The sequence below is a fragment of the Hemicordylus capensis genome, chromosome 3 (genome assembly GCF_027244095.1).
Source record: "Hemicordylus capensis ecotype Gifberg chromosome 3, rHemCap1.1.pri, whole genome shotgun sequence".
NCBI classification, from domain to species: Eukaryota; Metazoa; Chordata; class Lepidosauria; order Squamata; family Cordylidae; genus Hemicordylus; species Hemicordylus capensis.
The window spans coordinates 25,807,075-26,035,045 of record NC_069659.1 but is presented as its reverse complement, the minus strand read 5'-3'; the positions used below and the strand labels follow the sequence as shown (position 1 = coordinate 26,035,045).

At 43.5% G+C, this 227,971-nt stretch overlaps 1 protein-coding gene across 13 annotated transcripts; it reads right to left on the bottom strand.

Moving 5' to 3' along the window:
* Positions 1-72,628: 72,628 nt before the first annotated feature.
* YAP1 (Yes1 associated transcriptional regulator) lies at positions 72,629-210,249 on the bottom strand. Of its 13 annotated transcripts, none has more exons than XM_053310402.1 (10): positions 209,481-210,249; positions 190,872-191,116; positions 138,197-138,312; positions 136,132-136,206; positions 130,355-130,468; positions 107,607-107,800; positions 105,379-105,426; positions 83,491-83,621; positions 77,937-78,049; positions 72,629-76,130 (listed from the first exon to the last, which is right to left on the bottom strand). In XM_053310402.1, the coding sequence occupies exons 1-10, from the start codon at positions 209,781-209,783 to the stop codon at positions 75,892-75,894; spliced, it is 1,578 nt and encodes a 525-aa protein (XP_053166377.1). In that variant the 5' UTR covers positions 209,784-210,249; the 3' UTR covers positions 72,629-75,891. The 13 variants fall into 13 exon arrangements, with proteins under 13 accessions (XP_053166377.1, XP_053166378.1, XP_053166379.1 ...); XM_053310403.1 differs by having other exon boundaries at positions 107,619-107,800; positions 209,481-210,248; XM_053310404.1 differs by lacking the exon at positions 105,379-105,426 and having other exon boundaries at positions 209,481-210,248.
* Positions 210,250-227,971: the final 17,722 nt, after the last annotated feature.

Sequence of the window (227,971 nt, the reverse complement as noted above, 5' to 3'; positions counted from 1 at the left end):
TCAATCAATAAATAATCCTATACACACTTATCTGTAGGGATGAACCTGAATGGGCTCAGGGAGGCATGCAGCCCTGTGCATGCCAACGCCACCAACAGGCTGCAGGGAACAGCACCCCAGCCACAGACAGCCCTGGGTAGAGTGAGCACCAAAGCGGCGGGGTGGCAGGTAAGGCCCTGCTTCTTAAGGAAACCGCCCCCGGTCCACTGAATCAGTTTGGCTGTGGGTGCAAGAGCCAGTTTGGTGCCTCCCTCTTTACCTGGAAGAAAGTCTCATTAAAACCAGTGGAAGAGGCATGTATAGGATTACACGACAGGAAATTAGGCAGCTGTGGGGAAAGCTTAAATTATTTACAATGCAGGTGTTTAGCACTTCCTTGATCCTTCTTGCCATGTAAATTAAAAGCAACCTCCCTCCAGGCATCTCCTCTGTTTTGTTTTGTTTTTAAAGTTCCTCATGGGGCTTGCTTACACCCCTCTCTCAACCAATCTTGTCAAAAAATAGTGACAGTGTGTTTTGTTCCTTAACTCTGCTTCTGGGAGGGCTAGAGCTTAAGAACTTCTTCTTTTTAAATGAAAACTTGGAATCCAGACTAGCTAGTGGACTAAACAGGAGCCAGGTAACATGCCTAAAAATGGAATATCCAGCTATTCCAGGAATTTGGTAACTCACTGCAAAGCTTGCAAAGGTCAGATCAGTTCCAAAGGGTGGCTCCAGTGGTGGCAGCAGGGGGCATTTTCCTGCTGTGCTGGCAACCCACTAGTCCACCCTGGAAGGGTGACCACCTCACCTGGCCTCAAATGGTATATAACAGCTTCGACTGTTTGTAATGAAAGGCTGTACCCAGCTAGTCAAAATTGCTTTTAGTTTGGGATACCCTCTACTGCTTCTTGATAGCCAATTCCTGTAGCCTAAAGAATATTATTCTCCCCCCACTCCAAAAAAACAAAAAAACAAAACCCAATAAAATCTCTGAATAGCTATCCATTTATCATTTGTGCAGAATAAAGATCTAGGTAAAGTTTCTTTCCCTGTTCTTATTTCCCATTGTGTGGGCCTGGATGAAGATTTCTGCAAATGTTGTGGAGACAGGATTAGGATACATACATGTGAAACTCGGAAAATTAGAATATCGTGCAAAAGTCCATTAATTTCAGTAATGCAAATTAAAAGGTGAAACTGATATATGAGACAGACGCATTACATGCAAAGCAAGATAAGTCAAGCCTTAATTTGTTATAATTGTGATGATCATGGCGTACAGCTCATGAAAACCCCAAATCCACAATCTCAGAAAATTAGAATATTACATGGAACCAAGAAGACAAGGATTGAAGAATAGAACAATATCGGACCTCTGAAAAGTATAAGCATGCATATGTATTCAGTACTTGGTTTGGGCCTCTTTTGCAGCAATTACTGCCTCAATGTGGCGTGGCATGGATGCTATCAGCCTGTGGCACTGATGAGGTATTATGGAAGACCAGGATGCTTCATTAGCGGCCTTCAGCTCTTCTGCATTGTTTGGTCTCATGTCTCTCATCCTTCTCTTGGCAATGCCCCATAGATTCTCTATGGGGTCAGGTCAGGCGAGTTTGCTGGCCAGTCAAGCACAATATACTGTATACTTTTCAGAGGTCCGATATTGTTCTTTTCTTCAATCCTTGTCTTCTTGGTTCCATGTAATATTCTAATTTTCTGAGATTGTGGATTTGGGGTTTTCATGAGCTGTACGCCATGATCATCACAATTATAACAAATTAAGGCTTGACTTATCTCGCTTTGCATGTAATGCGTCTGTCTCATATATCAGTTTCACCTTTTAATTTGCATTACTGAAATTAATGGACTTTTGCACGATATTCTAATTTTCCGAGTTTCACCTGTAAATTGGCTGACATGATGCACAGCCATCCGTTGCCCAGATGTTCCCCACCCCCCAGGGGGCTGCTGCAAAGTCCTAAAGCAACATCGGGGCTGCTTAGAACCAGCGGTTGCACTAGCAGCACTTCTGTTTACCCCACTGCAGCAAATGGGGAAAGCAGTGGAAGTGCTGCTGGTGCAACCACATGTCCTGAGCAGCCCACTCAACCATGCCTTAGGGTGACAGAAGGCTGTGCATTATGCCAGCCAATATCTTCTAGACAAGGCCCTGCAATACCTGGAGTCTGCCTTGCTGTGGCATGAAGCATATACATAAGTTCTATAGTATATCATACAGTAGTATGTAAAAAGATGTGCTGGGGCTGAACTCAACCTGGCTCCTTAGTGAATTTTAGGAACTTCCTCATTCAAATATTCACCTATGACAGAGCTTCTCAACAGGGGCTACTAGTCCCGCTAAGAATACTTGAAGAGCTCCCAGAGGGTTTTCAGAGCCCTCTAGTCCCTCCATACTTGCACCATGCTATCCAGCATGAAACTAGAAAGTGACATTTCCACTGCAGAAGGAGAGGAAGGAGGGTGAAGACCCCGCCCCCAGCTCCTGATTGGCTGGCTATGTGCTGATGCTCAGCACACGTCTCCTCTCAGACAGGCTTTAGACAACTTTAGAATTACTAGAAAGTAAACTTGTCCCATTAATTTCAATAAGACTGCTTATGAGTAACTTAGTGTGGATGTGCACCAGTAACTGTAGCAGCCTGCCTCTCTAACTGTAACATGTAAATTTGTGGTTTTTGTGTGTGTACACACACACACACACACACACACACACACACGGTTTTAAAGTAATCAAATGAGACAACTTTATTTCTATTAATTTCCTTGTGAGTACTCATGAGTAACTTAGTCTGGATGTAAACCAGTGAATGGAGTAGCCTGTCCCATAACTGTAACATTTAAGTGTGTGTGTCCTGAGCTGGATTGTGACAAAAGGATTAAAGTAAAGTGTGCCGTCAAGTCGGTATTGACTCCTGGCAACCACAGAGCCCTGTGGTTGTCTTTGGTAGAATACAGGAGGGGTTTACCATTGCCTCCTCCTGTGCAGTATGAGATGATGGACCGGGTCTCACGATCAGTGAGACCCAGTTTGGGGCAGTGAGCGGGAAGAGCGGGCTAAGCCTGCTCTCCTCGCTCACGAGAGGGCAGGGAGCCCTAGGCGGCCGGATCAGCCGCCCACACGATGGCCGGTTCCATGACAGAGCCGGCAGGGGGTGGGGGGAGCAGGGGCCGCACGGCCCCGCAAGCCCCAGTATGCCCTGCACGAGTGCCCAGGGCATACTGGGGAGACCCCCGGAGCCGGCTTTTCACCTCCCGGCCGGGGGTCTACTTGTGAGTAGTCGCGGCACGAAGGTATGCCGCAGCTACTCAAAATCCTAAAAAGCAGGTTTGCTGGAGCGCTCGCTCCGCAAACCTGCTTTTTAGCAGGGGTTCTTGAAGCCGGTTACCAGCTCAAGGACCACTGGGATCAGCTGCAAGCCCGGTGGTTCTTACGGTCAACAAAAACTGCTAGCCCGATTTTTGTTGATCGTGAGCATCGCCCCAATGTCTTTCAGCACCTTCTTATATCACTGCTGCCTGATATAGGTGTTTCCCATAGTCTGAGAAACATACCGGGGATTCGAACTGGCAACCTCTGGCTTGCTAGTCAAGTCATTTCCCACTGTGCCATCAGGTAGCTTCTGACAAAAGGGGTACATAATAAATCTTTTAATAGGATTACTGTAAGATATGAAAAGGAGGGAAACAGTAAAAAGGAAACAAAGTCTTTGAGTGGAATTTTAGAACATTTTTTTTTTAATATAAAAGTTTTAGGGAAAATTCCACGTCACTATAGATATCAGCAAGGCTAAAGCATCATAAATAAAGTAAGTGAAAATTCCCCTTGCATAGTATGTGTGTTTAACCTTCAGTGTAGAACTAGCAGCAGAAGATGGGCTGCACCTCACAAGGACTTGGAAAAATGTGTTTGGAATGAATCAACCGAAGGCTCTAGCTTGATCAAAAAGAATGGATGCAACAGAAAGGAAGAGGATATAAACTTTTTAAAAAATGTACTCCTGCTCATAAATCCAAGAGACTGAACTTTTTAGCCCAGTGGAAAGCACCTGGGTAAAAACAAATGAAGATGAGAATAAAAACAACATTGTAGTTGTGTCATTCCAAGTAGAGAATGTGGACAACACTTTCCAGAAACAATTATTTAAATAAGTTTGAAGCAGGGGCTTAACTACCATTAGGCAAGGGGCGGCAGTCGTCTTGGGGCCCCACTGCCTCGAGGGGCCCCCCAGAGGCACATCACATGACTCCCCAGCCACCCATGTTGCACCCCCTATGAATTATGTTGAGTCTCTTGGAGATCGGCAGGAGCAGAGAGTAAAAAAACTAGATTCAATGTGAACTAGATTTTCACCATATTCATAATGGGGATGTGAGTGTGAGTGCACTATATATTGTGAAGTGTGTTGTGTTTGTGTGTGTATATCAGCGAGGGGCCCATTTTAAAATCTTGTCTCTGGGCCCCCTCCAACCTTGCTACGCCCCTGGTTTGAAGGAAACAGTGCAATTGAAGTCTCCCATTACAAAAAGTTCTCCCTACCTTGAAAACCATTTACATAAGTGTCAAGGGAGCAAGAATTTGTAATGATGGGGATTTCAGTTGCACTGACCTATTGGGAGTCAAACTCTCCTAAGCACCAAATTTCCAACAAATTCCTGATGTGCCTTGAACAACTTCCTCTTTCCAATGTTAGAAGGAATTAGGGAATCAGCTATTCTTTGTTACAAGTAGCCTCTAATTAGATGACTTTTCACACCTCAGTCTTTAGCTTAAAGGTAAAGTGTGCCGTCAAGTCTACAGAGCCCTGTGGTTTTCTTTGGTAGAATACAGGAGGGGGTTATGATTGCCTCCTCCCGCGCAGTATGAGATGATGCCTTTCAGCATCTTCTTATATTGCTGCTGCCCAATAAAGGTGTTTCCCATAGTCTGGGAAACATACCAGCGGGGATTTGAACCTGAACCGGCAACTTTCTGCTTGCTAATCAAGCATTTTCCCGCTGTGCCACTTAAGGTGGTCTTTAGCTTAGTCCTGACCAATCCAAGCTGCAGGAATACACCACTACAGTTTGGGTTCACTCAGCATTCCAATCCTCTCTTAATAGAAAACTCAGAACTTGTTTGCTTCTTCTTCTGTGATGTATTGTTACTTTAACCCAAATAGATAATTAACCCCTTTCATGTAATCAGTTTTTTATCTTATGTTTGAGGAGTAGCAACACAAACTTACTTTATTCTAAAAACATATGGTTCACAAACATCTTTAAAACATTGGCTGACATGATGCATAGCCTAACTTCTCGGTAACACTCTGCCTTGGGACTGGTGAGAGTTCTGAATCATATGCGTCACTATCTATTCAGAGAGAGAGAATGAATGAATGAATGAATGAATGAATTTTTAAAGGTGCAAACAGAACTCCATCTATAAGTATTATCTAGATCCAAGAAAGATATATATACACACACTAGTAAAATAGTTTGCAGTTTGCAAACATTTTAATGTTGTTTATTTATTTATCTATCATATTTATATGCCATCGGATATATATTTCTCTAGCTGTACACAATCCAAGTTACAATATAAAAATAAAATAAAGCACTTTCACATAATAAAAACAATAAAAAATAATTCACAGAGTAAAACAATTAAAACAATTTCACAGAGTTAAAACAAGAAGTTTAAAATTAGTTTTAATTAAAAGCCAGGTTGTCTTAAGGGTCTTTTTAAAAAGCAATCAGAGATGGCGAAGCTCTTATTTTGACATGGAGTACATTCTAAAGCCCTAGGCACCCACAGAGAAGGGCTGGCCCTAAGTCACCATTCAGGGCCTTATAGGTAATGAGCAGTACTAGTGATGTGCACAAGCTGGTTTGGTGCCTCCTGTGGGAAGCGCCGAACTGGCTAAGTGGAGTGGGGAGCAGTTCCCTTACCTGTTCATCCACTGTCCTGTCACTTTCCCGGTGGTGGTGGCTGCCCACCAAAATGCCGCACATGGCCGCCACAGTCCTATTCCCTGCAGTCTCTGCTTTTAAAAAAGGGAACCGCACTAGCAGATGCCTCAGTGGTTCGAGCACATCCCTAATCAGTACTTTGTATTTCACTCAGAAATATCAGCAGCCAATGCAGTTCTTTCAGAATTGGTGTTATATGGTCCCTTGTGTTATCCCAGAGATAAACCTGGCTGCTGCATTCTGTACCAGTTGTAGTTTCCAGGCTACATACAAAGGCAGCCTCATATAGAGTGCATTTCAGTAGTCAAATAGTACAGCATATGTACTATTGTTTTAAGGTCATTTACCTCCAGAAATGGGCATAGCTGATGTATCAGTCAAAGCTGATAAAAAGCGCTCCTGGCCACTGCCTCAACTTGAGAAACCTTGGATCCAGGAGCATTCTCAGGCTATGTACCTGATATTTCAGGAGGAGTGTAACCCCACCCAGAACAGTCAGATCTAAAACATATCTCAGGTCTTGACCCCCTACAATCAGTACCTCTTGTCTTATTTGGATTCAACTTCAATTTGTTATCCTTCGTCCAACCCATTACTGCCTCTAGGCAGGCATTTAGGGAGATTATGCCATATCCTGCTGAAGTTATTATTTATTTATTATGACATAGTAAATTTAGTTGATAGGGTTTCATCAGCATATTGATAACACCCTGCCCAAATCTGCTGCTGATCTCTCCCAGAGGTTTAATGTAGATGTTAAAGAGCATTGGAGATAGTATGGAGCCTTGTGGAACTCCATACAAAAACTCTCACTTTGCAGAGCAACAGTCTCCAAGCAACACCATCTAGAATCTAGCTGAGAGGTTGGAACAGAACCACTGTAGAACAGTGCCACCTAATCACACCTACCAGAAGGATACCATGGCCGATGACATCTAAAGCCAATGAGAGATACAAAAGGATCAGCAAAATCACACTCCTTTTGTCAATACCTAGTTGGAGATCATTCATCAGGCCGACCAAGGCAATCTCACCCGCATAGCCCACTCAAAAGCCAGTTTCAAATGGGTCTAGATAATCAGTTTCCTCCAGGACTGTCTAGAGCTGAGAGGCCACCACCCTCTCAATCATCTTGTCCAACTATGGGAGATTAGAGACAGGCCTATAGTTGCCTAACTCTGAGGGTTCCTATGTAGGTCTTTTCATTTATGGTCTAATGATAGCCTCCTTAAGACAAGGAAGCATCCTACCCTCCCTCAGAGAAGCATTTATGATCTTTACCAGACCCTATTTGATACTCTGTTAGATAAAATAAGCCAAACTGGGCAAGGATCAAGAGAGCAAGTGGTAGGACTCACAGGCCGCAACAGCTTGTCCATATCCTCAGGAGTCACAAACTGAAAGTGATCCACTCTGACCACACAAGAGGAGTTGCTGGATACCTCCATAACAGACTCTGCCCTAATTGTAGAATCCAGTTTGGCCCGAATACGAGAGATTTTTGTCCACAAAGATATAATTAAGAGCATCTCAATGAGTGACCAATGGTTGCAAATTTGGATTAAAGGGGAGAGGGCTTGTACTAGCCCTCCCACAACCCTAGATAACTCCACTGGATGTGAACTTGTGGATGCACTGTGAGCAGAAAAGAATTGCTTCTTTGCCATATGTATTGCCAGAGCATGGATCTACAGATGTGCTCTATGTTGTAACCTGTCAGATTTGAGCTGAGTTTGCACTCTGGTAATTTGCACTCTGGTAATCTGCCTCACTGCATCAGCTCCCATGATTTTTCTGAATACCACAGGGCTGACTTTGAAGCAGGTCAGAGTGGTCGCTTAGGAGCAATTATGTCTACTGCTATAGTGAGTTCGTTATTCCAAGTTTGTACCAGAGTATCGACTGAGTCACTGGCAGAGCCAACTCAAAACCCTACCAAGGCTTCTCGGAATCCTACTGGATCCAGTAACCTTCTTGGTGGACCAGTCTAATAGGTCCTTAATCCCTACAGAGGTGGGTTGTGGTTGCAGTTCCTACCTTAACCAGATGGTAGTCCATCCATGACAATGGGGAAATCATAGGATTCCCCACCCATGGAACACCACCCTGATCAGAGTAAAAGACAAAATTGAGTGTGTGACCAGCAACATGAGTCAGTTCAGAGACTACTTGGGATAGGCTCATAGTTGTTATGGATGCTACAAACTCCTGAGTCACTCCTGACAACCCAATCCCATAATGAACATTGAAGTCCCCTACCACCAATAGTCTTGGCGACCTTGTAGTCTTGGGACCTGTAACCAGGTCCGTCAGCTTAGTTAGGGACTCCATTGAACAACGGGGTGATCTGTATACTAACAATAGTCCCAATCTATCCTTGGTCCCTAGACTCAGGTACAGACAATTGATATGGAACAAGTCTTATGTTGCTGTAGTATTTTCCTAATTATTTGAGGTCTCATGACCCATGCTGTCCAATGGGAGTTTTTCTACGCATTAATTTTCTGACACATTAATGTATTTTTCTGGGTTTTATATTTTTTTGGTAGTCTGGGCAAGTTCTAAAACCTGACTGCAAAAATGTCATATTTCTGTCTTTTGTGGTTTCTTCTGGGGAATTTTATGCCACTGAATCAGTAAGTCCGTCAGTTAGTCAGTGAGGCCAAACCAGCATTATATTATAGATATGAATATATATATATTCATGAATATATAGCAGAATTAATAGCTCTCTGTTGCAGAGATTCAACCATGGCCTGGTACACATGAGTTCCACTTATGTGGTCCACACACAGAAAGATTGCAGAGTAGTTGAGAATATCTGAAATTTGGTGTGTGTGTGTGTGTATACACACACACACACACACACACACACACACCATATATATGTCATTATATGAAGGATATGCTTTAATTGGTAGGACAACAACAAAAAGATTATTATATGGCCTGCCAAGACCCAAGCAATTTTCAAGTGGTCCATGGGAAAAAAAAATCTCTAGTATATACTGAGGTTTGTGTTATACTTTATTTGTAGAGCACCTTTTAAATTCTGTTGCTTATATGTATAGCTAGAACAAGTGGTTTTTTTTGGGGGGGGATGATAGGGAAAGGAAAGATGCAAAAAGGAAATCAGGGAGGTGTCAAGGAGAGGCAGGGCTGTAATAATGGGTGACTTCAATTACCCACACATAGACTGGGTAAATGCACAGTCAGGTCATGACAAAGAGGTCAGATTTCTAGATGCGTTAAATGACTGTGCCCTAGAAGAGTTGGTCTTGGAACCAACTAGAGAGAAGGCAACCTTGGACTTAATTCTGAGTGGCACCCAGGACCTGGTATGTGATGTCAGTCTCATTGACCCTTTAGGGAACAGTGACCATAGTGCCATCAAATTCAGCATTCATGCGGGGAGAGAATCACCAAGGAAGTCTAACACAGACATTTTGAATTTCAGAAGAGGAAACTTCTCTAAAATGAGGAGTTTGGTGAAAAGAAAGCTGAAAGGGAAAATCAGGAGAGTCACCTCGCTCCAGAGTGCATGGAGTTTACTCAAAACCACAATACTAGAAGCCCAATCAGATTGTATACCCAAAAGGAGGAAAGGTACCACTAAGTCCAGGAGGATGCCAGCATGGCTAACGAGTATCTTCAAGGAAGCCATAAAAGGGAAGAAGACTTCCATCCGAAATTGGAAGGCCTGTCCAAATGAAGAGAACAGAAAGGAACACAAACTCTGGCAAAAGAAAAGCAAGGTGACAATAAGGGAGGCAAAAAGAGAGTTTGAGGAACATTTAGCCAAAAGTATCAAGGGGAATAACAAAAATTTCTTTAAATACATCAGAAGCAGGAAACCTGCCAGGGAGGTGGTTGGACCATTAGACAATGAGGGAGTGAAAGGGATTATTAAGGAGGATATGGAGGTTGCAGAGAAGCTCAATGAGTTCTTTGCATCTGTCTTCACAGCAGAGGATACTGAGCATATACCTGTTCCTGAACCAGGCTTCTTAGGGATGGAGGCTAAAGAACTGAGTCAGATAGAAGTGACACAAAAGATGATGTTCTAAACTGTCTGGAAAAACTGAAACCTAATAAATCACCAGGGCCAGATGGCATCCATCCAAGAGTCCTCAAAGAACTCAAATGTGAAATTGCCAACCTCCTTGCTAAAATATATAACTTATCCCTGCAATCAGGCTCTGTACCAGAGGACTGGAAAGTAGCAAATGTAACACCGATTTTCAAAAAGGGAACCAGGGGCAATCCGGGAAATTACGGGCCAGTTAGCTTAACATCTGTTCCAGGCAAATTGATGGAAAGCATCCTCAAGGATAAAATCGTAAAGCACATAGAAGAACAGGCCCTGCTGGGAGTGAACCAGTATGGCTTCCGCAAAGGTAAATTTTGCCTCACCAACCTTTTGGAGTTCTTTGAGAGTGTCAACAAGTGTGTGGATCAAGGTGATCCAGTTGACATAGTCTACATGGACTTCCAAAAAGCTTTCGACAAAGTTCCTCATCAAAAACTCCTGAGGAAACTTGGCAGTCATGGGATAAGGGGACAAGTACATGTGTGGATTGCTAACTGGTTGAAAGACAGGAAACAGAGGGTAGGTATAAATGGAGAGTTTTCACAATGGAGGGAAGTAAGAAGTGGGGTCCCCCAGGGATCTGTACTGGGAACGGTGTTTTTTAATTTATTCATAAATGATCTAGAAGTAAGGGTAAGCAGCGAGGTGGCCAAATTTGCAGATGATACCAAACTCTTTCAGGTAGTGAAATCCAAAACGGATTATGAGGAGCTCCAAAAGGATCTCTCGAAACTGGGTAAGTGGGTGACAAAGTGGCAAATGCGGTTCAATGTTAGCAAGTGTAAGGTGATGCACATTGGGACGAAAAACCTCAACTTCAAGTATATGTTGATGGGATCCGAGCTGTCGGTGACGGACCAGGAGAGGGATCTTGGGGTCATGGTGGACAGCTCGTTGAAAGTGTCGACTCAATGTGCGGCAGCTGTGAAAAAGGCCAGTTCCATGCTAGGGATCATTAGGAAGGGGATTGAAAATAACATGGCTAATATTATAATGCCCTTATACAAAACGATGGTGTGGCCCCTCCTGGAGTACAGCATACAATTCTGGTCTCCACCTCTAAAAAAGGACATTGTAGAACTGGAAAAGTTGCAGAAGAGGTCAACCAAGATGATCAGGGGCCTAGACCACCTTTCTTTTGAGGTAAGGCTACAATACCTGGGACTTTTTAGTTTAGAAAAAAGAAGACTTTGGTGAGACATGATAGAGGTCTATAAAATCATGCATGGTGTGGAGATCTAGAAAGTGGACAGAGAGAAATTATTCTCCCTCTCACATAACACTAGAACCAGGGGTCATCGCATGAAATTGATTGCCGGGAAATCTAGGACCTACAAACGGAAGTACTTTTTCACACAATGCCACTTGTGGAATTCTCTGCCACAAGATGTGGTGACAGCCAACAACCTGGATGGCTTTATGTGGGGTTTGGATAACTTCATGGACGAGAGGTCTATCATCGGCTACTGGTCAGAGTGCTGTGGGCCACCTCCAACCTAAGAGGCAAGATGCCTCTCAGTACCAGTTGCAGGGGAGTAGCAGTCGGAGGGAGGGCATGCCCTCAACTCCTGCCTGTAGGCTCCCAGTGGCATCTGAGGGGCCACTGTGCGAAACAGGATGCTGGACTAGATGGGCCTTGGGCCTGATCCAGCAGGGCTGTCCTTATGTTCTTAATGAAGTGGGCATGATGAAACTTATTTTAACACATGCAAATAGTTCAGGTTAAGTGACAATGCAGAAGACCTGTACAGTCAACATTTCATGCTAACACAGGAAGCTGCCATATACTGAGGCACTTCACACGACACGCGTGAAGCGCCTGACGGGGTTCCGCGGGGAGAGTGGGCTTACCGGCTCCATCACGGAACCAATCGGGAGAATATCTTAATCTCTTTGTTTGTTTGACAAACAAACCATTTGTTAATGTGCTAATGTGGCAACCACAACCAGATCTCCCCAGAAGATTGTAAAAGGGTGCATGACAGAGGAGGCACTCTCTTAAATAGCCTGGTCCCAAGCTGTTAAAGGCTTTATAGGTAATCAGCACTTTGTATTTCACCTGGAAACATATCGGCAACTAGAGCAGTTCTTTCAAAACTGGTGTTATATGGTCCAATCTGGCGGCTGCATTCTGTACCAATTGCAGCTTCCGGACTACGTACAAAGGCAGCCCCTCGTGGAGCGCATTACAGTAGTCAAGTCTATATACTAATATATCAGCCATTAATAAAGGAAATTCCTCAAAGTAGTTCCACTGAAATTAAAAGGAGAAGCTAGGAAATACTGAACGTCCTTTTAATGTCAGTGGGACTACTCTGAGAAATTTTCCTCATCATGTCAACCAATATTTCTTTCTAAAAGTACAGAAAATAGAAAATGTCTGGGTGGGAATTAAACAGTGGCATTCCTGGCTGTGCTGTGAACGCAGCGCTGGCTGGTATTTGCTCCCAAAGCGGGGGTGCGGCTGCATTTGTGAGCGAAGCCGCTCCCCCTCTAGCCAGCACCGCGTTCACAGCGTGGCCAGGAACGCTCTCCCTGCCTTTAAAGGCAGGGAGAGTAGCTCTCCTCCACGCTGCAAATGCAGTGCTGGCCAGTATTTGCTCTCAAACGGGGAATGCAGCCCCATTTGTAAGCAAAGCTGCACCCCCTGTGTCAGACATCAGTCTGAGCCAGAGCACAGAGTATATTCCTAGAACCTATTTTCAGTTTCAGAATTTCGCTCTGAAACTCACAGGTTTCAATAATGAAAAAGTAACTCTTTAAAAAGAGAAAGATAACAACCCTAATCAAACCGTGCATGTATGCATATATGTTTAAGTGAAGTCATTTAGAACATTTCATCCCACAGCAGAATCGTACAATCTGGTGTGTTTTGGAATGTTTAGCCCAGAATTCAGGAGGCTTTGTGAACAGGTAATTTAATTTTAATTGAGCTAATTTCTGTGGGTGGCATAGCTATGTAAACTATGAAGAATTTTCGGATCATAAATGAGGTCAGATTTCTTACTGCCTACAATGGCATGAGGCACATGACAAACAGGAAAGCAACAGAGACACTTTCATAAAAGCCCCCAAAGACATGCATAAATTGCCACCTCTAGAAAAAATACTCTAGTGATTAGTCACAGCCACATACGTTCAGAAATATGCACCCAAAAGGTTAATAAGATTTTGGAATTTTTTAAATTGTAATTGCTGTATAAGTGAAACCCTCCTACACAAATGAGGCCCAGGGTCAAATTTTATATTTTTCTCCCTAACAGTGGCAGTTTCTTCCTCCCACCAGCAGCGGGGAAACTCCTATGGATATGTATGTATCAATCAATCAATCCCTTTCTTTCAGTCTTTGACCAGCATAAGGTAGAAAGAACATAGAATTTAACAACTATGAATTTAACAACTATGACATTAATCACAGTAAGGTAACTATAGAATTAAAAGGCGGTAGCATAAGAACTATAAAATTGCCCTGAAGCTAAAATCTGCAAAAAGCTATGAAATTAGAAAAGCTATGAAAGCTATAATAAAAATAATATATACTATAATAAAAGTAATAATGTATAGTAATAGGGTAGTGCGCTGTGCAATCTAAAAAGCTAAAGAGATAAGCCATAATAATAAAAGCAAAGTAGATCAGCTGTGACAATAAAAGCGATAAAACTAAGTGAGCCCTTTCTCGCAATCGAGTGAAAAGGCTTGAAGGTGGCGGCGGGGAAGGCAGCAGAAGCTCACCTTCTCCGCAGATGATCCATGTGGAGTTGTTGGGCGTGCAAATCGTGCACCCAGATGGTCCACGGCTGCGGAGGTGCGGGGGGTCTGGACACTTTCCCCCAGCCCTGAGAAATCCCACAATGCACCATGTGAGTGGGATCCCCTCAGCAACAGGTAGGCCCCTGTCAGTGTTTCAGTGCTGGCTGAAAGGCCGGCTTGTTAGCTGGGTTTGCTCCCGAAATGCTGCCAGAAGCTGCACGGTTCCCACAGGCAGCTAAGCCTGGGTGTCGCTTCTTGGCTGCTTGTGAGAACAGCCTCAGTAACGGGAAATTAGAAGCAACAATACAGGTATGAGCTGTGTCAGGCCAGGATACCTTTTGCTGGTAGTTAGACTTCGACTAATTTTGTGTGCTGCCACACAAAACTTGGTAACATTAAAAGTTATAAAAAGGTTAACATCAGAGAATAATAGGGAGACATAAAAATTGGCCAGAGTGACCTGGCAGCATAAGTAATGGAAGAATAAGGGCACTGTGGATGTCTCTGTAGAATGAGCAATAAAGGCGAACATGCTTGGTGGTTTCAGCTTAGCTGACATTGCAGGGGCACAGCCATCCCAAATAGGGGGGGATCTTCCTATATCTTTCAACTAACACAACTAAGGGAGGGCATTTCAATGAGCTAAGGTGAAAGCCCTTCTATGGTTAGGGGCTTTTAGCTGCATATGCAGCAGGTGTTGCTATAATATACCTTAAGACTTTCAGTAATAGGGAAGTTTGGAGCCCTGCCTAAATCAGCATTGGAGGGAACCCCATAATACACCATGCACTTGCACAGTGCATTATGGGAGTTCCGGGGGTTGGGGTGACGCATGCTGGCTCCCGGGGCTGCACATATGGGTGTGTGATCTCTGCACCCAGACCGGCAGAGATCCAGGTAATCTGCAGGGAGGCAAGCCCGGACGATCTGCAGGGAGGCAAGCGTTTCAAGGCTTCCTTCCAGCTCACCCTGTAGCCCTTTCTCATCAATCGCGAGAAAGGGCTCCGTTTTTGATTGTATAAATGATCTCATCGTGCGGCTGAACTTCAGGGAATTTGCTGCCTTTCTAAGTGGCCATGAAGCAAAAGGTCTGCTGAAGGCAGCAATAGGGGATACCATGTATAGAAGAAGAAGAAGAAAATAAAAATATTCCAAAATCCAACGGTATTTAAACAATGGTTATTGTATGAACTGTTATTAAACAAAGTAAACACTTAATACAGGTTTCTTTCATGTTTCACCTGTACTTGTGTTACTGCCATGATATTTATTTTAATGTTTGTGTTTATTGAGGGGAAATGTTCCTAACCCCCTTCTATGCAAAGGACGCTATAAGGAAAAATTCAAACATTCTTTGCAATCCTGATTTTCTTTTTAAAAAGCAGGGTTTTCAAATGTACACACCCCTTTGACAGTTGTGTCCAGGAATTCTCTCTGATGATTGTGGCAACCCTAAAGCCTGGGCAGGCACCAGACTCTCTGGGGTGTTGGGGCTTCAGCAGCTGCCCAAGGTGTCCTGTGCTGATGCCAGCCCCAGCAACTGTGAATCTCTTCTTGGCGAGGTGCCTCTTGCAACATGAGACACCCCTTCCCTGAGTTTTCCAAATATCACAGAGAACTGGGAGGAGGAAGGGGCTTTGTGCCGAGTGGAAGTGATGGTCCTTTGCTGCCTTGTGGCACACACAGAGAACTCCTGGGAGGCCAGAGGTTAACCTCTCACTTTGTGGTAGCATGTATAAACACTTGGAAGCAGTGGCAAGTTCTCTCGTGGCTTTTGAATGCCTTCAACACCTTTGAATGCCTTTGGAATACCTTGCAGAGAGAGTCATCTACTCACTTCAAAGGCATTTGGAAAATTTCGCTCTTTGGACATGTCTAATACCCTTGGCTAAAGTGAAAGAACGATCCCTCTCCGTCCTTGAGTCCTCTGAAATTTGGGGAAGAGGTGAGGTTGTTCATGCACTTTGCCCTGTCCTTTGCAGACACTCAGCAGAAACTAGAAGATAGTTTGTTACATTCGTTGGAGAGAATTCCTGGAACAGCCATCAAAGTGGGGGAGGCACCCGTTTAAAAACAGTCTGTCAAAGCAGACAAGTTTGGTACTGGAAGGAAAGGAAGACAAGGGTGGGGGAGAGAGTGTGAGAGAGAGTGCATTGCTTCTGCTGGCTTATCAGCACAGTGGCAAAGAGGTTAGGCAGCTGTTTTGCCAAAAGAATGCTCCTTGGGCATACTGTGCTGCTGAGGCTGACAAAGAGGAGGAAGAGGATTGGCGCCTGGGCATTTGAGGCAGGGCGTGGGGCTAGGGAGGGTTGGGGCAGTGTCAGAACTAGCTCATGCTAGCAGGGTGGGTCCAGCAATGCAGGCAGGGCAGCTCACTGTTTACTGGGAGGAGGTGGTGGCGGCAGCAGTGGAGGGGGTGCATTTTGCCACCCCTCCACAAAGCCCCTAAAGGCACTGCCTGAGGCGACTGCCTCATTTTGCCTCACCCAAGAGCCGCCCCTGCTACAAAGAGATTCACAGTTGGGTTGCCAGGGCTGGCATCAGTAGAAGGCACCTTGGACACCTTCACAACAACTCTGTGAGGAACCTAGGTTGCGAGGTTGGCTCTGATCCACCCTGTGAGCATAAATTTGGACTAAGAAGGAATAATATTTGCATGAGCTACTTGGTGTCCAGCCCCATCCTACCTCAGCAAAATCATCAAAATTGATTCATATATTGCTAGTTTATTAATGAATAATACCTTCCAAAGCGATTGTGGTACATCTGCAGATACCCATATGCAGCCTGCTTTCCTCCCCCTGCCCCTTCCTTATTATACTGATTTTTTAAGAGCAATAAGCATGCATCCCTGGAGACTAATATATGGAAGTGGTTTTTGCTCAACAGCAAATCTTCTTCCTTAATTACTTAATAATGGATTTTTTTTTTACGCACACACATATATATCTCAGAGAAATTATGCAATGTAGGACATGAATTCTGAGCATGTGGAGATGTACACAGACAATTTCCAGCTCTCACCCAACTGTGACTTTTAGACGTAATTACACAATAGGGTCAACATGAAACTGGGTTTTGCAAAGAGATTCTATCTGTAATTGTATCCTGCACGTTTGGTCTTTGAAACGTTGCTTTAAAAAAAAAGTTTAGTATTTTATTGGTTTCCCAGTAACAAATAATAACCAATAGTCATTTTGAAAGTCATTAATACACATCACTCTTAACTTACGATGTGTGGCATCTTTTATGAATGGCTACACATGAATTGGGGGGGGGGAGGAAAGAAAAAGAAGAATGAGAAGGGAAAGGGGGATCCATTCGCTTATTTATCAATATCCATGCAGATTCAACTATCATTCCAAAAAATCATGGCTGACATACAGACCAATGTTGTGTGTGTCAAAGAACATTTCACATGCACAAGAAGAGAAATGTGGTTTTTGCTGATCTCCCTTCTGCAATCCATAGCGCATTCTGAAAATATGTCCCTGAGGATTACAGGACCCTTAGTAATAAATTCTGAGACACGTCCGTCTCCAGAGGGAAGCAAAAAGGACCCCTGCACAAGGCATTTTCTGGCACACACGACTTTGTCAGGATGTCAGTCAGTGTATCATAAGCAGATGGCATAAACCACATCTACTCCTAGCATACTGGTGCAGGACATCCAATGTGGTCACAAGGGCTTCCACATTCACTTCAATGGAGAGGATAGCTCCATGTGCACAAAAGGATACCTCAGTGGAGCTCCTCCCTCCATTGAAGTGATTGGTTAAGTACCAAGTGCTTATTAGAACACACATGCCACTGAATAATGGATGGCTGAATGCATAGATCCTTCTATTCGAGACATGGATGTAGCACTGTTTAATCTACACATTGTCCACCCCTAGTCATGGACTTTCTACAATACATGAGTAAATGCTCCCACTGACCCCATTAACCAGTAAGAGTTCTGATTTGGCAAAACACTTGATTACATCTGACTAATGTTGTATGCACATAAGAACATTTCATGCAGATAAAGGGTCTCCAAATCTCAGGGTCATATTTTGGAGGGGCAGCAATGGGAAGAGGAGATGATGCCAACAATCCCATTCGCACACATGTGAACTACCATCCCTATTTTGCTCCTATTTTTGCCTTTGGAGAGGTGTTGAGGGTTTCTCTACAAACATTTTGCTAGGGAGAATTGCTGCTAGAAATCCCATTTTTCTTTTTTCCTATTCTTCATTTTTTCAGAAATGTACAAAAGAAACAAATTACCTTTCAGTTATTATACGTGCAAGACTTTTGACATCAATAAAATTATTTAAAAGGGTAACCAGTGCTCCAAAAGAAATACATATAACTGGGTTGAGCAGAGGCTTTTAGTTGAGAAGAGAGCTTCTAGGATGGGCAGGCTTGGGCTGCCAATCACGGAAGTGTCTGCTATCGTGCTTATGGCAATTGTCTCTTCAGATGAACACCTGTAATGGTGAGTGACATGCCTGGTGGGCAGGACCTCCTGCACACTTTTGGAGGCTGCACACAAGAGCAGCCTGTGTTAAATAACGTCCAGATAGGGCTACAGTGTACAATGCACACAAATACAGATGTGTTCACAGGTACAGTTATTTACATATTAAGTTGAATGCAGGTACAGCAGTACACTTTCCATCTGCATTTGAGGGGCAACTGAGGGTTCACTTCTAACTTTTGCTGGTTATTACCTATAACTCAATGGCTTCGGTCCAGGGTACTTAAGAGAGTGCCTTCTTTGTCATTAACCCTGTCGCCTATTAAGATCATCTGGAGAGGTCCGGTTACGGCTGCCACTGGCTCCTTTGGTGGCAACTCTGGAATGGGCCTTCTCTGTGGCTGCCCCGGGGCTCTGGAATATACTCCCTGTGGAAATAAAAGCATCCCCTTCTCTGTTTGCTTTTAGGAAGACCCTCAAGGTGTACCTGTTTTCTTGGCTTATATGTTAAATAGTTTTAAAATTTCAGTTATCTTGAGATATTGTTTTTATTTTTGTGCATTTTAATTGTTTTTATATTAGTTGTTTTTTCTAACTTTGTACATAGCCTAGAGATGCATACATCAGGCAATATAGAAATATGATAAAGAAATAAAGTGAACACAGGTGCAGTCATTCACACAAAAACATGTACAAGTGTACAGATATTTTTATGCTCATGCAGTGTAATGTCTAACAAGGCTCCTATGATTGTTTACTAAGGAAACATTCTCCATCCCAGAGGTCCAACCAATCCTGCAACTTGGCAATCACTCTTAATTGATTGGCAAGTTGACAAATTCTCTCTGAGTTTGTTTGTTTGTTTGTTTGTTTGTTTGTATATTTGATTTATATACTGCCTAGTATAAAATCTCTAGGCAGTGTACAGAATTAAAACATAAAATTGCAACATCTGTTTCGCCAGGTGTTTGCCCTTTTATTTTTCTAAATTGTTATTGTTGTTCACTGCTTAGAGTCTATGGAGGAGGCAGTATATAAGAAATGTTAAATAAGTAAGTAAGTAAGTAAATCTATCTATCTTCCATACAGAAACAGAAACCAGCACTAGGCAAGGTTGTTCATTATTAATAGATGCTGTTCATCATTAATCTTCTAGCTTAGAAACAGAAAACAGAAAATGAAATGAAAAAACAGCACACAAAAAGGAAACTTGAAATTAACATTGGAAAGGAGCCTACCAAAGGGGGCTTTTGAGTAAACATTACCAAATGTTCTTGCTCATGGGGAACAGCGTTCCTGGCTAATGTACTGAGATATTAAGTGCTGTGTGGAACTTACTTCAGTTCTAATCTAATCTAATGTTTATTTTGGTCAATGACCAGAAATACAAAACAACATTCAAATAGTATGACGATCCCAGCCACTTGCTCAAACCACATATCTTCACCATAATTTAAAATACAACATTTAATTAAACATTTTAGTGACCTAAAACCTCTTGATCCCTGTGACAAACGCAAACCTCCATCATCTTGAAGCGAGAGCATCATTCCACAAAGTCTGACAGATCCTCCCTTCACCAATTCCCTAATCTTATCTGACACAGGACATAGGGCCACTTTGCATATCACCACCCAGAGGGGAGGAAATTAGAATACTCTTGGAACTAGGACAGGTGTGAGAGCCACAGTCACCTGAGCCCAGCTCACCCCCCTCCCTCTTGGCTTTAAAGCTAGAGGACAAAGGCCTGGCCAGTGTTCACCCCTTTTCATCTGCAAATGGGTGTTCAGCAGGAGAAGCTGTAGAGATTAACCCTCTCTCAGCCAAGGACCTACCTACTGATAGACTAAGGTGAAACTCAGTGCTAGTCAGTTAGTAGGGATGTGCAAAACGTTTCGGATACAAAACGTTTTGTACCCCAAACAGCCTGTTTCGGGTGTTTTGTAGACAAAACAAAACACCCATTTTCCAGATTCAAAAGTTTTGTATACAAAACAAAACGCCCCTGTTTCGGCTATAAAACGTTTTGTTGTTTCGGACCTCCATTTTGTGGTGATCTCTGAGTCCATTTTGTGTTTGACATCTCTTTGAATTTCCCACCCTTCCAGCCTTCTGATCGGTGACCTAAATCATGGGCTGACCTGCTGACAATTCCCTCCTTGTTCCCCATTGGCTCTTTTGCTTCTTCCCAGGCGCGTAACAATGATAGGGCAAGGGGAGACAGTTGTCTGGGGGCCCCACTGCCTGGAGGGGCACCCCAGGGGCACCTCATGTGACTCCCCATTGCCCCCTGCCCAGCTCCAAGGCCCCTCAGCCACTTGCCCTCTTCGCCCTCTCTCCTGCTTGTTCTGCTGGCCACAATCGAAGCAGCAGGCAAGCTGCAAAGAGCTCCTTTTCTCCCGCCTCTCAGCTGATCGGCGGGTGGGCGGGGCTTCCACGGAGGCCTCCGTGTAGGCCGCAGTGAAGCCTGAACTCGAGTAGGGCCCAAGCCAGCCAGGAAGGAGGAGGCAGCCAGAGTGTTCTCTGCAGCAGAAGACCCCTTGCTGCCCTGCTTAACCCAGACCAGCATTTGCCAGGTAGAGTGTGAACTCCTTTTTGTGGTTACCTTTCCCGCCCCCCCCCCCATATATAGGGATCTGCTTGCCATAGGGCTTGGATATGGAGGGGGGAGGGACCGAGAAGTCTCTGAATATTTATTTTGAAACAGCTTGGAAAATTTGCTGACTTAAAAAAAACTATCTAAAAAGTCCTATAAGTGGCTTGTTTCATGGCAGAAAATTGCAAAAACTTCTGGAACAGTATTTTATTAATTTTATTTATTCACTCATTCATTTATAAATGCACTTATGATCAAGTTGTTTTGCAACCCAGAAGGTCTGAGTGAGAACTGGGAAGCATGTGTGGTGCTTTTATTTTATTTTTCTTGTGTGTGAACTGCTCCCCAATAACTTGCAGGGACTTCAGGGTAAATCTGGCCAACATGTGAATGCAGCACCTCCATTCCAGAGGAGATGTGTGTGGCTAAAAAGCCTCTTGTGAAAAAAAAAAGCCTCTTTAAAAGCCTCTTGTGAAAAACCTCCTGCAATCAAACTTGACTGAATTTGTTCAGAATTCTGAGAAAACTAACATAGGTTCACCCTGCATGGTTGAAAGTCTCCTTTGCTAATCTGCAGCGAGGGGCCCATTTTAATAATTCATCTTTCTAGTGTGTTCTAGGCATTAAAAGTAATACAAATATATAGTACTCAATGTATATCACTATATATTGTGACGTGTGTGTGTGTATTCAATGAAATGTATTTGCAGGCAGCATACTTATTTTGGAATATCAGACTTAAATCCTTGGGGGCCTGGGGTGTGCGGAGGCCCTGGACTTTGGGGGGGGCATTTTAAAATCTTGTCTCTGGGCCCACTCCAACCTTGCTACACCCCTGCTTCTTCCCACTCTTTACCGACCCCACATTGGCCAGGGGAAGGGTTGCTAACCCATGGGGTGCTGGGTTCTGCTGTTTCTGTGGTGTTCTGAGTGTAGATTCTCTGGTAGCATATGAGAGTGGATTCTTGTTTTTCACTGAAAATCTCATATGCTACCAGAGAATTTACAATGAACACCTCAGAAACAACAAAACCCAGTACCCCACAGGCTTGTGGGTATGGGGGTGGTTGGCATCCTATGTGCACTACACAACCCCTTGCCCCCCCAGTGGAATTATGGGGCTGCTGAAACCTCCATTATTCCCTATGGGAGAAATCTTAAAGACACATAAACTTCAACAAATCACAAAAGATCAGCCCTTTGCCCAATTCCTTTGAAATAATTCTGGAAGGTTCTTTGCCCCCATTGGGCACTACCACCCACCACACCAGAGCTGGGTCATCGCTTTCCCCTTGATTTGAAGTGATACATTTGCTGGAATCCCCATTATTCCCTATGGGAAAATTATTAAAGATGTGTAAACTAAAAAAAAAAAAAAAATCACACACAAAAAATCAGCCCTTTGCCTAATTCCTTTGAAATTTGGGTGGTAGCTTCCACCCATTGGACACTACCACCACCACCCACTCTTTTTGTCCTGGGACCCTTTTTAAAAATCCAAATCGATTCGGATTCAGAAAATTTGGCTACAAAACAAAACAGGGCTGATTCGGATTCAGAAAATTTGGGTACAAAACAAAACGGGGATGTTTCGATTCAGATACAAATCGGAACAAGAAAATTCCAAAATGCACACCCCTATCAGTTAGTACATGTGCTTTGTATTTTCTTTTGAATTCTTGTGTGCCTTTCTTTACTTCCAGTTTCAACCTACTTTCCCCCAATTCCTTATTCTGTGTGCAACCGTTGTGTCTTAATTACGTTCATATACTTAGAGTCTGATTTAACAGGTTCTGGAGGATTACTTGCAAAACTCTTCCCCATGTGCCTCATAAGGTCATTCACTACTGTTGAGTTGTTTTCAGAATAATATCTTGTTGTCTAGAGCTGGGTTGTGTGGACTCTGACCATACAGTGCTTGTAAGCCCCAAGCCAGACAGTTCTAGGTTGTTGAAGCAGTGTCTAAGCCTGGTCAGTGGCTTGGATCAGTCTTCAACTGGTGGCAGCCTAACTTGAAGGAGCAGTGTGCTCCTAGATTTGGGATCAGAGCAATCTCTCTACTGAGGGTAGATCCCAGGAAAGCATAGAGTCACCCCCATTTTGTCATAATTCCCATAGTTAGATGCAATCAGATCACTTCTAATCTTGCTGGCCACTGCACAAAACTTAGGTACCTTAAAACATATTTCAGAGTTATGTCCTGCGAGCAGAAAATTAGCTTTATGTACTTCAGAGCGGCATTAATAGAGAAGAAATTTTGCAATTCATAATAAAATTTACAGTTTAAAAGGATATGTTCAATTGTCTCAATCACATCTGACTTACATGGGCATAGTCTTTCATCTATCAATATATCTATATCTATATTTAATTCTCTTAAACGTACCCGTCACTAATCCCATGTGTGGCAGCTCTCGTGAGAGTTCGTGAACAGCTGTCGGATAGGATAGCGACGGGGATGGGGGAGAAAATAGTGATGGAGGCAGCGGCAGGCCGGCCTGGCTGCCGGAAGAAGGAGGTGGTAGCAGCGGATCAGCCTGCTGCCAGGAGGAGGGAGATGCATCTTGCCCGGAAGCCCTCTCACGTGACCATGAGAAAAGGCTCATCTATATATTTAATTCTTTAAGACGTACCAGTGGCTAATCCCATGTGTGGCAGCTCTCGCGGGAGTTTGGAAAGCTGCCAGATAACCATGGGTACGGGCGGGAGGGAGAAATGGTGGTGGCCGGTGGGCAAAGAAAACTGTGACGGCCAGCCGGCAGCGGGACAGACAAGCGGGTGGGAGGGCAAGCCGGCAGTGGGCTGAGCGGGCAAAATGCCAGTGACAATGACAGTGGCGGCGGGTGGGGGAGGGAGAAAATGATGGCAGGTGGACAGGCTGGCGCGGCAGGGGAGAGAAAAACAACGGGCAGGTGGAGAAGCCGCGGGGGTGGGGGGGACGGCGGCGGGCAGCTATAGGCGCAGATGCTCTGTGCCTGGCCCAGCTAGTTGTTTACTATTTCATTTCATTTTCACTTTAATATGTCTATTTTAACAACATGAGTCAGGGAAATTTCCCCTTCTGCCAAGGGATTGCTGTCCCAAGGAATTAATGGAGGCAGTGGCCAATTAATCCAGACCCTTTAAAAAAATGAATTGACAAAACATTAATCAATTAATTGGTTCAATTAATCAACCTTACCTCCATATGTGTGTGTGTCTATTTAGTTTATTCAGCTCATGTGTGTGATATCATTAATCATCCACCCAAGAAAGTGAGTATCAAACAAATGTCATCCATTAGTTTCGTTTCACAAAGAAGCGTTTGAGCCACAGAGAAATGAAACTAATAGTATGTAATCAGTTTTGGGCGTAGAAAAGCAAGTTTGGTGTAATCCAGCCAGCCAATTTGTTCTTTTTATTTACTTTATGGCTTTGTCCTTTTTTTAAATAGCAGAATGAAAAAGAAAATCACTTGAGGGAGTCAACAGTCAGTCTACACAGGATCTCTCAAAGCCTTTTGGCTCAATATTATTTGATAGTTTGTACTTTATGCCAGGATTTTTATGTGGTAGTTTCAAGTTAGGGTTGACAGCCAGGTCCAGATGGTAAAAAAAAGTCAATATCCATCACCAAAAAAGTGGAAATAGAGGACACTATTCACCAAAACAAGTCTCCAAAAAGCTTCCACTTTTCATAAAATTTGAATGTTTATTGATATTGCAGCCACCTAATGACGCAGCGAGGAAGCAACCTGCCTAGAGAGCAGGAGGCCATCGGTTCGAATCCCTGCTGGTGTGTTTCCCCGAATATGGGAAACCCCTATATTGGGCATCAGCAATATAGGAAGGTGCTGAAAGGCACCATCTCATACTGAGCAGGAGGAGGCAATGGTAAACTGCTCCTGTACTCTACCAAAGAAAACCACATGGCTCTGTGATCGCCAGGAGTTGACACTGACTCAACGGCACAACCTTTCCTTTCTTTTTATTGATATTGTATAGTATATGCATATTTTGATATAAACTGGATAATTTTAGAATACAGCTCACCACTGCGAAGCTGATAACCAGGTGAGCTGTATGTCTGCTGCCTAGGTGCAGAGTACTCAAGACCCCTGCTTCTTAACCATACGTTCATCTTCTTGTTAGGTTTACCACTCACACAGTTCTCTGTCCTCCTCCCCACGGGTCACCCTGCCTGCTTTCCTCAGCCAGGCCACCAACTTCACTTCTTGGCTCAAGGCAGGGTAGCTAGCTAGCTACTGAGCCAACTTCTTTGCATGCTGGCACAGCGGTGCGTGCACCGTCTCCCACTTGCTTGCTGTTCTCTACGACTACAAACATTTACAGGTTGCTTTTCAACAAAAGGTTCTACAGTGGTTTTCAAATAGAAATAAATAATAAGATGCTCCTCTCTGTCCCCAAAGGGCTCACAATCTAAAAAGAAATGCAAGCTAACACCAGCATCAGCCACTGAAAGACTGCTGTGCTAGGGCTGGATAGGGCCAGTTGCTCTCCCAAGAGAGATAGAAGAGATTCGCCACTTTAAAGGGGGCTCTTTTACGCAGCAGGGGTAGCTGCTAACTAAGTAAAGTTAGTTAGCTAAATGCTGAGTAAAGTTGTTAACTAACTGCTAACTTCTCACTGCCACCACATGGAGTTAGCAAGCTTCACCTGTGAGCCCCCACTGTCCATTATCCTGCATCACATGGCTCCACAACCTGTCGCTGAAACAGAACCTTCCCTCTGGCTTCCCCGTTGGATGGATGATCAATAGGAAGGGGAAGGAGAGACAGAGGAAGAGAAGCTGCTCATGAGAGCAATGTGTTCTGAGCGATGAAAATGTTCCAGGTGCTCCCCAGAACTTTGGGCACCACAACACATACACAAAAAGGTTGTTTGGTCCTCTAAATAGTTGCATGCCCTCTATAAAAGTCCCTAGTTGGCAACCGTATAACCTTACCTTCTACAGAATGGTATTTTTATTGTTGTCTATATCACACAGACACAAATCAGCTGCACGTGGAACTTTCACTTTGTTGTTTATGGCAAGCTATAAAAATGGCTGCAGCATAAACAAACCAGACCTCCTGGGAGTTGAGGGTTTACAAGAAAGTTTTCCAGTGAACTTTTTTTTTTTAGGAGAAACTCTAGGGACTTTCTGCATGACCAGTTTATTGCACAGTTAATGTGCATTTGTGTATCATTTGTTGATCTCACTTTTCCCAAAGATGACCTTTTCATTGTAGGAATGTTACCGTTTTGATATTTTCTGAGCAATCATTTTCCTGGATAGTGCTTCCATTGCTGTTGCGGTTCCTGTGTGGAATTTGATTGCGTTTGTTAATATCAGACAAGACTCTCCAATACCGCCTCTTGGGAAGTAGCAAGAGAGACTTTAGCAAGACTTTGTATAGACAAATGTTTAGTGCCAGGGCAGGTGGTGGTTTCACCTCCATTTAGACCAAATAACAAAGTCATGCAAATCTGAGATGGTACACAGCACACCCATCCTGAACCTCTGCACACATTATTAGCCTAAAATTCCTTATGGAGTCAGCAGGGATCTTAGACAAAAGACTAACCCTGGGAAACTGGGCAACCACAACCTCAAAACATACTTGCAGCAGGCTGCAAGATAGTTAATTTGATTTGACTTACTACAACCCTTTTGCTGTGCTATTCCTCTCAATAGCAACCTCTCCACCCACGCATTTCCCCCTGCCTCAGCAACAGAAACTCCTATTATGCATTCCTTTTGAATCTTCACACCTTTTCAGCCCCTGCAAAGGACCCCAGAAGGAAAAAACCTGAATAGAAGGCAACTCTGAATGTAAAACGATGCCTTAAAAATAGAGGCTTAATCCAGGTTATGCTTGTACAGTATTTACCCAAAAGAACGAGGACTCTGATTCTAAGACAACCCACCCACCCCTATTTAACAGGCAAGAACGAGGGCGGGGAAACCTTGTCTTAGACATGGGTCAATATGGTATAACTAGGCTTTTGCTTTCAGAAACATACATGACTTGCTGTGTGGTGGCATGGTCTCTGCTAGGTACTTCTTTGAAGCCTTGCCTAGCGGAGTGCCTGTGTGTACACTCAGACTCCCTTTCCCTTGAACCTGAATCCTGATCCTGATTTGGAGCTAAAATGGTGAACCTTGGGGGATTCTTTGTGTGGACTTTTTGCAGGCAGCCCTGCATATGACTGACCTGGACGGCCTTGCAATTTAGAATGGAAATTTCTATCCTTGGGCCAGATGCCCTCTGTGTGGGCTTCTTACAGGTTGCTCCCTGGACCTTAGAGCTGAATCAAAGGACTGTGGAGCAAAATAAGTGAGGCTGGGCTGTCCTTGCTATGAACATCTGTGAACAGATTTGCTGCTTCCTATGAACTGACTAACCCTTCTATCGGACGTCCTTGGAATCCCAGCACTCCCCTGACTGGCTGTTGGCACATAGAATGCCTCTGACCTTGGGTGCAAAGACAGCATGATCTTGCTCTCTTTCCTTGACTGCTGCTTTGGCAACCTCTGTGCAAATAGGTCCTTTTGAGATCGGACCTTCACCCTGCTGGCTTTGCTCACAAGGACAGCAGACTAAAAGGCAGGTACAGCAGTAGCTCTTTGCTCCCTCTGGAACACAGGCAGTCCGAATAGCACCAAAGCCCCCTCAATGCAACTCAGCACTGCCAATCCAGCACCCCTTGGAAATAATGGGCACAGCACAACTGCATGCATGGAGCGCTTATGACGGAGTGGGGCCGCCCTGCAGCACAGCTCCATCAGAGATACTTACACATGTGCAGGGCTGTGAGCGGTGCTCAGCTGGTACGGTATGGTGCATGGTATGGGAGCCCTTCTGACCCTCCCTCCCTTTCTGCTTTTCAACCTACACGCCAATGCTAACCAACTATTAGGCTATTCAGGACTCTGCTTTCCCCTAAACCCCCTCCTTATTTCTCTTTCCATGGGAACTGCCTTCATGCCCACTATTATTGAGGTTGCCAAATACTATATTTGCCATTCCCTTGAAATATCTCAGCTTTGCTCGTAAGAAACATATCTGTACTTTATTGCGCCCTTCTGAGTTCTCTAACTTGGGCGTTTCCTAACCATACAATAAATGTACTATATTGTGCATGTTTATTTTATTTACATAATAGCATTTATGGGTAGAGAAGCCGGTCTGGTCAGGTCTTCTGCAACGGCAGCCAGTCTTGCCCCATGTTGCCTCCAAGCCATCTGTGCAGAGGGGTGTTTAATCCAGCTTGATGAAGCCAGTATCCTTGGCGTACCGGCAGAAGCACTGCTTGGCACACGTTGAACCTGTACTTGCTTTCTTAAAAAAACAAAATAAAACTTGATTTTGTCATTTTCAAACATCTTGCCTCTAAGCCTGCTTGCTCCATTGAGTCCTCAAATATGTCTTGCCATTGCCTGGGCTCCAATCCATGTATTCTCTCACACTTGCAAATGTCATCTATATAGATAATTCTCTAAGGTGTATCCGTGGCTAATCCTGTGTGTGGCAGCTCTTGCGAGAGTTCACGAACAGCTGCCAGGAGAGGGAGAGGAATGCCAGAAAGTGCCGGAAAGCCGAGAGAGAGCGGTGGCAACAGAACTGGCTGGAGGAATGGGGAGGGGGAGAGATGGGGGGGAGAACAAAGTGACTGAAGAGATGTGGAGGGACAACGAAGTGGCTGAAGGGATGTGGAGGGGACAAAAGTGGCTGAAAGCATTGGGAGGGAGAACACAATGGCTGAAGGGATGTGGGGGGAGAACAAAGTGGCTGAAGGGATGTGGGGGGGAGAACAAAGGGGCTGAACTGCACTATATTTCACTAGTGCTATAAGCCAACTATTTATGTACTTTTCCGAGCATGGGTGTGACATATAATTTTCTATGCAAAGCACGACCATATAGAAAAAATAAAAGTAGAGAATGATTTTGCCGACCTCCTTGCTAAAATAAATAACGTATCCCTGCAATCAGGCTCTGTACTGGAGGACTGGAAAGTAGCAAATGTAACACCAATTTTCAAAAAGGGATCCAGGGGCGACCCAGGAAAGTACAGGCCAGTTAGCTTAACATCCGTTCCAGGCAAATTGATGGAAAGCATCCTCAAGGATAAAATTGTAAAGCACATAGAAGAACAGACCCTGCTGGGAGAGAACCAGCATGGCTTCCACAAAGGTAAATCTTGCCTCACTAACCTTTTGGAGTTCTTTGAGAGTTCTTTGATCTAGAAGTAGGGGTAAGCAGCGAGGTGGCAAAATTTGCAGACGATACCAAACTCTTTTGGGTAGTGAAATCTAAAACAGATTGTTAGGAGCTGCAAAAGGATCTCTCCAGACTGGGTGAGTGGGCAACAAAGTGGCAAATCCAGTTCAGTGTTGGCAAGTGAGAAGTGATGCACATTGGGTCGAAAAACTCCAACTTCAAGCATACGTTGATGGGATCTGAGCTGTTGGTGACTGACCAGGAGAGGGATCTTGGGGTTGTGATGGACAGCTCGTTGAAAGTGTCGACTCAATGTGCAGCAGCTGTGAAAAAGGCCAATTCCATGCTAGGGATCATTAGGAAAGGGATTGAAAATAAAACTGCTAATATTATATTGCCCTTATACAAAACGATGGTGTGGCCACACCTGGAGTACCGCATACAATTCTGGTCACCACATCTAAAAAAGGACATTGTAGAACTATAAAAGGTGCAGAATTGGGCAACCAAGATGATCAGGGGCCTAGAGCACCTTTCTTATGAGGCAAGGCTACAACACCTGGGGCTATTTAGTTTAGAAAAAAGACGACTGTGTGAAGACATGATAGAGGTCTATAAAATCATGCATGGAGTGGAGAAAGTGGATAGAGAGACATTCTTCTCCCTCTCCTGTAACACTAGAACCAGGGCTTCAATAAGCCTTTTGCGCGTGCACACATCGCACGCGCTTCACCTTCTCCTCCAAGAAGGAGGTCATCAGCGGACACGGCCCCAGGATGGGGAGGCGAGGGGGCTGCTGTAACTGCGGATGCAGCTGCAGTGGCGGCCGCGAGTCTTTCGTGTTGGGGCCCGCGTGCGCCCCGCTGGCGGAGGGCAAGGACGAGGTGCTGCTTGCGGTGCTAGGGTGGCGGAGGGAAAGGGGCACGCTCGGACCTTCTCCCCCGAGGCGGCTGGAGGGCCGGCGGCCAGCGGCAACAGTGGGAGCACGTGGGTCTGATTGTAGGCACGCTTGGAGGAGAGATGAAGTGCGTGCGATGTGCGCGTACGCAAAAGGCTTACTGAAGCCTTTTACATATGCATATGGAGAAATAATGAATGTTCTTGTAAATAATATGCAGAAATCTTTTACTACTGCTGCCTAAGCTAGGTAAATTGCCTAGAGACATGAAGCAAGCATGCGCGTGACATTGAAGCCTTTTACAGCACAGCTGCAGCGCCAGCAGCCAGCCAAGCAGGGAAAGGGGCGGCAGGGAGGTATCCTGCTGCCCCAATTATTAATAGAACTATGGGTGCCAGAGGTGGAAAGCGGCGGGAGGGGTAAGTAAAGCCTCCCCCACTCTTAAAGCAAACACCACCACCCCCGGATCATCCGAATCCGAACCGCCCATGTCCGGACCGTTCTGGAGGCCTGTAGAATGGCCTCCAGACTGGTCCGGGCACATCCCTACGGTTCAGTACCACCCGCACTGCTACATGTGCCTAAAACACCACCCACAGTGTTGCAGAACTGAGCTGTTCTGTTCTGGCTTTAAATTGCACAATGTTGCCACCATTATTTCCAGTGGAGGCAGCATCTTGCAACTGGCTGCACATCTTTAAGCTAGAGCAGAACAGTTGTATTCCACCAAAGCATGAACAGTGTTTTAGACAGACTCAGGGGTCAATCAATCACCTTTATTATGGTCAAAGACCAGCACAGGATATAATACAGATACAATGCATTAAAAAAAAATCATTAAAATTAATATAAACCAGATAGATACACCTAAAATGCTGTGAATCCTTAGCTATAACTATCCTATAAAATTTCCATGAGTGGGATCTTCCTGTATTTGCCTTCCAGAATGGCGGAGGGAAGGGCATGACACCGGGCAAGGGTGAACACCCTTCTATACAGGGGTGTAACTATAATAGGGCAAAGGGAGACAGTTGTCCGGGGGCCCACTGCCTTGGGAGGCCCTCCAGAGGCAAGTCACATGACTGACTCCCCCAGCCGTGCACCCGCCTGGGCTTCCTTCAGTTGTATTCATCCTCCTAAATTGATGTGAGTGTTAAGACCTGGAGCTATCAGAACAGCATGTCTTTCTCTAGTACCATTAAATGACTTGCATCGTCCACAATTTATAAAACCTTTAAAAAATAATTTAGGATGATGTTCTATTGTGGCACATAGGTCATATATATAAAAATTTTACTATGCTTTTTGTTACCACTATTCAGCCTCATTTAAGATTTCTTTACTTTATGCGCTGAGCTTCAGTGAGGGGGGGGGGGCATTTTAAAATCTTGTCTCTGGGCCCACTCCAACCTTGCTACGCCCCTGCTTCTATAGCTTGGTATTTCCAATTGTGACAAATATGTAGAGGGGGAGATGATAAATCTGTTACTATCTGGTGCCAGAAAGCCCAGTGCCTTACTTAAATCTGCCTGGTGTTCCGTGTCCAAAATCCTCTGTTTGATGGCCATTTTTGCCTTGTCCCAGCTCTTAGCAAGCAGAAGGGCCGGGGAAAAGCCCAAATGTGCCACTTTGTTATAGACTGCCCATTTCCAAAAGGATTGAAAGTTGTCCTGCATGGATAGCGAGGCCAGGCCCTGTGGACAAAGGGCTAGTTTGAGCCAGTGGTTGAGAACTATCATCCAAACTTTAGCCTCCACTTTTATCATACAAGTTTCCAACCGTAGAGTGGCATTGGAGACACAGCAAGGCCCTTGCAAGGTCCCTCTCAAGAATTTAGATTGAACACGTTCCAGTATAACAAGATTGGATGGAGATCCTGGGTGGGCGCCATATAATAATTGTGCCAGCAGCTTGGCTTCATATAGTTTGAGCGCTGCAGGTTCGTAATGGCCACCTCTAGAATGAAGGAACCTCAAGATGGCAGTGCAGTTCATCTGTGCTGCTAGGTTGATGTGATCACTTGAGCCCTAGGGTAAGGTGATCACAATGGGCCCTTCTTGAGCCAGAGGCATGGAGGACCACCCCCAGGTATGTAAAGCAGGCGACCTGCTCAATTCTGTGTCCATCAATATTCCAATGGTAGGTCTTCAATCTTCTAGCAAAGGCTGTGACCTTGGTTTTTTGGTAGTTTATTTCAAGTTGTTCACTCTTGCAGTGCTGTGATAATGTTGCCATTGTCCTTCTGAGGCCTACCGGGGTCCTCAAAAGGATAGAAGCAGCATCTGCATAGAGTAAGATGGAGATGGCTCTTCCAGCCAACTTGGGAGGGTGGAAGTCAGGGTTGTTGAAACAGCTCACCATGGCATTAATATAGAAGTTGAACAATAGTGGGACCAGGACAGGCCCAGGGGTGTGGGCACAGCTGAGCCACACACATTAAACATAAGAAACATAAGAACAGCCCTGCTGGATCAGGCCCACGGCCCATCTAGTCCAGCATCCTGTTTCACACAGTGGCCCACCAGATGCCGCTGGAAGCCACAGACAGGAGTTGAGGGCGTGCCCTCTCCTGCCATTACTCCCCTGCAACTGGTACTCAGAGGCACCCTGCCCTTGAGGCTGGAGGTGGCCCACAGCCCTCTGACTAGTAGCCATTGATAGACCTCTCCTCCATGAAGTCATCCAAACCCCTCTTAAAGCCATCCAGGTTGTTGGCTGTCACTACATCCTGTGGCAGAGAGTTCCACAAGTGGATCACACATTGTGTGAAAAAGTACTTCCGTTTGTTGGTCCTAGACCTCCTGGCAATCAATTTCATGGAGTGACCCCTGGTTCTAGTGTTGTGTGAGGGGGAAAAGAATCTCTCTCTCTCTACTTTCTCCATGCCATGCATGGAGAAATGTATGTGATGTATGTCAGCCAGTGTCAAGACATGTGAACCTACTGAAATCTTTTTGTGGCATGACAAATTACCTGTGATATAAACAAGTAGTGACAAAACTCTCTCCAACTCTTGCCAATAGCATTTACTACCCCCCCTTTTTTAGAGAGAGAAAAACATTTGGAAAATCTGCATTCTCACACTCTTACAATACCAGTACTATGATCACTTGCCAACTGTTAATTTAAAAATAAATAGTGGGACATTGGAAGTGCCATTCTGAGTCAGACCATTGGTCCATCTAGCTCAGTATTGTCTGCACAGACTGGCAGCGGCTTCTACAAGGTTATGGGCATGAGTTTCTCCCAGCCATGTCTGGAGATGCCACGGAAGATACTTGAAACCTTCCACAGGCAAGCATGCAGCTGCTTTCCATCCCCATTGGGGAATATCTCAGCAGCCCCATCCCGGACGGAATATCTTACAGTGCTCACATGTAGTCTCCCATTCACATTCAAACCACTGCCAGGGCAGACAAAGAAGCTCTTCTCATGATCGGTGAGAAGAGCTTCTTCCTGGTCTGTGGGGAGAGCGGGCTTAGCCTGCTCTCCCTGAAGATGATCAAAAGGCAACCCTGGGCAGCCAGATCGGCTGCCCACATGACTGCCGGCTCTGTCACGGAGCCGGCGGGGGCTGCGGGGATCAGGTGCCACACAGCCCCCGGAAGTTCTGGGATGCCCTGTGTGAGTGCACAGGGCATTCTGGAGAGACCCCCAAGCCCAGGAGGTTGTTTGCAGACTCCCAGTCAGGGGTCTACTCATGTGTTGCCACGCACCACGGTGACACATGAGCAAAAAAATGAGGTTAACGGAGCACTCGCTCCGTTAACCTCATTTAAGGGGAGGGGGAATTAGGCGGGCTAGCCGCATTGGGAGCACCGGGCCTGCCTGCAAGCCCGGTGGTTCCCACAATCCCTGGAATACAGGCTAAGCTCCCTTAGCCCGCTTTCCAGGGATCGTGGGAATAGCCTCCCTGCTTAGCAAAGGGGACAATTCATGCTTGCTACCACAAGACCAATGATGCACAACTGCAAGATTAACCCCCTCAAGCAATAACCTATCATTTTTTAAAAACCTGGATATTTTTATCCCCACTCTATTGTGCCGTATCTTTGCAAAGGGATACATGGAAGAACTCAGCAAAGACTAAAATGCAGTCAGGGTGCCTTTTGCTTTTACGTAAAATATTTGTACAAAATCCTAAGCTGTCATGATTAAGAAAGAGACAGCGACAGCAAATTAAACTGAACATCATGTTGTCAGTATACAATGTCCAGGACAGCATGTTCCTATTTCCTAACTGCCACGGGACTTCCACTTATGCTTTTACGTAAGTTGTATGAGGGCAATGTTCATGAAAGATAACATTACTGAAACAGAAATCCAACTGGAGCCAACTAAGTTCAAGACAAGTGATTTCTGAGCTTATCAAACATAGGAGCAATCAGTGATGTCAACCTGCGATGTAGTAACCACTCTTGGTTTATAAGCCTTGTTTCAAGTAGTTCAGAAACTTCAGTTAGTTCAAAGTGCGGCAGCCAGATTAGTCTCTGGGGCAACCCCGAGAGGCCATATTATGCCTGTCTTGAAGCAGTTGCACTGGCTGCCGATCTGTTTCTGGGCCAAATACAAAGTGCTGATTATTACCTTTAAAGCCCTGAACGGCTTAGGTCTGAGTTATCTTAGAGAGTGCCGCCTTCTGCATGATCCCCACCACACATTAAGGTCAACTGAGCAGGTCCGTCTTCACCCGCAGAGCCAGCTGAACGGTGGCCTGGGTCTGCTCCCACTAGGCGCCCTCCTCCAGTTATTATTATTATAACCCTGAGAGGAGAGAAAGGGGGAAACATCTTATCGGGCAGCCAGCACTGCCTGAAATAATAAACAGAGAGTTCGCTTGGGCTCTCGGCAGCCCGGGCATGAGACAGGGGAGTTTGCTCTGGGCTCCTCTGGAGCCCAAGCCATGCCCCACTGTGGGCGGTATAGAAATCAAATGAACCATAAATCATTAATCACCTCAGCAGCTAGGTGTTGTACAGTCATTATGATGCATTTACCTGAATCCAAGACTAGGTTTCGCCCCCAGTATCTTTCATTTTAGCATTTGGAGGGTCGTCTTAAATTAAAACGAGTCCTCGTTTAAATGAATGAATGAGTGAGTGAATGAATGAATGAATGAATGAATGAATGAATGAATAAATAAATACAGGTATAACCTGGATTTAATTTGTATTTTTTAAGGGGCATCTTAAATTCAGAGGAGAGGAGAAGAGAGGAGAGGAGATAGAATGGGCTGGCCAATCCAAGGCCCTCCTGCTGTTATTGGACTACAACTTCCATCATCTCCAGCAGAAATAAGTTGGGCAGGGCTGGATTATGGCATGCTGAGGCCCTAAACTATGTCAGTCTTAAATAGCTCTATAGCATTACAAAAAGAAATTCTTCTTCTAACAAAAATGATACAGAATGTAGAAAAGAAACAAAACTTTAATTTTACTTGGCAAATATGCAATGGAAAACTAAGAATCTAACAAAAACAATGTTAACAATGCAAAGGCCTATTTGCATTAGAGATACCTTTAAATGAAAATGCATGAAAATGCATTATTCAAAACTTGAAATTCAGTCTTTAAAAAAAATTAATCTAGAGGCCCCTCCTAATATGAAGCCTGACGCTGTGGCTTATTTAAGGAAAAGGTAAAGTATGCCGTCAAGTTGATTAGTGGTGTCTAAATCCAGCATTCTGAAATTAGGAGTGTCCCTGTTAAACAGAGATAGTCAGAGCCTCTCTGAAAGTATGGAGAACAGCAGTGAAGAAAAATTCGAGAGAGGGAGAGACTGGAAATGTGACAGGGTGGGAAGAGGACATAAAATGACTCAGGAGTTAACAACACAGGAAGTTGCCCTATACTGAGTCAGACCATTGGTTCATCTAGATCAGTAATTGTCTACACACTGACTGGCAGCAGCTCGCCAAGATTTCAGACAGGATTCCCTCCCAGCACTCCCTAGAGATGCCAGGGAGTGAACCTGGGACGTTCTGCATGCAAGCAGACGCTCTACCATAGAGCTACGTTCCCATCCCCTAAAGGGAATACCATACAGCAGAGAGCGCTCACATGTAGTTGCCCATCCAAATGCATACCATGGCAAGCCCAGCTTAGCAAAGGCGACAATCCATGCTCACTCCCACAAGAACAGCTCTCCACCCGAAAACTGGCTTGCACTCATGGTTGCTGCCTGATCCAAAGGCTCCCTGGTAGAAACTAGGCCAGGGGTCCCCGGATGTTGTTGGACTACAACTCCCAGCATGCCCAGCCACATCAAACCATTGGGAGGGTGATGTGAGTTGTAGGGACCCAGGGTTAGAAACCTCTGATTGAGGCTGACTGGCTCAGCAGCCTTTAATACCTGTAGGTTTGGGATGTGTTATGGCCACTCAGGAGGGAGGGGGTCAGGGGAGCCTGCACTGGCTGCGTAGCTTATGAGTCACGCCGCTTCCTAAGCAGGCAGCTTCCTTCCCCCTTCCTCTTTCCCCACCTCTCCATGATTCAGTCTATTCAACTTTTCCTGCAGCAGGGTAGGGCCAAAAAGGAAGGAAGGTGGTAAATGCCTCAGGGGCGTAACTACTATTAGGCAAGGGGGGGACTGTCTGAGGGCCCCCATGCCTCGAGGGCCCCCCCCAGAGGCAAGTCACATGACTATATATTGTGAAGTGTGTGTCTGTGTGTGTGTGTCAGCGAGGGGCCCATTAAATTTTTTTGTCTCTGGGCAAAATTTTTTTGTCTCTTGTTACGCCCCTGAAATGCCTCACTGGGAGGCATTGTTTTTAAATGGCAGCACCAGCCCTGCTGCAGCCCACTTTAAGTGAGGCTGTATCCCACCCATTGTCCCCTTAGTTTAGACTGCACACATATCAATGAGGGGAGAGCAACAGAAAATGAAAACCATCAGAAAGAGTAGGGGGGTGCACGGAACCGCAGAGCTGCAGTCCGGCACTGGGGTGGGGGGTTTCATTAAGGGCGGGGGAGGGTTTACTTACCCCTCCTGCGCTTTCCCAACTCCGGCGCCGTATTTACTTTAGAAATCGGGCGGCAGGATACCTCCCTGCCGCCCCCTTCCCCACTTGGCTGCTTTCCGAAATCGGGCGACAGGATACCTCCCTGCCGCCCCCTTCCCTGCTTGGCTCTTTTTAGAAATCGGGCGGCAGGATACCTCCCTGCCACCCCTTTTCCTGCTTGGCTGCTATGAGCCCCTGGTGGCGCAGTGGTAAAACTGCTGCCCTGTAACCAGAAGTTTACAAGTTCGATCCTGACCAGGGGCTCAAGGTTGACTCAGCCTTCCATCCTTCCGAGGTCGGTAAAATGAGTACCCAGAATGTTGGGGGCAATATGCTAAATCATTGTAAACCGCTTAGAGAGCTCCGGCTATAAAGCGGTATATAAATGTAAGTGCTATTGCTATTGCTAAAGTAAATACGGCGCCAGAGTTGGGACAGTGCAGGAGGGGCAAGTAAACCCTCCCCCAACCTTAATGGAACCCCCCACACCAATCCTTCTGAACCGATCCGCCCTGTGTCCGGACCGGTCCGGAGGCCTGTAGAATGGCCTCCGGACCGGTCCGGGCACATCACTAAGAAAGAGGAGCTCTGACAGAGCATGTCCACACACACAAGGGCTTCTTTTCTTCTGGCTTGGCAGTGCAGCTTAGACACAGGTCTGCAATAACATGGCTGGGAAAGGCAGGAATATCTTCTCCCTAGTTATCCCCCACCCCCATGAGGATCAGAGCAGACCCCCAATACTGGGACCACAGTAGCCTCCCTTATTTATTTTATTTTATTTTATTTAACTTATTTTTATACCGCCCGAAATGCAAGTTCTCTGGGCGGTTTACAAGAGAATAAAAACAACCAATAAAAAGATGAAAACATTTCAACCATCAAAATTTAAAAGTTAAAACACAATTAAAACACAATTAAAACCTTAGCCTACCTTAGAAGATAGACTCCCTTTATAACAGGCTTGCATGACTTTGGCCCTCAATCTGCTGTTGGACAGCAACTCCAACTCCCCTCATCCACAATGGGTGGGGATGATGGGAGTTGTAGTCCAACAACAGCTGGAGGGCCGGAGGGTCCCCCCCCTTTCACTTTTTCTCCCACTGATGTTGACATGAAGAAATAGATTTGAGTGTCATCAGCATATTGATAACACCCTGCACCAAATTTCCTGATGATCTCTCCCAGCGGTTTCATGTTGATGTTAAACAACATCGGAGACAATACGGAGCCTTGAGGGACACCATAGGAAAGTGACAACAATTAAAAATTTTAAAACAATGTTAAAACAATTAAAACAATATGGTGAACAGATGCATCTTTAAAGACACTCAAAAGCAGCAGCAACAAATAGCCAGCACCAGCCTCTCACCTTAGGGGCTGTCTAGGAAGCGGGTGGTTTCTCCCTCCGCTGCAGAACTTCTGGCCGGCAGCAGAAGGATTCCTGGGGGCTCGGCCTCCATCAATCAGTGTTCGAAAATCTGCAACACAGATCGAAGATTCAACCACCCCATCTGGGGGAGAGGGCAGGTTAATCCCTGCCTTTCCCCCCACCCAGCTGTGTGAATAGCCTTATTTTCTAAGAGGAATCTGGCCCATTTTTATCTGAATAAGCTTGAAAATATCACGTAAGCGTCATTAATAAAGTAAACCAACCAACCACATTCATTGCCTTATCTCTATAAGTATTTCATGTATAGCCAAATCCTCACTTGCCTCAACATGAATTTTGCCACCCTTTTGCTCTCCCAAATTAATTGTTCAAGAGTAACTCCTGGCTAGCAGGTGACGGAGTGTCTCTTGCACCGACTGACCCAGCTCTTGAACTCTTGCTTCCACAGGAAGTCTTCTCTTCCACAGGAAGAACTTGCATCCACAGAACCATTCTCGCAGTTGCCAGACTAGAGCAGTCATCTCTAACCATTCTCTAGATTTTGTCCAGTTATTCCTAGAAGGTACCAAATGTTGTTGCTCTCTGTTCCAGCATTTTACTGGTTAATCAGCCTAATATGGGTTCAACTGGTCAAAACCAAGTAATTCTAACAGAGCCAGAGACTTCAATACTCCCTGCTTCCTTTGAAGCCTGCTCTTATGTTCATCCTCAACCTAAACATCAAGCTAGGGCAATCCCACTGAGCACCAACAGTATACTTCTGTTGTTTTAGCACCATCATGTGGTGTGAATGAGAAAAAATGCACAAGGGAATTGCCGGCTCTTTAATTGTGGTGGAGTTGTCTGTCTCGTAAACTGAAATGGGCATAAGCTTTCAACAGTCAGGAAGAAACTGAGTGTTACAATCAGAAAGCAAGTATTCACAAGGGAATTAGTCAGAGCAGGGGTGGTGTGGCTAATCTGAGGCTTTCCAGCTGTGGTTGGACTACAACTCCCATCATCCCCAGCTGCAAAAGTAGATTGCAGTTGGGGATGATGGGAATTGTAGTCCAGCCACATCTGAAGAGCTATTCACCACCCTTGTGTTAGAGAGTGGAAAGAAAACCTACAGGAATTATCAAGGCCCATTTATCCCATCTTGCAAAACTCAGGTTTTTCCTCTCTGAGTAGGTTTCTCATCAAGGAAGGAAATATTCGTGGCTGGGTTTACAATAATAATACTCCAGATATAGGAGAATGCCACAAACAGAGGGATAATTGTGAATTAATATCCTTAAATATATGCTTACAGGGAAAAATACATTTGATATTACCATAATTTAAACAGTAGCAGACCTGTAGCCGGTGGTGGGCTAAGGCAGGCTTGCCCACCCCCACCCCCCATTTTTCAAAACATTTTTTCTGTTCAGGATTGTACTGAATGTTGCTCTCATGACTGATGGGGGCCAGATAAACCGACTCATTTACCTCTTTTAGGATGGCTATGGGCCTAAACTGACCTAATGGTGCAGTGGGGAAATGACTTGATTATCAGGCCAGAGGTTGCTGGTTCGAATCCCCACTGGTATGTTTCCCAGACTATGGGAAACACCTATATCAGGCAGCAGCAATATAGGAAGATGCTGAAAGGCACTGAGGTCATTCACACAATCGAAAACTGTGTTCTACCTGGGTTTGGGAACCAGGTTTTCCTCCAACCTTGCTTCCACACAATCACTTCTACCCAGGTTTTCCTCTAACCTTGCTTCCACACAATCAAAAATTGGGAGTACACACAGTTCCCAAACCCAGGTAGAACACAGTTTTCGATTGTGTGAATGACCTCATTGAGGCTATTCCCACGATCAGGTGAAATTGGGCTAGGGGAGCCTAACCCAATTTTGCCTACCGTGAGAACCACACAATACTTGGTGGCCTCCAAGCGGTTAACCCACTTAAATAACCCTCCCCTAAGCCCAGGTTAGCGGAGTGAGCTCTCCGCTAACCCAGGCTCTACGATCGTGAGTTGCCACAGTGCAGCTCTGCACCGTGGCAACTCATGGATAGACCCCCAACTGGGAGGCTTAAAAGCAGCCTCCCAGCTGGGGGGTCTCTCCAGCATGCCCTGCGCGCTCGCACAAGGCATGCTGCAGCTCAGGGGCCACCTGGCCCCCGATCCCCCCAGCCCCTGCTGGCTCCGTAACAGAGCCAGCAGTTGTGTGGGTAGCCGGTTTGGCCACCCAGAGCAGACTGACTGCTTGTCTGGGGGGAGAGCAGGCTTAGCCCGCTCTCCCCGCAAACCCCATCCAGGCTCTTCTCACTGATCGTGACAAGAGCCTCATCATTTCATACTGCGCGAGAGGTGGCAATGGTAAACCCCTCCTGTATACCAAAGAAAACCACAGAGCTCTGTGGTCACCAGGAGTCAACACTGACTCGATGGCACACTTTACCTTTATGGGCCTGAACAGCAGATATACTGTATTTACCCAATGTACTTGTGTTCCCGAATCGAAGACGTTTCTTAATTTAAGACAACCCCCTTTAAAAAGCTGAGTTAAATACAGGTTATACCTGCATTTACTCTCTGAATTTAAGAGGACCTCTCAATTTCTAATATCAAAAAACTGATGGTCAGGGAGGGGAACTAGTATCGGATTCAGGTGAATACAGTAAGTATATTCGGCCTCACGATGCTTTTTCCATTACATTTTTATACTGCTTTTCTGTCAAGCCTGTCAGGATCAAACGCAACATTCATGAACTGAAATGGGCATAAGCAGACCCAATGGCAGAATCAGGTCTGGGAATTCTCAGCTAAGATTGCTCTGGCTTGCCACTCTGCAAGAAAAGTAGCTGGGAGAAGGACCTATGAGGGAAACAATGGGTGCAGGGGAATGGTTAAGCATCCTTGCCCTTGCTGTCACTATCCCCATAGAAACAATGCCCTTTCCCTGACCCTCTCCAGGGTCCAGACGGCCTCCAGAACAGTGCTTTGGCTTAAAGCAGTGAGCTCCTCTAGAGAGAAGCCATGCCCTAATTAATACTCTATTGGTGTGAGCATTCCTGGAATAGGGCTTTCTCATCCCCTTCCCAGGATGTCTCTGTCTACCAGACAAAACATCTGTGGGTAAATATGAAGCAGAGCCAAGAAAAACTCTGGGATGTCCCCACATTGTTATCACTGAATATGCTCCTCCTGGGGGAGGGGAACTCTGAGATGTTCTCCTATTCTTACCACACACACACACACACACACACACACACAGCATGGCAGAAGTACCCAGTTATTTTTGGCTTACCTTATTTTCCCAAGTAGAAGATGATTTGAATTCAAGATGACCCTGGTTAAAAAAAAACAAACATCTTAAAAACAAGTTATACCTGGATTAACCGGAAAAGAAGAAGATTCTGAATTTAAGACAACCCCCTGCCTCCAATTTCTAACATCAAAGAACTTGGGGAGAAACCTAGTCTTGGATTCAGATTAATATGTATATTCATGTAAATTCAGCATTGTGAAGCTATCCTGACCCACATGCCTGAGGATTCCAAGACAACACCAGTTCTTCTGTTGCTGCTATGATGACGTTACCAATTGTGATGAAAAATCAATGGGGCCGTAGCTCAATAGTAGCAAATCTGCTTTGCAGGCCGGGGACAAAGTCCTTTCGCACGCACAAAGCATGCTTGCACCCCAAGCCACACACCCTGCATCTGACATCAGGTGCAAGGGGGTGGGGCCAGTGGAAAGAGCAGGGCTGTCACAGCCCTGGCAGAGTTTCATTGCCCCTATCAGTGGTTAGTGGAACTGCTGAAAAGGAGCTCCTTTCCCTAGAAAGGAATTCCCTTTCAGTGATTCCACCAACCACTGACATGGTAAATGAGGAAATGAAATTATGCCGGGGCTGCAGCAGCCCCGTTCTCTGCACCGCCCCCCCTTGCATCTGACATCAGACACAGGGGAGGGGCCAATGCCTGGGGGGAGGGGAGGGGAGAGGAGAGGAGGAGAGGAGAGGAGAAAGACATGTCTTGTGCTCTCAGCTGGCAAGCACTTTGCTTGCCAGCTAGGTGTGGGAGGGGTCAAGGAGGAAGCCTTGGGAGAGAAGACCCTTGGGGCTTGGGGACAATTGTCCTCCCTTACTCAATAGTTGCCACGCCCCTGATCACATTACCTTGATTTACTCAGTCTCCACAAAACTTTGGAAATCAAGGCGAAATCTTTGGAAAGCAATGGTGAAGTAGAGAGTACCTGAGTAAGGGGAAATCCATGAAAGATCTGTCACAAGACTTCTTCCCGATGTATCCAGAAAAGCAAAACTAAACTGCCTTTACCCACCCCACATCTCCCCACCTGAAGTGATAATCTAAATTCCACTAACAATTTTAATCTAAATTACAAATCTAGATAACTAATTTAGATCATTTCAACCTGAATAAAAGACAATCTATATTTTCAGGTAATTTAAACCTGAAAATTCCATGGCAACCAACAATTTTAATTTTAAGTAGCAATTTGGATAATATTTCAGGTCATTAAACCTGAATGAAAGACAGTGAAGGGGCAGCCGTGTGAGCAAGGACAGCAGTCTTGTCACGCCTTAAAACCTTAGCTTGTTCATCTTTAAGGTGCCACAAGACTCTTTAAAGATTTGTACAAAATTACTAGTAAAATAAAGCTTGCCTTCTGCAAGCCTCAGTGATTTCCTGGCTGCTGCTGGAAATCCCTGACCCTCCTTCCAAGGAAGTGGGAATTCTTACATCCTCCATCTGTCACATATCTCCCCTGGCTTAGTCCTCTGAAGTGCAGGCTGGCTGTCATTAGAAGACAGGGTTCATGTCCCAAGTTCCAAGCAAAAAAAACCATTAAGACATCCACTTTCTAAATTTTCTAGCGTATTGTCTTGATAATTTTGACCTCCCATCCTCCTGCAAGTAGGTCCCCAAATATCTTCTGTACATTCTCATAAATGGAGTTTGCACTCTGAGCCTGGAGTTTGCACTCTGAGTCTGGAGTTTGCACTTTGTTCCCTGGTACTTTGGAAGAAGTCAAGATCAGTGTTTCCTGTAGCAAGGACTCCCAGATGTTGTTGACTACAACTCCCATCATTCCCAGGCTATTGCTGCTAGGGATGATGGGAGTTATAGTTAAGATAATTTGGGAAACCCTGTTATGGGGAACACTGGTCAAGAGGCCTTAGTCTATGTGTGTGTCACATTTCAGTTTCCTAGTAAGTGTGAGAGTTGCTTGACATTGCATAGAAGTGTCTGTATATATATATATACAAGTGTTTGTGTGAATGACTGTAATGCATTCATTTTAACAGTGAACCTCAATACAGACAGGGTACAGATAGGAAATCTACAGTTGTATATGCATTGAACATAATGTGCCAGTGGTGAGTCAAGATCTCCATGCACCTGAGGCAGAGCACTAAGTGCCACCCTGCTTGCATTCACTCTTCTGCCCCTTCCTTCCCCTTTTATTTTAAAAGTGGGAAGCAGGAGGACATTTTCTGCCTTGCTGGCGCCTTCATAATCTGCTGCCTGAGGCAATCGCCTCACCTTGCCTCATGGAAGGGCTGCCCCATAATGTGTTGATATTAAGTGTGCACTTAACACAAATTGCATTTGGGTTGAATATAACCAGTGCACAGGGCTTTAGAATCCCATTTTGAAGGAGAAATGTACAAAGGTACTACGTTTCAGACTTTCCTCATCATGGGGCTATAGGGTATATCATGATCAGGCATAAAGCGAAGGCCTTACTGTGTTAGTGATTCTCCAAATAAAACCAATAGTTATTGGAAGCAAGTGTGTGTAATCTTGAGAATGCTTCCATAGACAGACTCTGGACCTTTCTCCTAAGAAAACCTCTCTTCCCAAGATGGGTTCCTTCAAATGCTTCTGATGGCCTTTCTGCATTTATCTCCTCAACATCCTCCCTGTGTATGCAATGGGTTTCCATGTAAAGGGAGCTGTGGCAGTCTCATTCATTCAGCCACTTCACAACCCAGTGTGTTGTGTGGCCTTCCAGTTTCCCTCCCTCCCTTGGGAACCAGCTGATTAAAGAGGAGAGCGACTGATTACGCTCCTACCCAGCTGTCTCCCAGAAATGAGAAAGACAATGTGGGAGAGGCCGAGCACAATATGGCCATTGTTAAAGCTTGCCCAACTGTGGCAGTGGCTTCTTAGGTTATAAATGCTTGCAGTTTCCTTAATGTTCCCCATAATGGCAGGAATTATCTGCAGGATTAAAGGCCGGAATCTCTGAGCTGAGGCTGCATCGGCAATTAAAAATATAGAACGATGCCCAGCAATCACTGTGTCAGAAGAAAGCCACAAGTTGTGGCGTTGTGAGCCTATCAAGATTGTCAAGACAGCAGCACCAATGGCACTCAGTAGTGGCACCATACAAAGCTACTAACTGGCTCGGCATTGTGGTACTAGATTCAGGACAAGAAACTCTCCTCTGCCTCTATTTCTTTTTTCCAGCTAAGTATATAAGAACAGCCCTGTTGGATCAGGCCAAAGGCCTATCTAGTCCAGCATCCTGTTTCCCACAATGGCCCACCAGATGCCTCTGGGAAACCCACAGGCAAGAGATGAAGGCATGCCCACTCTCCTGCTGTTCACCCCGGCATCTGGTATTCAGAGGCATCCTGCCTCTGAACCTGGGATAGCTGAGAGCCATCAAACCTAGTAGCCACTGATAGGGTTTAAGAACAGCATTGCTGGATCAGGCCCAAGGCCCATCTTGTCCAGCATCCTGTTTTGCACAGAGGCCCACCAGATGCCACTGGAAGCCACAGGCAGGAGTTGAGGGCATGCCCTCTCTCCTGCCATTAAACCCCTGCAACTGGTACTCAGAGGCATCCTGCCTTTGAGGCTGGAGGTGGTCCACAGCCCTGCAACTGGTAGCTATTGATAGACCTCTCCTCCATGAAGTTATCGAAACCCCTCTTAAAGCCATCCAGGTTGTTGGCTGTCACCACATCTTGTGGCAGAGAATTCCACAAGTGGATCACACGTTGTGTGAAAAAGTATTTCCGTTTGTTGGTCCTAGACCTCCTGGCAATCAATTTCATGGAGAGACCCCTGGTTCTAGAGTTGTGTGAGAGGGAAAATAAATTCCTCTCTATCCACTTTCTCCACACCATGCATGATTTTATAGACCTCTATCATGTCTCCCCGCAGTCGTCTTTTTTCTAAACTAAAAAGCCCCAGGTGTTGTAGTCTTGCCTCATAAGAAAGGTGCTCTGGGCCCCTGATCATCTTGGTTGCCCTCTTCTGTTCCTTTTCCAGTTCTACAATGTCCTTTTTAAGATGTAGTGACCAGAACTGTACTCAGTACTCCAAGTGTGGTCGCACCATAGTTTTGTATAAAGGCATTATAATATTAGTAGTTTTATTTTCAATCCCCTTCCTAATGATCCCTAGCATGGAATTGGCCTTTTTCACAGCTGCCGCACATTGAATCAACACTTTAAACGAGCTGTCCACCATGACCCCAAGATCCCTCTCCTGGTCAGTCACCAACAGCTCATATCCCATCAGCATATACTAGAAGTTGAGGTTTTTCGTCCCAATGTGCATCACCTTACACTTGCTAACACTGAAGCGCATTTGCCATTTTGTTGCCCACTCCCCCAGTCTAGAGATATCCTTTTGGAGCTCCTCAGAATCAGATTTGGATTTCACTAGCCGGAAGAGTTTGGTATCATCTGCAAATTTGGCCACCTTGCTGCTTACGCCTTCTTCTAGATCATTTATGAATAAATTAAAAAGCACCAGTCCCAGTACAGATCCCTGGGGGACCCCACTTCTTACTTCCCTCCATTGTGAACTCTCCATTTATACCTACCTCTGTTTCCTGTCCTTCAACCAGTTAGCAATCCACACATGTACTTGTCCCCTTATTCCATGACTGCTAAGTTTCCTCAGGAGTCTTTGATGAGGAACTTTGTCAAAAGCTTTTTGCAAGTCCAGGTAGACTATATCAACTGGATCACCTTGATCCACACACTTGTTGACACTCTCAAAGAACTCCAAAAGGTTGGTGAGGCAAAATTTACCTTTGCAGAAGCCATACTGGCTCACTCCAGGCAGGGCCTGTTCTTCTATATGCTTTACAATTTTATACTTGAGGATGCTTTCCATCAATTTGCCTGGAACGGACATTAGGCTAACCGGCCTGTAATTTCCCGGATCGCCCCTGGATCCCTTTTTGAAAACTGGTGTTACATTTGCTACTCTCCAGTCCTCTGGTACAGAGCCCGATTTCAGGGATAAGTTATATATTTTAACAAGGAGGTTGGCAATTTCACATTTGAGTTCTTTGAGGACTCTTGGATGGATGCCATCCGGCCCTGGTGATTTATTAATTTTCAGTTTTTCCAGACAGTTTAGAACATCATCTTTTGTCACTTCTATCTGACTCAGTTCTTTAGCCTCCATCCCTAAGAAGCCTGGTTCAGGAACAGGTATATGCTCAGTATCCTCTGCTGTGAAGACAGATGCAAAGAACTCATTGAGCTTCTCTGCAACCTCCATATCCTCCTTAATAATCCCTTTCACTCCCTCATTGTCTAATGGTCCAACCGCCTCCCTGGCAGGTTTCCTTCTTCTGATGTATTTAAAGAATTTTTTGTTATTCCCCTTGATACTTTTGGCTAAATGTTCCTCAAACATGTTCCTAAATGTTCCTCAAACAACTAAGCCCCCTTTAAAGCAGTCCACGCTGGTATTTGGTGGCCATCACCACACATGGAAAAAGTACTTCCTTTTGTCAGCCCTATATTTCCTGGTCATCAGTTTCATTGGATGACCCCTGCTTCTAGTGTTGTGAGAGTGGAAAAACAAGAACATAGGAAGCAGCCTTCTACCGAGTCATCTCGGTAGAAGTGGGTCTACCAAGTCATCTCGGTAGACGTGGGTCCATCTAACTCAGTATTGTCTACACAGGCTGGCAGCAGTTTAACCAAAAGTTGCAGGCAGGAGTCTCTCTCAGCCCTATTCTGGAGATGCCAGGGAGGGAACTTGGAACCTTCTGCATGCAGATGCTCTTCCCAGAATGGCTTCATCCCAAATAATTTATCTCTCCCCACACTATGCATAATTTCATAAATCTCTATCACGTCTCCCCTGTGTCACCTTTTTTCTGACCCAGAATGCCCCAGATGCAGTAGCCTTGCTTTATAAGGAAGCTGCTCCAGGCCCTGTTCATTTTAGTGCCCTCTTCTGCACCTTTTCCAGGTCTATAATGTCCTTTTTGAGATATGGTGACCAGACTTGCACACAGTACTCCAAATGAAGTCATACCATCGACTTGTATAAAGGCATTATAAAATCAGCAGTTTTATTTTCAATCCCCTTCCTGATGGTCACTTCTGTGGTCTTTCTAGGGGGAGACTGGTTTCCTCAGGAGACAGAGCTTGGTTAAGTGACCTGTAGTGGAGAGGTTTACAACTTTATTCATTCATTCATTCATTCATTCATTCATTCATTCATTCATTTATATTAAGCTAAAATATATGAACACAAATCTGACTAAAAAAATTTAAAAGACAAGCATAAAATAATCAAGCAAAATACAAAGAAGCAGCAGTACAGACAATCATATAAAAGCCTGGGTAAAAAGCCAAGATGTAACATGCTTTCTAAAAACTGTGATGGAGACTGAGGAGTGAATAGCATTCCTGAGTCTGGGGGCAGCAACAGAGAAGGCCCTGTCCCGTGTGCATGACAGCTGAGCCTTCCTCATTGTCGGCATGCGGAGCAGAGCCCCCTCAGATGACTTTGTCACTTGGGCAGCAACCTTTGGGAGCAGGTGGTCCCTCAGGTATCAACTTTTGCTTGAATGCCATGCTGCTATTAAAATCTGACCCCAACTACAGATCCATGTTCAGATATTACATTGTATATGTGTACAGGTGTCTGTACGCATGTCCATGTTTCTGTGTGAATGACTGTACATGCACTCATTTTAAAAGTGAACCTGGTTATGGTCCCCCTCAAATGCAGGGTACAGACAGGAAGTGTACTACTGTGGGTGTGCGCTGAACCTATGCAGACATGCATACACTGTACACAGATTGTATGTGTGTCGAACATAGTGTGAACAGGCCTTATCTGTTTTTATGACTGGGGAAGAGTTATCTGTTGCTTCTTTCATATCTCCTTGATGCTCACCAAAGGCAGTCTGAGTCCATCACAAAACCATATAAACCTTATATTTAACCTATATTAATGGCTGGTCGGGACTTTAAAAATCTGAAGCTCAGGACCACAGAGTAGGGATGTGCAAAACGTTTCGGATACAAAATGTTTTGTACCCAAAACAGCCTGTTTCGGGTGTTTTGTAGACAAAACAAAACACCCATTTTCCAGATCCAAAAGTTCTGTATAGAAAACAAAACGCCCCTGTTTCGGCTACAAAACGTTTTGTTGTTTCGGACCTACAATTTGTGGTGATCTCTGAGTCAGTCTCCATTTTGTGTTGACATCTCTTTGAATTTCCCACCCTTCCAGCCTTCTGATCAGTGACCTAAATCATGGGCTGACCTGCTGACAATTCCCTCCTTGTTCCCCATTGGCTCTTTTGCTTCTTGCCACTCTTTACTGACCCCACATTGGCCAGGGGAAGGGTTGCTAACCCATGGGGTGCTGGGTTCTGCTGTTTCTGTGGTGTTCTGAGTGTAGATTCTCTGGTAGCATATGAGAGTGGATTCTTGTTTTTTCACTGAAAATCTCATATGCTACCAGAGAATTTACAATGAACACCTCAGAAACAACAAAACCCAGCACCCCACAGGCTTGTGGGTATGGGGGTGGTTGGCACCCTATGTGCACTACACAACCCCTTGCCCCCCCCAGTGGAATTATGGGGCTGCTGAAACCTCCATTATTCCCTATGGGAGAAATCTTAAAGACACATAAACTTCAACAAATCACAAAAGATCAGCCCTTTGCCCAATTCCTTTGAAATAATTCTGGAAGGTTCTTTGCCCCCATTGGGCACTACCACCCACCACACCACAGCTGGGTCATCGCTTTCCCCTTGATTTGAAGTGATACATTTGCTGGAATCCCCATTATTCCCTATGGGAAAATTATTAAAGATGTGTAAACTAAAAAAAAAATCACACACAAAAAATCAGCCCTTTGCCTAATTCCTTTGAAATTTGGGTGGTAGCTTCCACCCATTGGACACTACCACCACCACCCACTCTTTTTGTCCTGGGACCCTTTTTAAAAATCCAAATCGATTCTGATTCGGAAAATTAGGCTACAAAACTAAACAGGGCTGATTCGGATTCAGAAAATTTGGGTACAAAACAAAACGGGGATGTTTCGATTCAGATACAAATCGAAACAAGAAAATTTCAAAATGCACACCCCTACCACAGAGGCTCAAGCCCACAGCTTGCCTTTATTTGGATAAGTATTTTTTCCCCACGCTCTCTAAAAAGAATCCAACACGCTCTTCTAGTTTTTGAAGCCATTAATGACCAACATATCTACCAAATGCAGGCAATGTGGAGGACTGAAGCAGAAATGATGTCGGGCAAATGCTTGGGTGACCCAATGATATCAGCCCCCTTGCATAATGGGATTGTAACCATTCGGGGAAGGGTTGCCATAGCCAAATATCAGGCAGAAATCAACTGATGAAGCTTTAAGCACCACTGCATCTCTATGCTAGGAAAGGCTTCACCTGCTGCTTTCTGCCTGCTGTGCTGTCAAAGGCTTAGCACCTCTTCCATATAGAGCAAGTGAGTACCCTAGGAACCAGTGCGGGCATTAGTGCAGTCACGTAACCCTCCACAAGTAATTGCTCATGTGTCTTGTGTGAGTAATGTAATGGACTGAAGTCGACACATGGAAGATTGTAGCTGCTATTTCTGTGGCTAGAAAAATTCAATGATGCATCTTTTCCTAGTTAATGGGGAATTTTCCATGTGCCCTCTCTTCAGATGTGAATTAACACACAGGAAAACAAGGGCAAATTGTTCATCGTGCAACATCAGCACTATCTTGCACTCCTCACGGAAGCAGGAGCAGCCATTTGTGGGGGTTAGCTGACCACAGTGGGAGTCAGATAAGAGAAGGTTCTAGAAACTGCCATGTTGGCCCAGTCACATTCCAGTTTCGCAAAAGCAGCAGCTGCCTTGTCAGTTAGAGGAGAGAAATATAAGAAAAAGGAAGAAAGGTCAGCAACAAGATCAGCAACAATAAAAAAGATCAGCAACAATGGGATCCTTGTTGGTCCCTCCTAACACACCTGCTAGACAACTGTGGTCAAATGGAATGTGTCCCTAGGATATGAATTTGGATATAAGTATCCCTACTTCCATGAACCAGTGTGCTCCCTCGTGCCTCTCACTTAGGACTCCATTAGGAGCTTCCCTGTGCCTTTCACTGGGGACTCCAACCAGCACTGCCTTGTATGCTTCACTTGGGACTCCATCAGCTTTGGGGGTGATTTACTGTCTACCGGCCACCATGCAAGGCGGTGTTCAGTATTTTTGGCCATTTTCCAGATCAGCTTTCTTGCCCAGCCTGATCTGCCCAGCCTTCCTCGCTAACCTGGGAAGTTGGATACAGGGAGGAAGCACCCTCCTAGAATTGCTTCCAGCTACTAACCCCTCCAACCTTCGTGCCTCTGACCACGCTGTCCCTGATCAGTGAGATTCTGCAGTTCTTTCAGGAGACCAGGTGATATGAGCCTACGCCCAAAATCTATCTCTGTTCCCTTTTCTTAAATCCAACCCCCTCCTTCTCTAAAAGCCTCTTTCTCTTGCCCACCTGGGAACTTACAAAATTAGGACTCTAAGTTAAAATGCCTCATTATATTTAAATGTATTTTTGGTAATAAATACCATACGTTTCTCTCTTTTGTACTGCCTCCTACAATAAATAGCTTCTTTTTCTTTTGAAACTTAAATCTTATCTCAGTCCAGTCATTTCTTCTGTCCAAACGTTTGCACAAATTAAAACTTAGGTGAAATGGTTCCTTTCTGAGCTAAATCCCCTGAGGCAGATTTTGGAGTGTTTGCCAATCACCCCGGAGCAGTTTCACTAACAGTACTGGGCTCCTTCTCACAGTCAAAAGCAGGGTAGGAGAGCCGTGTGTGCTCCCAATTGGTGGTTGTGTGTTTGCAAAGATCATGGTAGGAAGAGGGGAGAGTGATCGTGGGGGAGCTGGAAACTGGGAAGGAGGGGCACAGCCAACCTGCACTCTGTCCCCAGCATTTTACTGAGGATGAAAAGCCTACCCAGCTCCCACACAATCCCTCTCCCCACCTCCTCCCTTGATCTTTGCAAACACATGACTGCTGATCAGGAGTGTGCATAGCTCTCCGGCCCTGGTTGGGTGCTCTTTTAGGGTTACCAATGTTCCATTACCTGAATATAGGACACAAGTGGGTGGGGTGTTTATGTGCCTTGGGGGCAGGGTCATCTGTGGGTGGGGTCATCCTAGAAGCCTGAGTAGCAATGCATTTGTAACAACAAAACAAGCCCCATGATTTCATAAAGCGTCTTGTTCCCACATAGACGTAGACATCCCACGTAGACATAGAGCAAGTGTCAGGTGAAAAATTAAGAGAATCCCCCAGGTGTATACACACACACTACATCCCCCGCACCTTCCCCACTGAAAGCCTCACGGAAAAGCTTGTTTATCTGCCAGAAATGGTGAGTCGGTTAGCAGGCATCTGTAGGTCTATTTACATTTGAAAAGTAAACAATTAGCAATTCTCAGTATATAAATAAAAATAGGCAATTGCAAGTTCTTGCAAGTTTGCAGAACTTTGTTGTTTCTTTTACATTATAATATGGACTTCACCCAGACTTCAAAGGGCAAAATGAAAATGCAAAAAGGGGGAAAACAGCATCCCATTTGGGACAAAAAAATTTTTTGCATCAGATACGGGACTTCCTGTATAATACGGGACTGTTGGGAACACTATGCTCCTCTGACCCAGTTTTGGGTTGTGAGAACCGCCCTATGGTCTTTTACTGAATATTAATGTCTTTGTCTTATCATCTTACATGGAGGCCACCCTGGGAGGGTTGTGCTGAAGCGTTTGCTAAATCGGATCAGGACAGTATAAACCAATGAACAGAGACAGAAATGCTCCAACCTGTATACTTCCCCATTCACATCAATGGAGGAAAGTGCTCCATGCACAGAAAATTATGAGCTGGAACAAAGGGGTGAGCCTTAGCATGCAGGTTTTGAGATCATCTATACCTTTGTGGTTTTTTAATTCATTCATTCATTCGATTTTTATACCGCCCTTCCGAAATGGCTCAGGGCAGTTTACAATTAAAACAGAAACCATTAAAACCAATAACAATTAAAACAGAAATATAAATATGAACACCAATTAACAATTAAAACATCTTTAAAAACAAAACAATTAAAACCCTGAAAACCAAATTAGCATTAAAACAATTAAAACTAATTAAAAACCCTGAAAGTCCAGGCCAAACAGATGGGCTTCAAAGGCTCTCTTATGAATTTTTAAAATTATATTGTAAACTACTTTGAGATTATTTTAATGAAAAGCGGTATATAAATCGAACAATACATACATGAGTTAACTGCATGGCTGGACATTGGAGCACACATGGGATCTTTGGTTCTGGAGAAAGAGTTGCACACCAGGGGACTTTCCAGATGGCACCGTGAAATTGCTTCACTAGGTCTAGGCTTGCTATCCATTCGTATGATCTGGGTTTTGACCCTGTCTTGCAGACGGGAACAGCAGGGTGCCGTTGGCACAGCCACAGCCTGTTCTGGATCTTATCGTAACATTTCAGGCTCAACACGTTGTTTGTGTTGTGAAATAGCAGCTGGTTTTCTGAGTTTTGAGAACAGTTTGCAGGCTTGCTGGGATTGCTCAGAAGTAAATGACTTAGTGCAATGGGCTTCCTCCTAGGTAAAAGTGCATAGGATTGCAGCAGTAGAAGTGTGGCTTGCTGTTAGAGGGGTGTGTGTGTGTCGTTCACTGAGAGGGGATGGGGGGGGGAGGAGGGAAGGGAAAGCCATCAGTCAACCACCCCCTCCTCCTCTTCTCCCTCAGGGAAGTGCCCTGTGGGCAGATCTGGACTGGGGCTGTGGGCATTGCTTGCTTCCTCTCCTCCTTTTTCTCCCTCCTCTCAGAGCCTCAGCGCAGGAGGGAGTGCTCTAGAATCCAAAGAGCTAACTCTGACTGGCTTGAAAATGTTAGGGCGAGCTGTCGGATTTTACCCCATTTCCTCCTGTCTGCTGTCTGGAAAGCACCCAGGAAGTATCTTCATGGATGAACAAGAAACTGCACATACAACCAAGAGGCAGTTCTTGTTTCTCTCTCACCCACACATCCACACACCCTGTTCACACAACTTGTGGCATTGCAAGCTACTTTTGATGTGCTATGCCCACCCCCTACTTTTCAAGAGCAGCAGGATGCACCACCCCACCCCACCCAGATTTAAGAGCAACATGCACTGTAGCTGTGGGGATACAGCTGTGGCTAAAACAGGTACCAAGACATCCAGCTGCATACTTGGATCTTCCAGACACTTTTCTTGCAATCACAGCCAGACAGAAGCAGATGCATGATATCAAAGGACAAGCTGATGAGAAGTAAGCCTACCTGAAGCAACATGAAGCAAACTAACTCAACCTGGACCCCAGACAGCTTGCTGTGGTGACCCGGCTTTACAGAAAGTGTTTCGCATCTTTGTAAAATAGATATAAACAATGTACATAGATAGATAGATAGATAGATAGATAGATAGATAGATAGATAGATAGATAGATAGAATGGCTCCCTGTCCCCAAAGGGCTCACAATCTAAAAAAGAAACACATAAGATAGACCCCAGCAACAGCCACTGGAGGGATGTTATGCTGAGGGTGGATAGGGCCAGTCACTCTCCCCCTGCTCAATAAAGAGAACCACCACTTTGAAAAGGTGCCACTTTGCTCAGTTATCAGGGGACCTCCACTAGGGTCCTCTAGTTTTCATTGCAGTCCCTGCTCTCAGACCCAACACCAATGCAGATTTGGTGGGCAGGGACTAGGGGCAGGGTCTTCTGAGTAGTAGCTTCTCTCTACTTTGGAATGGCCTCCCAGAAGTGCTTCATCAGTCTCCCTCCCTGGTAAATTTTGAAAAGAACCTGAAAACACTCCAAAAAAAAGAGAGAGGTTGTTTTGGGTTTTTGTTTTGTTTTGTTTTTTAAATTGGTTTGAATCAGGTTTCTAGTTTGAGTTCTGTCTGCCATTTGAACTAGCTGCCCTATCTATCTATCTATCTATTATTATTATTATTATTATTATTATTATTATTATTATTATTATTATTATTATTTTGTTGATAAATAATAACCCTGAGCAGCTGTGTGCTGGAGGAGCAGGATAAAAATGGTTTAACTAAATCAATGAATTTGTATATTACTGACACCTCCACATGTGCCTTTGAGATACTGAAATATAAGGTAATTTACAGCATAATTGACATCTTTCACTCCTTGTTATATCTTTATCATTTTATATCTTTTTCATTTCCAATTACAGTTAACCGGCCCAAACCAGAAGAGTCTAAAAAAAAAAAGAGTAACAAAGTGTGCCTTTCCCTCCCAGCCCCACCAGTTAGAACTGGCCTCAACAAAAGCAGTAGCTGATCAGTTAATTCATCTGCTGATTATAGTTTGAAGCCTCTCTGGTATCCTCCCCCCAGGCAGAGTACAACCAATGAGCATGAAGGCAAGAACCCCCTAGGGCAGGGATTCCTGAATGTGGGCCCCAGATGACGTTGGACTACAATTCCCATCACCCCAGCCATTGTGACTGAGGCTGATGGGAGTTGTAGTCCAACAACATCTGGAGTGCACATTTGAGAACCTCTGCCCTAGTAGGAAAGCATTACTAAACCCTATGTATTAAAGGCAGAGCATCTGTGATGATAGGTAGAAGGTGCCGTCCTCTGATCTCATACTTTAAAATAGACCCATGATTTCAAGTGGGGTTGCACCCCAGTATTTTCACAATTGCAATCTGTACACCAACAAGTGGATGAAGAGTGATGCAATAAGGAAGGATGGAGGTATAACTGGAAGAGCAAATGTTCTCTCTTCCGTCTTCACCTGCCCTCCCATGGGCTGCTTTTCAAGCTAACCACACCTGTTCCATCCAGCCTTTTAACTGGCAAACCAGAACTTCCTATTTGCTAAGATACTGTCTTCCCATGCATGACTTTTCTGAGAAGAGGAAGCCGCTGAAAGTTGGTCAGCTTTTATTTGAATCATAAACATCCAAAGGTGTCAGGGAGAACAGCTGAGTCTGGCATTGGTTGGAGAGTCATGTAATCAAACATGGTTATTATATGAGGTCAAATCCAGATGGCAGCTTCCTCCACAGCTGGTTTATTATGGTACTGCTAAAACAGAAGGATTAGACAAGGTGCCTCAAAGAAGAGGCATCCACTCTAGCACAAGCATCTGCAACAGAAAACTGTAATATAGCTAAGCAATCATCCACACATAGTAAAAGGTAACAACCGAAATAAAACACATGGCTATAACCCAACATCAATTTTTAAATTCCTGAAACAAGTGAAGTATAGTTATGGAGTTTCTTTTCTTTTAAACATAGTGGCTCTTAGAACAACCTCCCATGTGCTGAGGATTTGATTTGTATCTGATTACCATTTGTACCAACCAAAGCTGATAGAAGGCACTTCTGGCCACTGCCTCAATCTGAGACACCAGGGAGAGGTTTGGGCTACAGGCCTAGCTTCTACCCCATTCAAAATATGCACATGCCTTATCTCCACACACACACACCCCAGCAACCTGCTGCAGAGGGAAATCCACAACTTCTCTTTCAGAAGATGTGGGCACTAATGTAGATCTCCTCATCAAAGAACTTCTGATAAGGTTCTGAGGAAGGCCAGGATTCCTAGGAACAGATCTCAAAAACCACTGGCCTGATTACCGTCTGGGCCATTGCCCCAGTTGAGGGCTGTACACACAGTCGAATGTACTAGAGCCCCTGGTGGCACAGTGGTAAAAAAACTGCCACCCTGTAACCAGAAGGTTACAAGTTTGATCCTGACCAGGGGCTCAAGGTTGACTCAGCCTTCCATCCTTCCGAGGTCGGTAAAATGAGTACCCAGAATGTTGGGGGGCAATATGCTAAATCATCGTAAACTGCTTAGAGAGCTTCCAGCTATAGAGCGGTATATAAATGTAAGTGCTATTGCTATTGCTAGTGTTTTCTCTTCCCCGCACTGCAGCCTTAACACACAGACTCTCTGGGTTACCTGAGCTGAAGGTTTGCAACAGAGGGGGTATACGTGTTTTGAAAAGGTTGGGAACCCCTGACTAAAACACAAAGAGGATCCTGGCTTGTGCTGCCAGGCGAAGGCTATTAAATTCTACAGCTGATATCCAGAGCAACGAACCACAGGCGGGATCAGCAAAGTGGCATTAGCACAAGAGAATGACTTAATTGTGCTGGAAAATGGGGGTTTGCAGAAGAGCGCGCTGGTGCTTTTACACCAAAGTATCAATTAACAGAAATCCTGCAGTTGTGCAACACTAGTCTGGAAGGCAAGCTCTGGCCGTAGTAGCCCTTTTGCATGCAGCTTGTTGCTCTGGCTGCTGGCTCACATCAAGAAATAAATGTCGACTTGCTTAGGGTCAAACAACAGGCTCACAGTTTGCTCTCACCACAGCACTCGGCCTTCCCCCCTTCCATTTGCCTTGCCAATAGGTAGATGTGGGCAAGGTGGCTTCTTTCTTCTACGCACACGAGAGACAGGAAAAAGTAACTTCATTCAGGGAAGCTGTTGTCGGTGCAAATGGTTTCAGTTGCTGGCTGTTTCAGTTGCTGGCTGATGGGAGTTGTAGTCCAACAACATCTGGAGTGCACATTTGAGAACCTCTGCCCTAGTAGGAAAGCATTACTAAACCCTATGTATTAAAGGCAGAGCATCTATGATGATAGGTAGAAGGTGCCGTCCTCTGATCTCATACTTTAAAATAGACCCATGATTTCAAGTGGGGTTGCACCTCACAATTGCAATCTGTACACCAACAAGTGGATGAAGAGTGATGCAATAAGGAAGGATGGAGGTATAACTGGAAGAGCAAATGTTCTCTCTTTCGTCTTCACCTGCCCTCCCATGGGCTGCTTTTCAAGCTAACCACACCTGTTCCATCCAGCCTTTTAACTGGCAAACCAGAACTGGTCTGAGGGCAAAGCTCAAAAGTCAACATCTGTTGGCTCCGTGCCAAGGCATGTGCTGATCAGTTCAAAAGACCACAGGGTCCCATGCCAATTTTCAGGGTGAGAGGAAAACAGTTGCATGAATTCAACCCCGGTGCTATTAGGGACACAGAGGGCTTCGAGATGAGCCCATACAGATGGCCACATAATCCCAGGTGAGCAACCGCATCCCACAGTGGTGCAGTTGTCTGCGTCATCCTAACCAGGGCCAAGGAGAAGTTTCCCACACATCAGGTGTGGCGGAGTGATAGAATATAATAAGGCGGGTTCAGACGAGCTGTGACAAGTCTGGTTGGTGGAAACCTCCGGTTCCTGGTGCGAGCCACAAGTTCAGTTCATTTGTTATATGTGAATTTGGATATGTCCAGGTTAGGTCCGAGTTATCTAAGAGAGCGCCTTCTTTTATATGATCCCCACCACACATTAAGATGATCTGAGAAGGTCCATCTCCAGTTGCCACCGTTTCGTCTGGTGGCGACACAGAGCCGGGTCTTCTCTGTAGCTGCTCCTGGGCTATGGAATGCACTCCCGGCAGAAATTCATAATTTGAGATCACTGCTGTCCTTCAGGAGAGCCCTTAAAGCCTACCTATTTGGCCTGGCCTTCCACGGTTTTAAATGATTAGCTGTTTTAAATTGTTGCCCTGATTTTCAGGGCTTTTAGCTGTTTTATTGGTTTTATTCATAATTTGAGATCACTGCTGTCTTTCAGGAGAGCCCTTAAAACCTACCTATTTGGCCTGGCCTTCCAGGGTTTTAAATGATTAGCTGTTTTAAATTGTTTTAAATTGTTGCCCTGATTTTCAGGGCTTTTAGCTGTTTTATTGGTTTTATTGTGTTTTAATAGTTTGATTTTAACTGTTAATTTGTTTTAATAGTTTTTATCATGCTGTGAACCGCCCTGAGCCATTTTGGAAGGGCAGTATATAAATCTAATAAAATAGATAGATAGATAGATAGATAGATAGATAGAGTGTTGGGTTCCCGAGCAACACTTCCCCTCTGCTACCCAACGTTCAGCTTCAAATGGAGGTTACAAATGGGTTCCCTGAAAGAAATGCTGTTCAAGAAACTAATTTTTCCAGGTTCATGTGTCCCAAAATGAGCCACACCTACAGCTTGCACAGGGAGCATGTGCTCACCCAAGCCAGTGGTTCATGACAGCAGTGCTTGACGCAGGTCATTTGGAACCCACCCGACCCATAGCAATTTGTATCAGTTAACTGTAAGGGTCTTTCTAGACACTCTTCTTCTGGGAGGATAATGTGGTAGTAAAAAGACCAGTTCTTCAGCGTTCACACTGACACAGTTGTTTTTATGTCATTTTTTGTGGAGGGTCAACCCCACACCAAGAGCTTAAATGCATCAAACCCCTTTTGCCTCAGAAACAAAAAGGTCTGAAATGGCTAGTAAGAAAAAAATGTTTTAGACATCTCCCCTCCTCAAAATCTATTTCCCCATGTCAACATCATCAGGAGAAGGCATATCCTCCCTAAATGCCTGCCTGGAGGCAGTAATGGGCAGGATGAGGGGTTACAAACTGAGTCTGAATCCAGATAAAATGGATTCCTTTACTCCATCCCCCCACCCCTCTTGTTCATGGCTGCAGCATTGCTGGTGCCTATTGGCCAAGCTGCAGCCCCCTATCCCCAGAGACTTCCTCACTCGAGCCCCACTCCTGCTCCTCCCCACAGGAGCAGCAGCAGTGGTTGACTGGGCCCTTCCTTGCTGCTGCTGCCGCCGCCATGGCCACTTGTTCCCCTCAGGCAGCTGACAGGCTCGGGCCCATCCTTCACCCTTCCTTCTTTCTCTCTTCGCCTCCCTTCTTTTTCTCTCTTTCTCTCTCCCCCACTCGCTCTTCCCCTCCCACCTCTCTACCTGAGTTAACAGATCTTGTTCAGCTTGTTTCCTCATCTAAATTGCACAATGGCTGCCTGCTTCTCCTGAAGGGGCTCTTTCCTCCCTCATGACCCCTCTCTTCGCAGACCCCTGCCCACTATCCTCTTATATATATAGAATCCTCTCCTCTACAATCAAGAACATCTTCTGACCAGTAACAGTTGCATTCCAACTGACCTTAACCATCACAGGTTCCCCCTCCCTATATGCATATGGAACCCCCACTGTCCAATCACCATGGTGTCACAGGCTTCTCCTCCCTATCTCGATATAGAATCCCCACTGCCCAATCACCATGGTACTTCTGCTTTCACAGGTTTCTTCTCTCTGTCTGCATATGGAATCCCCACTGCCCAATCAGGTGCTTCTGCTCGCAAACTCTCACAAGAGCTGCCACGCACGGGATTAGCCATGTATATGCCTTAAAGAATTATAGATAGATAGATAGATAGATAGATAGATAGATAGATAGATAGATAGATAGAAGCCGAAGGGGTTGTGGCTTCTTGAGGGAATATTCTTCAAGCTGAGAATTTTTCCACTCTTTTTGTTCAAGCCTTCCTTCTCCCCCACTCCCACTTCTCACCACTGAGTTCCATCAGCTTCGCCCACCTGGTCATCTGTTAAATGCTCTCTGAGCCTGTGAATATTCTGCTCCATTGAGTTACATTAGAACTCAAAAGAAAGCAAGGAATAGCAAAAGAAAATAGTAACCTGTCCCAAAGGGGCAAACAGTCTAATAAGAAACACAAAGACAACCCCCAACCATCAGTGGAGGGATGTTATATTGGGTTGAATAGGGACACTCGTTGAATATAAAAATATAAGAAAGCCACCACTATAGGAAATGCCTTTTTGCTCAGTTAAACATTCAGGGTGGGGGTGGATGGGGGTGGGGGGGTGGCCCTTATGGATCTGAAGTTTGGGAAAAGCTAACATAAATACATCTAAATCAGTTAATTTGGTGGAGGAAATAATGGGAAACAATCATTAAAGTGACAGTCTGAGGCTAACAGCACCACTGAAAGCGAGGCCCGGATAGACCAGCATGCTCAGACCTGAAATTTCACCTTTGGCAGTTTGTTCATGGTACATTTGGTTCACTAAAGTACATCTGAAGGGAGGGGTGGCCTCTTGAAGAAGTTGCCCATCTCCTTTGTCAGCTGTGCAACACGGTAAAGTAAACAGAGAAACAAAAACACAGCTCAGTGGGCGGCTTGAAGGTTTAGTGTGCCTTCAAACTGCTTTGGGCAAAGGCCCATCTGCTGAAATAAAAACAGGCCAAGCATGTCTTAAACACACAGACATCAGCAGTCCCTTGAAGGAGTTTATGAACAAGCTGGGGACACATAGGACCTTTTGGCCCAACAGTCTAATTGCACTTGCAGATGTGGGATTTTATAATTTTTTTTAAAGCACATTGGACACAGCAGTTCAGCGCAAAGAATGCCCACAAGTTTAAATGAGGACTCTGCCAATGGCCTTGAATTGATTCCCCCTTGTCCAAATGACTGTGGGGGTGGGCGTGGGTGAGGGGTGGAAGTGGTATCTGCAGTGGTGGTAATGCACAAAGGCAGAATTGTCTACAGCTCATTGACCGGAATGTTGCATGGTTTTGTGCATTTCTTTGGTGGGGTTGATCCCCACATTGTGGTTTACAACAAAATCCTGCAGCCCAAATGATAAGAAATGATTGCCTGGCCTTGGCCCAAAGAGCTGGCTGTGCCATCATGATCAAGAAAGTCACAGTTCTCTCCTGCACAATACTGGTAACGCCCTGGAGTGGTTGTATGCAACTCTGGCTCAATGTTAGGCTTGTACGAGCCATCCTCAATGCTCCGACTTAAGACGAACCACACTTAAGACATTTAAAAATTACCACCTTGGTTCAATTTCATAAAACTCGCGGAGGAAAAGGAGGCTCTGCTACATGCTGCTGGTACATGGAACATAGGAAGCTACCTTAAACAGAGTCAGACTAATGGCCCATCTAGCTCAGTGTTGTCTACAAAGACTGGCAGCGGCTTCTCCATGTTTACAGGCAGGAGTCTCTCAGAGGCCTATGTTGGAGATGCCAGCGAGGGAACTTGGAACCTTCTGCATGCAAGCGTACAGATGCTCTTCCCAGAGTGGCCCCATCCCTTCAGGGGAATATCTTACAGTGTTCACATGTGATCTCTCATTCAAATGCAATCAGGGCAGACCCTGCTTAGCAAAGGGGACAATTCATGCAGTGGGGAATTAACTTGCCTAGGGAGCAAGAGGTTGCCGGTTCGAATCCCCACTGGTATGTTTCCCAGACTTTGGGAAACACCTATATTGGGCAGCAGAGATATTGAGGCATCATCTCATACTGCGTGGGAGATGGCAATGGGAAACGCCTCCTGTATTCTACCAAAGACAACCACAGGGCTCTGTGGTCGCCAGGAGTGAACACCGACTCAACGGCACACTTTACTTTACCACAAGACCAGTTCTCCATGGGCTAAGAGGATGTGACAATGGGGGCTCAGGCTCAAATTGATGTTATGACTGGCAATTCTGGTGGCTGCTGCTGCTGTGCCAGAGGCTGCAGAGGGAATGGATGACTTGTCCATCCAAGATGCTTCTGCCAGGGCTCCTTCTCCTCCTCCTCCAGGCTCAACTGCTTTGCTGTGTGACAGCAAGAGGAAAAAAGCACAGCCTGTTCCCAGCCCACACACCACTTCCTGCCTGCCCTTCTTCCTTCCCTGTCTAACTAACCATTACACAGGAGCAGAAGGAGATGGAGGTGAGGTACCCAGTTGCCTCCCTTCCTATGGCGATGGCCACCAATCTAGATAGCTTTAAAAGAGGATTAGACAAATTCACAAAGAATAGGGCTATCAACGGCTACTAGCCTTGGTAGTTATATCCTTCCATCAGGATCAGTGGGGGCATGGCCCTGAGCACCAGGACTGCCCTCTTTCCCCCACTTGCAGGCTTCCCAAATGCACCTAGTTGGCCACTGCCTAAAGGCAAGATGCTGGACTCGATAGGCCTTGGCCTCAGCAGGGCTTTCCTTATATACCTTCCATGGAAGAGTGAGTAAGAGACTGGGAAGGGAGTGGGTGTCAAGGGTGAGCCACTTTTGACTCTCTGCCATCAACTTCTCCGCCGCATGTCTGTGAGTGACACACCACCAGCTTTGGCAGCAGCAGAGAGGAAAAAAACAGGATATCCAGCCTTGGTTCAGGAACCAAATCCCCATTTATAACTATTTCCTGTAAGAAAATAGGTTCCAAGTCAAGACGTTTTGACCGAAGATTCCATTTTCAGGAACAGACTGTACCATAAGACTTAACTTCCTGTAGTCCAACCCACCCTCCCAAATACTACTGCACTTTCCAGCTAGCCATAGAATTGTGTCACATTCTTAAATCCCTTTTAGTTGTAATCCTCTATCTCAACTTGTTGCATTTTCACCAATTCCCAGTCCCTCGTTTCCCCCAGCTTTGCTACCTCTTTCTTAACACATGGCCTGCTTTATGGACGGCCCCACCTGCACCTAAGTAGGCCTACAAGCTGCTGTGAAGCATTCCTTCTTTTTTACCCAATCCTGAAAGACTAACTTCCTGTGATAACCTGTTTGACTAGCTCTCTCTTCCCAGTGCCTGTAGGACCCAGCCCTTTCCGGGATTTGTAGTTGCCCAGTGAACATACATTTTCCCAGAAGATAGGGAAATGCAGTCGTTGGAGCAAGGGTTTGCAAAACCTTTTAGCGGGACATGCCAATCAGCAAGGGAACAGGAATGGCTTCCTGTGTCATTTGGCAAGATCAATATCCTGTCCCCCAGTGTCATATTTCAGCAATGTTCTACAGAAAACTTCTGCTGGTTTTACCCAGCCCAGTCGGAGAACAACTAGTAAGAGCACACCCTAAAAAGGCAATTATTTTAGACAAAAACTCACCTGCTATAAATCTGGAAGCCTTCCTTTTAGACTGTACAGCTATCCACTTGAGAGGCCACACACACTTGTTATGCTGACATTTTTAACGGCCCTTTCGTGGCTGCCAGGACTGACTTCTCAACAGCAAGTTTTATAACTCTGTTGCTGTGCAACCGGAGATGGTCGGCCCGCCTGCACGTTCTGTTTTGTCTGAACGAGGATCCTTGGCAGGCACCTTCATTCTGGCTGCCACATCTCAAGTGCAACGCCAAGCTTTTGGGGTGAGGCGCTTCTCGATGTCAGCTGCCCAGCAGTGATAACTGCAAATCTGGTTGGAAACGAGGAAGTACCTTAATACCTTAGTACCTTATATTACCTTAGTACTATAAAGTTGACATCTGGCCTCTGGATGCCAGTTACCTCCAAATGCATCATCACTGCAGAAAAAACCAGTATCAGGAAGCTTCCCTAGAAGTACATCCATTCCCAAATGCATCCAGATCTTGGGGTGGCAGTCTCCTAGTAAGACCTAGTTTGATGGCTATGTTAAGATATGATTCAAATTAAATGAGGAGAGAACAGCAGAAGCAAGAGTGGTGTGTGTGTGTGTAAGTTTTAAAGTACCTGTTGGACCACATTCGCCCTTTGAACCAGCCGGGGCCCTCCGTTCAGCATTTCAGGCCTTGCTCATGGCCCTGCCACTAACAGATATCTGGCTGACGGGGACTAGAGACAAGGCCTTTTCAATTGTGGCCCCTCCACTTTGGAAAGCCCTCCCAGAAGAGCTTTGCCTTGCTCCCTCCCTCAGTGTTTTTAAAGAAACAATTGAAGACATATCTTTTTTAAGAGAGGCTTTTAAAATATTTTACCCGCTGCTACTATCTTGTAGGTTTCTTAGCGTTTAGCTTTTTATTGAGAAAACGTATCATTTTTATTGTGATTTTAGCCTGGTCTTTAAATATTTTTTCATGCTGTATTGTATCTACTTTATTAATGTTGTAAGCCACCCTGAGCGGTAGTGCACTGGAGGAGTGGGGTGTAGGTATTTTAAATAATAAATAAAACTAGCTGATCCGGCGCAGAGCATCTGCACCCCTAGTCCCCCCTCGCCACCAGCACTTTTTTGCTTGCCACCCTGCTTCTTCTCCTCCCACCCGCAGCCGCCTTCTTCTTCTTCCCTGCTGGTTGCAGCCGCTGTGGCTGCCCGCCTGCTGAGCCTATCTGCCATTCGCGGCCACTTCGGCTGCCTACCATTTGCCACCCCGCCCGCCCACCTGCCTGTCACGGCCGCGCACCTGCCGGGTCCACCTACCGTCCGCGCCTGCCATTCATGGCTGCCCATCTGCTGGGCCCACTCGGTGGTTGCAGCTGCTCCAGCTGGCTGCCTGCTGGGGCCACTCACCTGTCCGCCAGCCACCCGTCTTCTCCCTGCCTCCCCTGGCGGCCAGCCGTTCGCCGGGCCACCACTTCTCCCCACCACACGGTCCCCCATTTTTAATCGGGTCTAGTGATGGGTGCGCCTAAGAGAATTAAATAGATAGAAGATAGGTTCCAAAGTCTGGATCTTGGTTATCCAGATCTTGCGGTTTGTCAATGAATATTTTAGATCATTTGCTCACATTCTGAAGCCGTGGGGAGGGACAAAGTGCTAAGCCAGCACTCCTCGTTGTAAGGCCCAGAGGTCAGTGTTGGCCTCCATCAACCCTAGGTACGGCCCTCTAATTGGTTGTTGGGCCTTTGTGAAGTTTCAAGCCAAAGCTGAATACTCTGGACGGTCCCCCAGGTACCATGCGGAAATGACCACTCTCACCATGCAGTGCTGTGCCCTGCCCAGTACTGGTAGGGGCTCCTTTAAGGCAAACTGAGTCCTCGTAAGCCCTGCACAATCTTGGGAAGTGTGCACGAAAGGAGCACTGAAGTGTAGCCCTTCCCAGCACATTCCTCACAGAGCTCCTAAGATAGGGCTCCGCCTCTCAAAGAGCCCTCCCAGCACTGAGAAAAGTGCAGTACAGTAGAACTTAGATATTCACGGATCCAGCACCCATGGATTCACATATCCACAGATAGGTAATAGACACCTGACCTTGGTATATGCGGGGGGAGGATTAAAAAGGGTTAAATCCACACATCCATAGGTTGAGGGTGGCTGGAAATAACCTTGGAGGTCATTTCCGGCCGCCATTTTGAGGTTGGGAGCCATTTTATGGCTCATTGGGGGGGGGGATGGAAAAAACACATGATTTTCGCCAATCTTCTACTTTTGGGTGGCATTGCTGGACTGCTTGGGACTCATGAAGCATGGTAGGTCGCTGCCACCCTTCCTTGTGGGGCAAGCATTCCTACACTGAAAATGGGTGTAAACACTACAATAAGAGGACAATGCTATTCACATGAACACATCTTAAGTGTGTCTCTGTGCAGAGAGCACACCTATCATTTTATCTTTGTGAGCACTTTTAAAAAGTGGAAGGATATTCCTCACTTCCTTTTAAGACAGTATTGTAAGCAGTAGATAGTTCAAACAGGGGTGTAGTTGACACACTAAGGATTTGGGAGAGGCACTTTTTCATTTGTTTGTTCTTCTTCCAAGTTAATAAAACAACTGTCACTCTAAATCCAGGGTGCCTCTGGTATTAGTCATGCAGTTGCTGATGGCGTTATTTGCCATCACCAAGTGTCTAATTATTTTTCTCCTCCTCCTCCGTACATTCAACTCAACTGAATGCTCCTCTCCATAAGTCAGGAGCTGGCCACAGAACCCACCCCAACAGAGGAGTAATCTCACATCTGGGTCCCCGCATATTGTTGGACTACAACTCCCATCATCTCCAGCCACAATGGCCTTTTGTGTATCATTGCCATAAACATGGTGGACGCCCCAATTCTGTTTCACATTGACTTCTTCTGGAATGGTTAGCCCCACATGTGAATACGTTGAAATAGAGGAGTGGGGGGGGGAGCCTTGATGCACAAACACAGAACTCTGGCAGTTAGAAAACGGCAAGAACGAGTCTAGCATCATGTCTAGGAGCATAGGAAGCTGGCTTAAACCGAGTAAGATCATTGGTCCATCTAAGTCAATATTGTCTACACTGATTAGCGGTGGTTTCAGATGGAAGCTTCCCCAGCCCTGCCTGGGGATGGCTGCGATCTTCTGGATGCAAAGCACTTGCTCTACTGTTGCGCTACAGTACAGCCCCATCTCAAATCAGGGAGAGAAAAGTCAAGTTTTGCAGCTTCAGGAACCAATACATTCTCCAGAGAGTGGCCTGGGGGCTGTGAGTGGTCAGTTCCTAACAATTAATTTGGGCCCAGGCTCATAAATAAACCACTTGCCTGGATGAGAGGGAGGAGATGAAGACCATAGGCAGCCAGGACAACATCCCTGGATCTCACTTTGACGACAAACCTGCTGTTCAATTGTAGCTAGTCAAGCTCTTCATCTCAGCCCCACATCTACTTTAGACCAGTATTATCTTCATTACTCTTATTTATCACTCTTATACAGAAAAAAGTGTGTTAATTGCATGATAATATAGTCAAAATTTGGAAGAGCAAAGATATTAGTCTTCCAATCAAATGCAGACTAGTCAATGCAATAATATTTCCTATAGCTACATATGGCTGCGAAACCTGGACTTTGAAGAAGGCAGATAGGAGAAGGATGGATGCTTTTGAGATGTAGTGCTGGAGGCCACTGTTTGCATATCCCATGGACAGTGAGAATCACAAATAAGGAAGTTTTAGATTGAGTTAAACCAATAATATTGCTAGAAGCCGAGATTACTAAACAAAGACTGACATATTTTGGTCATGTCATGTGAGCTGATTCACTCAAAAAGACAATTGTGCTGGGAATGATCAGCGGAAGGAGGAGACGGGGACAGCCTTGTACTCGGTGGTTGGATATTATTAAAAATGACACCAGAATGACCATGGTGGAATTAAAGGAAGCTGTATGAGATAGGATGGCGTGGAGTGCATTGATCCATAGAGTGACCGAGAATCGGACACGACTGAACAGAGAAGAAGATAATCGGATATCTGGTGCTGTAGGACTTCAGGTCCTCACATTTTCCAATTTAATTTCTACAACCTTGGGAGCTATTGTAACAGTGTATATCCCCAATCTGCAATATGAAGGAACTATCCTTGTAAGGATAATAGTCTATGATAAATCATCTCCACATTTGGAAGAGTTACACAAATATTAAGGATCGTTATGCATCAGTCACACACACTCTCACTGAAAACGACTTAGCAAGTCCAGAAACATTTAACAAACAGGTACTGCTGCACTATGCAGATCAATAAATTGCAACTAGGGATGATGGGAGTTGTATTCTAAAAACAGCTGGAGAGCCTCAGGCTGGCCACCCCTAGGAACAAATGAGTTTCCACATCCAACTATACCAGTACATCCATTACACGACACTTGGGTGTGTGTGTAGTTGCTACAGAACCTCTGATCATTTTTGTAGAAGAATGCATCTCATGCGGCTTGGGATAGAAAGGAAGCAAGGCCTTCCTGTAGCAGATAATCTACTTCTTCCTCCCCTTCACTCCTCCCCCCACAAAAGCATGTTGACACACTATGCAGCCACCGGCACTAGGGACCTGCCCAAAGTATGGTCCAAGCACATTTTGGGAGAGGTGTGGGAAAGCTTAAAGGGAGAGGAGAGCAGGTCCTTACCTGCTTTCCACCGCCCCATGCAGCTTCCTGCTGGGGTGGCACTTGTGGCGCCAGCATGCACATGGCATTTGCGCATGCGTGAATGCTATGTGTGTGTGCTGGCCCCACACAGGGGTAATTGAGTGCACAGGGGTAATGGAGCAGACCGCTGGCCCAGCAGGAAGCTGCATAGGGCAGCAGAGTGCAGGTAAGAGCCTGTTCTCCTCTTTCTTAAAACTCCCCCGCACCGCTCCCAAAACATGCTTGGACTGCACTTTGGGCACATCCTTAACTAGTCAGGCCAAAGGATCAGGCTGTTAGTTCAGAATGTGAGCAAAGGCATTTAAAAGCACAATCTTGATCTCCTTGTTTATAGAGAAAATTTAGTGTTCAGGAATTAATTGCAGCAGGCCACACTAAAGGGCCAGTAAAACCACATATGGGCTTGGGAACCACCAGGGTACTTCGCATTTGGGACAGGCAGCTATGTGCATACAAGTGAAATTTGTGTCACTATTTTACAGAAGGGCAAGCAATGAAGCACTGCAAACTATTGTCCTTGCTTAAGGCTGGTGGAGGGGAGAAGCCAGCTGTCTCTTCCTAAGGAGCTGCAGTCCTTTATGGTAAGGAAGCGGTATTTGCCTACTAACATAGCAAGTACTCACACTTTTAGTTGCTTCTTGGTCACATCATTAGGTTCGTGTGGATATTGTCCTCTGAGGTATTACTTAGAAGGGACAGCCTTCAGAGAATGCAGACATCCCTTTTGTCATTTGCTTTTCTCTCTCCATATAAAACTGCAAATTTGTATCAAGCGATGCCCCATGTGCCTTCATCACAGAACTGCTTTCCGCCCCAACAACAGTGCGTCTCCTAGAACACCCACTTTACTGCCATTAAATAAAGGACAACTAACATCTACAGATGCTCCCCATGGGACTGTACTATTTTAGAGGGCAGGAGGAGGGAAATCTGTTTATGGAAAACTAGCTTTCCTTGACAGGTTAATAAACTTAGCCTTCCCTGCAACATATGCACTTTCTAGATGCAGAGAATACACAATCCCTCAATTATAATCTGAAATGATACAAGTCTCAGGAACTCTAAAGTAAAGGTAAAGTGTGCTGTGGAATGGGTGTCAACTCCTGGCGACCACAGAGCCCTGTGGTTTTCTTTGGTAGAATACGGGAGGGGTTTACCATTGCCAGCTCTAGCGCAGTGTGAGATGATGCCTTTCAGCATCTTCCTGTATTGCTGCTGCCCGGTATAGGTGTTTCCCATAGTCTGGAAAACACACCAGTGGGGATTTGAACCAGCAACCTCTGGCTTGCTAGTAAAGTCATTTTCCTGCTGCGCCATTAGGTGGCTCAGAAACTCACCTGCTTTACTTACATGTGTTAATCAGGATCTAGATGCCCTTCTTACATAAGAAGCCAGTAGAGAAGGAACTGGATTTGGAACTGGGTAAATCAAGCCCATCTTTGCCGGGAACATATGTGGAGCCTTAGATTAGTCATTGCTGCAATCTCAGTACCTTGTCTGTCAACTAGGATCCTGAGTGTTCTACTTCACAGGGTCATTAGGTGGATCAATGCACAAAAGAGATCTGAAATGTTCGGCAGTTCAATAACACATCCACATTTAAGATTTTTTTTCCCTTTAGGAGTGATAAAATTGAAAGACCAAAAGATGTGAATACAACTCTTAAAAGAGGAAAGGAGGTCACCATGTGTCTTTCAACTTCCCTGACTTCAGGAATGACCTTGAAAACACAGAATAAACCTACCTGGATCTGCTTCCTTCAAGATTTCATGGGTTGTGTCAACTCTCACCTTTTTATTAAAAGTTAAAAATGGCCATGAAACAAAATCCAGATGTCAACACATGAACCTACTTTCAAAAGCAAATCTAAGGGTTGAGCTCATTTGGAAGATGGCCTAGTTTGGGTTCAAAGATATTCAGAGTTGACTCATTTTCCTCACCCGTGACATCTATGGGGACAGATTATCTATGGCAGTTCAAGTCTAGGTGTTGGAAATCATGCACGTTGGTGGCTGGCTGGCTTTTCCTTGGGGCAGAGGCTCCCTGACACAAACCAATTCAGGTTCAAACTTCATGCAATACAGACACAGACACTCATGCGCGCACACACAAACACACACAGGGCATGGTCCAAAAGAACAGGAGTTTTATAAGGCAAGTGACTGTCTCAACCAATTTAGAGTTGTAAAATACAGTTCCCCACCCTGCAAAAATCATAATGAGCATTAAAACTGCTCTATACAGCATGTGCCAGAAAGTGGTAGGCATGACTGGGAGTGCTTTCTGCTCATTAAGATACATGCCTCTTCACTCCTTTCTGTACTGGAAGGTAATATTAGCTGGGCTATCCAGCAGCTTCAAGGAAGATGTCTGCCCACTGCTTTGTGACTCAAGCAAGGGAAAAAAATATGTATGTATCTTTGGGAGGATGAAGAGTATCTCCAGTTTTAATCTAGGGGAAAAAATAATTATCCTTAGAACTAATGAAGCCTATCTTCTGCTTCTTTTAAAAATTTGACTCTTATCTAGAATCCCTTCACATGTGCTGTGAATTTGGATTGTATCCAACTGTCAGCACATGTGTTACAAAGGGGTACTGCCTATACTTTGAGCAGCCACCACCTTGAACTAACACGGTAGACTGACAAACATCACAAAACCATCAGGATAGGGTCCCACAGGATTCCCTCCTATATGTTGTGAATTAGTTTTGTATTTGATCTGAAAATGTGAGAGGGATAGACATGGATGGACATACGCAGACCGATCCCATAAGCCACCTTCTCTAATATTGGGAAAGTAGGTCAAAAAGTGCTGTGTCACCAGGTATCCAATATATGGTGATCAGTGATGTAAATTAACAACTGATGAAGAGGGAATCAATATGCAAGGCAATCAGAAAAAGGAAATTAAATTTAAAAGATTAAACATTGTGGCTGCCATCCAGATTAAGTTACCTAATAGTACTACTCAGGAGTTACTCTAAAAAATACTTAATTTCAATAGGACTTCTGTCGATTCAGGATATTAGTCAGTGTAAAAACCCTAACATCTGAAACCTCAGACTGAAAGGTGGTGTGACTTTAGTAGTAATCTGCCCATGTTCTTTGACTGCTAAGAAATATACATTGTATCACACAGGGAAGGAGAGTAAGAATGCAATGCTAGCGTACATCATGGATAAAGATATGGCAAGTAACAGCCACAGTTTAATGTTTGCACTGAAGCAGGAAGCAAAGCTCTGACGTTTCTTGAAGTCAAGAAAGAGAAGTTCCAGCAGATGGCAACTCAGTTTCTGGATAAACTACACGGATGTGAGGGTAGTATTTGCGTTCTGTGTTCCTTTTTACACCTTGTTTTGAACTTGATAATTACAGCATTTTAATTTTATTTTAAGAGGGCCAGATGGCAAAAGGAGTGTAGGAAATTGGTATGAGCAAGTGATTGGCAACAGGAGTGCATGGGTTATGGGAATGTGATTGGAGGTCATCATGGAAGGAGGCAGGCTTGAGAGCAACTACTTGCCTATCCAGCTACAGAAAATAAGAATTGCCTTCAGGTGAGCACAGGCATTTCCAAAAATTAGGAACGTTTTATGCTCTCTCTTTTTGGCTGGTGATGTGTCATACAATGAGGTCATTCACACAATCAAAAATGGTGTTCTACCCAAGTTTGGGAGCTGTGTGGGTTCCCAATTGTCAGTTGTGTGGAAGCATGGTAGGAGAAAAACCTGGGTAGCTTTCCCTCCTACCTTGCTTCCACACAATCATTTCTACCCAGGTTTTCCTCCTACCTTGCTTCTACACAGCCAAAATTTGAGAGCACACACAGCTCTCAAACCTGGGTAGAGCACAGTTTTTGATTGTGTGAATGATCTGAATGTATGAATATCTGGTGGGCAGGCATGCTAGTAAGTGGTTACCTGGGCTGGTTCTGTTTGCAGGCTCACATGCAAGGCTGAGAGGCTTCCAGTGGCATCTGGTGGGCCACTGTGTGAAACAGGATGCTGGACTAGATGGGCCTTTAGCCAGATCCAGCAGGGCTGTTCTTATGAGAGATGGGCATGCAAGAGTCATGGCAAAGATGGCAGTTCTAGCCCATTAACATGCTGCACGCTTTAAGATGGGATACTTCCTTATGTGCACTGGACCTCTATCCCTGCTTTCAAGGGATACACTTGTACAAGAAATCTGATCCATATACACATTATTTTACAGGTGCGGATTTGCTCCCTGTTCCCCACCCCCAGCAAACAGGGCAGGCTACACATATAAAAGCTCAGGGTACATGTGGAACTCTATGGGACTACCAAGAATAGACCCAGGTATCTACTGTAAACCTAGAAATCTGGTAGAATATCAGTAAGGATTCTACTTGATTTCAGCAACAATGACTACTTGTTTTTTTTAAGCTTATGTTCTCAGAATTTGACACCTGATAAGTATGTCTTCTCATCAGTATTAGGATCTAATTAATGTTAAAAACCAAAACAAGACACTGTAAGCACAAAGTATATATTTATATCATGTAAAACAAAAAAAGCAATGAAAAAAATGTATTACATAAAAGAAGATGTAACAGAATTTACTACGGTACCTAACAGAGGCATGCTCTTACACTTAAAGAAAATATAACATTCATAACTATATATATATTTGAAAAAGTTGTATTTCAGAGTTCTCTAATAGAAAACATTTTAAAATATGGAGGTTCTCTCTAGCTAAAGAAAAAAAGTGTCATTTCAGACAGACACACACCTGCCTCTTGTATAAAACATCCCCCATGATTGTGAAGTCATTTCGATATGGATTCTCCAGATGTGCAAAAGTTAGGTTACCATTAAATCACTCTGAAATTGTCTCCTCTTGCATTGCTTGAGCGCCAACACTGATTGGTACAATTTTTGAACCATGTGATTTATAGAAACGGTACATATTCCAAAGCAGGTTATGCTGCTAGACATAAAAGAATTCATAAGCTTCCATTGCATTCTGAACACACTGTACTTTTTAAAAAATTATAGAAGCTATAAAGTTAGGACAGTGATCTGTTCAAATATATACACCAATCAATACAAAATGCTACCCATAACACTTTTTTTTTTGTATTTCGATACAAAAAAAAGTTAAGCCACTTTGTCAAGTGATAGTTTTGAATAAAAACTTCCAATCAGTCTGGGTCTCCCCACCCCCCCCTTCTTGCCAACAGTACAAGTTCTCTAAGGCACAGTTCCCATTAAACAAAGAGGCTTAAAAAGTAAGTAACTAAAGTTAAGTACTGCATAAACAGGCTTAGTGTTAAGAGAAATTCAAGAATTCCCAGTTTTATGTCGGTACCTCTCCAGCAGTGCTACTCAAGTACAGTATAAGCTGTGTAGTGTATGTACAACAAGAGGGGAGGGGAGGTTCCAACTTTAAAGCTGTGACCAACAAAAGCAAACAGAAACAGTTTATGTGTATTTCTATGTGATGCCCAGGACAGGAACTCAGCAATTCCTACTTGATGCTCAAATAGGTACAAGTGGTCTCCTAGGATCTGAATACAAATGGGCAAACCAAATGTGGATTCTCTCACTTTTCTACATTTATACAATTCAAGTCAATTTATATTCAGTGCTTTTGAAAGCATTTTCAGAATAGGGTGGGAAGACTAGGAATAAATAATTTTAAATGGGAGTGTGATGTGTGTCACCCCGCCCCCTCGCCCAGGTTACGCATCTTGGCATTGCAGAAGATAGAGAGACCCATTAAACTGTGGCTTATTACTCTACGCTAATCATTATTAATTTCACCCCCACATCAACTACAAGTGGCCAAATTAAAATATTACTGAAATTAATACCTTCTAGGTCGAAAAACTACATACAAAGTTTCAGCATGACATTTTTTCTGAATGACCAAGTTATAAACCCTTTAAAATATATGGACAGTTGCCATAATTAATGGGAACGTTGACAGACCCTTCAATAAGGTACTGGCTGGTGCCAGTGCATTTTTTCCCCCTCCCACACATGAAAAATACTTCATAGCTTATATTGTAATATTGATTCATGCTCACTTTGTTCATTTAAAAATACTCTTTGGAAAACGTGTCACACAATTCCTGCAGACAACTTCAATGACAATCATTTCCTGTTTTAAGTAATGGTATCGAGATGTGTTCATTCCGACTTCAGTGCTAAACTCTACAACTAAAATAACATTTCTACTTGCTCTCATTTCCATCCAACACATATCTTTAGAGTCTTCTATATGTACCATGGGCTTATTTGTCAGGATGCTCTGATGCATCTCAGCTTTAATGTTCTCATTGCTAGTATTGTCTCCATCATACAAACAATATCACAGAACTAACTACAGGAAAGCATCTCTCATCCATCAGGGACTTCTGAATCTCAAGTCACCAATTTCATCAACATTAAAAAGCTCTTCCCATCGTGGTAAGAGCTGTCCCTTGATGAAACAAAAAACCCAACATACTCGTAGTGTATAGTTTGCTGTGTTTAAAATTCATTATAAAAGCTATACAGTTAATAACTCTTAAGCGACAATCCTAAGGACACTTAGATGTATGCAAGTTCCTCGGAAATAAGAGGGACCAACTGTCAAACAAGTGCATTTAGGACAACGGTTCAGTAATTGTTAAAAATTTGCCCTAAGAAAATCTTTGCTTCAAATTCTGGCACAGGCATGAAAGATAAGCCACCGGTCCTTTAGTCTACATTCAAAGCTATCTTTAAAAAAAAGGTTATAAGCAAAACAGAAAACTACAGATATTCACTTGGCTATCTGGTTACACTAGTTGGGTATAAAAAAAGTCAACCATTCAGATTTAAATAAGACTAGGTGAAGTTAGGAAATTTAGATTTTACTATTCAAAACACAAAAAACCAAAAACAATTAACTTCCTAACCTATTGCTATAATAATATTTTTTTAAATGTAGAATTTTAAAGAAAAAGATAAGCTAGAATAAGAGGCAACAATCAAAATTAATAGTGTTCTTATGTAAAATGACTCATGATCTATGGTGCCATAAAATAAGAGCAAGCTAACAAGGAAAACTACTAAGTAGCTAACAATGGGCATTCGTATTTCAGCAATCACTGGTGCCATGCAACTTTCATTCGTTTCAATAGTGATCAACCAGCCATGGTGCCTGGTGGATTGTGCCCAACATTAAAAGGTTTCCAGCCTCCTTCTGACTCTTATCTCTACATCAGTATTGACTTCTTCTTGATCAGATGCACCATTTTTGGCTTGCTGGACCAGTAAGTCATGTTTCTTCTGCTTGCCATAGGCAACAGAGCAAACAAGAAGCCAGCTACAAGTGTGGACGTGCAGAGTTAAATTCAACAAAATCCAAGTTATTAGATAAAAGGATATGCAAACAGATAGCAGGACAAAAGGAATGACAGTCATCACCCAAAAAACAGGGCCGGGCTATCTCTCTTGCCACTTCCCCATCCCCACCACCATGTTGAACAGTAGTTGCAACAGCATTAAAAAAAAGAAGAAAAAGATAAATTGTCTAGTTTTTCAGAGTCAACTGTGAAAGAGGTCAGCAGTATAACAGCAGCGATTGGACAAGGAAGAACAAAACACTGGATGAAAAGAATCTGGAGTATTTTGTTCATTTACTTGTTTTCCTCTCTGATCCTAAGCCAAGAAGCTTTTGCCGCACAGGCTTGTTCTCAACATCAGGTACATGTCTTATCTCCTTAGATCCTTCAAAGATTTCAAACGCCGTCTCCCTGAGGCCCCTATAACCAGGTTAGAAAGCTTTCTTTATCTAGCTTGGTGGCTGCCAGCACGGACTCCATGTCATTAAGGATATCGGAACTCAAGGCCTCCTGTAGGCTGGGCATCAGTTCCTCTCCTTCTATATTCATTGCTTCTCCTTCCAGTGTCCCAAGGTCCACGTTTGTCCCTGGAATGGCTTCAAGGTAGTCTGGAAAACGGTTCTGATGGGAGGGGATGTTGCTTTGGTTGATACTGTCACCTAGATACAATATGAAGGCAAAGCACAAACATTAAATACGTCAAAATAGTTGCATCATTTGGCCTGGACAAACTGATTGCTTTGTCTTATATTAGCCAGCCTGCAGAATGCCATCAGGCATCCCAAGACTCTGCACAAATTAAGCTCGGCATCCATTTGCTGTTCTCTGACCATGTGCAACATGAGCAAACACAATGGCTAGCACTGGGGAACTAAAAGCCGTCAGGTATACAATATTTCTCGCAAGCGTGGCACAAGTCAAGATCAAAGAACAGGATAGTGGGCAGATACGTAGCACCCTCTCACCCTCTGCAATTTTTTGTCTCTAATCTACTGTACTGGAAAACAAGAATGTCGGCTAGATTCTGCTACAGCCAGGCCCACAGCCGCTCTGTTCCTCTCCAGGCACACCACAAACTCCTGCTTGCTTGTACCACTTGTGGCACCTGAGCTGCAGGTTGGCAACCCATGCAGAGAGGTGAAGAGTCAGTGGAGGGACACCAGAAAAATGTGGCACATATTTAAATATAGCTCTCTCTCTCTCTCTATATATATATATGCCCATTCATTCCCCCCCTCCAAAGGTCAGACACAGAAAACCAGGAAGTTTTGGAAAAAATGAGGAAGTCTCTTATGGCGTATTTTCTTCTTAGAATGATGCATGGAATGCTTTACAAGGCATGGTTTTAAAAGATCACTCCTTGTAATATCAAGATGTTTTATATAAGACTATGAAAGATGGAGTATTACAGTTCTAATCCTGCATAGGAACATAGGAAGCTGCCATATTCTGAGTCACACCATAGATCCATCTAGCTCAGTATTGTCTACACAGACTGGCAGTGGCTTCTCCAAAGGTGCAGGCAGGAATCTCTCTCAGCTCTATCTTGGAGATCCCTGGGAGGGAACTTGGAAGCTTCTGCTCTTCCCAGAGCGGCTCCATCCCTCAAGGGGGATATCTTACAGTGCTCTCACATGCAGGGAGGCTCCCATTCATATGCAACCAGGGAAGACTCTGCTTAGCTAAGGGGATAAGACATGCTTGCTACCACAAGACCAGCTCTCCTCTCATAATAGAGAGTTATATAAACTTCCAAATCTCAGGTATTTTTTGGCTTTTGTCCCTTACAGGACACACTGCCAACTTAACTAGATGAATGCACAGACAGCCACTACTGGTCAGAGAAGACAAAGACAATACTGAGCTACCTGGACCAAAGGGCCGACTCAGTATTAGGTGGCTTCCTCTGTCCTTTGCTCATGAGTTGTCTTCCTCTTCGATGGATACACTATCCTCCTGATTTGGCCCATGTTCACCTTGGAAATATACTCTCACCTCAAAGAAGTGACCCACCATGTTTCATCCTCCTACAGGGAAACAAGGTGCCTGCTTGTGTGGAGAGAGTTAACAGAAAGTCAAATAGGACAGATGCTGCACGAGTGCTGGCTCTTATTTTACTTATTTTCAACTGGCAAAATATCTGACATGTCCAGATACTTCAGGTTGCAGCAGCTTTTCAGACCATGTGGACAGAATACAAAAAACCGTCCCCACTCAAGCTGCCAGTGTGATACCAACAACAACAGCGTATTTGCAGTGTTGGACTAGCTCTTTAAAAAAGGGGAGAGGGAAAGAAGAGCCAACACAGAACAGCACTTGCTAAAGATATATTCCAATGATACAGGAGAGAACCATAAAATAATGTTGATGTTATTCAGATTTGCTGATTCTCCTCTGCTCTGTCTAGTCAGACAAACAATGAAAAACATACAGTCAGAGTTCAACTGTAAGAAAAGGAAACAAACCTGTATCCATTTCATCGACACTGTTGAGGAAGTCATCTGGAGTTCTGGGAACACTGTAACTGCTCATGCTGAGGCCGCTGTCTGTGCTCTCGTCTCTTGAATGGTACGTTCCACTGTAAGCGAAATAAGTCAAAGGATTTTAAACCTGCACATCTGGAATACACCACCACACACACTGCAACTCTTGCTATTTCAAAGCACTAGCTTGCATCCTAAGAATTAAATTCTGCTTTCACCATGAGTTATAAAGATTAATTTAAAAAATAAGCTTTCATCGTAAATTATGCAGATTAACTTTTTAAAAAGCAAAGCAGAGGTTCACTGGATGATCAGTTCTGTGCCTGCAATTTTTAAAAGGACAAACACCATAGGCGGAACTGGGGGGGGGGCAGGCAGGGCACGTGCCCTAGGCGCCACTGAGGAGGGGGCGCCACGCCAGTTCCTGCCACCCCCCACCCCACTGCCCAGCCCCAGGGCCCCTCAGCCACTTGCCTCCAGCTCCGGCCTAGGATCGGCAACGAGGCCTAGGATGAGAGCTGCCTGCAAATTGCAGAGCTTTCTCTCCCCGCCTCTCAGCTGATCGGCAGGTGGGCGGGGCTTCCAGAGAGGCCTCTGAGTAGGCCTCCCTGAAGCCTGAACTCGGCAGGCCAAGCAAGCCAGGAGGAGGAGGCAGGCAGAGTTCTGCAGCAAACCCTCTGCCCAGACCAGCCAGCACAGCTTTTGCCAGGTAGGCTGTGAATTCCTTTTTGTGGTTGCACTCCCCCACCATATATAGGGATCTGCTTGCCATAGGGCTTTGATATGTGGGGGGGGGGGGAGACTGAGAAGCCTCTGAATATTTAATTGAAAACAGACTGAAAAATTTGCTGGCTTTAAAAACAAAAACTATCTAAAAAGGCCTATAAGTGGCTTGTTTCATGGCAGAAAATTACAAAAACTTCTGGAACAAGTATATTTTATTTATTTATTTATTTTCATTCATTCATTCATAAATGCACTTATGTTCAAGTTGTTTTGCAACCCAGAAGGTCTGAGTGAGAACTGTGAAGCATGTGTTGTGCTTTTATTTTATTTTTCTTGTGTGTGAACTGCTCTCCAATAACTTGCAGGGACTTCAGGGTGCATCTGGCCAACATGTGAATGCAGCACCTCCATTCCAGAGGAGATGTGTGTTAAAGGGCTTTAAAAGCCTCGTGTGAAAAACCTCCCAGAATCAAACTTTACTGAATTTGTTCAGAATTCTGAAAAAACAAACACAGGCTCACCCTGCATGGTTGAAAGTCTCCTTTGCTAATCTGCAGCGAAGGGGCCATTTTAATAATTAGCGTTGATGCACTGTGTTCTAGGCATTAAAAGTAGCACAAATATATAGTACTCAATGTATATCACTATATACTGTGAAGTGTGAGTGTGTGTGTGTGTGTGTGTGTATTCAGTGAAATGTATTTCCAGGCAGTATACTTATTTTGAAATATCAGACGTAAATCCTTGGGGGCCTGGGGTGTGTGAAGGCCCTGGACTTTGAGGGGCTGGGGGCCCATTTTAAAATCTCATCTTGGCCCATTCCAACCTTGCTATACTCCTGACGGTCACTACACATGGGTTTCTGCACAACACCTGCACAGAAGAAACTTCCATGTAGAAAATGTGTCTCTTGTAAATTGACCCTGAATTTTCCACCCATGACTGGGATATCTGAGAGTTAGTCAATAATAAAAGAACAGCACACTGCTTGTGACAGGAAGGGGCAAATTACAATGATTTCTTAGTCTGGCAGGGGCTGGTTCTGGCCCTGGCAGAACTTGGCTGTCTGCTCCTGTTGCAAATTCCTCTGTCTAGTGTGGCAAACTAATGTATCCCCCTGCCTCTTGGTGTCAAAGTAAGCACTAGTGTGTTGAATGCACATATACCCCATCATGAGCCAACAGTCATCATAAGACAAAGGCTGGCAGGAATCATTCACTGGTTTATAGACCCCACCACCACCACCACCTTCTTCTTCCCCTATTTTGCTAGTGGCTATTTGGGCAGGTGATCCTCTAGGACAAAGTCATGTTTTTTAAAAAAAGAATGAGATAAGAAAGAGAAAATGACACTTGGAATCCTCACATAACTTCTGACTGTTGTTCTAAGTCTTTTACAGAGATGGCTCATGTTTTCAGGTTTTGATCAACAACCATGTCTAGATGGTACAGTGTTCCTTTTAACAGGGATTTCCAGATATTGTTGACTACAAGTCCCATTATTCCTGTTTGGACAGGGGCGCAATTTCAGTGCTTGCCCTAGGCGCTATTTTCCCTAGTTATGCCTCTGGCAAACACACACACAAATCCATAACCAAAGGGGGACTGACATTTGGAAGATGATCAATTTCATTCTTTCCAGGAGGTGAATGGGGTAGGGAGAAAATCTTCCATCCCCACATTCTTTTTGCTGTTGCTGCTGCAGAGATCTACTTGGATCACGCAATAGTGTCTGTGGGGAATGGGGCAGGCAGGTTTCAGATTCTGGATGACAAGACTGAGATTTGAAAGATATAATGAACAAGAAAGGGGAGTGAAGGGTAGAGACTGGACTCGCTTTAAGAGGGAAAACAACTTGGAATTGGTGTGGGGAACACAGAGACACCTCCTGAGATCCTGAGCACATAAACATACTCTTCCCTTAAACAAGAAATCATATATGCAGAGTGTCTTTCAAATAAATAAATCCAGCACAGATTACTTGTAAGTGGAACCAATTCAGCAAACTCCAAAAAGGACCATAAACCTACATAGACATCATGCGACATGAATATACTCTGAGGCTACTGGCTGGAGTGGGAATAGATCATTATCAAAGCAGTCATGGGTGTTCAGTCATAATTAATATAATCTCCATGTCCTGTGCATAGCATGGCAGAAATGCAGCCACAGACTGGGGTGGGGGGGGAGTTCTTGCATGCAGAGTTATTCAAGTATCTTCAACACATGCACACTTCCTCTGCATTTGAGGGAGTCCGTACCCAGGTTCACTTTTAAAATGAATGCATTCACACACACAAACATACATGTGTGCAAGCACCTTTATGCATGTACAAAACCGCTCCCTGCCTCTGCATCCGGGTAATGCAGGGGCGGGGGGGGGGAGTTGTGTGCCCAGCCTTTGAGCCAGGCATGGGGGCCACCATTTTGACTCCCTCGGCACGTGTCTTGGGCTGGCCAATGAGAATGGGGGAACGACTGCTTAAGCGGCCATCTCCCTTTGTTTTCCCTCAGTCGCTCTGGGGGTAAAGCATCCATTCCCCCATCCCATTTCAGTCAGGGTTATCCAGTCACCTTTTGGGGGGCAAGTAGGAATTTTTTGGGTCAAACCTTATTGGCTTTGGTGTGGCCTTTCATCGCCTACTTCTCACTGACTCTATTGGTAGAGTTGTCATTAAGAACAGCCCTGCTGGATCAGGCCCAAGGCCCATCTAGACCAGCATCCTGTTTCACATGTTTTCACATTGCATATTTGGTCACTTTCCAGGTGAGTGTGGGTTGGGCTAGGTTGTCTTGTTCGGTGCTTGACTGGGGAACAATTTAAGGTGAGTAGGGAAGCCGAGGAAGAGCCCATGCAGGTTTTGTGGCCCTTGGGCTTTGATCCACCCCTACTAGGAGGCTGGCTAGCACCCACCAATTAAGAGTTTTGCAGCCTGGGTGGGGTGGGGCTGGTTGGCCACCCCTTCAGCAGGGTTAAAGCCTCACGGTTGTGATGACTTGGCACCGGGCTGAAACACCACCCAGTCCTTTGCCCTATTGTGGGCAGTCCTCCTTATGAGGCTGACCTAGAGAAGGGGTAGCCGCACTCTAATTGTAATTCCTCATTGCAGGTTATTGTGATTTAAACAATAAAAGTGGCCCTAGTTCATCCAATTAGATGTGTCTTGTCGTTATTGGACCTGGGTGTGCAGAATAATGTCTAAACAAGGCTTACATTCCCCCAAAGACCTCTCAATTTTAAGTATCATTTTGAGGGCTCTGCCTCTTTCTGAGGGGGTTCTGTCCTTCTTGATAGTTCCCCTCTTCCCCCCTCTTCTATTTAGGGCAGTCATAGTTCTTTTGGATGAGTTGTAAGGATGCAGTTGAGGAAACTATACTTGCTACCTGGCCTCACACTGTTACCCCCATTCCACTGGTTCCATTTTCTTTGGGTGGGACATGGAAAAAGGCTCAGTGGCCACTTTGGGGAAGCCATGTGATACAGCCCATCTGCTTGCAAGCAAGTTCTAGTGAAGTTAGTGTAACTTCCAGGGAAGCAGGGGTGTAGTAGGCCTCCACTGTCTCACCTCTTCCCACCCCACGATGCTGCTGGCATTTCTACCTCTGCCCCACAGCGGTATCTCTTTCACTTGCCGCCGTCTTGTTCTTTAATCCTGTCACGACTGCAGAGGCTGGAAGCGCAGGCCACATTCTTCTCCCGTGTCCTCATGGCCGGTTAGGGTTAGGAAGGAAAACGTGCTGCCCCCTCACCCTCTTCAGCCAGCAAAGTGCTTGTTTTGCATTGGCTGGATGAAAAGAAGCATCCGGCCAACACAAAGCAAGTGCTTCACAGGCTGGAGAGGGAGAGGGGGCCACCGCGCCCCTGCCCCCACCACAGTGCATGCCTGTGCACCTGGCTGGGTGCAGTGGGGGAAGCATGGGGGGAAGGGAAAAAACGGTGAAGACGGTGACAAGGCCACAGCACGGGTATGCTGCCATGGCTGCAGCAGCATGGGGGGCAAAGAAATGAGGGCAATGGAGCAGGGTTGTGAAGGACAACCAGGGGGGCTAGGTAGCACCCATGACCAAGTGACATTTGTCCCCCATTGCTTCATTGTCCCTACACGTCTGCAAGGAAATGTGCTTATGACTTGATGAGGTGAGAGAAAAATCCAGAATCAGGCCCTTCAATATCATAATGTAGGCTTACAAGTCAGGCAGTCAAGAACACCACATTCCAAGTTGCTAGAATATGTGCATTTCCCATTTTCAAAGGTTATCTGCAATGAGAGCTAGAAACATTTCTTGAAAATAAAAAAAGCACAGCATTCTGAGCAACAATCCATGGGTTGCACAGAAGAATGCCAGAAAAGCTAGCCTGTAAGCCTTGAAATATGATATGTAAAAAAATCTTATCTCCATTTCCTGTGTCAGTGCTACAAGGATAAAAATAGAACCAGGAATGCTTAAAAACTCCTTAAAGTGAGCCCCACAGTAGATTTCATTGCTGTCTTCTGAAAAGCTTTTCCGAGTCAGTAATTCTAAATGGTTGTTCATCAACAGACTTGCGCCCGGGTAAACATGTTATAACTTTGAAGACGAACCCTTCCTACAAGTCTGAACAGTTGACTTCCTCCCACAGGAGACAGCTTTTAACCCTCAGCTCTTTTTTCTTTCTTTCTTTTTTAAACTGGACTTGCCATTTAAGGAAAAATTCATTTTCAGCTGTGGTTCTTGGAACAGACAGATGTTCAAAACAGATGATTACATGCAAACAGAATATGAACATTCTCTTTGGCTAAACAAAACCACCAGCAGCTACAGATACAAACCTGTTAAGAAAAGGATCTGAACTGTTTGTGGTCATTGTTCTCAGTTCCTGAGACATTCCAGGAGAGGACACTGGATTCTGAGAGCCACCATCTTGTTCCATGCTGGGAAGCTGACTACGGAGAGCCAATTCCTGCCAACCAAAAAGTGACAGCATTCGTATACAAGGTTTGAAGTTCTCCATTAACAATGAAATATAGACAAATCTGCACCCACACAAATGCTATGCAAATCTAAAAATGTACACCTAGCCCCACACTCGCATTTCACTTCAGCTTTATGCCATATTGCCCCAGCACATATACTTCCTTTTAGAATTGCATCTTGGCACTCGGCTTAGCAAAAGTGGTCTTTGCAAAACTGCAACCGACATCCATACATACCAATTAATCTTATACAATTTGCTAAGGAAAGAGTGTCTGCTATTCTTGGGATGGGACTGAAATCACTGGATTCCAAGGTAATGAGAGCAGACAAGAGAATCCTAAACCAAAATGTTAATGTACTTAATCATAAGGTTGTAGTAAGTATAAAAGATTATATAAATTACATTGATAGGTATAATCATACATTTAAAAACATCAAAATATTTTAAAAGCATATAAGAAGGTATACATGACAGCTTAATGAAGTTCTTCTTGGATAACTGGCTACAGACTAGTGAAGTCCATCCCTCGAAGAGATAAAAAGATATGTCACAATTGATTGAAAGGGATTCTCTCAAAAAGTCCTAATATGTTCACCAGTCTAATGCCAACCAAAGAGGAGAATATAGAATCATTTAGCCAATGCCAAACACGTTTCAACCAACACTTGGTCTTCTTCAGTGGCAATAATATACTGGTTTCATTCTCCTTATGAATTGCTTTGCTTAGAGAATGTCTGATGCCACATTTATACCCCAAAGGATTTACTAATGAATCTCACAGTGCTTGCAAACTACTGTTCTTTGCAGGAAGAAAAAAGAATAAATCAAATCTTATGAGAGCTGGCCAACATGACCTGATTCCCAATGTGGCTTCTCCGACATACTGTGTGTCATTCTGCAAGACCATCCTTTAGCCTCAATTGTTTATCTGAGAATTGGGGATAATAGTGACCTATTTTAAAAGACTAGTGAGGATTAAATAAAAATGCATCATTCTACCTATTGGAATGATGTAGTACTTCCTATAGTATTGGAAGTACTAGGATCATGGGTGGCTAGTCTGTGGCATAGGTGACAAATGTGTTTGACAGCAGTTTGCGGGACACCCAAGATAACAATGAACCTTGGTGGATCAGGCCAAGGCCTGTCTAGTCTGGCATCCTGTTTCTGCAGTGGCCAACCAGAAGTCTTTGCCAAGTCCACAAGCAGGAGGTGAAGACATATTTCCTCTCCCACCATTGCTTCCCCTGCAACTGCTATGCAAAGGCATACTGTCTCATGGAACTTGGGAGGTAGCATGTATTGGATAAGACCTTGGAATGTATCCCTATGGATACGGCTAGAAGTACCTTGGGCCTTAGCATAGCAAGGAACAAGTTGGCATCGTCAGGAAAAAGAAAGGAGGGAGATCTCAAAGTCCTATGATATTTCTTCAAGAAGAGCCTTCAGTTCCCTCCAATGGCAAACCAAAACTATCTTCCATTCTTAGATGGTCAAGATGGTTTTGGTTTCTCTTTCAAAAGAAGTAAAACAGAACTGTCCTTCAGAGAGAGCCATGAGACTTGAATCTTGTTTGCCAGAAGTTCAGCTGCTTCTCCCCAACCATATGCTGCTCTCCTTGGGATTGCCCTTCTTTTGGTGCCTCAGAGGTTGAGGGAAGGAGATCCTGCCACCTGAATCCTTCTCCTCTGTGTGCCTCAGTCCTTCAGCTTGCTCCTCCCTGGAAGCCGAGGCTATCACTCAGGGTACAGCTGTTTCCTCATCAGTACAGCCCTGATCTGTCTCAAATGGCGCAGTACACTCTCCACGCCCCATTTGGCCCTGCCCACCTCCACCCAGGCTCTACCCCTTCCTTCCTGTCCCTTCCTCATCAGACTTAATGGAATGTTCATTCTCCAACATCTGCACCTATGCCGCCCAGGTGCTCATACAGCCTCCTCTCCTTGGCATCTGAGTGCTGCCTTGCCTTTCCCCCTCATATTGATGGTGTACTGCTGCTTCCAGTGTTCAGAAGTATCTCTTGTGTTCGTGTTGTCAGTTTCAGCCAGTTGGGTGAGTGTTTCGTGTGTCACTGCCTGTCTCGATCACTGACGGTGCTGTGCAATAAATTATCTTCTGGGCTTTTGTTCCTGCATTTGATACCTTCCTACAAAGGTGTAGAGAGTCAGTCCTACATTCTTGTCACCTACTCCCCAATTCAGACCACAGACAAAACCAAGTCAAGGCACGAAGAGGCTGCATATGTACTGTGGCATGCCTCTGTAGGATGAACATGACTTGTGAATAGTCAAGTTACAAGTAGATTGTTGAAATTCCCTAAAATAGTGTCATAATAATAAGTAAACACAAAGTGATAACATCTGGCATAAATACAGTCTAGTATGTAGATTTCTTGAAAACTAGTTTTTCCAAATTCCTGAAAATTGTGTCATATCAACAACACAAAATGATAGCATCTGCTGTAAACACAGACTAGCAACTATCCATCTGTAAACCCACCCTAACCACGGTTTGAACTGCTATATTGTCTCAGAAGCCTAGAAGAAGTCAAACCTGCCAGAGCTCTAAACTAATAATTATCACTCGAAGTAAAGCTGGATAATTCCTAGGTGAAGGAGTAGAACAAAATGTGAATTAAGATGGTGACGGGAGTTTCAACTGAGAGAAGACAAGGGCTAGTTCCTAGTCAGAATGAACAGCTTGAGTAGCAGTGCCTTTGTGGGACCAGGAGAACACACCTTCAAAGCAGCTGGTGGAAAAGAAATTATAGAATCCATTACTAAGTGCCCAGCCTATACAACCATAACCTAAGGACAACAGGTATCCAGGCAGAACATAAGCCAAGACAGTAAGCAGAAGCTAGGAGTGGCGTTGACACACAAGTCTGAAGAAGGAGGGATCTCTTTATCCCCAAAACATTAATTAGTGGGTTTTAACTATTTTAATTTGAACTTTTATATGTTTTAAGTTGTTTTAAATTTTGTTGTTTTATTTTAACATTGTAAACCACCTAGAGACTTTGGTAGTGGGTGGTATACAAATATGCTAAATAAATTGCAGGGGAGTAATGGCAGGAGAGAGGGCACGCCCTCAACTCCTGTCTGTGGCTTCCGGCAGCATCTGGTGGGCCACTGTGTGAAACAGGATGCTGGACTAGATGGGCCTTGGGCCTGATCCAGCAGAGCTGTTCTTATGTTCTTAAATGATAAAATAAAATTGGCCTTTTTAACCTTAAGACCTTAATATGGGATGTGCCCCAATAACCAGCTGATAGCCAGAGCTCATCAGGTCACTCTAAGCTACCTAAAGCCAGTTGATGATATTTCCTTAGGAATATAGGAAGCTGTATGGCACTATAGATGTCAGGCAGCTTTATAAATTCATATAGATGGGCAGGGTGTGGCAACTAACAGACTGTGGGAAAGCACTCTTTGGAGTGCCATCTTCCTCGAAAGGCCACCCTAACCACTACCCCACAACGTTTTGTAAATGTCAACTTGCCTGTTTCAACATACACTAGAAGAAGAATATCAGCCTACCAAACAGTTTGTATTCACTAGCTGTTAATCCACAAATCCTCATAGCACTTTCACAATGTTTTCAGTGACGTTAATGGAACTTCTCCAGAATAAATTAATAATGGCAACCTTGAGTATTTTTTTAATGAAACTAAAGAATGCATACAAAGGCTTTAAGATTTCTATTTCCTAATAATTAAACTCTTAATGAGTACAAAGTTCACCATATTTTAGTATTTCCAATTTTTAAAGAAATCTGTTCGAAACCTAAGTTCACACTTTATAAATTAAAAACATATTTGAAAGCTACAAAGTTTAGTCCAAGTTCTAATAATATTTATAACATGTTACTGTTCTAAGTACAAAGTCTGAAAAAATCTGGCTGAAAATGTTATGACTATATCTTCATAGCTTTTTTTTAAAAAAAAACCCTATGTCAAACTTTTCCAACGGCCCTTGGGATAATAAGACTTAAGCCATTGTACCAAGTTCTAATTTTGGAAACTGCAAGTGAGCCAAAATGATCCGTCAGCCCCTTAGAGAAGCTACTACAAAAATGAGGTTAGCTTTTTGAAACATATCCAGTTGGTCTCTTAAAGATATTCTTTTAATTTAACACAAGTTAGAAGGTCTATATAATTTCACTGCTAGTTTCAAAATGTGCAACCCTGAGCTTGGTTAAAAACTGAGCTTTATTTAAATGTTTTATATACTTGAAACTTCAATTATCTGTCATATCAAAGCTCTGGCTTTTTATATATACACATTTTACAGTTGTTACAAGAATGTGAATTTGTACAATGTCATGGTAAGTTATCTTACAGGATCAAACGTCCAGGCAAGATCAGCCATTAAATTAGCATGCACTGGGCAATAGAAGCCACTGGAGTAGATAATGCTATACAAAGATCTATACATAATCCATCACAGCCACATCAAAGAGCAAATTAAAACTTTGGAAGAGTACATGGTAAATGCAGAAGTGGCAAGTCACAAGAAGTAGACTTTGCTGTTGGTGAGGTGGCTAAGGAATCCAAACACTCACCTTTTTAGCAATTGCTTATTTTCAAGGTGACCCACAAAAAATTACTAATCAACAAATTGATCTAGTAAGAACTAATCAGCCCATTTTCCTTTCACTGTCTCTACAAATGGACTAAATTTGGTTCAAATTGAGGTCTACAAGTTAGACCTCTTGCACCTCAAATGTTCATGCGTCCGCCATCTTAGATTGGGGTGGATGACATCATTACAAACTACACCACTGCGGGTCCCTGTGTGTCACTCACTACAACTGTATGTAATTTGGTTCAAATCAGTAGATCATCACAAACTATGCCATTGAGGTTTGCCCTTTGTGTCTCTATAGCTGTTACAAATTTGGTTAAAAATGGTTAGGTGATTCACAAATTAGCCCTCTTGTGCCTCAAATGTCCATGCATCCACCATCTTGAATAATGGTGGATGACATCACAAACTATGCTGTTGAGGTATCCCTATGTGTCCCTACAATTGTACCTGGTTTGGTTCATATTGGTCCAGGCACTGCGAAGTTGATGGGGGTGGGGGGACACGGAATGCTGGGTGATCGCATAAGCCTACTGGAAAGTAGGCTAAAAATATGAAGATATTTATTATTATTTATTATTAAAACTTTTATACTGCCCTTCCAAAAGGCTCAGGGCGGTTTACATTAAAACACCATTAAAATCAATTAATAATTAAACAAAAATTATAAAGCATAAAACAATAACTAACAATTAAAAACATCATAAAACAATTAAATAATCAAAACAATTTAAAAACAAGTTTTAAAAAGCTGAGAAAGCCTGGTTGAAGAGATGTGTTTTCAGGTGTTTTCTGAAAATTACCAGAGATGGGGAGGATCGTATCTCAGCAGGGAGCGCATTCCACAATCTCGGGGCAGCAGCCGAGAAGGCCCGTCTCTGTGTAGCCACCAAACGAGTTGATGGCAACTGGAGACGGACCTCCTCAAGTGACCTCAGCCGCCGGTGGGGCTCATAGCGAAGAAGACGCTCTCTTAAATACCCAGGGCCTAAGCCGTTTAGGGCTTTATAAGTTATAACTAGCACTTTGTATTTTGCCCGGAAACCTATTGGCAGCCAGTGTAACTCCATCAACAAAGGAGTAATGTGGTCTCTCTGAGATGACCCAGAGACCAACCTGGCTGCCACATTCTGGACCAACTGAAGTTTCGGGACTACATACAAAGGCAGCCCCACATAGAGCGCATTACAGAAGTCCAGTCTGGAGGTTACCAACAAATGTACCACTGTTTTGAGGTCATTGATCTCGAGAAATGGGCGCAGCTGGCGTATCAGCCGGAGCTGATAGCACCCCTATCACCCTGGCACCCCTGGCCACCGCCTCAACCTGAGAAACCAGGGAGAGGTGTGAATCCAGAAGTACTCCCAGACTGCGAACCTGTTCCTTTCGGGGAAGTGTGACTCCATCTAGAACAGGTAGATCGAAATAGTCTCTGGAGTTCTGACCCCGCACAATAAGTACCTCCGTCTTATCTGGATTCAGCTTCAGTTTATTCTCCCTCATCCAGCCCATTACTGCTTCCAGGCAGGCATTTAGGGAGGATATGCCAGCTCCTGAAGACGTTGACATAGAGATGTAGATCTGGGTGTCATCAGCATACTGGTAACACCCAGCTCCAAATCCCCTGATGATCTCTCCCAGCGGTTTCATGTAGATGTTAAAAAGCATTGGAGAAAGTACGGAGCCTTGAGGGACACCGTACTTAAGCTCAGATTTTGAAGAGCAACAATCTCCAATCGACACCAGCTGGGATCTGTCCGAGAGGTAGGAGCGGAACCACTGTAAAACAGTGCCTCTCACCCCCAACACCCTAAGACGTTCCAGAAGGATACTATGGTTGATAGTATCGAAAGCCGCCGAGAGAGCCAAGAGGACCAACAGAGTCACACTTCCTCTGTCCATTGCCAATTGGAGATCATCCATCAGGCCGACCAAGGCAGTCTCCACCCCATAGCCCGCTTGAAAACCAGTTTGAAATGGGTTTAGATAATCAGTTTCCTCCAAGACAGCCTGGAGCTGAGAGGCCACCACCCTCTCAATTACCTTGCCCAACCATGGGAGGTTGGAGACAGGCCTATAATTACTCAACTCTGAGGGATCTAACGCAGGCTTCTTTAAAAGAGGTCTAATGACTGCCTCCTTAAGACAAGGAGGCATCCTGCCCTCCCTCAGAGAGGCATTGATGATTTCCACCAGGCCGCCTACAACAGCCTCTCTGCTAGATAGAACAAGCCATGTTGGGCAAGGGTCAAGAGAGCAAGTGGTAGGCCTCACCGCTCCAAGCAGCTTGTCCACATCATCAGGAGTCACAAACTGAAACTGATCCAGTCGAGCCACATAAGAGGAGTTGTCGGACACCTCCAGTTCAGACATCAAATTAATTGTGGAGTCTCCATCTAGGTCGGCCCGAATCTGAGAGATTTTATCTGCAAAAAATTCTTTAAACACACCACAGCGGGTTCCTGATGACTCCAAATTCTCGTTCAAGGGATGGGGGGCAGATACTAGTCCCCTCACAACCCTGAACAACTCCGCTGGACGTGAACACGCAGAGGCAATACGGGCAGAAAAGAACTGCTTCTTTGCTACACGTATCGCCTGAGCACAGATCTTTAAATGTGCTCTATGTCGTAATCTGTCAGATTTGCATCGAGTCTTTCTCCACTTGCACTCCAGTCGCCTACCTTGCTGCTTCAGCCCCCGTAGATCTTCCGTATACCAAGGGGCCAGTTTTAAAGCAGGTCGGAGGGGATGCTTAGGAGCAATCGTGTCTACTGCCCTGGTGAGCAAGTTGTTCCAATTCTCAACCAGGGCATCAACAGGATCACTGGCAAAGCCAACATTAAATCCCTCCAAGGCTATTTTTGAGAGATAACTGTTATATGATTAGTAAAGACTTAAAAGTTTTGTATTATCGGCATGTGTGGAGCAACTTACTCGAGTGACAGGGTCTACCAAGATAAGAACATGTGTTTACATTTGCTTTCAGGCCCAAGGGATATATAAAGTTTAGAACTGGTTAATACGAGTAGTCTGAACTAAGATGGGAAAAGAGAGATCATGACCAATATAAACATTTGAGGTGAAAAGCTGAGAATTCATAATGCTGCAGGAATCATCCTATTTATGTGTAAATGATTCCCAAAGTAACATGTTGCTAGTCTAAGGGTCTATTCCCACGATCAGGCAAAATGGGGCTAGGGGAGCCTAGCCCGATTTTGCCTGATCGTGGGAGCCATCGGGCTCCCAGGCGGTTAACCCGCCTAAGCACCCCTCCCGAGCGCTCCACAAACCCGGTTTTTAAAACCGTGAGTAGCCGTGCCTACTCATGAGAAGATCCCCGGAGGGAAGGTGAAAAGCCACCTCCTGGCTCTGGGGATCTTGCCAGCATGCCCTGCGCACTTCTGCAGGGCATGCTGGAGCTTCCGGGGCCGATCGGCCCCCGCTCCCCCCAGCCGGCTCTGTCACGGAGTCAGCAATTGTGTGGGCAGCTGATCTGGCTGCCCAGGGCTCCCGCCCTGCTCGTGTGCGGGGAGAGCGGGCTAAGCTCACTCTCGAAAACCAGGTCTCACTGATCGTGAGACCCGGCTCTAACATTAATAGCCTACCAGGTTCATTGTGTGTGCTCTGTGGATTTATTGTTAGCATCAAATTTACAAGTAAGATTTTCATGGGCCAGTGTATTTGGTCTTACTATGTCCAAAATCAATATATGCTTAGCTATATTGCATACAAGCTAAAGAGTTTGTTGGTATGGGCCCTGATGAAGATTCAACCTCATTTTATAGGAGCAATCAATGGTTAACCAGATAAAAGTTGAATCTGGTGAATACTTTAAGGTTAATTTGAATTGTAAGGGTCCTTATGCAATCCACATAGCATGCTTTTAATATGTTCATAGAGGGTATATAAAAACACTTATAAGAAGTTAACAACATAATGGCTCGGGGGTTCTAAAAGATATACAAAGAACTGGAGAGGATTTACTTAGCACCAGTAAGATTTTATTATATCTTAGAAAGGGGCCAAGGCAAGCAGACTGTTAGCCAAGAAGATTAACTAGAAAACTAATTTGAGGGCTGCAGCTCTCAAAAGGCCAGAAATTGTGTGAAAATATATTTTAGGAGCATTTAACTAATACTACAGCTTGCTTTATACATTTGACAAGCCATATAGGAAAAAGACAGTGAAATAATTTCAGAAAAGTTTCAATTAATGCATCTGCCAGGAACACAATACTTTGAGCCAGAAGGTCAGTGAAAAGGCAGAGGCAGAAGTGATTCAATCATTTAAACACACCAAACCCCCAGTGAAATATGATCTCCCTGCAGAGCTCTAGGGGGGAAACCCAAGTAAAACAGTTTAAAACTGTAAATTCTTCTCACCCCAACTATAGTGTACAGAGGCAGTCCTATAGTAAACACTCCACCCCCAATTTATCTGTCTGCAATTTTTTTGTCCTCATCTGCTTTGGGGTGTTAGAGAGGAGACTTCTTTAAAAATAATGTCTTTCGTCATACCTCTGTTGGCAGTGGTAGCTTCAGCAGCACTTTAAGTATGGCTGACAGCATTCCCAGTAGTTCAGATGAGCAAGTAATAGCCAGCTGGGTGAAATCCAGATGAGTCTCTTCTATTGTCCCCTTCCCATTCATACACAAAGGAGACACAGGAACTGCCATAACTGTGAGTAGGTGGATCAAGCAATAGCCAGTGAGAAGAGTCTGGGTAGAATCCCTTTTAATCCCCCAAGGTGTGTAATGGCAGCGCCAGAAGAACACACAGAACCATGCTACTGTGAGTGGGAGGGGAGGAGTAAGCAATAGCCAGTGGAGACTGGTAGCCCTAAAGACTGGACAGGTGGGTGCTGCACATAAGCATCCTGCCATCCTACTCACCCTATTGCTGGAATTATTTGCCAAGACACTAAGAGAATACTAATATTAAAGGGGTGCCAATGAAACACAGACATTGGGAGATCAGTTTTTTCTGCTGGTGACAAATGCTTTAGTTACTTTCCCAGAAAGTTTTCAAAATGCCCAGAAGGAGATATACACCTATAGCAGAGTCATGAGGTACAAGGCAATTACAAGAAGTCTGAAATATTGATATTTTTTCTCTAATCAAGGATTCTTAAAAACACATTTTCCTTATCAATTATTAACATTCCTTTGGAAGCATTGTTTGTATTACTAGCAATGAGGCAGAACTACTGAAAGAGAAACATCAAGTTATCCCACTCCTTTTAATGCCAAATAGAAAGAAATGAGTTCTTTGCATCTGTCTTCATGGCAGAGGATACTGAACATATACCTGTTCCTGAACCAGGCTTTTCAGGGACGGAGACTAAAGAACTGGGTGAGACAGAAGTGACAAGAGATGATGCTCTATACTGTCTGGAAAAACTGAAAAATAGCAAATCACCAGGGCTGGATGGCATCCATCCAAGAGTCCTTAAAGAACTCAAATGTGAAACTGCTAACCTCCTTGCTAAAATATATAACTTATCCCTGAAAACGGGCTCTGTACCAGAGGACTGGGAAGTAGCAAATGTAACACCAATTTTCAAAAACGGATCCAGGGGCAATCTGGGAAATTACAGGTCGGTTAGCTTAACGTCTGTCCCAAGCAAATTGATGGACAACATTCTCAAGGATAAAATTGTTTAGCACACAGAAAAACAGGCCCTGCTGAGAGAACACCAGCATGGCTTCTGCAAAGGTAAATTTTGCCTCACAAACCTTTTTGGAGTTCTTTGAGAGTGTCAACAGGTATGTGGATAAAGCTGATCTAGTTGACATAGTATACCTGGACTTCTGCAAGGCTTTCGACAAAGGTCATCATCAAAGACTCCTAAGAAAACTTAGCATTCATGGGATAAGGAGACAAGTACATGTATGGACGGCTAACTGGTTGAAGGACAGGAAACAGAAAGTAGGGATAAATGGAGAGTTTTCACAATGGAGTGAAGTAAGAAGTGGGGTCCCCCAGGGATCTGTACTGGGACCAGTGCTTTTTAATTTATTCCTAAATGATCTAGAAGGGTAAGCAGTGAGGTGGCCAAATTTGCAGATGATACCAAACTCAATCAGGTAGTGAAATCCAAAACTGATTGTGAGGAGCTCCAAAAGGATCTCTCCAAACTGGGGGAGTGAGTGACAAAATGGCAAATGCAATTCAGTGTTGGCAAGTGTAAAGTGATGCACATTGGGACAAAAAACCCCAACTTCAAGTATACGGTGATGGGATCTGAGCTATAGATGAATGAACAAGACAGGGATTTTGGGGTCATGGTGGACAGCTCATAGAAAGCATCGACTCAATGTGCAGTCACTGTGAAAAAGGTCAATTCCATGCTAGGGATCAATAGGAAGGGGACTGAAAATAAAACCGCTAATATTATAATGCCCTTATACAAAACAATGGTGCGGCCACACCTGGAGTACTGTGTACAATTCTGGTCACCACATCTAAAAAAGGACATTGTAGAACTGGAAAAGGTGCAGAAGAGCGCAACCAAGACTACAACACCTGGGCTGGGGCTTTTTAGTTTAGAAAAAAGACAACTGCGGGGAGACATGATAGAGGTCTATAAAATCATGCATGGAGTGGAGAAAGTGGATAGAGAGAAATTCTTCTCCCTCTCATATAACGCTAGAACCAGGGGTCATCCCATGAAATTGATTGCCAGGAAATCTAGGACCAGCAAACGGAAATACTTTTTCACACAACTCATAATCAACTTGTGGAATTCTCTGCCACAGGATATGGTGAAAGCCAATAACCTGGATAGCTTTAAGATGGGTTTGGATAGCTTCATGGAGGAGAGGTCTATCAATGGCTACTAGTCGGAGGGCTATAGGCCACCTCCAGCCTCAAAGGCAGGATGCCTCCGAGTACCAGTTGCAGGGGAGTAATGGCAGGAGAGAGGGCACGCCCTCAACTCCTGCCTGTGGCTTCCAGTGGCATCTGGTGGACCACTGTGTGAAACAGGATGCTGGACTAGATGGGCTTTGGGCCTGATCCAGCAGGGCTGTTCTTAAGTTCTTAAATGCTTTTTTTTGCCAACAGTCAAGATCCAACCACCATGATGACAATGATCATCGTTCTGCAGGAAATGGGATGACATAGAACATGACAGTAGATTTTTCTGCTGACAATTATCTGTTCTAGAGAAGCTAACAACCTATTTTGCTCAAGCAACCATGAGATTGAAGGAAAACTACGAGATCACAGAAGGCAATTTTACCATGGGAACTGCTTTATTTTAAGACTACATTTTATGTGCAAGAGTGTCATGTTCACAGGAATTTTAATCCTATTTTATAGCCTACGGAATGGTAGTTGAGTCTATAAATAAGTCTAGGTAGTGGACCAAGCTGGAGAATATAATGGCTATGTATCCATTTTTGTAATTGTACTTTATTCTAACAAAGCAAATATAATTTTACTATCACCAATAAGGCACAGAAACTAAAAAGGTATACAAATATGAATGGAATCTTCTCAATTACTTTAAGCAGAACTCTAGAAGGCTCATAGTTTCCACTGATCTAGAATACTTCAATTCAAGCCAAAATAAATCTCAGAATGTTGGCTCTAATTATTTTTAGATGCTTTCTAAGCTTTGATACCACTCTGGTCCTTGTCTACCACATGTCCTGAAAATGATCAAACAGGTGTGGCACTCCCCCTTTAGATTTCAAGGCTTGGTGCTAACACTATCGGGGTCTTTGAGAGAAGGGTGAAGGAAACACTCTGAAGCTGAAACAAGGACTAGTGATTAAGAAAACCAAAAGCTTGAGCTCCTGGAGACCTAGATCCTGAAAATGGGTTAAAGAGCAGAGGCTGAGGTTCAGAAAAGGACAGACCCATTAACAGTTTCAAGTGGATAGAGGTGGCATTTCGTGTACAGTCAAATATATACATTAAGTGTATATTTTAAATATACTGAATATATATTAAGCTGGGTTGAAAAGCAAAAATTATTACATTATTCTGTTTCTAACATTTAAAAAGGTGTGGTATCCTGAGAATGGGGATAATCTGAAATACCTAGTAATGAAAGTCAAGGAGCACAGTGAAAAAATAGGACTACAACAAAATGTAAAGAAGACTAAACTAACGACAACAGGTACAGCAACAAGCCTCAGAATTGATAATAAAGACACTGAAGTGGTGGATAGCTTCTGCCTTTTAGGATTGACTGTCAACAGTAAAGGATCCAGCAGTCAAGAAATATGCCGCAGACTAGCACTTGGTAGGGTTGCAATGAAGGCCTTGGAAAGGATATTTAGATGCTGCAAAGTGTCTATACCTACAAAGATTAGAATTGTTCAGAAAATGGTTTTTCCCATGACACTCCGTGGAAGTGAAAGCTGGACTTCGAATAAGCAAAATAGAAAAAGTATTGATGCTTTTGAACTTTGGTGCTGGAGAAGACTTTTGAGGATACCATGGACAACCAGGAAAACAAACAAATGGATCACAGAACAAATCAACCCAGAATTTTCACTCGAGGCACAAATGACCAGGCTCAACTATCATATTTGGGACATATTATGCAGAGACACAGCTCCCTTGAGAAGTCCATAAAGATGGTAAAAGTTGAAAGAAAGAGAAGAGGACAACCAACAGCATGGTGGATGGACTCGATTACGACAGCAATGAATGACCTTAAAGTCCAAGTTGAAAACAGATCATCCTGCAGAGAATCTATCTACGTGGTCGCTAAGAGTCGACACTGACTTGACGGCAATCAATCAATCCTGCGTTCAATGGAAGAGTGGACTGGGACCGAGAAGATTTAGGTTCAAATTCCTGTTCATTTATAAACACTCTGGGTGTTCTTGGCCAAGCTTTCTCAAGGGTGTATTTCAACAATATGCTGGTGGACAATATGCACTTAAAAATTGCTGGCAGCAATGAACTATTCACATGAACATTTCTGGATGTCCCTCTTCAAAGAAAATCCCCATTTTTCTTTTAATGCAAGATAAGTGACCATCTTTCTTGAGTTTGCGGCTTTGGAATTACACCACTCAAGCAATCAGACCATTTGTGTGAGCAGTTTTGCACAAGTCAGTCACTGCCATTTCACTTGAAGCACTTCCCAGTGCTTCAGTTTCCAAGATGGCATTGGGGCTCAACAGCGCTCCATTTCTCTTAAAGCAGTCTCCTCCGCACCAGGAAACATGGAGCACTATTGGAGGTCAGTGTGCTGGGAAATGGCTCTTACACAGAAAATTATTTGCCAAAGTGGTCCCTGCTTAAGTGAAAATCTCTGGTATAAAGAGGCCAAATTTACTTGGTTGACAGAACCAAAAGAAGAAATCTCACCAAAGTTCCAGCTGCACAGTTACTGCAGTTCTTTCAAGGAAGAATGGAAGGGGGGCAGTGTGGGTCACACCCAGCTAGAAATGTTCTTACTCCACAGGAGCTCATACAAAAAGAGAAAACCAAACCAAACTGAAGCTAAGCTCTAGCAAGTTCTGCTCTGCACAGGCAGAGATCCCATTTGGTGTGTTTGCACAGAAACCACAAAGGTGGAGGATTTGCCTTTTCAGCTTAGTTCAGACAAACTCTGAGCTGATGCAGACACGACATCGTTAGCTGACCCACAAAGAGCTCCTCACACAAGTGGTCCACTCACGCAAGTGGAATATTGAGAGACAAGGGGACTTGTGGAATAGCACAGCTCTCTTACGTAATTAGAAGACATCACATCTTGCAAAAAACCTCTCACAAGTAGCCTGCTATTTTCAGTTAGCAAAATTTCGGTTTTTCTGATCATAGGAGAAAGTATCACAATTGCCCGTATTCCATATGAATGCACTTGCTTGAATCAAGCAAGCTATAGTAATGTCTGTAACAACTCTCAATTTGTACATTATTTTGTCAGTCAACACATCACCAAGAAGCTGGCCGTACAGGACTCTCTTTCTCTTTCTGGGAGGGAAGGGGGTGGGGGAGGGAAAGAAACCCCAGCCCTGTTTACTTTTTACTAGGGTTGCATTAAAACAGGTCATTGAAGTGCTCCTTCTAACATTTCTTAAAACGACTCCTTTGCATTAAATTACATCAAGCAATCCCTTCATCAGCTCTGATGAGTCTAAAATTGCACAGCAATTCAGAAAGAGCCATATAAGCTTCTGAGGTCTGGCAAAGGTTTGAGGCACACTGGGAAAAGATGGAACACCACGAACAGTTGACTTACACTCTCTCACACACCCATTTTATTAAAAATATTCATATTTTGCCAGGAAACTGAACACAGAAAAGCTCAGTCTTGTACCAAGGTCCTGAGTGAACATATAGCCTCACTATTCACAGCAGACGCTCTAATAAGCGCAAACATGTTTGCTGGAATTGAGACAGACTTCAGGTGTCAGTTCTACCAAGTCAGTTCTAGGTCCATGGTTTCAGCAACATATAAAACTGAACTTTGTCTGCTGGGCTAACCAACGATTCCACTCAAACAGCGTTTCCACAAATAAGTTGTTAGAAACAAGCCCAAACACTCTTAAACACAGAAATCTACTGTATCAGATCCCAAATGTTTCCACCAAACAATTTAAAATAAGTTACCTCATCTACTTCAACCAACCACCTACACATTAAAAAATGTAAGTGGCTTAAGGCTAAACAATTTTTTTAAGGATACCTTGGCTGTGATGCGAAACCCTTTCAAGTGGCTAGGTGCAGTAGCTACACATTTCAAACTTCTAAAGACTTAAAAACACAGTAGTACAGAGCAGGCCATCCTTAGAATGTCCTTAAACCAGCTGAGTGACATATTTTGCAAATGTGTGAAGTAGGGTCTTTTCTGGATTATACCACTTCATATGGCAAGTAGGAGATCGAATTTTGAAATACCCTCCCATGAGTCTTCCCTACAATTTTTAGAATAACTGAGCGGAAAGAGTTTTATCCTGGGTGACACTATCAAGGCAGTGTGTGCACATAACGCACTCTCACACCCAGTTAAGTAAAGTGCCACACACAATTTTTAAAAAACTTTTTTAAAAACTAGTACTGAGAGGTATACTGCTTCTGAACGTGGAGGTTCCATTAAGAAACAATGACTAATAGTCCTTGGCAGCCCCACTCTTCCGCAAATCAATCTCTGACCCCATTGTCAGCGACCTAAACCAGCAGCCATCCCCACATTCCAGGCCAGAGAATCTCATGGTTCTGTGTTCTGTGGAAAAGGGCCTTCTCGTATCTGCCCTGATCTCCTGCCTGCCCCTTTCACTGGGAGAACCCGTGATAAAGGTACTCAGGCAGGAAAGGGGGTGGGAACCAAAGCAAAAGCCAACACTATATAATGAGTATGCAGTAGAATTTTCTAACCTTTTTTTTTAACCTGCCGCCACTGCCACCCGTCCTCCCCCCCGACCAGTTCTGGGCTGCTGTGGGGGACCTGCTGTGTGTGGCGGGGGGGGGGGATCTGCCGCCGCCTCCCATCCTCCTCCTTCGTTTGCAGATCTTCGTCGGATACTTACAATTATATCCGGACAATGGGGCAACAGGGAGGTACACTGCCGCCCTGATGGGCTTCGACAAAAATGACAAAGCCCGCCGGCAGGAGGGGGGGAGTGGTGGGAGGTGTAAGTGCACCCTCCCCCACCCTTAGACACCCCCCGCCCAACTGGCAGAACCGTCAGTTCTTTGAACTAAATAAATCCACAATCTCAGAAAATTAGAATATTACATGGAACCAATAAGACAAGGATTGAAGAACAGAACAATATCGGACCTCTGAAAAGTATAAGCATGCATATGTATTCAGTACTTGGTTTGGGCCCCTTTTGCAGCAATTACTGCCTCAATGCGGCGTGGCATGGATGCTATCAGCCTGTGGCACTGATGAGGTGTTATGGAAGACCAGGACGCTTCATTAGCGACCTTCAGCTCTTCTGCATTGTTTGGTTTCATGTCTCTCATCCTTCTCTTGGCAATGCCCCATAGATTCTCTATGGGGTCAGGTCAGGCGAGTTTGCTGGCCAATCAAGCACAGTACACTGTATACTTTTCAGAGGTCCGATATTGTTCAATTCTTCAATCCTTGTCTTCTTGGTTCCATGTAATATTCTAATTTTCTGAGATTGTGGATTTGGGGTTTTCATGAGCTGTACGCCATGATCATCACAATTATAACAAATTAAGGCTTGACTTATCTCGCTTTGCATGTAATGCGTCTGTCTCATATATCAGTTTCACCTTTTAATTTGCATTACTGAAATTAATGGACTTTTGCACGATATTCTAATTTTCTGAGTTTCACCTGTAAATACATCTCCAGTTCACTAGCTCAACTGAGATGGGAGAAGAATTCCTTTCAAACCTCAATGAGTGTAACAAGGAGTTAAACCTGTGTCTTGGTTTGTTTCCCAAAGAAGACTTCATACATTATACAAATCCTACATGAAATAACTTTGGTATAAGATTTTGATCATGTGGGAATCAGTCCACAGTCTTTCTTCCTCCAAGAAAAAAAGAGAGCAAGAGAGCTTTTCTCTTTCCTTGTGTCAAGTCAGCTAATGTTTGAGTGTATGTGCACAAGCTGAATAATTTCAAAAGGAAGAAGTTTTATTTCTGCATATTAATTCCAGGCAATAATGTGGGAGGGGAAATGAATCACTGATTTTATAACACACACAGTGAGGACAAGCACCATCAAAACATGCTCTTACAGGGAGCAGGGGGGTGGGGGTAGAAGAGAACCACAGTTCTCCAATTCAGAATTTTATAGAATCAGCACTAGATAATCTAATTCATCTCCTTTCCCTAAGGCAGGATATCCAGCTTACCTAAGCATCCAATAGATGCCTGCCTGCCCAACTTGTTTTTTCTTTAAAGTCTTCAAGATAAATGATTCTACAGCCTCCCTAAGCAGCTGAAAAACTGATGTTTGTGGCCTAATAACCTCAATGAATTGTGCCAATAACCTTCTGATATCTTTATATGCCTTTGTAAATTGTCAAAATATTTCTTTTAACTCCTTCGGCTAATCAGAACTTTGCTCTCCACTGCTTGCTTGCTAGAACCTCTTATCATCCTTGCAGCTCTCATCTTAATCCTTTCAATCTTCCATCAATTGCTTAGAATTTGAGGTGTCAATACCATAATCAGATATAGCATTATATCTGATTATAGATATATCCAATATAATCAGATATAGTGATGGAAGTGATGATCCTGTTAAGGAGTTATAAGCAGCACTGAGAGAGGGAGGGGAAGGAAATGGGTCAACTTCAAGAGACAGTTGGCCCATTTCCTTCCCCTCCCTCTCTCAGTGCTGCTTATAACTGAAGACTATTTATTTATTCGTTCGATTTCTAGACCGCCCTTACAGAATAGCTCAGGCCTATTCAATTCAATTCAAATGAAGGTCATCATTTGTGAAAATTTTAACTACTGTACTCTTCTGAACCATAAACCACATACATGACACAGAAGGATAAATCCAGGTGAACTATTTCTGCAAGTATCAGATGACTTAGGCCTAGTCCATAATCATAAAGCTGCTTCTCTGGAGTTCACTCCCACACTGCATCTATAATGCAGAGATCTTTACATGTGTCTAGATCAGAGCTGAACAATTCTGGCCCTCCAGCTGTTTATCCCCAGCCACAATGGACAATAGTCAGGGATTAACGGAGCTGTAGTCCACCATCTGCAGGAGGGCTGAAGTTGTGCAGCCCTGACCGAAATACGTCTCACACAACTGTGTGCCCTCCTTTGCTATCACAACGATGATACCGGCCAATCCATGCAAATTAATGTGTTACTAGTGGAGTAGAGAAGGATGGCTTTGCAGCAACTATGTCACAAAGGCTGTGTGACAGTTCATAACGGAGTAATGAGAGACAGGTGGAATTGATGTGGATATTGTGGAATTGATCCCAGAGAATTTTCCATGACAATTTAACCCATAATGTATCTACTATGCCTACTAAAAATATTATATACTGCTTTTCAACAAAATTGTGCAAAGTGGTTTACGTGGAAATAAATAAAGATGGCTCCCAAAAAGGCTCACAATCTAAAAACAAGCATAAGGCAGACACCAGCAACAACCACTAGTGGGATACTGTACTGGGGTTGGATAGAGACAGTTGCTGTACCCCTCTTAAATATAAGATAATCATCATTTAAAAAGGTATCTCTTTACTCAGTTAGCTGGAGTCATAATGTACCATGACCACACATGTTTTGGGGCACCTTAAAGGGATGGAGGCCAAAAGATGTTAAATCCATAAATATGAGAAGCATATTTAAGCAGAAAGAGTCATTTAAAAACACTAAATAGATAGCAGCAGAGGCCTAATGGCAAAGCCTAGATCCGGCAGCTTTATCCCCAACCATACTGAAGATAATGCCAAAATTCTCAAGAACCTGAAAAGCCTCAGAAATGATGGAACACAATTTGAATTTGAAGGTGAGCAAGCTAAGCTTGGAGCCTTAACTTTTAGATTTTAGAGTGCTACATGAAAGAAGGCATAGAAATGAGGATGGAGGTAGCAAACATAGGAGGAGAGCAGATCAGACCCAGGATTTTTTGAAGACAAGATGAACTTGGATATTATACTGGACACTGAAAATCATTAAGAGGACCTCAAGCTATTTAGAGTATATCTTTAAATACAAAAGCTGATCAAATATACAAGTATTTGAGCTCAACAGAACATGGAATCTTGTAGTCTACTGGGATGACTCTACTTCCTAACTTCTCTTGCAGCATCAGAGACAGCCACAAACGTGGAAGGGATATTTGATGCTGAAAGCTCATATTAGAAAGGCTTATTTTATATAGGAATAATGAAGTGCATGAGATCTTGTTTTCCAAACACAATCTAATCATTACACTTCAGGCTAGAAATCAGTATTGCCCCAGGCAAGACTGGGTGGTGATACTGAATATTGTCTTTCCTTCATCTGCAAGATGCTGCTCACTTTAAGAACCTATTCCGATGTCACACACATTGCCGACTTCCACTCTCTCACTGAAGCACACTATATAGGACAACCTATCAGAGGTGTTTTTGTATAGCTGGTTCCAAGTCGGAGCAAGAAATTGCCCTTGTGGTTGTTTAGATTCCTTTCTACAGATCTATTTTATTTGAATGCAATATGTACATTTCAACAGAAGATAAAATCAGGTCCCCAGCTGGGAAGAAAGAGGCAATAGGAAGGTCCATTGGCTCTTGACATGTTGTCTAATGTTTTCAAAGGCAAATGAGAAACCAACAGCAATGAGATCAACACAAGTAGTAACTGACAGGGTCACAAATAACTTGGTGCTCATATTTTCCTTAGCACTTCTAAGCCCACAAGAATATTAGATTGATAAGATAATTGCCCTAATGAGAAGTAGAAACCTGATAAGAGATACCAGCATGAAGAAATATATCTGTGGAACATCTTTTTCCATGACTCCTAGTGACTGAATAAAGGAGAGGATTGTAAACTTTGCTTAACTATGGCCCTAAGCTCTCTTCCAATAGGAAAAAGCTAAATCCAGAACAATACTGTGTTCTGAACAAAGAATTTAGGAGTACTTAAATTTGGCCTTAATTTGATAAGTTGTATTAACAAAGCAATGAATGCAACACTGAGAGACCTTAAAGGCCAAGTTGAAGAGAGAACATCCTGGAGAGAATCTATCTATGTGGTCGCTAAGAGTCGACACCGACTTGATGGCTCTTAATCAATCAATCAATCAATCAGAGCAAAGGAATGTCAAGGTGTTGCCGACCTATAACCCTGTAAGAATTCTGGTTGTTGCAATTATGTATCCAAGGATATGCAAATAAATAAAAATCTTAACTGATTTTCCACAGCCACCAGATGAAATTATTCGAAGTCCAATTTCTGCTACTTCAGTTTATCTTATTAGAACAGAGCTAGAATGTCATGGAATAAAGTGAAAGTAAATATTACAATACCAATTGTTGAGCTCTCTCTCACTTGCACAGAAAGCAGAAAAACACATTTGTCGTTTGAAGGCAGAACTGTAAAAGCAAGGCTCATATGCTAATGATAGTAAAGGTCACTGTTGTATTTCCAGCCTAGAACAGCAGCCCTGCCACATTCAGCTAGGCAAATTCATGAGCACAGATATCTGGAATTTGATGACAATGTGTACATAATCAAGAATCCAAACCCAGATAGAACAGCAGATGAAGGTTTTTGGACTTGAACCAAGGAGGCATGAATTCAAATTCTGACTAAGGATGCCAACTGGATGCCTCTGGGCAAGTCTTTAGCTCTCTGCCTAACCTAAAGTTGGCAAGGACATAGACAGATATATGTTTTAAAGAGATAACCCAAGTATGTCATCTTGAGCTCCTTGGAAAATGGCAGAGTGCATGTGTGTACATAAAAATGAAATCGACAGAGCTTCCAAGAGGTAAAGCTTGTAAGACATGATGAATCCCACCTGCAGCCTATATGAAGTAGTTTCCTCAAAACTCTGTTGTCAAATTTTGCACTGGGCATCTTCCCCACCACACTAGTGTGTGGCACATCAGATACCTAACTAAACAGAGCACACTTATTTTTATAGCATTTCCAAAAATGAGAAAAAGCAGTGAGTATCAGGATATCCAGTTATCTTGAGTTCAGTTGATTTGGTAATTCCGTTTTTATGTATAAACCTTCAAAGAGCAACAAATGCTGCTGGAGTGTGTATGTGTGTGTGTATTTGTAAGGCATGTTGTGAGGATGTCAGCCATGTAGAGCAAGTGTTGAGGCACTTGAGGCTCTTGAAACTGGAACAGAGATCTTGTCTTTCTGGCCAACTGAAACATGTGCAACTAAGAGGAACTTTGACAAGCATCGATCTTCCCCTTCAGCACTATCCTCAGCAGTGGCAAATAAAACATGGTATCTGGAAATCGTTGCATCATGTTTCAAGAACACACTGAGCAAGCAAGAGGATACCTTTTATTAAACCAGCTATCCTTTAAATTACCAGAAGCAAGCTTTTGTGATATTCAGAGTTCCTCTTCAGACATGCTGGGGCTATTAGCAGCCTGCGGTTTATAAAATCTAAGTAGCCTCGAATAATCCAAGCACCTTGTGCAGCTGATCTAACTTAATACTTTAAAACAGAAATGTTTCTTATTTTTCTGAAACATTTGTTAAGAGCCTACCTGACGTTTTGGAGAAATTGCTGTGCTGGGATTGACATTCCGCAATGCCTAAGAGTAAAAGAAATAAGATGGATAAACATTACTTTTTTGCTGTGCACGGTTGGGATGGGCAGGCTGATTTTGACACACACACACACACACACCACCCTCTTAGCATTCTGAAGAGGCAAGTTTCCGCGACAGCCAAAGATGACAAAAAGGTAAGGGAGTTAAGAGCTGACAAAAGCTGCTGCATAATGGAACAAGACAATTAGGAGTGCTTACAGGGCACAAGAACAGTGTCATTTAACAGATAGGGAACAAAAAGGATGGGGCATGAAGGGTAGCAAACACTGCTTGGCCGCAAGTTAGTTAACTTCTCAAGAAGAAGTTACCAAAGAAGAAAAGAAATCCAAATTTAAAAGCCTCACCTAAAAGCATGCTGGCATGGCAGCGTATGAATGAGGATTAATAGCAAAGCAGTTACAGGAGAAGCTCAGACATTTCAGCTGAAGAAGGCCATGTTTTTAATCTCGTCTAAAAACAATTTATAAGATTAAGGCAAGACAAACCCACAATGATGACTCTGTTTGCACCAAAAGGTTATCCCTACAAAAAATATTTTCAGTAGGGAAGGTAGAGTGAGAGTTAGACTCCAGAACAAGGGCAGAAAAAGCAAGAGGCGATGAAGGAAAAAGCCTGAGGAAGTGATCTCCAGAAGCAAGAAATGTTTTATGATGCAGGATCCATCACCCAAAGAGGAAGGGAACAGAAGATTTAAAAAAGATTTTCTCAAAGAGAAGGTTAGGATGTCTGTGATGCCCCATACCCTGCACAAAAAGTGATGCCAGACATTTGAGACAAGGAGCTAATCAATGTATTAGCAAAAAATTTAGGACAGGAAGCACCGATGGAGAGCGACAGTTCTAGAAAGCAAGCTTCATTGTCTCTCTGGGTTCATGCCTCACAGAGTTATTAAAAAAGCAAAAGCAGCAAGAAACCTACTTAGGAACCAGCTTAGGAAAACATCATTAAAAGTTTTAAGAGCTAGTTGTAACTGAAGTGAAATGCTCAGTTAATCCAGTTTGCTTTTTGGAAACTTATGCACGAGGATTACTTGCAACAACATAAATATTACCTAACATGGATGAGTTTTCTCCTCTAGCTTTCCACTTTGTAAATCACACAGAGAAACTGATCATAACAGGGTGTGTTTATAATTAGCACATTCACACGCACTCTTGGCTAGAATCCAGTCAAGCCTTAGCAAAATGTGACGGTGACAAACTTCACAATTGCTTATGCGAAAGCAAAAATTCTATTCATTGCTATTAAAAACAGCAATATCATCAAATAAAACTACCATGTAAATCCAAGATGCCCAACCAGTTGTTCTGAATAGACTTGAGTTCTCTCAAATCAAATGCAAAATTTACACGGAACTCACTACAAGATGCTCTAGATGGAATTTAAAAAGATTAAAGCAATTCAGAGAATCAACCCAATGGCTATAAACCACAATAGCTAAATTAAATTTCCATGTACAGAGGCAATATGCGTCCATATTGCAGATGCTAGAGAGAAGCAACAGGGGAAGGCCAGTATCTTCATGTCTTGCCTATGACCTTTCAGATACATTTGACTGGCTGATGTTGAAAACAAAATGATGGAATAGATGGACCTTGGTCTGATTCAAGGCAATTTATATGTCCTTATGAAGAGCTGTGCTTTATAGATGTAGTGTAGGAAATGTTTAACAACCAAGGTGAGACATAGCAAGGTTAGATCCATTCTACAGGCTCTTCCAACTTCACAGTGGAAGAAGTCAGTGTGAACAATACATGTAGAACATTAGTAATTCTGAATGCAGCCCAGCATCTCTTGGACCTGGCAGGTTGTAGCATCCACATAGCAGAGTTTAAAATTTGCTTTTAAGTGACTTAATGCTTGTCAATGCAAGGAACCAGCTCTGACACCATGGACTGCAGGAGAAAACAAACCAGCAAGTCCAAATACACCAGACGTCTTCTGAGGAGATATATTCACATTTGTGCCCGTCTTGTTTACTTGCATCTACACTGCTTGCTTGGATAATTTATCTGGGGGAGGGCAGGGTTTATTTGAGGTGGGGAATCAGAATTTTTAAGCTTTCATACCTAAGTCCCCTGACACTTGCCAAAACTACAAGTTCATGAGTGAAAACTCACACATGCACACACAACGGAATATAGTGGAAGTGTGTTTCTAACCTGTGGCCTCACCTGCCGAAGCAGTTCTTGATGTTTCAGCCGCAGCCGCTCCTTTTCCATCTGCAGCTGCTGCAGCCTTAACTGCTGCTGTTGATTGGAGTTGCCACCACCCAGAACTCCACCTGGTGGGCTTTGAGGGGCTAGTGGAGGTGGCTGCTTCACTGGAGCACTTTGGCTGATTCTCTGGTTCATAGCTGTGGAAGCAAACAACAGGGCAGGCATTTTAAAAGCAACTTAAGTCATAGTTCACAAAGCTAGATTCCGTCTATAGCATGTCTCCAAAAAGAGATAAGGCAGACGACCAAGACAAGAGTAAGCCATGCCTCACAATGCCAAAGCATGTCAAGTAATGACAGGAATAAAATTAGTTTGTGTGCTTTATAAGGCTCACAGATACTTTTTTGATGGAAAGATAGCATATAAATATTTAAACACAATGGCAACTTTAACTCCAAATAGTTGCAATTCCAGAGATATGAATCACCCTCAAGTTTGCTATTTATATTCTCCAATCAAAGTGGAGCTTTTCAGATTCTGACAAGTTTGACAAGAACCTCTAGTTTATTATTTTTGTAAAGTGCCTAGCCCTCATGGCTGCAGCTCAGAGTCTGAACATTTTCAAGAAACATATGATGAAGTGGTATTTGCACCCATCTTTCCCCTACTTCTTGTTTACCACCTCTCATACTTTCTGAAAGTTTCAGAATTTTTGCTTGCTTGCTATCTTCTTTAGGAGAGAAATCAAAAGGTTGCTAACTCCCATGGTCTGAGCCTTGTCTTCTCAAGAGTTGCTTCCAATCTGGGAGAGTGGTCCCAAAGTTGGGAGGGTGAGGTTAAATCAATGTCAAGATCAAAGCATGGGATAGGGAGGGACTGGAAGAGAGAACTGGATGTAGCTCCATTGGGCTTTATTTTTCTGAGTTTTCTTGGCAAGATCTCAGAAAAATAATCAATATCTTTACAATCTGAAACTATCAAAAACAGTTGTTGCTGGGATTGTAACCATTTCTTGGGCTTATAAGAAAATGTGCATATATAGGTGGACCACATTATCTGTGGGGGTTCCATTCCCACAGGTAACAAAACCGTTGATAATAAATAATTGAGTCTATGGGAACACAGGGGTTAGGTTCCCAGACTAAAAAAACCCCACCAAAAAACCACCAAAACAGGCCAAATAAAGTGTCCTAACATGCTCCATGGGCTGGGAAGGTAAGTTCCCCTCTCCCCCTCCCTGCCCTTAGGGAATCTTTGTTTGTAAATGGGAATCCTCAGTGGATTCCCAAGCATTGAACCAAACCATTTACAAGCATTGAACCAAACCATTCTGCAAGCTGGTTTGGTGGTCGAACCGGACCAGGCCCAATTCGGCCGGAACTGGACCCGGCCAGTTTGAAATTGAACCGAACCAACCATACCAGTTTCATGCATATCCCTAGTCCTGGAATAGAACCTAATACCCCATGGCAACCCTAACCATGTGGAGAGCCAATAGTCTATAAGCTCCAGCTCTGTGGAAGAGATAGTGGCATGTTAAAACAGACTTAGAACTACTACACAGGGCCATGTTTCTTTAATGTACTTCGTATTCCACCTTTTAGGAACAATGCCTCACAAAGTGGCTTTTAATGAGGGTTAAACACACGTGCGCAAACACACACACACACACACACACACACACACACACACACACACTTACGCAAACACATTTCTTCAAGCAGCAGGTACCAAAATATTTTTAAACACATAGAAGACATGCATCTTCCCCCAGATTCGGTAGTAGAAGTTTCATGTCCCAAAGTTAATTCCTTCCTTTGGGATGTTTTTATTGAAGTCTCCAGTTCACACCACCCTGTCATCGGGTTTTTTTGTGTGCTTGTTTTAAAAAACATTCAAATTCAAATAAAGCACATCTAATTATACATTGTGCAGCATACTAGTATACTTTTAGGTACTATAGACTGGGTGGCTCACGGAAAGGCTTCTTTATACCTTATGCTAGAACAGTGTTTCTCAATGATTTTGGAGTCATGAACCGGTACATTCTTCGTGCACAGTTTCCCGGACCAGCAGTTAGTAAAAGGGCTGCACCCCTCGCCGCCACCCCTACCTGCAGTGATGTCATGTGCAAAGGGGGCAAGGCCCAGGGTCCATGGAGCCGAGGCGAGCTCTCCAGAGCTCATTTCTAGGCAGGCAGCCCTCGCTGCTGGGTAACGTTTATTTTATTTTTATTTATTTATTGTTAAATTTATATACCACCTTTCATTAAAAACAATCCCAAGGCGGGTTTACAAACGTTAAAAAACTTTTTTAATAATAAAAATGACAGTTAAAAGCATTAAGCTAAAAATATGACAACAAATCTGATTTAATATGTATAAAATACAAACATAAAAACTGTACACAAATAAAAACACACAGAAGCAGCAATAAAACAATCATGTAAAGACCTGGATAAAAAGCCAAGATTTAACAATCTTTCTAAAAACTGTGATGGAGTCCGAGGAGCAAATGACCACTGAGAGAACATTCCAAAGTCTGGGGGCAGCAACAGAGCCCCCTCAGATGATCTCGTCAAGCAGGCAGCAACCCTTGGGATCAGGCGGTCCCTCAAGTATCCCAGGCCCAAACCGTTAAGGGCTTTAAAGGTCAAAACCAGCACCCTGAAGCACCTCGCTTCCTCAAAATGAACATTATCCAGCAGCGAGGGCTGCCTGGAAATGAGCTTCAGAGAGCTCCAGGTGGCGGCTCCTGCCAGCCCAAAATTGTTGTTTTAGGGGAGATTTTTTTTTAGCGATGCCTCATAGACTGGTACCCAGTGCCTCGCGGAGCGGCACCAGTCCATGGACCGGTGGTTGAGGAACATTGTGTTAGAACACTGCATGAGAAGAGGTGGCCTTCTGTTTGCTCAATCTTTTTCATAAGAAGAAAAATGAAGACTACTACAGAATCTGATTATAGCACTGTGTGAATTCTTGTGCAGCCCCTTGTACAAGCAATGCTGAATGCTAGCAGCCATTTTCCTTCTGCTCACAGTTCTTTGGATCCAACCTGGATCCACTGAAGACTGGTGGGGACAAAGGACAAAGCCTTTTTGACAGCTGCACGCAGTTTGTGAAATTCCCTCTTCTGGGAGGCCAGTAGGTTGCCTTCCACCAACATTTTCCAGAACAAGGTAAGTATCTTTCTTTTCCATCTAACCCACAGTTAGGCAAAAGGGATTTTCCAATGAGATTTTCTGAGTGGTTTCCACTATGATTAACTGCTAACTGTTGTTTGTTGTTGTTGTTGATATTATGAATTTGTGTCATTTACAGTTTTGGTTGCCTCTCTGAAGGAAGAAAGGCAGAACAGAACACTTAGTTCTACATAGAAGATAAACTACAGAATCATGCTTGCTAAGCATGAAAATGAAGCAAACTTAGGGGTCAAGAATCCATAAAAAGATGGGAGAGAGTTCTTCATTCAGTCCATAATTAAACCTATAGAATTAATTGGCACACATGTTCAGTTGGCCATTAGCATAACTGGCTTTTAAATCTGATCTGATAAATCCATGGCCTATAATGGATTCAGTATATTCATCAGATGCATATGCCTGATTACCAAATACTGATAATTAGACAATCTATCTATCTGTTAGATGTGACAAACTGGGGATTGTTGTCTCCATCACACCCTACTTGTGAGCAAAAGGCCTGACAATGAAACAGAGATAGGCTTTTTGTCTGAACCCATAAAGTAATTACAAAAGCAGACAATGTAGGAAAAAAAGATAATCCAGATAATGTGTAGACATGGTGGCCTTTAAAGAGGAATTTGTACAATATATATCAACTTGGTTTGAGATCTACGTTTCAAACACCAAGGATTTCAAAGCAAAAGAACTGAGCAGAAATTTGAAAAACAGTAGTTATAGGAAACTTTAGAATAAAGGAAAAGAATGGTTACTTTAAATAGCTGATTGCCTTGAAGATTTTTTTCTTTCCCCCTTCTTATTTCAGTAAGATTACAGCAGTGTGTATGACATCATCAAGGAAAACAATTATATATGTGTATAACTGAAAAATAAAATAAAAGGATCCCTTAAGAATAACTTGAACATAATAAAATACTACTTGCTGGGCGGGGGGGGGGGGGGGCGGGCGGCGCGACACCACCTTCTTTTAAGGATCTCTGTCCCCACCCCCACTCTCTCTCACAAATAAAAGCAGCGACAGGGTAACTTTGATCCTATTAGAACTGACAATTTAGTATTTTCAAGAGAACAATAATATCGAAGCAAGAGGGTCAGAGAGGTCAAGCAATTAATTTTGGTGACCTCCTCTGTCCTGCAGGGAAAATAGCTGCTTTCAGTCTGCCTGTTTAGTTGGGTTGACAAGTTGAGTGATCTGTGGGCTACTCTGTAACACAGGAAGCTGCCTTATACTGAATCAGATCATTGGTCCATCTAGCTCAGAGAACTGACTGGCAGCAACTCTCCAAGGTTTCAGGCAGGAGTCTTTCCCAGCCCGACCTGGAGATGCCATGGATTGAACTTGGGATCTTCTACACGCAAAGCAGATGCTCTACCACTGAGCTACGGCCCCATCCCCTAAGGGGAATATCTTACAGCAGACAGAGTGCAAGTGCAAACCAAGGCCGTGAAGGCACAACCCGTTTATCAAAGGGGACAATTCATGCTTGATACCTCGAGACCGGTTCTCCACCGCAAACATATGCCTACTGAAAACAAAATCCTCAGTATTGTCTACACAGGCCAGCAGCAGCTCTCCAAGGTTTCTTTCCCAGCCCTAGCTGGAGATGCTGCCAGAGACTGGACCCAAGACCTTCTGCATACAAAGCAGATGCTCTACCACTGAGGCTAACCCACTTAGGCTTTGAATAATCAATTACATTTCAGATATGTATGTTAGAAATAAATCCTGATGCAGTAAATACCAGTGCTGTGCACTTTACAAGTGCATCATCCAAAACATATTGTATTGGCACTTCAGGTAGAAAAGACAGTGCAAAAGGTTAGGGTGCACAACCACTTATGTAAGCAACACTTCCCCCCAGCTCTGATTTTAACACAGTGCAATTCAGATTTTACTGTACTTTTATGCAAAGCGGACCAAGCCTCAACTCCTATAAGCACTATATAACAATATTGGCTATGATCTGACCAAACAAGTGCCAATGCAATGGGAAAAGCACCAGGGGCTCTGAAAAGCTCAACTCACTAAGCTACACTTCTGGCTCCACAGTTGGGGAAATTTCAACAACCTCCGCTTCCCCAAGAAGTGTTCTATGCCAGGGTCATGTAGCCTTCAGAGAGAGATTTTCAGGAGGCACAGAAAGATTTTTGGGAAAGGGAAAGTTGTTGAAATCCATTCTCTCTCTGTCTCTCTCTCTCACCCCCCCCCCCAATGCAGTGTTGGTCTGGAACTCTTCCGAAGCACAGGTATAACAGTGGTGCTGCTTCTCTGGCCGCATCTGTGCTTTGTTAGTCAGGATGTCAGCCATTAATTATTATGTGTATAGCAGAGTACTAGATCTCATGATATAAGGTAACAATACAGAAGCGGCTTCAAATTGAAAACCACAGGAAGGCTAGTATAATAAACTCCTTGTTCTGTAAATTTGCTTGCCACTTCTAACAACATTCATGATGACAAAGGCTCTGCCTTTTGAATTTGTGATGAAAGATTGGCTTTTCACCTGCTGTACAGTGACATACAGATACTTTTGCACCCAGAGTAGTTTGCAAAAAGCAAATGCTTTCTTTCTTGTATGCATCAACCCCAAGTCCTCACTGATTGCTGGCAAAAAAGAATGTATCCTATAACTGTCCAGTCTTGGATTATGTTTAGGTCGCATCAATACATATGCACACACTCCAAAAGACCCAACTCTAACTAAAAAGGGTCCAGACAGTTAATGCCTCTTGCTAGATAACACAGACCACAATCCAGTGAAACATACAGCAAGTTCCAGAATAGCATATACTGCTTGACAAGCCAGTTTTGAAACTGGGATATGTATCGTTTCAAAAGCAGCTTCCAATCTGGCACAAAGAGTAGCTCTAGAAGTTTAGAAGCTATAATATACACACACATAGGAAGCTGCCATATACTGAGTCAGACCATAGGTCCATCTAGCACAGACTGGCAGTGGCTTCTCCACGGTTGCAGGTAGGAATCTCTCTCACCCCTATCCTGAAGATGCCAGGGAGGGAGCTTGGAACCTAGCTGCTCTTCCCCGAGCGGCTCCACCCCCTGAGGGGAATCTCTTACAGTGCTCATACATGTAGTCTCCCATTCATATGCAACCAGGGCGGACCCTGCTTAGCTAAGGGGACAAATCATGCTTGCTACCACAATACCAGCTCTCCTTCCAGCAATCAGATGCACACAATTTGTCTTGTGTGCATCTAAACGTGCTCCTCAGATGGTGGCCACATAATATACATTATTATGTCAATGTGTTAAAATATTGTGCAACTTAGCTTTCTCTCTGTTGCTAGGAACAGCTACTCCCTCATTTTTTTCAACCAGAACAGAAGGGACTAATAAAAGGCAGCTCACAAACCAAATTCAGAACAACAATGACTGGGGGTGGGAGAGAAAACAGGACGCCAAGACTATAGCTCCTCCCTAGAGAGGTTCACTTCACACACTGGATTACATCCAGAATCTTCAAAGTCAGTTTAAACTAACCGAGCACTTAGGCAGAAAATCTGCTATTCCAATTACATATTTCAGCCAACTACGCAACTCCTAGGTCATCGAAACAAAATACATTTACGATAAATATAGGCTCATGCAGAAATTGTGCCAGTTTCCATTTCGGTTGTAAATAGACAACTATCAGCCAGCTCTACTGGGCTGTAGATCAAACTCAGGCTATTTTTATAGGCATGTGGCAAAAATAACCAAACACTTTCATTTGCCTGAGCATATTTGCAGCCAGCTCTAAGATGCGCAGTGACCAACATTTATGAGAACAATTCTTCCAGGAACATCTCCTACAAAAGACGTTAAAAGCAAGTGGGAGAGGCCCAAGAGCACTTCTTGGTCTCCGCACTGGCTCCATCTGCAAAATGGGAGAAAGAGGGTATGGCAACAGTAAGTATTCTAAATGCATTAAAGAGCAATTTAGAAGCAATTTATATTCAAGAAGTGTCCACGGGTTTAAGCAAACAAAACACATTGAAAGCGCAGAAAAGAATAGGTTCCCTTAAAACACACACACACAGAGATCTGAGCTGTGTCAGAGAGATCTACCAATCTTCAACTTCCAAATGAAAAAGGAAAAGTAAGGCTTTTTATAGTATCCAATGGTGAGCCAGAGGCACAGCCTTGAGTCACAGGTTTGTTTATGTTGCAAACTGAGAGTCCAGCCTGGCAAGAAGCACTTTTACAATCTGATATTTAAAGCTGCTGAGAGGAGTGATGTGTTCAATGGTTGAGGCGGGGGGGAGGGGGAGGAAATCCGTAACTAATTAAAGGAGGGAATGTGGAACAGAGAAAGCCACACAAATAAAGCCTGAGGTGTGCAGCCTTCACATCAGCACCTTGTTTTTATGAACCTTCAATGCCACTTCAGAGGCTCGGAAAGGTTTCTAATGATCTTTAATATACTTATTTTTAACCATCACCTGAAGTGAGTTGGGGGGTGGGGAGCATCAAAACAGCTTCCTTTATACATGAGAGCTAGGATTTACCAGTTTCCTGTTCCTTACTTTCCTGGCTATTGGGGAAACATTTAAATATGGGGCTCTATACCCACACACAGGACAAGCAGTGAAGACCTCACAAGCAGACAAGGAACAAAAAGGGCCTTTGTTTTGAGGAGGAAGAGGGATTTAGGCAGAGAGGGGGATTTGGAACAAGGGGTGAGGAAACAGCACTTTACCCATGTTATGCTTCTTGAAACTGGTTGCTAGACACTTTTTCATAGCAAGTAGAGTTTTAGGATAGATTGTTGTCTGTTTCAAGAGCATTCTGTAGTCAATCAGAAATAAGCTATAGATACCAGGCATATCTAACTCCTATCTCAAAGGAGCAGTGTCTTCCAATAACTGTTTTCCAATCTCAAACAAAAAACCCACTGCTCAGCTTGTCCATACACAAGGTCATATGAACAATGTAATCCTGTGCATGTTTCGTCAGAAACATGTGTTCAATGGGACCCACTTTCTAGCAACTGTGTTTAAAATTGCCGCCCAAATCTGAGCAAGTACAGACGTTGTATGGATATATCATACAACTAACATACAACTAAGATGCATCATTGTCACGTATTCTTTATTTCTAACAGTATGTTGACATATGAGAGTGTGGCCCAGAACTAAAACTTAAGTTTTTATTCCCACTTTCTCTGGAAAATATGCCATGACTTATTTAGGAGGAAGTATGCTAACCTTTTCTAAGATAGTAGTGTTGCTCAAAATACTCAAAGGACACTGGTTCTTTAAACAACAACAAATATTTATATACCGCTTTTGAACAAAACTTTTCAAAGTGCTTTACATAGAGAAATAAAAAATAAATAAGATGGATCCCTGTCCCCAAAGGGCTCACAATCTAAAAAGAAACATAAGATAGACACCAGCAACAGTCACTGGAGGTACTGTGCTGGGGGTGGATAAGGCCAGTTACTCTCCCCCTGCTAAATAAAGAGAATCACCACATTAGAAAGGTGCCTCTTTGCCCAGTTAGCAGGGGTCAGTTAAAGAGACAACTATAGAGACTTATAGGCCTAGAGTCTCCACAAAACTGGCCATTCTGGCAGCTGAACAAATGGTTCAAGGATGTCCATTTAACAGAATCCCACATGGTCACATCCCCTGATAACTGAGCAAAGAGGTGCCTTTTAAATAAGTGATTCTATTATATTTAGTAGGGGAGAACAACTGGCCCTATCCAATCCCCGCACAGCACCCCTCCTGTGGCTGATGGTATCTACTTTATGTTTCTTTTTAGACTGTGAGCCCTTTGGGGACAGGGAACCATCTTAGTAACTTCTGTTGAAAAGTAGTATATAAATATTAGTAGTAGTACGTAGTCGTCGTCATAATTCAAATACTTAATGCCAAAAGAGAAGCCATGATTCAAACAGAATGCCACAATCTAGCATGCCAGACTATCAGTGAATTCATGACATGGAAAGCAAGAGACTCAACACACCATCTACATGTTATATGCTCTTACAAGTGAACACATACATCACATAAAAAGGCCAAACATCATGAGGTAAGTCATATCTGCCAGAGTTCTCTACTAGGCAAAGAACTGAGTACATATTTTCCTGCCATGGAAACTCAAGTCTTGTGTTGCGTCCCAGGGATAGGACAGGTTAGAAAGTCAGATGCAACTCTGCATAGATCACAGGCTCTGCAATGTTACCATTCAGTGCCAAGCGAAACTACTTAATTAGAAATACTTCACATGATAAAGCACTTCTAGGAATAAACTGCTTCAGAAAACAAATGGAAGACCGCACAATTGAACGTTTTCCCCAAACACTCCCAAGCCCACAAAAAGCTCTCATGACCAGAAGAAAGGTTGTAGTATAGCCTCTCCCCGATGTGTTGTTTTCTATATACTAAAACAAAGACTATTTAGACCATCTGCAGTAAACAAAGACACTGCCTAACTTTAATACATCATTTGGTATTTTCAACATGTGGAGTAAATGTAGGCAGGTCCCTGGAATTTTTTCTCTCTCTTTTACATAAGGCTTTCACTGTCTGCATAATTCAATTAAGAACTGTTCCCTTGTATTCTCCACAAGGAAGGCCTAACAGAATTTATGACTAAGCTGTTTAAATTTTAAGCATCAGCATGATGTATGAACATAAACTGACAAATTTGCAGTTTATAATTTGTGCTACAATGCAAGTATACTATAATTTTCACTGACTACAACAACTACTACTACTACTACGAGTAGTAGTATAACTCACAACAGCTAGTACAACTCACACTTGAAGATGAAAGCAAAGTTCAAGAGCAGTTAAAATTAAAATACTGCACAGTATTTGTGGAACTAAAACTTACAAGTGTTTTGTTTCTTCTTGAATATTTGTTTTAAGAATGACACTCCAATCTTCCTCAAGACAACATTAGTAAATCCGGAGATGTTCGCAAAGAATTTACAACATTTATTTCTATCTCGGTTGTCTCTTATGACTCAAGGTGGCTTATAAGTCACAGTTTAAACATGTGAAATATGACACAAAACAGCCAAAGCTGTTCAAAACTTAAAATACATACATAGATAAAATACCAGAATAAAAAAATCTTAATTAAAAATGAGTTGGAAAAAACCAGTCAACACCAGAAGATGCACAGAGAGGGGACCATCCAAGCTTCATATGTGCAGTGGCCACTATGGACAAGACCCACAAAATTGCAGAATGGACTTGTGACAGTGTAAGAACACAAATAGGAGCAATTCTCAAAATGATCATACATGGAGGCAGGCTCATGTGGGGGAAGGTGGTCCTTCAAGTACCTTGGGCCCAAATTAAATCGAACAGCAATATCATAGCATTGCAGCCATCTTTTATGTTCATCGCTCTTCACATTTTACTAAGAATGAGAGACTCCTAGACTTATCTGTAGTCATAAAGACTCCCTCTGAAATATAATTATGTATTCTAGGATTTCATGTTTATTTTATCATATATCCTGTAGTTTTGTTATCAAGGGAGCTCTCAAGCTGTGGGTCAAGATGACTTGGGCTTTTCTTTTAAGCAATATATCTATAACCAATATTAGATTTGTAAGCTCTGTGCTTACAAATCCAAATTCTGTATCTACAGTTATGCAAACCAGCTTATTTCACATTATATATTCTTTTAAATGGAGACTACAGAAGCAACCTCTAGTTTCACCTCTAGTCCTCAGCTCTCTTCTGGCTTCTGAGATTTTACAAGGCACTGCACAACTTTTCAAATCATCTCCACAGCCATACGGACTAGGAGCTTGCTTTTTATACTATACATCAATGAACTTCACACTATATACTAAAATGTCAGAGTATATACGCATATATTTAAATCCGTGTGTGTGTGTGTGTGTGTGTGTATGTGTATGTGTGTGTGTAATATGTGTGTGTGTATATATATACACACATACATATATACATACATATACACACACATACATATATATGTGTGTGTGTATGTGTGATTGTATAATGGTTCTATACAGATATGGGTAGTGAGATATATTTAATATGCTACCATTTTGAAATTAGTTCTCAGAACTCTGAAAATGCAAGCTCATATATTTAACACTTCCTTTTAAACAAAAAAATTAAAACTAGAAAAGTTATCCAGATCTACTGGTAGCTCTATGGGTGATTAGCAATAGATTGAGGAGTCAGAAACCTTCACCACAAGTCTGACAACAACAAATAAAAACTGCAGGTAAAATGTTTTGTGCCATAATTGGCTTTGTTATAACTGCTTCTCTCCCAGCCTTATGCCCCTGCTCTGTAAAATATAAGTATTAATTAGTTGCATTTGAACAGGTCTTTGTGCAGCTCTGTTGGCCATTTCTAGTGTTGATAGATCCTCTGATCTGTGGTAGCTTAGACACAGTTCTCTATAAGCAGGCTATCCCAACATATTTATTCATTTATTACATTTCTATACTGCCCAAAACTTGCGTCTCTCTCATGACTCATGGGGTTCAATGTCCAACAAACTTGGTTCTCTGAGCCACCATTTTGAGCCTGGGTCTGATTAGTGAACCTTAGGGCTCTCATAAAAAACAAAATAGAGCCTGCAAGGCTAAAGGCTGCCTAATTTAAAATATTTCTCACAAGCCTAATAATATTCAAAAGGATCATGAACTACAGTACATCTGATTTTTCTTATACTTGGGGAGCTTCAGGCCTTGTAAAATGCCAATTTCTATGAATGCGTGCTAGGCAGAGAATAGACAGTTGCCTAAAAATGTGTGGCCAGGTTAATGTATTCCCAAAACTGTATTGTCACCACTTCCCCATGGCTGAATCCCAGGTTGCTCTGATATGTCTGAAGGATGCGTTTGCAGTGGAACCATACTAATCAGCCCCACCCCCCACCCCCACACAATTACCAGGTACCATCTTGCTCAGAGGGGAAGGGAGGGGAGGGGAGTCCCAATTTAAGAGCATAATATATATGACTTTAGAGCATTTTTGTTGCTTATTGTATAGGATTCTATTGATTCTGATAGTGTAAATGCTTTTATGTAAACCACTCTGGGAGATCTGACTGAAAAGCAGTATATAGACAAAAATAAAATAATCAGTATGATGCACTTGTAAAGAAACAGGTAGCTATCTGAAATAATTATAAGATGGTTTAATAGAATATAGGATAGGATGTTTTTTAGCATATAGGACTGAGAGCTGTAAGTTAATTTTATTCCTCAAGGATAAAATTGTTTAGCACCTAGAAGAACAGGCCCTGCTGGGAGAGAACCAGCATGGCTTCTGCAAAGGGAAATCTTGCCTCACAAACCTTTCGGAGTTCTTTGAGAGGGCCAACAAGTGTGTGGATAAGGGTGATCTAGAATTGACATAGTGTACCTAGACTTCCAAAAGGCTTTCGACAAAGTTCCTCATCAAAGACTCCTGAGGAAATTTAGTGGTCATGGGATAAGGGGACAAGTACATGTGTGGATAGCTAACTGGTTGAAAGACAGGATACAGAGAGGAGGTGTAAATGGAGAGTTTTCACAACTGAGGGAAGTAAGAAGTGGGGTCCCCCAGGGATCTGTACTGGGAACAGTGCTTTTTAATTTATTCATAAATGATCTAGAAGCAGGGGTAAGCAGTGAGGTGGCCAAATTTGCAGATGATTCCAAACTCCTTCGGGTAGTGAAATCCAAAACAGATTGTGAGGAGATCCAAAAGGATCTCTCCAAACTGGGGGAGTGGGCAACAAAATGGCAAATGCGGTTCAGTGTAGACAAGTGTAAAGTGATGCACATTGGGACAAAAAACCCCAACTTCAAGTATACGTTGATGGGATCTGAGCTGTTGGTGACTGACCAGGAGAGGGATCTTGGGGTCGTGGTGGACAGCTCATTGAAAGTGTTGACTCAATGTGCGGCAGCTGTGAAAAAGGCCAATTCCTTGCTTGGGATCATTAGGAAGGGGATTGAAAATAAAATGGCTAACATTATAATGCCCTTATACAAAACCATGGTGCGGCCACACCTGGAATACTGTGTACACTTCTGGTCACCACATCTAAAAAAGGACATTGTAGAACTGGAAAAGGTGCAGTAGAAGGCAACCAAGATGACCAGGGGCCTAGAGCACCTTTCTTATGAAACAAGGCTACAACACCTGGGGCTATTTAATTCAGAAAAAAGACAACTGTGGGGAGAGATGATAGAGGTCTATAAAATCATGCATGGAGTGGAGAAAGTGGATAGAGAGAAGTTCTTCTCCCTCTCATATAACACTAGAACCAGGGGTAATCCTATGAAATGGATTACCAGGAAATCTAGGACCAGCAAACGGAAGTATTTTTTCGCACAATGCATAATCAACTTGTGGAATTCTCTGCCACAAGATGTGGTGACAGCCAAGAGCCTGAATGGCTTTAAGAGGGGCTTGGATAACTTCATGGAGGAGAGGTCTATCAATGGCTACTAATCAGAAGGCTATGGGCCACCTCCAGCCTCAAAGTCAGGATGCCTCTGAGTACCAGTTGCAGGGGAGTAACAGCAGGAGAGAGGGCATGCCCTCAACTGCTGTAGGCTTCCAGTGGCATCTGGTGGGCCACTGTGTCAAACAGGATGCTGGACTAGATGGGCCTTGGGCCCGATCCAGCAGGGTTGTTCTTATAACAAGAGGAGTCCTGTCTTTTCTTTTTTCTTCCTATCTGGAGTAGGTACACCACCATCAGTCTATTCATCCTGGTACTCAGATACCACAAAGGCAAAGTAAACTGCCACTGAGTCGCTGTCAACTCCTGGCGACCACAGAGCCTTGTGGTTTTCTTTGGTAGAATACAGGAGGGGTTTACCATTGCCATCTCCCATGCAGTATGAGATGATGACTTTCAGCATCTTCCTATATCGCTCCTGCCCGATCTAGGTGTTTCCCATAGTCTGGGAAACATACCAGTGGGGATTCGAACTGGCAACCTCTGGCTTGGTAGTCAGGCCATTCCCCTACTGTGCCATTAGGTGGCCTACCACAAAGGTAGCACCTCCACAATTTTTTCCTTCAGACATCACAAGAGCAGCATGGGGGCCCCAAGACATAAGTTGCAGCCATGCTTCTCTGAAGAAACTACCTGAGTTCAATTCCTGTTCTTGGGCCTACAACTGTCTTGAGAATAAAGTGGTGTGACTATTTATTTGATATGATTTATATACCACTCTTCCAAAAATGACTCAGGATGGTTTACATCAAAATAAAAACAAACAATTAAAATCATTTAAATATTAAAATCATTTACATTAAAATCATTTAAAACTAAAATTAAAAATTTAAAACCATAAATCTAATTAAAAGCCTGGGTGAATAAATGTATCTTAATATGCCTGTCTGACTAATGAAGACACTTGCACTTGCTACAACTGAACTTAGAGAAAGACTTGCTGTAAGAACATCTACTTCATAAGAAAAAACCATAATGTGACTTTATCCAGCCCAAATGCTTACAAGCTTATTTTTTTGATTCTTAATTTTGAGCAAATTGTTTGTAGAAGGTTACCCATTTGCAAGGACCTGTGCCACTTGGAAGCTCACATCTAAACAGCAGAATCAAAAACCAAGCTGGAATGTGCAAACAAAATGTCTTATTTCATTATCAAAACTTCAGTCCAATGAGAACAATGCAGGGAAATGAGGACCACTTCAGAGGGCTTTCTGGGGAAGGGGAGGATGCCAAAAACTGCTACTTCTGTGCTGCACTGGTATAGTTAGTTTGGAAGTCAAAGTAGGCCGTTCTCTTGCTGCACTGGTGCATCCTTGCTCTGTATGCCAGCCACTGGTTATAACATTACGTTTTGTTTACTGTGACACTTATTCCCTTCTTCAGCTCTTTTAAAGATGGATTCTTATGGGGCTGTTTCCAGTGTTTGTAACAGAAATTATGTTACAGAAGATGTTTCTTGAACAAAAATGTGTTGGTTTTTTTGTTTTTTAAAAAATCTCCTTCTAATCATGGGCAGGCAAAGCTTCTGAATCGCTCCACTTTAAGTTTGTAAGATCAGATTTCTTGAAAGGTAGCAGACATTAAAACAAATATGGCTGGCTCCAGTCCTTTTACTATCTAAGGGAGGGAAATCCAAAGCCCTGTGCCATCCCTACTAACAGACATGGAGCACAACCCACCAGAAAATCCCCACCACTTGTGTTTCTAATGAAAATGATGGGAGCTATACAAGAGCACAACAGTTCATTTTGGTAGGGCTTGCACCCTATGGGTCAAACCTGTGTTTCATTCTTCCACCTTAATGGCATCCAAAACCCATTGTATGATACGACTGCTTTGCCTTGCCTTAATAGAGCTGCCTTTGGTAACAAACAGCCCCAGACACAGTAGCTTTGAATTTTAGTATATGTTGTGAATCAAAGAGAAAGGTGCTAGCAAAACAATTTAATATTTCATTGGCAGAAACACAGCTGCTGCTGCCACCACCACTATGCATAACAGAGGAAAACTCCTTTCTCTGTTCAAGAGCAGCCTGTCTCCATTTGCCATTGCCCAGATCAGAGAAGTCTCTTTTCCTTCCCCCTTCAGTTACATTTGAGCTCTTTGACTGAAAAGGCCTGGAACAGATTAAAAAGTCCAACCACAAAAACAAAACAAAACAAAACCCTTTGGCATGTACTCAAGCCTGTCTAGGCTATGCATGCACAGTGGGCCCAAAAAGGGAAACTATGCAGATTTTTAAAAAAGAAAATAAAAAAACCCAGCTGTATGTATCCTTTTTGGAGGCTTAAGAGTTTAACCGACACTACCAGTGTCTTAGGAAACAACAAAATGCTAAAGACAAGTAGTTGCATCCCCCAGAGCAAAACGACACCATTATTTCAAGCAAACCGAGTGTGTGTTTCCAGAAGGGGGAGGTTTCCCACTTTTGACCTTTGCTCTAGCTCTCTATTCCAGATTGCCCTTCCTGAGACTTAAAAGGAGTGGCGGAGAACTGGAGAGTGCAACTGCATGGGAAGGGGAGAAAATACAAACACTTCCACTGATCTCATTCAGATAATCAACACATGGCCTGGTCCAGACACTTTGCAGCTCCCCAACTTATCCCCTGGGACAAGCAGCAGCCCATTCCTTTCCACCCTCCCAACCCTAGCCCAATGTGCTTCCCATGGTAAAACCAGGCCTAAGGTGCAACTCTGCAGTTATTTTGGTAGTGCCGCCAAAGGATTCCGTGTCAGCAGCAGTCAGTGTGCCTAAACAGCCACTTGCTTGTCAAAGAATGGATTCCAGGTGGAAAGGCTGGGAAGGTTTTGTAACTTGGGGGGAAAAAACAGTTTTCAGGCCATCAGCAGGCCAAAAGGTAAACTGATTTGAAACCCAAGTTAATTTAACTACCAAAAGAAAAAGAGACAGTTTAAATCCAGTTTCCAACTTTCTAATTTATATTCCTTCCTGAAGGATGAATATGAATTAGTTGGTATGATGTTCAAAACTGTTCGTTATGCAGCCCCCATGCCTTCATGAGAAATTTAAGTCTGCTTAGGAAAGCAGTTGTGAAATTAAGGTTTTCTGCTTGGTGCTCCTCTACAGATAGGAGGACACTAAGCAATACCTCTTTTGGGCTAAGAGGCCCAAAACTTCCCAAGTGTCAGGCTGGGGAGTAACTGGGCAGAGAAGTACTTCTCCATTAAATTGAAAGTAGATGCCTATGCTATTTAGTCAATCAAGGTATTTCTGTAATAGACCATCAGAACATATCTGGACAATCATATTGAGAAATAGTCAATATGTTAAGTAGTCAACTTAAACAAAAGGGAATTAATTGATTGTAGCAATCAGACATCCCTTGCCCTAAAGAGTGAACCGGAAGGGAACCCTGTCCTGACTGACAGGCAGTGACCGCTGGAGGGGGGGAATCAGCCACTCAGCACATGGTGGGCGGGACCCACAGGACCTTGCGGCAGGAAGAGAAGTGTGTCTTTGTTTAGAGAAGGAGCTAGGAGGGGGATGAGAGAGGGCGGGTGGAAGGCTTCGTGAGGAACAGCAACGGGGTTTTTGCTGCCTCATGGTCAAACGCTAGCCTGAAGAATTCTCTCATGGCAGGACATCTGCAGATCTTTGAGAGACAGGATTGCAGGAAGATTGAATTCTCTCCTGGAGTCAGGGGTGAGTTGGATTGAGCAAGGGAACAGTTTGTTAGTTAGCTCGCGTTAGATTTCTTTCTTTTTGTGCTTTGCAAATCCTTACAACTGGTTTATTGTGTTTTTATTTTTAACATTAACATTATCTAAGAGAAACTGAGTCTGAGCCCTTTCTGTCCAACTAGGGCATTGTAAAAGTCTCTGTAGACTCCCCAAAGTGCTGTTTTGTATTTTCTTACATTTATGTTCTTTGCAACTGGGCAACCACAATTTTAAAGTGTGCTGCCCCAATATCATCTGAGGGTGCTTTTTGTAAGTATTGCAAGTACTGAGTTTTTCTCTTACTTGTAACTAAAAGCTGAGAGAGCCTCAGACTGAAGCAGTCTGTAGCATTTTGAATCAAGTTTTTCTCTTTTCGTTCTTTGTATTTTACCTGCCTCTGAGTGGATTTTTTAACTCAGGAAAAGGGGTTTGACTCTGGTGCGAACATGCCTCAATGTTAATTGCTCAGCAACCTATCAGGTTTTCTCACCATGTGGAAGCTGCATGTGGAGGGTTGTTTTTTTTTTTTTTTCCCCATTGGCAAAGAGAAGGAGAGTTTCCCTGGAATATCGCCCACACCAGGGGGGAATAAACTCTGTTAAAGAGTGGGTGTGGTGGCAGCAATTGGACTACCAAAGGAATAGTTTAAGTTTTCAAGGAACAGCCTTTGTTGAGCAAACATGGAAGAATTGATTCAGCATTTTTCTCCCCCCCCCCCGCATGGGTTTGCTGTGAGATAAAGGCTGGGCTTAAATCCGCTACACTGATACAGGGTTTTAAAAGCCGGACTTTATTTCACATAACCTGTTCTTCCTTCAAGTAGCTCAGAACAGCTTCCATGGGGCTCCCACGCAACCTCCCATTCAAATACCAGCTAGGCTTAGCTTTAACAGATCCTGTGTCTACAGGCCATTCTGGGCTCAACTGTACCCCATACTACTGCCTTACTAGCCAAGAAAAAAAAGAGAACCATACTCATACAGAAAAATTCTACAGTGAAATACACAAACCAACAGTATTTCATGAACTAAATGGTCAATTTCCATTTAGTCCAAAAGAGTAGTTTAAAAACATTAAATCCCCATAACTACTCATCTGTTTTACATGTAACCTGGGGATCCTTGGAGGAAGAGTGAATATACACACAAAAATAAATGAGTGAATGAATGAACAAATAAATACCTTCCCAAAATCTAACCAGATTTAATGAGACAGAGTTCTTACAAAACCACTAATCTATTAGTGGATAATCTGAAGATTTCCATCATGCTGCTATGTTAGTTCCAAATATGATTTCAAATAAAGCCAAAGGATAGAGTACAAAACTATAACCTAATGTAATTTGAATTATCTATGTAACAGACTTGTTCCCACAAATTTAGCCCAAAGCTTGAGAACCACCTTGTGACACTAGTACAGGGGTAGGCAATCTGGCTCTCCAGCTGCTGTTGACCCAAAACCCTCACAATCTCCAGCAACAATGTATTGTGGCTGGGGATTAGGGAAGTGCAGAACGCTTTGATTGTGAAATGTTCCAACCTGAAATGGGCCATTTCAAGCTTGAAATGGAATGCCGTCTTTAAAAAGGGACTGTTTTGAGCTTGGAACGAAACAACACCGCTTCAGTCGAAACATTTGAAGTGCCATTTTGGAAGCCTGTTTTTCCTTTACTGATTGTTTTTCTAGCACTGGCTTCCAACGGGCTTGTGATCTCCTTGCTTCTTGGTTGGCTTGTTATCATACAAATCAAGTGTTGTCATGGGCAACTGTGCTCCCATTGACTGGGGGGGAAGGAGGGGGGAACACAAAAGGACAAAATTTTGAATTCAATTTATTCAAAAGGGAGAGAGCCCTTATAGTTTGCCTCTCTTGAAGAAAAGGATACATCAGGAGAGAGAGGAAGGAAGGAAGGTTTGGTTTTGTGGTTTTCTTTTCTCAGCACTGAATATAATATGCTGTGCTATTGGTGCTATAACGATCTGGTTTTGCTGGATCTCAGATTGACAAAGGCAGAACTTGGGTGCCTGCCTTCCTTGAGTTGTGGTTTGTTTTGTTTGTGAGATAGAATTGTTGTGAGAAATGGACAGTGGCAGCTGTGTGTGTGTGTGTGTGTGTGTGTGTGTGTGTGTAATATTTCTTGGCGACTGCTCTGATGAACTCCATGTTTGGCCTTGAGACTAACTTGTGCTTCACTCACTGCTCCTGGTCTGCTTTGCAATCTGCATTGCAAAGTATACTCCATTAAAATATGGCTGAATTGCTCTAGTTGAGCTTATGGCTATGCTTGCTGCTGTTCAATGCTAGGAAGTAACATAAGGAGTCATAATTGTGTGTGAGAGAGCAAATTGTGCCAATGATGTTACTGCAGTGCAGGCACTGTGGCTGGCAGTGTATTCTGGGTCAGTCATTCTTTTTTGGCCTGTGTTTGAGATGTGTCTTCTGTGTTGGGAGGGAGAGATTCCTTTTTACTGTGTATTTTTACAGTGTTTTTCCAGCTAGGGTTGCAAAACGCATTGCAAATTGCAATACAAAACTTGTATGCACTGCACTCTGTGAGTGAAACTTGTTCTGGCAAGAGGGAACAATGTGGAAACTCTAAACACCCCATGGTTCTCCATGGGTAGCTCCCAGGGACACCAAAGTGGGTTGTGTGACATTTTTAACTTTCCCCCAACCCCCTATAGTGTCCTATGGGGAGGGGGGTTGGGAAAAAGTTCCCCCCATTGTTTCCTATGGCCAAAACACTAGAAACGTTTCAAGTCTGTTTCGTCAAAACAGCTGGTTCGGTCACTGTTTTGTTGAAACATTTTGGCCATTTTTTGTTTCGTTTTGAGCTTGGAACAGAACACAGAATCTGTTCCGTTCACATCCCTACTGGGGATCATGGGAGTTGTAGGTTAACAGCTGGAGAGTCAAGATTGTCTACCCCTGCATGAATAGTAAGCAGTATATGAATCTGCTAAATAAGTTTAAAGTTTATTACAAACTTTAATTTGTATTAAAACAAATCCTTTACTGCATCAACAGAGATGTGGCTTTTCCAGAAAAATGTTGTACTGGAATTGGGGGCAGGGGTGGGGGGGATCCCATGTCATTTTCTCTTCATTCGAATTGTTTCCAAAAAACAAAACAAAAACACCCACAAATCTTCCTGAAGCCCTATATAGATTGTAACTGATTAGACATATTATTCAACTACTGTATTTATACAGTAAGGACAGAAGCGCAACCATATACTAATTTCCCATACCGTATCTCAAAAGCTTTTCAAGCAGCCAACAACTTGAACTGAAATATTTGATTGGGGAAAAGAGAAATCAAAGACACTTATTACACTTTAATTGCTATATACTCAGAGTTGGGTCTGTTTGATAGCTGCTCCTAAACTCTGCAATGTACTCCCTGCCAAGATGCAGGTATGACCTCTTAGTCGGCCTTTAAAAAGGCCTTACAAAAACACTTCTTTATTCAGGTGTTTAGTTATATTTAATGGTTTAACTGTTTTAATTTTTTTTAATTGTTAACTGCTTGTACACCTCCTAGAAACTATGGGGCAGTATAAAATTTAAATAAGTAGAACAGAAAAATTCAAAGCTTTATGTGGAAAGATTGTTTTATTGATCTGAGTATTCCAATAAAAACATATACCTTTTCACACACTTCTTAGGGATAATCACCTAGCATTACAACTTTGAAATTGCTGAACTTGCCTAGTATTACATTGGCATCCATTGTTATGAATGAATTTTTTTCAATGGTGGTTATCTGGACTAGCATTACACACATACAGCAGTGTGAATTCCTGACTACTGCTGCACTGTTACTTGAGCAGAAGAAGGGATGGGTTTTTTCCAGTCTTCCCTTCCCGCTGAACCCCAATACACATCAGTAAAATATGTCCCTGATAGCCATGTGACCCACAGGGACATATCTTGGTGATACATAGTGGCCTTCGGAAGGAAAGGGAGTTTGGTGGAAATCGCCCTTTCCCCCACTCAAGCTGGAACTCACACTACTGTACTTGTTCAGTGCTAGTCTGGATGTTAGCCAATGAAATTTTAGAAATGGAAAAGTTTCCACAGAAAATAAAGTATGAGAAATTTTTCTGTGGAAAGTTTTCCAATCCACATCTCTCTGAACACAATTCAACATGTTCTACAGTTGTGTGCCCACAATTTAAAGGGACAGCAAGTTGTGTGGCATTAATCCTTGCTACATTTGGAATATCAGACTATAATGAAGACAAATAGCTCTTTGTCAGAACAACTTTGTTTCCAAAGCTTTTGTTGATTATTTGTTAAGGAATTCTTCCACAGCTCATTATAGCAAATTATAATTCGTATAGTGCATGGTTTACAACAATTCAAGTTTCATAGCACGTCTTAGAAGTATTTTTGGTAAAGCAAAGTTGTATCAGTATGAAACTGATAGTTGTCCACATTAATGTAATTGTAAATGTAAATGTAAAGTGTTGTCCACATTAATGTAATTATACCAGTAGGTTTTGATATCTAGCAACATCTTGATTAGCAGCCCTGAAAAACATTCATATGGTTGGTTTTAAGTTTGATTTTTGAATGATTATATTTTATTTTGGCTTGTAAATCGCCCAGAACTGTTGGATAGGGCTGTGTAGAAATGTAACAAACAAACAAATGCTGAGATCTTGGTGTTTGCCAGGCTGTCAATGGTAAGCTAACCTTACACACACACACACACACACACACATACACACACACCAGAACCATTGGCTGAACTGCTATGAAGCCACAGAATTCTCATAAAGATCCCAACTACTAAGTAGGGAGGAACAGTAATAAGATGTTGACAGTGCAGCTGCTGTGCAGTAACTAGAAAGTCTGCCTTTCCTCTCACTACACAGAAGTGAGGGCAGGCAGAGGAGCTTAGAAGGCTGAGAAACTGAGTGGAAACAGATTAGGCAACTGAAGAGAGGCTGAAAAGCCAAGCAGAAGGTTCAGGAAGCAAATCAGCTAAAGAAAAAGAGGACTAAGTAGATAGAGCTAGTGTAATACACAGAAGCTAAAAGACTAAGCCACAAACCTGGACACTCATGGTTCAAATCTTGCCCTTGCCCTGAAACTATTAAGGGGCCGCAGAATTGAGACAATACTGTCCTAACCTTACAGAATCATTGTAATAACTGAGAAAGTATGCTGAACACTATACAGAAGTCTAAATATTATAGTGGCCTGCAAAACAAGAAACTGGGAGAGGGATGGGAGGAGGCAGCAGAAAACTGAAAGATGGCGGTGTCGATGTGAAGAGGGAGTTGGCTTTACTGCCTAGGGATAGGTGGGCTTTTATATTATATTTACCTACCTACATTCAAGAGTGTCTAAGTAATACATACAAAAAAAAGATCTTAAGTGAGGAACTTTTACCAAAGCGTGGGTCAAGCCTTGGATCTAGCCAAGATGTGGTCTTGTTCTTATGGTTTATGTAGTAAATTTCTCCATCCTGGGTCATGGCTTGTTCCCATCCATCAGGGAGCGGGCCTGTAACACAGAAGGAAGCAATTCATAGTAGGCTCTGGTTTGCCCCTGCTGAAAAAAATTAACTAGTTTAAAAAAGAAAAAAAGAAACCCCAAATAATTTACACAGAACACAGCACATGAAACTGATAGTTTTAATCCCTAGCAGCTCTGAGCGTGTGGGGAGAAAAAGAAGCTGTGTTACAGTAAAGCAATTTTGTTACAGATATGGAGGGAGATTATAAAGTTGCCCTAGAAATCATCCAGTCTTATTTATTCTAAATTGTGCTATTCCAAGGCATTAAGACAGACAGCAATAACTGCAAAAGATACTATTTACTAATCCCAAGAGGCCAGAGGCCTCAATCTCATGAAGCAACTGTCTCAATTTGTGTTTTAGGAGTGGGAAAACTCCCAATCCAAAAGTTGAAAGATCCATTCTTGGTCTCCTTTGTATGTGCATTTGCCATCACCCTTCCCTTACTCTTTTAGGGATATGGGTTTCTTTCTTTACATTATTTCTATGTAGTGTACAACACATGGAAAAAATTACGTGCTGTGGGGCAATCTGTGAAGTGATGTTGGCGGGGGCGGGGGGGCTATATAAAATTACTCAAAGAAGCCTGCCAGAGTGTTCTAATCAAGGAGCCTCTTCCCCCCCGCACACACACACCTTTGAAATCTGCATTGGCCAGTGTGGTCCAGTAGAAAGAAGAGCTGCAGTGAGAAGGTTTTAAATCTATACTTGTCTATGATCTCAACAGTCTCATAGTCTCAGTTATGTCTGGAGAATAATAACTACCTCATTCTCTCCCCCCGCCCCAAGACAGAGGTGAGCACAAGTGAAGGACTATAAGGTTCTTTGTACACCAAAATGACTATTTAGAAGATCACAGAGGCACTGCTTTACTGGCTGGGAACTGAGGCATTCCACTTTGCTGCAGTATCATATTTTAATGAGCATGGCTGACTATCATCACAGAAGAAGAACATGCTCCACTTAGCTCCCACACAAATTCCATATGAATATATTAATTATGTAAATATATGCAGATGAAGTAGAAAGTGATGCAAACTAATAATGAACTTTCAGTGTTGCCCAGCCAAAGCAGAGAGATTGGACTCTTAACTCAGGAAGACTACCCAACGTAGCAAAGGAGGAGAGATCAATAAACTTGAAAAGTGTTCATTAGCAAAATCTTCACACTGTACTTCTGTAAGGCAATGAAGTGTGTTGAGTAAGACAGGCACTTTCAGTTATATCAGTCCTGCCCACTACCTTATGCCTCTATCACCTACAACAGCTTAAGGCTTCCTGCTCTCAACAAGCCAGCTGCCCCCTTGCACCTTGAATTACTCACCATACCACCACCCACTGCCGTCTTTGTCTTCCTTAAAATCCTTCCTTGAAATCCATAAAGCCCTTCTTAACCCTTCCAGATTTCATCCAACTACAAAGGAAATCTAAGTACATGAAACTGCTCTAGTTCCCAACCATCTCCTCTCTCTCCCTACATCTATTTTCTTTATTTCTGTCCAGTTGTAAGTTACTTTGGGCCAGAGCTTAGAGCTGATGCTCCAAGTCACGATGTATGGTGAGATGTAACTTTTTAAATCTATATGGCTACAATTATCCATTCATGTAATCTAATTATATTTTATCTTACCCATCCAATAAGGAAGAGAGCCAGTGTGGCGTAGTGGTTAGAGTGTTGGACTAAGTCTGTGTCGGAAATCCCCATTCAGCCATGAAACCATTGGGTGACTCTGGGCCAGTCACTTATCTCTCAGCCTAATCTACTTCACGGGATTATTTTGAGAATAAACACAACCATGTACACCACCCTGGGCTCCTTGGAGGAAGAGCAGGATAGAAATGTACAAATGCAACACCTGAAAACATGAAATAAAATAAGCTTAGAGCGGCATGCAGTCTCCTCCTCAACCCATTCTATCCTAATACACCTGTGAGATAGGTCAGCATGAGTGATAGTGACTGACCAAAAGCTGACCCTTTTACTAAGTACTAAGAGGCTGAGCAGGGATCTGAAGAAGCCCAGATACAGACACTATATCCATTACAACACACTGCTTTTTGCATTCAAGTCTGCAACGCATAACAAAAATTATGTAGGCATGTAGCAAAAGATATAAACACTAATTTTAAAAAGTAGCAGCAGTGTACATCATAGGTTGAAAAGTTGTTCCTGTTCCACTTGTAATGCAGCACAAACCACTTGCCTGAAAAGGGGGAAAGAGGAGGGCATAAAGCAGAGGTGCACAACTTTGGCCCTCTGGTTATTGCTGGACTTATCATCCCAGGCCACAGTGGCCAATCGTCAGGGATGATGGGAATTGTAGCCCACCAACAGCCGAAGTTGTGCAGCCCTGGCATAAACAAGAGCCCAATTAAAAACCACCACATTTGTGCCTGTTCCTAGATTGGCCCAATTATGCCTCTCTAACAATATAGCAGGGCGTGTGATGCAACTACATCATAGAGTACAGGTGGAGTTCATAAGTGGAGAAGGCTATGTCTGCTTTTGCAATTCTGCCCACCTTCAGCCACAAGCTCCGCACAGGGTGAGCTGCAACAATAACATGTTGTACAAAGTAGGCAACGCTGCTCTTTCTAGTGCAATCCCATCCATCACTGCGGTCACAGATACATCTGGGCCCATCAAGGCATGGTGTGAGTTGTTAAGGCCCATCTCACCCACTCACCTTCAATTTGTGGAATGTGCTCCCTATTAAGATACGATCCTCCCCACCACTGGCAATTTTTAAAAAAATCTGAAAACCCATCTCTTCACCCAAGCTTTTTTCAGCTTTTCAAAATCTGTAGGTTTTAATTTTCTGGTTGATTTTAAATTGTTGAATTGTTTTAAATTTTATATGTGTTTTAATTGTTTTTAAATTTTGTATTTAACGGTTAACCGCCCAGAGATGAAAGTTTGGGCGGTATATAAATTTAAATAAATAAATAAATAAATAAATAAATTTCCATTGCTTTCACAACCCCCAGCGCCCATTTGTAAAGCTCCTTCCACATTCCTTCTTATTCTTAAAGTTGGGTTCTTTTTCAAATCTGGGCAAGACAACTTACTCCAAGAGCAAACCATTCATTAGACAGCATCTGTCAGGAACATTAAGACACCACGGAAGAGTCTTTTAAGATTAGCAATATTCATTACTGCATCAAAACCACTACTATAAATATGCTATCCCTGAGCCTTTTAGAAGCATCATCACTTCCCAGTTCAGATCTTTGAAAGAAAAATAAAAAAGCAATATTCTACACTGGTTAAATTAATTCAGTGGTTCTTAACCTGATCTTTCTGCTGTGGATGCAAGGGTGCTGTCCCTCCTCCCATCTAGCATTATCCCAATTGTAAATCTTTCTTCTTTTCTTCAAATAGAAAATGACCACCACTTTAGTTGTCTCCCATCAATGCTGCCATTTTTCTTCCTTTCTGCCCTCCCTATCACCACTACTCTACTTAAGAGGCCACATCAGAAGTCACAACCATCACTATTGCTTTTGGAAAGCCAGGAATTAGTTATATAATACTGAACTATACAATATCAAGCTACTATCCTGCCAAACCATTCAAATTTCAGAATAAAGTCTTCATCAGAATACAATCAGGAGTATAAATCAATATAGGATATACTCAGACTGGCAGAGAGGCCAGTTATAGAGTTTAGATTTTTCAACTGCATGATTTGTAGTTCACACTGCTGTCTTGCCTCGAAGTGCACAGGGAAGGAGGTGCCTGCTTCCCAGTACATAAAGGAGAGTGTCAGTTGCAAAGCTGGGAGTTTGTTTGAAGCCGACTCATCCCATAATGCACCAGGAAGGAAAACTAACAAACCATGTTTGTTGTGGCTTTGCCACTGTAAAAACAATTTTTTGCTTAATCCAAGTGTGCCTCTGGGAGAAAAATGTTGGGAAACACTAGACTAGAAGACCTCCAAGGTCTTTGAGCTCCAAAATTATATTATTCTAACCTTCATTACTACCACAGTAATACAAGTCCTCTGCAAATCTTTTACAAATGGTTTATATTAAAAATGTTGAAAGTCGTACTCGTTGGTGTGCAAATCCATTTTCCCCAAGGTAAACCAGCACCAGGGGAGGCCAGCCAGATAAGGTGCAGGTAATCAGGGAAATTTACTTGACGTTCAGGGCTACACACATGGCTTTTCCCAGGGTTTACAGACATGCACAGGCGCAGAAGAGCCACCGAGTGCTAGGCAAGTCCTTTTCCTCAGGATAACACTTCTCGTCGTCACTTGGTACTCAATAAATCACAAAGAGATAGTCGGAGGTGGAGGTGGGGTCTTCCTGGTGGAGATTATTATGGTTCCAGCTGAGTTCCCTTGCTCAGGACAATCACATCCCTGCTTACTGAACCAAGAGGCACCTTTTTAATATGGCCTCTCTCTTTTAAACAGGGAGGCAGCAATCAACCCTATTCATCTCTTCCAGTTACTGTTGCTGGTGGCTCCCTTGTGCTGTTTTTTAGATTGTAAGCCCCATTTGGTACAGGGGACCATCTTCTCATTCCTTTTCCAAAATAAATCACTTTGAAAGCTTTTCTTGTTGCTGTTGTTGAAAGGTAATATATAAATATTCTAAATAACAATAATAGTAGTAATCCAATGGGCACCAACCACTGGCTCCCGGAGAGTAGCCAGTATCCCTAACCCTAGGAGAGACAGACCTTTCAAAATTACTCTCAAAAGACAAACAAGCTTTCCATCTCAACTTGGTTGTCCCAAGAGCATAGGTCTGGGGTAGGGATGTGCACGGACCCACGGCGGGGCAGTTCGAAGGTGCCGCTTTAAGAGCAGGGGAGGGTGCACTTACCCCTCCTGCTGTTTTCCCCTCACCTGCGTCCTTTGTTTAGAAAGCTCATCGGGGTGGCAGTGTATCTCCCTGCCGTCCCATTGGCATGCGCGTGCAGGCACATCGGGGACTTCCAGTCACATCTGGCCAATGGGGCGGCAGGGAGGTACGCTGCTGCCCCAATTAGCTTTCTAAACAAAGGACGCCGGCAGGGGGGAAACGGTGAGAGGGGTAAGTGCACCCTCCCTGGCTGTTAAAGCGGCACCCTCGCTGCCTTCGAACCGGCAGAACCACCAGTTCTTCGAATCAGTTCAGAGGCCCATAAAGGGCCTCCGAACCACTTCTGTGCATATCCCTAGTCTGGGGCACAATGTTCTGGTGAGAAGCTAGGAAGGAGGGCTGGTGAAGAGCAAGCCACAGAAGGAGAAAGGTTTACAACTTGGAGCCTGTCAGTTACATATACAAGAGTGTGGGATGTCCTCCTTAATTATTCCTTAAGTACTGATGGGCTTGTCGATACAATGGGCTTTGAGTTTCATTGTGCCTCCTCTGCACTCTTGCAATCTCTACTTTTGACCTCTGTCTCTCCCTTGATGTATACCGTTGCACAGATTCCACAATAGCCCTGGCTATGCAAATTTGTTACAATCCGTCTGGTTGCCACCGGCTTACCTGCTCTGATGTCGTAAAAAGGCTTATCAGCCTGGCTTAAAGCATCTTAATATTTAAGAATTGTCTGTGATGCTAGAATCCGAATGCTGAGACCTGAAAGCAACTTCAATGAAATCTGAGCTCACTCATCCACATTCACACTCTATGGATTTTTGAATTATACCTTGCAGCGCAGAATGAGTCATTGGACCACTTGTAGGCAACATCCCATTCTTATTCGATGATGAAGGAAAGCTACCTATAATTCCAAAGAGATTGCACCCTTCAAAATTAACCAACTCAATCTACTTTCATTTCATTAACAATTTTATCAGCCATGCCAAATGTTTAAAATGCAGTGGTGTAACTGAAAGATATAGCCGTTATTCAAAATTCATAATTAGACAAAATGATCATTAAGTAGATCAGATGTACTTATGAGACTTCATAATCTGCTAAAACAGGAAGTGGATATACAATGAGAGGAGTAATAACAGGGACATTAATTTTGTTCTGTCCCTTCAGAAATAGGACAGCATGAAATGAAACAGAAGCACCCATATACTACCACTGCTGTATAGCTGACCACAACATACTACTCCCCATCTGACATTCAGACAACTGAAGGACCATTGTGGATTGAAAACCTACAGGTATGTGGACAATAAGAATCAAATTGTGCTGAACAAGTACATCCAGTCACTGAAGAAAGCTGCACACAGACACCCCATGGAAACACCAGTCAAGATCCCTATCCATCAGAATGGAACCATAATGAAGCCATTGTGGTGTAGTGGTTAGAGGGCTGGACTAGGACCGGGGAGACCCGAGTTCAAATCCCCATTCGGCCATGATACTTGCTGGGTGACTCTGGGCCAGTCACTTCTCTCTCAGCCTAACCTACTTCAGAGGGTTGTTGTGAGGAGAAACCTAAGTGTGTAGTACACTGCTCTGTGCTCCTTGGAGGAAGAGCAGGATATAAAATGTAAAATAAATAAATAGATAAATAAATAAATAAAATGGGGAATCTGGCAAGAAGAATAAATAGAGATCCCCAAGTAACCCAAGCCCAGTACAGAAATTTATAGTTTTCTAGTGTCTTAACCACTGTTAAACAATGGGGTGCATCCCAAGGCTTGCAGCCGGGACCTCCCTTTTTAGCATTAACCATGGCGTAGTGTTGCGTCTGCACCAAGATTAACAGTAATTCAGTTTGATTCTAACTGGAGTTAAAACTAGCTTCAAACTCCAGTTAAGAACTAGCCACAGAATTGGCATAGATTTCTCTTCAAACTGCAAAATACTTTCCATCATGTAAGCATACTTAAGTGATGCTTAAGCATGATTAAAAGGAGAGCTGGTCTTGTGGTAGCAAGCATGACTTGTCCCCTTAGCTAAGCAAGGTCCACCCTGATTGCATATGAATGGGAGACTACATATGTGAGCACTGTAAGATATTCCCTTTAAGGGATGGAGCCACTCTGGGAAGAGCATCTAGGTTCCAAGTTCCCTCCCTTGCATCTCCAAGACATGGACCAATTGTCTGACTCAGTATATGGCAGCCTCCTATGTTCCTATGATCAGGCAGTGTTGTATCTGCACATGACCCTAGAATCTAGCTGACATAGTTGCTCTTTGGAATGGAAGATTGTGGTTCCCAGAAATGAGAGAATGCCTGTCACTGCTGCTGAGTCACCTCCCAGAAATGGGTTGAAAAAAACAGCGTTGATGGTTTCAATAGATTTATCTTTCAACAGAAGCCGAATGTCAGAACCATCACCATGAAATCACAGCAAAGCAGACAGACAAGATTATAAACAAGCATCAAGGCAGGAAAAAGCAGAAAAGGTTTAAGGTAGACATCAGAATTTATACATAGAACAGCTTAGAACATTTTTAAAAGCAGTCTTGAAATTTATTTATTTTTTTGGAAAAATGGAAACCTTTGTTTACTTAAATCATAGTTCACCCCCTTTCCCAGAGCAATGTGGATCCTTCAAATAATACAAAGACATATTATTCCTAAATGGTTGTTCTACCCTTGCAGCAAAAACATCAATATATAATGTAACTATATAAAAGAAATCTCATTTAAGATATATTTTCTATATGAAGCATTTGTTGAAGGATAGTAATGACAGACTTACATTTGGGCAAGCAGAACTCTGCCCAAGTGTAAAATGCTACAAAATGCTTTTTATTATAAATTATTGTGGTAAGTTCCTTGAAGATGTGTTGATTTCTCTTACCTGTTGCTGAATTCATGATGTTCGGTTGCACAGGAGGACTTGTGGGTGCTGTAACATTCATTTGGGAGAGGAGGGCCTTCCTTGGATCCTGCCATGTTGTTGTTTGATCAATGTGACTGAGACAAAAAGCAGAACATGGAGTTTAGACAGCACAATTACAGTAATGACTTGCAAGAGGACAATAAGTGATTGGGAAAATGAGGTTCCATAGCTATATGGAAAAGCACAAGGCCGCATGTTCAATCCCTGACATCTCCATGTAGGGCTGGGAAAGATTCCCGACTAAACCCCTCAAGAACTGCTGCTAATTCGGCATTACCAAGCTAGATTATCCAATAGTCTCTCATATGTTCTCATATGTTCACTTAGGAGCACTGAACATACAACTCTCTGAACAAAGTCAGCACAGAAGGGACACCAGACATTCTTCACAAAGCATGATCCTAATCAACGCAGCCATGGATTAAGCTCCAAAGTTAGTGCAGTATGACAGAAGGGCCCTTTGGATAGTGTTTAACCCACATCAATACCAACCATGCACAGAACCTCACTTTGCTTCATTGTAATGACAGGTTGGTGAAGAATGTGGCCACCAGGCTGGTCTCCGGGGACCCCTGAAGAGACCACATTACTCCTATTTTAAAAGAACTACAGTGACTGCCAATTAGTTTCTGGGGAAAATACAAAATGCTGGTTATTACCTATAAAGCCCCGAATGGCTTGGGCCTTTTTCATGAACTCCACCGCCTATTAAGATCATCAGAGAAGGTCCAGTTGCAGTTGCCACAGGCTTGCTTGGGGACGAGCCAGAACTGGGCCTTCTCTAGGGTTGCCCCGAGGCTCTGGAACACTCTCCCAAATTAAACCAGAATCTCCCCATCTCTGGTTGTTTTTAAACAGCTTTTGAAAACATACCTGTTTTATCAGGCTTTTAGTTTATGATGTTTAATCTGTTTATGTGATTTTTAGGTTTTGATTGGACTCAGTGTTCCCTCTAAGGCAGGCCTGCTCAACTTAGGCCCTCCAGATGTTTTTGGACTACAACTCCCACAATTCCCAGCCACAGTGGCCAGTAGCTAGGGATTATGGGAGTTGTAGGCCAACATCTGCAGGAGGGCCAAAGTTGAGCAGCCCTGCTCTAAGGCGTGCACGTGTGCACACATTCACATGTTTTTTGATGTCCACTTAGTTAATTATAGTTTCCACTCAGGTTTAATCAGGAAGGTCCCACTCTGAATGCACGTGCACACACACTGCCTTGACACTGTTGCCCCAGAACAAAACTCATTCTGCACACAGATGGGGAAAAATAGAGAGAACACTGACTGGACTGTAAACTGCCCTGAGATTTTATGTTGGATGGTATATAAATGTAGCAAATAAATAAATAAATAAATCATGTCCCCATGCATGTAAAGAACCACCTTGTGAAACAGAGAAGAGTCTGTTTGTGGCATGCCATGGAGTGGTATGCTGTTCAAAGCACAACTTTTAAAATGCCACTTAATAGTGTGCAGGAAAGTCTTTAGGCCCATCTAAAAGGTGCCTTTAGGACCCCTGCCACATAGATGCACTCACACGGTTTTTGTTACAGGAGACAAAATAGATGGGGCATTCAGATGAATTTCCAGGGGTACATAAGGAAGGGGATGAAGAGTGAACACCAGCAGAATGTGGCCAATGGAGGGTTTTATTTTATTTTATTTATTAACAGATTTTTATACTGCCCAAAACTTACGTCTCTGGGCAGTTTACAACAAAATAAAAACAAAGTAAAACATTCGCTAAAACAAAAATGAAAAGTTTAAAACATTACAACAATTTTAAATTTTTAAAGCAATATTTTAAAACAGCATTAAAAATCATTAAAACAATATCTAATTACAGGTGAAACTCAAAAAATTAGAATATCGTGCAAAAGTTCATTAATTTCAGTAATGCAAATTAAAAGGTGAAACTGATATATGAGATAGACGCATTACATGCAAAACGAGATAAGTCAAGCCTTAATTTGTTATAATTGTGACGATCATGGCGTACAGCTCATGAGAACCCCAAATCCACAATCCCAGAAAATTAGAATATTGTGAAAAGGTTCAACAGTCTGGGCTCCAGGTGTCCCACTCCAATCAGCTAATCAATCCATAACACCTGCAAAGGGTTCCTGAGCCTTTAAATGGTCTCTCAGTCTGGTTCATTAGGAATCACAATCATGGGAAAGACTGCTGACTTGACAGTTGTGCAGAAAACCATCATTGACACCCTCCATAAGGAGGGAAAGCCTCAAAAGGTAATTGCAAAAGAAGTTGGATGTTCCCAAAGTGCTGTATCAAAGCACATTAATAGAAAGTTATGTGGAAGGGGAAAGTGTGGAAGAAAAAGGTGCACAAGCAGCAGGGATGACCGCAGCCTGGAGAGGATTGTCAGGAAAAGGCCATTCAAAAGTGTTGGGGACTTTCACAAGGAGTGGACTGAGGCTGGAGTTAGTGCATCAAGAGCCACCACACACAGACGGATCCTGGACATGGGCTTCAAATGTCATATTCCTCTTGTCAAGCCGCTCCAGAACAACAAACAACGTCAGAAGCGTCTTACATGGGCTCAAGAAAAAAAGAACTGGTCTGTTGCTCAGTGGTCCAAAGTCCTCTTTTCTGATGAGAGCAACTTTTGCATCTCATTTGGAAACCAAGGACCCAGAGTCTGGAGGAAGAATGGAGAGGCACACAATGCAAGATGCTTGAAGTCCAGTGTGAAGTTTCCACAGTCTGTGTTGATTTGGGGAGCCATGTCATCTGCTGGTGTTGGTCCACTGTGCTTCATTAAGTCCAGCATCAACGCAGCCGTCTATCAGGAGATTTTGGAGCACTTCATGCTTCATTCCGCAGACGAGCTGTATGGGGATGCTGACTTCACTTTCCAGAAGGACTTGGCACCTGCCCACACTGCCAAAAGTACCAAAACCTGGTTCCATGACCATGGGATTACTGTGCTTGATTGGCCAGCAAACTCACCTGACCTGAACCCCATAGAGAATCTATGGGGCATTGCCAAGAGAAGGATGAGAGACATGAGACCAAACAATGCAGAAGAGCTGAAGGCCGCTATTGAAGCATCCTGGTCTTTCATAACACCTCAGCAGTGCCACAGGCTGATAGCATCCATGCCACGCCGCATTGAGGCAGTAATTGCTGCAAAAGGGGCCCAAACCAAGTACTGAATACATATGCATGCTTATACTTTTCAGAGGTCCGATATTGTTCTATTTACAATCCTTGTTTTATTGGTTTCATGTAATATTCTAATTTTCTGGGATTGTGGATTTGGGGTTCTCATGAGCTGTACGCCATGATCATCACAATTATAACACATTAAGGCTTGATTTATCTCGCTTTGCATGTAATGCATCTATCTCATATATCAGTTTCACCTTTTAATTTGCATTACTGAAATTAATGAACTTCTGCACGATATTCTAATTTTTCGAGTTTCACCTGTAAAAGCCTGGGTGAACAGATGTGTCTTTAAAGACTTTTTTAAAGCTGTCAGAGATGGGGAGGCTCATTTCACTAGGGAGTGCATTCCAAAGCCTCGGGGCAGCAGCGGAGAAGGCCGGTCCCTGAGTGGCCACCAGACGAGCCGGGTTGATTCTTATTCTGATGCTTTTGTATTTCCAGTGCTCTCTGGGAATAGCAATTAGCATTATTCTATACAAGATTTACTGGGGAAGAACACACAACCATCTAGACAGGCTGGGGAGGAGAGCATGGTTGTGGTAGCAACCATGAGCTGCCCTCTTTGCTAAACAGGGTCTGACCCGGTTTACATTTGAATGGGAGACTACAGAGATACTGTTAATATTCACGCTATAAATCAAAGTGGCTCTCAGTTACATTGAATCTGCTACAACATGCAAAGAAAGTCAATGCAAAGACTGTGTTCTTTCAAAGACTCACCACCATTATAGTGCCTCACTGCCTGCCCCAGCTACCCAAATCTACTTATTTGGGGTTCTATGAAGAGGTCTCAGGATTAGAGATCCAACAGTTTTTAAGGAATCAGTTATAATTTTTCAAGGAGAAGCTTCAGGGATTGAATCATGGGCAAGCCTATGGAAGGGAGTGTGAAGAGCTAGTGTGGCGCTGAGCACCAGTTTCCCACAGCCAGCTTGGCCCACGTGTTTTGCTAAGCACCAAAGGAATGGGGAACAAGACAAGTGCTGCAATTTCTAACCTTTTTTGTATGTCATATGACCACTGAACTTGACTTATTCTTTATGGGTCAACACTTTTACTTATGTGACGGCAGTCACACGGGAAATCACTCAAAAAACAGCCAAAAAAACCACACCGAAACCCTCATTCTGCACTCTAGTACAAATGTACTGAATGAGATGAAGAGAAAGCACAACACCATCAGATAACGAGTAGACGCTGCTAGGTTGTGCAATATACACCTGCAAATATACAAACAACATGGTTTTGCAACCATGTCAGTCATGGTTGCCATATGTCACAGTCAAGGCAGTATTTTTAAGGGCCAACGTTCTGGAAAGAGCTTTCTGATCTCTCCCCCCGTCCACTGCCCTTTTCATCATGGTCTCATGTACGACCCGAGCGCGCACTTGGACCATAGCTCATCAATTCCCGGGGTGGGGGACACTTCCTAATTCTCTCCTGGTTCAGTTTCTTTTATTTAAAAAATATCCTTTCAAAACTTTGCCAGTGAGCACCTTAAAAAGTCTGCCCTGATGCTATGTATCAGCTTTCCTTAAAAAAGAAAAAAGAAAAAAAGGAGTGCAAGCAAAGGTTCTAGATGATATTCTCAATCCATTTTTAATAACTATCAAATAACGAATCCCTTCTCAGTAGTCTTATTCTGATGTGAGGGGGAACTCAGATACCTCTCTCCATCACAACAGCTTTGGAAAAATAATACTAGAAAGTTTGAGCAAGTGATGAAACGATGTACATTTGTGCGGAACTTATCAGCAACTTCTCCAAGGCCTTTTCAGAGCCAAGTTATATATTTGGACTGCCTGCTTCATGCTGTTTACAAAGAGTTTACTTAACGGATTGAGAGCCAGAGTATGTACTTCAGAGGCAAAACTCTAGCTATCTACTCAGCGTTGTTATGGTTTCCATAACCAACTTATTTTCAAAGAAGAATTAAGTATAAGCAGTTTCATGACTCTGGATATGGCACATATAGCCTTATTTTAGCAACAAAAACGAATGCTAGGTAAAGTAAAGTGTGCCGTTAAATTGGTGTCGACTTCTGGTGACCACAGAGCCATGTGGTTTTCTTTGGTAGAATACAGGAGGGGTTTACCATTGCCAGCTCCCACAGAGTGTGAGATGATGCCTTTCAGCATCTTCCTATATCGCTGCTGCCTGATATAGGTGTTTCCTATAATCTGGGAAACATACCAGTGGGGAGTCAAACCAGCAACCTCTTGCTCTCTAGGCAAGTTACTTGCCCACTGTGCCATTTAGGTGGGTAGCAGACCTTAAAAAAACAAACAACAAAAAGCCCGATCAAGGCATAAATATGCAGGAAAAACCTGCCAAAGGAGCCAACTCAAGCAATACAAGTTTTCCATATTAATATTTTTTTGAAAATGTCTATCCTACTTTTCTTGTACTAGGGAATTTCAGGCTGCTAACATAATAAAGACAGAAATAATCAAGACAATATCAAACATGATAAACTAATTACAATCAGCAATTAGAAAAAATTAGAACAGCTTCCCTCAAAGGCCTTTTTGATGAGATGAGTCTTCACCAGGAACTGGAAGGCATATAGTGACAGGATCATATAGGCCCCCTCCAAGGACAGCATTCCAAACAGACAGTTGTCACCACAACTAAAAAGGCCCTGTTTCTTGTGCCTACCCACTCAACCTCAATCAGCAGGGAGACCAAGAAGGATCTCTGATATTGAACAGAGCATATAGAGTGTACACCGATTTTCAAAAAGGGATCCAGGGGTGATCCGGGAAATTACAGGCCGGTTAGCCTAACGTCCGTTCCAGGCAAATTGATGGAAAGCATCCTCAAGGATAAAATTGTAAAGCACATAGAAGAACAGGCCCTGCTGGGAGTGAGCCAGCATGGCTTCTGCAAAGGGAAATCTTGCCTCACCAACATTTTGGACTTCTTTGAGAGTGTCAACAAGTGTGTGGATCAAGGTGATCCAGCTGACATAGTCTACCTGGACTTACAAAAAGCTTTTGACAACGTTCCTCATCAAAGACTCCTGAGGAAACTTAGCAGTCATGGAATAAGGGGACAAGTACATGTGTGGATTACTAACTGGTTGAAAGACAGGAAACAGAGGGTAGGTATAGATGGAAAATTTTCACAATGGAGGGAAGTAAGAAGTGGGGTCCCCCAGGGATCTGTACTGGGACCAGTGCTTTTTAATTTATTCATAAATGATCTAGAAGAAGGGGTAAGCAGCAATGTGGCCAAATTTGCAGATGATACCAAACTCTTTTGGGTAGTGAAATCCAAAACGGATTGTGAGCGGCCCCAAAAGGATCTCTCCAGACTGGGGGAGTGGGAGACAAAGTGGCAAATGCGGTTCAATGTTAGCAAGTGTAAGGTGATGCACATTGGGACAAAAAACCTCAACTTCAAGTATATGCTGATGGGATCTGAGCTGTTGGTGACTGACCAGGAGAGGGATCTTGGGGTCATGGTGGACAGCTTGTTGAAAGTGTTGATTCAATGTGCGGCAGCTGTTAAAAAGACCAATTCCATGCTAGGGATCATTAGGAAGGGGGTTGAAAATATAACTGTTAATATTATAATGCCCTTATACAAAACGATGGTGCGACCACACCTGGAGTACTGCGTACAATTCTGGTCACCACATCTTAAAAAGGACATTGTAGAACTGGAAAAGGTACAGAAGAGGGCAACCAAGCTGATCAGGGGCCTAGAGCACTGTTCCTATGAGGCAAGACTACAACACCCAGGGCTTTTTAGTTTAGAAAAAAGACAAATGCGGGGAGACATGATAGAGGTCTATAAAATCCTGCATGGTGTGGAGAAAGTGGAGAGAGAGAAATTCTTTTCCCTCTCATACAACACTAGAACCAGGGGTTATCCCATGAAATTGTTTGACAGGAGGTCTAGGACCAACAAACGGAAGTACTTTTTCACACAACGCGTGATCCACTTGTAGAACTCTCTGCCACAAGATGTGGTGACAGCCAACAACCTGGATGGCTTTAAGAGAGGGTTGGATAACTTCATGGAGGAGAGGTCTATCAATGGCTACCAGTCGGAGGGCTGTGGGCCACCTCCAGCCTCAATGGCAGGATGCCTCTGGGTACCAGTTGCAGGAGAGTAACAGCAGGAGAGAGGGCATGCAAAAACCCAGCCAATTTGGAGGAGGGGGGGACATTGCTGGAGAGCTGGAAAGTATGGTACTGTGCTGTATTAGAGAGCCAGCATAGTGTAGTGGTTAGAGTGCTGGACTAGGACCGGGGAGACCCGAGTTCAAATCCCCATTCAGCCATGATACTAGCTGGGTGACTCTGGGCCAGTCACTTCTCTCTCAGCCTAACCTACTTCACAGGGTTGTTGTGAGGAGAAACTCAAGTATGTAGTATACCACTCTGGGCTCCTTGGAGGAAGAGTGGGATTATAAAATGTAATAATAATAATAATACTTTTATTTCTGCAGGAACCTAACCCTCAGATTCCCACAGAGTACAATTTTGGGCACCTGAGAAGCACCATATCTTTGAATCATAGTTCAAGACCAGCGACAGTCTGAATGCCACTAAAAACTAGAATGACTTCAAGTCATGGTTTGTAGAATTGGAAAGCAACGTTTGAACCAGGCCACTGCAGACAAATGCCACCATGTCACCTAAAACAAAGTTATCAGTTTCCCAAAGTCATGGAATCTAAGGTTTAGATTGGAAAGAAAGTTCTACAGAGGTGAGATGACCAAGACTATTCTGCTCAAGACTTTCATTAATACCATATAATAATGAAATGGGAAGGAAGGTTTGCCACAATATTCCAAAGCACAGGGACTTTCATATGGAAGGGTACTTCGACCTAGGGTTAGCTAAAACCTTGAGTTGTTTCTGGAAGGTAATATGAAGTCTGGGTAATATGAAGTCTATTGGACCAGTCTGGGTACAATGCATTTTTAGTGGTCCACAACCAAATGAGCAACCATATTCTGCCCTAGCTGAATTCTGACCAGTATTGTTAGTCTGAGATCACAATATGAATGATTGTCACCAGGTTCTTGCTCTCCAGAAATAGACACAGCTGGAGTTACTAGCTACAGATGCCATTTGATGTTCTAAGAGGAACTATGTGAGTTCAAGAAGAACTTCCATGCTGCAAAACCTATTTAAAGGCCGGAACTGAGTCACACATTCTTTTTCTTCTCCCAGATTTCCCATAGCATCTGTCTTAAGAACATTTGGTCCCCTCAGGAACCAATTTTGGGGTGGCACAGAGGAATTCTGGGAAAAGGGGAGGTTGTTGAGAAGCCCCCAGAACACACATTTGTGCGTGCGTGCGTGCGTGCGCGCGCGCACACACACACACACCCCAACGCATTGGTCTGGAACTCTTCAAAAGCACTGGTGTTTCTCCCATCACACTGGTGCTTCAAAATGTCAGTCACTGACCCAAAGATCCTTCCCTCCTGCTTCCCTCCATTGTGGAAACTGTCAATTCATTCCTACTTTCCAACCAGCTACTGCTCCATAGGTTGGCTGTCCTCTTATCATATGATTGCTAAGCTTACAGAAGAGGAATTGGTTTTTATTTGCCAATAGTTGTTTGAAAGTCCAGGGCAGGCATACTATATCTACTGCAGGGCTGATCAACTCCAGTCCTCCTGCAGGTGCTGGACTACAACTACTATAATCCTGGACTCGTGATCACTGTCACAAGCATTATGGGAGCTGTAGTCCAAAAACAGCTGGAGCGGTGAAGCTGGGCAGTCCTGATCTACTGAATCATCCCATTCATATACTCACTTCCAGTAGAATTCGAAAGGATTAGTGAGAGAGGACTTTCCTTTGTAGAAACCATGCCACTTGTTATTTCAAAAGCTTGATCAAGTTATCCTATCTTTAATATCTACCAGTTGACTCAGAACAGATGTTAAGCTAGTTGACCTGCAATTTCCTAAATTTCCCACCTTCCTGTTAAAATAAATAAATAAATTGGAGCTACATTTTAATGTTTTATCTGCTGCTTATATCTGGTAGGTTCTTTAGTTTTTATAGTTCTCAGGTTTTTAGATTTTAAAATAACTTTTAATTTGAAACTTTTTAAAAAAATGTAATTTTAAATGTCACTATAGCCTGGACTTTAGGAACATAGGAAACTGCCATATACTGAGTTAGACCATTGGTCTATCTTGCTCAGTATTGTCTTCACAGACTGGCAGTGACTTCTCCAAGGTTGCAGGCAGGAATCTCTCTTAGCCCTATCTTGGAGAAGCCAGGGAGGGAACTTGTAACCTTCTGCTCTCCCAGAGCGGCTTCATCCTCTGAGGGGAATATCTTGCAGTGCTCACACATCAAGTCTCCCATTCAGATGCAACCAGGGCAGACTCTGCTTAGTTATGGAGACAAGTCATGCTTGCTACCACAAGACCAGCTCTCCTCTCCTGACTTTAAACTTGTTTAACTCAACACGTCTTTCATCTTATGTTGTATCTATTTTATTAATGCTGTGATCTGCCCCGAACAGCAGTGTACTGGAGCAGCAGGGTATAAATATTTTAAATAAAGAAGCCCCTTTCTAATCCTCTGATAAGGAGACCAATTTTAAGGACAACTTACATATTTATGCTAGTATATCCATACATTCACTCTCAGGGTGACACCATAATTTTAAATTTGCTGATGAAGGTCTAGGGTTTCATCTCCAAATAATCTCTAATTTTACCCAATTTTTCAGATTCCCTCTGTGAAAAATATCTGTTCTCAGGCACAGGAATCTTTCCTTCATTTTTCACAGTGAAGACCTATGCAAAGAGTTCACTGAGCTCTGTTAATTGTTTTGGCCATTGGCCATAAATAAAGTATCTATCTATCTCTGTTAATCTTTCCATCCTCCTTTAGTACACCTTTCGTTCCATTGCCCTAGTCCAATGGCATCAATGGCCAGTTTGCTGCTATTCATTTATTAAAGAAATGTTCATTGCCTTAGGTTTTTAGCAATAGCTTTTCAAAGTTTCCTTGTTTTCCTTATTCTTACATTTGTTTTGCCAGAGTACACCTTTCTGAATTCTTTGAGCCAATCTTGCCTTTTTATTGCTTTGACTCTGCTCATTAAGCACGCTGGCAGAATCTTGGGCTTAAAGGTACTTTCCCCGATATGTGGTATACATACTAGCCAAAATTCTATTACTGTGATTTAAAATAACCTACAAGCATAGGGAGTTTTGACTTTCCTTTTAAACAGCCCCCACCATTTTTGAAAATTCCCATCTCTATGCTGTTGCAGAACCCTCCTTCCCAAAATTTCTTTTGTTATTACTTCCAAATCAGAAGAGGCAGGGAAGGGGCTACTGGAGGTTCTGATAAGCCAGGGAGGAGGGTGCATGTATGAAGAAAGGAAAGGATATTCCTGGTGGTGTGGGGTGTTATCCCCAGAGAGACAGCAAGCAGAAGATACTTTGATTAATGTTATTTACTTAAGTTGCCTATGAAGTGCATCACATGCTCGAAAGGCATCAGGCAATACGGAATAAACTTTTTCATGAAAATTCTTCGGCAACTTTGAAAAATAAACTCTCTCATATTTGGGCTGAGTTGGATTCAATAGTTACTGCAGAGTCTACTGTGGAGGTGTCCAGCAATTCCTTTTATGGGATTAGACTGGATCATTTTCAGTTTGTGACGCTTGAGGAAGTGGACAAACTCCTTCAGATTGTGCATCCTACAACCTGTTCTCTTGACCCTTGCCCAACCTGGCTTATCTCATCTGATAATCAAATTATCAGAGAGGGTCTGGTAAATATTATAAATGAGGGATGGCAGGATGCCTCCCTGTCTTAAAGAGGCGATTAGACCTCCTTAAAACAAGGTGCACTTGAAGCTGCACTGGATCCCTTGGAGTTAGCTAATTAGACTTGTTTGTAATCTCCCATGGTTGAGCAAGGTGATTGAGTGGGTGGTGGCCTCTCAGCTCCAGGCAGTTTTGGATGATGCAGATTATCTAGACTCATTTCAAGCTGGCTTTTGTGTGGGATATGAGGTAAAGACTGCCTTGGTTGGCCTGATAGATGATCTCCTACTGGCTATTGACACAGAGAGTGTGACCCTGCGGATCCTTTTGGATCTCTCTGTAGCTTTCAATACCATTGACCATGGTATCCTTCTGGACCACCTGAGGGATGTGGGATTGGGTGGCACTGTTTTACAGTAGTTCCATTCCTACCTCTCTGGTAGATTCCAGATGGTGTCGCTTAGAGACCATTGTTCTGCTAAGTGAGAACTAAAGTGTGGAGTTCCACAAGGCTCCATACTGTCTCCAATGCTCTTTAACATCTAGGAGAGGAGAGTTGGTCTTGTGGTAGCAAGCATGACTTGTCCCCATAGCTAAGCAGGGTCTGCCCTGGTTGCATCTGAATGGGAGACTTGATGTATGAGCACTGCAAGATATTCCCCTCAGGGGATGAAGCCACTCTGGGAAGAACAGAAGGTTTCAAGTTCCCTCCCTGGCTTCTCCAAGATAGGGCTGAGAGAGATTCCTGCCTGCAACCTTGGAGAAGCCACTGCCAGTGTGTGAAGACAATACTGAACTAGATAGACCAATGGTCTGACTCAGTATATGGCAGCCTCCTATGTTCCTATGTACATGAAACCACTGGGAGAGATCACCAGGAGGTTTGGTGCAGTGTGTTATCAATATGCTGATGACACAAGATTTATTTCTCCATGTTGAACTTATCTGGAAATGGCATGTCTTCCCTGAATACCTGCCTGGAAGCAGTAATGGGCTGGATGAGGGATAACAAACTGAAGTTGAATCCAAATAAGATGGAAGTGCTGACCATGGGGGGCCAGGACCCAAGAGATGGTTTAGGTCTGCCTGTTCTGAATGGGTTTACACTCCCCCTGAACTGCACTGGTTGCCAATATGTCTCCAGGTGAAATACAAAGCATTGGTTATTACCTATAAAGTCCTTAACGGCTTGGGTCCAGGCTATTTAAGCGAGCACCTTCTTTGTCATAAACCCTGCCACCTGTTACGATCTTCTGGAGAGGTCCAGTTACGGTTGCCACTGGCTCGTTTGGCAACCCAGGACCAGGCTTTCGCTGTGGCTGCCCCGGAGCTTTGGAATATGCTCCCTGCTGAAATAAGAGCATCTCCCCCTCTGTTTGTTTTCAGGAAGACCCTCAAGACTCTCCTGTTCTCACAAGCTTTTAATTAGAATTTTAATTTTAATTGCTTTAATAACTGTTTTATGCTATTTTTGTGTCATTTATTTTATTCTGTTTTGACTAAATATTTTAAGTTTTGTACACCGCCTAGAGATATACATATCAGGCAGTATAAAAATATGATAAATAAATAAATAAAAGATGGCTAGGACAACCCAGTCATTTTTAGTTTAACTCCAGTTCTTAATTTTCTCACCACCAGTCCATTCAAATCAATGCAACAGCAGGACTGGCATTTTAAAAAAATGCACAGTAGGCTGACTGCCCAGATTTATGGCCCACTTATCAAGCCCATGTTTGTTGTGAAATTGTTATTTATAAAGTCACATGCTAGGGCTTGTTCCCAAGCTCGCTAAACCTACACGCTTAATTGACTCTCTGGACAATGCTTTATTGTTGACTAATCTCTCTATAGTTCCTCACACAAAAACATATGCTTTCTTGTTTGGGTTACACTGTTTGTACATTTGCTCTCATCTATTTTCAGAATTGTCAATACAAAGTTCAAGCACAACACACTACAGTTACATGATATGAATGAGAGATTACGATCTTTAGGTTTATTAATGCCACAGAGCAAATAAGCTAGGAGTCAGTTTTCCACATAAAGTAGTGTCAGCAATGGGTTTTTACTCCATTTGAAAGTGTGGTGGAATTCAATAGACTATTCAGGCTTTATGAGGAGGAGTTCTGGTCTGAAGTTGCACTGGCATCAATTATATAAGTGCACATACATACAATATAATCTAGATGGCTTAATCTTTGCTTTCAATTATTCACAAGTTACACTTAAAGACAAGTATTGTCCAGAGCACGAGAAACCTCACTTTTGAAGTGATTTCTAAACTATTACCCCATTTATAACCAGGGTAATAAAACCAAGGTTCAACAGGGCAATGGGAAGAAAAACAAAAAAAACCGAACAAACTTCTTTTTAACTTTATGGCCCAGTTCCAACTAGTTAAGCATTAATCAGTTCTTTCCCATCCTCCGCCACAGTACTAAATGATTAATGAGTGGCATATTTATGGACTTCATTGTTCAATTGGATATTCCAGTTTACAGAAGAAATGCAATGATAGGAACGTCATTTTTTTAAAAAAATTGAGTCCTAAATATTTAGCAGTATGTATCACCACTTCTGCATGCCCAGATCTCATTCAGAGAGACTGAATGAAACTCAGTATAAGACAGCTGCTAGATTAGCCCACAGATCTTAAACCTAGTTTTGTCTTCCATTACAAAGATTCTTGTAGAATAGATGACCACACCTGCAACCCTCCTCACCATACACACACAGATATGGTTGGCATGTGCAGGATTAAGGGCAGGGTTAGCACAGCTGGCACCGGGGCAGCTGCCCTTGCCCTTGCCAAGGCAGTATACAATAGGCAGGTTGCAGTAGTTCATATAGCCAGTGGTTTACACTGGAAGCACATCATGTCAGGGAAAAGAAGATGGAAAAGTAAAGCTAGCAGCATATGTCAGCCTGGGCCAGAAGAAAAAAAGGGGGTGAAAGGCATAGCTAGCGGGCTGCAGAATCAGGATACACATAAAGCATGCAGGGGAGCTGGGCTAGAAGCAAAAGATGGAAGCAGTTTGGAGGAGAGCCAAACAGCAATGGGTAGTGCAGTCCAGTAGAAGAGAGGGGGAAGGGGGTCCAAGGGTAGGTAGAGTTAAGTTCAGCCCTGTTGCCAGGCATCAGCACAGGGAATTAAGACAGGAGACTTCCACAAGGCTGAAGATTTCATATTCCTAGCCAAGAGCCTCAGGTAACCAAAAGCTTGGAATCTTCCTCTGCCTACAGTGGTAGCAATGAAGGCGACAGCTCCTTGTAATGAACTTAAGTACTGGCCCTATCAGTCCAAATCCACAGGGTTGCATCACCAGAGAGGGGGATTTCACAATGACATTTGTGTTTTCCACCAATTCTAGTGTTTCTGGATTAAAAATAGATTTGCTCTACACTTCTTTTTTTATTTTAAAGTATTTTCTTGAGTGGCTCCAATAAACACAGCTAGACAAACGTCTTTGAATCTTTAAGATAGCCCATTTAATATTACCTCCTGGCAACCAACCCTCTTTTTTGCCCAGTCAGTTTCATGATGGGATTGTGCTTTCTGAAAGATACTTAAATCCTGATGCAGCTATATTCCCTACTCATATACATCCCTCATGATGGCACAAGTACTATGAACAAGGTGGATTGAAAAAAAATAAATTTAACGTATTTTTTCATTTCAGTTATACTAAGCATGATTTCACTGCAAACCAGATTAAGTTTGATGCAAACATGATACAAATAACTCAGACCCTTGTCAATTATTATTATTATTTTACACAGTCAGACAGGTGTTATTGACTGGTTTGTTTTATCCAGGCATCGAGTCCTTCCCAAGGACCTGGGATGCCAGAATTTTATTGTCAATGTTGTTGCTGTTGTTATAGATATCGTCGCAGAATATAGGCTGCTCCCAGTAAAGCTGCTTTTTGTAATTGGCTGATGGTGATTTCTGTGGCCCCTATGGTGTTGAGGTGCTCTTCAAGGTCTTTTGGAACTGCACCCAGGGCGCCAATTACCAATGGGATTATTTTGGTCTTTTTCTGCCACAGCCTTTCAATTTCAATTTGTAGATCTTTGGTGATTTTTTCTATTTCTTTTTCTTCTATTCTGCTATCCCCTGGTATTGCTATGTCGATTATTTTAACTTGTTTTTCTTTCTTCTCGACTACAGTGATATCTGGTGTATTGTGTGGCAGATGTTTGTCTGTAGTCGGAAGTCCCATAATATTTTTACATCTTCATTTTCTTCAACTTTTTCAATTTGATTGTCCCACCAATTTTTGGCTACAGGTAGCTTGTATTTTTTGCAGATGTTCCAATGTATCATCCCTGCTACTTTGTCATGCCTTTGTTTGTAGTCAGCCTGTGCGATCTTTTTACAATAACTGATTAGGTGGTCCACGGTTTCATCTGCTTCTTTACAAAGGCGGCACTTGCTGTTTGTGGTGGATTTTTCGACTTTTGCTCTTATTGCATTTGTTCTTAGTGCCTGTTCTTGTGCAGCCAGTATTAAACCCTCTGTTTCTTTCTTCAAGTTGCCATTCTTAAGCCATTGCCAGGTTTGTGATGTCTGATTTTCCACTTATATTGTGCAAATATTGACCATGCAGTGGCTTGTTTTTCCATTTTTCTGCTCAGTTCTTGACTTGTTCTTTCTTGTAGGCCTGCTTTATTATTATTATTATTATTATTATTATTATTATTATTATTCAATTTCTATACCACCCTTCAAAAAATGGCTCAGGGCGGTTTACAAAGAGAAATAACAAATAAATAAGATGGATCCCTGTCCCCAGAGGGCTCACATTCGAAAAAGAAACACAGGATAGATACCAGCAACAGTCACTGGAAGTACTGTGCTGGGGGTGGATAGGGCCAGTTATTCTCCCCCTGCTAAATAAAGAGAATGACCACATTAAAAGGTGCCTCTTTGCCAAGTTAGCAGGGGTTCTGGCTTCTGCCCTGGGTTTTTGCTGAAATTGCCTTGGTCGCCCTGGTGGATGTCCTATGCCAGGAACTAGACCAAGGGAGTGCATCCCTGTTGGTTCTGCTGGACCTCTCAGCAGCATTCAGTATCATTGACGATGGTATCCTTCTGGATCACCTCTTTGGTATGGGGATTTGGTGCACTGTTTTGGAGTTGTTCGGGAGGGGAGAGTCCAGAAGGTGGTGATGGGGGGATTCTGCTTGACTCCAGACCATTGACCTATGGGGTCCTGAAGCCATTGGCCCATGGGGTCCTTTTGTTTCCCATTATGTTTAAAATCTACATAAAACCTCTGAGAGAGACTGCCAGAATATTTGGGCTAAGGTGTCATCAATATGTGGACACTCAAATCTATCTATGATCTTATCCTAAGGAGGTGAACACGCTGAACTAGGGGTTGGAGGCAGTGAGGGGCTAGATGTAAGCTAGTAAACAATCCAGAGAAGATGGAGGTGTTCTTGGTCAGAAAGAGAGCCAGTTGGGATGAAAGGATTCAACCAGCTCTGGATGGGTTTGTACTCCTCTTGAAAGAGCAAGTGCACAGTCTTGGGGTACTGTTGGTCCTGGCTCTGCTCTTAGATGTTCAAGTGGAGGCAGTGGCCAAGGGTGCATTTGCACAGCTTGGATGGTGCACCAACACTGCCTCTTTCTCAGGAAGGCAGATCTGCTCACCGTTATCCATGCTTTAGTCACACTGCAGCTTGATTACTACAACACATTCTACATGGGACTGCTCTTGAAGAATTTTCGGAAACTTCAGCCAGTGCAAAATGCCACTGGCTTTTTGCACCAGCTCGTTCTGTCTGCAGCCCATCACGTGGAGCCTATTATGCTCATTTTGAAAAGAGCTTCAGTGACTGTCAATTTGTTTCCAGATCCAACTCAAGGTTGCTGGTTATTACCTTTAAAGATTTGGGGCCTGGATACCTGAAGGAGCAACAGCTTCCAAATGGCTTTGCCCACCCAAAGAGATCAGAGGGGGCTTTGCTCTGCGTGTCAACAAAAGACACTTGATTGTTGTGCACACAGCACAGGGCCTTCTTGGTTATTGCCCCCAGGCTTTGGAGAGCTCTGCCAGTGGGTGTCTGTTCCCTGGCTGCCTTTAAAAAGCAACTAAAGACTGTTGTTCATTCAGGTCGTCGCCCCTTGGGTCTCTCTACTCTGTCTGCACTTTATGGTTTATCTTGTTGCTTTTAATGTGACCTTTTATCCTAACGTGGTTTACAATAGCTAAAATACAATAAAATCCATAAAGGTCACATTATCCTAACTTATCCTAACGTGGTTTACAATAGCTAAAATACAATTAAATCCATAGTTTTATGAAAGACGACATAGAAACCTAACTACAAATAAATACAGTTTTCAGAATCACCACAAACATTTTTCAGATCAATTGAGTTAATTCTGCACACGTATCAAAAGCCCAAACAGATATCCATTAATTTCATAATCTCCATTTTCAGCAAATAATTCTCTAGTGAGGAAAGCACATGATCACAGGTTTAGTATCTTACCCCTGGATAGTATAAAGCCGTTTAGTCCCAAACCAATATGATGTTGTCACAGCAATAAGCATTACATAAGAACATAGGAAGCTGCCTTGTAGCGAGTCAGACCATTGGTCCAGTCTCCACTGACTGGAAGTAGCTTCTCCAAGCAGCAGGAGTCTATCCCAGCTCACAGATGCCAGGGACTGAACCTGGGACCTTAGGCATGCAAGGCAGATGCTCTACCACTGAGCTACAGTCCCATCTCCAGTTCTATTGCTTAAGAAGTGAATGAATTTGCGAAACTTGTGTTCAATCTTCTCTTGGTGGAGATTTTGAAAACCTATCATGTTTGCAAGGCTTGCTCCACTTGAGGCATGCATGCTTATATGTCCTAGCACAAACATGGGATTCATTGACTATCATGTAGATAGTTTAGCTCAAACAATCAGATGAGAGCCAAGCTCCTCAAGCACCTCCCTGCTTGGGGCAAAATGGTGTCACATCTATCTTCAGCCACTGAAGGTTTGGTTAAATAAAGTTATCTTCTAGGACACAGATGAGAGTTGGACAGACTAAACAGAGTAAGAATGTGAGTGCAACAGAAAAGGGCTGCATGAACACGTGCCATTACTGTCCGTGTCTGGTACATGAAGGGGATCAATCAAGAGAAAGGACCCAGCTGATAATACTACTCATTAGAGAACACAATAGAAGACGTAGTGGGGACCCAGACCCATTAGCACTGCAAGACAAAGAACACATGTTGAGTTATGCCATATAGGTAACTGAGATCTCTACCAGCACTAGAGGTATTTCTCCATAACTCAAGTATCTGGTAGTCTGCTTTTAGGCAAAGCAGCTTACTACCAGCGTTCGCTCTAATTGTACTGGGCAGCAGTATCAAAGTAGTGCATGTGCACACACTCCAACATATATGGAAAGTATTAATGTGCTACGCAAAGTACAGTGCGCAAAATTATTATTTTTTTTAAAAAAATTAATCATCAAGGAATTAATGCATGCACGGACAAAAGGAATAAATACAAGCATAAACATGCGAGTGCGCACACACATACCACCCCAGGAAGCAATTAATGCTTTTAGTGGTGGGCTGAATTTGACAACAGGGTTGCTTTTGTGTGTGTGTGATGTTATATTATTTTTTAAACTCCAGCATTTTAGGATTTCAAGTTAAAAAAAAAAAACAGAGCAAAAGGTTGCTACGAGACTTGTGCAGCACACAAACTTTCCCCCCCTCGCCCCCTCAATATCTTGCCTGTTCTCTGGGCTGCCTCCAACACTACCTCTGTCCTCCTCTGGATCCATCTATAGATCTCAACAGATGTCTCAGGAGAGGGGACTGGCCTTTCACGAGACTGTGGATGAGATCTGCATCGGGAGCAGGAGGCGACGGTGGCATTCTGACTGAGGAGAGGGGGGAAACCGGGAGGCAGACAGCCTGGCTGGGGAGAGGGGGAAACCGGGACCAGTCGGGTGGCAGTGGCGGGAGCAGCACTGAGCACTTGGCAGAGGCAGCTGTGTGTTGGGGTGTGTGTGACATTTTGTGTGTGCACACAAACACACACGCACACACCTTAGAGGGAACACAGCTTACTACTGAAAAGTGGAGTGGGCAATCAGACACGCAGTGGATACTTTTAATTAAAATTAGTACATGTTTATTGGTTTTCATAGAAGAGGCTTAGGTATTTATAACATGACTAGAAGAAAAGTCTTTTGTACGCTACAACAGGAGGAAAGTTTTAATAATATTCTGAATAAAATGGTTAAACCATTGGTTATGTTTCAAATGCTAGAACCTGGATGCAGATCAGTTGAAAGACTTAAGCCTTCAGGGAAATAAACAGAGAGGCAGGTAAGGTATGGGACAATATGTTGCGTCACATCTCACATGTGAGAAGTGGCAGGCTAGACAAATCTAGTGTGATGCACGTGTGACCCATGGTGCCTATTCATGTGCTTATTTCTCTTTCTGAGCTTGAGTATCATAAATTTAGGTCCACAAATGGTTGGAAAAACTAAGTGTTGGTGAATATTTGAAATGTGAAGTTAGTACAACTGATGGGAAGAAAGAAAGGAAAAGGAGTATTACAAGGAAATAGTATTACAAGAGTATTACAAGAAAAGTGACAGCAGAAAAGTTTAGACCAGCAACCCTGCTTAAGTCAAAGCACTTGACAAATGTTTTGTCAGATGTTAGGGAGTCTAACAAGCCAGCATATTTGTATGAGATGTACATGAAGTACTATAAGAGGTATTTACACACAAACATAAAAGGCTGTAAGATATAATATACCTAGATTAAGATCAGCAACTGAAAGCCAATAAGCCAGTCTCAAGGTGATCCCTTGAACCCCTGCTAACTGGGAAGGGGTTCTACAGGATGGGCTAAGTCACGTTTCTTCTAAGTCAAGTCTTACTGTGATTACCTGAACCTCCAGAATGTTCCCATAAAGCTGGGGAGTTGTGAGGAAATTCCCTCAAAACTTGCTCACCACCACCGGGGTGTGTGCGTTTGTGTGTAATACTTCATAACTAGCTGACCCCACACAGAGCATCTTTGCGCTCTTTGGGGCCAGCGGTTCCCCCTTCCCCCCTTCTGCCCCAGTCTCTCCTGTCCTCCCCCCACCTTCCTTTCCTCACAGTGCAGCTCCAATGGCCGCCCGGACTCCTCTCGGCAGCACGGCTCCGCTGCCTGCCTCCTCTCACCCCTGCCGGGCGCAGCATGGCCCACCGCCCACCCGCCCAGGCGGGCTCTTCTCGGTGACGCAACTCTGGCACCGGCCACCCTCCGCCTTTTCCGCTCACCACATACATCTGGCTGGCTTAGAGAATTGTTATATAGACACCAAGATATTAACTGTGAAACACTTCCCCTTCAGAAACAGAACAGGATTACCTGACTGGTGAGAGTATTTCAGCATTTTCTTCTGTGGGTACTATTAAAAAGCTTTCCCTCTCAGAACCAGAAAGGCTGACTGTCTTGAGGGAGGTACTGTATTCTTCAAGATGAAAATTTTCCACTTTTTGCTGAAGCCTCCCTTCCCCTCTCCTAGCTGAGTTCCATTAGCTCCACCCACGTGTTAACTCTCTGAGCTCATGAACACTCTGTCCCACTGACTAACATATGAGATGTTGGGGGGGGGGTGCCTGCCCTTAGGGTTTCTTCTTCTTCAGAATTTTGTGGAACCAACATGTCTGTGTGTCACCCCAGGTCCGCCGGCACCCCTCACTTTTTACAGGTGCTCCGGTTCTTCGTTCATAAGTATAACAGCAAATATTTATATACTGCTTTTCAACAAACATTTCCAAAGTGGTTTACATAGAGAAATAACAAACAAGATGGATCCCTGTCCCCAAAGGGCTCACAATCTAAAAAGAAACTTAAGATAGACACCAGCAACAGTAACTAAATGCCTGCCTGGAGGCAGTGATGGGCTGGATGTGAGGTAACAAACAGACTGAATCCAGATAAGATGGAAGTACTTATTGTGCGGGGTCGGAACTCGGGCGATGATTTTGATCTGCCTGTTCTGGATGGGGTCACACTGCCCCAGAAGGAACAGGTACACAGTCTGAGAGTGCTTCTGGACACAAAACACTCCCTGGTGTCCCTAGTTGAGGTAATGGCAAGAAGTGCCTTTTATTAGCTTCAGCTGATACGACAGCTGCGTCCATTTCTTGAGATAAATGACCTCAGAACAGTAGTGCATCTGCTGGTCACCTCCAGACTTGACTACTGCAATGTGCTCTATGTGGGGCTGCCTTTGTACGTAGTCCAGAAACTGTAGTTAGTCCAGAATGCGGCAGCCAGGTTGGTCTCTGGGTCATCTCAGAGACCATATCACTCCTATCTTAAAAGATCTACACTTGGTGCTGATAAGTTTCCAGGCAAAGTACAAGGTTTTGGTTATAACCTATAAAGTCCTAAACAGCTTGGGCCCTGGGTGTTTAAGAGAACGTCATCTTTGCTATGAAACACACTGCCAACTGAGATCATCTGGAGAGATCCGTCTGCAGTTGCCACCAGTTAGTATGGTGGCTACTCAGGGACAGGCATTCTCCATTGCTGCCCCAAGGCTTTTGAACACACTTTCTGCTTAAATAAGAGCCTCCCCAGCTCTTACAACTTTTAAAAGGGCAGTCAAGACGCATTTGTTCACCCAGGCTTTTAATTAGCCCCTGCTAACTTGGCAAAGAGGCACCTTTTAACATGATGATTCTCTTTACTTAGCAGGGGGAGAGTAATTGGCCCTATCTACCACCAGCACAGTATCTCCAATGACTGTTGCTGGTGTCTATCTTATTTTTAGATGGAGAGCCCTTTGGAGACAGGGATCCATCTTATTTATTTATTATTTCTCTATGTAAACCACCCTGAGCCATTTTTGGAAGGGAGGTATAGAATAGTTTTAACTTTTTAAATTTTAATTGTTGAAATATGTTAATCTTTTTTATTGGTTGTTTTTATTGTTTTGTAAACCGCACAGAGAACCTGTGTTTTGGGCAATATAAAAATATGTTTGTTAATTAATTAATTAATTAAATGGAGGTACTGTGCTGGGGGTGGATAGGGCCAGTTACTCTCCCTATGCTAAGTAAAGAGAATCAGTATATTAAAATGGTGCCTCTTTGCCCAGTTAGCAGGGGCAACAACATTTGCAGCTCTTTTGGAAATAAATGATATTTCCCAAATATTCCGCTGAGATGTTGAAAGTGTAACTTACACCATTACCCTCTCCCCACACTCATTCTTGGCCATCGATTTCCCCCCCACCTGCTCACTATATTGCACAGCAGAATCACAAAGGCCTCAAATAGTATGTCCTCCTCTAATAGCCCTATCAATTAAAATTGGCCCCCACTGACTAAATAGCAAATACTCAGCTCAATAAACCTTGCATCATAATTTGCATACCTGTTTTACTTGCCTAGTTCAGTCAGTCTAAACCAGGGCTGCACAACTTTGATCCTTCAGCTGTTGTTAAACTCCCATAATCTCGAGCAGCCAATAGAAAAGGATGATGGGAGTTACAGTCCAACAGCTGCAGGAGGGCCTAAGTTATGCAGCCCTGATTTAAATCATGATTCCGATGATCACTAATGAACCATGATAAGCCTTGGGCTCACATGCTTCTCCTCCTATCTTTCTTGGAGTGTGAAAATGAACGTTTGTTATTCTTTCTAAAAAGTGCAATCCCTCATTACATATGTACTTTGAGAACTATAGTTTATTAGAAAGAAACCGTTAGAAGAAACCAGTATAGCAAATAAGACTAAAATTATGATTGGATATTCTAAGTTTATTAAACCACAGTTCCAAGTGGGACATAATTAGAAACTGTAATTCTTAAAGTGAAAGCACATACTTTTACTCTCCTCCTCTCACACATCAAGGAGTGGGGGTGGTGTAGGACCCCAGAGGTTCATTTGTAGTAATCTGAATCCTGGTTCAGGTGACCTTCTGATCTGGGCCTGCATCATTTATTTATTTATTTGTTTGTTAGATTTATATACCGCCCTTCCAATATGGCTCAGGGCGGTTCACAATCATGTCAGGGACAAAGTCTGCTTATATTTAAAAATATATGTGTACACACATGCACACAACCCAAAAGCAGTAGCATTCAGAGGAACCCAATATACTTGGTTTAGAATGCAATATTGTCAAACTGCTTCTGCTTTCTAACCACATAGTCACAAGGGTAATTAACACAATTCAAGTTTACTTAAGCTTTTTACATCCAGGAACTTAAATAAAGCAGGTCAACTGGAAGTAGCAATCAAATCAATAACACAAACTGTGGAAGAGGGAAAATCTTATTTTAGTATTTTCAACAGTAAACACTGCCTTGTAAGGATGATACAGAATTAAGCAAGAAGCATGACCATACATGCTAAACATTGCTGAACAGAAGATAACACCTCCAGTTCAGTGAGTCTAAACTGAGTACAAACAATAAGGCAAAAGCTTAGCTGAGAAAAAACTGCAGTAGAACATTGAGTTAACACCAAGTATGTCATTGCAAGCTCCTTGTATATTGCTTTGCACCAGTTATTTGAGGGAGCTCACAAGGCATAGATAGTTATGAGGACTTTGCGCGTTTCGGAATTCCTGGCCCTACCACATGGAAGCAGTCCCTCACTGGGCAATGGGTGGTAGGTAGAAGGTAGGAGGATGGTGGTGGGCCTTTAAAAGCCAACCAGCACGGGCACGGGAAAAGCTGAGCAGCTGCAGTGATTCTCGGGAGCATCTAGGGGCAGGCGGGGAGTGAGGAAGAGAAAGCTGGGCACCCACATGAGGCAGCTGGGAACCACAGGGATGCAGCTCTTCCCAGAAGCTCAGGAGAAACTAGTTATTTATTTATTTATTTATTTATTTATTTGATTTATATACCGCCCTTCCAAAAATGGCTCAGGGCGGTTTACAATTAAAACAAACTTGTAAAACAATGAAAAGCTAAAACAAATTAAAAACAATAACACAACAATTAACAATTTAAAAACATTTTAAAACAATAATTAAACATTGTCCCCAGACCCCAGCTCAAGACAACACATAGAGTTAATATGGATGAGAAGGGCCACAACTTTATTAACTATTACATAGACATGGCAGACTGGAACACCAGGTGATTAATCACCCTTAGAGAACAGTGCGGGCCAATAGAAGCAGGTCAGAACTCTGAAATCCTACCCAGCGCCCTACTGGGCAACACACCCTGACTCGGGAATGGGCAGGTACGCCCCACTCGATTCCTTCAAAGCCAACCCCCCCTTCTGTAAGAGAGGATCTGGATACTTCTAGGCATTCGTCCACCCCGGACCGCACAGCCCAAAGGTTGGAGAAGTCCTGAAGCAGGGTTCATGGCAATCATTCTCCCTGTGCCGCACAGGCCACAAAGGAGCGATTAACCAATCACCCTTTTACATATCCAAGGGTGCTCACCGATATTCTAACCCTCAAATTACCACCCGGCCCGCACTGTTACTGCCATTGTGGCCAACCTAACTCTAACAACGCACCCAGAACACAGAACGGAGTAGGCGAAAAAACCCCTAACAGTGGCCAATGCGTTGGGAACAAAAAATTCCTACTTGGCCCCTTCAGGCGACCAGTCGCTAGACCCGCTCTGTACTGGGGAGGGAGGGAAGGAGGAAAGAGCTCCTTCTCCTGTGACTGCCTGGCCCCAACTGAAAAGAGAATGGGGCGGGGAGCGGCCGATCCTGGCCGAAACCCCGCCCCTTGACCATAAGGGCCAAACGGAACCCTTTTTGGGCCTCGTGCAGAGAAGGTTGGGACAAACTCCCTCCCTTCTGCACAAGGCCAAGGGGGGGGGGAGTTAAGTAATTAAAACCCCTAAATCAAGTTAAAATTTAAAATTTAAAAAATTTTAAATTTAAAAAACCCTGAAAAGCCAGGCCAAACAGATACGTTTTAAGGGCCCTCCTGAAGGCCAACAGGGAACTCAAATTACGGATTTCCGCAGGGAGCGCATTCCACAGCTCCAGAGCAGCCACAGAGAAAGCCCGCCTCCGAGTCGCCACCAGACGAGCCGGTGGCAACTGGAGACGAACCTCCTCAGATGACCTTAGTGTGCGGTGGGGATCGCGCAGAAGAAGGCGCTCTCTAAGGTAACTTGGTATACTCTAAGGTAACTACACCCCACCCCCAGCCATCCCTGCAGTTCCCAGCCACCCCTCACAAGGGCCCAGCTTTCCCTCCGTGACTCTCCGCCCACACTCCAGATGCTCCCAAGAATCAGCTGCCCACCTTCTTCTCGTGTTTCATCCATGTATTCAGTCAAGGTATGCAGAGAGAGCAGGATCACATCCCACCATTAGTACAGACCAGTACCCTTTCAGCGGATGAGAGCAGACTCTATATGCATGAAAGCCCATTCTCAGCTTCCACTAAATGCACAGAGATCGGAGACAGGGAGAACCCCGTCTCCTTGCATGGACTGTCTGAATATACACAGACAAAATGCAAGAATTTATATCTAGGTCTAATACAGAATTCCTTGGGTACACTAATTTTCAGAGCTTTTTTTCTTAAAGTTTAGACAATGTGACTGAATTTTTATGTTTAGTATTTTACTAAATATTTTCAAATATTTAGTATTTTTAAAAGATCTGAGTAATGTTTTGAATTCATTCAAATATAAAATGGGCTGCGCCCCCACCCCCCAAACATAATTTGGGCAACCAGAAGAACTTCTGAGATATTTCTAAAGCAGGTACCATTAACATGGCATATATAATTTATTTTGTTTATTAAATATAAAACATGCCAAATAGGCTATCTAAAAAATTCCCATTCAAGCATTATCTGCCTGGAGGCGGTAATGGGCTGGATGAAGGATAACAAACTGAAACTGAATCCAGATAAGACAGAGGTACTCATCATGCAGGGTCGAAACACGAGACACGATTTTGATCTGCCTGTTCTGGATGAGGTCATACTTCCCCAGAAGGAACAGGTATGCAGTCTAGGGGCGCTTCTGGATCCGAGCCTCTCCCTAGTGTCCCAGGTTGAGGCAGCAGCCAGAAGTGCCTTCTATCAGCTTCGTCTGATACACCAGCCACGTCCATTTCTTGAGGTAGACGACCACAAAACAGTGGTACATCTGCTGGTAACCTCCAGACTGGATTACTGCAATGTGCTCTATGTGGGGCTGCCCTTGTACACAGTCCAGAAACTACAGCTGGTCCAGAAGACGGCAGCCAGGTTGGTCTCCGGGTCATCTAGGAGAGACCATATTACTCCCGTATTGAAGGAGTTACACTGGCTGCAGATATGGTTCCAGGCAAAATACACGGTGTTGGTTATAACCTATAAAGCCCTAAACAGCTTGGGCCCTGGGTATTTAAGAGAATGTCTTCTTCACTATGAACCCCACCGCCCATTGAGATCATCAGGAGAGGTCCGTCTGCATTTGCCACTCACTCATCTGGTGGCTACTCAGGGACGGGCCTTCTCCATTGCTGCCCCGAGGCTTTGGAATGCACTCTCTAGTGAAATAAGAGCCTCCCCATCTCTGACAACTTTTAAAAAGTCTTTAAAGATGCATCTGTCCACCCAGGCTTTTAAATGATATTGTTTTGATTGTTTTAATGTTATTTTTAGAATATTGTTTAAAAAATATTAAACTGTTGTATTTTAAATTTCTTGTTTGTTTGTTTTTTAACTAATGATTTATTTTTGTTTTTATCTAGTTGTAAACTGCCCAGAGACGTAAGTTTTGGGCGGTATAAAAATATGTTAAATAAATAAATAAACAAACAAATAAAAATTATCCAGAAATACCATATCCCTGCTACAAGAGCACTGTTCATTCAGTGAAGCATGCATCCCTGAAAGAAGATACAGTAACCTGCAGAGTGGGAAAAGAGTCACTTAGAAAACTAGATAGAGCATATAAAAAGGCTGATGTAAGCTCACATTACAGATGTAAACCAAGTTTTCAAAATCGATATGCTTCAACCTCAAGAAGAAATGAAGGGTTCTGAAAAGCAAGTTAGGACATGCAATTCTCCATAGCATTGTGAAAACAATCCCACGGTTCCTTGGGGCAGCAGCAACAGCTGGAGGGGCTTAAAACTGGTTAACATTTGTAGTTCTGCACTATACATGTCACATTCAGTTGTCTTCCTGAACTTTGGCATACTAGCCAGCCAATTCTGAGCAAGATGTTCCAGGAGGAAGAGCCATGAGCACTCACAATAGCAGCCTACTTCCTAAGAAACACCTTACATTTTAGATAACCATAGTTATTAGTAAAGAGGCACCCACTTACAAACTGCTTCAACCAGTTTGTCTTTATGGTGAAATCCTTCCCCTCCTCTTAAAGTGTTCCAATTCTCTAAACTCCGGTCTCTAGCCAAAAACCCACAATCCTGACACACACCCTTCACCCCAAATATTCCAAAGTGGATCTCAAGCTGAATGGAATTGTGTAAAAGAGTTCAAATCTAGGCCAACATGCCTGTTGGGTATTAAATTTTGTACTCCCTCAGATTACTAGAACAAAGCAAAAAAAGAATTTCTAAGATCAGCCATACCAGATCAATTGGAAACTTTGCTGGAAAAAACATCCCTAAGCTGTGGCTCCAAGTGAATGAGAAAAATTCCTCTGAAGCCTTTTGTACAACATGCTGTGTGATTTGTATACTGGGGTTATTCCAGCACATGCCTTACCTGATGCAAGCTTAGAAGAAAAAAAACCCTTACTGGAGTCAAATTGCACTCTTCCCTAGACTGCCATGTGACCCCTGGAGTTATTATTTCAGCTACGTTAACTTGCTTTATAAGTTATTAACTTATTCATCCCCTCTTTGCATTGGGAAAGCAAACAGGAAGACATTTTAAGAGAGCAAAGTTTACACAGCAAAGGTTCTGAACTTTTCCTTCAGCAGAGCTACAGGGTGGAGGAATCAATTAAGACCAATGTGCAATCTCTAACTTGCTCAGCAGCTCTGCATAAACAGGATTCAGGTTGCAGCCTTGAGCACACACACACACACACACACACACACACAGAGACACAGAGCACCTCCACAAATAGCACTTAAAAAACACAAAGAAATATTCAACATTGTTCAGAGCATCTAGGTACTAATAGCTTTATTAGGAGCTTTAGCAGCAAAAATTCAAGAATGCATTTTTTTTAAAAGAAAATCGGCATCGATTCTGCAAACAGCAGTGTTACATGACAAAAACTTCTATTTAGCTCTGATCGGAAGCCAAAAATGCTAGCTTCCCATTTTCACCACTCCCCTATCAGGGCTCTCACCATTAGGCAAGGTGAGCCAGCCATCTCTGGCAGCAGATTTGAGTTGCCATTAAGAGTACGAAGTGGATCTGACCATGAGTCAGAGTTACCAGGAATGCTTCTGTGCAAACCCCACCAAAATGAATGAGAGCTACACATGAACACGTTTATTCAAAGCAGACTGCGCCAGAAGTTAGTGGAGGTACCACAGCTTGAATTTCCCTTCTTAAGTACCAAAATTATGTGCCAGTAATACTCAAGGCCAACCAAGTAGAGTGCTCTGATGTTCAAACTACATGTATTTTATTTTATTTTTGACATTTTTTATTTTACAACATTTTCCCCAGTCCGAGCCCCACCCCGAGCCCCACCTTCCTTTCCCCTTTCAGCACTGGTTGGGGGGAGATGAGAAAAGGAGAGATGGAAAGAGAAAGAGTGAGGGAGGGAAGAGGAGAAGGGATACTCACCATTGCACTAGTGGGTGTGGGTAGATCAGAGAGGTTTCTATTCTAAGAATAGTTCAATGAAGTTGTCCTAGGTTTCTGACCATTTATCCAATTTATTTACTTTTACGAGGGCCCATTTTTCATGTGCTACTAACTCAAGCAGGTCCTGCACCCAATCCTCACTCCTAGTGGGACTGGGAGCTTTCCATCGCTTCAATATTAACCTCTTGGCTTCCAGTAAGTTCCTCCATAGCCATGATTCAGAACTGGATTTTAGTTTCCGGTCAGATGGGATAAACCCCAACACTACATTGCAGATCCTTCAGTGCAAGAGATGAATCCATCACTAAGTTAATTTGAATAGTAATCCCTCCAGAAGCCTTGCACTATGGGACAGTCCCAGAAGATATGTGATAAATTGGCATGAGGATTACTGCATCTCCAACTGTTACCATTTGAGAACATTTTTAAATCGCTTAAGATGGAAAGGGGTCCAATAGGCCCTGAAAATAATCTTCTGTTAGATTAGGCGCAGTATAAGATCCACTGATCTGCATTTAACACTACCTGAAATATCTTGCCATTGCACTATAACCACCACCTTCTATAAACATTCTGCTGCTCCCTCCCACACACACTCTAAACACTTCAACATCGCATAGCTCTTTGGGGTCTAGACTCTAGAGCATGCTCAGCACGTATCAGGATGTTTGTTTGGGTGAGGGCGGCTCCTCTTTTAGTTTACAGATTGATTAAATAAGTATATCAATCTCTAGGGTGTCCCTCTAGTATGCAGAAACCACTGCCTTGTTTTGGGCAAGCCCTCTTTTGCTTCTAATCCAATAGCAGATTCAGGTGCTTGAATGCATATTAGTCTATCTAGAGACACAGTGTACAAGGGTACGTCAGCCTAGTAACAATGCATGCACGCAAACTGCACAAATGTTACACAAGAGTAAGACCATTATTTCCAGTGGGCTTTCTCACATGTGTCATTTGCATAACATTACTAGGCTGACGTAACCTTGCGCACTGTAAGCCACACTCACCATCTCCTCCCTTATGACCTCCTTGAGATCCCCATGGTTGGCTAGAAGTATCACCAACAGCATTAGAAAGACCTTAGAGAGCACCTTCTTCGGTATGATCCCCATCGCTCATTGAGGTCATCTGGAGGGGTCCGTCTCCAGTTACCACCGGTATATCTGGTGACAACTAGGAACTGGGCATTTTTCTGTAGCTGTTCCTAGTCTATCCCAAGAGATATCTGCGTTTAGGCTTGCTGTCAGCCTTTAAGAGAGCCCTAAAAACTTGTTTGGCCTGGCCTTCCAAGGTTTGTAAAGTGTTTTTTAAAGTGTTTTAAATGGTTTTAATTTTTTAAATTGTTTTTATATTGTTTTTAGCACTGTCTTTTGAATTGTGTGTTTTTATGTCTTTTTAAAGCTGTTGTACACCCCTAGAGCCTTTGGATGGAGCGGTTTATAAACGTAATAAATAAATAAATTAAAATAAAGCACGAATGACAAGGGAGCAGAAGGGAAGCACTTGCACTGGTCATTCTCCAATTCTGGAACTTGCTCCCCTTGGGCATTTGCCAAAGCTCAAGCGGGAGTGTTTTGCAAAAGCGATGCTTATTCTGGAGGCACTGTGTGTCAAGGGATGGGCATGGGATTATTTCAGCATCTTTTCTTACAATTTATACATGCTTTTATTTTTAGTTTACAATGCAGTAATTCATCTGTGTCTCATGAAATGAGAGTGAGTTTCTGGTTTGGTTCTGTTCTGTCCTAACCTAGCCCTCAAACTCTGAGTAATAGTTCCAAGTCAAATTAACAACGTTTGCAACTGATGCAATATCAGAAACAGCCTGTACATTTTCTTCCCTAAAAACACACAGATCTTATCAGGTAGAAGATCTTAACATCTTATCAACTGTAGTCATGTTTCAACCTAATAACCTCACCATTACCATATTATTAGCTTCCCCAACCCCCTTAGGAATTTTAATTGCTATGCTTCTCTGAAATCACACATATTTGCCCAATTAAAAGATCAAGTTCAAGTTGATCAAAGGCAGAATAGTATGGAGGCTACATGAAAACACAATAAATTTGTTAAGTTCTCTTAAATTTCAAGTTCTGTAACCAAGTCACTAAAACACAGTCTTGCTCAATAAACTCACTCCTAAAAAGTGTTCTCATCCTTAAATGAGTAAGGCATGATGACAGAGTGCAGGACTGGAAAGACCTGGGTTTGAATCCTCTGCTTGTGGACATGTAGCAGGTCACCGCTACTGAACTAAATAGGACTTTAGTTTTTCACACCCACTTCTCAAAGTATTGCTCTAGTCAAAACTACTGACTGATCAGAACTTTAAAAAGTGGCCATTTATTATCACTTTGTATTGGGGACTGAAGGTGAGGAACAGTGACATTCCAGTGCCCCATAATAAGTCAGTGGCAGAGATGGGACTGGAGTTCACATTGCCTAGATCCAAAACCTTCTCTATACCCACTCCAGCACACCAGTTAACCTTTTAAAAGAAGTATTCCAGTTGTAAATGGTTTCCCACTATGAGAGAGGCTTAACGCTGGAGTTCTCAAACTTGGGCCACCAGATAATGTTGGGACGTCAATTCCCATGGTACCCAGCCACAATGGCCCTGGCCACTGAGTTGAAGTCCAACAACATCTGGGAAGCCAAGTTTGAGAATCCCTGAGTTAAGCCATATATTTGTTCTTTTGAAGAGGATTACCAAGTTGGACAGTGCCATAAAGATTTGTGGACATTCGGAATGATAGTGAATGAAACGCAGTTTAGCCTAAGGGCAAACACAAAACACTAGGCATGCCTGAACAGTATTCACGGTGCAGTGGGGGTGTAAAGTTTCAGGTGAGTTTTCAATGAAGCAAGTTAAAATAACTGCGAACAGTCCTTATAGCTGGTGTGTGCAATGGTTTACACTGCAAGATTCACTACTTTCTTTACAGACATTTTGAAAATCTCATATGGAATTTTTTTTGTCAGTGGATTTTTGCGTGCCACACAAGTTTTTTGTACTTTCTTGGCTAGAATTTAGGAGAGACACAGAATCACACTGTAGTCAATATATGTTTTATATTAATACTAGTGTTTTCAGGCCCGTTAAATAACGGGCGCTAGTAAGTGATCCGGGCCCACCCCCACTCCCTCTTGCCCTCCCCCCTCCCCAGAAGTTTTGCGCTCCACCCACCACTCACCCGGCAACTTTAGTCAGTTGGGGCCCAGTCTTCCCCTTGCCACCGCCTCCATGGCCACGCTGCCGGTCCGATCTGGGCCGCCCCCGCCCCCGCCTAACATTCCCGGCCGGTCTCCCCGGCCGGGCAAGGGCCCCAAAGTGTCTCCGCCACCGGGCGTTGCCGGCGTCGCCAGGCCTCGGCGGCGGCTTTCCTCGCTGCCTCTTGCCCCCGCCCGGCTTCCTCTGGCCCCCCGCCCAGCTTCCTCTGGCCGAGACGGCGGCTCTGCCGCCGTCTCGGCCAGCTTACCCCGCCACCTCTCTCCTTGCTTCCCAGCTTCTTCGGGCGGCCGCTTCTGGCCGCCCAACATGGCCGCCGGGTGCTGGCGGTCGTGTCTCTCTTGGACTGTTCTGAGCATGCGCTCCGCGCATGCTCAGAACAGTCGAGGCACGAACGCACGCTTGGTGTCCGTCCACGGACGGACACCAAGCGTTTTATTAGAGAGGATTACAAGTTGATTTAAGACTCAGATGTGAAAACACCCCAACTTATTATTATTATTTATTTGATTTAGTAACTTACTCCAGTTACTACAGCATGGAAATGTGTGTGTGCTTTAAATCAACAAAAGAACAAAAAAAATTGTGGCCTGGTTTTGTATAAATTTTAGGGAGGAAATCATCATCACTCCAACTTACTCTTAAAATTTGATTGGGGCGCTGCCTTGAACTCCTCAGACTAGATCTCATCACTACTTTCAAGCCCACATACAAACCCCTCAAACATTTTAGTAAATTATAACATTAACTTTATAGCTTAAATGGAAAATGGGAAAAGCTTATTTAACATTTCTGACAGTTAACTAAGAAAGGGAAAGTCATCTTGAATCAACACCACATTATAGTGCTAACACACACTCTTAAAATGTTTGCAGATAACAGAGCAATAAATGCATGACCTTCCTCTGATTCCATTACTAGACAGCTCAGCAAATAAAAAATAAATAAATCTCAACTGTCTAAGACTATACAGAGCTTGTATTTTACACTCCCACCAACAGTCCTAGTGCCTGTAAGAAGTCTATGGATAAGGGGCGTGGCAAGGTTGTTAATGGTACTAGAGAAAGACATGGTGTTCTGGTAGCTCCAGGTCTTAACACTCACATCAGTTTCGGAGGACGAATACAACTGAAGGAAGCCTGGGTGGGTACGCGGCTGGGGGAGTCAGTCATGTGACTTGCCTCTGGGGGCCCCCCAAGAGGCAGTGGGCCCCCAAACAACTGTCTCCTCTTGCCCTATTATAGTTATGCCCCTGCTATGGATACAACCTGAAGCCAATTTACAAAACAAGCAATATACAGACCCAGCTATAAGTCAGTTTTCAAGGCACACAATACAAATTAATTAGTTGTGTTGATGCTATTCAGCAGCACTGGGGTAGGCAATGTAGGCAATCTAGCTGTTGTTGAACTAAAATTATGCCATAGAGTCGGTGTCGACTCCTGGAGACCACAAAGCCCTGTGGTTTTCTTTGGTAGAATACAGGAGAGGTTTACCATTGCCAGCTCCCACAGTATGAGATCATGCCTTTCAGCATCTTCCTATATTGCTGCTGCCTAACATACCGGTAGCTGTTTCCCATAGCCTAGGAAACATACCAGCAGGGATTCGAACCAGCAACCTCTTGCTCCCTAGGCAAGTTACTTCCCCACTGCGCCATTAGAAACATCAGCTAGACTGCAGCAACAGCCAATGGAGGGTTGCTGCACTGTGGTTAGATAGGGCCAGTACTAAATACAGTATAATAGAATGGCCACTTTAAAAGCTGCCTTCTTGCTCAGTTAGCAGGGGTAAGTAAAGCTCCCATCATTCTCAGCCACAACTTAGCCCTGCTAACTGAGTGTATGTGTGTACTCAGTGCTAATTTTCTGAAGCCTGTATGCTCAGCTTCGGCACATATTCAGCCAATCAGGAGCAGAGGAGAGGGTCTTCATTCTCCCTCCCTGCAGTGGACACAGCACTGACAATGTGCTGGCTTCAAGCCGGTGATCCTCAGATGGGGAACAAATAGCGCAGCTGCAGCACAAGAAGGCAGGAGGGCAACGGGAACCTCTGAAGTACCTCTATCCCCTGTTGGGAACCCTTCATCTACACTGTCTGGCAGAAGCTCTCCAAGGTTTCAGGGAAGAGTCTTTCCCAGCCCCATCTGGAGAGAGCAGGGATTGAAGCTGGAACCTTCTGCATGCAAAGCAAATACTCTACCACTGAGCTACGCTCCCATCCCAGCATAACATAACATCATTAGAACCTAAAAATGGCCCTGCGAGATCAGGCCCAAGGTCTATCTAGTCCAGCATCCTGGTTCACAGAGTGGCCCACCAGATGCCTCTGAGAAGCCCACGAATTGTGATGCACTGGGTCTGGGCAATGTGAACTCCAAGTCCACCGAGGTGCAGCCCTTGGCACTCCACCTCCTGTTTTTGAAAATCTGGTTCTATGTGGACATCTCTATGAATGCTACTAATATAATGAATTCCTGTTATTCCTGAAGATGTAAGCCATTTCCTTTAAAGCCTTTTAGAATGTCTTAATTTACTTAGGCAAGAGCAATTACAGTATACAGCCGCAGATTATAAAAGCAACTTGGAGGGGTGTGTGGGGGGTGTGTGTGTATTAATGCTATTTTGTTAGCATCAGTCAGTATCAAAGCAACATAACGTTTGTATTCAGGCTATTAGGATTTCCCTCAGTAAGACAGAGAGCAGGGGGAATCTATTATCATAGCATGAAACAGCAGACCTATCAGCTTCAAGGAGGTTAAACTAAATCCCATTGCAATTACTTGGCCTCCTTCCAAAGCATAGGGAAAAGGCCACGTGAACCCAGATAATGTACTGAATGAACACAGCAAACTCCTGGGACATGGGACTTTGTGCTAGTTTCCCTCCCCCATGAAGACAACCATTTCATTACTGATCCTGCAACCTGTGTTATTTATTCCATTTTGGAGCCAACACTTCTAGCCCCAGGACTGATTGTCCATTTGAAAGAAAGACAAATTCAAATGAACTTGCTGAACCCGCACAGAGCATCTGTGTGGCAGTACACTCCCCGCCACCACCTGCCCCAGTCTCCTCTCCCCGCCTCCGCCTGCCCCAGTCTCCTCACCTCCAGTATCTTCTCCCCCACCCCCTTCTGCCCCAGTCTCCTCTCCCTCCACCCCCTTCTGCCAGGCACCCCATTACCCACCGCTGCAAAGCAGGCGAACTTCGTGGCAGAGCTGCTTGCTGTTTTGCGGTCCCTCATGTCATTGCTACCAGCCCCAGCCGTCCCCTGCCAGCAACAGCCAAATTTCCTCCCGCTCCTTGAAACCGGGTGTCAGTTGTCTCTGCGCCCTCGGGCAAGCTCCTTGGGTCTGTTTACCTCACAGGGGTCCGGTTTCCTCCTCTTTCCTTTAGTTTTCCTCCTTTGCCCCGACTCTGCCAATGCCTTGCTAATCGCTCTCTCCCGCCTGCCTCCCTCACTGCCGTACGGCAGCCAGACGCATCCCCACATCCCCATGCATTTCCCAACGCAGTCGGCCGTAAGAGAATTAAAAATATAGATTCAATTATTTCTGTGCAGACCAAAATTAAAGGGATTTAAAAGCAGACTTGAGAAGTTCAGTCCAACTGGCCAAATGAAACCACTCATAGAGGCTCTTACTCACCCAAGTTGACACCTTACCACTGGTTAAACTTGCAACAACTTGCAATGCAGTCCTCTCTGCTCCCAATGCTGAAAATTACCAGCGTGGTGTAGTGGCTAGAGTGCTGGACTAGGACCAGGGAGACCCGGGTTCAAATCCCCATTCAGCCATGAAACTAGCCGGGTGACTCTGGGCCAGTCACTTCTCTCTCAGCCTAACCTACTTCACAGGATTGTTGTGAAAGAGAAACTCAAGTATGTAGTACACCGCTCTGGGCTCCTTAGAGGAAGAGCGGGATATAAATGTAAAAACAACAACAACAACAACACCAGGTGCAATTCCAAAACAACTTGAAGAGCACCTCAACACCATAGGGGCCACAAAAATCACCATCAGCCAATTACAAAAAGCAGCTTTACTGGGAACAGCCTATATTTTGCGATGATATCTATAATAACCAACAATATTGATGATAAAATTCAGCCATCCCAGGTCCTTGGGAAGGACCCGATGTCTGGATAAAACAAACTAGTCAATAACACCTGTCTGACTGTGTAAACAGGAAATAATACCAGTATCCAAGATAAAGGACATGAGTGTAACCTGCAGTATTTTGTCCTCTTCCAACAATACCTTTTTTTAAAAATCAAGCCTCTCAAAACAAAAACACAAAAAAATCTGTGTCTTTTCACCTTCTTGCTCTTTACAGAAAATGTTTTTTCAGAGATAGGACTAGTATGGTGCACCAGTCAGATGCAAACTATACCATCACCACACTATAGTGCTAAATCACTGCCACTTTTAATAGCCACTAAGGGCCAAACTAGACACAACAGCCACATCATTTGACCCTGAGCTGGCATGTGCAGACATTGGGGGCGGGGGGGGGGGACCTCATCCAGATCAGAGCTAGAGCTCTCCTACCTCCACTACCACCGTCCCAATCTTGATCATAGACACAGACTCTCTCTCTCTCTCTCTCTCACACACACACACGACGACCAAATGTGGTGATAAATTTCACATCCAATTTGACCTTAAATGTTAGCCTGAAATAGACATTCCTACCTACTGTCCAGCTTACAGAAATAAAATGTATAAAGTTCCGAATATTTTTTTTTAAATCAGTTTTAAAAGATTTTTAAATTATTACAATTTAGTATATTAAAAAACCACCTGGTTTAAAAGGAAATCTGAAAATCAACCATTTTAAACACACTTAAAACTGAACTCACATTACTGATTCAGACTGAGCTAGACATTGCTTTTCTAGGTAAAAGGAGACTATGGAGAAAAAAAGTCTGCTTTCTCAGGCTAACTGTTATTAAAATGACACCGTGTATAATATTTATTATTGTAGCTTTCTAGTGGATCTAGAGCCTAGAAAGTTATCACAGGTGCTAGAATCTGGAATATAACATCTACTTGAGCTCTGCACCAAGTCCAGCTCTCAAATTACGAACATCGGAAGCTTCCTTCACTGGGTCAGACCATTGGTCCATATCCGGCTCAGCACCGTCCACAATGACTGGCAACTGCTCTCCAAGGCTTCAAGCGGGAGTCTTTTTCAGACCTACCTGGTGATACCAGGGATTGAACCTGAGATAGGGACGAGCCTGAATGGGCTTGGGCAGCCGCAGGTGGGGCAGGGAGCAGTTCCCTTGAAAAGCAGACCCTTGCCTGCTCCTGCGCTGACCCACCACTTTTCTGGGCGTGGTGCTCGCTTTACAGAAGTCTGTGCACAGCTGCGGCGCTGCGTCAGCACACAGGCTGCAAGGAGCCGCGCTGCAGCCTTCTGTAGAGCAAGAGCTGTGCCCAGAAAAGCGGTGAAGCAGGCAAGGGCTTTTCAAGGGAAGCGCCCACTGCCCCACCAAACTGGCTCGGCTGCAGGTGCCTGAGCTGGTTCGGCGTTTCCCTAAGGAGGTGCAAAACCAGTCTGTGCACATCCCTAGCCTGGGACCTCCTGCATGCAAAGCAAATGCTCGACCAGTGAGCTATGGCCCCATCCCCTATTTATGCCTCAGCCCAATTTCACAGACATTTATAAATGGCAAGGTAGTATTTACCAACTATGCGGAAAGGAACCATCACCCTTTGTTTCTGAAACGTTCTGGACACTTTGCCTTCAAGTAAGTGATTTTGCGTCATACAGCTGTCTCTTTTCTCTACAGACAATTCCATGGTGCAAAGACATGTGGACTACATGTAGATAACACCACCTCTGTTCCCAAGGTGTATAATATTTAAGCTGCAAACCAAAAAAATGTTTTAGCTAATGTGGTTGTTCAGAATTAAGGAAAACTTTTAAAAGTATTTCTTTTGGCAATTCCAGAGCAATATACCCCCAATAGCCATACCGTTTAGCACACCACAGCCAACTGTTCCTACCCTGAACCTATGTGAGACAGGGGGTTGGGGGAGAGAAGGGCAAAGGGTTAGAAGAGCAAGTACTATGATTTACAGCCAACTCTTGTTTGCCTCTTGGAGAGGTCAAGACCTGTGCAAATAAAGGCGCTTCCATAGCAGCACTATTTAGTAGCTAGAAAACCTTCTGCTACAGTACTTGGGCAGTGAGAGACAGGATGAAGCAACTTCCTTTCGTTAAAGCAACAAGGCCCCCTTTCACAGGCTGGAGTTTTGATTTTCCTGTATGAAGCAGCCTTTGCAGCCAAACTAGACACGAAGGCTGCAGACATGTTTGTTTAAACTCGGGTCTACCCAAATTGTGAATGGGGGTTGGTCAGTTCTTAGAGCAAAAGGATATGAAGGTGAAGGGAGCTGAATCCTCCTCATACCTGTTACCTACCTCTCCAAAGCCTCTTCTCCCCCCACCGCCACTGATAGTCAAAGCTTGGCCAAGGAGAAAAGCTCCTGGAAAGCAGATGCTGGGAGAGAAGTGGAGGATCTCTCTGCTCACACACAGCCACTCACCTCAATTTACACGCAACTGGGATAAACCTAGGTTTAATTAAATGGGTCTGCTGCAATCACACCTAGTTTGGTCCCAAAAGTAGAATGACCAGTAATCATGCTTTCAGATTCCAGAGTCTCCTAAAAAAATTAAAACAAATTGCTAACGTGATATGCCAAGTGAAAACATCAGATGAACAAACTTTAACACAAAAAAACCTTAGTTACAAAATACTTCCTATCCAATCCATTTAGCAGTTAAAAACCTGCCTGTTTCCTCCAAATGATACTGTACTTCATGGAAATTAGATTTCTTACATTTATAAACTGCTCCATCCAAAGGCTCTGGGCGGTGTACAACAAATTTAAAAAGACATAAAATCACACACCATTTAAGACACAGTGCTAAAAACAATTTAAAACTAATTAAAATACTTTAAAAAACAATTTAAAAACCTTGGAAGGCCAGGCTAAACAAGTTAATTTTTACACATCAAAGTTCTAAACATCCCACTTCAACTTCTTCGTTTCCTGGAATATAAAGGCACTTTTTGGCTGTTCCCATATGAGGAAGGGGGAGGAAAATCCCCCCACCCCGAAAACCTATGTATACGGTAATTAACAAGATGTTTTTCAGTAGTGCAACACTGATTTTTTTTTTAAGTCTCTCATGGTTGCAAAAATATGTGCAGGAAGCTTCAAAAGTAGTTTGCAGAGCAGTATGAGGAGCTGCCACCCAAAGAGCAGGATCCAGACTATGTTAGCCATGACTAGACATCTCTGAAATAAGTGTCATGACTAATGCAAGTCCCATTCACTTCAATGGGATTTGGATCCAGCTCAAAGTCAAGTAGTCTAATTAAGCACGGCTGAAGGACTCAAGTGGCCAAGGAGTGTGGAAACAGATGGCAAAACATGGAAACTTCCGACTCCTGGGTGACATGTTTCCTTTGATGAACAAGTGTTAATATACCACACTGCCATTATAAGAAATATTGCCACTTATTTCAAAGCTGGGCAGTCCTAGAAAAAGATGCATTGAGCTTTTGTTTCGGTCATGTGATCTTATTTTAAGCACCCACAACAGATCTGCTTAAGATCCCTTCTTAACAGTCTTCTCTTTTCAGCAGCTCTGCATGTACCAGAAGACTCATTCCAACAATGTTATTGATGTTTTCTTTTTAAAATTCAGTTTATTTAGCACATCTCTCCTCAGACGCCCACCCACTGAGCTGCCTGTGCTTCCCTCTTGCTTAGCCCTGCCTCAAGACAATGGAAGACAAATGGACACTCCCCCATCTCCCCAGATAGTGTTATTTGCAAGACTGCACTTTCAGATCAGCTTCCCGGCACTATTTCTCACGGCAAACCTAAGGGGTACAGGTTTGGGGAGGATTGCTCGCTTTATTTTTTATCCAACAAGAATATTTCTTTTAAAACATATGCAGGATGTTAAGTAAGCTTTAAGTATTTGGCAAGGGGTGTGTGCTAACTAGAGGAAATCCATTAACATGCAGTGTCTCTAGATCAGGGTCTCAAAGAATGTCAGAAGCCTAGAGCAATACATAGTCCTCTCCTGTTCCCATTTAAGTGGCAGGACCATGATGCAGACAAGAAGAAACTCTCTCTCCATCTCTATGGCCTATTTGCCTGTTATTAGTTGCTACCCTATTGGCTGGATACATGGGAGACCAGTGCCAATCAAATTGCATCAGGACTGAAACTCCTTGCTCTCAGGCCAAATCCTAAAAACCAGAGCATTGCCATGGATAAAGTACTCAATTTTGAAGCTCACTAAAGATGTATTTATTTCATGTATATCTTGCCTATCTTCCAGAGAGCTCAGGCAGTGCACATAGCTTCCCAAACCTTGGGGAAGTCCTTGTTTCTTAGCCTAACCTACCTCTCCTGTTATGCAGTTGCAACACAGGATAGCCCTCCTTTGTCACCCTGAGCTCCTTGGAGAAAATGGGATAGATATAAGCATTTACTTAAGAACACAAGAACAGCCCTGCTGGATCAGGCCCAAGGCCCATCTAGTCCAGCATCCTGTTTCGCACAGTGGCCCACCAGATGCCGCTGGAAGCCACAGGCAGGAGTTGAGGGCATGCCCTCTCTCCCGCTGTTACTCCCCCGCAACTGGTACTCAGAGGCAGTACTTCAGAACTGGTACTCAGAGTACTTCAGAACGAAATAGATAGGTAAATGCCTTCTCAATCTGGGTCCATGCTCTCCTAAGGAGCATGTAAGCAGGAGCCATTTTGTGGCTCATTTCTGTTAAAAACAGACATTTCCCCATAATTTATCATGGTTGGGGGGCATTTTGCTGCTTGGGGGGCATTGCTGGGCACAGACACAAGGAGACCCTAGAGAGCATGGTACAGTTTTTTTGCCCATTTTTGCCATATTTTAGGTGTTGGTGGGCATTTCACAGTTTGGAGAGCATTGCTGGGCACACAGAAGGCACAAGGAGACCCCACACAACACTGTGCAGTAGGTGTTCTCCTTTTTCACTTTTTGATGTTTTTTGCCCTTTTTCATCAATCCAGGAACCCAACCCTCCTTTTCCCCATAGGCGTAACACCTCATTACTCAAGGTTTCATTACACACGGTAGTAGGTGAGGAACAGAACCCCCACAAGTAACAAGGTCAGTCTGTCTCAGCAATTCACTAGGCACTGAACATGCAATTACTGTTAACAGCCGTAAGGATTAGAACTTTCATTAAGCTGAATACTCCAGCTACTACTTCATACAGCAGAAGTGAAATGCAGTGCATGTACAGTTTTGACCATTGTAAAAACGAGCAGACCTTGCCTATTTGGCATGTATGTTTAAAAACTGGACCCCTTTTTTGAATTTCTTGATTTGGAACAACACACAGTTTCTCCTCCTTAATCTGGTCCTTAAGTTACTTTATTGTCACAAATCCCATTTGCTTTGGCACTTATTATTTATTTATTATTTAGTGCATTTTAATACGCCCTAACCCAAGGTCTCAGCACATGCCAGCACTTGAAGAGATAGGTAGATGAATTAAGCTCTTAGAAATATTATTCCTGGTAGGGATGTGCATAAACCAAGGTTCGTGCACAGGTTCAGTGCCACCAGGGGTGGGAGTGGGGAGCAGCAAGTGGGACCTTTAAAGAGGAGGAGAACAGGTCCGTATATGCTCTCCACTGCCCCACGCAGCTTCCTGTTGTGGCAACACTCCTCTCAAGAACCCGTGTGCTGGTGCTTCGTAAAGTTCCTTGCTCTTCTATATGACCAGCAGAAGAATACATTACTGAAAATAGCACAAGTTGCAGAATCCTAAGAACTAGGCTTGCATCATCACAGAATCCAAGCTATTCTGGTGCAGGATTTTTGTGTAGGAAACAAAATTCCCTGACTACAATCCACTGATCTCTTCAGTCACAAAGTTGTAAGGTTTGCCTTTGTGTTAATGAAGTTCTATACAGAACAAGCCATCCTGATTTCTTAAGAGTTACACTTTACAACTTTTGACCTAGGCTTGTTTAGTTCTGTTGAAAGCACAACACAGCTAGAAATCTGATAAAGTGTCTTAACATTAGAGTTGTGTCAACTATCCCAAGAGCACCCACAGATATCAACCAAAAACTGATCACAACTTCATTCAGGAAGCTATACAACAGCTCTGAAAGAAAATAGGAAGTTGTTGACAAACTCCATGAAAGAACAGTTTCCTGCAGAGAAAGTTAACTATATAAGACAGCTGGAGTGATCAGTAACCACTTCCTCAGCATGGAGCATGATTAACGAGTTCTGCAAGAGTCTGTGCAAGGATTAGATGCACAAGCATATGAATTCAAACCATCTGACTTTGTGTTAGGAAATAAGCAAGGCACACCTGGAAAAAAAACATCCCCTTCACAATATGGGTCTGCAAACCATCATCTGCTACTAATTAAAGCTTGCTTTTTTGCCTTAAAGAATGAAGCAGAGCCCCCACTTCATAGTTCACTGCAATGTCAACTTACAGCTGGCCAACAGGAAGCATTTTGAAAGCAGCACAGATGTCTCTGTTCAGCTTGCCATTTGCATGCTTTGCAAGCCCATTTTACCTCTCCCCACAACTGGCCACGAGAGGTACAAACCAAGAAGTATCATGCCAATACAATCCCCAAAGTGAATAGAAGCTCAGTGGACAACATTTGATGGACTGCACTCTTGACCACCAAATTAGGCTTTCACTTGTGATAAGCTTTTGTTCACGCTCTCCTTTTAATTCTACTGAAGTAAGGCCCCAAAAGGAGTTCTCAGAAAGGTTCACTACAATTAAGTCTTAAATCAAGAAAGCTGCTCAAGGCTTCTTAAAATCTAAGGGATGCCTCAAGTAGGACAGTTTTGTGGAGAAAAAGACACACACCGGTAGCACACTCTTCCTTTCTGCCACATGATAATCCCTTGCTCATGTCCGTGTTGTCTCTCATTTAGACTACTGTAACACACTGAGGCAATTCTCACGATCGGCCAAAATCAGGCTAAGGGAGCCTAGTCCGATTTCGGACGAGCGTGAGAACCACCAGGCTCACAAGTGAGCCCGGTTTCTCCAAAGTGGGTGACCCGCTTTTGTAGCCCTCCCCTTAAACGGGGTTAGTGGAGCGAGTGCTCCGCTAACCCCATTTTTGTGATTGTTTATTGCTGCTCCATGCCGCAGAAACACACGAGGAGACCCCTGCCAGGAAGCTGAAACAAGCCTCCCGGCCCTTGGGGTCTCTCCAGGATGACCCACACACTTGCACGGGGCATCCTTGACCTTCCGGGGGCTGCGCAGTCCCCGATCCCCACAGCCCCCGCCGGATCCGTGACAGAGCTGGTAGTTGTGTGGGCGGCCGATCCGGCCACCTAGGGCAGACTGAATGATCATCTGCAGGGATAGCGGACTAAGCCTGCTCTCCCCGCAAACCCCCTTCCAGCGATTCTCACTGACTGAGAGACTCGCCTCACTATGTAGCTGTCCTTTAAGACTCTTCAGAAACTAAAACTAGTATAGAATGCAACTGCAAGAGTGTTAAAACGCTTCGACCACATCACCCCACTACTGCATCAACTGCTCTAGTTATACCAGTGTGTTCCCAGGTGTGACTCAATTTGCTGGTTATTACCTTTAAAATCCCAAATGCCTGAGGCCCTAGATACCTAAAGGACCGCCTTTCCTCTCAGGAATCTGCCCAGCTTGTAACATACAGTAGAGGCCCTCCTGCAAGTTCCAAAACAATTCGAGGCTTAGTTGGTGGTGATGAGTGGCCAAGCAATTTTCTGCCATCCATCCAGCAGATAGGGTTTCATTAATTTCCAAATGGACAGCAATAATTTATCATATTTACCTGAATCCAATACTAGGCTTTTCCCAAGTTCTTTGATGTGAGAAATCGGGTGGTCATCTTAAATTCAGAGTCCTCTTCCTTTCAGGTAAATACAGGTAAATTTGTATTTAATCTCTGTTTTTAAAGGGAGTTGTCTTAAATTCCAAGTCATCTTCTATTTGGGTAAATACAGTAAAATGTGAAAAATCTAAATACAGATTAACATATTTATCAAGAACTCAAGCTAAAGCCACATGCCACAGGTGTTTCTATGCTGAGGTGGTTACTATTGGAAACAGCCTGGAAACACACAGGTGTTTCCATACTGAGAAGTCTACTATTCCATATCTCCTTGCATGGAGAGATGCTTTTGTAAAGGTCACTCTATCCAACTAACTCAGCTTAGTAAGTTAAAACTAGCTAAACCTTCTCTTCACACTACCTTTCAAACAGTCTCTGGATAATCACAGCAAACCGGATGTTCTTGCAATAATTTAACAAATCACCAAAAATCAAACCAATTCCTACAGCTGTGGCAACAAATCCACAGTAAACTGCCAGTGGAAATGCACACAGAATTAGCCTTCAAGACATAATTTGAGACCAACATGCAACATGTTACTCTTCTGCTTCCTTCAACCAAATGACCATTTCCTCTAGCAAAGATTGCATGTCTGAGCCACCCCGTGTGGCTACCATAAGATTTTGCTGAATCTGTCCTAGCACAGCACTGTCGAGATTCTATCACCATTTCCAACATTCAAGAAACACAGAACCATGTATGGAGCCCCCAACACACCACACTGCATTAAGAGAATGGAATGATTGTGGTTAACTGTATGGATTTCTACAGCCAGTTCCAAACTAGAAATTGGCACTTCATTACTGTATAGGAGAGGGGAGGCAGCTGGTGTATGTGTGTGTGGGGGACCCCTAAAAAGATGCCTGAGAAGCCCATCTTAAAAAGTATCCAAGACTTACCATACAACTAAGTAGCTGTTATTTTGTGGCACATTTATATTCAGTGTATTTACAGTCAAGAAATTAAAGTATATTAAATATTGTTTTGAAGATGGATGAAGAGTGTATTTTCATGTAATACTGAGTTAAAAAACAACCACCACCCAACTGTTATTGGGGCTCTTTGCTCACTATTTTGTGACATCTGTTCAACCTAATAAAAGTATTAACCTACTGTGACTTTTGGATTCCGGCCCCCCTTCCCATGGAAGCCTACAATTCTAACTGTTTTATGGGGCCTTCAGTCATTTGCTTCTGCTAAGCACAGATCATTACAAAACAAGATAGACTTGCAAGTGAGGTAACCCAGGTTACAAAGCAATGAGAAATCGTTTTACACAAACAGTAGGTCTGGTGCATCCCCAGAATACACAGAGAATCTATACAGAAGGGTCAACCTTCTTCAAGCCTCAGCAGAACTTTCCAAACAGTCCTCAGGTTCTCCCAAACCAAAGCAGCACCCAGAGAAAAGCAGAAAGAAAAACAACTGATGAAGCTATTTAAAATCTCCCCAGATCAGCATGTGACCCAGCAGGGAAGGTTCAAAAAAAAGTACAGCTTTTATTTTTCTTCTTAACAACCTGGTTTGTTTCTGCTCTTTCCCCCACTTCAAGACACATCCTTCACAGCTAGCAGCTCTTTCAATCATTTACTTTGGATGTCTGCTTGAGAACAAATGATCTTGCTCATGCAGATGAGTTTGCCAGACTTGTGTGTACTTTCCAATCTTAGGCTCTTTATTGTTCTTACTGAAACCTGACCCTTTGAAATAGATACCAGGATACCAAGAAAGGACACCCCCCCCCCCAAAGGAGCACCCCCCTCTTGCAGTACAGGGGGAGATTTTTCTGTACCAATAATGAAAAATAGTCAAAATGCTTGCCATGGTGAAATGCTTCTACCTCCTTCTTTAAAAAAGCTTTAAAACACCACAATAGAGGGGCTTATGTTCAGTTTACTTCTCTTTAATATGAACTTTTAAAATCACATGAGCTAATTTCAAGGCATTCTAAAATGCAGTTTGAAAATCATGTATACTTGGTCTGAATTAAGAGACCGCAGCCCTAAATACACTCAAGACAAAAAGTCCTACTAAAATCTATGCATCCTACACTGTGATTTTAAACACATGGCTGTCATCCACAGGCATGCTCATGCAAGATTCTTACTTTTTATTTGTTCCCCCAGCACTAGCTAACTTAAACAAATATCTACCATTTCTATATTACTATTTTAAATGCTCAGTTTCACATCACAGAAATACTGGTGAAGTGGGCAGAACTATTCCCATCTGATAGCTAGGAGCTGAGGGATAGTGACTTGCTGAAGACCACCTACCAAAATACGTGATCTGGTGCTTTGAACTGGGAAATCCATTCCCAATAGTTCATTCTCGTAAACACCATGCTATAATGGCTCTTTTTTAAAAGTTGGGGGCTTAGGAACCAGTCTTAACATAAGCACCTGGGGAAAATCTGGTACATGCAAGCTAGCAAATTGACCTCGTTGTGCTATAAGAGAGAGTCACTCAAAATCAGGAGCACACATTTCTCAGAAATCAGCAAGGCTTAATGCAATCCAATGCTCTGCATGTCACTGATTATTTGGCCTATGCACTATGGGTAATGGCCTATTGTTGCTGACTGCAATAAACAGACCTGAAGTGGCATATGTTGTGTTTGTTAGTTCACCCTACTCTTCCAAACCACACAAAGTTTTGAAATTTGATCAGTCCAGTTTAAACCAGCTAAGAATGCACCTTAGAGGCAGTTCAGTTAACTACCTAAGAGAGTGTTTTTCACTGTTAGACCCGGGGAAGGGGTCAGTGGCAGCCGCTATCAAACCTGAGGAGCATTGGTTACTCACCATTAAGGCTTCTTCTTGCTGCTGGATTTGAGGAAATCTCTGTGGGTTAACCTTCCCACATGCTCTAGAGGGCAGGACTTAACTAACTAACTAGAGGCTTTATAAGCCCAGGGAAGGGTAACCCCTCCCAGAACAGCCAAGACAAGATACAGAAATAGAGAAGTATGAACAAATAAGAAAAAACACATACCAGTAGATGCAGATGCCTGGATGGGTGGTTCAAGATGTCCTCAAATCCAGCAGCAAGAAGAAGCCTTCTCAGTGAGTAACCAATGCTCTTTTCTCTGCTGCTGGAGGAGGACAGCTCCATGGGACATGCCACCACTGAGAACCCTGGGTGAGAGCGTCAGCATCTGTTAGGGAGGAGTAACATGCTGCAGGACACAACTGTCAAACACTGCTTGAGAGGAGCGATGCAGATCTAGCTTATAGTGCCTAGTGAAGGTAGATGGAGAGGACCATATGTCTGCTCTGCATATTTCCTCCAGCGGTGCATTAGGAGAAAAGGCGGTGGAGGTAGCTGCTGATCAAGTTAAGTGTGCCAAGATCTTGAGAAGAGGGTGAAGGTTCTACACCTCATATGTTAACGATACACATGCCTTGAGCAATAGTAGGCGCCGACACTCTCTGGCCCATGGAAGCCAGGAGAAAAAGGATGTGGATTTGTAGATCCTGTGGATTAGTAGATCCTGTGGATTTGTAGATACTGTTTGTGGAACCCTCCTGGAGACTAGGATAGTATCCATGACTTTCGGAACATAGCCACAGCATGTCAGGAAGTTCCTTTCAGCTGCCATGTGGCAAGCTGAGTTGAGATGCATAACTGGACCCTGCTGAAGTAGGTCCAGAGTTATCAGAAAGAACCATGGTCCTTTGGACTGCCAGGTGGAGAACGTCTGTAAACCACGGGTGAAGTAGCCAACAGGGGGCCACTAGGATCATCTGTGCCCTGAGGAGCTAGATCCTGTGGAGGAAGAGGCTGAGAACTGGTACTGGTGAGAAAGCATAGAGGAGCTACTCTGGCCAGGGAGCGGAAAGTGTCCACTGCCTCTGCATCCAGGAAGGGGAATCAGGAGATGAACTGTGGTAGTTTCAAGTTGGGTGGTAAGGCAAATAAGTCCATCTGTTGATGTCCCAGGGCTTGTGTCATGCTCTCAAATACTGCTGGGTGTAGGCTCCATTCTCTTGGGTGTACTTCTGTCCAACTGAGCCAGTCCACTTGCATGTTCAATAAACCACTCACATGGTGCATGATCAGAGACACCAGGTGTCGTTCTGCCCATTGCAGAAGCAGGACTGTCTTGAGGTGTAGTGATCGTGACCTGTTGCCACCTTGATGGTTCACATGAGCTTTGGCCATGACGCTGTCCATGCAAACCAGGATATGTCTGTTTTGTATAATCAGGTAGAAGGCTGTTAGAGCTAGTCGGATAGCCCTGAGCTCCAGCCAGTTGATGCTGTGACTCTGCTCTTGATCTGACCAGCAGCCCTGGGCGGATCAATATAGGCAGTACACCCCCCATCCTGACAGACTGGCATCTGTAGTGACTATGATCTTTGTGGGGTCCAGGAAGGTCTTACCTAGGGAGAGGCACGATTGTTTAGTCCACCTTCAGAACAAATGTAGTATTTGTGCACTGACTCCGACGTTGGGTAAGGTAGGAGAAACCATTGAAGGGGACGTAAGTGGAACTGCGCCCAAGGCACTGCATTTATGGATGCCACCACCAGTCCCAGAAATTTTGCCAATGTCAGAAGAGGCACTCTTTGAGTGCTGCGAGTGTCTTGATGTGATCCAGAGGTTGGATCAGGCAATCTCTTGAAGTGTCTTATTAACACCCTCAGGTGATATAGTCTTGTGGAAGGCGTGAGTTTGGCGCTTTTTCTCATTCACCACGAAGCAATGGTTGTGTAGTGTCCACAGTGTGGTCTGCATGTCTGATCTCCCGCTATCCAGCGATGACAACTTTATGAGGTCGTCAAAGTACGCAAAGACCCTTATCTTTTGGAGACAGAGGGGCATGGACCTTTGTAAATACAGGAGAACCCCATTATCCACAGGGGTTCTGTTCTGCAGGGTGGGGCATGGATAGCAAAACCATGGGGCATTAGGGCAATGGGAATTGGGGGGTTAGGTTCCCTAGACAGTGAAAAATCACACAAAAAGGGCAGAAAGTGGGGGAAATTGGGAGGGGAAGTGCCCTGCCATGCTCTATGTATCCCCTGCTGTCCAACAATATCTCCAAAATGCTGAATTTTTCATTTTTAAAGCAAATAAATTGGGGTGTGTGTGTTTTGTTTTAACAAACAACGAGCCACAAAATGGTTCCCTTACTTAAAAATGATGGGCAGAAATGACCTCAGAGGTCATTTATGCCCACCTCCAACCCACAGATATGTGAGTCTTAACCCCTTAGTTGCCATTTCTTTGCACAAATCCCAAGGTTAGGTGGCAATGACCCGGCCATGAATACATAAAACTGCAGATACCAGGTCTGTGATTAATGAGATTTGCCTGTACCAATGGGGCTGATGAGAGGCTGAACGGTAGTGCTTTGTACTAGAAATGTTGACCTGCATATCTGAAGCACAGAAACGGGCAACTCACCGGATGTATGGGTATATGCAGGTATGCCTCCTTGAGATCCACCAATGCCATGAAGTCAAAATGTTGCTGAAGAGCTTCTATTGAACCAAGTGTCTCCATCCAGAACTTTCATCTGACAAACCAGTTAGGAATTTCAGGTCTAGTACAGCACACAATGAACCGTCTTCTTCGGGCAGGATAAATAAAATAGAGTAAATGCTCTTTCCCCTTTGATGAGTGGGTACTGGTTCTATTTCTATTTAAATCAGATGATGAATTGCACTTAGAAGATCTGCGTGCTAGGTAGGCAAATTTGACCTGGGCGTTGGCAGGAATTGGTCGGGGTGGGGCAGGGGGGGAGAGTAAATTCTATTTTGTAGACAAACTGTATGGTATTTAAGACCCACTTGTCTGAGGTGTTTGACTTCTTCTTTCCCTTTGGCACTAGAATGTGGCATGCCTCAGTTTCCCCTCATGCTCTATGGAGGAATGGGGTAAAAGAGGAAAAGAAGAAAAGAGAGGGGTTTTTTTTTTTTTTCCTTTTAGGAAAGGGCGGGGGGAGAGGTAAAAGAGATAGTGGCTAGGAAGCCAAAAGGGGGACAGTGAAAATAAATGAAAGGATAAGAGTAAATAGCAAAAAATGCTGAAGAGAAAAGCCTTGGCTGTTAGCTGGATACAGTCTCTGAAGTGAGACAGGACTGGAAGAACTTGGAGATGTTACCCTTCCCTGGGCTTATAAAGCCTCTAGTTAATTTATTAGGTCCTGCCCCCTGGAGAACATGGGAAGGTAAACCCACAGAGACAGGGGTGCAGCTATAATTGAGTGGATGGGTTCAAAGAACCCGGGCCTCTAAGCTCCCGAGGGCCCATCAGTTCCATCCCTCCCGCCGGAGAGAGGGGTGAACACGGGCCCCCTCTCTCCTAGCTATGTCCCTGCACAGAGGTGTCCTCATCCCGCAGTAGAGAATGGCTCCTTGACTAATCGTTGACTGGGCTTGTGTGAAGCTTCGGCCAAGGCTGAATACTCTGCACAATCCCCCTGGCACCATGTGGAGATGACCATTCTCACCATGCAGTGCTGCACTTTGCCCAGTGCTAAAGAGGGGGGCTCCTTTAAGGGAAATGGAGCCCTCGAGCCCCTGCACCATTTTGGAAAACATACACAGAGTGCTGGGAAGCATAGCCCTTCCCAGAGCCTTCCCAACAGAGTTCTTAACAGAAGGGCCATCTCTCTTAAATGGCCCTCCCAGCACTGGAAAAAGTGCAGTACTGTGCAGGGCCACACAGTGGGAAACAGCTCTCACATTGAAGGGGTTGTGTTTTTTTGCCAAAGTGTCCTCCGCTTGAAAAATGAGACACAATCACAGTCCTAAGACCTGCAGGTTGCATTTTCTTTTGAGATTTCAACCAGAGAACAAGATTCCTCATGAAACACACACTTACAAAACAATATGAATGTTTACTCAAAAGCAAGCCCCACTGTGTTCAATGGCACTTGCACCCAGGAAGGCGTCTGTCTATAGAATAGAAACCTTACCCTAGTAAATTGAAGCAGATGCACAGAGAGGCCACTGAAGAGTGCCCGTGTGGTGTAATGGATAGAGCTGGACTATTAGGACAGGGGAGTCTGGGGTCAAATGCCCTCTCAGCCATGAAGCACACAACATGACCATAGCCCATGTGTTCTGCCCAAGCTCCTTGGAAGAAGGAGGGAGTACCAAACAAAACCCTTTTGACAAGCCTGCTTATTTAAACCTAATGAAATTTCTGCTTTCTAAATATTTCAAATAGTAGTCAATAGTCCACCAACATGTTTTCCTTGCCAAGTGACTTTGACATATTGGAAAACGAGTTATCTGACTCCAGCAGATATTCTTTCAAGGACTCCTGTCAGTTAGAAAACTATACAATATAAAAGGAAAAGGTTTCTAAAAAGGATTGTGTATCTGATTAGTAGTAGCCTATACAAACTCTTTAAGCTAAAGGGAGATAGTTATCAGCTCTCCAAAATCAAAGAAGCATTGGGTGAGATGAAAACAATGAGGAGTTCCAAGAACGCTGGGGGTCAGTTAAACAAAGCAAGAGCTCCCATTCCTGTGGTAAGATGGAACTAATCAATATGTTTATACCTGGAAAACTGTTTAAAATTCTAGCACGACACACATGTAAATGTTTTTTTTTGTCACAACTGTAGCCACTATGAGCACTTAAAACCAACAGAAGTCATTTGAAGCCGATGCAGATGGGCAACTATAGTTGTGACCCTATATATAAGGTCATGAAACTGCTTGCTCCATCCCCTCGTGTATAAAGTGCCGTTACCTTAAGAGTTTGGCACTGCATCCACCTGTCACCATCCCATTTAAGGCTACTGCTAGACTCCAATTCTTATGTTGCAGTCAATTCCTAAAATAATGGGTAGCTACTACATCTGCCTTTTTAGGATAAGTCTGAGAACAGTGCAGAAAAGCAGAAAGCAATAAGGACTATGGCACCAGTCATCTCAAATGATTTTGCCCAGTCTGGATGGATCATTCATTCACTGTAAATCCTGCTTTAGTGGAACTTTCATGACCCTGCATCCCTAAGGCCCCACCCAGTCCTATAACTGTATAGGTACCGCAAATATGGGCAATTAAGTTTACTCAGAGGTAGGGCTAGGAAACAAAGCCCATGCCTTCTTGTTGGCATCTAGAAATTTTCTTCTTAAAGAAAAGCTTAGCAGTTATGGGTCACAGAGGAGTTTAAGAAGTGGTGGTAAAAAAGAGAGGGTCAAAAGTGAGAAAATAAGCAGCACACACAAACCTCTTATTATTCTCCCCCCACCCGCAACCAGTTCTTCTATTCCTATGCTTGTACAAAAATCGAATATTCGAAAAAATTGAAATCGAATAAATAAACAAACATATGAAGCTACCTTATACTATTTTAGACTATGGTTTATTTACCCAGACTAGTACTGTCTTCTGACAGGCAGTTACTCTCCAAGATCTCAATCAGAGGTCCTTCCCAGCCCAGCTACTGAAGTGACTTTTAACCGAGGGATACCAGGGATTGCTTGAACTTGGGCCTTCTGAAAGCACAATATGCTCTGCCACTATATGGCCCCATGCAGAGTCTCCAAATACTAGCTCATAAGAGTGATATGCAAATTGTTACATTGCAAGCAATATACACACTGATCTTGGGAAAGAGTATTTAACATGGCCCACATTGCCAAGCAAACTGTACACCTAGAGGAAAGAAATGAATGATCTCACAAGATTAAATTAAGCACAAAATATGAATTCTGCTTAAAACATATGCCCAATCTGACCCACATGGTTTTTACTTACTTCAGAAAATACCTCTGGCCAGTAGGGGTCTTTGCCATCTCCCAACCTGGTGGTAGGGGCACATCATCTGGGATTTCAAAAGATGACTGACGGAGATGTTGAGAAGAAGGTGCAGCTCCAGAAACTACACCAGTGGGAGTAAGCGCCCCTGGAGAAACTGTTCCCAATTGCAGTGAGGCTGGAGAGGAGTGAGCACGGACATGCTGAGGCGTCAGAGTTCCTGCTGTCCCTGCATCTGTGCTGGCCTGCAGAGAATTAAGCAATTCTTTAAGTCTGCAATGTAGCCAAATAACCATTGCTCCCAAAATGTAGTATTTTCAACTTATTAGACATGTCCTAGGCTGACCTTATGCTCTACAGCTACTGAGGCACTGGCCTCCCAAGACAAAGGGAAATACAGATCAGTGCTGCTCCCTGCACCAGGGAAGCAGCAGAGGTCAATGCCAAAATGGATAGGAGGAGGGCATCCCATCAACAAAGCAAGAATTGAATTCATTGTTTTACTAATAGGTTTCAGTGTTCATGACTGAATTCCTGATTGGAATTGGACTAGTTGTATTCACTACATTTCTTTAGACAATTCTATAAGAACACTGTCTAATATAGCAACTGTATACACTTAACACTTTTAGGTAGCCCTCATCTCTTTCCTACTTTACAAACTACAAAGTACCTGATTCTCTCCCCCGGCCCCCTCACTCTTCCCTCCTTAGCCCCTCAACTTTATCAAGGACTTCAGAGGCAGCTGTGAAAGCTATTTAAATAGTATTACTAAACGGGACAAATGAGGTCCACATTGCAAACAATACTACATGTCTGGTTTTGCTGAAATGCGTTCCAGATGACAAAAAGATTTGAGGGAGAGAGAGAAAGAAAGCAAGGCATGATTTAAAGATGGGCAGGACGAATCACTCTGTTCTTCAGGCCAACTTTCCTCCTATTACTGTATCTCTGGGGTAGAACATCTGCTGCCATTTTGAAAGACTGCTGAAATGTCCCAGCCCATCTTTATAGCATAATGAGATCCTACTGTAAATTTTACACGCTTCACGTCTATAAGCTGCCAGAGCAAGCGCACTGCAAAAGAAGATAGACAAATTTGGCATATCCCCTTCCCAGGCCACTCAGCCACTTTCCAAAGTTGCCCAAAGTAACTTCAGGAAATCGTTCAGCACATACATCTTGGGATAGTCCATGCAGCTACACTGCCTTCCCCCAGTTTAAAGCTGGAGGGAGAGAGGGTAGGCTAGCCACAGAGGAAAACTAGTCGATTCAGATTGACTTGGGTCTGTGGGGCAAACTACAGTTCACACACAGATGCATGTCAAAAAAGCCAAATGGCCAGATTTTGAAACACAAACATCCTTTCCCAAAGCTGGAGAAGCAGCAAGGGAGGATGGGGCTATTATTAATATACCACTTTAAAACAAAAAGTTCACAAAACCATTCACATAGAAGAACAATATGGCAGCGCTTCCCTCTCCCATAAGGGCTCATAATCCAAACATTAGGTAGGCACCAGCAACAGTCACTGAAGGAGCAGGGCCATTTGCTCTCCTGCTGCTTACGAGGAGAATCAACTCACGAAAAAGGTACCTTTTAAATCACTTTTTGCCCACTATTTTCCCATGGCCAACACTCTCGCTATCCACACAACGTTCATTTTCCTTGCTCATAGGAATTTCTAGCAGAAAACATCAGGTAAAAAGAGTTAAAGTTTTTCTGCCCATAACTTCTCCAAGCAAGAACATCCTCTCCTGAAGCTACTGCTTAAAAAAATAATTAATTAATCAGATTTTTTTAAAGGACTCTTTTACATGTGTGCTGTCTCGTTTGTCTCTATGATGCTGCAGGAAGCAGGAATAGACAGAAACGGGCAGAGGTGGCTCTTCTATGAGGTGAGGCGGTTCCTCAGTCAGCACATTACTGGGGCACCAGAAAGACAGCAAGATGCCCTTCTGCCCCCACTTTTAAAAGAGGAGGAAGAGGGTGCCCACAGGGGCAGCAGCATTTAGCACAATGTCTAGGGTGCACAGAAGACTCGAGCTGCCAATGAACACAGGTTAGCACGCAGTGCACAGAAGACATGGTGGGAGCAGAGAATTAACTGGGGTACTAAATGCCTGTCAAAGAGGAGGTTAGGTATGTAAGAGCATGCCCAGATAGCCCTATGTAGCATAATGCTGGGCAAACAGAAAGAAAGGTGTTAAATGGGAACTAATGTAGACAACAGGAGAAAAGCTGGGATTTACAGAAGACTGAATGAGAGTGAAAACCAGAAAATGGAAGCAGCTTAACTTGCAAGTGGAAAGAAAGAGGCCCAAAATACATGCTTGAATCAGCCAGTTATGGGATCTGGAGCATTCTTCGGGCACCAACCACAGTGCTACACAGCTTTTTTATATTTCCCCTTCATTTGAGGTTCCCTGTAGTGCAGATTATGACAAACTGAACCCAGGCTTGTAAACAGCCACTTACCTGGTTGACTGTAGTAAAAGCAAGTTTTCCAGTCTAGAAAGCTTCATAAAAGCCAGTTATTTTAGGCCAAAAGCGTGTGTGTGTGTGCGCACACACACACACACACACACACACGGAGTTGGGGGGTGGGGGAGTGTTCAGAAAAGTAACATCTGTGTCTGTTTTGCAAGAACCACCATAATGGGACAGAAAATAGTCACTTTTCTAGTCCAAAAGGTGCTAAGACAATATACAAGCATTACATTGTCCTAAGGTTGGAGGATAGATTTCTATCCTTTGATGTTGGCTTCTTCTATAACCAGCAACATGGCAAGGAAATATTTCATCAATAAGGGGCCACCTTGGGACTAACCCAGCTCTTACACAAAACTAGAAAGATCTGGCATTTTAAAACACAAGATCAACTATGGGGAAGTTGCAAAAAGTCCAGAAAAATAAGGGATAGATGCTTCAGTATTTCTCTTCAGGTGGCCAAGGGATGAAAATGGGAATGCAGTGACTTGCCAACCATACCCACTCCCCCAGGAGTTATACGCTATGCTATCTGTACAGAAGAGCACTGAATGCAGAGAGGATTCATTAATAAAGGGTTCCAAACTGCACGAAGGAAAGCCTTCTGAATTCAGATTTGCCTTATACAAGGCACAACACTAAAAGAGGCATGGGGTCACAGCTGGCCAGTGCACTCTCACTGTCCCCTCCCTATAGTCACTGAATATGGGGAGAGTAACTTCTCAGGAGGACTAACCATAGGTTAGATTTGTACAGGGGGTGGGGGACAGCAAAATATGCAGAGAGAAGGATTTCCAAGGAAGGTGAATCTCGAACATCACAGCAAGCTCTCCAAGCACACTTTCTTGCCACATATGAAACGGAACACACAGTATGAAGACTTTGATTTTTATTACATAGTGTAGCACAAGAGGAAAGGACTGTTTTTGTTGTCAAATTTGCATGCCCTGTTTCCTCGAAGGCAGAGGTAAGCAGACTTTCAGCTTGCAGGATCTAGCTTGTTGTTTTTTCAAATCCCAAGGTCCACCAAAAGAGAAGGTTGTAAAGTAGTGGTTCAGAGATGGACAGAGACTTAGAATTTGAAACAGGGTGCCTCTGAGCAAGTGCTCAGCCCAGGGATTTGTATTCAGTACCAGAACTGTGCTCACAGTCCTTTCACTCAAAACTGCACTCCTGGTTCCCCTACGAGCTATCTGTTTCAGCATTTACATTTTAGCCCAGTCATAGGTCAATGGTTTGGTGGGGAGGGTTTGGGAGTGGGGGATCCCAAAGTTTTGAAAATAGGTACAGATGTCGAGGACACTGTAAGTAACATACTAAAAGTCCCGATCGTTACAACTTGAGCTTTGGTCGCCATCTTGAAAAATGGACACCAAAGAATGGCACATATTTTTTTCACATTATTTTCTCATATATTTCACAAACCATTGCTCTGATGGGAAAATGTTAAATATGAAAATTCTAATTCTCTATAAAAATGTGGTGTTCAATGTAGGTTTCAACCAATGGTTTAGCTGTAAAGTGAAGGTTAACATGGAATGCTACTTCGTGGTGACTGCACCATCTGTTTTTTGTCTGTAGCTCACTTATATAAACTTTTCCTGAAAAACCCAATTAAATATAATTAAGGAGCATGAAATTTACTATCAGCCACAAGAGGGAGTTTCCCCCTTCTTTTTTACTACATGATTCAAGGAATGCATGGAGGGCAGAATGCATGCAGTTTATGAAACATTCCTCCTACATGCTCATTTCCACAGTACCCAAGAGGCACAGTACTTTTTTAAAAAAAAGATGTGGTATCCCCATTAGGTCTAATGCACAAGCTGCAGTTTAGAAAAATCTTATTTTCTTTACAGCTTGGTTTGTACTGGGAATATCCAATTAATAACTTTCCTCAGGAGCATCACCTTCATCTAAATCAGAATGTTGAACGCCAATGACAATGTTGGACTTTCCTTCTTCATGTGACTGAAGATGGTTCATATTATGTCCTTTTCTTACCATTTGTTGACCTTCCACCAAGCAGTTATGATGCTGTGTATACAGTATTGCATTTAGCAGCTGAAAGAAATGCAGAATTGAACCTGAAAACCTGCTTCATGACACTTTGTATATGAAACTTCAAGACATTATTTCCATGTGCAGTGAGGACTCTTCCTTATCAAAAGTTGTGGTTAGACTTGGTAGTTTTGACCTTCTGATGTCATTCATAGGCTCAATCGGTTGCATCATGGGAGGCAGTGGATTGAAGGAGATCTTGAGCACTATTTATGAACCCATGAGCATCAACAAAATGTTGACAGGCCATGCTTTTGCAAGGGACATAAGAGGTCATGTTCTGGTTCACACAGCATTTGCAATCATCATGTTAGAGAATGAATATGAGGACTGAGAGGTGATTCCAGAAATTCTTTATGATTTCACTGGCAATCCCTCTTCCTTTGAATCAGTATATAATGAGCCTGTACAGAGGAGGTTTTCAGAAAAATTCGAAGAGCAACTGCAAAACAAGGAAAGAGTAAGTGCCACTACAAAAATGTGGATTCAATACTTTTGTATGGTTACTATTTTGAAGCACTACTTCCGAACAGAAAGAATGGGCAATTGGAACCTACATATTCGTTGTGTGCAGCACATGCTTCAATATTTTCACACCAATGACCACTTCTCATATGCAAAATCATGCCAACTGTACTTGCAAGAGATGTTAAACCCTGAAGCAAAAAATGATAAAGAGGAGTACAAGAAGTCTGTCAACAATGGATATTTCATAATCAGGCCAGACAGGTTTTGAGGAGGAATTTAGTGTGACATGGCCATCAAACAAACATTGATGTTTTCTATAAGAACTTCAGGACTTACTCATGGAAGAGGAATATCAGAAAGTGTGTTGAATAGGTGTATTCTGGGAATGTGTTACTACCCACGCTCGCTACACCATTTTTGGGGTGCTTCAGTGCACCTCTAAAACCTAGCCTTTTAGCCATTTTTCTTCCCTTAGCCTGCTTGGAAGAGAAACGCTGCTTGCATTGCAGGAAAAAGGCTATTTTGGGAAGGCGTTTCCCTAAAAGTGCCTTTCAGGTCCATTTACAAAGGACGGCAACAGGCCAAAGAAAATGCCCCTCTCTGATTGCATCTGAGCACAGGCAGAGGTAGTTTCAAGGCAGATCCTAACTAAAGTTGAAAGGGGGCAAAAGGGAAAGGAATGCAAGCTCTCTTCCTCCCATAGAGTTTCAAGGCTAAACAAATGGGGGGGGGAGAGCACATGCCAGGATGTGTAATGTGCTCCCTCCCATATCTATTGCCCAAGGTGACCTCTCTCACACACATGAAACTTTCTTTGTCTAAAGGAGCATACAGGGGAACCGCCCAGACACAACCTGATCAATAACCAATATTCTCACCTTATTTGGACTGAGTCTCCCAACATCAGGAATTCCTTACAGAATCCCCAAGTCCCTCAGGGTATGTTTCTGGCTATAACCCCCCCCCCGCGCCGCACCGCTCCGGCGCTCATGCCCTCGCTGCATGCCACTGCTTTTGTCACAACCACCATCAGACACTGCACCCCATGCTGCCTAGGTGCACCTCAGGAACACACTTGAGCTCCCTGAAGAGAAGGATTCCCCCAACTAGATTCAGGTAGCTATGACCAACACTTTCTCTTTCACTCTCAAGCTCTTCCCCTTCCAGCACTGAAACTTGGTAAGCATGCTTCAAGAATAACCCATCTCTTTTTCATTTTCTGTACCCTGATTATCCCTCAATAAAACAACACTCTGTTTTCAAGATTACATCTCCATTCTCTTTTATCCCTTGCAGTGCGTCCACAAGCCTGAAGGTCTTAAGAGTATTTTCTTACTGTTGGTTGGTCTGCACCCATTTGATGCTAATTTCCCCCACTGTGAGCAAAGCATAGACACAGACTGTGGTAGCTGACACATATCCATGCAGACCTCTTAACAAATGCCTGCTGCTCATAATGTATGTGATAATTTAGAAGGTTTCTATGTTGTAAACTGGTACTACAGAACAGCATGTCGTCATGCATAGCCAGATGAGGCAGACATTTAGAAACTTGTTCAGTGGTTCACAGTTCATTCTCCTTTTCCAGTTTTCCTGAACTTAGTGGTTGGAAATCATCAGCCAGTAGTCTTACTCTCATTCCTATGCTAAAGCCACCTGCTCCAGACACTCTTCTGATATTTATTGCATGTAATTGCTCAAAAAGATTTGGATCTGGATGTGGATGTAGAAAAACTGGATTGAAGTGTTCCACAATTTGTGGCCAATGCCACAGACAGTCATGCCGTGGGCACAATGCAAACACACCAGATTTATCTGAAACAGGTGAAGATGATATTGACCAGAATGACACAAGCACACATTGAGTCATTTGAAACTAAAAATAAAGATGAAAAGTCCAACATTGTCACTGACTTTCAACAATCTGATTACGATGATGACGATGACCCTGAGCAAAGTTGTGAATTGTATATTACCATAACAAACCAAGCTGTAAAGAAAGGAAGTGTTTTCTAAATTGCAGCTTCTGGATTAGACTCAATGGGGATACCACTTTTTTTAAAATGTGCCATTACTCTACCTCTTGGGTGCTGTGGAAATGAGTGTGTAGAAGGCATGTACTCTATCCTCCATGCATTCCTTGGACCATGTAGGGGGGAAAGGGGGAAACCTCCTGCTTGTGGCTGATAGTAAATGTCATGCTCCTTAATTATATTTCTGTTTGGTTTTGCAGGAAAAGTTTATATGAGTGAGCTACAGACAAAGAAAACCACATGGCTCTGTGGTCGCCAGGAGTTAACATCAACTCAACAGCGCAACTTTAATTTACAAAGAAACAGGGATGGTGCATTTACCACGAAATAGCATTCCACAGCAACCTGCACTTTATGGCAAAACGATTGGTTGAAATCTACCTTGAACACCAGATTTTTATTAAAAAAAATATGCTCTACAATTTTCATATTTAATATTTCCCCATCAGAGCAACAGTTTGTGAGATATATGAACAGAGCAACTTTTGGTGTGCATTTTCCAGGACAGCGGCCAAAGCTCAAGTTGTAACAATCGGGACTTTTAGTATGTTACTTACAACAGTGTGCTCAACATCTGTACCTATTTTCAAAACTTTGGGATTCACTCACACACACACACACACACACACAAATTGACCTAAAATGACTGGATTACCTAGATAAAGCATGAGAGCTTTTTAATTGCTACTATTGTGAAACATCTAGAAGTCAGAAGCTGTGGCTGATCTACAGCAAATTACTCAAGAGATTTAATAAGCGGATCACAACCCAATACCAGACCCTGCTTGAAGGAGATTAGGATGATATACAAGGGATACTCATTTAACAGTAGTTGAGAGATGGCAGCTAACATCCAGACTAATTGGGCACTAGCACAAAAATATTGCACTAGCTAGTTCTGCTAAGCTGGAAGCCTATGTTCCAGATGAAGGTTGTATTGGTACACCTACTCAGCTACGTGTGTGTGTGTGTGTGTGTGTGTGTGTGTGTGTGTGTGTGTGTGTATCTTTGCTCAATGTACTAGTGCAGCGCTGGTCTGGATATCAACCAGTGCCTTTAGGCACTGTTGGTCCCTCAACATTTCATGCAGGGCCAATTTGATTTAAATCACGTCTCAGGAAGACTCCGTTTATTAACTTAAATTGCCAGTCAGGAAGTTTCTATTCAATCATCATTTTCTAGTAAGAGTGCATTCTTGTTTTCTGATATAACCTTAATACATATTCATGACTACTCAGAGATAGATGTAGGTTTCATTTTTAGAAGGTAGGTACTGTATTTACCAAAATCTAAGTTTTTTTCCAAGTTTTTTTTAATAGTCGAAATCAGGAGACTGTCTTATTTTCAGAGTCCTGTTCCTTTCAAGTATATGCAGGTATAACTGGGATTTAACCTCTGCTTTTTAAGGGAATCTTAAATTCAGGTAAATACGGAACATACTATACATTATAAAGCAATTATTTATTCCAATCTTTTTTATTATTAAATTCCATCAAAAGATAGGATGGTTTGGGCATTTTATTTAGTACCAAACCAGATACATACTTGTGAAGTCATTAGGAAGTGAACCAGCTCCAGGTCAACTAATCATGCACGTTTGGAGGATATTTCTGTCATGATGTACTAAGAACCATCACCATCACCAAACAGGCTTTTAAACTGTACCAACAAGCTTGTTTATTCTGTTTAGTTTTCTTCAACAAACCACCTTTTTTTTTTAACAGAACAAGCACATGTATTCTTGAATTGTTATAAATGTAAATTCTTTTTTTTTAAAGGTTAAGTAGGCAATTTCAGCCAAGTCAACACAAGACGGTTAAAATATTGGGTGGTATAGCTAACTCAGTCTTCTTCTTCACCTTTGTCTTCCTGTTTGTTCATAGTCTGGAAAAGAAAGACAAGCTTTCCTGATTTTTCCATTTCCAAATTATTTCTCAACTTATTATGAATAAGTCCAAAAGGAAGAAAAGAATCGTCTTTATACCTAAAGAAGCTACTGCTTTTAGAAGGTGAATTACCATTTCAGTGGTCGCCAAACTCAAATCTTTAAGTGATTTCCACCAGCTCACTGGTGCTACTTCCTTTAAAACTTCATCAGCAAACTTATTTCTTGAACTGGCCACCCTTTACCTTTTTGTTTTACTTTCTATGTGTCTCTCCTACTCTTTGCACTTATATCCAGATTCCGTCTCGCTCAAATTTATTCAATTCCTCCCAAATACCCTATTAATTGACCTTCTTTGTCTTTGCACTTTGGGGGGAGGATGTTAAAGGGCGTGACTGCATGTGCTCATGTACACCACCTGCAAAATAGGACAGATCAGGTCTGTTATCGGCCATATATAACCAATAACAGACCTGATCTGTCCTATTTTGCAGGTGGTTTACATGGGCACACGCAGTCACGCCCTTTAACACACACACCCTGCCACAAAGTGCAAAGACAAAGGTCAATATGTACAGTGGTCCCTCGACTTACAAACTACTCGACATAAGTATTTTTCGAGTTACAAACGGCAGTTTTAGATCCGGTTTTAGATGTGGTTTCCTCGACTTACAAATTTTTAGATGGGGTTTCCTCGACTTACAAATTTTTAGATGGGGTTTCCTCGACTTACAAATTTTTAGATGGGGTTTCCTTGACTTGCCTGCCTGTTTACTGCCTGTTTATTCTTGAAAAGAAATGTTCCTGTGCAGTTTGCAAGCCTTACTGGGGGTCTGGGTCTTTTTTCTAGGCTCCGGAACGCATTAATCCGTTCCCAATGCATTCCTATGGGAAACTGCTTTTCGACTTACGAATTTTTCGACTTACAAATGTGCATTCGGAACGGATTAATTTCGTAAGTAGAGGGACCACTGTATATGTATAATATAATGTCTACATACACTGCTGTTAACAAGTAGGCTCTTCGAATTAGAAGTAATTATTCATGATGATATCTTTGACCTAGGTCCATTTTTTTCACATATTGTTTAAAGAAATTTTAAAAATCTGCTTGAAATTTAAGATCGTCAGATTTAAGTTTTCAAAATCCACTTTTTATTTTTATTTAAAAAAAAATGATTATCAGCCCTGACAGACCAAGGATCAGGTCCACTCCCCCTCAATCCAAGTCTACCACTCTTTACTACAACATAATGAAGTGGTTGACACAACACGTACTGCCTGGGGTAACCCAGGCAGCTCGTGTCAATTGGAGCAGTGGGAGCCCTCCAGTCCTGGATTTGTATCCAGACCTGGTTAGCCCAGCTTCTGGACCCAGGTCTTACTGAGGTAGAATGAAACCACTCTTTGTTCTACCTCGTTAGGCAATCATGTGCATGACTGCCCTGAGTAGCTGGGTTCCCAGCCAGCTGGCCGCCATTTTAGGCAGCAAGCCAGCCTGGGGGGGGGGGGAGGCGGCTTGCAAAAGAGCTGCAATACTGAAAGCAGCCGCTCCGCTGCTCATGCATTGCATTTTGGACTTCAAGAGAACCCAGCGCAAGTTTTCACCCTCCCATTGGTGCTCTGGAGCTCATGCGGGTGCCCGAGTGACAGAGTTCAGAGGAGGCTCCAGTCACCTGGAAGGCATCGAGGAGGAGACTGCCTTCCCTTCTTCTCCCCCACATTTGGTTGGCAGAACGGCCTCCATGAATTTTAAACTGAGGCGTTAACTATAGGGGAAAGAGAGAAAAGGATGTAGTTCTTCCTCCCACACCCCATGGTCAACTTCAGAAAAGCTGCACACAGCAACCTTTTGAGAACCCACAAAACTATATTGCATTGACTTTTGTGTGTCACCTTGGGAGAGTTGCCTGAAGGGCAGCTTAGACATTTTTAAAATTAAAAAAGGTTAGCAGTAGCAGCCACCTACATGCAATTCAGTTGCTTTCTACCAGTTCAACCCCATTTAGCAAACATACACCTATCACTTTGTACGTTTTCGACCTATCACTTTGTACCAAAGTGTGCACGTGCACAAGCTACTTCCTCCTACTTCCAGTCCAAAGAGCTGACAAGGAGGTACGCTGCTGCCCCGCCGGACTGGTTTTCAAGCGAGCGCCAGTGGGGGGAAAGCGGAGGGAGGGGTAAGTGCACCCTCCCCCACCATTAAAGTTGTCCCACCCCCACCACTTCCATGCACATCGCTACTGGGAGCCTCCAGATATTGTAAATTGTAGCTGGGGCTGATGGGAGTTGTAGTTCAGCAACATCTGGAAGCTCCCAGTTTGGGAACCACTGCTCTATAGTGTAAGGCTGTAACTCAGGGCCACCATCTCTTTATGCCAAGAAGCAGACCCAGCCCGCTCAACTAAAGAGTCTAACTTCTTTACTCCCCCAACAAAAAGAGTCTAATACCAGTTTAAAGTGGTGATGTAGAGAGTTACAGCACCATTTTAAAATACATTAAAAGATGGAAAGCAATGTACCATTACTTTTGAACATCATTCAAAATGTTGCCCTTATTTATTTATTATTTCTTTGTGTAAACCACCCTGAACCATTTTTGGAAGGGCGGTATAGAAATCAATCAAACAAACAAACATCTTGTTGTCTTGAGAAACCATTTGCCTTTAAAAGTACTATTAGATGTACAGGCAGGGAAGGGTCTCCCAGTATACACAGAAAAATGTCCGGTGCAAGTGTGTTATACATGTATCTGTTTCACCCCAAAGATGCTTGAACTTGTAGAAGAGGTTTCAGGGATCATAGTCCCATACAGTCAGAATGCAACACAAGAGGCCACATGGGGAATTTTCAAAGATAAGGTTAGGGTTGGGCCACACCAGAACTGTGCACCAAATGCTCCAATGCCAATGAATCTGCAGAACCCCCACTACCATGCAAAAGAAGCCACTTGCACTGCAGCCATCTCTATGCAATTACTCACATTTCTGGTGTGGGAGGGGACACTCTTCTTTGGGGCCAACCAGAATGGGGAGCAGGACATCTGAGAAGTATAGTTCCTCCTAGCACTTTCCCATGGGGAAAGTGCTGAAAGAAACTACAGTTCCCAGAAGCTCATGCCTCCCCGAACTCAGCCAACTCCATGCACTCTGGGTCCTGTAGAAATGTGTTGCTCCCCCACCGCTCCCCACTCCCAGTAAAGAGCTATGTGGAGCTGGAAGTGGCGTTAAGTTGTTGTACCCATCCTGCAGCTTGGGGAGGTGCTGCAAATTCATCAGCGGGTCTACTGTGAGTAGCTGAATCTGGACTTAAGAGGGAACGTTCTCCAATATAAGCTCAGCTGCCCCTACCCCCAAGAATCAGTGGCTGGAGCTGTGGGTTTCGGCAGGATGACAGGTAACTGGCATCTGAGGTATAGGAGCCAGAAGGTACTGCCCTGCTGACCAGTTCTTAGTATTTGTATCTGGCTTGCCCAATCCAGAGGTTTCCTCTACTGCCTGATCATTGCAGGAGCTGATGCTGAACTCCTTGAAAGCAAGAACAACCCTGCTGGATCAGGCCCAAGGCCTATCTAGCCTAGCATCCTGTTTCACAGAATGGCCCACCAGATGCCTCTGATGCCCAAGACAAGAGGTGAGGGCATGCCCTCTCTCCTGCTGTTGCTCCCTTGCAACTGGTATTTAGAGTCATCTTGACTCTGAGGCTGGAGGTGGCCTATAACCACCAGACTAGCAGTCACTGATAGACCTGTCCTCCATGAATTTGTCTATAAATTATCTTCTACTTTCTTCTGCAGCAGCTTGCCTGTTAGTTCAAATCCCCACTGGTGTGCTTCCCAAACTGTGCCTCGTAAATATATATTTGTAGTCACCTATATCAGGCTGCAGGGATATCAGAAGGTGCTGGAGGCGGATGCTCACTTCAGTGACAACGGCAAAGGCATCATCCCATATTGCGTGGGAGGAAGGCAATGGTAAACCACTCCTGTATTCTACCAAGAAAACCACATGGCTCTGTGGTCGCCAGGAGTCGACACCGACTCAACAGCACAATCTTTTCTTTTCTCTTCTGTACCTGTTTTTAGGCTCCCAAGCCTAAACACACACAATTCATGGTCATTTGCTACAGCAGGACCCAGCCTCAGTTTAGAAGACTTCCTTTTCCCCACTCTAGTCTTCGACAGACAAGAAATCCTAAGCTAGGGTTAATATGCTAAGAACTTGGCTGACAGTAACATGTTCAAACACATTGGCCTAAAGCTTTTCACACACCTCTGTATGCTTTTTACAGTATATAGGCATACAACTTGCAAAGCTCCAAGGCCTATGGCATGTGATTAAGAACACAGTTCAAGAGGTACTTTCAGAATATGGAAACCACTTAGGCAAAGCCTTTTAGCCTTTTGAATTCAAGTAGTGCACACTGATTACAGCATGCAGTTCCATAAGGGAGGCAGCTTAAATGCAGATTAATGCCAGTTTGGGAATAAGGAACTCATGACAAACCCTACTCTCGGGCTAGAAGCTCTAACCGGTTTCTGTACACAGTCAAGTAACTTTTCATCCATAACTGTCAGGGGAGCAGAGATACTGGACCTACTTGGAAAGTATGTGATAAGCCTGTATTAGGTTAAAGTTCAAAGAAAGCAATGGAGCAGCCTTTCTTTGCTGCTCTACAGCTTCAAGACAAGACTTTTTCCATTTAAAATCTGTCAAGTAAATTAATGCTTCGGCTGAGAACTTGAGCGCCAAGGTTCAAGATGAATTTTATTTTTTAAAGCCACACACAAAGCCAAGCCCTACCTTAAAGAGAAGCTGAATAATGGAAAAGCTGATATAATCGGTCACAGAAATAGCAGCAGCAGCTAGAGAATAGCCACTCTCAGTTCTGTTGACTGTGCAAGTGACATGACAATTGCTTATAATTTAAAAAAAAAACAACAACTCACTTTACAAGAAGACTCATTTCTTTAATGAAGTCTTTTGAGTGGGGAAGAAGAAGCTCCCCAAAAAGTTAGCTTCCCATCTGATTTGACCAAGATTTAAACAATGGTCTACAAGTCAAATTTATGCAGAATCTGCTCATCCCAATTCTGAAAATTGCATTAATGGTTTGCAAAGCAAAGACCCTACCACCTTAGCCCTAGCTACAGGACTACAAAAAGATCCACCAAAGATTTGCCAGTTTACCAGAAAAAAAATCCCACACTTTTTTTTACCATGGAAATGTTCCCATTTCTAAAATTCCATTGGCTGACATCCAGACTAGCATTGCACACTTGCAACTGTGCAAGTTTCAGACTACCACTGCACTGCCGCATCAGTAAGGAAAGGGTTGATTTGTGGTTTTTTTTGCCATTTTTCCTTCCCTCAGAGGCACACAGTGCATCACCAAAATATGTCCCTGAGGATTGCATGACCTCATCCTCTGCTCAGGCAACACCACAGCAGCAGTCTGGAACTCACACTGCTACACATGTGCAATGCTAGTCCAGATGTTCAACACTGTTGCATAAGATCCACTAGTAACAATGGATGGATGTCAATGCAATTTTATTCATTCATTCATTCATTCATTCATCCATTCAATTTCTATACTGCCCTTCCAAAAATGGCTCAGGGAGGTTTACACAGAGAAATAATAAATAAACAAGATGGATCTCTGTCCCCAAAGGGCTCACAATCTAAAAAGAAACATAAGGTAGACACCAGCGACAGTCACTGGAGGTACTATGCTGGGGTGGATAGGGCCAGTTACTCTCCCCCTGCTAAATAAAGAGAATCGCCACATAAAAAGGTGCCTCTTTGCCAAGTTAGCAGGGGCAAGCATTGAAATAGCAAGGTAAGTTCACTGAAAGAGCGGAACTTGGTATAAGTTTGAGTACAGTATAATCACCTAAAAAAAACCATTCTTACAACATTGAAATTTGTAAATAATATTTTTTAGGTGATTATACTTAGGATGTGTGTAAGAGGGCACATATATTTAATTGATTATATTTTATTGATCATATCAATAAATAACTTATTTCCACATAAAGCTTTGAATTTGTTTCAGTATAACAGTGCACATGAAGTGCCATTAGTGATTCCACTCCCCCAAATATTTCAGTTTAGCTACTTGAAAAACTTTTGAGAGACAGTGTGGGAAGTTAATATGATGGAGGTGGGTTGTTTGTTTTTAACAGTATAAATAGGTCAAACATGATGCCAAATCAGATCACAACCTATTTAGGGCACCAAGGAAGTGTGTATAATAAAAATATGGGGGTGGGGAGAGATGTAAATTTAATGCAAATGAGGGGGAGGTTTGCATGGGAATATTTTCCAAAAAAAAGTCCAACTCAAATTTTCCCAAAAACCTATATTTCTGAAGTGCACATTACAGATGGGGTCAACAATATATCTAAGTTTTCTAATGCCAGAGGTTGGATATTATTTTATGCACTGCGGAATAAGTTACAACCATATTATACTACAATACAAGTATGGCAGAACTCTTCAACTTCACGTTTTGGGTCTCTAACTACCACCAAGTGCCCTGCTCAACTATCTATGTCAGCAGAAGCTCTTTTGCTTCAAAGAATTAATTTCAGGGGCTTTTATAGGTCAAGGTTTGATAAATTCCAAGCACTGGGAAGCCATGGCACTCAGAAATTTAATTGTGCAGCTAGACTAGGATATTCAGAGGCAGAGTTATTTACGAAAATCTTTTATTTGTCCCAGGCAACCCTGTTTTCTTCTGCTATCTTCCCCCTCCACTATGTCCATCACTAAGTTTCCTAATTTTGTCAAGACAACCAAGAACCCGGGGGCAGTGAGAACAGGCTCTGGAATAGTACAGGGCCTAATCTAGAAAACACAAAATAGACTGTGGTTTACAGTTCCTGCTCAGAGTGAAATTCCAGATTTTCCACAAACTTTTATTTGGCCGGGGTTGGGTGGGTGGGGGTGGGCCGAGGAGTACAGGGAATGAATTATTATGCTGGTAGGCAAACTGAATGCAAGTCCACCTTCCAACTTCCCTGCAGAGAAAGGTAAGAGGAAAATTGAACCACAGTACAGTATCTCACAAGCAACACAGATAGACTGAAAGGATGAAGTACTCACCTCCTCAGAACTGAGATAAAAGATAGCTCAAAAAGGGAGAGATGAAAGATTCACCATTCAACCCACCCCCTTACATAAATTAAAGGTAAAGTTGTGCCGTAGAGTCAGTGTCGACTTCTGGTGATCACAGAGCCCTGTGGTTGTCTTTGGTAGAATACAGGAGGGTACAGTATAGGATGATGCCTTTCAGCATCTTCCTATATCACTGCTGCCCTGCCCATAGTGTTTCCCATAGTCTGGGAAACTAGTTTCCCATAGTCTGGGAAACATACCAGCGGGGATTCGAACCAGCAACCTCTTGCTCCCTAGGCAAGTTACTTCCCTGCTGTGCCATTAAGTGAATTCCTGCCCAGAAAAAGCAAGGAGTGTAGGTGATGAGGAAGAGGAAAGCTAGTCTGAATGAGTCTATCCAGGGACTTAAGAGGGGAAGAAATAAGATCAGATAAAAGGTCAACTTCCTCACAACAGAAGCCAAGATGGAGGAAAGCAAAGTTCTCCCACTGAAAAGGAGCTTGGGGGGGTGTTAGATGGGATGGATGAAAGAAAGTGCTGGTTTCATCACAATGAAGGACCCTGGAAGAAAAGCAGAGATGGCAAAAGAGGGTAGGTCAATCCTGGAGAGTTTTGCAGAAGGAAAAGAAAATTACACTGTAAGAATTTAAAAGGAAGTGGAGAGCACCACGGCCAAAAGAGGATGAAAAGATGCTTCCAAGGATGGGAGAAGGGGAAGTTTATCTTCCTTCCCCAGCAGCCAGGGACCTAGGACAAGAAAGAAGATTAAGACCCAATAAACAGCTAGAATTTGAGCGGGGGGGGGGGCTTACTATCTATATACCCCCTCAACATAGCACCTTACTACTTGAAAGATTAGGGCTGTCAATAATGGCAGAATTCAGCCTTCCCACCACCACCCACTCAGAAGAGGCTGGAGACAGATGAAAGAGGGGTCACTCCCCCACAGCAAGAGAATCAGAAAGAGAAGAATATCAATCCACCCACACAACCACCAAGGCCAGCCATAGACCTAAAAGGAAGGACGTAAAAGTTGTATCTTGCCCACCAGTCAGAGGCCCAGGAAAGGGACTGAAGTTTAATATCCCATCTTCAACAATGGGGCGGGGAGGGGGGAGAGAGAGAGAGAGCGCAACAAGAAAAAAATAAGAAAACAGCATTCTTCCTTCACGTGAATATGCATCAAGCTAGCTCTACGGACACGTCTCTTTCTGAGTACTAGCTCCCTCTTGGCAAAATGAGGAACAGGAGAAAGATGCTTTATAGGACTGTTGCAAGGGTAGAAAAGCGACTGGGGAAAACTTTGCTCATTCTAAAAAACCCACAACAGAACATTATTATTGTTCAGGAACAGTAATGTGCCTGTAAAGGAAAGCAACTTCCCAGCTCACAAAGCAGGGCATGGGCAAGTCCTTATGCCTTAAAAAATGAAAGCTACCTGGGCAGAAACTGCCGGAAAGTCACACCCTCTGACCTGGAAACCCTTTTCCTCCAGGCTCAAGGCGTCTTCAACCATGTCCTTTATCAGATATCATTAGGGGGTAGGGAGAATACACAGCAATTATCTACATACTCTTGCAGGGGAAGTGTCCATTTTGCTGCATATAGACATTTAACTACATGTGTCTCCCACAGGTGTATACATGGCAAAATCCACACGTGAATGATATTCATTCACACATAGAGCTGTACGCCTTTTCCTCACACGCGAATCGGCAAGAGAAACAAACTGTGCAAAGCCAGCCTTCAACCATACTGTGGGAGCAAGGCAACACTCAACTGGAATGGAAGAGTCACTATGTGCAATTGCATTTCCACACATGCTTCCCATTGCCTTTGCCTCCAGCTTTCCTTTCCTCTCCCCACACCCACCGTGGTTGTCTCCACCTCCGCCAAAACCTAAGGTAAGCACACTGGGGCAAAGACCGGTCTTTCTTTCTTTCCTTCTGCTGCAAAGTGTCACATACATCACAGTTACTTACGACTACCGCGAACAGCAATAACTAACTCTTTTTAAGTATAAGACACTCTGCATAGGCTCAGAAGCAGAGTTAACTCTGCAATGAAAACTGCTTCAAGAGCACAGCTTAAGCCCCATCACTCTTTCTTTACAGTTGTTGTGTACTGTATTATATTTACCCCACAGGCTGAGGAGGACGGGGAAGAAAATAAACTCTTTTAAAGGGATATTGTGTAACCCTGAGTTTATTATGTAGCCCTCTGTTCGGGGGTGTGTGTGTGTGTGAATTACTTTTGCTTACCATCACTCTCCCCCACCCGCCCCCGTCCTATTGTAAAACAGCGGGGAGTTGCTTTATTATTGCCTTCTACCCTATGCCGCCTTTCCACTCAACCTCCGCAGGCGGTAAGCAAAAGGTTTCCTTCTCACAGGCACGTAAACACTGTGGGGTGTTCACCGGGAAGGGGGGGGGGAGAGAGGAGGGGCTCGGAAGAGACCCTTTCCTCCCTCCCCCCGCACCGCGCTTCCTCGGGGGCGCCCCCCAGCGGCGTCTCTCCCCCCCGCCCCCAGCTCCGGCTGCTTGCTCACCTGGCGGGAGTGGGCCTTGGGCTCGGGCGGCTTGAAGAAAGAGTCGGGCAGCTTGCGGAGTCTCATGGGCAGCGTGTGGGGCACGTTGGCGCCCTTGGGGTTCATGACGGCGTTGAAGAGAGCCTCCAAGTCGGTCTCCGAGTCGCCCCGGACGTGGACGATCTGGTGCCCGGCCGGGGGGGGCCCGGACACGGGCTGCTGCTGCGGCGGGGGCTGCCCCCCCGAGGGCGGCGGCGGGGGCTGCTGCTGCTGCGGCGGGGGCTGCTGCTGTGGCGGCGCCGGGGGCTGCCCGGCGGGCTCCATGGCCGGCTCCCCTCCCTGCTTCAGCCGCGTCTCTCAAGCAGCAGCGCCAGCTCCGGGATCACCCTCCCGCATGCCCCTCGTCCCCGTCGCCTTTCCCGCACACGCGCCCCCCCCCCCCCGCGTTTATTTCCTCCGCCCGGTTGCAGCCACGGACGGCTCCCCCCTCCCCGACTCCGGCCCGCCCAAACCGAGAAGGGGGGCGAAAAAAATACTAATAAATAAGCCCACACGAACTCGCGCACAAACACTCCCAAACAAAAGTTCTGAGAGGCGCCCGCCCGAGCCAGCTCCGCCCAGCGCGAGCCCGCCCGCACCGAATCCGACGGGACTTAATTGAGCCCAGCCGGCGCTAGGATCCTCCTCTCTTCGTCTTCATTTTCTCGCGCCCGACCGCGCCGAAGTTACAACTGGGGTGGGAGGAGGGGGTGATGAAGCCGGACTTTTGTACGCGTGCGCTCCCGATCCATCTTCCTTTCGCTGTGCCCTTTACATCCCCCTCCCACCTGGTAGAACAAGCTTCTCCGCCGTCTCTTCCAGTTGTTATTTGCGGCGGAGGAATTTTCTTATTCCAGAGACCCGCCCGTGCAGTTTTCGCTGTCGCTAACATGTTCAGCAACCAAGCATTTTTTGTACCCCCCCCCCAAAAAAAATCTTTTCCAACCCTCCCACAGCTACAAGGAGGAGGGAACGTTAGGATTATTTCCCTTTCCCAATCCCCACCCACCCCAAAAAAGGGGGAGAGAGGAAGCGAGACCCCTACTCGGGCAACTCCAAACCCCACTGAAGATGGGGGGTGATAAGAATTGGAAGAGAATCCTTCTCCATGAACTTTGAAAGTGCTATATTGTCCCAGACTATTTACGCTTAAATGAAGAAACAGGACCTTCTAATGTCATTTCATTCCCTGCATGGGGTGGGGTAGGGGAAAAGTTCCAAACTCGTTTCTTACCACCACAGACCTTTATGCACAGCAATCCTAAGTTTACTAAGAAGTAGGCACCATTTAGTTCAATGAGATCTCACCCGCCCCCAGTGTTTATAGCTGGCTGCAACCCCTAAACTCTTATTCTCTCTCTTAAGATAGCACTACAAGGGGGGAAAGATGAACATAAAAACTCGTATTTTTCTCCTCTGCTATCTATCTGTACACTGTTTGACTACTTTAATGTGTTGTCAGTAGTCTGGCATTTTAGAATCCAATAGGCTGGAGAAATTACCTTGCCAAGTTAAATGATCATAAAAGAAGACAGATAAAGTTGACATTGTGTACAGATGCCACCACACCAGAAATGTCAGTGATAAACTAGGGGCAGGAATGATCTGTAGCTTATAAGATCTGGACCCTTCATGGGTGAGGTGACACCAAGCCCTAGAGATACACCAAGGTAATTTTGGAGTCTGGACCTAAAGGCTTTTGAAGCCAGCGCCCTCCCCCCACCCCGCCGCAAGTTAAGCATCATTTTTAAACAAGTAGGTTTGCCAAGCCCCTTTCCCTACTCCCTTGTTGGCGTGAAAATTGTCATGCCAACAAAGGAACTTGCATTAACTGAAGATAGTCTTGATAATGCATCTTATTTTCTCAAAATGACTTTATTCCTATATGGTGCTAAGGATAGTGTTTCAGATATATTCCAGCAATTGCAGCCTGGCCCTATGATGTTTACTCAAAACATCTGCCTTGGTTCAGTGGGGTCATTGTGCATAGGATTTCAGCCTTAAGATCCTATGCCTAGGATGTCCTGTATCTAAAGCATATGTATTCACAATTATACAGGTTTTTACATCTATAAAAAGGCACTGTCCAGAGCCACCTTATTATTATTATTATTATTATTATTATTATTATTATTATTATTAAATTTATTAAGTTGTTTACAATAATAATAATTTATTAAGAAGAGCCTTTTCAGTTGTGGCCCCTTGGCTTTGGAATGCCCTCCCCAAAGAGCTTTGCATGTTCCCTCCCTCAGTATTTTTTTAAAAACCAATTAAAAATACATCTCTTTAAAGAGGCTTTTAAATATTTTATCTGCTGTTTATATTTTGTAGGGTTTTTTAGTTTTTTAGTTCTCAGTTTTTAGCTTTTTATTAATAACTTTTAATTTGAAACTTATAAAATTTGTGATTTTAAGTGTTTTTAGCCTGGTCTTTAAACTTGTTTAACTTTATTAATTTTTTTTCTTTACATTGTAACTGTTTTGTTGATGTTGTGAGCCATCCCAAGAGGTAGTGTCCTGGAGAGGCAGGATATAAATATTTTAAATAAATAAATAACACTAATAACAGATAAAAACAATGGACATTTTCAGATAATATACAATCACTAATAATAATACACAATTTTGAGCATTAGTAGTGCCTGAAAATTCAGTGTGTAAGTAACATGAATTTTACTGAAAAGAACAAAATCCCAATATACCCATGTAATATAACTGAGAAATCAACATCAATCAATTCCAGAACAGAACCCCATCAAAAAACATAATACTAAACATATGGTACAAAACATAGATGTTAAGTTTCAAAGGGTCCTTAATAAAATAGGCAAAATTCTGTTCATGACCACTGGAAGAAAGACGATAAAGGCCATCAGCATCTTCCTAGAAGAGATAATATTTAGAATTAATGTCATATAGTATTAGATATTTATCAGAACCTTCTGAAGCCTGATTTGAATATGCAAGAGTGCAGGCTGCCAACTGCATGCTCCTGAGGTCTGAAGCCTCCCAGGTCCAGTTCCTGTGCCACATTACCGACAGTCTACTGATTCTTTCAAGCCAATTTCAATCCTTGGTGACAGAAGTAAGTAGAATTTCAGAAGAAGCAGGGTGGGAACTTGGGCAGCTTTGGACGTCACACCTGCCAAGAGCAGAGTTCTCTCACGTCCCAGCATTATACTGCCATATTACCGACTTCCTGACTTGTAGCGGGTTGTGAGAAGCCACCCTTTGTGAGATTGTGGCCATTATCTGCAAAAGACATAGTAAATAAATATACAATTGGAAAACTGAGGTCTAAAGTGTCCATACACTCGGATGTATAAACATTTAAAAAGAGCAATAAAGGTTAGTGACAGACAGGTATAATAAAAATCCTGTTCCATTGAGCAGTTTACATGGAACCCAGAGCCACTGTGCCATTCTGTGCTTTGCATGAGTGAAGCATTCCCAAATGCTGAAATGAATGGGGCAGCCCTACTTGCATGGAACTCCATGTCAGCATCTGAATGTCACAAACAACACTTTTGAACTAAGGCACTCGACTTGCTTCCACATCTTTACCATCTATAGTAGTAACATTTCCACTTTACAATCTACACATTTATTTGGCAGCCAGTTCCATTGAGTTCTCACTTATTTATTTATTATTTATTATTTATTTGTTACATTTATATCCCACTCTTCCTCCAAGGAGCCCAAAGCGGTGTACTACATACTTGAGTTTCTCCTCACAACAACCCTGTGAAGCAGGTTAGGCTGAGAGAGAAGTGACTGGCCCACAGTCACCCAGCTGATGCATCACATCAATTGTGGAATTCTCAATTCTCAACAACCTGGGTGGCTTTAAGAAGGGTTTGGATAACTTTATGGAGGAGAGGTCTATCAATGGCTACTAGTCGAAGGGCTAGAGGCCACCTCCAGCCTCAGGGAGTAACAGCAGGAGAGAGGGCATGCCCTCAATTCCTGCCTGTGGCTTCCAGCGGCATCTGGTGGGCATTTGTGCGAAACAGGATGCTGGACTAGATGGGCCTTGGGCTGTTCTTATGTTCTAGTATCATGGCTGAACTGGGATTTGAACTTGGGTCTCCCCAGACCTAGTCCAGCACTCTAACCACTACACCCAACTGGCTCTTGCACTTCCAATTCCGTGTGCTTAGCTTTATCTGGTTTTAAACTGATTCAGTTGTCATGGCTTTGATAAGGAACTCTGGGACTTTTAGTTTTGCGAGGCATGTCTCTTTTGAATAGTCCAACAAAGAACAACCTCAAAATAATAAAGAATGACTTATAGAATTCTATACACCCCGCAAAGAGATGGATGAGAATAAATGGGGTGATACCCTGATAAAAATGATTATTATTGAAATTGTTCACTTGATCGAGTGGGAGGGAGTGGGGGTGGGGGTGGGAAGGCTGGTCAAACTCACTTTTCCCCGCAGTCAATGGCTTCAAAGTTGTTGGGAGCGCAAACCGAGAGGATCCGTGCTGCGTGGTGCCAGCCTCCAGAGATCTCACTATGCACCACGCAACATGTGTGATGCATTGGGGGATTCCGCCAGGAGACGGGTGCTCTAGGCCCATCTCTGTGTCCTCTGGGGTACATGCGCACTTTGCCCGAGTGATGGGGGCCCCTTAGCTGCAATTTGGCCTCCGGGAAGCTGGCTTTGCCCCTGAAGCCCATGCTCAACTCCCCCAGTCCTCCTACATGCATGTTACTGCACCAGAGGGCTACGACTTCCATGTGCTGCTTGAACTCCACAAGCACTTTGCAAGATCAGATACACATCACTGAGGCTCAATGATACACTTCTGATCTTTTGGAGCATATCTGGAATGCTTGCAGTGCTCTAAAATCTTATCCCGGTGGCAAAACAGAGGTGCATAGAAGGGAGGAGTTGTGCGCGGGCTTCTGGTGTGTCCCTGCAGAGCCTCCTTACAAGTGTGCTTGGTTAGTCAGGATTTGTCCTCTACTACTGAGAACAATAGTGCAAGCTTAAGTATGTTTAGCCACCTAATGGCACAGCGGGGAAGTAACTTGCCTAGGGAGCAAGAGGGTGCTGATTCGAATCCCCACTGGTATGGGAAACACCTATATCGGGCAGCAGCGATATAGGAAGGTGCTGAAACGCATCATCTCATACTGCGCAGGAGATGGTAATGGTAAACCCCTCCCGTATTCAGCCAAAGACAACCACAGGGCTCTGTGGTCACCAGGAGTCAACTCCGACTCCACGGCACAACTTTACTTTTACTTTATGTATGTTTACTCAAAAGTAACTCCCACTGTATGCAAACAGGTGTGTTTCAGACCACAGCTTTATACCCTAGCAAGTGCACATGAAATGGCAGCTTTACCTGCCGGTCTTATTAATTTGCCAATGAATTTACATGAAGTTAAATATTGCTTTAGTTTTTGCTGAGCTTGGGAACCTGTTCATAGTCTACCGTACCAATATGCACCTTTTACATTTTACTTTCTCTGCTTTGATCTACTGTTGTGTATTGCTTAAGACGCTGAGTCAAGCTCTATGGAAGGATTCAGGCACATCTGTGTATTCATAGCCCTAACTTCACCCATTCTGTCTGAATGATACTTTAGGAGTCTGTCACACTCCTTCATACTGTGATAATGCTCAAAATGCCAATAACATGTCACATAGTGAGCTCCAGACATTATTTCATGTCTTATTTCATTATTTCATTATTTCCATCTTCCGTGAACCAGATTTACATGAAGTTGCATGTTTAAAATTGCACACAATTGTTGCCATCTCAAAGGAAAGAATGGCGTTTGTAAACGTGATGTCTTTGATGAGCCCAGCCTATCAGTAGGTAGGCAAAATCAGTGTTGTCTTCCAAGTTTCACACAGATCCTTTTTGGCCATACAAACAAACACCTACAAATAGCTGGGGCTTCAGTACATTGCTCCTAATTATGGGGTTACTAAATCTGTTTCTAACTCCATGGTAACTTCTATGTTAACTAACCTGCATGCTGTAATTACTCAAGGATGCAATTACTGCTCATTTGCATCAGTTTCTTCCATGGCATACTTGGCAATTAAATAACTACAGCATATTCCATTTAATATAGTAAAAGAGTCTAGAGAAGTAGTGTTGGATAAGGACACTGAAAGCCATAACCATTTCTGTCATAGAAGATAGAAATAGTAGTTAAAAAAAAGCACACCCTACCATCCACACTATGAAAATGTCACTACCTCAGGCATGCTCAGTGCTGGAACCATTTCAGAACATCTCAACAGCATCTAAAGCAGATTTAAATCAAAGCATTGCTGCGGGAATGGAAACTCTACAGAGACAGTATTTTCAGCAAGTTTCTATGGGAAAAGAACATTGTTGCTAGTATTATCTTCTAAGCTTCATATCACCTCACTCCATTTCTTTAGACTTTTTCATTTCTCTCCCAGTTCCTGATATGCTAATTAACCTATCCAGCTTGAAATCTCTCTCCCTTCACCTCCTTTATTCACTTGGTATGTGCTACATTTTCTTATCTCATTCACATGCGAACTATAAACAGGTCACTATTATTCCCTTTTCTCAGTTAAGTGAGCTAAGGGCATTTTCACATGTAATGCAGATAGGTTAATGCTTACTTTAGTCTATACATTAAGATACATTTAATGGGCCTTGCTTTAAAAAAAAAATCTCCTACATTTAAATTCAGCTGCAAGTACCTGCATTTTATTCACGACTGCAGATATGGATTCAGAAAGAAGGATGCCTCTGCTTTTCCCATGGCTAAAAAACTTCAAAGACACACACATTAAAAGAAAACTATTTTTCTGTGTTGTCACATCCATTCGTGATCAATGGATTTGCCTTTTTGAGTCTATGATTACAAGGATTCTTGAGGGACTTTATGCAGTTCTGAACTCTGCAGATGTGTTTGTAACAGTGGGAAACAAACCATAATTTAATGCATTGTCGCGTTATTTGGAGACATTTGGAAGTCAGGAGTTTGACAGTAATTAAAAAAATTAAGTGGCTGCTACATGTCATAGTAGCCACCTAATGGTGCAGCGAGAAATGACTTGACTAGCAAGCCGGAGGTTGCCGGTTCAAATCCCCACTGGAAACACCTATATCAGGCAGCAGCGATATAGGAAGATCCTGAAAGGCATCATCTCATTCTGCATGGGAGATGGCAATGGTAAACCCCTCCTGTATTCTACCAAAGACAACCAAAGGACTCCGTGGTCACCAGGAGTTGACACTGACTCGACGGCACACTTTACCTTACAAGTCAGGGTGGAGAGAATGACCACAGCAGTTGCATCATATCATATACGGAGTTCCTAACTTTCGATCCCCAGATGTTGTTGAGTTACAATTTCCAGGATCCTCGGTCACAATGACCAAAGGTCATGGATATCAAAGGCCTGAGAACAAAGGCCATTGTGGATGGGGATCATGGGAGTTGTAGTCCACCAATATCTGAAGATCCAAGGTCGCCTGCAGTAGAAAAAGCTATAATCTGGAGGGGGGGATTTCAGAGTAGTGGCTGATCCTGCAATGTAGCCTGATGTTACAAAACTAGTGACATGTTTTTTCTTTAACATAATTACATTTAACTATGCATTGGATTTTGTAGAATGTATACAATCCTGCTTGGTTTTTATTTAATGTGTATGTTTATCTATCAAGACATTGACATCCTGTCTTTCTGTTGAGAGTCCCTCAAGAAAATTAACATCATAAGAATAAAACCAATCATAATATAAACAATTAAAAATACAGTCAACAACAGAGCAAAACAGGAAATGATGAAACTTGCTTGGCTGATGATGGCCATCTTAGCTTTTTACTGTTGTTGTTGTTATTTACATTTATATCCCGCTCTTCCTCCAAGGAGCCCTGAGCTATGTACTACATGCTTAAGTTTCTCCTCACAACAACCCTGTGAAGTAGGTTAGGCTGAGAGAGAAGTGACTGGCCCAGAGTCACCCAGCAAGTATCATGGCTGAATGGGGATTTGAACTCGGGTCTCCCTGGTCCTATTCCAGCACTCTAACCACTACACCATGTAAATAGTGTTTTTATTGTATACATGAAAACTGTACAATACTCACTAAACAACAATAAAGACTGAATGGTTAAATTGGTCTATAATGAAAATGTACAACCTACATCAACCACATTCTACTTTCAGGTTTCAGTTCTGTACAGTATCTACAATGGCAATATTCAGACAGCAGAAAGATTCAAAGGGGCTTACAAACTGAACATGTTTACTCAGAAGCAAGCAGCACTAAATTCAGTGAGTTTCCCTGGAGACCCAGTAAATTAAAAATGGAATTACTACTACTAAATAGGAAATAACTGCCTTATACTGAGTCAGACCATTGGTCCAACTTGCTCAGTACTGTCTACGCTGATTGGTCATGGCTCCCCAGGGGTCGTTCACACAGGGGTCTTACCCAGAGCTACTTGGAGGTGAGTGTGAACACACATTCACAAATTGAAAATAAATAAAAATATATTAGGTTGCAATCCCATGAAAAGTTCGGCCTGGAAAGGATCAGGCTGTATCTCTCAGACTGAAAATAATCTACATCAGAGATCTAAAGTCTTGCTTAAAGCTATCTCATGAATACCCGGCAGCAGTGGGATGGCATGGAAGTTTCCCATCTGGGAAATGGGGATAATAATCTCATATCCCACAGGCAGTCTCAAGGACAATCTAAAGTTTATAAAGCATTTTGCATTTAAAGAATGTTGTATGTTGGCAATGATTAAAAATAGTTCTCCCAAGTCGACATTCAGCAGTAAATTCATTGGACTACTTTCAACATTTTGACTGTGGAAGTGTGTGAAATTCAAGTATCTGTATTCCCACCAATAAATTAGTCCAGCATATGAGTCACCTAAACCTCTAGGAAGCTAGATGGATAGTACAATTTATGCTTGCTATCTCAGATATAGCTCTCCTAGTCTGAATTGTTTAAAGAGAAGGGCTGTGTCTATGCAAGTCCTCTTATCATAGTATTTAGACTCCATGCAGTCCAGTTAAGCATAGTATCTGTTGTACTGTCTGTAGCTGTAACTTCTAACAGGTGGCGAGTGTGACACTCAGTTGATTCAATGACTGGATCATTTTAATTTCTGACTTTGAAGAAATGTAATTAACTTGGTGATTACTACAAAGGAGAAATGTGTGGTATACTGTTGACATCTCTTAAACATTACTGGTATATATCATATCAACTTGCCTATAAGCTGGTCCTAACAATGTTTTCTCAGAAGCAAGCTTCATTGAACTCAAAAGGACTTACTCCTGAAGTGTGCACAGGATTTCTGCCTTGGTCACAGTGTATGCCAAAAGCAGTTCCATAAGGGCAAAATAGTGTTTAAGACAATCGTTTTGTATCATTTGATAAAATGTAGATTCCTTTTTTCATTGTGAAATCTCACATATGCAAAATTTATCACTGAGTAAGAGACATTCCAATTTATTTACCATTGAGTTAAATCCAAATATCCAAGCCATTTGTGAGTTGGGGCTGTCCAGCAGGAATCCTCTTCTCCTGTTTGGATTGGCAGCAATATTCCTAATAGTTTAAATAGATCATGATTTCAGTGCAAAACTTGATTTCACTTTTCTCCTGAATGAGGGCTGTCTCAGGACATTCAAGAGAAAGTACTTTTTCACACAATGCATAATTAACCTATGGAATTCATGGAGAAGATGTCCATCAATAGGACAGTTCACACAATCAGCATTAGGGTAGGAGAAGCCTCAACTGACATACGATCGAAAATCAGGAGTGTATGATTGATTGATTGATTGATTGATTAAGTGCCATCAAATCGGTGTTGACTCTTAGCAACCACATAGATAGATTCTCTCCATGTTGGTGATGCGCCCTACTCGCAGAGTTACGTTCCAGTACCCCAGTGGAAATGTAAGAAGACTCCAACACACAGGCAAGGATTTAAACTGAAGAATATATTGTAGAAAAAGCACTCACATGATATTGCAGCTCAGTAAGTGAGAAAGGGTTACAGGGTGAGTGGGGAGGAAGCCTTGAAATGCTTACCTCCTGACAGCTGGTCTGGGCATAGAAATCGCACAACTGGATTTGCAGCTTCCCCCTTGTGCAGTGTGGAGGGTCGGAAGCCAGGGTGTGTTTCCCCACCCTGGAACTCCCATAACGTACCACACAAGTGTGCAGTGCATTATGAGGATTGCCCCGATGCCAGCTGGGAACCCTGCAGCCGGGGCTGGTAGATGATCCAAGAAACGAGGTTAAGAGAGCACTTGCTCCTTTAACCTCATTTTGAAGGCGATCTCCAGAGGCGGACTTGCCACCATGGTGCCGCCAGGAACTAAGTAGCTCCTGGCGGTTCTCACGTGCCGGGGAAACTGGGCTGGGCTTCTTTAGCCTGGTTTCCCCTGCATGTGAGAACAGCCCTGCTATATGGTTCTTGAACACATGGAGGTTTGGTTTTGACGACTACCAAAAGGATGAGGCAAGCAGAAGATATTACAGTCTGGTTCAGCACAGCTTCCACTTACTTCAAAAGGATTCTCATTTAAACCACAGGGAAGTCTTGATCAGCCTCTAACTCAGAGTGGGTGTCCCCCATTTGTTACACTAGATTGCCCTCTGGGACTAGGGTTAGATTCTCAGCTGCTCTTAAAAGATCATATAGCAGGAGTGACCAGGACAGCTTTCTTCCACCTGTGCTCAACTACGAAAAGTTTTTTATTTATTTTCCTTTCAAATCCAGACTTAGTTGCAGCAGCCCAAGGCGAGATTTCCACAAACATTTGATGACTGCTAAGAAAAAGTGTGTCTGAAAACACAACTCCAAAACTAAAGCAGTACAGAAAGGTAACTCTTTCCTTCAATGAGATTTCCAATGAGTACAGAACCTGATTCACTTTGAAAGGTCACTGTGCAAGTGGAAAATGTTACATCAAAATTCATAAGGCTAGCCAACACAATCAAGTCAAAATGGCCCTTAGACTTGGATGTAATCAGGTGCTTCAGTGTCTTGGGTACCATGATTCAACATAGTTCCCTCTGCTGATATGTTATTTTAAAACATTATAAGGAGAGAATGAGAGAAAAACAATTAACTGTTAAAAGTTGTGTTGTAGAAAGATCTCAAAACAAAATATTAGAGGACATGATCCAGCCATAGTTCTAAGGCTGAAATCCTAGAATGTTTACCTAGGAGTAAGTCCCACTAAACAGAGTGAGGTTTATGCACCGATTGTGCTATATATCCCCTTGGTTTCACAATAGTAATTATTTGAGCATATGCTGAACTCTCTCATCATGGATTATGCCCCAAGTGAGTTTGCTTATTAATGATTTTAATTTTACAGTGATTTGGGAACATTTTGGCATACATGCTTAGCTCCTGCTCTGATGAGATACTTACATATGCACAGACTTTAAAAATGGTAGATATTACATTTATCTCCTTTGTTTCAGGATCCTTTTGAACACTAAAATTTATTTAAAATATAAACAAACGTTTAATGCAGATATATAGACTTGTTAAAATCTACATTTTACAGCTTGACCAAGTTGAAGCTGGGTCTCTGCAGTCCTTGTCAAACACTCCAACTGGTACACTATACTGGCTCCAAGTTATTTTATGGAGCTATGGCTCTAAGTTATCCTGACTGAGTGATTGGACAGGTAACTAAAGAGATGATGGAACACAAGATCATTTGAGTCTTAAGGAACAAAGATAGGACACTAGGATAAAAAATAGATGCATGAAATATACTAGGGAGAAAGGAAGAAGAAGGCTTCTCAAGGAACAAGTGGAGCCATCAGCAAGATGACAAACAAGCAGACCTAAAAGATGTGGTGGCTGTACTTCTATGGTGATTTTTTGTTGTAAACTACCTTTGAAGCCCCATTGGATGAAAATATAAGCTTAAGGTGGTATTAATTAATTAAAGGGAGAGAGTATGAAAAGTGCTCAGAAAGATTTCAAGATATTCTCCATCTAATAGTAGGTAACCCCTTACCACCAACAACCCACCCAAGCCTCCTTGAGGATGAGCAGAGCACTCACCCAGGGATTGGCCACCCACATGGCTACTGGCTCCGACACTTGGATCGGGGGCTGCCCGGCCCCCAGAAATCCCAGGATGCCCCACATGAGTGTGTGGGAGATCCTTGGGAGACTCCTGAGGCCAGGAGGCTTGTTTTAACCTCCCAACGGGGGTCTCCTCACAAGTTGCCGTGGTGCGGAGACATGCTGCGGCATCTCACAACCTGAAAACCCAGGTTAGCCGAGCGCTCGCTCTGCTCACCTGAGTAAAGGGGAGGGGCTTTTAGGTGGGCTAGCTGCCAGAGAACCACCAGACTCACCTGTGAGCTCAGTGGTTCTCACGACCGCACGAAAACGGGCTGGGCTTCATTAGCCCGCTTTTGCGCAGTTGTGTGAATAGCTTCCTTTTGCTGGAGACACCTTGTGTCTCTCCAATGAAGGACAGCTGGTCTAATGGAGGAGAGCTGGTCTTATTGTAAAGGTAAAGTCTGCTATTGAGTCGGTGTTGACTCCTGGTGACCACAGAGCCCTGTGGTTGTCTTTGGAAGACAAGGGGCCTCTGCCTCCAACACCAGTGTCCCACACACCTGCTAACCCTCTCAACGCTCCCCTACCCTTGTCCTCAGACTGAGGATGAAGCAGAGGCATCAGAACCTCCACCACCAGCTACCCAGCCCCACCAAAGGCAGCGCCAAGAATTGAGGAGACAGGCCCTTTAAGATCAAGGACATCCCAGGCTTGGGTGGGGCTGTACCCTAAGGCCTCAGTTTGTTTCTGCTTCTTGCTGAAGCAACTTTGTGGACATCTTTGGCCTTGTTTCTGTTACCTGCTTTTTTGATTCTTTTGCTTCTGACCCCTTGCTTGCTTTTGACACTGACCTTGCCTGCTCCCACTGGATTGACCCTTGGCTCCTGAACCCTGGCTTCTTTGACTCTGACCTTGCCTGATCCTGTTGGACTGATCCTTGGCTTCTGACCTCTGGCTTGTTGTGACTTTGGCTTGGTCTGCTCCTACAGTGCATTTCTTGCAACACTTGACTTGCCCAGGTATGACACACCAGGTCCATCTTGTTCCTGGCTTACTGACTTCCCGGTGATTGTGCGAACCTGCCCTATCTGATGTGCATATGGCTGAGATGCAGGAAAGAGCCTTCACTGTGGCTGCACTGACATTATGGAACCCCCTCCCAAGGGAGGTATGCCTTGACTCTTCTCTGGAAGTCTTTTGTTGCTGGGCCAAGACCTTGTTTTGCTAGGCCTGTAGGATCTCTGTAATATGACAAACTTTCCTTTTACTGTTGGAAGGAGGTTTTGATTGATTCATTAAGTGCCGTCAAGTCAGTGTTGACTCTTAGCGAGCACATAGATAGAGTCTCTCCAGGATGATCTGTCTTCAATTTGGCCTTTAAGGTCTCTTTTTGCACAAATCCACCAGTACTGGATGACATAATGTGCAATGCAACATGGGATTGATCAATGGCTGATGCTGCTGTGCATGTGACAGGAAGCCCTAGTTTGTGCAAGCAGACAGTCGGGGAACTAATTAGAACTGCATGCCTTTAGTTGTGTAGTACTTACATTGGAAGTAACAGCACAACTGTCTGCTTGCACAACACCACCAGGGCTGCCTGTCACATCCGCAGCCGTGCCCAATTCCAGTGCTGCATTGTGCTTCAGGTCAGCCCCTTTCTGTAGCAGTGCAGCAAGAATCTAGAGTGTTGGATCTGGAGATGAGTCTAGGTGCAAATTTCAGCTCACAAATTCAGGTCAAACCACACATATAAAGAACATGGGAGTTGTCACCAGAAAGAACAGCCCAGTGGGGAGTTTGCTTCTCCACTTCTATAACATCTAGTTCAACTTATTCTGTGTTTTCAAGTCACTCAGTGTGCAGCACAGTCAATGGAGAAAGGAACTGGAAGGGAGAAAAGAAATGCAGAATGTTGTGATGTTAGAACACCAGGTGAGTGGGACTAGATTTTTCCAGGAGGAAGAATGACAGGGATATCTTTTTTGTGGCACCCTTGCTTTTTTCCCTTTTTCCTTTTGGGTAATATGCAGTTCTACACCAATAGGATGGCCTTATGCAAGTCACTCAGGTTAACCTAAAGCACAGGCTAACATACTGCTCTGGATTCAAATGTAAACAAATGAAACTGGACACACACTTCACCAGGAACTCCTGTGAATGTTTCATTGAAATGAACAGGAAATACACAAACATTTTGTTGCCACAGTTTCTACTATGCATGATTGCTTTATGAATAGCTAGTACACAGTGTTTCCCCCTCCCTCCACAAAAGTACCTAACTAGAAGCCGAGGGAATTGTGTGAAAAAGGAAGCCATAAACATGTCACTGGGGAAGAAGATGACTTTTTATCCAGGCTAAACACACACGGGCACACACATACAACTGCATATAAACAATCAGAAACACTTCTGAAGAGTGTGTGTGTGTGCATGTGAATTAAAAAAAAATATCTAGATTGGCTTTTGGGTGGGCTATGGGGTGGAGATTGCCTTGATCGGCCTGATGGATGATCTCCAATTGGAAATTGACAGAAGAATTGTGACTCTGTTGGTCCTTTTGGACCTCTCGGCAGCTTTTGATACTATCAACCATAGTATCCTTCTGAAGCATCTGAGGGGGTTGGGAGTGGGGAGCACTGCTTTGCAGTGGCTCAGCTCCTACCTTTCGGGCAGGTTCCAGATGGTGTCCCTTGGAGACTGTTGTTCTTCAAAATCTGAACTTTTGTATGGTGTCCCTCAGGTCTCTGTATTGTCTCCGATGTTGTTTAACATCGACATGAAACTGCTGGCAGAGATCATCAGGAGATTTGGTGCAGGATACTATCAGTATGCTGATGACACCCAAATCTATTTCTCCATCTCAACCTCATCAGGAGAAGGCATAAACTCCCTAAATGCCTGCCTGGAGGTGCTGATGGGCTGGATGAGGGATAACAAACTGAGACTGAATCCAGATAAGATGGAGGTACTCATTGTGTGGGGTCAAAACTCGGGGATGATGATGAAGAAGAAGAAGAATTCGATTTCTATACTGCCATTTCAAAAATGGCTCAGGGTAGTTTACACAGAAAAATAATAAATGAATAAGATGGATCCCTGTCCCCAAAGGGCTCACAATCTAAAAGAAACACAAGATAGACACCAGCAACAATCATTGGAGGTACTGTGCTGGGGGTGGATAGGGCCAGTTACTCTCACCCTGCTAAATAAAGAGAATCACCACATTAAAAGGTGCCTCTTTGCCAAATTAGCAGGGGTTGATGAGTTTGATCTGCTTGTCTGGATGGGGTCACACTTCCCCAGAAGGAACAGGTGCGCAGTCTGGGGGTGCTTCTGGATCCGAGCCTCTCCCTAGTGTCCCAGGTTGAGGCAGCAGCCAGAGGTGCCTTTTATCAGCTTTGGCTGATACGCCAGCTGTGTCCATTTCTTGAGATAAACCACCCCAGGACAGTGGTACATATGCTGGTAACCCCTAGGGATGTGCGAACCTGTTCGAATTTGAACTGGTTCAAATTCGAAACAGGGTGGTTCGAAGGTTCGAATTCGAACCAAACCAGCCATCAGGTTCGAGCTGCAGGTTTGAATTTGAACCGAACCAGGGGGTGGTTTGATTCAAACCAGTTCAAACTGGTTAGAACTGGTTTGGACAACCAAAAATTGGTAGGATAGTAGCTGGCACCCAGGGGTACCTGCCATCCAAACCCCAAAGAAATCGGACACTCATACAATTTTTAATGAATTTTTGAAAAGTATTTCTATTTTTTTTATCATAGGGTATAATGGGACTCGAACCAGGACATTATACCTTATTGTGGAGCACCCATGGGTGCCAACAACCATCCAAATCCTGAAGCAATCAGACAGTCCTACGACTTTTTATGAATATTTGAAATATTTTTGATTATTTTTCTCATAGAGTATAATGGGACCAGAACCAGTCCATAGCCCCTATTGTGGAGCACCTAGGGGCACAAAAGTGGGGTGGGTGGTAGACAGACAGGTGTGCCTACCACCCACAAAACCCCAAGGCAATTGGACACTCCTCTGATTATTGGTGAATTATTAAAGTATTTTTGAATTCCTCATAGGGAATAATTAGGATTGCAGCAAATGTATAGCTTCACGTCGGGGGGAAAGGGGTGTCGTAGAGCGGAGTGTGGTGGGTGGTAGTTCCTAGGGTGGGCAAGGAAGCTATCAGAATTATTTGAAAGGAATTGGGCAAAGGCCTGATTTTTAAGTGATTTTTGAAGTTTACGCGTCTTTAAGGTTTTTCTCCATAAAGAAGCATGGAGATGTCAGCAAATGTATAGCTTCATGTCGGGGGCAAAGGGGTGGCCTAGAGCAGAGTGTGGTGGGTGGTAGTGCCCAAGGGGGGCCAGGAAGCTATCAGAATTATTTGAAAGGAATTGGGCAAAGGGCTGGTTTTTAAGTGATTTTTGAAGTTTATGTGTCTTTAAGGTTAGCAATGAGAGTGGATTCATAGTTTGTCATTGAAAATCTTATATGCTACCAAAGAATCTACACTCAGAACACTTCATAAACAACAAAACCCAGTACCCCATGGGTTAGCAACCCATGGGGGGGGTTTGGCACCCTCTTTTCACTAGCCCACCACTCACTCTGGGCCACCCCAGCACCCCACAAGTGGCTTTAAGGTTTTTATCCATAGGGAAGAATGGAGGTTTCAGCAGCCCCATAACTGCACTTGGGGGTGCTGGGGTGGCCCAGAGCGAGGGTGCCAACCACCTCCATGGGTTGCTAACCCATGGGGTACTGGGTTTTGTTGTTTATGAAGTGTTCTGAGTGTAGATTCTTTGGTAGCATATAAGATTTTCAATGACAAACTATGAATCCACTCTCATTGCTAACCTTAAAGACACATAAACTTCAAAAATCACTTAAAAACCAGCCCTTTGCCCAATTCCTTTCAAATAATTCTGATAGCTTCCTGGCCCCCCTTGGGCACTACCACCCACCACACTCTGCTCTTGGACACCCCTTTGCCCCCGACATGAAGCTATACATTTGCTGACACCTCCATGCTTCTTTATGGAGAAAAACCTTAAAGTCGCGTAAACTTCAAAAATCACTTAAAAACCAGCCTTTTGCCCAGTTCCTTTCAAATAATTCTGATAGCTTCCTTGCCCACCTTGGGAACTACCACCCACCACACTCCACTCTAGGACATCCCTTTCTCCCCGACGTGAAGCTATACATTTGCTGCAATCCTCATTATTCTCTATGAGGAATTCCAAAATAATTTTAAAATTCACCAATAATCAGAGGAGTGTCTGATTGCCTTGGAACTTTGTGGATAGTAGGCACCCCTGGGTGTCTACCACCTACCCCACCTTTGTGCCCATAGGTGCTCCACAATAGGGGATATGGGCTGTTTCGGGTCCTATTATACCCTATGAGAATAATAATTAAAAATATTTCAAATATTCATAAAAAATTATAGGGGTTCTGATTGCTTTGGGGTTTGCATGGTTGTTGGCACCCATGGGTGCTCCACAATAAGGAATAATGGGCTGGTTGGAGTCCCACTATACCCTATGAGAAAAAATAGAAACAATTTTCAAAAATTCATTAAAAAAATCGTACGAGTGTCCGATTGCTTTGGGGTTTGGGTGGCAGGTACCCCTGAGTGCCAGCTACCATCCTACCAATTTTCGGGTGTCCAAACCAGTTCGAATCAGTTCGAACTGGTTCAAATTCAAACCGAACCAGGGGGAGGTTCGAGCAAAACCAAAACCGAACCACGCCCTCCTGGTTCGAACCTGGTTCGAATTTGAACTGAACCGGGCAAACCGGTTTTGTGCACATCCCTAGTAACCTCCAGACTGGATTATTGTAATGCATTCTATGTGGGGCTGCCTTTGTATGTAGTCCGGAAACTACAGGTGGTTTAAAATACGGCAGCCAGGTTGGTCTCCGGGTCATCTTGGAGAGACCATATTACTCCTGTAATGAAAGAGCTACACTGGCTGCCAATAAGTTTCTGGGCAAAATACAAGGTGCTAGTTATAACCTATAAAACCCTAAATGGCTTGGGCCCTGGGTATTTAAGAGAACGTCTTCTTCGTCATGAACCCCACTGCCTATTGAGATCATCAGGAGAGGTCCGTCTGCAGTTGCCACCAGCTTGTCTGGTGGCTACTCGGGGACGGGCCTTCTCCGTTGCTGCTCTGATGCTTTGGAAAGCAGTCCCTGTTGAAATAAGAGCCTCCCCATCTCTGACAATTTTTAAAAAATCTTTAAAGACACATTTGTTCACCCAGGCTTTTGATTAAATACTGTTTTGATGGTTTGGGCTTTGTTTTGAAGTATTGTTTGGGGTTTTTGAATTGTTGTGGTGTTTTGGCTTTTTGCTGTCATTTATTTTAACCAATG

What these genes read in the sequence shown, in the direction of transcription:
- YAP1 (XM_053310402.1), bottom strand. Translation starts at nt 209,783, where the DNA reads ATGGAGCCCGCCGGGCAGCCCCCGGCGCCGCCACAGCAGCAGCCCCCG. An exon ending in GACTCATTCTGCGCTGCAAG is followed by an intron (nt 130,469 to 136,131) that starts GTATAATTCAAA and finishes TCTGTGTTACAG; the next exon opens with GCCCGCTCCCTGATGGATGG. An exon ending in TGTCGATGAAATGGATACAG is followed by an intron (nt 76,131 to 77,936) that starts GTTTGTTTCCTT and finishes TATTGTATCTAG; the next exon opens with GTGACAGTATCAACCAAAGC.